General features: G+C 43.6%; 7 protein-coding genes across 10 annotated transcripts; 3 read left to right on the top strand and 4 right to left on the bottom strand.

Moving 5' to 3' along the window:
• Window positions 1–9,508: 9,508 nt before the first annotated feature.
• Window positions 9,509–30,831, bottom strand: SCD (stearoyl-CoA desaturase). The gene is made up of 6 exons (XM_063405745.1): window positions 30,293–30,831; window positions 26,256–26,541; window positions 19,447–19,577; window positions 15,964–16,169; window positions 14,511–14,743; window positions 9,509–13,265 (listed from the first exon to the last, which is right to left on the bottom strand). The coding sequence occupies exons 1-6, from the start codon at window positions 30,317–30,319 to the stop codon at window positions 13,066–13,068; spliced, it is 1,083 nt and encodes a 360-aa protein (XP_063261815.1). The 5' UTR covers window positions 30,320–30,831; the 3' UTR covers window positions 9,509–13,065.
• A 19,122-nt stretch (window positions 30,832–49,953) lies between these two features.
• PKD2L1 (polycystin 2 like 1, transient receptor potential cation channel) lies at window positions 49,954–61,453 on the top strand. Its single transcript, XM_063405744.1, has 14 exons — window positions 49,954–50,516; window positions 51,824–51,951; window positions 53,060–53,316; window positions 53,724–53,948; window positions 54,310–54,538; window positions 54,915–55,085; window positions 55,773–55,954; window positions 56,920–57,040; window positions 57,577–57,675; window positions 58,406–58,527; window positions 58,840–58,957; window positions 59,185–59,321; window positions 60,088–60,235; window positions 61,253–61,453. Exons 1-14 carry the CDS (start codon window positions 50,456–50,458, stop codon window positions 61,439–61,441), a joined length of 2,187 nt encoding a protein of 728 aa, XP_063261814.1. The 5' UTR covers window positions 49,954–50,455; the 3' UTR covers window positions 61,442–61,453.
• Window positions 61,454–71,912: 10,459 nt separating this feature from the next.
• On the top strand, window positions 71,913–90,616 carry LOC134554799 (broad substrate specificity ATP-binding cassette transporter ABCG2-like). Its single transcript, XM_063405741.1, has 16 exons — window positions 71,913–72,282; window positions 73,786–74,069; window positions 74,646–74,705; window positions 75,969–76,083; window positions 78,301–78,453; window positions 79,161–79,318; window positions 80,397–80,548; window positions 81,748–81,864; window positions 82,694–82,959; window positions 83,505–83,587; window positions 83,919–84,008; window positions 85,440–85,564; window positions 85,923–86,077; window positions 87,471–87,560; window positions 88,727–88,839; window positions 89,725–90,616. The coding sequence occupies exons 2-16, from the start codon at window positions 73,786–73,788 to the stop codon at window positions 89,870–89,872; spliced, it is 2,109 nt and encodes a 702-aa protein (XP_063261811.1). The 5' UTR covers window positions 71,913–72,282; the 3' UTR covers window positions 89,873–90,616.
• Window positions 90,617–91,150: 534 nt separating this feature from the next.
• Window positions 91,151–94,703, top strand: BLOC1S2 (biogenesis of lysosomal organelles complex 1 subunit 2). The gene is made up of 5 exons (XM_063405743.1): window positions 91,151–91,310; window positions 92,071–92,187; window positions 93,012–93,131; window positions 93,625–93,729; window positions 94,163–94,703. Exons 1-5 carry the CDS (start codon window positions 91,259–91,261, stop codon window positions 94,192–94,194), a joined length of 426 nt encoding a protein of 141 aa, XP_063261813.1. The 5' UTR covers window positions 91,151–91,258; the 3' UTR covers window positions 94,195–94,703.
• A 143-nt stretch (window positions 94,704–94,846) lies between these two features.
• On the bottom strand, window positions 94,847–108,395 carry LOC134554800 (cytochrome P450 2H1-like). Its single transcript, XM_063405742.1, has 9 exons — window positions 104,835–108,395; window positions 103,701–103,863; window positions 102,708–102,857; window positions 100,952–101,112; window positions 100,328–100,504; window positions 99,753–99,894; window positions 99,282–99,469; window positions 98,668–98,809; window positions 94,847–98,180 (listed from the first exon to the last, which is right to left on the bottom strand). The coding sequence occupies exons 1-9, from the start codon at window positions 105,009–105,011 to the stop codon at window positions 97,999–98,001; spliced, it is 1,482 nt and encodes a 493-aa protein (XP_063261812.1). The 5' UTR covers window positions 105,012–108,395; the 3' UTR covers window positions 94,847–97,998.
• A 12,136-nt stretch (window positions 108,396–120,531) lies between these two features.
• On the bottom strand, window positions 120,532–147,879 carry ALOX5 (arachidonate 5-lipoxygenase). The gene is made up of 14 exons (XM_063405740.1): window positions 147,614–147,879; window positions 143,707–143,905; window positions 141,905–141,986; window positions 140,247–140,369; window positions 136,547–136,653; window positions 133,562–133,734; window positions 132,682–132,828; window positions 132,380–132,583; window positions 132,074–132,160; window positions 130,221–130,399; window positions 127,430–127,551; window positions 125,179–125,279; window positions 123,175–123,345; window positions 120,532–121,957 (listed from the first exon to the last, which is right to left on the bottom strand). Exons 1-14 carry the CDS (start codon window positions 147,761–147,763, stop codon window positions 121,778–121,780), a joined length of 2,025 nt encoding a protein of 674 aa, XP_063261810.1. The 5' UTR covers window positions 147,764–147,879; the 3' UTR covers window positions 120,532–121,777.
• Window positions 147,880–153,558: 5,679 nt separating this feature from the next.
• MARCHF8 (membrane associated ring-CH-type finger 8) lies at window positions 153,559–237,827 on the bottom strand. 4 transcript variants are annotated; one of them, XM_063405736.1, is made up of 9 exons: window positions 237,688–237,827; window positions 235,709–235,782; window positions 217,560–217,738; window positions 177,926–177,976; window positions 168,016–168,095; window positions 166,863–167,708; window positions 164,746–164,926; window positions 160,960–161,107; window positions 153,559–158,434 (listed from the first exon to the last, which is right to left on the bottom strand). In XM_063405736.1, exons 3-9 carry the CDS (start codon window positions 217,653–217,655, stop codon window positions 158,130–158,132), a joined length of 1,707 nt encoding a protein of 568 aa, XP_063261806.1. In that variant the 5' UTR covers window positions 217,656–217,738; window positions 235,709–235,782; window positions 237,688–237,827; the 3' UTR covers window positions 153,559–158,129. The 4 variants fall into 4 exon arrangements, with proteins under 4 accessions (XP_063261806.1, XP_063261809.1, XP_063261807.1 ...); XM_063405739.1 differs by lacking the exon at window positions 166,863–167,708; XM_063405737.1 differs by lacking the exon at window positions 235,709–235,782.
• Window positions 237,828–245,423: the final 7,596 nt, after the last annotated feature.

The raw sequence follows: 245,423 nt of genomic DNA, 5'->3' as shown, positions 1-245,423 counted from the left end.
GCAGCCACTGCCCTCCTGGGTGTGATCCAAGTTATACAACCTGTTGCAGGTTCTAATGTGTGCTGGCAGCCTTGTGGACCATTAAATGCTGGTGGTCCAAGTTTATAATTTCTTGCAAATTCATGAGGATTAGTTATCTCTGAATCAGCCCCTATGAAACTTTCACATGACATCTTCTTGGCATATATCTGTCTTGACTTCAGCCTGTAATATTTCCCGGTAACTATTTCTCCATCTGAATCTATAGAAGCATACAAACTTGCACAAAGGGGGTTCTATGACACCCGGAGGGAGTATTTAACTGGAGTGGTGGTGGAACATGTATGTCCTCTGCAGAATAAATGATGCTGTGGCCTGAGGTGGGCTCAAATTCATTTGGAATAAGCTGGATGGATCCCAGGGCATGGGCACACTGATGCTGTCATCTTCCCATGGATGGACTTGCCAGTTACGTGCTCCAGCTGGTTTAAGAGCCTCTATGTGACACATAGAAAGACTCTTTGCCACAGCTCCTCTTCATGTTTTGCAGGCTGGTTGGGGTTCCTCTGGTGATCCAGCTCTCTCATGGAGCGATGAGCTCCTCTGAGAGCTGTGTTGTAATGCCCATCATGGCTGCTGGTGAAGAACAGAGTTCCCTGCAGACCCTGGAAGGGTTAGGAGGAGCAGTGTAATTGCGTAGCAATTAGATACCAGTTTACATCTCTGCTCTATATGGGAACTTACCAGAGCAGGATGGCCCAAGCTTTCAAACCAGGAGAGAGCTCTGTAGGATCCCAGCCATATGGTATGCAGTGCTGGTTACTCATGAATAGGTTTGCTTGGGGCTTTCTATACGTGTTGTCAATGAGACAGCCTGCTCCTTCAGCAGGTCTCAATTAGTCTGGCTCCTTTTTGAGCAGCACTGGCTCACACTGGTGCCTTTGCTAGTGCTCCTGGTTGGCTTTCTGTGGTCTTGCCCAGATGAGTCTTGATCTGCTGCTGCTGAAAGAAAAAAACCTATTGTTGGCTGCACAGCAAGCATCTCCAAAGAAGTCTGAGCTGTAATTGGTGTGGAGCTGGCCAGCCTGAATGTAAAGCCAGCCAGCTAGCCTGGAGAAAAGAGTATTACCATCTTGGGTGCCCACACTGAAGGAAAGGGGTAAGTGCTCTGAAATTCTTCCTAAATCCAGCCTTGCCTTTTCACCTCCATGGAGCCTGGCCCTCTGAAGAGGCTCCTGTCCTGAAAAGCCAGAGTGGATGGGAATAAGGGTTGGGTTAAAGGAGCACTGAGATAGAGAAGTTTCTGAGGGTTCCTGATCACCATTACGTGGGCCCTTCCCTACTGCAGGATCCCCCAGGTCTTGTTCCCCGTCATACCCGGAGGCCTGGCTTTCAGTGCAACTGCAGCAGACCAGTGGGTCTGATCTGTCAGCAGCCTAATGCTCTGATCCACATTACAACCAGCAGCAGGGGAACCGGGATACACGGGGGAATCTGACTACTGTAACCAGGGAAACAGGGGGAGTGGGCTTTTTAGGAGGAACCAAAATGGAGAAACATTCTGAACTCGTAAATTCCTTCACCACATAGGAGAGTGGAGAAAACCGAGAGGGTTGTGCTGCTGTGTGTGACAGCTGTGTAGCTATTACTTGTGATAGTGGACGTGAAGTAGGCAGGTACGTAGGTTAGCATACATTCCACATCTTTCTGTCGCTGGCATTTTCTGTTAGTTTTCAACAACATTCAGAAGTCCTGCACAGAATTATAAATTTAAAACATGTGGTAGCTTGTGTATCATATGATACAAACTGTAAACCAGCAGGAAAGTGTGAAAAGGCCATGCTGGCATGTCCCTTTTGATCTGCCTCCAGAAGTCAGCCATGCTGGTGCAGAGTCACTAGATGTGGATTTAAGTGCTAAGTGAAGTGCTACAGGTTGTTTCACAAGGCCAAGTTTCTTACCCAGCTTACTACAGAGCTGTCATTCGGGAAATCAGAGGCACATGAAGCCCTTCTTTACAGACCGTGCTCTGCACTGACTTCACTGGGGGGTTGCAGTGCCAAGTGCCTCCTCTTCTTTATTTATTTGTCACTGTGATAGACGCCCTGCCCGCCATGGCAACTAAAGCATTTGTCATCCGTCATGCCCTTAACTGGAATTAGCTCCCACCCACTTTTCCCTGCCGGTTCAGTCAAACAGCTCTTCGGCAGCCAGGTTATTTCTCAGCCTCTGCTGCTGGTTTCTCTGCAGTGGTACTCTTGTAATCACTTTCTGGCAGTAAGAACATTTTTATATCAGTGTCCCTATCTCCCCCAACAGGAAGAGCTGCCTAGTCCTGTCCTCTCAGCCATGGAAAAGCTATTTGCAAGTACATCACGAAGGAAGGACTTTTTCAGTCGTTATAAATCTGAGCTTTTAATGGGAGGTGCTTTATCTGTGTCAGCTAATCTAGAGTGTCTCAGTACTTTCCACTGAGGATGAGGGTAATTGTCTTTAAGCTCATTCACTTTCTAAGTGAGCACTGTTCTCTTTTACTGCTGCACTGTGGCCTCCTCAGGAACAGGAATCGGTCCTTTCTCTGCAGTAGTCTCCTCCCAGAAAGGAATCAAGTGCCTTTAATAAGCTAATGTGCTCTGAAGTGGGGTTTGTGTTAAAGATGCAATAACTGATCACAGATTGATATTATAAATATTTACTATTTTATATGCCTGGAGCAGTCTTATGCATTTAAACATCGGCAGTGAACAGGAAGCACATTTATAAGGATGTGTGTGGTACCACCCTTGTGCTAGAGGTGATGTCCTGAAGCCAGGAAAGCTTTCTGCCCTATCTCTTGGGGACCAGAGAAAGCTGGAGGCAATTGGCACTGACACCATACACTGTGCCCAGGCAAACACTTGGGCTGGAAATGCCTTTATGTGCTGGCCACATGGGAAGGAGGTGCCTTTTTAGGGTGCAACTAAAGGGCAAAGAGCTGGGCTTAGAGATCTCCTGTGCCTCACCTTAGTGGCTCTGCTGCTGCATGGCAGAGCAGCACTGGGCAGCAGATGCAGAAGTATTTCTCCAGCCAAACAGAAATCTATCACAGCACAGCACATACTGCAGCTGAATGAAAGTAACTTACCAGGGCAGGGAAAACTCAGCTGAAAGGCTGACTGACAAAGATGTGTCAGGCAATTAGTGATCCTTGCAGCATGTCCTGTACCTGCTCAGATAGAAGAAGGAGCTGACAGTAAACACACCGTTAATAAATTAAATGTGTTCAGTTTTCATGGCAGAAGCATTTATTATCAGTCTGTGCTGTTCTGTTAGCTCAAGACATCCAGATAAGGATGAGGGCATAGAACAAGCTAGGAGAGCTGTGCCTCAACCCATCAATCATTCAAAAGCATTATGTATTTAAATGTGCAATCAGAACTGATTTGAGTCTCTTGAGGAAAAAAAAACCTGTGCAGGCATCTCCTGGGAGAAGGTGCTTTAGTTTCACTGTCTTTCATTGCACAGGAGTTTTGTTATGGCAAGGGTTTCTGCAGTAGCAAAGGATGGAATACTGTGCTCTGGTTTTCCTCAGAGACTGAGGGATGGCCTTGTGAACTTCAGAGAAACAGGAATGGCTGAACTCTAAATAAAGTAGGTAAGGTGGAAGGTTTCTGTGACAGCTCTTTGTCCTAAAACATCCCTAACCATGCTCTGGCTTCCCTGTGCTGGATGTGGAACATGAAGTCTTTTGTTCACAGAGCACAGCAGAAAAACTGCTGTGGGAAGGAGGAAAGCAGCATTTTCCCAGTTTCTGGAGGATTAAGAGACCTGCACAGCATCACATAGGAAACCAACAGCAGAGTGAAAACCAAATTCACTAGCAGTGATTCAGACTAGAGGCTGGCCCAGCCCAAGGCATATAAAATGGCACTATCCTTCTGACTGGATAAATTCCACTGAGAGAGCCACCTGCCAGCAGAAAATGTGGTCATCATAATTGAAACACTGTTTGAAACCAGACAGAGAAAAAAGGTGTTCTGGACATTTTGAAATTTCCTGGTTTAGGTGTTTTCAAAATGAAATGCTTCTAAATGTTGCTTGGAAAAGACTCTTGAGCTGTATTTGTGTGCCGAGGTGGTGTCTTATATACTATTATGTGGAATGGAAGGAGTCAAATCTAAGACAAAGGAAGCAAACACTTAAGGCTGAAACTGCCTCATGAACAATCAACCACACAAGAAAGCTGGGAGCTCACAACTTTCTGTCTGTTTTCAGATAAATCTAAAAAGTTTTTGCAATTTTTTCCCTTCAAATTTTCACCTTTCTGAATACAAATTAAAGCTAGTTGTGAAACAAAAAATTCCCTTTTTGATGCTTCTTTATTATAACCTCTTATGCTCTGCCAGCATATGACTCGGCTTAATTTGCATTGGAGAGACTAGAGACAAAGAAAAATCTCAGGAAAGAAATCCCACAGAAATATTAAAACAAAGCTACTGCATTGTTACTAGCAGTTCTAGAGACTTGTTTCCTGAAAACTCTCATGTCTGCAGTACCTTCCACAGCATCAATCCCAGTATGTTACGTGGTCATTAGTCCGAAGAACAAATTCATTTATGAGTCTGAGATGGCTTTGTTAGTCAGGAGCGGCAAACTCAGTTATGAGCTTCTTTCCCAAAGATCCAATATTTATTATGTGCCATAAAACAACTTGATAATTTGATGGCTGGCCTTCTTGGAGTGCTCAAACAAAGCCTGGGGATGAGAACTGGAAGATCTGGAAGGAATGACATGGAGGAGGAATATGAATGCTGCCTCCAAAGCTGAGTGGGATCCACAGTGATTCCAGCCCTCTGTGTGCCCATGCTGCAACAGAGGCTGTCATGAAAGCAGAATTTAGAGCAGGGGAACTACTGCAAGTACTCCCGATCCCACTGTACATGCATTACATGTCATATTTTACATCAGTGGCAACCAGAGAGGCTCTTTAGGAAGAGCCTGCAAGCTTTTGAGGCTGTTCCAGCTCTGCTCCACTCAGACCTGTGTTCATGAACCTTTTGTGTGTGTTAGAGGGCACACCTTTGCTTTCACCATCTGGTTATGGACCTTGTTTGCTGGGAGTCTCCCTGAAGCATTGGTGAACCTGTTGATGCTGTGGAAATTGGAAACAATTTCCAGAAGTTAGTCACCCCCAGTAGGAAAAAAACAAAAGTATGCTTATATGTCAAGTGCATTTCAGATTCCTAGTAATTCTTGGGGCATTTTAAAACTCCTTAGCTTCAAACAAGGAAGCTTAGTCAAAGGCCAAAGCCACAAAGATGCCTCAGATTACATGTTTCTCACTCTGAGCACTCAGAGGCCATGCTTAGAGTTGAGGGCTCTCCTCATTAATATCCAACTGTGGAACTAATTGCACCAAACTCATGATCTAAGAGACAGGCATCCAAAAACTAATCCAGGTATCCGTATATAGAATTTACAGATGCACCACCAGCAGATGATTCACCCTTTTCTAAAACAGGTATCTCATTGCTGCTGTGAGTCACTGTAAACGCCACCTCCTTGTCTCCCCTGACTAGAGGATGCTTATTTAACCAAAGTGGATTTCACACATGTTTAGAATTGCTGAAGTTAATTAAAACCTGTCCCCACCATCTTTGCCCTATAAAAAGAGACACATGAATTCTGAGTCATCTTGAAAGACCTTTGGCTAAAGGGGAATAGTGGACAGGTGAGTGCAGGGCAGCCTGATGCCCCGTCACCTGCTTGAGGTGAGAAAACATCTTGACCTCATGGTTGTAGTTGTTCAAGGCTTTTAAAATAATTATCTTGGTTTTCTAATGATGCTCTTAGCAGTGATCATCCAGGAACAATGTATCCAAGCAGAATTTCTTTGAGATTCAGGATCAGGACAAATCTATTTTAGCTCATATTATGGTAGTAAAATGAGTGATATTTGAATCACCAGTATATAATTAGGCAACTAAAAAAGACAAGGAAGAAGAGAAATATTACAATTGTGTAAGTCTCCTCCTGTTTCTGAACATTAAAAGTCACATGGCAGGGTTTACCAGAATTGTGTGATTAGCTTAGAAATTTTTAAATTTTATATAACTGCGTAAATGTGACAATGTTAGACCTCTCTGTAGATGAAGAAACATGTAATTAGGATCATTTTGTCAAAATGACAACTTCACTTAGTCAGCATATAAAGTGTCTGAATGTCATTGGCATTTCCAAAAGGGATAAGCATTTCTTCTGTTTGAGTGATAAAGACCAGAGTTTTGTAAAAAGCTATTTTAGGATAACTGAAAAAAAAAAAAAAAAGTACAACAAACAGCTGTGTTTGTTACAAAGCCGAAGTGGCATGTAAGAGCTGTCATCACTGTGTTCTCTATTATGAAATACAATTTGTTCTGCAAAGTGTTGTATCTTTCCATGCAGTTTTAAAAAGAAATAAAAGACACAATTTTACAAGGTTGGGTCTTTTTCAGTTCAGATTTAACTGACTAAAAGTGAGTGGGGATTTGATTGTCTTCATGTAATGCCAGCTTTCAAAATACAGTTACCAAATTACCAGATTATAACACAGCTAACACTTACATGTATGAAAATAGTACTTTTAAGCCTCTATCCCAAATCTAAGTATTCTGCTTCACGAATGATACTTTTGTGTTATTTACGTATGTATATATATGCCCGTATTTGAGTGTGACTACCTGCGTCCACACGCATACTGAATTACAATTTCTTGCCTTCCCAGTGGATTTTTCCCACTGTCTTTTAAAGCTAAAAGCGGAGCTCGTTTTTACCCCGAGCCGAAGTGCTCGCATTTCCCACGCCTGCGGCCTCTGGTGCATTTTTGCGCAGCGCGGGCCGGGCGGGGCCGGGCGGGCCGGGCGCGGGCGGGATTGGCCCGGCGCGGTCAGGCGCCGTGGGCTGTTGCACACACGCGGCTGCGGGCCCCGCTGCCCGGCAGTAACCCCGGCAAGCCCGGCCCACTGCGGGTGTTCCCCTTGTCCCGGCCCTGCCCCGTCAGCTGGCCCTGGCCGTGCCCGGCCTCCCCGGCTGCCCCGGGGCCCGTGGTGCCCGCAGCCCCGCTGTGGCCGTGGCGGCGCGGGCGGAGCGCTGCCGCGGGAGCGGAGCTCCCTCAGGGCCCGGCCGAGGCGGGCGGCCGGCCCGCACATGCCAGCGCACCCATCCCGCTGCTCTGCGGGGCTCCGGCGGGGCCGCCTCCGCCGGTGATCTCCTGGGACTTGGTTCCCTCTTTCCGAAAGTGCCCACGGGCTTCTGCGGCCCGCATGGAGAGTCCGCAGCAGCTGAGGCTTTCTCGAGGTGGTTGTGATGCCTTGAGAGGCCATCTAGAACAGAGGCTAGACAGAATTAAAGGAATAAAGTAGATATTTTTTTAAAAGACCTTCAAAGGATACACCTTGGGCAGTACGAGAGCTTGGCCGAGGCTACACCCAAGATGCTTGATGGATCACACATTTTCACACTTTTATAAGTTTTGGTCCTTTTACATATTGGGGTTAATGACATTAACTGCCCAATTACAGCTTCAGGTTATGAAGTCCCATCCTCACAGATTGCTCTCTTCAGTTTCCTGTTTTTTATACATTTTGGGCATGAAGCTGTAACAGTGTCCTTGGTTCTCCAGCTGGAAAAGGTTTGTTTTGTCTAACTAAACTGTGAGGAGAACTTGCTAACACTTCATATGAAGTTCAGAGTTATATACCAATGCAGTACAGAATCTGGAAAATATGAAAGCTAAAACTTTAAGCGTCAGTTGTTGTGCATGGCTCGGAGCAGAGCTGGTTCCCAGTCCTGCTCTGGGCAGCTCCTGGGGGGATTGCTGTCCTCCCTCGGGCACCCTCCCTGCTCCCGCTCCCAGAGTCCTGGGCTGGACACACCGGGTTCCTCACAGCTGTGTTCACTGCATCCCACCCAAGGAGTGGACTGCAGCTGGAACCTGGTCTTCCCCTAAAGATCGCATTGGCATCTTCTGTAAGCTGTGTTCAGAGTGAAAAGATGCAGCAAACTCTCCCCTGACAGTCTGCAGCCCGCCCAGCTCTCCCTTCCTTGGGTCTGAACAAGCAGGCACTTGTTTGCCGTTCTCGCCTAGCCAGCAGAACTGACTCGTACATTAACTCTTCCTTTCCCTCTCCTTCTCTGGTGGGTGGGAGACTTTCAGAGGAGCAAAGTTGGGGTGCACTAGAATTCCAGCCCAAATGTGCAGATTTTGTGCACAGATACGTGCAGACGTAGGAAACCAGGAATTATCATGCATTAAATACTTTCAGGCAGTGACCTAAAAATGCTGAGCTGGCACTGCTGCAGGGCTTGATAGTGTAGGAAAACATATTTTGGGCAGGGGATTTAATAATAGTCTTTAACGAAGAGGGAGAGGCTGCGATTGGAGTTGCACTCATGAAATCCAGACAGAGGGATCATTAACTTTATTTTTAGGCTTGGCTGAATAATCAGGAGTTTGAAGACTTGCCTTCTCTGTTTCACTTGTTTTAGGAGGGGCTGTGCTGTCATAGCTGGGATCAAAAGTGCACCAGATTACCAGAAGCAGCACCTCTCTCGTCATATCCAGGGACATAGTGCTGTGATCAGCTGATGAGCGGGAGCGTTTGCTTTGTTTTTTTCTACAGCTCAAAGCAGCCACTTTGTCAAATTGGTTGGGCTGAACACATACCTCCAGGTGGAAGAACATAGCTGCTGGAAGAGCCTCAACCTTCTGTCTAAGTAACTCTCTTTTCATCCCTTTGCTCCAACTTGCAGTGTGCTGGTTCTGGCCTTCCCACCCAAAGGGCTTTCCAGCAGCAGTAGCTGCAGCTGAAAATCAAAGCACGGCCCTGTTTTCCCAAGGGATTCAGCACGCCCAGCTGCAAGGGTCTGGCGGTGCCAGCAAGCACGGGCTCGATCAGGGGTCCCTGTGTGCTGCAGGTGGTAAAGATGCCACAAACAAGGTCATCCCCTCTGCCTGCTTGTGCATGGAGCAAGCTGGTGCCATGCGGAGATGGCCTTACTCGCCACTATGATCAAAAGGCTTTTGGGGTGCACCGAAGCTACTATCAATTAAAGTGATACTTGGTCAGGGGACTTCCCGTTTTTCCTTTCACTTCCCTCCAGCTGCAGAAGGGGTGTGGATAAGCAGGGACACTGGCTCTTGCATGAGGAAAATTCCCCTCGCTGAGGCTGATGAAGCCGCCCGGCGGGAGGCGGCTGCCGGTATTACGTGTTGTGCCGCATGTGTATCCGCCAGCCACAGCGCCCTGGCAAGGGGCCCCGGCTGGAATTAACCTGCAGTAACCCCAGGCGCAGGGGCAGCCTTGGCGGGGTGTGCCTGCCTGGCCTGTGCTCGAGTATGAAAGCCATTATAATCCACTCATTCATGATGCTTAAAGAGCCAGAGGCGTTTTTCCCCTGGCTCTCCTGGAAGAGGGAAGGGTTTGGAAACAGTAAGGCACAGCATTTCCAATCCTGATAGAGCATCTCGTGCCTTACCAAGCCCTGCCCACCATTTCATCAGTCCAACAAGTTTTAAAGTAACATTTATCATTTTTATTATGAACAAATAAAATTTCAGATCAGCACAACCAGATGTCTGTTTCCATATTAGTAGAAATTATTTCAAAAAGTTTTTTTTTCCAGTACACAAAACAGAGATACTACTATGCAGAAATCCCTAAGCTGTGAAAAATCGTATCCTACTCACATTTCAACAGTGACAGAGCTTAGACAATGTGCAGATTCAACTTTCCAATCCTTCCCTGAACACCCAACACTTAGATTTCTGCTCTTCACAATACCAGCAGTGCTGGGAACAATTTTGGAAAACAAACCAGTCCATGCTTCTGCCAGCAGCGGTGTGTGTGGTTCGTACAGTTCCTTCCTGTGCTCTGCTGGTCGGCAGCGAGCCCCACCACACCTCAGGGAGGCAGGGTGTATAACCCCCTGTTACAGACAGGGAAACTGAGGCACAGAGCGTTTTTAAGTGACTTTGTCCCAAATCACGCAGTGAGCAAGAAGCTGAGAACAGGTCCAAGCTGCTTTAGCCATGAGGTCCCACTGCTGCTGTTTCTGCTTCCATCTTTCACAGACTCATTTAAGCTAAACATACAGATGATGCATCCAGGACACAAACATGCCACCAAAAATATATATATATTTATAGGTGTGTATATATATATATATATCTCAAACAAAGTTCTACTTAAAGTGTTGTATCTGTTTCTTAATCTAACAGAAAATTCTAACTCAAATACATTCAAAATCACCTGCACCCACAGTTCAATGTAGGCAATTAAATAATTAAGAAACTCCTTGAATGTTCATAACTCAGAAAAAAAAAAAACCAAACGGCAAATAGCTGTCAATACTTCTATGTATATTAAAGAAATATTTAAGGCACCCAGAGATATTTGCCAATCTACCTTTAAAGTGACTGGACAAACACCAGGACTGTTTGGTTACTGCTCCTCAACTTTCACTCTCATTCCAGATTCTGGACCCAAATCAGCATTTGAAATTTGAAAGGAACCCTTGATGTCAAGCCCTGCTTCTCTGCTGAGAGGATGTGAAATACTGCTGCATTTCACAGCACACATCTCTACTCTAGGGTATGTCACACTACACTTTAAGGGCACCAGGAGCAAGGAAATCATTCTCTCCTTCTCCCCTCCCCACACCCCTTCCAAATTACTGGCTGGGCAAATTCATCCTCTCTGGGGACTTCCACAAGTTCAGAGGGGCTTACACTAGAGCGAAGTCAGCCCACAATTACAGAGCTAACAGTGTGTCTCTTTTTTTGAAGGGCTTTTTCTGTTGTTTTTTTTCAAATGGTAGGATACTGCTCTAGCCACAGCGCCCTTTGCTCCAGCCAGCACCCAGGCAGTCAAGAGCCTCAGAGAAGTAAGGACACTGCCTCCTAAAACCAGGAGTTGAAGGACTCTCTTCTCCATTTGTCCTTGCTCCTCTTGGCTGGAGACCACATCACTCCTTACGGCTCAAAAACTCAAAAGGGTCCCATTGCTGAGCAAAAGCAAGGTCATGGTGGTGGCAGGGAGGGGAAGGTGAGGAGACAGACTCATTTTCTGAGTAACAAGCTTGTTCTTGTTAAGGAAAAGATCACAGAGCTATCCTGGTTCCTGGAGAGTTTCACTGCAGCAGGAAGAAGCAAAGCTGCAGACACTCGGTCGCGTGAAGCTTCCCTGGCTGCGATGTGGCAGAGCTGAGGTGAGGAATTGGCATCTGCACTGTCTCTGCCTTCCCTGGCCTGCCTGAATAAGGGAGACGCTGCAAACCCCACTCCAATATCACTTTGTTCCAGCTACCTCTTGTGCTTTCCTCCAGCTCCGATTAATGCATTGAAGCAACAAAAACAGTACTATTGCTACAACTAATAATAGTAACAGTAATAAAAATTAATACTAACTATGAGAATTAAGGGGGAAAACATGTCCAGCTCCATGAGGGGCGTGACGCTGTAACATCCGGAATGTAACCGACCCCCTGAACTCAAGCTGTTCTCTTCAACTTGCAGGAAACAACACCCACGTGGACCCTTTTCCCCAGCGCCCTCCAGCTGCATGCCCACATCGGCTCAGTGATGTAACTGACCTTTCTGCAGGCTCAGCCGCCCTCGCTGCCCGACTCGCTGGCAAAGGAGAGAGGAGGCGAGATGACTCGCCGAGGGGGCTGGGAGGCAAGCTAAGGGACTAACAAGGAGCTGGTTTTGCCTCTCCTTCCCACTCCCTCTGGGCAGCAGGGAATGGCAAACCAACACATTGGACCCTGGGCAAGAAAGCACAGAGGTAGCTCACACTGATGGCAGTGTCTCACCTTGAGGTCTCAACTTCCTTGAGCCCCTTATGCCACCTGGCCCCACACTGGTGTTTCTCAGGCACTTGTTGGGTGGAGCCCCCGAGGATGAAAATATCTGCTCCTGCAGACACTCTTGCTCCTCCCTACACCTGCAGGTGCTCCCTTGTCCTGCCTCTGTGCTCAGCAAAGATGTGGATCTGCCTGCCACCCAGAAGGGACCCTGTTTTTCCAGCACATAAAGCAGCTTAACTCAGAGGTGGAGCTTTGGTTTACATCCATCTCCTCCTCTCCATTTTGGCAAAGTCCCATTTGCCAGCAAAAATCTCAGCAGCGGAGATGAACAAAACTCACTGTAGGCTGGTTCTGCTCCTTGGCAGCCAGTGGAACATCTCTCCATCTGTCCTCCTCCTCACTGTGGCTCTCCAAAACAGCTGTGGAGCTCAGAGTCATGCTCTGCCTTCAGTCCCTCATGGCACAGAGGGCAGTGCAGGGAGGGAGGCTGTGACACCAGAGGGAATAGGAATTAAGGCTACCAGCACTCCCCCTCCAATGCCCACTGCTGTTACTGCATCCCCTGGCCATTGGCAGAGCTGGCTGGGGATCTGAGAGAGTCTGGGCACTCTCCTCTGCCCAGCCAGAGTGACTAGGTGGTGAGGAACAGGGGAGAACACTTCCCAAGAGACATCTTGGAAAGAACAACTCTTCTTTCTGATGGCAAGAGCAAGGGATGGGGCTGCTTTTCCCAGGATGCACAGTTTAGCCATATCATGTCTGTCAGCAGCCCTTGAGAAAAGAGGAGGGACAGTGGCAGAAACTTGTGGGGGGAAGGTAGTGGGGAGAGGGTCACTGACTTTGGCTCAACTCTTCATCTGTCTGGTACAGGCTTCCCTTAACTAAATAATACATAGCCAACTGCAATGGGCCTCCCCAGGCCACTTCCTACCAGTTTGCCTTCCAGGTAGACAATGTAATGGAGGAGACAGGTTAGAGAGGCTGGAGAGGAAAACAGAAAGGGAAAGGAGAGGAGGGAAAGGGTGGCCTTGTGTTATAAAGGCAGAGTCCTAAATCTTAAATACATCACGCAAAATGCAGCGTGGGAGGGGGGCGTTAAAACTCATTATCATTATCTTAAGCAAACTGGTAGCATTATTCAGTAGTTAGTTAACAGAACATTAAACTTTTTTCCAGCGTGTTTGGAGAGGTCAGGAAGGGAGAAGGGGACAAAAAAGGAGGAAGGAGAGGTGTGGATGTGTGCGTGAAAGGGAGCAGAACTCAGCCACTCTTGTGACTTCCATCTCCAGTCCGCATTTTCCGAGCCAGGATGACCTCCTTGGAGACCTTCTTGCGATCGCTGGCCAGCCCCAGGAGGCACATGAGGTCAATGAAGGCTGTGGTAAAGTTGAAGCGCCAGCCAAACTCACTGGTGGAGTAGTCATAGGGGAAGGTGTGGTGGTAGTTGTGGAAGCCTTCTCCTGCAAAACAAGACCAGGGAGAGGATGTTGGCGAGCTCTAGGTGACAGACCCTTTATCTTGACCCAAAGATAATAGTATTGGTGTATACTTGACCCAAAGCACCATATTCCTGTAATGGGCTCTGGATTGAGTCCTGGTTCCTTGCTCTGAAATTGGTTGAGAATCCAATTTCACCCTTCTGCAATCTACCCCATATTGTTTGGGCATGGCCTAGCATGCCAGGGCTGGCCCAAATGATGCAATGACAATCAGAGGATTTTTGGTGCTTTAGAAGAAAACAAGCATGTGGCAAGGAACAATGAAAGGCTCTGGCTGCCCAGCTGCACCAAAGCTAATAGTTTTTCCCCTGCCATGACAAGATATCTTGTAGTATTAATTCAGCTACCAGCCAGACCAGCAGCTAGCCCCCAACAAACCAAGCTAATCAATACTCCTTCAACACTGGCAATCCTAATGCCAAATCCAAAGGACATTTCCAGAAGGGGAAAAAAGCAGAAACTAAGCAATCTATACCACTTAGCCACCATCTCTTCTGGACACTGTCAACACTGGCTTCAGTGCTTACCCCTTCAAAGACACTATCTCGCCTCCTGCTCCTACCCCTGAATCTCTGCAGTTCTAATCCCTCTCTACTAAAATTCCACAAGCAGATCCTTGTGTGGTGGAAATCAGTGGAGCCCCGGTAAGGTACAGTGGTGCAAAACAGATGAGGATTTAGGTGTGGGAAAACAGATAAGGGCATATGCAGAACCTGGGATGTACTTTCCTAGATCTCCAAAATTTCAGTAAAAAACATGAAAACATCTATCTTGTCTTACTCTTAAGTACCCCAAATATCACCAGCTGTCGTGAGAACATGTCCAAATGTGAATCTGTTGGTTTTCAAGTTGACAAATCTTAGACAGATATGCAGTGACGGCAGCACATGTTTTTTAGTCTAGTGAACATGGCAGAGAGACCTCTGAACAGGGTAAATAAAATATTGCCATTGAGATAAGAAGGTGCTAAGTGAAGCAGAGTCCTTTCCAGCCTGGAAAGAGTCTGATGGGAGCTGATAACCCCACTGCCCTTTGGTACTCACTGGCCAGCATGGGAAACACCCCCATATGCACAGGCTGGAAGGGAGGGGTGCAGGGGAAATAGGAACACCTGGACTGATAGAAATTCCTAGAAGCAGCTGCAGCCCCAAGAGGCAGTCCCTGTTCTCCAGTCCCCTGCAGCAAAGACACAGATGCTGAACATACCTAGGGCCCCCAGGCTGACCAGGGGGTTCTCGCGCGGGTTGATGTTCTGGTCATACGGCCGGTTGCCAAACATGTGAGCAGCACTGTTCACTAGCCAAGTGGCATTGAGCCCTACAGCGTAGCGCAGGATGGCTGGAATGAAGAAGCTGATGATGATGGATTCATCCCAGAAGTACCAGGGCACTACAGTTGGCAGTGTGAAGCACAGCAACACCACTGACGGCTTGTAGTATCTGGAAAGGAAGGGACCAGGAGGAAGGTGTTCAGTGGCAGAGGCAGGACAGGAAGGACTGATTCAGTCCTCCATCTGGAGGATTCATGCTCAGCTATACAGGGAAAATCAAGTGCAGAAATGCCTCACTCCTGAGCCTTGTATCTTGTGTTCTGGATGTAAAGGAGCTATGCCTGAAGATTCCCAAGTCTCATCATTAGGCAAGAGACTCAGACTAAATCCTGCTCTCCTCATATATGCACAAAGCAATGCCCCCATCACCATGAGTCCAGACACCGGCTGCTGCTTTTGGCCTCATCTGTCATTTGCTTCTCAGCTACACTGCTGTCTGTAAAGGCAGCTCCATGCTTCCAGAGTCCCACAGATGGTCCTTTCTCTGGCTTTGGCCCAGTGCTGCAACTCCTCCTTGCAGACTTGGCTCTGCCTACAAATACACCCATGAACAAGTGCAAGCACATGGCACAGATGAGCATACAGATGAGCATGTGGGCTCCCTCACACTAGAAGAATGGGAGTAGAAGAAGGTGAACCACTCTGATGACCCACGAGAAAAATCAAACTGGGACTGAACTAGGGACTTCCTGACTTAGGCTGGTTACTATATGGGTTCAGTCCCACATGCCTGCAGCCCTGGTGACAGGCTCACCTGCTCTGGAGATCAGTCCTAGTATAGCTCCAGATGGCTGACAGATACCCTACCCAAGAGGCACCAGTGAATCAAGACTGTCCTTCCCAGTTACTGCCCCTCTCATATCTGCATTTTCAACTCTTCTTTCACCATACTGTTTCCAGAAAGCTGAGGGAAGAGGGGCACACACATGGCCAGGAAGGTGTACAGTCTCTAAGGATGTCTTAGAGGCACCTGTGTGTGAGCTCTGAGCCAGTGAAAGCAGCAGCTGGGCTGTGGGGTGAGCAGGTGTGGGAGGACTTTGTTGTGGGAAGCTCAGCTTGCTGCTGGCAAGATGCTGCAGGCTAGGCAGGCAAGAGAAGGGTGTGGGAGGACTAGAGGTAGCACTGGATTCTAAACACTTCCCATAGGAGAGGAACAGCTCATTTCTCACAGTTCATCTCTCAGCAAAGACCTGAACATGCTGAAGAGTCACATTTCTCACATGACACCCTCAATCCTCTCACATTCCATCAAAGTCACTTGAGTTCCCAGCCCATTAGTCCCTGCTCCATTCCCTGTGGCTCCCCACTAGGGTTGACCCCACCACTCACCTGCGCTGGAACATCACCACTTTGTCAGCCTTTATGTCACTCAGGTCCAGCTTCTGTCCCTTCTCGATGACATCGGGGTGCTTGCGCACAAGCAGCCAGCCAATGTGGGAGAAGAAGAAGCCCCGCATGGCGTTGTGCGGGTCTGCGTCTGTTTCGGAGAACTTGTGATGGACACGGTGGTCCCGAACCCACTCGTAGATGTCATTCTGCCAGTCAACAGGAGAGAAAACTTAGGGTCAGGGATGGAGACGTTCCCTTCAAATTACAGAATGGCCCGAAATGTTTAAATACTTCAATCCTATTGACCTGAACTGTATCAGTGGCATTACGTCTCATTAGGTTTGGGGTTTCTGGTCTTTAAAACAGAGGTTGGGTTTTGGCTGTACCTCTCCAGTTTTTTGGGAAGCAGCTCCAGGGGTGCCTCAGTGCTGCTCTTTGATTGGCCAACTCTGGGCTGGGGGTTGCACCACACCCACGGTGCTGCAGGCTCTGATTGGTCAGTCTGTGCCCCACCCCTGCAGCAGCCACTCTCATTGGCTGGCTGGTGCCCTGCCCACCTGTGCTGGGCTCCTGTCCTGTCCCCATCCTTGTCCCCATCCAAATCCCCATCCCTGCTGACCTGCCCCTTCCCTGTACCTGACATTTCCCATAGGTCATCCTGCCTTGCTTGTCTTGGGATTGCCTAATCAGATGTTTAACTTGGGGAGCAGGGGCAAGGCTTTTTTTAACTTTTCTTTTTCCATTGTAAATCAAACAGTCTTAAAATTAGGTCCCTTTTTCTAAAGAGAACAAACACACCATTTCTATGACATTTCTTAAAAATACCTCTCTTCATCCCCATTACTGTTCCATTTAAGCAGCAAAATCAATACAGTTTGGAAAATGTCAATGCTTTTATCATTTGTGTTATGAAATGATTGCTTTGGCTGGTTTTAGGAATAGATTTTCATAAGCCTGTGATCATTTCTTTGTATCAAGATTTCAGTGAGCTTAAAGCCATGTATTACACCATCCTAGGAAACATGAAATACAGATCCAACCACAGCTCTACTACCTGTATTACACAAGAAGCTCCTTAATCTCCTACATACCCAGGACTTTTCCTGAAAGCACTTTGAAGGTAGGGAAATGGCATAACCATCCCTATTTCTTGCCTTGAAAGACTAAGGGACTTGTCCACACAGGGAGCCTGGAACAGAGACACCTCAAGTCCCTTTCAAGTATTGTAAACACTCCTCATTTAACTGAGATAAAATGATTTACCTGCAGGCCATTCAAGAAGACAATGATAGACATGCGCCAGGATTAAACTCTTACTTCTTTCCAAATACTGGGAACTGCTGCCTTCCTTCCAGCCAAGTATCTCCAAGTATCAGCAACCCTTGCTGATCTTGGCCAGAGCTTGGTCACTCAGAATTCCCCTAGAAGAGGGTGGCCCAGCTGCCCTCCCTATCTAGTAAGCAGAGAAACCCAGCTAGTACCTATGCTGGAAAAGTTTCACCAGTGACCCAAAGTCTCTTTCCCATTCCAGACCCTACACAGCACTACGTAACATGAGAAAGCCCAGTCTGAAAGCTGACAGACAACTTGGGCTTGACCATATGGGAAGGTTTTCCCTGTCTTGTTGGATGCAGGAGGCACAAATTTGGAAGGAGACCACGTAACACAGCTGGATCACGGTATGACTTCATCCACCACACCCTGTCTACAAACAAAATCAGGAGTCTCAAACCTGAAAAATCTGTGTCTTGACCCAAACTTTAGCTCATTATCTTTTCCACAGGTCTTATATTGGGACTGCCTCTAACTGCAACCCTGACTGAAAATTGTAACTTTCTCAAAAGAGCAAGCAAAGCCAAGAATGTCTTCTTCTTTGGGAGTTTGCAGCTACAGGCTATAACCATGAGAGCTTCTATTGTGCTGCAGCTGACAGGTCTTGCAGGTGGAAAAACCAGTTAGAGGCAGAATTCACAAATTCTCTGAAATTACAAGTCACAGGTCCCTGAGCAGCCAACAGGCATTTTCTGGGGGAGCTAAGATAAAACAGTCCATAAACTTCTGTGATTTTAGAAATTACTGATCTCCTCTGCTGCCACTAATAGGAATGAGATAAATTCAACATAAATCTTCTCTTGATCTCACTGAAACTATCAAAAAAGACATCCATGGGGAATAGTATCGAATTTTCAGTAAAACTTTGGATTAGTTTCTATTGAAGCTGAAATCTGTCTGTCTCTCATCTTTGTCTACTCCTATCCCCTACAGCAGTAGCTCAGCAAATTCTTTCTCCCTCTGCCCTATAACCCTGTGAAAGATGGTCTTTGTACAGGACTAGCTAATACACAGCAACCCATCCTATTGCCTTGCTGAGTGCTGGACCACTGGCTGGAATCAGCAGCTTGGTCCCTCCCCTTCCTCATCAAAGACTCTCGATTGTTTCTGTCAGAGAAGAAGGAATTCAATGATGTTTTAGAAAGTTTTTCAAGACTTAAAAACCTTTACTCTGTTTTCATTACATGTAAACAAAATAATATCCTCTGGAGAATTACTTAAGAGCACACCACTGATATTTTGTGTTCACCTTTTTATAGCAGAAAGTGCTGCATTCTGCCACTTTCCTGAGTACTTCCCAAAGACAAGCGACCTTTCAGTACAGTTGGAGGATGGAGTGTTGTTAGGGCTGAGTTACAGCAGCAAGCCTGAGAGGATTTATTTTTCTGTGCCATGCCAGTCTGGGTTTTCACTCTGACTTCTACAGATTTGCAGTTTTGTTTGCTTTGGGGACTGTGAAGTACTCTCACAGTAGTTAGGCAATATCCTGAAGTTAGTGCTCTTTAGGAGGTGAGGCAACCTCCCAAGGTGCTTAACAGTGCCTGCAGTCACTTGTGCCACTCTGAATGGGCCCAACCCTTCTCTTCTTAAAATATCACTGACCTGGGACAACTCTCTGGAAGCCAGTGGTGTGATCTGTGCCATGATTAGTCCTAAATATCACTCTTCTGAATAAAAGAAACATCCCCTAAATCTCAACAAGTTCTTGGTTTTTATGAAGTAGCAAATTCTACATCGTGTAGAATTCTATCTCCTTGGCTTTGCAGATTATCAGCCACACATCAAAAGGAGACTGCGGCAACACCAGAAGAACACTTAACACTTCCACACCTCTTTCACGGGACCTGGTGCAAGCACAGGGAGACCACACCTTGAGAGAAAGGTACATTCCTGCTTTGGAGAGCTTTCCTACCCCTGGTTTTGGCCAGTTGTCCACTCCTCACTGGGTTTGTCTGAGAGTCAACCTCTGATGGGACAAGGTAAAGAGACAGACTCTAGCACTGCAGTGTTGGATGGAAAGGGCCATCTTTTTCTTTACAAGAGATACTAGGAGAGAGGAACCTCTTCATCAGATTGTGTCCCATATCTGAGACAGGGATTCACGGGAGCACTTCCTTCTGAGGACCAGTGTCACACTGAGGAAGTGCTTACCTGGAAGGCCATGGAGTTCGCAATAGTCAGGAAGATGCGCAGGGGCAGCGTGGCTTTGTAGGACCGGTGACTCCAGAGGCGGTGAGATCCAGCTGTGATCCCCAGAGCGCTCACCAGGAAACACAGAACACCTACAAGGGAAAAGGAAGTTTTGAGCAGTTAGAGCAAAGCTTCAGCAGAGCAACACAAAGGTGGGCCTTCCCCCAAAGCTGTAGAGGAAGGAAGAGAGGAATCCATGGAGAGCACAGACTGGGGCAATAAAACTCAGTGTGAGAGTGCCCAAGTGACCACAGGCCTCATAGGCAATGTGGGGCAAATCAATTCAGCTCTTCATCTCTAACAAGGAAGGAGGTTCCCCCTTAGAAGACTTGTCACAAGGGTTGGTTCTTCAGCATAGTGCTGGGCCCTGTTGAACTTTGAGGCTGCTTCTTGTGTTCCCTCTTCACACAGGACAGAAGGAATTCCTTGCCCCTTTGGCATCTAGTAAAAAAACACATTTCAATACATCATGTGTTCATATTTGCCCTGGTCTGTGTGCCCATTTGTCCTCCTAGCAATTGTGCAAATTAACCTCAGCTCCAGCATCTTAAAACTAGAATGGAGAAAAGACCCCAAGAGTTTCATAGTAGCATTACACTAGGAAAGTACGGTAAGAAGAAAATTGGTTCTGCAAATTAACTCTTCCTCAAGGAAGGAAGGGTCAGGAAAGCATTTTTTTGGCAGAAAGCATTCAACAGCTGGTTTGCTCTGCAAGCTCAGACACAAAGAGGGAAGACTGCACATCTGTGAACAGGTCATCTGATCCACCTCTAGTCCTCTGGGGGAAGTAAAGTCTTCTTACCAGTCCCCCAGGGCAAACTTTCCTGGTATAAATTTGCACATTTCAGCCAATTGAATCAATCATGAAAAGAATTCCTTATTCTTACATATAAGTCCATGGATAGGAATTGCTGGTAGTATGCTTGATGTTCAGCCATTCAGTCCAGCCAAATGGCTCTAATCAAGTTTGTCCTGAACCCAGAAAACCAAATACTCTGACAGAAACTTGTCTGAATCAGAAATCTGAGACCTGTGTCAGGCATGGCCTGGTTCTTTCATTCAAAGTAATACAGGCTTTATTTTCTGTCATCTCCTGCTTTGTCTTCCTTCTGTCACCTCCTTTTTGTTTTTCTACATTCTCAACCTGATCTCTTATCAACTAAAAACCTGTCTTGGGTGATTGAACATCATCTTCTGGTCCCTTAAACTTGCATGAACCCTTCTCACTTCCATCCTGCTGCACAAGAGTGACCTTTCCTGTCTGCTGATCTGACCACGATTCCCCATCTTCATCTTCTCCCTTGGTTGCCTTGCCTACTGCTGGACACAAGCCTTGGACCAGCACAACTGTGCCTTGTGTCTCCCAGCACCTCAGTGGTCTTTCAGAAGAGCCAAGCATGCAAATACAGCAGGATCCAGCCTTTGCAAGAGACAACAGAGCTGAATAAAGCTCAAAAAGCTGCCCAAGCCTGGAAGGGGAGAAGTGAAGGATGATGGAACAGGGAATTTGGTTCAGGTGTCCCTTTGGCGTGGTGCTGGAAACCTTGAGGATCTTACTCAGTTTCACGATTCTGACTTGAAAGTTATGAACTAACTCATGACCTGTTTATTTTAAATTTTAAGACACATTTTCAATCAGTACTAACCCCACAGATAAGACAGGACAGAGAGTCCATGATAAACAATGGCACCTTGCAATAGATGTGTAGGGCAACTTGCTGGGGAAGGAGCCCATCTGTCCATTGTAGAGCAAACAGGTCCTATGAATTGATGGTGTACCAGGGACACAAATGAGCTATGTGATTTTTCATGATCTTCAATAGCACAAGAAAGTAAATGCCAGGTTAGATGAGTAGAGGCCTGATTCATAGCCCTGAGTTTTCAGCTTTTCTTATCTGATGAATCCTCACGTGCTAACTAAATATATTTTGGTAAAAGAGACCTTCAGGAAGATGACTCTGGCTGAAGACTGTTGTATTTAACTTTGCAGGAAAGGAAGCTCATCTGTATCTCTTTTACACAAACAATTCTCAGAATTTGCCTGTGGATATCCCTGATGGGAAAAGATGACACCAGCAACAAAGACATTATCAGCAAGCACAGGGAATCACAAAAGAGATGTAATGGGGGCACCAACAACTCCAAACCCAGACAATCCAGTATCTGCTTCTGGGTAGCCTTTCCTGGAAGCTTTTGTAAAAAATTTGGAAGAGTACCCACTGCTTTTGGGTGCACTGGCATAGAACAGACTCAACCTCCATCCAGAGCCCAGGAACCTCAGCAGCTCATGTTGACTTCTCTTGGGGCTATATCCCAGGTCACTACAATGGCCATAACTCTAATTATAATCCTGTGCTGCCTGGCCTCTTGCCCATTTACAGAAGCTGTAGTTTATCTAAGGGGCAGACACTTTCTGTGGGAAAGTAGCTGATTCTCAGTCTGTGCATTCGTGGCACCACCCCACTGAAAGCCAAACCCTACCTGGAGACAATTAGATCCACCAGCTGTATCTAAGTTTATGTGACAGGGACAGGAGATGCACAATGATTGAAATCCTTGTGGGATATGGAAGAATCCAGCACCCTTATGATTCAGAGAGCTCACCCCCACAAACAGGTACAGTGATGATCATAGTCAAGGAATCAGCACCTCACAGAGAAGAACTCCTCCAAGATCATCCACTAAGAATTCAGTGGGAAAGAGAGTACAGAAGGTGAACTACAGTAGCACAGATTTTCACACCTGCCCTGTGATACTGCCCCAAACTGAAGGACTTAGGGACTCCATCAGCTGAGGATTCAAAGTCATCTTCCATACCATGATTTGAACTACGTAAGATTCAAAAGATTGGCAACTCACAGGTGATACTCCCAGTGACCCATTCAACTGGAACACAAACAATTATGACCACTGGCAGTAATAAGCACTCAATGTTCCAAAAATTAAACAGAAAACATTCTGCATTCAGTCATAGCTATGACTCATCAGGCTTTACCTCTTTAGGGCTCAGATTCAGACAAAAGTTATGATGAGAAACTAGGACTGTGCTAAAAGCATTGTCACCTGCAGTGAACACCAAGGATGTTTACATGAAGAGGTGCTCCTGCCCCAGAAGGTGTCCTTGGGCTTTTGTTCAGTGCAGGACTGTCCCCCCCGTTGCTGCCCAGTCCCTGATAGCCCAGTGAGTCCTGCTACTCTCAACAGAAAGATTCCAGGGGCAATGGAATTTACAGGCTGCATAAACGGAACAATGTTTAGGAGGAGCAACAGGATCTGCTGTCACTGAATTCTAACTTCCCTGCTACCCTCAGAGAAGCACAGCACCTGCTACTTAAGCCTGGAGGGAACACTAAGTGGAAAGGTGTTGCCAGCTGTAGTCTTGATGGGAAAGCAAAAGGAACCACTGTGAACACTTTGCTGGTTGTATCTCTGGGGGCAGTGTGGGCTGAGACTTTCTGACTGTCAGAATTGCCTAAATTATCCAGCAAGATTCAGTTTGGTCCAAAGATAATATAGCAACAACAAAATATGGTATCAACCAGATACCATATCCACTGGCATGCAGGGATCCTGCAGGGACCTGAGGTGTTGACAGAGTGCCATGTTGAGAGGAATCATTCTTGTTTACAGACACTGCTGTCCAGGCCAACAGGAGTTAACACAATTACTGTCAGTCTGCTGCATCCAAGAGCTAAAAAGACTACCCACAAATCACATTTCCAGGGAGGATCTGAGCAATTAGAGAAAAAACTGTCCATCACCTTTGCATCCTGCCCTTTTAGAGTCAGTCTCTGTGCCATTTGGCAAATGACGTAAAATCTGCCCACAATCCTTGACAAGACTAAGCAAGACTTTGAGAATTGCAGTGGAGAAGACAAGAAATAAAAGGAGAGCTGACTAGAAAGCCAGTGCTGGACAGGCTCGGAGAGCTCTTGTGATGGTGAGCTCTCACCTGATCAACAAGCCGAGCTCATTCTGGGAAGCTCTGTACCAGAAAGAGATCAGGGGATACAATGCACACAGCAACGCAGAACAGCAAACAATGATGAAGGCAGGGCTGGGGAGCTTGAGAGACAAAGAGGAATCAGCACATAGAGAAATGAAAACAAAAGAGGACAGTCACCAGTATAACTGGTTTCAAAGGGACAGGAACATCAAGGAGATGGTGGCCTGGATGAAGTGGGTATAAGCAATGGATCAATTATAGAAGGTAGATGAGCTACCAGGCCCCACAGCTGCCTGTTGTACCACAACAGAGAACACTGGGACCATGTTAATTTTGTATCATATGTACACAACCTAAGGGAGAAATTATCTGAAAAACAAACAAAGAGACAAGCAAAAACTCCAGCAGCTCCAGAATGACTGCTAGAGCTGGCCTGCCATGAGCCTATGGTGTACTGCTAGGAGCAACCTAAGTATCTGCTGCACTATCCTTGTGTGTAACATGGGAACTGTGGTCCTCTCCTTGCTACCAGAAGGTGATGGGAAAAAACAGCAAGTCACTGACATGACAGCCACAGATGCCTTTATGTGCCAAAAAAGTGTGAGCTGAGAAAAGGGCAACGCAAGGAGCAAGAAGCCTTGCTGAGAAGGTACATCTGTGGAGGATCAGAGTATTCCAGTTCCAGTTAGTGCTGGAGGAGAATGGATTATAAGGGCACTCTGACTTGGCTGCAAGGAGCTATGAACAGTGGTCCTTTCCCAGAACAGGAGTGCAGGACAGGGAGCTTGGTGGAGCTACTCCAGCCTTGGTAAGGCAGGACTGATCTTCAGCCATTCCAGAACAGTGCAGTTCCCCCAAACATCATGTCTTTCTCCCATTCCCAAAACATGTCACTCCAGAAGCCACCAAGGAATCTTGCAGTGCCTCACAGTGGCAGGAGAGCAACTGGCACTTCACATCAGAGCTGACTGAGCAAGGTCAGCAGGAAGGATTGGCATCAGATAAAAATCAAAGCAGATAGATTCCTGGGAAGTGCCATGAGATGCCATACAGACATCCTAAAGGTTGCAAAGACACTGCCTCAGAGACCATTTTGAGGCAGGATGGGGTTTAGCAGAATGCAAAAGAGCATTAACTTTCTGGATAAAGATGCTCAAGCCCTTTTAAGTATCCTAAGGGAACTCAAGCAAGAAGGGTAGTATGGATTTGGAAATCATGGAGCATATCAGCAGCTTGAAATGAAATCAGTAAATTCGACTCACTTTTTTTCCTTCTCCTTGCTCCAGTATCCTGAGGTATATATAAATAATCCTAACTGGAACTGGAGGACCCAGGCTGTCAGCTCAGTGAGTGAGAGAAGCCAGCAGTCTTTGCTTAGCCTCCAGCCCAGGAACGGGACACACAGAACAGGACCAAGAGCCCTGAAATGCTCCTCCAAGGTCATGCTGAGGCTGCATGTTCTGCCCAGCTCTGACAGGCCAGGGGAAAGTACAGCCCGTCAGGTTTTCACAAGGGAAAGGCCCAGCAAAGTCTTTCACAACATGCCCCTGGAAGGCCATGCTGGCTGTGCAAGGGAACACATCAGTGCCCCTGCTTTTGCAGATGCTGTAGCCAGACTCTGACTGTTGCCTCCAGTGAAGTTCATCCCCTCTGCCTGTGAGAGGCTGATGTGGTTCAGCAGGGAGAGTCAGCCTGGCCATGCAGGAAGCCATCTCCTTCCCAGTTCAGCTGTGGTGCTTGTTACACACAGCCACCAGGAAGACAGACTTTGGGAGTGTGACAGACCAGGTGGATTGCCCCAGGGCCCATCCATAGCCAGGCTGACCAGCAAGCAGGAGCACCACTGAGCCCAGAATCTACCCCAGCAGGCCTCAATCTAGACTTCTGCTTTTGTTTCAGAATGTTCTGTTTCACAGGGAGGCAGGGCCTGGATGCAATCTCTCGACCTCCCTACTGGGAGCCATTTGGCTTCTGGACTCCTCCAGGGGTCCACACAAAGGTTCGTGGAAAGCGAGGCTCTCCTGCAGAGTGGGCCCTGGGCCCAGCTGTCTTTCACACAGCCAGAGAAGTTTGGTTCCTACCCAGGGCAAGATCTCTGAGAAAGCAGAGCTTTGCCTAGCTACCTTCTGCTGGGTTGTGCTTTCCACTGGAATTTGCTGCCTGGAGAGACGTTTATTTATTTTCTGAAAGTTGTCAGGCTTAGTTCCGGGATGACAGTGGCTAATCTGTGCTTTTTTAAGAATGCTAAAAGACCTGAGCTTCAGAGTTAATTCTTGACTTTTATCTTCAGCACAACTGTATTTTGTCTCTTTTCCCTCATACACACATTGAGGCTCTGTGGAATTTACACCTCCCTGGTAAGGACAAGAATGGTTCTCATGTCTGGGCAGCAATCTCATGCCAATAGTGCTCTGTACCTTGCCTCCACAAACACCCATTAAAGTGCTTTGGCTAGCATCTTTCTTCCTAACTTTCTGGCACTGTCACAGTACTCTATCAAACAGTTTTTGTGCTTCACCCCAGAAGCAGCTGCACATTTAGGATATTTCCAAGCCTAATGTCTGTGAATCAAGTTTGCTTTTTGAGCAGACAAGCCAAATCCCTGAAAAATCTTTCCCTCTCATGTGTGACCTTACAACAGACACACATGGAGCAAGCCCTTCTACAGCTTGCTACGAATCCAGCTGAAGAGCTGCTTCTAGAAGAAGCCCACTGCTTCTTTCTGTCTCATCCCTGAGTCTGTGGGCCTGCAGGAAAAAAACCAAACCACCCAGCAGACTTGGGGGTCGTAGATGCCAAGAAACAGATAGAGGAATGTGCTTACCCCATGCCAGTGTCTGGATCTTTGCAGACGGTATCAGTGTCAATGCGAATAGGGCCCCCAGGTGCAGCAGGCTCATGAGGATGATATTCCTCCAGACGTATCGCAGCGGGGGCTTGGGGCCCTCTTTCTCCCGGTACGTCTCATCAAAGATATCGTCTATCATGCCCCGGTCTCCTGCCAAGTCCTCATGATTGGGTAAGTCCTTCTCCGTGACGGCATTTCCATTCCTGGTCACCCGGGAGGTGACTGTGCCAACAGCAGTGGTGCTGGAGGTGGAGGAGAACTCCTTGAAGGGGTAGCAACAGGTATTTTCGAGAAAGGAAAAAAGGGAAAACAAAACAAGAAGTTGGTGGTTATCAATTCAAGAAATAGAAACACATGCATCTAGGCTGGCAGTGTAAAGATTCACAGCCTGTAGTTTCCCAGGAAGGCTCCATCCTTTCAGCTGAGCCTTTGGCACAAAGAAGAGCCTGCTCTGGCCACATGGAGTCATGGTCTGAGGGGACCTGGTGTTTCTGGAGAGGACGTGAAAGGTAGGTAGGGTGCCAAAAAAAAAAGAAAAACACTTGAAAGCCAGTCTCTTTTCCACCAGTGGCTTTGGTGAGATCATTTGCAGACTGCAAGGATTTTTATTTTCTTTCAGTTTGATTAGTAGGTATTTTTAGGTGGGTTTGTGGTTTGGGCTTGTACATAAGCAGACAACAATAAAGGAAATCTTGTGAATGAACAAAGAGGTGAGAGAGAAATATGGCCTGAAACACAGTTTTATATTAAATCAATGGGCTGCTCCTGATAACCTACTTACTTGTGTCATCCCACCAGGGATCACAGGGGAGCATGAGGCAGATCCACAGGGGATTCCTTTGGGATGCCTCCTTATCTCCCCTGCCTCACCTTCCAAGATGGGATGTGGCAAGACCAACATGCTTGAAGATGAGTGGATGGAGGCAGTCAGGTGAGGTACTTCCAGTCAGAACTGCAGCTACTTATCCTGTGCCTGCTAAGACTCTTATCCCTCTCTCATTTCCCACCCACAGGCAAACTGAGGCAAGGAAAGACAATCCTGTGATTTATGGCCACCAGCATGCAGAGAGGAAGTTTTAAGCAGCAAAGTTGGCTCAGCTTGGCTCCTGGCTCCCTTCTGTAACTGTGACACAACATTCCCTCAGAACATGCTTGTTTGCCCTGGCTGAGTGACAGCCTGCCCCATCAGGCATGCATGACAAAAGGAGCAGGCAGGACTGACCCTAATGAGACAGGTCACTGAACTCTGAATCACCGATTTCCATCTCCATCCTGACAGCTGTGTGCTTGCCGGTACTCGCAGTCCTTTGTCAGTCCTGAGCCCAAGTGCCCAACACGGCTCAACCCCGGGGATGCCAAGCATGTGGGATGCAAGCGGTGTGTCCCGCACACGTCACCCCCATCCCCTGCCCGCCGGGAACCTGCCCAAGGGACACTTCCCTCTGCCACCCCCACCACTGCTGCCATGGGTGGAGGGGCACTAAAGGTCAGCCAGCAGCAACAGGAGGGCTGAGACTGCAGGAGGGAGCATGGTCAAGCTGGGAAAGCTCCTTTCCCAACAGAAACGTCTCCTGAATTAACAGCAGATTCCCACTCAGGTGTTCAGGATTCCTAAAAGACCACCATCCTGCCATGGCCTAATTTCCTGAGGGAGGCACTATAATCAGGCCAGGCAGCTTACGTGGCCACCCCAACTCCTCCCTTTCCCAAGGGTTGAAACTAGAGGGTTACAGACATACCTTCCGATGGGGAGGAGCTGGCAAGGCTGACTGATTCCCCACATTTGGGAAGTAAAATGATCTCTACAGAAGGAACGCTTTTAGTTTTTCCTTAGGGAATCAAAGGTTCAAAAGGGAAAAACTGGGCACAAAATATCCTGCTGCCTTCACTGCACGCAGGCAAGCTGCTTAGCTTGGGACTGGCTCTTCTGCATCCTGGCTATAGGCAGTCTCTGCCTGTTTTCCTAATTAATGTTTTGAGGGTATGATACTCTCATCTGCTGGAGAATTTAGAGCTAATCCCCACACCAAGAGAGCCATGAGAAATGGCTTCTAATCCAGACACTAGGCAATGAGAAGTCCTGCCCATTCCCAAGTGTTAGATATTCTCATATGGCATTTTGGCAGAAAGGTACAATTTTCTTTCTTGGCAGCAAGACAATCTACCAAAAAGACCCAAGACTTGTCTATGCAGGAAAAATTCCCAGCAGTGATTGGTGGTATAATTAGACGGGTAACACACCCCATATGGACATGCTGCTTCCAGAGCAAGAACGTGAGGTTGGAGTTGCATTTTTCTCCTCCACAATAGCTTATGTCACTGTCAAAGTTACACAGGGGCAGAGGAGGAGGAGGGAGAGCACAAAGAAAACAGCAAAAAGGAAGAAATCTCTTCCAGAGTTGTAGCAGCCACATAGGAATTTTACCAGCATACCCATGCTGCTGTAATTTCACTGATATAATCAGACTGGTCATTTCTCACATGTAAACTAACCTTGAACAAAAGGGCTATAAAGAAGCTGTGAAACAGCTCCACCGTTACAGACTTGGTGGGAGGAGCATGGGAGGAAGAGGGAGGGAGAGAGGGCAGCTATTTAGGTAGAAACAGGGGAAACGAGGAAAGAAAGAGGATTTTTATCCCCTTATGACCATAGTGGTTCCTATTGAGGAAAATGGGATGGGGATTGATCTGGGGTCTAGGGCTGAGAGAAGGAGGAGGCCAGCTAAAACATTTTCCTTAGCTTTCCCTCATTTCTGAATGACTTTACAGCTCTCATCTGCAGAACAGATGTGTTTCCCCATCAGCACCCCCATCTCCCAGCACTGAACACGCCATAGGTGATGCTGGCACCCAGCCAGCTTATACAACCAACTGCAGCTCAAAGGCTCCTGCACCGGGTACACTGCACGGGCCCCAGGGCACTGAATCTCAGCTCCAGCACATTTGAATATGCCCAGCATGACGCAGGGACAGGATTCTTTCCAGCTTCCAGGATATGGCCCAAAATACATGCCAAAACCATGAAACATGGTTTGAGCACACTGCCCGTGACACCCATTTGGAGGGGGGAGAAAAGTGAAGTTCTTTACATCACAGCATCCCTGGAAGATCATGGCACCTGCACAAAAGGACCAAGGGAGACCCTGTGTGCTGGTGACAGGAAAAGAGCAGGGCTGTGATTTACATCCACTTCTAGGCATTGGCAGAGGGGGGAAGGATGAGAAGGTGAGAGCACAAACGCTAGAATCAAGCCCCTGCCTCCTCCCCTTGGGCAAAGGGTGGCTGCCATAACGATCAAAAATAAAAATGAAAATCTTTAAAAATCCAACAGCCCCACACATCTTACTGGTGTGTCAGGCTGTTCCTCAGACCTTCTTACACAAAAATGGGCAGTCTCCCTATTGTATGCTTGCTTGGCACAAGCAATGCAGACAGTCATTCATTTCATCTGAGCAGCCGGCTTTCACCTTGTGTCTGTCCTACAGACGCTTCCTGCTGCAGTATTAGGTTTTAAAATCCTGCGAGTGAAATCTCTGTCTTATTAACAGGAAAATGAATTAAATTTTTAAAAATCCCAGTCTGAGTATTGTCAAAAAACCTATGACTTCTTGGCACAAAAGATCTTGAATAGCCCTTTGTGCTATTTAAGCACTCGGCATGCTTCGATGGGTGTTTCCAAAATAAACCTGTATTTTATGCTCGGTCTACCTGAGGGTAGGGGATCCAGGAAGATCACCTCAAAGGCGGATGTCTCCGCTTCACCCACGGGCTCCCCACAGGCTTGGGTGATGTGTGCAGTCACCACCGAAGCCCCTCGCCCCGCGGCTGCGAAGCGGTGCGGGGAGGACACGGGCACACACGTGTGAACGCGTGTGTGTGCACGCACGGACACGCGTGGATGCCCAGACGCTCTTCCACAACACGGCAGCAGCGCAGCGCTGCCGGGGCCGCGGGGGTTACGGGGGAAGGGGCGAGGGGAAGACAAAGCGGCCGCACGCCGGGGCCCCGCTTACCTCCTCCTGCAGCAAGTGCGCGGGCATGGGGGCGCTGGCTCTGCTCCTCGGCGGCGGTACGCGGGCGCGCAGCTGCCGGCGCTGGCGAGAGGCTGCCTCTGGTCGGCTCCCGGCTCGGAGAGCTGTGCGGCTGGCGGAGGCGGCTGCGGAGGTATTTAAGGGGAGCCGCTTGCTCGGCGGCTGGCGGGGCCGGGCTCTGCGCGCCCCGGCCTCCCGGTGACCCCCTGCCCGCGGCTGGGATGCGCGGGGTCAGCGCGGAGGGCGGCGAATCGCGGCGGGGGCCCGGCTCTCGGCGTAGCCGGGGGGAGAGGCGGGGCGGAGCGAGCAGGGGGGCGAGAGGGAGGAAGGATGCTGAGGAAGAGGAGGATGACGAGGGCCGGCCTCTCTCATGATGCCTGGCCGCTTTTTTCTTTTTTTTTTTCTTTCCTTTTTTTCCCCCACCTCCCTCCCCCTCGCACGCTGATTGGTTGAGGGAAATTTGGTGCCACCTCGGCTTGCCCTCGCCATTGGCTGCCCGCAATCTGCTGTTCGCTCCCCGCGGCGCGCACCCTGCGCGCCCCGCTCCGCGCACAGCCCCGCGCACGGCCCCGCGCCCGCCGGGGCTGCCCCGCAGGACACGGGGAGCTCCCGGGGGCTGCGGGATGTCAGCGAGCCCCGCGCCCCTTCCCCAGCTGGACGGGGGTTGCGGCGGGGGAAGAAGGCGATTCAGCAGGAAACATCTGCTCTGTATTGGGAATCTGTCTGGGGGGCATTCTGCACGTATATGCGTGAATAGAAATCGTGCATTTCTGCAGAGAAAAGCACCCCACAACTTATGTCCGGATGAGCATGTATGTCTGTGTACGTGTTCATCACAATATGTGCAAATCGTTTGAAAACTGTTGGAACATTTTTAAAAGAATCCTGTGTGTTGTCCCCAGAAAACAGTAGCTTCAGCAGAGGATGTAAGGAAAAATAGTAGCTCAGTTTGCCATCAGCTGTTTTTCATAACAACCTCCTCGGTAGCCAATAATGCCAGCAATATCCAGCCTCTACCCAAAATCCAAACTCTATCCAAAATTCAAACTGTGTCTCACAGAGACCTTCACCATTAAAAGAGAAAAACAGTGCCCTTACAAATCAAACCTCTTCGGTGGCCGAGCCCTGAGGCAGCTCTCCTGACTCCACCGTGTGGTCACCGAGCCAGGCACCCTCAGTCATTTAGCAGCAAGGCTTAGGGTACCCTAATGCCATCACCGGCCAGGACCTCTTGTAGCTCCTTCCCCTACTCAGTAGTGTGTCTCGTGTTCCGTTTCTGTCCCCTGCTGACACATGAGTCATTTTGGGAGTGGAGCAGCCCTGTGAAAAGCCCAAAGTGTGCCCATATCCTCTGACATATATCCTGTCCAGAGCTCCCCTGCAGCAATGGAGCTGACCACACCAAGGTCTTGCAGAGGCCATCCCTGGGCTGATCCTGCTCAGACATATCGTGGCTTATCCAGTGGCAGCTGTCAAAAGTGAGCTGCATCGTAATCACTGGAAGGGAAAAGTGACAATGAAAAATAACAGTAGCCCATTTGTTATCCAGATTTAGAGGTGTCCAGCAAAGGGGGAAATATGTCCCTGCTTTTTCATTTCACTGTGATGGATAAAAAGGTCTGTGAGGAGTAGGTGTTTAAATTCGATATTAGGATCTTGAGTCATGCCTACCTTTTGAGACACGATATTAAACCAGAGAGCCCAAATCAGCAGATGTTCCTGGATGGTGAAAGCAGACATGAGTCAGAGAGGGACTTTCAAACCTCTCTTTTAAGACTCTCCATTAAATGTTTGAATAACAACACTGAGGGAAAGTTGTGTTTAAATTAAAGATTCTACCTATTTTCTATGTGAGTGCTGAAAGAACTACAAACTGAGCTAAAAACTACCCTAAGGAAATCTGACTCCTGCTATTTTCAAAAGAAAACCAGAAAAGAAAGAAAATTTTAAAAAGTAAGAACTTGAAAGAACTTGATGATTTTAAAGAGGTAATCTCCAGCTCATAATACATGGGGAAAATAATCTTAATGAACCAGGAGCAGACCTGGAATTGCTGCTAGTGAGTGACAGTGAGGCTTTGGGGAATTCAAGGTTTGCAGTTTTGCAGATACTCAGACCTACCAGAGCCCTTTTCTTTTCCATGGGTTTCTTTCCTCAGACATGGAGTGCGAGTAAGATGGATTATACAGGGCAGCAGCTAGGCTTTATCATCTAAAATTAATAACATGTTTGGCTGCTCCCTCACAACAGGAATAAGATTTCTGCATATTTTCCTGTCCAGTTAGTCTGCAGGGTGACCGTCACTTTTTTTGTTGTTGTTGTTGCATAGAGGAAGAGATCGATCTTGACCATTGTCGGGGCTGTGCTCACCTGGCAAGTTCCAAGTCTTCTGTGCCAAGGACAGTCCTGAGAAATGCCCTGCACAGCTTGGATAACTTCTCCAGCTGCCATTTTTATCACCTTTGAAACAGGTTAATGCTCCTGAATTTTGCCACGAGGTTCAGGCATTGACACCATGGTGAGGAAGTGGAGAGCGCGTGGCATGGTTTGCTTTTCCAGTGTTTGGACTGCAGCGGATCTGGCCTTGCTGTCAAAAGGCTTTTTGACCCTATGTGGGCTAGAGGCTTGCCCATGCTGTGCCAGCCAGGCTCCCTCCTGTGGAGAGCTGCTGGCCGTGCCAGTGGCCTGCACCCCGCATGCCCCCCCGGGCCCTGCCCATCTGAGTCCCAGCTGCAGACTTCTGTCTCAGCTCTGCTGCTCAAAGCCTTGAGACAAAGGAGGATCACTGGGCAGCCCAGGTGGGAAAACAGAAATGTCTATATAAACACAGCGATACAGCTTAAACTGGGCTTTTCCCACTCTGGTTTATATCTTTCCAGACAGGCTTTTCCCTCCTTCCAGGGAGCACTGCCCAGCTGAGCCTTCAGCAGAATTACATAGCTCGTGGTGTACACCAACACTGCTTCATGACAATTTGGCTTCAGCCATCACCCTCAGGAAACTGATTCAATTTTTCTGCATCTGGTGACTGCTGCCCAGGGTCATAGTCTTTCATAAAAGAGCTGATGCAATGCCAGGGCCATGGTGCAGGGCAGCAATGAGCAGAGCCATGTCATGGGCAGCACAGGCCCCGAACTTCAGCACCGGATTTCCTTAGAAATACATGGTCTAACGTAAGGGTGTTTCCACCTTCCTAAGACCTCTCCATAGATTCCCAACTCAGCTGAGGAACTGGGATAGTGAAAAATTCTTGCAGAATTCTTTTTGTCAGAGGGTCTCACAGTTTTTCATCAAGGCTGCAGAAAACAAGGCATAAACCAGCAGTGAGGTTTGCCACAAGAAAGTATCACTGAGCAGACACCTTAAGAGAAAGACCTGTCACATTCCTATCCTGAGATGCACTGAACACCCTGGTTTTGCTACCACAGTGCCAGAATGCAGATAAAACCATCAAAGCTAAGCTAAGGTTCTTTTACCATAACATGTTCCTTCCTATTTTCCCCTAAAAAAAAAAAAAAGCTTTTCCACTTAGCAGTAAGTTTTGCAAGGGGATTTCATCTGGTGTTGACATCTTGGAAATTTTATTGGATGTCCTCAGTTACCCCCTCCAAAACTGTTGAAAAAGCCATGTACACAAAAATGCTTGCTGCAAGGGCTTTGCAAGGTTTGTTTAGTGTTGTTTATTTATCTTTAACAACATTCCCTGTCTCCCATTTTGTATTCCATTTCACAGCTGAAAGTTGAAACAAGAAGAGGAGACTCAAGTAATGAGGGAATAAGCTGAAAAATGGGGAAAGAAATGAACTCTATGCCAAAAATAAAGGCTTGCAAAAATTTTCCTAGGATTATTTTCTGCATCTCTTGCATTGATTTCCTGAAGAAGTATGAAGAAATTCCAGCTTTAGAGCTTGTTCTAGAGGTAGGAGAATCATGTCATGGGTCTTTCATTCAAAGAGCAGTGCTGGGGTGACTTTCTGTCCTTTCCCTAATGCTTTCTCTCCTCTTTACCCTCATTAAGAATCTGCTCTTCAAAGGTGCCAAGCCCACTCCGCAGAGCAGATGAACACTGGCATCATTCACCACTGCTGCCAGCGGTCTCTTAGGTTAATGGTGTCTCTGGTTGACTTCTGGGCACAGTTATGTGTTGCAGAGAAATAGGGTAAGGGACCATGACTACAGAATGAGTTGGGACAGGACTTGGTTCAGATTGCAAGACTGCAGAGTTAATGCCTGCTTGAAAGATGATGGCAGCTGCAGGTCTTTTGGCATTGTCTGTTTCAGGAGTTCAGGTACCAGGGATCAGATGCCAGCTAGTGGGATCACATCATTGTTTGATGTTGTTTTCTCTCCATGCTTTCTTTTGAAAGCTGATGGTCCTGTGTTATATTTTCACACACTCTTCCTTGTCCAGGAAAGGTAGCAAATGGCTGCCATATTTGAAATGGAAAGCTAAGAATTATTTAGTCACCCGTCTCCAGACACAGTGACTTGAGGAACTTGGTATCATGGCATTTACCAAAAGTGCTATTTATGTTTACAAGAACTGGCAGCATCCTGGTCACTTGCTTGCTTTCTATCCCACCACACACATCTGAAAACATCAACCTTTGCTCTATATATTCAGTGGTTTCCACAAATTCCTGAAGATCCCCTGCTCCATCCTCACTCTTCAAGTATGGCTGAGCTCAGTATGGATTACCTGGGCTCCTCAGCTGGCAGCACCCAGAAGAACAGCAATGGCCAAACCCCCAGCTGCCTTTGGAAGGGCAAGGGCTGGACCTTGCCACCCTGCTGCTGCTGAGTGGGAAGTGTGGGGTTAAAGGCAGTCAATAAAGTAGCTGAAATCACTCGTCTCATTGCCAGGGTTACAAGGGGATGCAGACATAGCTGGGGTGACAGGCATGGCTCCAGGCTATGACCAGGAGAGCTAAATTCCCTGCCATTGATGAGAGAATAATCGTCAAGTTAATCTGATCAGCATCAAGAATTAGTCTGATAACATGCTGATGACTGGGATAGGGTGCTTATCTCTGCACTTTGCTCCATCCCTTTCAGTCTGACTCAGTGCCAGACACCCTGCCCACCACCCTCCTCCCCTCCTGTTACCCCAAACAGGCTTTGCTCCCAGTCCTCGGGCTGCCAGCAGCAAGAACCCAGCGGTATTGTCTAAACAGGGCCATACAATGGGCAGCATTGTTGATACTGGATTTTTGCCCTCATTGAAGATGACCTCACAGCCCACCCCTTGGCCACTTCAGCCAGCCCCTCGGGACTGTGAGGCTGTCTTTTGAACTCGGGTAAATAAATTGGGAGAGGAGGGGGAGAAAGAGATGGGGACCAGAGGAACACAGCGGTCTTTGTGCTGCCACCCTCTCTTCAGCACTGGTGCTCTCTGGTGTCCTTCTACCCACATCAGATATGGCAGGCCAGGTGCCAAGGAGCCGCATGCCGAGCGCCCATCGCCACCCTCCCGCCCTGCCCTCGCTGGGCAGCGGCACCTCTGCACTTCTGCAGCCTCCCTTCTCCGGCTTGCAGCGTGCTCTGCTATCTCAGCTGGCCTTTCCCCTCCCCCAGGCCTCCCGTGCCTTCTTTCCCACATCTGCAGCCTGGTCTCCTGCCCCTCTCTTCAGGCTGTGACTGTCCTCCCGGGTATCCCACCCTCTGCTGCCAGCACCAGGGGAGTGCCGAGCAGGGATCTGCAGAAGTGCCACCTCCTGGTGGCAGATCTTCTGAGCCAGCTTAGGTGGCGTGGGCAGTGCCACAGTGTCCCTGCTCCATGGTGTCAGCCCGGCTCAGATGCAGCTAACACATCCACGATACCTGCTGTGTCTGCAGGTGGGTCCCCACCTGTGTGGGGAGAGAGGTGATGCTGCGTGGCTGTAGGCGTGAGCCCTGGGGACACATTGCCACATAGTCAGCACAGGGGAAATTGCAGCACCGGGGAATGGTGAGGGCACATCCAAGGTCAGTGTGCAGCTGCCTCTTGGGCAGAGCACAGTGTCCCATGGCACTGTTTATCCTGTTTGTGTGCGTGCTCTGCATCATTGCTTTCCACCCTGTCTCTGCTGCAACAGCAGCCTGGTCATTTGATGACTGCCCCAACATTTACGAGAACAAAAACAGCTTACAAAGTTAAAAATAACCGGGGGTCTAAAGATTTGGGAGAAATCTCCCTTACATACTTGCTGACTGAATCCCAGATATTCAGTTTTGTCCTGGAGATGTTTCTGATAGACTCCTGTTAGGGGAGCAGGGAGACACTGGTGGGGTTGCCCTGAGAATGCATACATGCTGCTGGGATGAGAAGCAGGAAGGACAAAGGAGAAACTTGCTGGACTGTCAACCCAATCCTCCCTACTCTAGGCTTATCAATGGCACACAGACAAAAACCTCAAAGATGGGGTGTGCTTCTCCCTGTCTGCTGCTTCTGACTTTGTCCACATCCAAACCTCAGCTGCTTTTAAAGTGAATATTTTCTTTCCTCTTGGACAACAGGACTAGAGCAGAGAGCGTTGTACTCCTCCAGAAGCCAGCATTGCTTTTCCTCTTTTTGCTCTCTGCTCATCCCAGTGAAGAGCTATATCATGTCAGCAGCATTTTATTGGTTTTGGGATTTATTTTGCCTACACGGATGGTGCTCATGTCTTTGTCTAAGTCCATTTGCAATTGAAAATCCTTCAGGATTCCTGTCTGAGCAGAGTGCCTCCCCATTATGTGTATGGGCTGCAGCAGTATGCATGGCTGGCCCAGTAATGGACATTTTGAGTCCTTAAGGAGAAAAGTCCTAAAAGCTGTCATGTATCTGTCCAGCAAAAAGGTCCTACAAGCTGTTAGGTTTCTGGCCAGGAACATTTTTAGGTTTCCTTGCTTGCTCACTTACCTGCCTGCCTGGTTTTGCTACCTTTTCAGGTCTTTAAAAAACTTGTCTACCCTGTCTCCTCTAAAGAATGGAGCTGAAAATACTCTTGCCTTTCCATGTCTACCTCCTCACTTAAAGTAAAGGGCTGCAGACTTCTGGGTTCCTGTTAGTTTTGGTGGGTAAAAATGTCACACGTTAATCTGGTGTTTGTGTTTGGAGTGTTAATAGAGGGAAAGTTCTGTTGCAAGTGTAAAAGAAATCCCGAGCAGGTAACACTGAGGGGACCCTGCAGCCCTATATGATCTGCTCTTAGCTACTTCTGTTACCTTTTTAAAGCATCCTCATTTTGTCTCCAAAGTCTCGTGACAGTACTAATTCAGCAGTCTCATTCAAAATGTCAGTCTACAAAAGCTTCTGACAAAGTCTAGTCCTCATGGCACTGGAGAGGTGAGCAGATGATTGACCACCACACGCATTCACACATTCACACAATAGGCATTTGGTGTGTTTGGGAAGTGTTTTCCTTGGTCTGAGCAGCATTTGAGAGGATCATGTTTGTAGAGGATTCAAGTATAAACTTCAAGAACAACCAATGTTGGCAGGGAAATTACTTCAGCCTTCTCTAATTGATAATGCCAGGTGATTTTAAAGCAAGGTAAGGGTGAAGTAGCAGAATTTTATGGCTTTTTGTATAGATGAAGATATCTAGATGAAGGTAGTTGTGGAGGTGTGGAGGCTAAGAGTGAGCACTTTCAGTCTGAAGGTTGCTGGAACAGCTCTGGGATCCATAGCTGCAGTACAGCTACTTTGGATTTCCCTGCTGATACACATGAAGAAAGACAGATGTTTGGTCTGTCTTCTTTAGACTGTACTGGACTAGGAAGAGTAGAAAATGTGTTGGAGGTCACCAGGTTAGACTTCCAGTAAGAACTTGGCAAATGGGATACATGGACTGAACTAAATAACAGGATGCAATTCACCAGAGAAGTACAAAGCTCTAGTTTGAGGTGAAGAGTCAACTATCCAAATCTGCACTAGAAAAGTAACTTGGTGAGATAGCAGCTCTGCAGATAAGAGTCTGGGGGCAACAGTGGAGCATGTGCTCACAATGCCACACTACAAGCAGACTGAACTGTAGGTGTACAAATAGTGGCACATGATAGAGGGAGGGACTGTCTGGTTCTGCTTGGCCCTGGGGACACTCAAGGTCTGAGGGTTTTCTTTGTTTGTCCACTGTGCCATTTTGCTTTTTTAAATAGCCTGCTGACTCTGTGGTGGGCCTTGGGAATAACAACCCTGAAAAAGGATTTGCATGTAAAGATTAGCAACCCTAAAACTTGAAGAGCCTCACTGAACAGCAAAACTACCACACAGGGAGAATCCAGGCAGAATCCTTTGCTGCCTGTCCTGTAGCAGCAAACTTTTGGTTTCATGTGAGATACTCGGCTGTACAGCTTTGGGGGGTAAATGCCTGTCAGGATGGCACCTCTCAAACCACTACCAAGGGACTGCAATGTCTCCTGCCCAATGATGTCCCCACCTGATCACAGCTTCTGTATTATGCTGAGAGCACCCACAGGTACTCCAGGATCCCAGCTAACATGCCTGAATGCTGAGATAGAATGAGTTTGGAAAGCACTGGGATACAGATAGGAGCTAACTGGCATACAAATGCACAAAGTTGCCAGAGACTGGTTTGGCCCCAACTCCTTCTTCACCTCCTCTTTCTCAATCACTCAAGTATATCCTTTAAAACAGGCTCAATCAGCTGATTGGCTCATCCCTGAATATCAATCCTATGCAGCACCTAATCCCAAAACTGATGACAGACTCTGGGTGTTCAAATGACCACCTAAACCTTTCCCATCTTGTCTTCCTACCTGTAAAATATAAACTTAATGGATTATTTGGAATTGTGTGGTGAGGAATAAGTAGAGAAGAGTAAGTACTATGCAGCGTGGGACTGAGCAGGTTGAATGGATATAACTGCACTGCAGACAAATTATTTTACTCTAAACAATTATTTGGTTACAGAAAACCAGTGAATAAAAATAGAAATGTGGTGAATCATTTGCAGTTCCTGAGGAATCTGCTTCTCTGGTCTCTACTCAGGACTAAGCCAGCACCTTCCCCCAAAAGAACAGTGGAGTGAGCTCAGGATGTGCTGGGGTAAAACTAGAGCAGCTTTTTAGTGTCCGGAGGGTTCCTGCCTTGGTTTCCAAAGATGTCACGATTCCTTCTTTTGTCAGGATTCCTTTCCTCCCTGGGATACACAGCTGGATCTCAGGATGTGCCAGGCTTTCAGATGCAGGGGCCCTGTCCTTCTTCTGGTGCTGCTGGATGTATCGCAAACATTTCTTTCACCCCTGGGAACAGAGTATCTCCTCTTCAGCATATGTTAATGTGAGCCTTAGCCACAGACCATGGGAAAAGCAACACCAAAACATCAACTGCTGGCACTTGAGAGCTGCTAGAGGAGGGGGAGAGGACTACTCCTGCAGCAGGTATCAGAGATGCCTGATGTTTTGCCCTGGGTGGCCCTGATTTCAGTATCTCTCATTGCTAAAGTTTGCTCCAGGCATGACAGGAACAGGCAGGGTGAGTTCCCTGTCCAGGAATGAGTTACATGACAGTTAACCAGTGCTGAGGACTTAAGTTTGAACTGCTAATCCAGTTTTATACCCCCAGCCCCACCCTTTGAACGTTTCCTAAATTATTCTGCATGGGATGTCTGCACTGTCTGCCCCTGCCAGAGGCCCTGAGAGGTGGAAGTATTCCTAAAGTCAACATGCGATGATTAAATTGCAAGGAGCCGAGCAACTTTCAGCAGATGGCCATGGTGTGTGCTCCACAGCATATGTCTGCCACTCATGCTGTAGCTTGTGCATTATCTGCAAGGATCAGTAACCAGCTGGAAAAAGTTTTCCCAGGCAGAATAAATCGCACTGCCTTCATCCCAAACACCTGCACGGTCCTAAAGAGGTATTGGTTGATAGGTGAGGGTTCTGCTGAGCATTTTTAGAAGCCTGGCTGCCTTGCTCCTGGCTGTAGGATGTTGCTGCTGTTCTGTCCTGTCAAGGACAGGCTGGGTCTTGTTGAGGCTCTGCTGGTTCTGCCCATTTTGTCCTTGTTAACCAGGGTGACAGGCAGTAATTGGCTGAGTCTGGTAAAGGACAAGCCCAATGTGGAAGGTGAGTGCTGGTAGGATTGGGATTTCCAGTGCTTGTGGCTGCTGGGGAATGTAGTTCCAGACAGAAAAGGCACCTGAGGAGGGGGCAGTGCAGGCAGGGGGGACCAGCTGCACGAAGGGCACAGGACGGGCGTGTCCGGGGGCTGCGCTGCACCAGCGGAGGGCACCCGCCGACGGCACCCGCTGGGCCATGCGCTGAGCACGGGCAGCGCCGCCGCGAACCGGGGGCGCGCGGGGCGGGGCCGGGGGCGCGCGGGGCGGGGCCGGGGGCGCGCGGGGCGGGGCCGGGGGCGCGCGGGGCGGGGCCGGGGGCGCGCGGGGCGGGGCCGGGGGCGCGCGGGGCGGGGCCGGGGGCGCGCGGGGCGGGGCCGGGGGCGCGCGGGGCGGGGCCGGGGGCGCGCGGGGCGGGGCCGGGGGCGCGCGGGGCGGGGCCGGGGGCGCGCGGGGCGGGGCCGGGGGCGCGCGGGGCGGGGCGCCGCTGCCACCTGGCGGCCGGGGCCGGGCGGCGCAGGCGGAGGGTCCGGGTCCGGGTCCGGGTCCGGGTCCGGGTCCGGGTCCGGGTCCGGGTCCGGGTCCGGGTCCGGGTCCGGGTCCGGGTCCGGGTCCGGGTCCGGGTCCGGGTCCGGGTCCGGCCCGTCGGCTCCTGCGGCCCCCGAGGAATGGAGGGCTGCGATGGCAGCTCTGGAGCGACCCGCGGGGCTCAGCTGAGGAATTTCGCCTCAGCTGAGAGGGGTGCAGCTGTTTGAGGTGGGCTGGACTGCCACCGCTGGAAGATTTGAACGCCGTCCTCGTGGGATTCCTCCAAAAAGGCAGAAAAGATCAATGATGCTCCAAGCGAGCTTTCCCAAACGGGGCAAGCCTGTGCCAGTTTGTAGCCATATGCTTAAGAACTGCCCGGGAAACCTAGGTGGTCACAATAGGGAGCTTAAGTGCTTTACTAGACTCGTAAGCGTGTAACTGGGGAGTAACTAGATGAAAAGCACTGAAGTATAAATAATAGCTAATGAAACCAAACAATATTTCAATGCAAGATTTACTGGGAATAAGCTGAAAAAAAACTACAGGCATTACCTACACTTCAGAGATTAAATGCTTTAAAATTGCTGGTGCATCTAAGAGTGGGAGCACCAGCAGGCACACAAGTTTCTGGAGGGAAACAATTCCACAACAGAGACCTTCTTTTACTCATCTCCCAATTATATGAATTATGCTATTCCATCAGAAAGTCAGATGTAGCACTGTAATTCTCCATCATGCTTGCTTCTGTTAACAAAGCTGATGGAAATGACAATCTCATCTCTCACATCTGATATATCCTGCTATTTTTTCCCCACGTGTTAGCCCATGTATTAATGCGACATTCCCCCAAAACCAAGAGGGATCAGCATTCCCTCTTCTCATCACACTTATTCAACACAAGCATGCAGCCTGCTGTGTTCTCATGGATATTATACAGAGATTCTCTTGCATGTGGCAGATTGCTGGATTGGGGAAGAAATCTTTGATTTGAGTCTTGCTTTGTCTTTGTAGGGACAGTGGCAGGTGTTTGCTGGGGATATGCCATGGAACACAGACTGTGTGTGTCCTTCTTGCTGGCTGTGATAAATCTAGGTCAAAGGAGCAGCCTGTATCCAAACACCCTGCCCCTGGCACTGACAGCAGCCCTGCCTGTGAGAAGTGACTCCTTGAGCCCCTTGATGGAAGCTCCCTGACTTGTGACAAGCATGGGTCACCTCTGGGAATACACTGTGGGTTGGTTGCCACCCCAGAGCTGGTTTTGTTGCACAGGAGGAAATCACTTTGGTTTTGGAGCTGGTCCTCCTCAGGTGCTTCTGTTTTTTAGGCGTGGTGCTCATCACTGCCCACGGGGTGTCAAAGACAGACTTTCCCCCAGCAATGCCAGTTGGCCCAGACAGTTCCTAGGAGCACAGAGCGTGTTTGCTGCATGTGTGTGTGGGAACATGCCCACACATGGATCTGCACAGCTGCATGTATCACCATAAAGCCTCAAGAAAACAACACTCTGCAGAGTGACAGTAAAAGCTCTTTGTAATCAAAACTGTAATTAGAGATCAAGAAAGTTTAGTTCTATATTCTAAAAAGAGGGAAAATCAACATTATCTTGTAAAGGACCTGATAACTTCATCCTATACCTGCTTCTTTCTGCTCAGGTGGAGTTGCACATGCACAGTCACTGTGAATTTGCAGCCAGCCAATGAAGTCCCCACTGAAGGCCACTGCACAGGTACATGAATGTAAGACAGCTCTCCAATGTGTTAGAAAACATGTAAGTGTTAGGAAATACATGTTTGTATAGGTGTTTATGAAAACTTATTGCTAAGTTGTACATCAAGGTAACAAGTTTTTATAGGTCTATTTCTATCTGTCCGTAGCTAAAATGTCTTTCACTCTCTCTTCACCTTCTCCTCCTGAGGCAGCTTTATCTTGACAGATTAGAGACATGTAGGGTTGCTTACTGCATCAGCTCTTACATCTTGGTCTGCAGAAAACACTTTTTGTGCTGGTTCCTCAACAAGTCTCTCATGAGATGGTTGGATTCCTTAGCCTCTGAACATAACTAGAATAAGAATGGTATTATTCAAATGTAGATAAAATCCACCTGTTTGATGCAAAAAAAAAAAAAAAAAAAAGAGATCAGCAGAGAAGACTTCACTTTTCACTAAATGAAAAGTTATGAAAACAGATGAATGTTAATACACTGTGCTGGGAAAATTTTCAAAACGTGTCATAAACAGTTTACTCAACACCAAGTTACTGTGGTTAGAAGCCTGGGTTTTTTTTTTTTATTTCTGATGCTTAACAGTTGATTGATGCTGTCACTACCACTTTCCCTTTCTCTATTCCTGATGTAATCCATAGAGATAACAACTACCTCTAGCTCTGTTTATATTGCCTGGAAGTGGGAATCAAATGCTTGTGTTGATGAGAACCAGCTGAAAATGGATTATTGCCAAGAGAATTAACATAGCACCCAAAGTAAGAAAACAGGAACTTGGATATAGGATTATTTATGCATAGTTGTGACTCTTTCTCTATTTGTTGTAGTTGCAGAAGAGTGACTATAGAATACTGTGTACTGCTAAACTTATATACAAGATTGCTCAAGAATGAGGTATCTGTAAAAACGTTAAACCTCAATGATGATTAAGTTCCTGGAAAAAAACTAAAAGTATTGTTCAAAATCTGTGCCAAAAACTGATTCTGTTATAGAGCGGGATGCTTCTGTCTTGGTCCTCTACCAGCTCTGTTCAGCACAGAAAGTCTGTCTGTAATTGGTGTCCCAGCATCACCTCTATCTAGTGAAAACGTTCCCTCCAGGGCCGCTTCAGCAGTGTCTGTGAGCTCCTGGAGAGCCTGTCCTTGGGTCTGGTGAGCAGACTCGCCTCCAGTCCCAGCAAGAGACTGCTCTTCATTGACTGATAGGACTGTTTTCTAACCATGAAATCTAAAGGCTTTGTAGTTCTAATTCAATGTTTGATAGTGCTTTTGGGGGGGGGGAATTGATGAACTCTTTGGTGCTCTCTTCTCTGTACACAAAGGAATTAAGTGTGGGATATTGTTTAAAGGTCTGTGTGCTTGGCACACTGACGGAAAAACTTCTGTGGCTTTGGTACTTTGTCTTATCCTAACATGCTGAATCCCATTGTGACAGTGGTTTCTGGTTTTAGAAACAGTCTTCCCTGGATACCTCTGAAAGGTTTCTTCTACACTTGCTTAAAAATGGATCTCAACAAAGAAGGGAAAAAGAAGAATAGAGAAGAGAAATTCTGTTGGCTGGCTTTCACAAGAATGAAAGTTTAGCAAATAAGGCCCAAGACACTATAAAGAAAAGAGATGTGAGGTAAGTGCTCACAGATGCTATCAGACATACACTGCTCCTTAGCCAGGAAATACTGCTGCTCCACACAGGCTTACATCAAACACCAAGAGGGCATAGCAGAGTGATCTATGAGGTCCTAAAGTCTGGATCATATGCTCTCCGAGGTGACACATCTCCCATCATTCAAGTTTACTGGCTGAAAAGGAGCTTTCTAGACCCACATAAATTGAGTCACCCCATGCTGCCTGTAAAGCGTTGCATGTGTCTCCTTAATTATAGAGTCCTCTTTGTTCTGCCTTTTGTTAGGCTCTTCAAAATCAGGTGACACAGACATGACCTGTCTTCTGGGCTAGGTGGGTGCCTTGGTCTTTCAATAGAGGACAACGCCTCCCTTTCACCACCTGCTCTGTGCCCCAGCCACTGAGACAGCAGATCTGCACTGTACCTGGGTCCTGAGAGATGGGGTGGGATGTGCAGTGATGCTGTGCCACAGGCAGCAAGAGCTGCATTGTGAAAAAAACCCCAGGTTCACCCAAAGCAGCAGCTTTGCACATAAGTCATGCTGCTTGTGCATGGGCAGGGATGTCTGCTGTATGGTCCCAGGGGTGCAACTGGATGCCTGGCTTTGGCATGTGGCCCTTCACTGAGACTCATTCCTTAGCACTGCTGCTCTGCAAATGGTTCCCCTCTGTTGAACCTGATGATTCCATGCCACTGCTTGCACCTTGCTAGAGAGTAATAAAACACAACAGGCCCTAATAATGACAGATTCAGGCAAAGGATCCAACCCAGACCTCCAGTGACTTTCCAGCCACTAAGGCTGCCCTCTTAGTGCCAAGTTAGGTCTTGTCTCACTGTTGTTCAAGCAGCTACTTAGTGCCACGATCTTAGGGGACATCTTTGCATATCCCAACTGGCTTGGCAACATCACCTGTATGAACATTAGAGTCCAAAGAAAGCATCCTTACTTGGGCCTACAGGTGTGAGAGACATGTGGATAATGCCAGAAAAATAGCAACCTTCAGTACCCATGGAGAGGCACCTCTTTTGAATTATGTATTCAGACCTGAGGAAGGACCAGGCTCAGGCTACACATTCTTTTATAGTTTCATCACCAAGACAAGCGTGTCCTCCCAGGGTTAAGCTCTCAGGGTACAGTCACAGGCCTGCAGGACCTGTAGTGCCTGGGGCGATACTCGCTGGTGGCCAGTGGCACAGTGGATGCAGGCAACCCCCAGCCACTGTTATCGCCGGTTTTGCCTGTTTGTTATTTTGGAGGAGTTTCTTGGTTGGTTGGTTTTTGTTGTGGTGTGGGAATTTTTTTGTTGGTTTTTTGGGGGTTTTGTTTGTTTGGTTTTTGTGGGTGGGTGGGTTTTTTGGTTGTTGTTTTTGGGCTGGTTTATAATCAGGCTTGCCTCAGGGCTGGCAGGCACTGCAGAGCTTGTGGAAATACTGCGAAAGCAGGAGATTCCACCCCCTGGATTCCAAAACGACCACCACATTTCCTCCCGTGTTTCACCGCTGCTTTTACACTGAGCCAAGGAAGAGGATGCTGCGCCCCCCGCCCGCCTGGGCGCTGCCGCTGGCGGGGCCTTCTGCCCTTCGCCCTTCCCCGGAGGAGGGAGAGCCGCAGCCGAGCCAGGGCTGCCGCCCGCCCCTCCCCTCGGCTCCCTCAGGGGTGCCGCGGGAACCGAGCCGGGCTGCGGCAGCCCGAGGGCTCCAGCCGCTCCCACCCGCAGGGCCCGGCCCTTCGCAGCCTGCTCTCCTCACGACGGCAGCCAGCTCTGTTACTGCCGGTGAGACGCGGAGAGGGACTCCTGCACTTGTCGGTGTTCCAGGGCTGGGATAATAGGGCCGGCGGTGGTGCCTGACAACGGGTAGTGCCACCCCTCTGATCGGTGTCACCAGCCGAGCTGATATAAAAGAAAGAGAGATGCTTACTCTCTGTGGGAGCTGCTGGTGTGCCCTCTCCTGGCTGCTGAGGGAGACAAGCTGTTTGGCATTGATTGTCTCTCTGCTAACTTTTAATACCAGCCTGGGCAAGCAGTCGTCAGAATTCCAGATAAAAAGTGCTTCTGCTGACAGTGAGTCATGAATTTGTCTCACCTAAACAACAGAGCTGAGAGCCAGTTTAAAATATCAGAGGTGCATGAACTGGAGACAGTTGGGAAGAAAGCTTGGGACAATCCTGCTTACAGTGGCTCTCCCTCTACCTCCTTGAAAATTCAAACCATCTACAACCCCAAGTCCATCCTGGAGAATCCCTATGAGAATTTTGAAGAGGTTGGGGACCCAGTGCCCTACCAGGAAGAACAGAGCAAAGCTGTGAATGGGAAGACAAATCCTTTCCTCAAGTGCTGCTTCTGCATCTTCAGAGGCATCCGAGGTAAATCTCTGATATCTCATTAGAAGGGGCTTATTAGCCCTCAGAGAAATGGTGTGGGAAGGAAGGGAGGAAGAGAAGGCATGCAGATGGTAGAAACCTCATAGGTCCCCAGGCTACACAGACACTGTTCAACATGCAGTAGCATTACTCCAGAGATCATCTTTGGCTGACCTGAAAGGAGCATCCTCATTCTGTGTGCCTTGCTATAGCTTCATGGTCTGTCCTGTTACCTTTACTGCAAGGGGAGAAACTTAGTGATGTGCTCAAGGTTATGCAATGAATCTATTGGCAGAGCTTAGGTGCTCTGAATCCCTTGGAGCCATCACTGTGGTAGTGAGATTATTCTGTCTTCATGTGCATTTCCTAGATAGAGTCATACTGGCCCCTGTGGTACAGGAACATAAGAACTGATAGATGTATCTTCCAGAGAAAATCTAGCACTGTCAGGACTGAAATGTAGGAGATTACACCAATGTATCAAATAATGCTTTGCTTGAACATAGCTGAAAGAAAGAGATGCTCTTTTCCAGTTTTAAAGACAAAGGGGAATGAAATATTATGTAGGTTTATTCAGAGGCAAACAAAACCCTGGGGGCAAGATAAGTCTCCTGTCAGGATACAGTTCTGGGTAAGGGCATTATTTGAAGAGTTTCTTATAGAAGGCATGAAATCCTAATATTTTAAAACCAGGAAAGATAAAGGGAAAAAAATTCTTGCCAATGTGTCTTCTTTTTTCCTCACTTGGAAAGCAAGAATCTTTCTCAGAGCCGTGCCCTCTAACAGTAAGAGTGGGTGAATAACAGTACAGCTTGGTCCTGAATTGCACAGCACCTCTGTGATCAATACTTTTGTCATTGCCATTACAGTCTAACACTACTAATTCACATGGAATTCAGAGCAGAGGCTTTAGAGATTTCTCCTGGCCAAGGAACAGTGCTAAATGGCTTTGGTAATTACAAATTACTCTTAGGGAGTGTATAATTTATCTGGTTTATTCTGAAATACTTTCTTCTAGGCATTGTTTGAGGCTTAAAATGGAAAAACATATCCATACTTTAACATCAAATTTCCATTTCTGGGCTGCCAGAGTTGAATTTGGAGCATGCAAATGATGATAACTGTCAGGATACTACATCATTTTCTTCTCCTGACTGTTGCAGCAGTGTGTCCTGACACTAAGGGTGGTAAATAGGGCTGTAGGAAATACCAAAGCTGGGAATCCAAAGGCCAGTGCAGACAGACCAAAGGCTTCTTTGAGGCTCACAGAAGTGGGGACATTTTCCTTGAAGAATTTGATTCCTTCTTTTGCATCTTTACTAGGTGCTTATCATTTTTCATTGCCTCTCCATTGCTGGCTTTCCCCCTTCCCTTTCCGTTTAATCACCTTGGTGTGTCTCATGGAAAATAGAAGTAGTACATACAAATCAGTTAGAGTTTGAGAGGTTGGGTTTTTGCTTAAAAACCATTTCTTGGGGTGACATATCCATAGCTACTGGTAATAGTTGGATTATTAAGCTTTTTTTCTTGTCCTCATCAGTTACTGTGCTGAGTTAGTAGTGAGTAGCTGTTCCTAGTGCCACTGCTCAGGACCATTCCTGCCTAAGCAGTGTCCAAGCAACTCTGTGTCCTGGTTCCTGCCTGCCTCCTGCCCCCTTTGTTGTTTCATGGCCAGCCCACGGACAGACTTTGCTGGGTGTCTGGGTGCATGGTGGTTGATGAGGGATACTAGCTTCCCACTACATTTGAAGGAAGATCTCCAGCTGCACCTGAGACTGTGAGCTAGTCACTCCCCTGGGTCATGAGTCTGGTTTAAAAGCACACTCAGGAGATAATGTAGGTGGTGCCAGTATTACTTACTTGTTACTATCAGGAAGGTGAGACTTATAAATGAACTGCATTCATAGCCTATTTTCTAGATTCTGTTATTTTTTCTTTGGTCAGTCATGTGACTGCTGGATGGTCATTCAAGGTGCCATAAGGAAGACTGGATATCTTCTAGCTTTGAGTCCTTCTACTCCAAATGTCATGTCCAAAATAGCTGCATCTCCAAGGGGGTAGGTGGTGCCAAAGGAGACACGCATGGGGACATGCTTTATGTATGAGGTGATAGATTTCCCTGGTGTGTTTCCTAAAGACAGAGCTGAAAATAAACCTCAGCTGATACAGTATTACAGCTACTGCATGCAGTTTGGAAGGACTGGAGCAGCCTCGTGCTCCTCCAGGTATCATTTTGGGCAAGTCTCTGAACCAAGTTTTCAAGGATATTTGAGTGTCCTTGAATTTAGGTGTTCCTGAGTATGCTTCTGTTCTCAAAGTAAAGAAGGTCTGTGCATTTGCTCCAAACCTATGGATAGTAGGGGTTCCCTGCTCATGGAAAAAATCCCAAACAAACCTGTTAAAAGATTGCGGTGTAGTTATTGCTAAGGATGAAGATGGTCACTTAAAAGCGACCTGAAGAGATGGGCAAATTGTTCCCCCGTGTTTTTCTCCATTGTGAAGATTCCTGTAGATGACATGATACTTTCTCCTCCACAGGAGTTAATCCAGATCATATCCAGGCTGTAATTTCTGTTGCTGGTCTGTATTGTCCAGAGCAGGCTGCTGGTTTGCCTGCCCAGAAGTGATGGCAGATGCTGCAACAGTCACTATGGTAGTTAATGGTGCAAAAGAGTCTCTAATCTCTTGAGATGCCAAAGAGCTATCAAAATGACAGGATAAATGCACACAGACCACTAGAACACTTTTGCTTACTCCAGAGAAGAAAGAAGTTTGTCATCTGCCAGAGATGACTTCAAATGTGGGGCCTTTGATCAGCTTTGATGCTGGTTTGCAGGGAGATGGTTGTTGCATCCTACTGGGGATAGGAATCAGGAGTTCTCCAGGAGATGCAGAAAGCAGCAAGACTATAGCAATTATTGACATGGCTTTCATCACTAGGCTTTCAATTGAAAGTTCTCATGCCTTTCAACTTCAGGTGCATTTCAGAAATCACAACAGAAATCCATTACAAAAAGAACAAACATACACTAATAGTACTAGATGGTTCATCAAGCCCAAAATATCAAGACTCCTTTTAAAGGAAGCATTTCTCTCTTATTGACAACCCTGGTGACATTTAATGAGTTGTGTGAAAAAATAGGATCTTTAGCTGGTGCAATTGGTGTATTGGATTCAGCTAAGCTCCATTGTTAGATGTCCTGAAGATAATTTGGCTCTAAACGTTATGCTGAAAATATTGAGTTGGGTTGTTTGATTGAGTTTTATGACCAACAAGAAAACTGCATGAGTTTTTAGGTAAGCAAGAGACAATATTTGGGGCCTAATGGTTCAATATACACTACAAGGAGTAATAGTTGTAAAGCTAATTACAGATGCAGTTCTGTAATGGAAGATCTCTCTGAAGGTCAGCTGCTGGCACATGGGTGACTGAGATGAAATACTATGATTTCCAGAGCGTTTGTGACAAAGACTGAATTTCTGCAAAGAGTAAGCTGAAAAGCAGTCAGGAAAAGATCAGGCTATAATGAACAGAAAACAGGAGAAACATAAAGCTAAATAGTGATTTAGCAAAATAAAAAGCCAGTATATTTCAATGTTGGTTAGCCACAAATCTTTTATTCATGCTGGAATGGTTCTTCTTAGGGGTATTTAGCACATTTTTATAGGTCAGGTTTTGAAATGAAAAGTGGCTTGGCCTTGAAAAGTGACAAAACTTTAACTTCCCAACAGCGTTTTTTTGGAACAGGACCACAGCTCCTCATGTGGCCCTTGAGAATGGCCATGAAAACTCTACAATCCCTTCTTTATACCCAACAGGTCTGTGGGGCACTACGCTGACTGAGAACACAGCTGAAAACAGGGAGCTCTACATGAAGACCACCCTGCGAGAGCTGCTGGTCTACATTATGTTCTTGGTGGACATCTGTCTATGTAAGTAGCTGTCATATCTCATAAGGACCATTTCTGTGTGCAGCAAGGGGGGAAGAATGTGAGATTATATTACTAGTCTTCCCTGCTCTGCTGTAAATGTTACATTTATTGTATGGGTGCTCACAGCAGCAAGAAGTTGTCATTAACCTACAGAATTGATGCTGCACAGAGAAGTAAAATTACTGACCAATGCTAACTGATGTTGGTTAGACTTATGCAGTATTTTCTGATTGGCATTATCAGTTCTAGCCATTGACTCCACAGTGGTAGGACAATCTGCCCAAAGTCTTTCCTCAGTTTCACCGCGTATGCTCAGCACCTGGAGAGAAGCTCTAGAAGCTTCCTGTTATCAAAGGTACAATTCAGGGACATTTTCCCCTCTGAGACTGGATGGGTGGCTGAGGTGATAAAGCAGATGGCAGCTCACCCTGTTCTTGAGTGAATGTAATGTATCCCTGTACTGAATGCTAATGCTAATATGGACTTTGTGTCAGTAGGACAATGGCTGTTTGGTTTTGCAAAGGTTATCACAAGTGAGCACCTGTGGCATGGGACAGTGAAGAGGGTTATATTTCATGGGCCCTATGGCAGGAGAGATGGACAGACAATACCCCTAAGTTACTATCATGCTGGCCCAGGGAGACAGTGCTTCAGTCACTCTTCCTAAAGAACCAAGATACGCACACATGTTGTCACACACTGACTCATCCAGGAGATGTGGGGGGGGGTTGTGTCTTGAATGTCAGCTGCTTTATTTTCCTGGTGTCCTTTCAAGAGCAGGACATGTTCTTAGTGATCACCATGATGAATGTTTTTCTGAAGGAAGGAGCACCGGAGAGTTGAAACAACATGTTTGTGGAAGGTAGAGCCTGCTCCTCTTGGGGTTTCTTGGTAGATAAAAACTTACCTGGAGCTTTTCACTTGGGAAAATAGGGTGGTCTTCGTGCCTTCACAATTTCACAACAGAAATTCAAAACATAGGTCATGGACTTTGTCCTGAGAAATAAAATTTCCCTCAGAAGTTTGTCTGGGTACAAAAACTGGTTTCCAGAATGTTCAGTTGTATCCTCCAATGGTTTTCTCTCACTACTTAACTCTTACAGTTGGTCAGTCTGACCATTTAAACTCTGGAACACAGATAAGCTTGCAAATCCCTAAGAAAGCAGAAAGCCCTAAGGTTTATTCTTCTGTGCCTTGTTTAGCTTACCTGTGAAAATACAAGGTACATAGAAAGTGAGTATATAAATACATTTATATTAGGCTCCAATATTCGGGCATAAGGAAGGACCCTCCTTTTGTTCTCTTAGTGACATACGGAATGACAAGTTCCAATGCCTATTACTACACCAAAGTGATGTCTGAGCTCTTCCTGCAGACCTCTACAGATGGCCGTGTCTCCTTCCAGTCCATTGGCAGCATGGCTGACTTCTGGGTGGTGAGTACGAATCTGGTTTGCCATGGGGAACCCTGAAGCTCAGCTAGACTGGGATATTCAGTTCCCTCTGAAGTACTATCTAGTGATTTCAGCAAGACATTTTGGTGCCACAAGCTTTTGCCAGCTACTAGCAATATTTACAATAACATTTGCATGCAAAATATCACCTGAGCACTGTGTCCAGAATATACTGGCTAGGCTAAGTTTTGTATGTGCTCAGAAGACGCCATTTCCCAGTAAAACAGGCAGGACATAACAAAATAATTTTGGTGATATAAGCATCAGCTCATTGCACAGATAAGAAGTACTGGCCTAGAGAAGCCAAGGGATTTACTTCAGGTTTCATTGTGACACAAGTGGCTTTGAATCCTAGAGTTCAATATCTTCAAGCTGGAGTCTTAGTAATAGCCTATGTCTATTTTCATGGCATTTTGAGAAAATCAAAATTAACCAGCCTGTAATTCATGCCTGGGATTGTCTAATCTATAGATTCTTTAGGAAGAAACTGGATTAAAATTTGCAGTGACTTTTATCAAAGAGAATAAAATAAGGGAAAAACATCTGGGGTCTAACATTTCTGTTGAAGAATGGGTGAAAGAATAATGAGAGCCTCAGTGAAGGCCATTGAGTTATTACAGCTACTTATCTCTGACAGCTAGAAATTATTTGTCAATTAGAGTTGCCTTTTTCTGTCATTTTAAAACACTCCAGCAAACAATGGCACTATTGTTTCCCTACCGTTTCCAGGACACTGGCACATGCACTTTTCATCATTCACAACTTGTGTCAAGGCAATTCTTTGAGGCTTGTGCTGACTGATGTAGAAGAGACAATGAGACTCGTAGGGCTCTTGTCTCTTCATTAGGCATGAAGGTGCCTCAGACACATTACAGGCCTGTGAGAAACCAACCTTGCTGCCCAGCATCCCTTCTCTACCACCAGCCTGGTCTTTCTTCTCCTTAACACACATGCAACACAAAGTTCTACTACTTTCCATCTTGGGGACCAGAGACGGGTTGGTCAGGTCTTACTACCTCAATCCCAGACTGAGAAAATTCCCCTGATGTGTGAGCTACGAAGGGGCTGTTCTCCTCTGCCTCCTTTGCAGTATGCACAAGGTCCCCTGCTGGATAACCTTTACTGGACAAAGTGGTACAACAATGAGTCCCTGGCAGTGCACAGCACCCAGTCATACATCTATTATGAGAACCTGCTGCTGGGCGTCCCACGCATGAGACAACTGAAGGTGAAGAACAACTCCTGTCTGGTCCATGATGACTTCAAGGAGGAAATCTCGGGCTGCTATGATGTATACTCTAAAGACAAGGAGGAAAGGGTCTCCTTTGGGCTCATCAATGGAACGGCGTAAGTGTATCTAATCCAAATTGGACTCTCCTAGTTCAATTAAGAACTGCTGAGCTGCAGGATGCTGGGGGTGAATTTCTCATGTAAGGCTGGAATTCCCCTTGCAGTCAGAGGCAGAAAGTCCTTTTTGTCTATCAATAAGGTCCAGTGTCTCTTTTTGGAGAAGCACAACAGAATGAATTTTCATGTTGGGAAAGCCATGAAAAATCCAGTGGGAATATAGGAAGAAATTGTTGCTTATTTTTAAGAGAGTGAGGATAAATAAAGACCTTTGGGGCCAGATCCATCAAATGGCAAGCTGGCATTCAGCTGGCAAGTTACTATTTGCTTTCCTCTGGGATTTCAGGAGCCAGAGAAAATTCAAGCCTGGGCAGGTGAAACCTTTGTTTGTGCCTTGTCTGTTGCAGTTGGAGGTACCATTCTGAGGAGGAGCTGGGTGGTTCATCTCACTGGGGAAGACTAACCAGCTACAGTGGGGGAGGATACTACATAGACCTCAAGATGACTAGAGAAGAGAGTGCTAAAGCCCTGCAAGTCTTGAAGGAGAAACTGTGGCTGGATCGGGGAACACGGGTTGTCTTTATTGATTTCTCTGTGTATAATGCAAATATCAATCTGTTCTGTGTTCTGAGGTAAGCTGAGTCCTGATGAAAATTCTTCAGCTTCTTGCATCTTCCTCAATGCCTCAATTTGTTTCTTAAAATGCAAATATTTTGTTACGGTCCACCAGTAGGGTGGCTCTGACTGATGTCAGTAGTAATTGTATGGATTAGTGAGAAGCCTTGGTCTTCCTGAAATAACCAGTTGCATTTCTCATTCCTTTCACCCTTTCCTGTCACAGGCAGTGAAGCAGCAGAGATATGGCTGCATAAATGCATACACAATGCTTCCACTCATGGTCTGTGGATAGCTCATGCTCAAGTTTGATGTCTCTCAAAACTATCTCTAAGCCTCCATCCCCTAGTCTGAAATAGTTTCCTTGTCCCTTTCCAGGTTAGTGGTTGAGTTTCCAGCCACTGGTGGTGCGATTCCCTCCTGGCAAATCCGGACCGTGAAGCTTATACGATACGTCAGCGCATGGGACTTCTTCATTGTTGCCTGTGAAATCGTATTCTGTGTCTTTATCTTCTACTATGTGGTGGAAGAGGCTTTGGAGCTCCGTATCCACAAGCTTCAGTACTTCACCAGCATCTGGAACATTCTGGATTTGGTTGTCATTCTGGTGAGGATCCTTGCACACTTTTTTGGGCGAGCAATGGCAGAGATGTATAAGGGCAAAAATAAATGAAGGATTGTGGAAATTAGTCTAGATAAGACAAGGACTGGCACATGTTTTGCTCTAATACTAAAATGAACAGCAGAGTAAATGGACACATGCTCTTGTGTCTGCAAGAACTGCTAGGAGAAAATTCTTTCTTAGAGATGCCCAAGAGACTGTGAAGTCAGAGCATCATTCAGAACATCAAGACCGTATTTCCATAGCCCACCACTAGACTGCAGCTCTGAAGTGAGACTCCGATGAGTTCTGTGACATTTTAATTTCCCTGGAAAGCATAGGAACAGTAGTCACTGCAGACTGCTCCTCTTCCTCTTTGCAGCTCTCCGTTGTTGCTATTGGGTTTCACATCTTTCGCACCACCGAGGTGAACAGGCTGCTGGGAGAGCTGCTCAAACACCCCAACACCTACGCAGACTTTGAATTCCTGGCATTCTGGCAGACACAGTACAACAACATGAATGCAGTCAACTTATTTTTTGCCTGGATCAAGGTATTGTAGGAGGTCTGGAAGGTGCCAGGTTTCTGGTCAGGCCTCTCCCTGATAGCTTGAGAGTTGTCTCTTCCATCTCTCTGAGTAAATGAGTGTAACAGCTATTGAACAGAGAATTTACCTCAAAGTCATATGCTCTGTTTTGCAGTAAATCTGGGCAACTTTTTACCCTGCATTCCTGAGGTCAGTTATTTGGAGATAAATACTCTGAGGTCAGTTATTTGGAGATAACAGTCAGGGATATGAGCTCAGACACTGTGGTGTAAAAGGGGTTTTAGAAAATGCTGAGTGCCATGTAACTTTGTCCATCATGTACTATTTTGGTATTCTTGAGGATAATCTTGCAAACCATGGGTTTTTTTCATGAGGGTCACTCAAGAGATGGAAATAACTCATCTGTTGACACGGACTAAGCATTTCACCTAAAACATCTTGGTGTGGCAGAAAGCCGAGGGGCTCCTCATCTGCCTTAAGAGGTTTGTCATTTTAGTACTCCCTGTTTATATTTTCCTTTGACAGAGGGAATGAACCCAGAGTTTGTGAACCCAGAGAAGGCTGGTAGTAAACCTGGGATAAATGTCCTGAAGATTAAGCCACCATTCCCTAGCCAACTTTCTCCACAGTACGAGAGAGACTGACCTAGCTGATGGTTTGGCATAACTTTGTCCCCATTCTTCCATCCTGCAGATATTCAAGTACATTAGCTTTAACAAAACAATGACCCAGCTCTCCTCCACGCTGGCACGTTGTGCCAAGGACATCCTGGGCTTTGCCATTATGTTCTTCATTGTCTTCTTTGCCTATGCCCAGCTGGGTTACCTTCTTTTCGGGACACAAGTGGAAAACTTCAGTACCTTTGTTAAATGCATGTAAGTGTGTAAGTTAGTACCATGTTTCCATAATTTTAACTGCTTTCCAGTCTTCCTCCCAGTTGCAAATCTCAATGTCAATCAGATACCTGTTGTATTTCATTGTAATAAAGGCACAAGAGTTAGTAAGTTGCTCACAGCCTTCTGGCTGTGACATCTTCATGGACAAAAGAACACAATGAGAAAACTGAGGGCTACAGGCAGATTTCTGTTTGTCTGGCGTTTATCAGTAAGGACAAGAGGTATGGTGGATATTGGTAAGCACATCTATTTCCATAGAACTCCCACAGGTATTGATCAGTATATCTGAGATGGAGGATGACCAGTGGGTGGATGAGCACACACAGAAAAGAGTGTTGGGGAAGTGAGTTAAAATCCTGTCTCAGACAATCCTGCAGTCCATGGGCCTGCTCAAGTAATGTGTGATGTTAATAGAGGTATCTACAGTAATGGTTTTCAGCTTGTGTTCCACGGACCTCTGGGCATCCAGGTCCTGCCTTTGAGGGGCCTACAAGAGAAAACTGAGACACAGAAGCCTAGGATCAATATACTTAAACTTTCTTCATTATAAGGGCTATGAACTACAAAAGATTGAAGAGCATTGTCCATTTCTAACATCCCTCCACATTCTCACATACTCTCTTGCAAGAGATGGCTTTGTTGAGTCAAATACCTTTAATCAGGGAAAATTCAGGTTGTTTTGGTTTTGACTCCTATTTATACCAAAACACTCTTTGGGCAACCTGAATTTATGTGGAAACCATGTTTTATTTTCCTCTTGCTCTAACCAGATCAACTTGCTTCACACCTGAAATACTATGGATGCATTTAACTTGCCACTCTGGAGTGACTTGGACTCTGCTCTGGTTTGTGCCTGTCCCATCTGGGCTGCAGACAGGTTCAGGTTTACCTCAGGACTGTTTGTGTGTGCCTTTGTGTGACCCTGTGCTCTTTCTTTCCCCCAGTTTCACCCAGTTTCGGATCATTCTTGGTGATTTTGACTACAATTCCATTGACAATGCCAACAGGGTCCTTGGACCTATTTACTTTGTCACCTATGTGTTCTTTGTTTTCTTTGTGCTTCTGGTAAGCAACAAAGTCCTCCTTGTCCCTGTATTGAAAGCAGTGTTTGAGAGACCCCTCCTGACAATCCCTGGGTTAGGTGCAAATGCTTAGAAAAGGAGTTTCAGTTACAATAGCTTTGCAGTGCAAATAGACCACAGTAGGCAGAGAGTGTGTTACTACAATTGGGATTTGATTATTAGCGTGATTAAGGACCAACATCTGTTAGGTGAAGACTGAAACTGTCTGGCTTCCTAGGCAATGGATGCTCATAATAACCAGGTTAAACACCCAGTGTCAGGAGACCAAAGGTTGTATTTGAGGTAGGAACAAAGGTACTTTCAGCCACTGCTTTAACTGCAAAAACCTAAGAAAACATGGTGTGGCTGAAGTGGGCCTTTCCTTCACCCTCTTTAATTTGCCCAAGAGATATCTCATAGGGAAAAAAACTCCTTGCTTAACTATGTCTTTCACATCTGTGCCTGTTTCTTGCTGTTTCAGCTGCTGAAGCAGGCAAGATGTCTCATGCATATTCATCTCACTTCTCCTCCTTTTCCTAGAACATGTTTCTGGCCATCATCAATGACACCTACTCAGAAGTCAAGGAGGAGCTTTCAAGCCAGAAGAATGAGCTGCAGCTCTCTGACATCTTGAAGCAGGTGATGAATAGTGAAAGCTGTGGTGCTTTCTAGCTAAATCATGAAGCATTTTTGGAAGACCTGACCTAAGTGGAATTTCCTAGAGAGAAACAGTATTTACCAACTCCAGATCCCCCTTCTTTATGTGCATGAGAGTCACAATTCCTTTCTGGGATAAATCAAGCCCTCAGACATTTGGCAATGAGAAGATGAGAAAGCAGGTTTGGGGGAAACCTGTTACTTGATGTAGTGTTTCTGAGAGACTTTTCTTCCCAGATGGTTTCTAGACAATGCTCTTTCAGCCCTTCATAAAATGTACTTTGATCAATAACATGGTAAGTCCCGCTCTGCTAAGCTGAGCCTGTTACAGTGGCACAAATCTAGGAGGTTAAATCTGTCTTTCCCATGGGCAAATTCCAGAGAAGTTCCTGGAATGTCACAGTTTTGCTGTGGGACCAATATTCTTCAAGGAATAGTATTTGGGACATTATCCTAAACAGCTGATATGTTGGGAAATCAGATAAAGGAAGAACTGGGATGAGAAAAGCAGAGGGTTACCATGTTATATCACTCTGAAGGCATGATTCTAATTTAGAGACGAGGTTCACACAGCAGTGCTTTATTTTTTTGCTTGTGGAAAGCTTGAAAACTGGTATTACTTAGCATATGCACACCTGTATCACACTGCCCACTCTGCTTTACTTTTCACTGTTCTGTGTGTGTGATTCTGAGTTTGTATCTTTGGTAACAGAGCTACAACCGGACACTCATGAGGCTGAAGCTGAAGAAGGAGAGGATTTCTGATGTGCAGAAAGCCCTGCAGAATGGAACAAAACAACTAGACTTTGAAGACTTCAAGAACAGCTTGAAGGAGTAAGTGAGTCACTTTGAGGGATGCCCACTTAGTTCTTTTTCTTAGTAACACAGGTAATTTAAATTTTCTGCTTGCCAAGACAAGGAGAGCAGTTAGCTCAGATCTGGGCAATTTAAGACTAAAACAAAAGCCTATTTTTCCTCAGATATTTAATTTCCTGTTCTGAATAGGTTTGTGTAACTATCTCTTGCCCATTTGGGATGTTTCGGTTTGTCACTGGCAGGAGGAAACAATACACTGCTGTCAAAATTCCTACTCTGTTAGAGCATAACAGTATAATTCCATGCTTTGAGCTTTCTCTTCTTTTGCAGACTGGGCCATGCAGACCATGAGATCACAGCAGCTTTCTCCAGATTTGACAAAGATGGCAACCACATCCTTGATGAAGAGGAGCAACAGCAGATGAAGAGTGACCTAGAGGCAAAAAGGGTAATAAAAAGGGCAAGAAAAAAAATCTTCTGTTTGGTAGACATCACTCCAAAATGGCCTCAGGAATCTTTGGGTTTATGGTATAAACTAAGCAGGCAACAAAAATATAGTTCCAACTCTACCTGGATACAGCTGAGTGTATTGCTGCCTGTGAAGCTCTGTGTTATTGACAGTAAAACTGGCAACAGAGTTAGTATCCATATTTAAAGAGTTTCTTTGTTTTCCAGGTTGCTGTGAATACAGAGATTGAAAATTTAGGGAAATCCTATGGTGACAACAACCTGGATGAGAAACTGACCTACATGGAAGCCAGGAATAACCACACCAATAAGGCCACATGGGTCTCCAAAGAAGAGTTTCAAGTGTATGTTTGTACTGTCAGTAATTTAAACACCCTGCAAATGAGGGGTCCAATTTCCTGCTGCTTCCTTCCCTGGTGTAACTCTTTACAGTGGTGCTGAGCAGTTTCAGTAAGATCTTGTCCCTTTTATCTTGCACATGTGTAAATAATCAGCTCAGAATATAACTGGGACTGTTGTAGTAATGTAGTTTTCTTGTTCCTGTGTAAGACTGAGTGAAGAAATTTTGCTTTCTGCCTCTTGAATAACCCCTGCAGCTGTCATCTAGCCACAGGCAATATGCTTTCATGTTTCAGGTCAGAAGGTGGCCCAAATAACTGGGCCAGAGAAAGCTGATACCTTTACAGAAGGTCCTGTAGCAATAAATATCCTTGATTTATAGCCTAGTTGGCCTTTATCCTCCAGGTCCAAGAATAACACTTGGCTGTTTCTTCCATAGGAGGAGCACAGGATAAACACAGCACAGAGAATCAGTGTATCTTGATTCTGCTACTGAGAAACACTGAGCAAACCACATAGGGCCATATCACAGGAGAGACAGGTGCAATATTTAATAATAGAATTATATTATGTCTGGGCTGGGATCTGTCCTAAACAGAACCACTGGTTACAGATGAAAACACAGTGTAGCAGGAAGTTATGTCACCAGTAGGTGTGAATCAGTGATCTGGGAGCATTCACTTCTATTTGAGGTCTCTGGGAGATGTCTGCAGCAAATCCCTTTATTCATCACAAGAAAAAGCTTACAAATGCTCTCCATGTCTCCCTCAGCCTCCTGCACCGTGTGCTGCAGCTGGAACAGTCCATAAACAGCGTTGGCTCCAAGGCTGATGCAGTGGTGAACAAGCTCGATGTGCCAGAAAGAAAAGAGCTGAAGAGGAAGGATCTGTTGGGCAAACCACTGGGTGATGCTAGCAAGGTTGGTAGCCCTCCACCATGCATTTGAACCAGCTTCAGATCAGGTGGCCAGCTCTGCTGGGAGAAAGGGCCTGGTATCATCTTGGCTTTTCCAGTCTTCCTTGACTTAAGACAAAAAGGCTTGGGCAGGGTCAGTATTTTGTTTGATCAATCCTTTGCTATTTAAGGAAAATAACAGAAAACCTCTTGTTTTCATGTTCCCACAGCTAACCCTAGTGCCTTTAACACACCTTCTGGCTCCTTTGAGGCCAGCCTCAGCCCTGTGGCAGTGGATAAAATCTGCCTGTCTTCAGTTGCTTTCTAACTGTTTATCCTGAGACATTAAAATGATCAAATTGTCCTTTCCAGCAAGAGCAGCTCATGGCCCTCATGGACTGTGATTTTAACATCTTGCCTGTAGATTATTTATCACACGTGTGGTGGAAGATTGGTCACCTGTGTGTTTATAGAATATCACTGCAGATTGGAGACTTTTGCCAGAGTGCCCATATTGAGCCAACCAGTGTATTTTGGATCTTCAGCTTAAAAGTAAAAGACAGCAAGGCATGTGGGAGCCTTGTCACTACTTCATGGTTTTGTGGCTTCAGTGATAAGAATAGCCAAACAGCACAAAGTGACGTAGGAGAGTCAGAAGGAAGCCTCCCTTTTACTGAATAGTCTTGTGATCCCTTCCCATCTGAGAGTGTTTTGGGAGGTCCTACTTCTCATGTGAACATGCCCAAAATCTTATCCAAGTGTTTGTTTGCAGATTTGCTTTGCCACTGCAATTCTGTGAACGTGCTCATAAAGGATGAAAAGGGATGACTCTCTCCTCATCTGTCTAAAGCTTGAATGTGCATTCATCAGTGTATTGCAGCAGTGTACTGGATCTTTAATAGACAGGCAGGCTTGTTCTAATTTCTGAGAGAATGTGGGAAGATATTTTAGTATCATGCACACCTTGCCTCTCTCCTGGAGTGTTGCTAGACTTCTTGGTAGCTTGCTGACGTTTCAGGTCACACTTTCTTCTTGTTCACAGGAGGAAGAAGGCAGTCAGGAAGAGATGTACCCCCAGAGCCTGGACGAGCTGGGGAAAGAAGAAGCAGAAAGTTGGGGGATGGAACATGTACAGAGAAACAACCTGAGTGGCAACTCTTTCCAAAATGGGGTCTATCACATCTTGCCCAAGTCAAGTGTGCTGGGGTCTCAGGTGCCCAAGAACCTCTAGGCAGTCTGATGTGCACTTTGATAGCAGTGCTCAGCAGCCCAGTGCTCCCAGTCTGGCTGCCATGGTACCAAGTCACTGTCAGTTGTTTCCCCACTGTTAGGATAATCCAGCCAGCCAGACACAGACACCACTGTTGCCAGGAACTCTTAATGAGAAAAATCAGGGATGTTCTTTTCCAGTGTAATAATGTATCATATCACAGAGCTAGAACTTCTGCCCCCCTTCACTTCTCCCAGTACCCATGTCTCATGAAGAGGTGAAATTTGGTGGTAGGTGATGTATAGATTTCTGCCTCTGAACAGGCTGGCACAACATCATTTATCTAGCCTTCTCCAAAAAGTAGGGACCCTAGAACTCTCAACATTTGTGTCCAGAGTGGCATTGGCAACTTGTTCCAAACACACAGTGGTCTGCAGGAGAAAGATAGAGTTGTCATGTAAAGAAAACAGAATATAATCACCAGTGCGAAATGGGAAGAAGAAATGTCGTTGTTTCTACCTGGTTACAGCAAGTTTTCTTCTGTTGTAATTTGTTTCCAGATTACCTTGGTAACCCTCTCTGTACCTTACTTAGATTCAGGTGGTGAGGAAAGAGATTACTAGTGCTTAACTCTGATAACTACAATAAGAGCTGACACCAGTGTAACTGGGAGAAGGTCTGAAATATTCTAAAATGGAGAAGCAGTTGGTGGAGTCCTATGTCTGAGTGTTAGGGAACAAACTTCTGGTTATCTGATTTCTAACATAGCTGTTGACACTAAGAAATCTTTGTAATTTATTTTCACACTCCTTAAATTGCATCTCAAGGTTCTTGCACCTTGCAAACTAGCACCCCATTTATGAAGTTTGATGCTTCTTGTTTTTGTCAAGGAAACAAATTTGTAGTTGTGGGTGCTGACACCATTTGCATTGAAGAATATTGTGAAAATGAGATGAGTGTCAGTTTTTTGACCACACACAAAATACTTCTTTTCCAAGCATTTTTTTGTTTGCTGAGGCTTCTCTTTCCTTGTAATTAGTGCAGACTATTGCTGCTATTACAGGGCCATTGTAAATATATTTCAAATACCTTAATCACTGATATTCCACAATAGTTAACCTCAAATAGGCTCTGTAGGCTTAAAGCCAATAGAAATGTAAGCTGTACCAGACCATGGCTAACAGCTGTCATTAGTGCTACACTGTTTAGTGTGCTGTGCAGTGATAGGTTTAGTGGGGACCTTGTGCAGGGGCATCTTGTTTTGCCATCTTTTTTAAGATGGATGTGTCACTGCATTCTGGGGAAAGCCTCTTTGGCAATGTCTGAAGGACCTCAAGATGAGCCCTGTCCTCAGATGGCCCAGGTTTCAGGGCTGCCACAGCCACAAGACAGTCTTGGTAAATTGAAGCAGAATGTCATTCAACTACAATGACCCAGCAGGAGCTGTGTGAAGTAGCTTGTTGTCCAGCCCACAGGGAGCTTACATTTCAAACAGGAGCTGTGGAGGCAGGAACTGCAGGGTCTCATGACTCACCTCCCATCCTCAGCTGGTCCTGCTGTTGGGGACAAGACTTACCTGTGAGACATTGCCACGGTTCTTGACTCCCAGTTCCACTGAATTCAGAATTGCGCAAAACATCTTACCTTCAGCTTTTCTGGCTGAAACAGAACAGTGGTGTTGCTTAATTCCTCCTTCTCTCTGCATTGAAGCTATTATTCTTATTCGGAAGAAAATAACCTGTTAGGAGAACTTCCTGAAACAGGCTTTTTTCCCCCTCCACATTTTATTTAAACAGAAAATTCATATGCTAAATTGTAATTGAACAGAGGATCTATATGCTCTATAATGGGCTCAAATAGTGCACACAGCCCTTTGTAGTCAATTCATCAAGTCTTCTGTGTGTTGAAAGGCACAGAGGAAGGTTCTTACAAATTAATTTGTAAGACCTTGTTTTAGATTCTGGCTCAAGAGCAGACTACGAGTACCTAGGCGTAATTGCAAAGTAAGAAAAAAAATTGCTGTTTTTTTGAGGACTCAAACAGTGTCTGCCTTTTCCATGGACTCAAATTACTGGATGAGATTCTGAGTTTGTATTACTGCACAGATACCAAATGCTTGGAATGCTGATCTTTTAGGAACTAAGTCCAGCACTCTGGGAGGGATCCAAGCATCAGTTGTCTGCTTCAGATGGTTGAACCTGTGCTAGTAGCCAGTGTAAGATATGTTGCTGGCTGAGGCTGAGTTCCTTAACCTAGAAATAACTACAGTGAAGGTAACAGGAGCCTGAAATCAGGTTCTGCCAAGAAAATGAAGGTAAAACTTACCTATAATGCTTGGCTTTACAAGGCCTCAGATGTCTCACAAGGGAGACCGTTTAGCTGCTCTGTTTAACAGAGAAGGTGACTTAGAACCTCCCTTTCTGCATTGCCCAGTGTTTCTTTTCTGTTCCCCTTCTGAGCTGTGCCAAACCCCAAGACCAGCCCCACAGATAACCTCCCACTGAGGCAGGGATGCTGCAGCCACAGCAGCACAGTGTAGGAGTCCTGCCTGTCACTATACATCAGAAGATAACCTTCACACTCCCTGCTCCTTTCTGTACAGGGACACCCATAACTATCAGGGAAGGCAGGTGGAGAGGTGTGACAGCTGAACTCAGATCCATGGGACAGTGACCAACAGCATCAGGCAACCAGCTCCCAGGCACTGAGTGTGCTCTTTAGGGCAGCAGGAGGAACAAAATGGTAATGCTCATGTGCAGTGTTTGTTTATGCCTGAAACTTGGGAAGCCAGTTTTCCCCTGCAAAGGGAGAGCATGGGAGTCTCCACAGGGCCACTGCTGCTGGGAGAGACGTCTGCCTCTCACTCTGTCTGTCTCTGGTAAATGCAGGAGGCTCTATCCCAGCTTGCCAGGGATCTCCCTTTCTCTCTGGCAAGAACAGCCTGGCAGCTTCCTCTCCCTTGGACTTGGGGGACAGCAGCCAGCCTGCCATGGTGAGGAGCCCCAAACCAGCTCTGGCTGTAATCAGACAAGAACTGCAGGCTACAGTGCTCTCCCAGGTCAGCTCTTCTCCCCCTTCCTGGCAGAAAGACTACCCCACCCTGTGATTTTAGTAGTGCTAGTGCTTCTCAGTGTAAAACAACTTCTGTTAGTGGCATGTGCCTGTGCCTGAGTTAATCTGGTTGGTATTTCTTGTACATCTTCATGCCACTGTGCCTTGTCTGTTCTTTGTCCATGCTGTCATGTATATGATGTGACCTAGAGCAGGCAAGGAAATTACTTGTCCCCAGTGTTTGCTTTTGTGCAATTGTCAATTGTGTTTTCAAGCTGGTTAAGAAATAACATCAATACACCAAATGGTAAATTCATACAGCTTTTCTTTTCAAATACATGTTGTCAGGCCTCCCATCAGGAGCTGATATTACTTAGATGATACATGTCTGATGGGTAAAGTAAAGTATTTGCTCCTCAAAAGAAAGGTGGATGACTGTGTTTTGTTTCAATCTGCAGAGGGTAGCCTTCCAAACGGCACTGTGCCAGCTGTGCCTGGAAGTGGTTAAGATCTTCGGGAAGAGATTTGGAAAAGTATCAAGTGCTTTGAAGAGATATCAGCAGTTATCACTGTTATTTATATTGGCACTGGCAGTGGATGTGGTCTGAGGCCCACACTGGCAGGTGCTGTGTGCGCTCCTGGTTTAGAGCCAAGGGAGAAGGAAGCGGTGTCCAGCCATGATTTCAAAGTGCAAGAGAGGCAGAGAGAGATCCATGGATGTGTGCAAGGAAGGGCATGGCAGTGATGACTGAGAAAAGGCTCAGGCAATAAGCAGTCCCAACCAGCCTTGGCTATGAGCACGGAAAGCTCCTGGTCATGTCTCTTTGCTCTCCAAGAACATGATGCCATAGTCTTAACAACGAGCAAGCCCAACTTTTCATGTTTAAAAGGAACATATAAACCCCCCGACTCCCCACAAATGCAGCCAAGCTTCTAGTTACTTTATCAGCTGTTTTGGTTTACCAGTAGATGTCAGTCAGCACTGCTCACAACCCTATGCACCTACAGTCCCTTCTCTTCCGTTTTCAATGGACAGAAACAAATCTGTCATTTCTTTTACTGAGAACCTGAGATACAGAAAACTGAGATACAGATTACCTTTGTGGTGACAGAGAAAAGACAGAAGCAGAATCCATGGCTTCCAAAAGGTAATTTATTATACTAGACCCTCACATTTGAGTATTTGTTGGAAGCTTTATCTATCTCAGGCAGGTTATAATTCTCCCTACAATCTGTAAAAAGGGTTTGTACAGGTTTTATTCATTTTAGCTCGAGGCTGCCCTAGCCCTGTCTGTTTTACAAACACGCCCTAGCAGGAGCCATTTACAAAAGAAAAGAGCAACATCAGGAAACAGCTATCAGTATTCAGAGTTTATCAGCAACTAATGAAAAAGGCCGGGGAGTAGCCAGCACCTACCTGATGATCTAACTGATTACAAGCCCAGACGCTGTGCCATCCTTTTGCTGGTCACAGAAACCCTAATTCCAGGTCTTCAAACATGAAAGCAAGGAGCCTAGGAGTTCGAGAGCAGTAAAAGTAGGAGGAATTTCAGTCAGTGCCAGGTCCAGCCCCCATTCTGGGCTCAGGTTAAGGGATATGATAACGTGGATGTGCCGGGTTTTGGAGAGAGATGGCACAGTTCAGCGCTTATGGCTCTTTTCCAGAGGTGCCAAATGCCAGGCGTAGCTCATTGCCAGCCAGCCATGCTGTACACACGCCAGGCACTCAGGCAGGTGACAGAAAGGTGCCAGCCCCGCGGGGTGCGGTGAGATAAAGCCCAGCCCTGGCTGAAGAGGGCTGAAGGAAGAGTGCAAAAGTTCACTTGACAAAACAATGGCTGTTCAGCGATGGGTCTCCAGCCTGAATCACCCAGCTTTGCTGAGGCGTGCCAAAACAAGTTACCAAGAGAGCCTGTGTGCATGGCAGTAACAGGGCTCTACAGCACAGGATGTCCCAAACAGCTCTGGATGGTGCTGTTTCCTGGCCACTGCCGTTCCCAGACTATAGTGATCGTTACTCTGATGGTACACACCTCTAGGTGCCAGAAGGCACAGCAGCCTCAGAAAGAGCCACTCAGAGCAACATGCAGAGCAGGAACTTGAAGCTGGCTTTGCTTGTGCTGCCTGAGAAGGGACTGGGAAGCCATCCCAAGTGATCATTTCCATTGGCTGTGAGTCCCTGTGGGGTCCCCTTCTGCAAAAAGCATCAGAAATAATAGTAAAGGGCGAGCTCAGAGAGAAAAACTCTATATCCGTGCACACACGCACACTTGCAGACATATTGCTGTAAATGTTGCAAACCGCCCAGGTTGTTCAGACATGTTTGGAGTTCACAAAGAGAGCAGGCTTTGAAAGGATGTACAAAGACTTCTGGGACAGAAAAAAGGGCAGAGCTTCTTCTCCGTTTCCTACACAATTGAGAAGTGTTACAGCAAAAAGAGATAGTAGGGTTTCTGAATCCTTTCAGGAATACTGCCTCTTCTGCCTCAAAGAGTTTTATGCTGTTCAGGCCCAGGAGAGGCCATGCCACCAGCAGGCATTCTTTACCATGAATAGAACAGAATGACCATATTGTAAAACAGAACAGACTGTACTTGCTTCTGTTCTCTTACCAAGTACTCATAAGGAAGAAGAGACCTAAGTCCAGGTGCTGTGGTCAGGATCCTTGTCATGACAGAACAAGGAATACCAGCTAGAGCCCTCTCATCTTATCCATCCTTAGCCTGGTGACCAGGAGTTGTCTGTGAATGTGTCTTTTCACACGCTTTAGGAGATGACAGTGTTCAATTTCTTGTCCTGTCCCTCCTTTGTGAGTCATTAAGATTTACCCATTGCCCCTTCTCTCCCACTCTGAGTACTGGGAGGAGCTACCCCTCGATGTGCAGCTGTTCTGGTGAGAAGCTAGGCTCAGAGCCATGAACACTTGCCACTCCTGGTGTTCTACATCCAGACTCTCATTGACTCTCCATTCAGACCCACCTTGGCAATTTTTTTGTGACTCTGTTACCCCTGCCTCTCTTGATTATGGAGAACTACCTCCAGCCCTAGGACACCTCACTGGCCTTCACTGGCTCCTGGGTGACTCTGGGCTCCCTCTGCCCCTTTTGCGTGCACTTGTCATATCCACTTACACAGCCATTTCAAATGTAGGAGAGAAAAAATAAGTCTGGAGAGGAGCACAGCAACACAGTCAGAAAATCTGAGATATCCTGGCCAGGACAAACTCCAGGCAGTGGCTTTACTGAAAAAGCCAAATACAGAGATGAGCTAGGACATAGTGGAATATAACCAGTGAGGCCAGATGGAAGGTGAATACAAAAAACCCTGCCATAAGTAGCTTAGGAGTGTTCTGCTTTTTCCTGTGGCATTACTGGGTGAGTTGTGCAACCAACCTGTGCTTCCTTCTCTGTGTTCTCCTCTTTGTTACTGCCTTCATCTTCAAGACAAAAATCCAAACATTAAGTCTGGCTTTCTGTTTTCGGTTATCTTTGATAACACCTGCTACTTGGTGATTCCCTGCATTTCTTCCTCAGTTTACTTTTTCATAAATGGGATTTTCCTGCAGTCTGCATCAGAGTAGGGGTCAGCTGAGATTTCTGAGCCTTTGCACTTTTTCTTTCACCTACTGTGATGCTCTGCCCTGTGTCATGGCACAGTAGTTCTCTGTCAAGGTCATATAGCACTGGTGGGCCTCTAGGAAGGCACAAAAGAAGGGAAGAGTTATGTATGAGAGAGAGCTACCTTCCTTCTCTCCTTCTCCAGAATGCAAGCTGTTTGCTGTAATGGTATGTCACAGTCTTACTGTTGTGTATGGTCCTGTGGGGGAAGAACACTGCAACTCTGGGTGTACAGCACCTACTGCAAAAAAAACCCCAACCTGAATGTGTTCAAGGCTGCCACAACAAATCCTAATGGCAGCAGCTCAGGCCTTGGGAGTGGATAAAAGTTAAACAGTTTTTAACTGCCCTCATAGGGCAGCCTGGACTCTGCTCCTGAGGAAGGAGGTGAAATGCCTATGTAACAATGAGTATGTCAACATTCATGTCTAGCAAGGGAACTGACTGCTGCAGAGCTGAGTTGGGACAGATAAAACACACTTTAATCCTGTTAGCCTCCTGCAGACACTGAGGCCCTCAAAAGGGAAGCAGAAGGATGGAGTGCCCATTCCTGACTCACAAATAGCAAGACAAATTGTACTTGAAGGAGTTTTGCACAGGAGCTTGGGTTGAGTATGGGAGAATATTGTACTGGGGATTGTGTGTTGTGGCCTCAGTGCTTGGTGGACTTCTCGGTCTGAAGTCCTAGGCTTTATCCTAAAGGCTTGAGAATACTATAGGGGCAAGGCAACTGGTGTCTCTCCCAGACCTGCTTGCCTAGAGAGGACATGGGTGCTTTCTTTCACCTTAGCAGGCTCCTGAACATATTAACAGCAGCAAGTAGGAGTGATAAAAATCTGAGCACTTTTATGACATCATCTTCCTAACTCCTGAGGAATTGTTGTGGTCGTTTAGATGCACTAGGCACTTTATCTATGACATCCTTGGCTGATTACTTGCTTTACCAGATAATACCTGTGTGTAATTATGTTGGTCCTATAGTTCAATTATTCATGATTTCTGTCAAAATGAAGCCCATGATATGTCAGGGTAGTGTACTAGTCAAATACTGATTTTCTTAGATTTGCTTGGGCCCTTTCTTATCTTTAACCAATCAAGGATTTAGTGATACTATGAATTCAGATAATGGACTAAATGATTAACAAAACTTGACAGAGTCAGATTTCTTCTACATAATCTGAAAGTCTTGCAAAAGTCAACTTCCCCAAGGCAAGCAGCACTTTAACCAAGTAAGGGAGGCCAGTCAGCACTAGCTTTGACATGATGAGCAATTAGGGCGGAAAAAGCACAATGAGATTTTTTGTGCCTAGGGTAGTAAATTTGTAGATGCGCCAGATTCAGTACATCATACACATCTGTACAGGGTGTGTCTTTTGGAATGGTTTACTGGAGCTTTTGGAAAAGAAGAGCCCAGGAATTATCACTGAAGCACTGTGTCTGGTATTGTTATCTTCTGCATTGATCTCAGAGCTCCTTTTATACAGTGAGCACTGGGATCTGCTTATTGATGAATTCAGTAGAGAAGGCAGCAGTACTAATCATCGTACATTTCCTCCTGGATATATTTCTTATGCACTCTCTTGCTTGTTCAAGTCCCTGATATATTTTATGAGCTTTATGAAATTCAGCATTAGGTAGGATTAAAAAACGCCCTGGATCCTCAGGTCAGTGAGAGCAGCATGCTATAGAAAACAGTGGAGAAACAGCAGAACTCCTCAAAGCCTCATTTTCTGCTAGATCCCTTCCCCCATGCCCAGGATGGTATCATGGTCCCTCCTGCTCTGCAACCCTATAGCAGCAGCCAAATCAGGGGTTCAAGGCAGCAGGAGTTAAGGAGCAAAAACAAAGATCTCAAACCTTTGCTAAAACCCACATGAGATCTTAAATATGACCCTGGCTGTTCTTTCTTTGCTATCACAACATATCAATTCAAAGCCTGTAGCATTATTTGTTTAATGTCAGTAAAGGCACCAGGGCATTGTAGCTCAGTACTAGGGCTTTACACTGAGCTTATGCTTTTGTCTTTCTATGAAGACCACATCCTTTAGACCGCAGTAAAGCCTGACAGTTTACAGGGCAAATGCCCCTCTCAGTGGATGAGGAGCACACAGCAGTGCTAGCACACCCACCAGCCTCCACTGTGGTGGGCAAGAGACAAGTACAATAACACCAGGCTGTCATCAGGCTTGTTGTGAGTATTTGTCTTAAATAACAACAGCCCTGGCCACTGTTTTCTATCCCTGTACTGGCAGAAACCTCCCTCAGCAACAGCAAGAGCTAGATCAAATGGATTAGTAACATGGTAGTTGAAAAATATGCTAATTGGGGTGGGAGATAAAACAGGCTCTCCTTGAAGAAGCCTAGAAGACTGCTGCTTGAAGAATGGGCTAGAGAAAAGCCAGACCCTCCAGCCAGATCCTGTATTTGGCAGATTTATATCCCCGTATCTGGCGTCTGCTTATTTCTTTATCATTGGAATGAGCTTAGGCACAGGGGACAGAGAATTGGATTTTCCATTCCACGAAGTGTGGGAGGAGCAGTAACCAGCATGAAGGCACCTACCACCGTTGTCTGAGGAGCTGATGTGCAACTGAAGCTGTCGAGAATAATGTGAACTTTTAATTGTGCTCCTCAAGTGAGCTGCTCTCCTGCACCACTGTGCAGGCACTATGTGGAGCAGCAAGTTCATGACTCAGAAAATGCTCACCTTTGTTCCCAAGCACACAGGCTCTGTTTGTCTCACTGTTCCAGGCACATGACAAGAGAAAATTGCCTCTGCAGCTTGTTGAGGGGTAGTGAGTATTTAGGATTGAAATATTTTTGGAGACAGAGATGTGTATGCTTAGTGAAACACTAGAGCAAAAGTCTTCAATGTAGGCAGATTTTCCTTGAAAGAGGAAGTTAAATCACATAGGAAACGTGAACTCAAGTCCACTTTTGACCCATAGAGTGACTGAAGATAACATTCAGCAAGCCTATGGCAAAACCTGCTCTTCTGAGAGATCTCTAGGGCTATTTCAGTACCACCATTAACCTACCTGCAGACTCCTGTCAGCCCTGCAGAGCAGTGCTGCTTCATAGGATGTGGGTGTCTTTTGCCTAATGCATCAGTGGTGTCGGGTATATCAACACACCCAGAGGAGGCAGGTGTTGGAAAAGGCAGAGACGAGCCTTTGGCGTTTTTATTATTGTTATTGATTGGATAGATAGAGGTATATTTTACCCTAGCTGAGCCTTAAATTGATCTAGGAAAAGGTGTAGTTTGAAAAAAAGTAGTGCTATACAGAGCTGCAGAGGGCGGTCAAACTGGAGGCAATTAATATGATGACCTGACAGCTTTGCTGTAAATCGTATTTATAAACTACAAACTTGGGCTTTTCCTGCATTCACAACATCAAGGAACCTGGGGAGATAGAGCTTATTTATAAAGACAATAGTGCTTGGGAATGGGAAGACAAAAGGCTTGACCACAAACTGAGGGAAATCCTATATTCCTGATTTCACACGTTCTGCGACCTGGGAACACATGGCAGCACAGAGAGGCAACCAGAGGGACAAGGGGTCATCCCAGCAGGCTGTCCTGACGCCCTCTGGGCCCACCAGGGAGCACAGTGCCACCCAAGAGGTGAGATCGGAGCGGCAGTGTCACCCTGGGCAGGGCTGCGAGGGCTGCAGTGGCCCCAGCTGACCCGGCTGGACCGGACCCGTGCCCCGGGGGCGATGACCTCTCCCGGAGGTGGGAGGGCAGGAGGAGAGCGGGCGCTGCCTCGCAGTCCCTGCGGTGCCGGCGTGCTCGGGGCCCGCGGGCACTGCGCGGGGCTCCTCGTGTCCGCCGCCGCGTCGGGGGCTCCCGGCGAGCGGGCACCGCGGCCGTGCCCCGCTGCTCTCCCCGCCCCGGGAAGGCGGGCTGACAGCGCCGGCACCCCAGCACTCGGGGGCTGCTCCGCGCCGCCGCCCCGGGCCCAGCGCTGCCGGCGGGGACGGCGCTCCCACAGCGCGGCCCTCACGCAGCCGGGCTCGGCGCCGCCCGCGGAGCGGGGCTCCATCACCGCCGCCCTCGGCCGCCACCGGCGGGGTTTGCGTGACACCGCCGGCACTCCCCGCCGCCGCTTTATGTAACCCGCCGCTCGGACCCGCTTATAAAACGCCGCCGAGGCAGAGCCGGCGCACTCCGAGCGCCGTTGCAGCCGCGAGGTAACGGCGCGGTCGGGCCGGGCCGGGCCGGGCCGGGGCGGGGGCGGCCGAGCAGCGCTGCTGGCGGGGCCGGGGCTGCGCCGCGGGCTGGGCGAGGAGAGCGGAGCGTGGCTGGGTCGGGTCGTGGCTGAGTGGGGACAGCGGCCCGCGGGCCGTGGGTGGGAGACAGAGGGGCACTGCCGAGAGGTGCTGCTGCAGCCCGAGCCTACCTGTAGCCTCTGCTAGGCTTTTCTCGTCCTCCTGCCGTCCGTGCACACATCCGCTTGCCTGTGCTAATCGGTAGCTTTACTAAAACCAGTATTAAATAAAGGGTGTACGGTCGACTAAACCACAGAACCTAGCCAGGACAGATACAAGAAAAATGTTCAAAAGTCTAACAAGGTCTTTGTCCCTAGTGTCACTGTCATCCTGTTGATTTTTCCCCCCCATCATCTGTTGTGCAACCTTTCAAGTGTATAAGCCATTTCTTGCTGATGTAACCAGCCTATCCTGTGTTGTCTCCCATAATCAAGTTTTTCCCAGGGTTAACTAGTCTTAGACTTCAGTATGGGTCCACACTAAACAACCCTTCCTTTGCCCCTTATTTTTATTTTACTTATACACGAAAAGCTTCTGCAACTTGTTGAGCTTTTAGTGGTTGGAAGAGTCAGAAAGGAAAGGGCAATTCTGTTTTCTTTAAACCTGGCTTTTGTAGCTCCAGTTTCTTAACAGGGTGACCATCTCTCCCTCCCTGAGAATCTACTATTGCTGTAGTGGTGGTCCTACTGGTTATCACCCTCACAGTCCTGGGTGGAAAGAAGTACAGATGGTGGGAAAGGGGTGGCTGGTGGGATACTTCTACCTTCACACAAAATTCAAGGAACTAGCAATGGATGTGTTTGTGGACAGGTCTTTCTCCTTGCTCTTTTAACCTGATGAGCACCTTGGCTTTTCCCAGCATCACAGTAATTTTTAGCATGTGTAATTGTTATTTTAATCACATTAGTATCTCTGAAACAGAGTTGTGCAGCAAACAAGATGCTTGTGACTGGCCTTCATTTTCATAAACACAAACATTTTTCTTGCTGTGGTTCTTTATATGGATTCATTAATAGGCTTTCCCTGCTGGCTTTGTTGGAGGGCAGGGGTTAATCATGTTATGACTGAAGAAGGTGAGCTTGAGTCTCTTTCAATGGTAACAGCTTCCATTAGTGGTACTGACTGTGTTGCAAAAGATGGTGACCATCATAGGTAGGCTTGTTTTTGCCCCTTTAGATGCCCTTTGAGCAAGCATCAATTACTTCAAGAACATGTTGTTCTTAAAGGTTAGTTCTAAATCTGTGGGTTTCTGTGCCTTTGGGGATACCGGATGCCTTCTGGTGCGGATGTCCATCCTTTTGGAAACTTGGCACGTGTACCGGTTGGTGTGGTGTGCACGAACTTGCTCTTCCAAGACACTTTCTGGAGAAATCTTAGTTCACATGTGCCCTTCCCTGCGTGTTTCTGTGTTCTTCATCTCAACAGATGGGAACTGCTCAAAACAACAGTGACCCCAAAAATCTCCATGCAGTGGAGCTTGACCTGTGTAACAAGGACATGATGTCAGACACCTTTGATCACAGCGTTATTTCTGTTGGAGAAGAGGAAGGAGCAGGCAATTTCCAACGTTCTGTTCCAACACAAGAGTCCCTCCGATCGCCTCGTGGCTCCGTTGTGAGCTTCCATAACATCCAGTACTCCGTTAAGCAGCCCAGTGGATTCCTTTGTAAACGGAAAATCGTGGAAAAGAAGATCCTTCATAATGTTAAGTAAGTGTTTGCTTAAGGAAATACTAGAGGGTAGGAATTAATCTGCTGCTGTGAACCAGTGACCTCGTGTCACCTTCTAGATCCAGCTGTGCTGGTACAGAAATTACTGCCCTGCTGCCAGTCAGCAGTTCATGTAAGCACTTTGATTTGCTTTTAGGCAAAACAGCTGGGATATAGCTGAAGCAGTTTCAGTTATTGATCTGAGCAAATTAGGACCAAACTTATGTGTCCTCCTGCCAGAAGATCTGAGGGTTCCCTTAACTATGACTCAAGGTACAATCAGAGGAAATGAGCAACAGAGAGCAGCTGTTGCTTTTTTTCAAGACCCTGCTGAGCAGGGGAGACACTTAATTTCTGTCTTTCGCAGATTCCTTTTTATGTCCAGTTCTGATTCTGCTCTGACTGGCAGTCTGGGACGGAAAGGAAAAATGCTTATTGATTTCAGATTTAAGAATATTTTAATCTCTGAAATTTTTTTTTCAACAGCATTTTGTTCACATTTCACATCTACTAAAATCTGCATATGGGTGATCCTTGTAAATGTCCTTATTTGTAACAACTCTTCCCTTTTTCCAGTGGCATTATGAAACCAGGCTTGAATGCCATCCTGGGACCAACAGGGAGCGGGAAATCTTCGTGAGTACCTTCTGCTCCTTTAAATGGACAGTCAGCTGTTCAAAGTAGATTTGGGATGCTGAGGGTTAGGGGAGATGTGAGGTATCTGCATACTTAGACCTCTGCATGCCTTTGAGAAATCTGGTGATGCAGTTTGACCTCCTGCCCCTCTGTTGGCTTTGCTGAAGTTCTTGCACCATGACTGTGCCACTCTCATCTGCTCCAGCTGGTGCTCTGTGTTACTGCAGTCATCTTTGGTGGTGGCCTGAGTTAAGATACCAGGCAGAACTGGGATGACTGCAGTTCAGGTATAGGCTCTGTTCTGACTGCTAATGGGGTGCAGGATGGGGTACAAGCTCCCCTGGGGCATGGAAGATGTCACCCCCTCTGAGCTCCCTTCAACAAGACTTCCTTGAAGCTGCTAGGTCAGACCCCTCTCTGATAACTGACAGGAATGTGGTGTAATGCACTCTGTAGGATGCTCTGGATCCTTACCCCAGCTTGGCTGTGGCCTGCTGGTGGGGGTGCACACATGCTTGAGATTTTTGGATGAAGACACAGAGAAATACCCTGTAGACCAACTCCATTCAGTGCTAATGCTGTTTTCTCTCCTGTTGTAAGAGAGCTGTTTGTCAGTCTCTGACTTTAAGAATGTCAGACACTCGCAAATATGGCCAAGGTTCACACAGGTGTGTCTTTATGGTGACCATTGATCTTCTTCTCTAAGGAGACTGCTGGTTAATCAGGATGCTTTCCAGAGCAGCACTTCATCAGGGCAGTTTACTTACCTGGCAGACAGCATGGCCTCTGCATTGGCAGTAAGGAGAATCCAGTGATACGTTAAAAAAATATTACTTTCTAGAATTAATCTTAACTCATGTCTTGTTTACACACATATAGATTAATTTCCTTGAGATCAGAGAAGTTAGTTCAGTGTTCCCCTGGCTGGAGAGCAGCCTGCAATGACTCAGCAGGATGCTTTTGTCTCTGTGCATTTGAGGTTATCTGTAAATACACAGACCAAGTTTATGTCTGTAGGGGGTTGGCTTCTGTGAGTTGTGAGCATCTGTACACTGCCATACTGCTGTGGCACACCGTGTGCTGCCAAATCCTGGATGTACACCAGACTTTCTGCCTGCAGAGTAGGGGAAGCCCCTTCCTGTGCCCTCTGGTTAGCAGCACACTGTGAGCAGGCTGTAACTCAGTCCTGGCTGGTGGTACATACCCAGTCAAGGGTAAAAGCAGCAGTTATTGCAAAACCTAATGCCTGGTGTTTGTTTGAAGTCTCCTAGATGTGCTGGCTGCCAGAAAGGACCCAGCAGGTCTGTCTGGAGAAGTGCTTATAGATGGTATCCCTCAACCTCCAAATTTCAAGTGCATCTCAGGATATGTTGTGCAGGTGAGTAACTGCCTTCCTGAAGGCCTGGGAGACCTTGGGATAGAAGACCACATAAGATGAGGAAACATGAACAACTAGTTTAGGTAATTTTCAGTGATCCCTACAGAGCCTAATTTGATAACTCAGATGTTACAGTTTTTATTTTTCATCTGGGATATGGAAGACAATAAGATCAAACTGTTATTCCAGCCTAGTCAAGCACAGAGGTGTGTCTTCCCATAGCCACATGATTGCCCACACTGCTGGGCTACTGTGACTTGTCCTTTGGACTCTACCCTGACATGCTAGTAAAGATTTTTAAAAAAGGAGGATAAAAACCATGACACCCAGAATCTCTTGTTGTTAAACTCAGAAGCAGTTTTAGCTGGCAGAAGTACCTTCAAACTATCAGACAATAATTCTAGGAAATAAATAGATCCCTGCTGTTCTTCCTCTGATTCTAGCTGGCTGTGACAGAGGTTCATTCCACTCGGAGACAGGAAAAGCCAGCTGAATCTGCGGAAGTGGGTGGAGGCCTGGACCAATAATAGACCCTCAAAGCCCTGGGGAACTTGGAGAGAAGGGGATTCTTGGCAATTGTATGAGCAGCCAAATCTGGAAACCATCCAGGGTTCTGACTGCAGGCAGATATGACACAGGCAGCTGAAAGCTGCTAGCTGGGGGGCCCTGGGAGGATCTGTGGGATGAGACTGGTGCTAAATCTTGATCCTGCAGGTCAGAGATCCCCAAATCCTCAGCGGGTGATGAATAGCCAGTATGTTTCTCACAAGTGGTCCCAGTTTGAGACTTTTGTCTCTCAAATGTCCAAAGCAACCAAACATAACCTTAAAATGATAAGCAACTTGGTGAAACATTAAATGGTCTCTCCTCCTTGCCATCCCAGGCAGTACTCCCTGGACCCAAAACTATAAACACTGAAGTCCTACATAATTACAGGATCATTTTTATGCAGATAAGCATATAGGCATGCTAAGTCATATGTTATCCCTTTAAAACTGCTGATGGTCTCTCCATTCATGCTCGGAGAGTGAAGCATGCCACTGATGGTTATGTTTGGTATTAAGCTTAAATTCACAGTTTTGTTTCCAGTATAGTGACCCAACAGTTGTATTGGGGGATCTGAGAGTGGAGAATGCAAGGCTGGAGTCAGGCTGAGGGGGTGTGGAAAGGGAGGGTGTGAAATGCCTAAACCATCTTTGGCAGGAAAGCAGCACATTCTTGTCTTCCTCTGTTAACTCCAGTGCCAAACATGGTTGACTGGTGTATCATGTGTGCTAGTGATATATTACATCTGATATGGGCAGAGTCCCAAAGCAGGCAAGAATCTGCTGCCCTTCAGCTTAGAGGATGTTATATCAGCTTCCAAAGATGGCTGATGTAACAGGCATGTTTCTCAGCAGCTACCCAGTGTTGCAGCCTTTTTCTCATCATATGGTAGGATACAGAATTGGTACAAATACCATAGTGAGAGTGATGGAGACGCATGGAGCTCCGAATGGACCCGATGATAAATCTCTGTTTGACTCATGGTTGTTGTGGGTTGCTGTAGGTTGCTCAGGTCTGTCACCTGGGTGGATTTGATTCTCCCTCAAAGTGCACATGACTGCTGAAGATTTGTAACCTTAAAATAAAGTCTTAGGTCCAAGAGTTGTACATAGCTGAGACATGGCAGGAGCATCTTGGTGCAATATTCTTGCTTCTCTGAGAAACTGCTGCCAGTGAGGAACTGGGGAAAGCTCCTTGTTGGCAGCTGAACTCAGCAGGTGCTCTGGATCACAACGAGGTATGGCTTATAACTGGGAACAAAGCTGACCAGAATGATTCCATGAGTGTATCTACCTTGAACACTGTGCACTAGCAATGTCCTTTGGCTCCAGCTGGACTAACAGAAGTTTAACTCTACATAATCACTACCTGCTCTGCCTTGTTTTGGCTAGTAAGAAAAATGCACATGCAGTACAAAGCAGCACTGTCTGCACTTCTCAGCCTGAAAGCAGGCTGAGGGGGTGCTCGGTGTAAGCTGTGGGGCCTGCAGAGCTGCAGTCTCCCCTTGACTGCTACTGAGGACTTTGAATTTCATGTCATGTAAAAGTTGAAGGAGTTCAGACTGAGTTCCACTGTGATCTGCAAACAGCTTATTTGGTAGCTGCCACTAAGGGACTCTGGTGCCCACTGAGCAGCTGAGGAGTCTTTCCAACTGTCCATTTGTACTTTCAGGATGATGTTGTTATGGGCACGATGACAGTGAGGGAGAACCTGCAATTCTCTGCTGCGCTGCGACTCCCCAGCTCCATCAGCATTAAAGAGAAGGAAGAGCGAGTCACCCAGATAATCAATGAGCTGGGATTAAGCAAAGTGGCTGATGCTAAGGTGAGCAGCAAGAACACTTTTCTAAGAAATCATACTGCCTCTGGCAACTGAACAACCTGTCTCTGGGCAGTATGGTGTATGTAGTGCAGTTACAGGAAGCTAAACAGGAATCTGACTAAACCATATTGCATGCAAGAAATCAGTCTCCAGCTCAGGAGGGAGCTTGGAGAGAGGTATTTGTATTTGCTACTAAAAGGGGAAGAATTTGGACCATGTCCAGCATGTTGTATAAATTCAGAAGGGAGTCGCTTAGTCATTGCATCTCGGAAAGTTGTTCAGTCACTTCCCGGCTTTGTGGAACAAGACAAGAAAATTGTTTTCTCATTTCTGAAAGCTCTGAGGGATGAAAAACCGGTCTTTGATGGAAAAGCTCTCTGCCAAGCTTGTATTAAGAGGCAAGCTACCAAAAAAAGGCATCCCTACACTCCAATGCCTCCTCTGAATGCTGTAGCCTCACTCTGTCTCCTCCTTGTCAGTGTCATCCTTGTTCTCTAAAGTCATAAGGCACCTGGTACCTCTGAAAATGAGGCTTAGCATAGTGCTACACAATCCGTAAGACTGAGACAAATTCACCTGCTGCTGGCCCTACAGTTCATTAAAGGGACTCTGAAAATGAAAACAGCTGCTGGCTGTGGAAAGCCCACAACTCCAGAACATGCATTGACTGGGTCTTGCTGCAAATCATATCTGATTTCTTCTGCTTGCAGGTAGGAACTGAATTGATCCGGGGAGTGTCTGGAGGGGAACGGAAGAGAACCAACATTGGGATGGAGCTCATTACAGAACCACCAGTCCTTTTTCTGGATGAACCAACAACTGGCCTTGATGCCAGCACAGCCAATGCAGTCCTCATCCTTCTGAAGAAGTAAGAGTTCTTCAGAACTGTGTTGCAATTTGGTTGTCAACTCATTAGTAAAAATAGGAATGTTCTTATGACTGAGCAATCCTTAAAAGTGCTTCTTTAAAAAAAAACACCCAAAAAACTCCCTAGACAAATATACTCAGAAGTGGTGGTAAATTATTTGTTTGGGTCTCTTCCAAAGCCTTTTTAAGCTTATGGGAATCTTTCCACAGCAAGCATTGGATTGGAGCCCAAAAAGCAGATGTAGCTTGGACAGCTTCCCTTTGCCACAATGAAGAGTAGACTGGGAGGTCAGGCCCTGAAATTATAAATTCTTGGCCTTCCATCTGAGTCTTATTACACAACAACAATCTTGAACTCAGATAAAACTTCACCTGCAGATTTACCCTCAGTGTCCTGTGTTGTGGAGATGAACTGTCTTCTGACAATTAGAGCAAAGTTATATGCAAGGAGGATGAAAGAGGCTTATTTAATGAGAATGACTTTCTAATCCTTCTCCTGGGTTTGTGGCATGTTGTCTGGTTTTGCCTGTGGGGGTTGCCTTGTTCTGGTGTTTGTGGATGAAAACATCATCAAGGGTCCTTGTTGGGCATCAGTGCTAAAGCACTTGAAAGAGCATCTGACAAACCTCAAGGAAAACTTGTTTTGAATTTTCTTTAGAATAAATCTTCAGCATAAGAGCTAAGAGAAATCTCAGCTGGTGAGACTTCCACAGCCTGATAAGTAATGCCTGGTACTGCATTGAGCGCAGTAGGACTGTTCCAGTTAGTCAGGTTGACATCTGGTATAAAAAACATGTAAGGAGGGGTTTGTACACAGCTGTGGCCTCGGGCTTTGCTAGCTACAGACTACATTGTACTTTGGCTACCTGGACTGCAGTGATAGTCTGCTGTAGTGATGGATGCTATCTTGAAAGTCTTGCAGGCAGCATCTGACACAGTGACAGAGAAGGGAGAGAAGTTTTTCTGGGTCAAGACCCTGAGAAGTTGCCAAGTATTTATCTTGGGTTTTGATGCTTGGGGGTTACCTTTCTGAAATTCAAAGTCTAGTGTACTTAAGAGATGTTTTGTTTCTATTTCAGGCTCTCAAGAAGAGGGCGAACCATCATATTTTCCATCCATCAGCCCCGTTATTCCATATTCAAGCTGTTTGACAGTCTGACATTGCTGGCGTCAGGAAAGGTGCTGTACCATGGTCCTGCAAAGCACGCCCTGGAGTACTTCAGTTCTATTGGTAAGTCTTCCATGGCAAGAGCAAAAGCAACTGGCTCATGAGTGAAATCTGCTTTGTAGATTCTTGCCCTAGCATGGGATAACAGGCCCGTGCCTTTCTATCACTAGGATGTTAAAGACTGTACACATACAGTCAGAGCAGCGCTATGTTAGAGCAGGAAAGAGAGAATGAAAAACCCAAAAATTTTCAGACAAGAGAGCATGGTTCTCTCTTGCATTTGTTTTGCCTTGCACAAGGACAAAAGCCAAGAGTCACTTGGACATATATAAGCATGATGTCCAGCAGACAAGATAATGCTTGTAGTTATACCAGGCCTTGGTGGCAGATCTGGTGGTTTTTGAACCACAGCCTGCAGATTGGCAGCAGTCTGTACAGATTGATCCAAAAATATGCTCTAGGCTGAATGCAGGTGGGCAACCAAGAGGACAAAATTATGGTGTACCTTAAGATGGGTAATTAGTTGCATTGTTGGGTGGCTGTGCTCTCTCCAGCTAAGCAGGGTGAAGGTCTCTCACTGTAACAAACAGAGAATGTGGAGTGAGCTGCCAATCTGTAGATGCAACTGTGGACACGTTAGATTATAACCTTTTCCTGGCTTTAAAGGAGATGCTTTAACCAATGTCAGTACTTCTGCTCCTCTTCTTAAATAGCCCACTTCCTTTCTCTCAGGGAAGCTGTATAAGTGTCTTTGGGTTTGTTTGTTTTTAATTTCCTCCTTGTCCCATACTTAGAACTGTATTATAAGAAGCTGCTCTTGGACAGCCCTTCCTCATCCTTGTGACCAGGGAAACACCAACAAGAGCTTAGCCTTTAGAGGAAATATCTGAGGCTGTAGAGCACACATCCAGAAATCTCTGCTGAGGAACTGGGTGTCTTTCAGAGTGGAATGTAGTTGAACAGCACTGTGAGGGAGGCAAGAGTAGTCCATACTGAGCTGTGGTAGAAGTTAGAGATTCCTCCTCACCTGAAATCAGTAAATAAGCATCTTTGAAGCTCTTTAGATACCCTGGATTCACCATCTCCTAAATCCTGTCCATCTACTGCTGTAAAGTAACACTTAAGAAAAGCAGTGAAGTTTTCTGGTAACAGGTTATGGAAAAGTGATATAGTATTAGACCTGACCTTCTGAGGTGTGCCCTGTGCAATGCAAACATGTTGCCTGTGTGGTTTTGGTTTGATCTGTTCTGTTTTTTTTTAAGGATATGAATGTGAACCCTTCAATAATCCAGCTGACTTCTTCCTCGATGTCATAAATGGTGATTCAACTGCTGTGGCAGCAAGCAAGGACGATCACAGACATGTGGACACAGGAAAAGGTAAATTGCAAAGGAGAAGTCCACTGCTGGCTAGTGTAGAAGGGAAATTGTATGTGGTGATTTGCAAGCTTTTATTCTCTGGGTTTCAATGAGTCTAAGGGCATTTCATTATCTTTCTCTTTTTCCTACTAATAGATATACTTTCTTTTGGGCTTCTTTAAAGAGATCAGAAAACTTTTAAATGGATTTTTTCACTTCAGTAGTATAGGAAAGCAATGACAAATACCAAAAATTTTAAAAAAAGTGTGAGGGAAAGACTGGAAAACCTCGAACTTCTTAGTCTCAAGAGGCAGCTGACAAGTTTTAAGTCACGTAAGAGGCAACTGCAGAGAAGACAAAATACACAGGCTAAGGAGTGTTGGATTTACAGGAGAGGGAAAGAGATTGCAACTGTTAAAGAACAAGTTCTCTACCAATATAGTGAGTGAAATATTGGAAATACTTGCTTGGGGATCATGTAGCACATTGTTGACTGAAGGACTGTAAGGAAACAGATTTTGCAAAGCTGTTTTCGGTGATGTGAATCAGAGCAAATACTGATTTTTCCCAAATTCAATGAAACAAAGGTTTTCTGGTGTCATGTTAGAAGAATATGACCATTTTATGCCAGAAAGAATGGGCAGATTAGCTAGGTTCAATTAAAACTGTAGGAAAAACCTCTCACTCAAGCTAGCCTCTTAAACTCAGAGCTAAGGCTTGAGCAACTTCAGTTCTCTGGGCATTTCTGCCTTTTTCTTCAGCCTGCAGAATTGCTGAGCTTATTGATGGTCCATATCTGAAGGTCAGGTTCATAGGGAATCACAAGCCACATCTTGTTTTTCTCATTCAGAAGTGAGCAGTGGAAATGGAGTGGCAGAAGACAATGTGGATAGCAGTGTGGTAGATGTGCTGCACCAGAAATATCTCAGCTCCAGCCTATATCAGAGCACAAAGGAAGCACTGGGGAAAGTGGAGCTTGGACGGGGAAGCAAGCAGAGACTATCCAAGCAGGAGCATGAGATTACCTATGCAAACGGATTCCTCACTCAGCTGTACTGGGTGTCCAAGCGTTCCCTGAAAAATCTCATCAGGAACCCACAGGCTTCCATTGCACAAGTAGGTAACAATTGCTAAAAGTCTCAGACTCTTGCTGATCCCAGTCCCATAAGCTGCACTTTGTATGACAGAATCATGTTTTCAAAGGCAATGAGGGAAACAGAAGTCCTGTGCCACTGCCATGTCAGTGGTGTGAGATGCTCAGCTACCTTTGTGGCCTTTGGAAAAAATCTCCAGTGTATTTAAGCATAAAGACTACTGCACTGAAGATTGGGGTGCAGGGAAAGTGCTCCTTTCTCTGGGTCACATAGGGATCTTCTAGGGTGATACTAAAATGGTGCCTCACTTTAAAATCGGTTATTCTATAAGTGTGTTTCTACTAAACTCTCCTAGCCAAAGAATGAAGTAGAAGAGTGAAGAGGATAAAATCTGAAAAACTGTCATAAGGATTTTAATTCTGTGTGTCATAGGTATACATTGCCTCAGAAGAGCAAGGCTTAAGGCAGGTGTAAATCTTAAACCCTGCATATGACTTAATAATGTTAGTTCCTTTTTTTTTGCTTACCTGAAGGATTTCCTTTTTTCTTTCTTCTTTCCACTTCCAGATCGCAGTGACTGTAATTCTAGCCTTGGTTGTGGGTGCTATCTTTTTTGGTGTAAAACTGGACCGAAGTGGCATTCAGAATAGGTAAGATGGAAAGCCGTAGCTTTGCTTATTTTTCTATCTGTAGCAGTCAGGTTTGAGCACAAAGAAGGAAGGCCTTGAGATCCACTTGAAATACTAAGAAGGGTTGGGTTCACAAGTCTCAGTGCACAGTTCTGTCAGGCTTGCACATAAGTACAAAGGGGATGTAAAAGCGAAGAAAAAGGATCCAGCTAAGATTTACAGTAGCACAATTAAATGTCTCCATTCTGTGGTCAGAGAAGAGCACTGACTTGATGGTATGATGATGTCTGAGGCTACCAGTGTTTGAGGTAGTTGTTCCCTCACTTTTCCACTGTTCTATTTTGCCTTCTAGGGTTGGATCCTTGTTTTTTGTCACTACAAACCAGTGTTTTTCCAGTGTGTCTGCAATTGAGCTATTCATCAGAGACAAGAAATTATTTGTGTAAGTAGTAAGGCACTTGGACTGTCTCATACCCTGGAATGAGGTGGGGCAGTACCTTACACGCTGAACAAAATCATTACCACCAAAGATTGATTGCACCCTTGCAACATCAGATTGTAATAGTAATGCCAAGTCAGTCTGTAGAGCAGGGACCTGAAATGCTAAGAGCTGGGGGAAGGAGGAAATGCTTTTACTTGCTTACTGTGTGGCAGTTTACTGCTTTTCCTACCTACTTTTGGTAACAGCTGGTTTTGAGGTCTGCGTGTGAATGCTGCAGACCGTGAATCCTTCCTGCCCTCTTTCTCACAAGGGCTGACACACAGTCTTGCAATGGTCCTAAAGTGGCACGACTGTGCAAAAATGAGGGGAGAGTTCCTGGAAAAACTTTGCAAGGCATGCTCAGATGAAGGGGCTGCTGCCTGGCTTACAAGATCTTGTTTATAATCAAGTGCATCTCTCTGTTTAGAGGGATGTGCTTGATTATTACATCGTTGTTATAAGTAATTACTTTGATATATCATTAAATATAGTTACTGTAAAAGTATTTATGTGTAATAACTTTATATTTATATATATACATATATAAATATGTTTTTGTATGTGTGTATATATATGTCTATGCCTGTAGATACAGTATACACACATGTATACATACATATTTGTTGAAAGTGTAGTTTGGAGATGCCTCCAGCTCATGCAATAGAAGGACAAAAGACAGATCCTATGCAGTAAAAAGGAAGCTGGAGATTTATGCCTGGAATGTACATGTCCACCCACAGGCTGCTCAGAGCAGCTTGGTATTGTCCCTAACAGCTGTTCAGGAGTGAAATCCCCCCACAGTGCCATTTCTTGCTAGTCTGCCCTGCTTGCCAGTGTAGATTACCAGCTGTGTCATGGGGATTTAGGCACCTCACCTGTTAAAGCATCTTTTCCTGAGCTTCATTAAGCAGTAAAACAATCATAAAGACATTTAATTGCCTTGTGAAATGGAGGTGAGTTGATGTCCCAAAGCTGTTTTCCCATTGTTAGATATCATTCCTTCTTCCTTGGAAGCAGCTGTGTGAGTTAGCAGTGGCTGAAGTGTTCCTCCAGTTTATAGAAGCCTAATGCTTCCCTGTGCCCTTGTATTAAGGATCTTTTTCTTTGAAAAGAGACTTGAGAGGTTTTTTTGATATTTTACTTAGCAATCATACAGTCTTTCATTCACTTTCCTTGGAGGGCTGTTGGTTTCACTGCAGGGTCTAAGAGACAGATCAGCCCTTACTTCACAGAGTGTCTGTGGTAGCACAGAGAATATAAGCAATTTGCATAGAGAGGAGAGAGTGGTAGAAAGAGCTGAAAACAAATCAGGATAAACCAAACACGCACTCTGAGCCTGCTTCCTACAGAACCTCTAAACCTGTACAACTCCCCTCCTTCCTGTCCTCGCAGCCATCAGTACACCAGTGGATATTACCGTGTGTCTGCCTACTTCCTGGCCTTGATGATAGGAGATCTGCTGCCCATGAGAACTACTCCAGCCATCATATTCTCATGCATCACTTACTGGATGATTGGTAAAGAATTGATGCTTTCATTGAACCTGTCATCTTCCAACACATTTGATTTCTGACTTAACCAGATTCCTGTATCTAATATACTGCTTCTTGAACCTCCAAGTGATTTAAGTGCTTGGCATCCTAACTCTGGAGGACTCTGGGGCAGGGGCAGACACCCCAGCAATCCAGCACAGGGGCCTGCCTGACAACATCTTTTGGTAATGCTCTTTGGGCCTTTGAAGCATGCATAGTTCCTGCCAACTCCAGACTTGGTCTTTCTTCCTGATTGCCTGTCTTGTACAGGAATCCAGGGGTACCTTTCTGGAACTCATAATGTGGTTGTTTACTGGACTCTTGCCTTCCTGTTTTTTGACAGGATACCAAGCTGTTGCAGGGCGATTCTTCTTCTTCATGCTGACCCTGATACTGGTGTCCTACACTGCCACAGCCATGTCCCTGGCTATCAGTGCTGGCATGGAGGTGGTGGCTGTGGCAAATCTGCTCATCACCATTTGTTTTGTCCTGATGCTTGTAAGTATATGAGGGGTTTGTGCTTGTTTGGTGGAGGGGAGAGAAGAGCTGAGACCAGCTGAGAGGGCTGGGTTGAGCTAGCCCTAGGCAAGCTAAAATATCCATAGTCCAGTGGCACATCTGCCCCATGCTTGTGATTTTATTGTCACTGTAGTCAAAGATCTACTTCTGCCAGCTTGTAGTCTAAGGGTGGGGTGCAATTCAGTAGTTGTGATGCCACCACAGCTTTCCAGACAGTGTTGCTTGTTTTTATTAAATTGTCCTTACAAAGATTGATTTTAAAAAATCTTGCATTTTCAGTATTAGAAATCAAAGTGATCAACTAGATAATTTAAAATGAAAAAGCCTTGAAATAAACTTTAGATCTGTTGATTTTTTTTTTACATTAATTTTTGCTGCCCAAGTGGGATCAGAAGGCACAAACCCTCTCATTTTTGTAATTCAATATTGCTCTGGGGTTCAAGAAATTACTTCAGTACTCTTCCCCATGGATTTTTTAAGGAACAGAACAAGAGAGAGAGAAAAAGGAATTTTGACTACTCATAGATGAGAGCTGTGAATTCTTTTTCAGAGAGATGATGCTGGTGATAAAACTTCTTGACTGTGAGACCTAACAAATTACGTATTTCTTGTTAGATGATTCTTGGTCACTGTCTGTGTACAAGCTCTGAGCCCCAGCACATCCCTTATTCTTTGATTTGCAATTTAACCTACTTTTGCAATAAGCCAAGTGATAGTGCACTGCTTCAAGTGCTCACTGTGGGTGAGAAGCGTGCATGTGTAGTGAAGGGCAGCTGATGTACATTAAGTCACAGTGTATAGGGAGTGACACGTGCATGTCCTGAAAGTCAGTGGGGTAAGCAGAAGATCACTTGTGATGAAGCAGAGGCTGAAGTGTCACGTTTAGCTATGAAGACCACTTGTGGTAAGAAGTAAAAGCAAATATTTTTCCAGACAAGAGAAAACATGGATAAAAGATGTAAGAGAGAGAACACTGAAATAACAGCTCTTAAGGCTCCCCATTTTTCTCCTTTTTAATTCTCCACTTTCTCATCTCCCAGTCATCCTTCTTCAGCCTCTGGCTAGCTCTACCATTGGACAGTCCTCCTGAGTAAGAAGTTGTGATCATGCTTCTTAGCTCACATGTGGTTGTAGAAAACCTTTCTGACCTCTTTGCAAGCAGTTCAGCTGAGGTACTGGGGAGTGCTGTTGGGCCAGCAGCGTGGGAGTGCCCCAAGGCTCCAACTCATGTCTGTGGGTACAGGCGTGACAGCAGTAGTAGGTCCATTGGTTCCAGTGCACCTCTGCTGGGAACTGCAGCATCTATGCAGGAATAGTATTATTTACAGTAAACAGAGTTTTTGACTCATCAGTCTCTTCTGTCCTATTTCAGATCTTTTCTGGCCTCTTAGTGAACCTGCCTTCAGTAATGGGCTGGCTGAACTGGCTCAAGTACTTCAGCATCCCCCGATATGGCCTCACTGTGAGTAGAAAGTAGCATTGGTCTCCTCTGAGTAATGTAGCCACACTGCTGCTTCCTGGGGAGGTTTTGAGTAAAGTATGAAGTTCTCTTAAAGCCAGATTTGGTTTGTTTCATTGCATGAACGTGGTAAAAAAAAAAAACAAACAACAAAACAAACCAGTGAGCCTCAAAAAGGAAGCAAAAGTTGGAACACTGTGTGAGAGCTGGAAGTCCCTCAGAGACTGAACAAACACTTTGTGCTACAGAATCAGTGCTGCTTGGACAGCAGCAGAGCAAGCTGTCTAGTCAGGCACTAATTCCTAGCCTGAATAGTTGATCCCTGTGGTTTAGAATAAAATCAAATACTGTGCAGCCTCTCCAGACACTACTGTATGGGTGGCCAGTCTGGGGCCAGTGACTTCCCAACTGGTTAAAGGATTTACTATAGTACACGAGTGTCTCAGTCTTCAATGTGGCTTCCTTTGAAGGGAAATTTGACTTTTCTGAATAGTAAGGAGCTGGGGTACCAGAAATCTAAGGGTGCAGCTACTTGAAACACAGTAAATAGATAAAGCAGGTCACAGGTGGGAGTTGTGTTTTGATCTCCTGTTTGCATCCTGGCCAAGCCTCTTTGGAAGGAGTAGTGTCCTACTTTGAGTAACAAATGACTGAAATGAATGCCGGAACTGGTGCAGGGTGGGAGATGTGGGAGACTTAATTGTTTGGGTATCATTGAGGTATTTTATCAGTGTTACTCAGTGTGGAAGTGTCCTCTGAGATAGCAGTGAGTGCAGGATGCCAGTGCTGGGGAACGTTTCATCTCTTGCTCTGGCTTACTGTGCCATGCCTTCAGTGTGGTGGTGCTGGAGTGTCTGCATGGTTCTATGGATCAGTAGATTGACCCAGGTGAAAGTGGATGAACAGGAACTTGTAGCTGACAAGGCAGAAACCCATAGCTAAGTAACTTTGAAGCCAAGGCCTGGGACAACAAACCACCCTGCATGTAGAATTTGGAGTAGTTCCTAAGAAAGGCAGTCATTAAGAGCTTGAAAATAAAAGGACACATGAGCACATGATTCCAAGAATAGTGGTATGTGTATTCTAATAATCAAGTTCTATTAAAGTGTTTCAGTTTTAACACCCCAAGCCATGAACTCCACAAAAATCCTGTCTGCCTCTTTCCCTAGGCTCTTCAGGTGAATGAGTACAGAGATCTCTACTTCTGTGGTGAGAAGAAGCCAAATGCTACAGTGTTTGTGGGAGATACAGGCAGTTGTCCCCCCAATATTTCAGAAGAAATGTAAGTAACTCATGGTGGTTCTGGGCCTGAATCGTGATGACTTGCTTAAAGGGAAGTCTGACTGTGTCAAATTTTTATACTATTTGCAGAATAACCACTTATAAGCCAGTCTCAACAACATGTCCCAAAGTAATGTATTGTAGGATTATACAATAAAAGCTTAACAATCACCCAAGAGTGAAGTAGGGATGAAACTTTACTTGTAAAAATAGGCAGAAGAGCTAAATTAAGTTTTGTATTTGATAACCTAACCCTGATTGATCAGTTTTCCTAAACAAATCCAGGGTCACTTAACAATGAAAATGCAGTGTGTGGACAGCTACAGAATTGCTGGAAAGCTGTAGACCTGTGATCAGAAACATGCCTCCACCACAGAACTTGTTTATAAATATTAACCTCCCTGCAGATGCAAGAGAGCCAAGTGGTGTCTCGCCCAGTGCTCCATTTTGCCCCATTTGAAATATTCCTGGCTATGATACCTTAAGCTGTAGCAGTGCAACTATTTTGTGACACACACTAGAGAGATGGCAAACTGAGTGTTTTGCAGGGAGCAGTGCTAGAGGACTGTTTCCACAGTTTTTGGACTTCACTGATTGTTGAGGGGAAGTTAATGCTTCTGTACTTACCATGGTTTAAGGTGGTTCTGAGGTTTCCTTATAAATAGCCAGTTATCTATAAAGAACAATTAGATTGCTACCGAAGAATTACGAGAACTAGAGATCTAGATTTGTCCCTTGAGTTTTATTTTCTGATGGGGTCTCTATTTCTATCACCTGTTTTGCAGAGTTGAGGGTAGAAGGATCTTTGGGAAACAGGAATAAAAGTAATTCCCTGAAGATGTGTGCCACACAGTAACATGAACTTGTGCCCCTTGCTTTTCTGCAGGTGTTCTGGTGAAGCATACCTGTGCAGCCAAGGAATCGCTCCTACCAACTGGGCAATGTGGGAAAACATAGTGGCTCTCTTCTGCATGACTGTTATCTTCCTTATCATTGCCTATGCAAAACTCCGGTTTATGAGGAAGTTCACATAAGCTCCTGTGTTGCCTTGCCCTGCAGCTTCTCAGGTGTTAAAACTGCAGAGCTTGTTAGGGCCTACTGCAGATTGCCAAAATGTTTCAGCTGACTTTGCTGGACTTCAGATGGGAAGCCTGTTCCCCCGTTTCTGGAGCGTGATCTCCACACGCTTGTGGGTTTTAAGAAAAAATGCATTAATGTACATTGCATAAGTGATTTTTCCTAAGAAAATATAATTCTCATAATTCCTTAGGTACATATCAGACTTTATATTGTAAACCGTTATTATTATGTGGCCAGCTTATACACAAAGTAATTCATTGAACATGTGAGCTTCTCCGTCACAAAAGGTGGAAGGTGATGGTGGCATTTATGCTTTGATATGTTGCCTTTGTTAGTGGCTGTCACATCTGTGGAGAGACAGAGACCTCTCTGTCCTCCAAGGTGTTGGAGATGCATTTGAGTTTGAAGTCAGTACAGAGACCAAGCACTCGTTACCAGGAAAGAACAGTTATATTTCTAGTAGCTTCTCAGTGGAAGCTACTTCCAGAAACAACTTTAGCTTCATTAAAAACTAAACAGCAGTGGTGTGAGATTTCTCACCTAAGAAGAGAAATATATACTGTTGGACTGCAGAAAAAAGAAACCAAAGAACTTCCCTCCCCACTGTGACCAGCAAGAAATATATTTACTACTTAAAAGGAAGGGAGGGAGTTGCATTTTTCTTTATTTTTTTTCTAAATAAAAATCTGTATACTTACTACTGGCAGAAGTTTTTAACAACAGACTCAATTCTTAGCTGCACTATCTCTCTATAGTGCTACTTACACTATGGTCTGAAAAAACCCTAGGTAGACTCTGCTGTGTCCACTTCAGCAACATGTGCCACAGTCCCACAGGACAGACTATCGTGCCGGTAGCACCTCAGCGGCAGCAGAAGAGATGCTTTGAAATTGCATTAAAACCTGCAGATGTAAGCGGATCAGCTAAGCCCAAGGAAAACATCCTCAAACACAGGAGTGAAGGGTTTTTCTGCGAGGGGCGGGCTCGCAGCAGCCCCTGGACCAGACGTGCGGTGCGAGTCCTGCCGGGGCCGTGGCCATGAGCGGTCCGGTTGGGTGGGAAGCGGGAAATGACCGCACTGGCGGCGCAGCCGCACCGAGCACAAACCAGGCGCTCTCGGTTCTGCCTCGCTGCCCTTAACAGCTGGGGCAAAGCACCCTCGTACCACGTTTTACACCCCTGTATTTGTATTTGCAGCCGCGGCCCCGCAGCGCTCGCACACGGCACACCCTCCCTGCCCGCCCCTCAAGGGCGGAGGCTCCGGGGCTCCTCCCTCGCCGGTCCCGGGCTGGCGCGGGCCGGAGGAGGCGGCTCCGGGCCGCGGGAGACGCTCTGTGCCCATGGCGGCCGCGGCGGAGGGGCCGCCCGAGGCCGGCGCGCAGCCCCCCAAGCGTAAGGGCCGGAGGGCAAGGGCTGGGGCCGGGCGTGCCCCGGGGCCGCGGCGCGGGGCTGGGCCCGGGGAGGCCGCGGCGCGGGCAGGAGCTCCCGGCGGGCCCGCGGCCTGGCGTGTGCCGGCCGGGCCGTACCGCACCGCTGCCGCCGCCGCTGCTGCCCCGGGGCCCGGCCGGGTCCTGCCCGCGCCGCCGCTGCGGTCGGAGGGAGCGGCGGGCCGCGAGTGGCCTTCGTGTGCGAGCCGGCAAACGCTGCCGCCGGGGAAAGAGCGGCCTGTGGGGTTGGGGAAGAGGTGCCGGACTGTTCCGGGGAGGGCCCAGCGAGGGCAGATGGCGGTGGAAATGATTTTGGAGAAGAAAAGCGGCGATTGCCGCTTTCCGCAGGTGGGGTCTGTTGAGGCCCTTACGAAGCGGACCGGAGCTGCTGTGCTTCTGTTCCGAGTCAGTGACTAGAAATAAACAGCAGCACCGTGCACAGGTGCTCAGAAGTTCTCCCCAAATTGCTTTACTGTCTAAGTACAAGAGGGGGCTAATAGTTGTCGGTGCTGTCAGGCCCTAAAACAATATTTGGTAATAATGTTGGTTCTACTTCAAAGAACCTGCCATGGTTTGTTACCTCTTCGTGTAAAGAAGGCAACTTACATGGAAAGTAGCTGTAGGCAGCTTGAAGAGGGAAAAGAATGGGTCCATTTAATGATTCTGTTGTGTTTCTGTACTTGCTATAGTTTGCCTTAACCTGGTAATGTCTTTACCTTGAGTAGAGGATCCTGCTGTTGAAACTGCAGAGGAAGCTAAGGAGCCAGCGGAGGCAGACATCAATGAACTCTGCAAAGACATGTTCAGCAAAATGGCCACTTACTTGACAGGTGAACTGACAGGTAAGGCACTCCAACACTGATCTGCAAGATCTTTCTTTTCATTTTGTTTCAAATAAATCTGTGGCATAGTTTATGTAAACTGTAACTAGATCACATCTGGTAAGACTTGGAGTCCAAATTTGGCACCTTGCTAGGCTGCTAACAACACTGAGATTAATTATATTAATTTAATGAAGTCCCAGAATAGCACAAGTATTTTTCAGAACAATTCAGTGTGATATCAGCAGCTTAAAAATAATTCTTTTTCATCTTGAAGAAGTTTGTACATGGAAAATCAATCTAACAAAAGTCATTTAGGTTAAGACAGAGTAGGAGGGATGCACTACAGAGAATGGAATTTTTTTTTCCTGAGAGCAGGAATCATACATATTTGCCGACATATATGCTTTAGAATAAACTGCTGTGCAAAATTAACTGGAGCAAAGTAAACTGCTCACCAAGTTAATGCATTGCATAGGCTCTAATTTTGAAAGCACTCCTCAGCACTACGGATATGCACAGACTTGAAGGATATATGTTACAGATTACCAGTCTGGATTTGTGCTGTCAGTTTTCTAAACCTAAGTGTCTAACTGACAGAATTAAGAATAGAAATATGAGGACTTAGTATATTTTTCTCAAAAATGTTTAGAAGTGACTTCATCAGTGCAGTTGATTTTTGCAATTCACAAAATGTCATCTTTTTGTAGAGTGTATACTAATAACCTGTATTGCCATCTAAACTGTTGTGCTTCATTTGGCTGTTGGTTTGAAATCTCTTGAAGAGTCTGCACACAATTCAAACCACATCACTTTTAATTAAAATAAACTGTATTTTTTTTAAGCCACCAGTGAAGACTACAAACTCTTGGAAAACATGAATAAGCTGACTAGCTTGAAGTACTTAGAAATGAAAGATATTGCTATAAACATCAGTAGAAACCTGAAGGATTTAAACCAAAAATGTAAGTACACCAAATAAGGTAGGGGTGTAATGAATGGTGCACTTGCTTGGGAAATAAAGCATCTTAGAGTCAGAAGGTTCACACTTTGTTACTGCTGAAGGAAAGAAAACTCAGTGATATAAATGTGCTGCTATGCAATGCCAGTCTTGTACATTTTTTTCAGCTTTAGACTAAGTAGACTACTGTAAGAGAAAATACATCTGAATTTGTGTCCTGGGTTTACCACAGATTCTGGATCTGATAGGAATAACACTTCTTTTAATTCATGTTCTCTTGTTACTTGTGTTAGAGACTAGACAGTATTCTTAAACATTTCATATTTTCCTAGAACATGGCTGTCAGAGTCACCACTTAATTTTGAGGCAGGAGAGGGGACCTTTTGAACTGTCCTATTTGAAAAATGTAATAAGAAATTTGTGTGTTTCAAGTGTGAACTGCTTCTTGGAAATGCATTGCTGAGAACTGACAGATGAAATTTTTACACTTTTTAAAGATGCTGATCTTCAGCCATATCTGGAACAGATAAACCTAATTGAAGAACAGGTTGCAGCTCTGGAGCAGGCAGCTTATAAATTGGATGCATATTCCAAAAAACTTGGTAACTATCATTCTCCACTGTTAAGTCCTATGCTGCTTTTGAGTATAAACATTGTGTGTGAAGTGATAAGCACTGGGAAAAGATTCATGTAATGAGTTACATTATGGTGGACTAGTACAGGTGTTGTTAAACTACTGCTTATTAGGGAGGCTTGATTTCTTTTTTATGGTATGCACTTACTTATATTTTAAAGACTGATGTTTAACCTTGTAAACTGAGGGATTCATAATGTTCCACCAGGCACCCAAGCCCTCTTGGCTTAAATTAATACTATTTTCTGACTTAGGCATGGGGTCCGTAAGAGAACTTATTGTACAATTATATTTGCCTAAATGCATTAGAAAAAAAGGATCCTGAATGATACAGTAAATTAGCTTACAGGATGCAAATCTTTTACCTACCCAGTACTAAAATAGTATTTTTCCTTCTGCAGAAGCCAAGTACAAAAAACTGGAGAAACGATGAAATTACAACAGTATGTAAGGTGGAATTGGGCAGTGAATCGGATTAATCTCTGGTTTTGCACAGCAGCAATTCTGTATGTTGACAAGGATTTGGTTACAGCTGACATGGAGACTGGAAACTTTTTCCAGCTGTTGAATACAGTAGGCTGTATTCAGGCCTAAGGCTGAATAATACTTTCCTCTTCTCAAGGGTACTGTTGCCTCAGTTCTGCAGTGAGAAGTAGAAGCTTGTCTTTAGCTCATGTCGATACTGGCTATATGTGTGTTCGTCCTGTTTTGCACATGAAATACTTGGTCTAGGGAAAGTCGTCCATAATCTGTAAAGACATTTTCCCTTAGTAGCAGCAGGACCTAAACTTCAAGTTTTCCTTTGTTGAGCTCTGTTGGGAAGATACCTGGACCTTTGGACTTAATGGGTGGGGTATTGAAAACATTTCATTTTGGTATCCCCTTTTATCTGTTTGAAATAGAAAGACTAATCACAAATTTACAATAAACTTGCTGCATTTATTTCTGTGGAATCTCAAATTATTTTGGAAAGATTACACAAGCTGTTTTGTTTATTTTTTTCAAAGGGGTCTGTTAGTAAAGACAAACTCCTTCAAACTACTAGAGATGGTAGAAGAGAACATGTTTTAAACTCTGCATCAAGTATTCCTGCAATTATATTCCTCGACTGTCTGGACCTCTGGTGAAGCTTCAAGATATATTACTTTATTAGATGCTCAGTTAACTTTGCAGACCCTTTCTCTACTTTACCAGTGAATTTTGATCCTAGTAGTTTTTGAAGTGCCATGCCTAGCACAAAAGTCTTCTCTACTAGGATAACAATGTTCGAAATTGGTGATTTGGCAGAGCCCTTTGTAGTGAACAGGTATTCCTCCTGCTCCAAGGGTATTTTTTCTGTACCTGTTGACCTGAAGCAATTCAAGCTGGTTTTTGAGTGAGTTGCAGTTGAAGACAGTACAAATACTGATATGTAGGAAATAAGAGGTTCAAACTTAGAGTGTATAAAAGAATGTCTAGTCAGGTGCCAGTGTGATAAAGTTCGTCATGCTGTCAGGCTGTGTACAGCCACTAATTAGTCAGGGTGGACCCTTTTCCCTAGTGCTTCTAAAAGAGAGTGAAGCAGATGACTTTTGAGAGTCTTCACCACTGCTTTGAAAATCCTGGGTTTGAAACAGAAATAGCATTTCTGTGCTCACAGTGTTACCTGGCAGGACTGCAGGGGGACACAGGGAGGCGCCATGCCAGCAGGGAAAACAACAGATCCTGCAGGAAAGGCACAGAATGGACCATGTCCTGTTCCTGTTGAAAAAGTTGCTTTTCTGCATGTACAAAACACATTGGCATTTTAAAACTTCCAGGAACTCTGAAGATGGAAATCCTTTGAGCCATGCACTGTCACCAAGTGCTTAGTGTTTGCAGGTAAGAAAGGTAAGAAATAGTGAGTTCCTTCACAAACTTTTGAGTGTTCACTTCCAGGAAGCAAAAATGAGAGAAGGGACTTGTCCCACAGTTGACATCCTTTTTGGGAAGAAATGTTAGAGATGAACTTGCTGGCTGGAGGAGCGTGTGATGGTGGCATTCCAGTTAAGCTGACAGCTATGTTCCCTGTTGTGTCTCTGATGTTACCCTCCCTGCCTGAGGCACCTCTGTGTCACTGGTACAATCCAAATCAAGTCAAGGATGGCAGGTCCTTGGAGAGTGGCATAGAAGAGACATAGGTGAGTGTGAACAGCATTGTACTGGGGAAATGTATATTCGGTCCAAAAGCAAAGCCACGACTTGGTTACTGCTCAGATGTTTCACCTGGAGAATCCCTGAGAAATTCCAGAGGAGGTACAGAAGGAGATTAAATCTCACCATTGTCCTTTGCAGCATTTTCCAATGGAAAATACGGTAAGGAAATAGTGGGTTCTTAAAGGCAGGAACAGGAGGATAACAGAAAAGGGAGGGCTGATGGATGAGAGTCCAGGGGCAAAGTGGGTCATCAAAATGGTCTGCAGAGTGCTTTGGAGCTGAAGCAGTTCATGATGGTTTGGACTGCAACTGCAAACCAGGGGATGAAAATCAGCCTAGCAAATACAGCTCTTTTAGCAGAAGCAGAAGAGTTCGGTTCCAGAGGAGAATTCTTTTTTTCCAGCATCTTAAGACAGTTCTGCCCAGCCACTCCAACAGGTTATTCTGAAGTCATTCAAGTTTCAAAGCAGTACTTTGTGGAGAGATCCACAGTCTTCAGAACCAGGGCACATGGCTTTAGCCCTCCTCTAATCAGCCCACTTCATACCATGGTGGAGTCCATGGAGATGGTGGATCAGCTCTTTTGCTGATCTGCATTGTCTGCCTCCTTGACTTTTCAGCATGAAGGAAGATAACTGGAACAAGACAGCTGCTCCCTCGTTTGTTTTGGCTATTTTAGTTGTTGGACAGCTAAAGAGGAAGTACAGTGCTTTCTTCTTTTTATCTGGGGGGAGGACTTCTGTGATTCTGTGACATTTGTGGCTTTTTGCCTTTGCAATGCCATGCTAGTGATGCATATTATATCTAGCTTGTTATTCTTTGAAAGGAAGCAAGTTCTTTCTGTTTCACATAAACAGTTAATGGCATTGTAGGAATATTACACTTGTGTCTTTTCCCACATAATACAGATTCAGGTCTCTGTCTTCACTGTAATCACTATATATTATACATTGATGGGAATGTGATCAAGACAGGAAATGCCAGCCATTGATATGTACATACATGCTTAGCAAGTCATATAAACTCTACAATTTTTTTCCTGATTGTAACATTGCTGTAGTGCTCTTTATGTACTTCACAAAATATTGGGAAGATGCAAACTGGATTCATCTAGGAAAAGGCACGGGGGAGGGTGGTCCTGGTGTTATTTAATTTGTCCTTTCTTTTCCCCAACGAACAGCTCTGTAACCACAGTTGCGGTTCTGATAGGTCCCATAGGGTCAGTGCAGCTTTATCCCAAATTGGGAATGGATGTTTATAGGTCATTAGGCAGTTCATTCGTCAAGCTGTAGCACATTTTATGTAAGTGAGTAAAATGAAGCAGATGTGTACAGGACTTGAAAACGATTTTGGAGTATAAGCTTTGTGGACACTGGTTTTTCACTAAAAGGTGTTCTAGAATATCAGAAAAACAACAATTCAGTATACTATTTCTTTATTTTGCAGTATAAATTGTAATTTCACAAACCCTCATTGTAATCACACAGAGGATGACCCATCTGCCCAGTTATTGATAAACTCTTCCCACCACAGCAGACAGTAAGTATTGGGTGAAGAATACAATAGATGATCATTATCTAACACAAAACCCCTCTTTTTTATGTTTGCCTTTACAAATAGATTACAAACAAACTGAAAGTAGAGAGAGAGGTACTTCAAGCAGAGTTTGTAAAAACCCTGAAGTACAAGCATCTGTTCCTTCTGTAACCACTCCCGTGATAGGGACAGCAGCAGCAGGGCTCTCAGAGCTAATGCAGACAGCCTGGCATGTCAGGAGCCAGACAGGAACCAGCGCTGGATGAGGTAGATGCAGAGAAGAATCTGTAATTTTGCACAGGGAGCTGTGTCCTTCCCTGTGTGATTGCCTACTCTGTTAAGAGTGTGATGGTTATAAAAGCTGGCTGTTGTGGTTATAAAAGCACTATGCAATTTTCTAAGCACTCTTCTCTCCATAAAGTATCTACCAAATGGTCTGAATGTTTCATTCTCAACAGACTGGGGAATGGCTGTCATTCAGCCTGAGCTCTCAGGAAGGTGGGAGCTGGAAACTGTCTTCACTTGGCTAACGTGGAACAAAAGAGATCTCATAGTCTCGGGGCATATTTGCCAGAGTGGTGATTATTGGGCTAATGTCAATGTCTTTGTGATCCATAGTAGACTTCAGAGTAAAGTTCTGCAAGATGGATGTTAAAAATATGAATATCTCCATCCGGGCCAGACCTTCTCCTGCACAGACGCGTTTTCCTACAAGCGAAAAAAGAGAAAGAGGTAGACAGCTGAAAGACAGTGGAGTATTTTGCTGATAACTGATTTTAGTCACAGTTCCATGAAAGTTCAGACATCTCAGAATGCACAGGCAGCACTGCAGTATTTTGGGGAAGCATGAATTAAACTAGGAGCTAAAGGTCTAGAACAACAAGAGCACTCAGTGTGTGAAGGCAGTTTGAAGGCTCTGGTTGCTCATGTTCTGCTGCTGTTTAATGGTAAGTTTAAGAGACAAGTTGCATGGCTAAGTCCCACTTCATACACATCTTGTAGAAGGCGTTCGAGGAGTTTTTGTGTTTGCTTAAAAAGAAAATGAGCTGGAACCCTTGCACAGGGGTTAGAGCTGCCCAGAAGTGACTCTAGCAGATGTCACCTGACATCCCTGTACAATGGGGATGAGCCGTGTAATTTTCAGAGAGATTTCTGGAGAGGATGGTCTAGGATCTGAAACAGCAAGAGGTCTTACCTGTAGAAAATGGCAGGAAGTAGTCACTCTTTTTAAAGGTACCATTTGCATTCAAGAAATGTCCTGGGTCAAATTTTTCTGGATTTGCAAATTCCTTGCTGTCATGTAGGACAGAACTCAGCATAGGGAATATCAGAGTGTCCTGAATGAACAAAAAAGAAAGGTACAATGGAGATATGCTAAAGTAGGGAGGCACTAAGAAGTTCCCAGAGCTAAATAGAAGGGTAGTCCAAGTTTAACCAGTTTTAAATGAACATTTAATGCATGAAAATATATGCCACTGGTATGGCAAAGCTGGTTTTTTTGTGAATTTTAATAGTGAGTCTGTTTAGAGTATTTAATATTGCTTCCAAATAAATTACAACTTACATTGATGTGAAAAAAAATAGAAATATTTCCCTCTTTATACAGATGATAAAAAGTGTTTTCTTCTTTTTTTTTTTTATTTTCAAATACAAGGGGTTGGACTCAATAATTTTCAGAATCTCCTTCCAAAAAGAAATTTCAATTCAGTATCACATTCAATGCTTTTGAAAATAAATAAAATACAAAGAACAAAACTCATCATTGTTTTTAAGAGATTTACAACCTTTCTCAGACACAGTGGAACAGACCTTGGGGATAAAATAGTCTCTGAACTTGGTGTCTCTGATCACAGCATGTGGGACATTAGTAGGAAGGAAATCAATGTATCTCTGGACTTCATGGATCACAGCATCTGTGAAGGGCATCCGGCTCCGATCCGACATGCAAGGGCTTCGGTCTCGGCCAATCACGGAATCAATCTCCTTTTGAATTTTCTCTGTTAAGGAACCAGTAAATGTTGAATGAACAACTCCCCCATCTGTTTGCCTAAACCTCTCTCTGTTTAACAACACAATTTGCTTTTAGCACCCCAAGAATATATGAATATACTCAGTACTAACGTCTGCTTCCCATGAAGACTACTAACACTTCTACACATTTCCACACTGCAAAAACATATTTCCTAGTCAGGGGACTATTGCCATGTGTGGTAGTGACAGGAATTGTCCAAACTGGTCCCACAACCTTTTAAAAAGTTTTAAGCTGTTTATTTCCATTACCTACTATCTCTGGGTATTTTTGGAGAATCAGCAATGCAAATCTCAGTGTGATGCTTGTGGTCCCTGTTCCCGCAAGGAACAAGTCGAGTGTGGTTCTGCTCAAGGTCTCAATGGTGAATTTTGAGTCAGCGTTCCCTTTCTCCTGCAGGAAGATTTGGCAGAAGGTTTTGAATGACAAAGCCTAGAAGTTTGCTTAAAAAGAAAATTCTGTACCCATAATGTAGGTTTATGAACACATCCGAGGTTTTTTCAAAAATATGACACTCACTCTCCAGAACACCAGCATTTATGGTAAGTTTACTGAATAATATTATGAACCCTTTTTAATATGGAAGGAGCATTGAAATGCATTAACCAGATTGGTCTTCAGCTTCCATCACTATGGCTCATGCTGTTAATTCTGTGTTTAGAAACTGATAAGAAAATGGAGAGGATAAAATGAAGACAATGTGTCAAGAAGAGCAAGTTCCCCTCTGTGTTTGCAACAACCCAATGCCTCATCATAAGTACAAAGAAAAGATGTGATTCAAGCAGTAATTTCTGTACAATCCAGTAAATCTCTACTATTACTGTACCTGTTCCATTTTATTAAGAAAAGCATCAATAAAATCTCGAGGACAAGAGGGATCCAGGGTTTTCAGGTGTTCCATTACAATATCTGTTGTAAATTTATCAACTTTTTCAAGATTTTTTATCAGTTGTTGATGAGGCCCAGGTAAATAATCCATGATAGTTGGGAAGAAATTATATAGCTATAAAAAGAAAGGGATGAAAAAGCACATTCTGATTAATGTGGATAAAATAAAATAAAATAAAATAAAATAAAATAATAAAATAAAATAAAATAAAATAAAATAAAATAAAATAAAATAAAATAAAATAAAATGTTTCCCTGATTGTAACTATGATAATGGGGCAGTAGGTCTTTCTTACTCAGGATGTTATTGTCATTTACTTTATGATTTCACTACATTCAAGGATTTGAGCAACTTTTGCAATGATAGCCTTTGGACATACAAGGGCAATTCCATAAGGTAAAGGAAAAATCAGCAAGAATTTATGTACGTGCCTTTTTCACTTCCTAAATTTCATTCAAATTTAGGAAAATCCACTGCAATTAAAAACTAATAACATGAATAAATACTCCTTAATAAAAGATAATAATAACTAACAAATGTATTAAATAAAACCACACGCACCTGTGTTTGTATAGAGGACTGGAGTGTGTTGTTTTCCTCTATCCAATCAATTAAAGTTAGAAATTTCTTGTCCTCATAGTCAAACCGATCCCCAAAGACGATGGAGCAGATGATGTTGGAAACAGCATGGATTAGGAAATTGCCAGGGTTGAGGGGTCTCTCTGCAACAACCACCAAAAAAAATGATATATCTTGCTTTCAGTATTCAATGCACCATCCCCTCCTCTGACACTACAGAGTAGTTTCACATTCTCCAGAGATCCAGAATTTTGCACTCCTTTGCATTTCCACAAAATCCCAATGAAACCATGGGGACTTTGCCTGAACCATGTCTTTAGGTTATTGCACTCTCCTTTTTAACTTTATTAGCATAACCTCAGTTATATAGCCCTCTCCTTGGGGTTCAAATGCCTGTGATCGAAGTCTAGGTTTGATAGCACAGCTGCATAATTCCTGTGAAGAGAATTATGGTGTAAGCAAAAAGCAAGATTAGACCCAAGAAAGAAAGGAAAGCTATAATTACAGACAGTGATAGGGTGCATCTCAAGGTTTCAAGATGAGAAACAGTAACATGAAAAGGTATAAAATCCTGAAAGAAAACCACAAAGTGGGAAAACGTCAGCTTGGTAGCACACTATTCCAAGTTGCAATAGCACCAATTCTCTGTTTGATTGGTGACTCCATGGCCATTAAAGACTCAGAGGATATTTCAGAAGTGGTGACTATATTAATGGTGAATGTAGAAAATACGAGTCATAGCTATTTATTATTTACATCAAAGAATGGATTTATACTTTTTGCTTGTATATATCTTGCTTGTAAAACCTTTTAATACACAGTCAAAGATGCTGTTAACAAGGTGAGACAGAGTTAGAGGCTTGCATAAGGGCATAAGAAATATTACTGTGATAGTCAAAAGATAAAAACAATGCAGGTGAGAGGTGAGAGTGTTTTCTCTGATTTATAAAATAAATGTTTGTCTGAGAAGCCAGACTGAATTTTCTAGTGGCTCATGGAAAACAGTGATGCCTAATCATTCTTTTAGATCCATCTCTTTTTCTCCCCTTGCAGAATAGGCACCCATTGAGAGCTGGCAATGAAAAGGAAGCCTGGGGTCCAGGCTGGTACTGTGCCACCTTCAGGGGACACACTTAGAAGTAACACTGACTTATATACTACCAGAAAACACATGTACAGGTTGAACCAAGTGGGCAACCTTATACCCTGCCCTCAGAAGCAGCTTATGTCTCCATTCCCATTGGACGGCTCCACCAATACTGGAAGTATTGTCTAGTGTTCAGATGGACTGGACCCAACCCCAAATATCTGCAAATGACTTCTCTGGTCACCTACTTCTTCAAGATCTATTTGTATAGAGCTGCAGGAGACAAGGTGAAGAAGAGCACCCTTGGTTACCTGACAGCATCCAGCACTTTCTCCATGGCTGAATTCCATCAAACCCTTGGCTCTGTGGCAAAGCCATTCTCTTTGCCACTTCCTGTCTTGTTCCTCAAGCAGAATAGGTTAAAAGGTGCTTTGCAAGCTTCTCCTACTTTTATCCTCCATACTGTCACAGTGCCTTTGATTGACCCACTGCCAGGACTGATAACTTTGCCTACAGAGGCAGGGAGCAGAAACAGCAGTGGCCATACGCCCACTCCTTGGGTCATAGATTTTGTGACCAGCAGCCCTACACCCTCATTGTCTCATTGCAGACAGGTACAGTGTCTCAGCAGGCACAAAGTCCTTCTCATACCATGTGTGTTCTTGAGCCTCTCCACCAGAAAATGAGCTTCCTCCTGGATTCGTTCCTCAATGCCCTTTTTCCCCATCCCAAAATCCCGCAGGGTGGTGATTGCAAATCGTCTCAGCTGCTTCCAGGTCTCCCCATTGCTGGTCACAATGCCTGACACAGGGAGGAAAAATAGACCTTCATGATGAAACAGGTTTTTTCTTCCCTTTAATGGAAACTACACAGTAAGTACTCAGCATGCAAAGACACCTCTCTGTGGAGTTACACTGAAATTGCTATCTGCCCAAAACTGTAACTTCTCTGTGGTTCTGAAGGTGACAGATTTGTCACAGCACTTGAATACAAGTGACTTTATTCCCAGGATAAGAAAAACTGTGTTAGGAAGTAAGTAAGGAGTAACACTGAATTGGTCTTGGGCACAAGGCCTTTACTGACATAATCACTCAAATGTTCTGCTGTGCACCTCCATAGAGCATATCATTACTGACAATACCTTTGGTACTATCCTATATATGTAATACCATGGAATATGTACTATAGATGCCATACCAGAGACTGACCTGGTGAATAATCTCGTGACTTAATCTGGACTTGGTCCTTACTGGGTCAGCCTATATTATCTTATCTTTGTTGTGCTGTGGACTTTCTTTTTGCTGGTTCCTTCGCTATGAGTATATTCAGAATATTTTCAGAAATGGGAGAAGAATGTAAGACCTTAGAGGCATATTTAATGTACAAAATTTTAGCCAGAGCTTGAGGCACACTGGAAATAGAAAGGTACACAGTGAAGCCATCCTGGGACCTTAAATAGTTCTCCAGGGGACCAGATTACTCAAGGGTCCAAGTAATGAGGTGGGTTTTTTGCCTTTAATTGCTAATTTGGCTGCATAAACATAGTAAATGAAATCTACTCTTCCCCCCTGCACTGCCCTCTCAGCTGTTTTTCTAAAGCTCTGAAAGCATCTGTTTTGCATGCTGGCATTACCAAGGACGTACCTGTGCCTTGGAAGAGTTTTTTAATCAGTGGTAGAATGCCTCTTCCACTGAAGTCATCTCCTTGATCAACCAAAGCTTCTTTTACAACATCATAGCCATACAGCACCACAACCTTTTGTGGGCCCAAATGTACTGTGAACACAGGGCCATACTTCTCACTGAGCTGTAGGAAAGGTGAGCACAAAGAGCAACATGACAGCAAGAATGATAATCATGTGGTGTTTGCAGCCAAGAGGCCTGAGAGGTGATGTGTCACTGTCCCAGCTCTGCTGAGATATGACATGGATTAACAACAGTGCAGAGATCTTTCAATTATGAGTTACAGACAAGGGAAAGGGGAATCATACAAGAAATAGGGAATATGAATGGAAATGGTGAGTATCCACTCCAAATCTGAGACTTCACAGGGCTGGCAAAACATTTCAGGATGCCGTTGTGAAGGGCATAGTGGATAACAATTTACATGAGCTCTAAAATCTGTTATATTTACAACATGGAAGCAAATGCCTAAAGGGTTTTGAACACAAACAGCAAAACTTTCTCTCAAAGGGGGTATTTTTGCCAAATGGGTGACATCAGTCAGGGGAGGGAATGGACAGCACGATTCACCTCCAAACATCTTTACTTCAATTTCTGTGCTTGCTTCTTCCCCTCCCAGGAGATCCTACACATCTGCTAGGGAGCAGAGCAGCAAAATAGAGCCAGGTTTTCCCCCCAAAAAGGGCCAGGCTGTGTTGCCAGCATGGTGAGGAACTGAGTACAGGAGGATTATACTGCAACAGCATCAGTGCCTTGATTGCAAATCCACTGCAAATTGTAGTACTGTGGTACAAATTGTGAGGTCAGCCCAGAACTCATCTCAGTATGGTCATTGCAAATATATAGACTGACTTATAACATATAGACACACACACATATATGCATACACCTGTAATATATAGACTTAAAAATGCAATAGATTATTGTGATACATAGATTAATAAGCACATATATCTGGGAAACTTTTTGTTTCTGTTTGAATCTAGCATTTGGTCAATGCAAATTAAGCTTGTGAATTTAGCTGAGACTGGCAGGACTGGACTTAGTTTTATATGCCATGAAGACAACATAGGAAAGAATAGGACAGTCTCTTACCTTTTTCAGGCTTTCAGGCAAATTCCATGGGTTTATCTGGAGCAGGTTTCCAACAATGGGGAATGCAGTGGGACCAGGAGGCTCCTTCCCTTTTTGAGATCTGCTTCTCCACGTGGCAAAAAGAAGGCATGAGATGCATACTAGCAAGAAAATAGTGGTCCCTCCCAGGGCCTCCATGGTGGGCTGAGGAAGAGAAGTGTCAGAAAAGCCTGATGCTGGACCTGTAAATTCATGCTTATTTATACGCTGTGGTGCCAAAGCACGTGGTTGAAATTAGCCAATAGTGCTTTCCCATTCCTGTTGAGATATGAGTTTACTTATTAATCTGCACATGATAAGAGTGAATGTTACTAAAGCTGACTTTGTGAGTTATGAAATAGTCCTAAAGCAATGGTAATTAAGACCTGGCAAAGCCCTGGTAGGGAAACAAATAAACAAGAGATGAGAACAAGTGTAGAGAGTAGAAGACAGTAAAAACCGCAGCTTAAGAAGGGGAATGGATATATTAGTGGAATAAGAAAAGAAATAGCTTTGCTTACCTTAGGAATTCTCTGTGTAATCAGAGACATGACATTGGTCCTAAAGTAATCCTGAATGAGAATCTGCAGAAGAAGATTGGTTATCTCTGTTCATCTCTGATCTATGAAACTGGTGCTCAAAGACAATGCAGTGAATGCAAGAAAAATGAAGTGTGTCAAACACTCACAGAATATTCTGAGTTGGAAGGGACAAACAAGGATCATCCAGTCCAACTCTAAAGTGAATGGCCCTGATCAAATGCACAACCTGACATTCTTAGCATCATGCTCTCATCAGGTGAGCTGAGCTCAGTATGAGTTCTTCATAGCAAAATCTCTCTGGACAGTTCTGTTTGAAATAGCTTTGTTTTTTTTATTCTCCCTCCTCCCCCTCCCACTTTCCCCTCTGATTTTGAGAAGCCTTGTGTGTTACAGCCCCAGACCCCTAGCAGGGGAGAGAAGTCCTCATTGCTATGCTCCCTAGGTAGGCCTTGCCCCACAGAAGAGCCCTCACCCATCACCCCATAGGCTCTGCTCACACTCTGACCACTCTCCTGCTCCTTGCTTCAGACACCTGGGTCTCTGTAAAGCACCTGCTGACAATGGATGAGCATTGGCCGTGCCTGTTTCTTTTTACACACGAGGGAGGGAGCTCATCTAGATTTTCAGACAATTAATGTCAGATTAGGGGTATCCCACCCCAACAATCATGTCAGGGACCATTTCAGTCAGGGAAACAGGCTCTGCCACCTGCCAAGACTCTTCCCATCCCATTCCATCATTTCACACATAGCCAAAATGATTCTGACCCCTTAGATGCTGTGATGCTGGAAGGATGTGTTAAAATGCATATAATCGTATATATCCTTATATATCCCATATATAAGAATATATATCCTTTACCTAAGAATATATATGTATCTTAATCTCTTCTTTGTCTCCCTGGTAATGGTAATGGAAAATAAATTGTCTTCCTGCATGAACTCGTTGGCTTAGAACTTGAGGTCACATTTGTTCAATCTGTTTTTGAGTGTTCATGTGCACAAAAATAGCCAGACATACTGTAAACACCACACTTTGCTCTCTCCTGAGTTGTCAAAATGGGGTTTAAGGATGCAGATTTTATTTTTAGCCCATTTAGCTGAGTACTACCAGATTCTACCACAGTGAAGAAAGAAACATGTCCTGCTTAAATTTAGATATTAAAAAGGTAGGTGTACAAATGAACTGACAGTTTCCCCTGCTAGCGGAGAAATACTGATACTTCCAGAGAACAGGTCATCTCACTTTGCTTATGAGCTTATTTTTGTGAAATGAGTCAGTCACTGAAGAAGTTTGTTTCCCCTGATTACAAGGGAATGCTCTGGAAACATACTTACATGTCTCTCTGCCAAAGATCTGTTTTGAGGCAGATGACTCTAACTCCCTGCCCATTTCTCCTGGTCCTAATAGGGTTTTTTATCAGCAACAATTTCTGCAAATTCTAGTCCAATGGGCATTACTCTGAATACACCTGGGCATTTAGACCCAGAAGTGGGCAGATGAGTGAAATTGAAAGGAACCTTCTAGGCTTTGGAGGAATGATTATATTGCTGAAAACAGTCAGTTTTATTGTCATCAAGGAAAAATTCTAGTTGTTTGCTTTTTCTTTTCCTTTATTTTTGTAGATAAAGTGCCTTGCATTCCTCTATTGGCAGCCCTGGGGGTGAATGACTGCTGGGAAGCCTAATGCACTGGAAAAGCAGGGCTTTGCTTGCAGCATCATCCCACATCCAGACATGGCTTTTTTATTATTTATCTAATTACTCACATAATCCCTGAAGGGTTTCAAAATGGTGTTGGGAATAAAGCCAGAGCTGCTTGGAGGGATCCATGAGTTTAACTGGGAAGAGATTTAACTGCCAAAGGTCTTGGGTCACCTCTGATGACAGAAAGACAGGGATCATTTGAGTGTGAAAGGCTATTTGAGTATGAAAGCCTTATCTGGGTCTGAAAGACCCATCCTGATATAGTTCACCTTCACAGGAAGCACCTAAAAGACTCAGCTTTCTTCTGAGCTTTCTTCCCAGTGTGGTAGGAGAACACATGTCGGGGCCTCCGGTCTTGTTATGAACTGGCACCATTCTCTGGCTGCACCTGCAAGTTCAAGCTCAAATTGACAGGGTGGGACTCTGCTGTATGCAGCAGCCTTTCAAATTCCAGGCTTTCCCTCGATGCCTTCTGGAGGCTGTTGCTTTGCTGGGCCTGCCTAGTGCCATGAATGGGCCAGCTCCCGGGATTCCGTCCTGTGTTTACACCTAGTCTTTAATCTGGGACCTGCACTTAATTAACTTCCTTCTGTTGTCCTCTAGATTAGCTCTGTGAGAAAACAGACACCTTCTTCTCCCCAGAACAGCCCCTTCAAGTGTCTTCACAGCCTGCTCAGGCACCCTGGATCTGGCTCGCTCACAGCAGCTGGTGTGGGGCCCTGATTTAGATTTGTGACAGTGTTGAGGACACACCAGAGTTTTAGTTACTGCTGAACAATGCTTGCACTGCACTGAGGCTTTCCTGGCTGCTCCCTCTGTCCCCAGCCCAAGTGGCAGGCTGGGGGACAGCAAGGGATTGGGATTGGACACCCAAACTGACCAAAGAGATAATCCATGTCTAATATCAAGCTTGGCAATGAGAACTGGGGAATTGTCTCTCCAATGCAGCTATTGTTCAGAGACTCTGTGATCGTGAGCCTTCTCTAGTGGTGAGTCTTTGCACCACTTGTTTATTTTTTCCTTCTCTTTGTTTAACTGTCTGCATCTTGACCAGGAAATTCTATCATTTTTTTTCTTCCAAGTTGCTCCCTCATCAAGTTAGAGAGAAATTTGGAGTTTGCACAGTGTAAAGCTGGGTACAGACTATTACCCAGTATCTATTCCTTGGCATCCAGGCACAAATAAATGTAGCAACTTTTGATATTTCTTTCTGTATTTTCAATCAGGCCAAAGGAAGTGGCTTTTCACACACCATACCATTCCCATTGGCTGTGGAACTCCATTTTTCAAGATGTGTCCAAAAAGTAACCAGGCCAGTTCATGGGAGCAAAATTCATTGAGGGTACTGAAACAAAGATACCACTGATAGCTCAGGAATCACTGGTGACTGAAGCTGTCTGAAAGAATATTCCTCTGTGGCAGCCACATTTGGTTTAGTTCTGTTTTAAGCTAGTGTTGGAGTTGGACAGAATTCTGGATCAGCAAGTACTAATGTTCAGTGATATCTTCATTATTCAACAATTTGTGTAACAACCAAATTTGTAAAATGCTACATGTACTAGAGATAAGATACAAACCACATCGTTCGTTTTCAGATCACAGAAATGACATTTTACCTGCCAGGTCAAAAACTTGGTTAAATATTTATGTATGAACTCACTAGACCCAAAACATAACTCAGCTGAAAAAGGATGAAGTCAATGAAGTTCATCAGTCATTTGCAATACATGGCAAACTGCTTTTTGGTAATCAGAAGGGCAAGGAAATGAAGCTGATAACAGCCTTTCTTTGACCTGTGCTGTGACTCCACCGACAGTAAAGCTCTATGTTGCTGCAATACCCCATCATCTCTTAGTAAAGGTGCTTAGTTCTACACTGTGGTCAGCATAAAGGAAGAACATGCACTTCCCCAAGGGAAAAGCCAGTCGGGTGCTCTACTTGGTGAAAAGAGGCACAGAAGTGAAGGCTGCCAGTTTCAAAGAGGGTGTCAGAGCGTAGCAGATTTTCTGAGAGTGCTGCTCTCAGCTGCCTGCATGAGCAGTTGAGCTCCTCCTGACCAGCTGCAGAACCACTGTGGGGTACAGCAGGCCATCCAAAAGCTCTGTGCTCTGGGAGATAAAGAAGCAAAGAGCCAACATTATCAGGTGTCCCCAGCTGTAACAGCAGAGAGCCCACCGTGCCTTTCCAAAGGCTGGGCAGGGAATCTGCAGGACAAACAAGATTTGAGCACAGACCTGTGCACACTCGGGCTAGGGCCTTAACTAGAGGCAATTTGCAACTTTAGAAAATTGCTTATGATTCTCACAAAAAATCATGGACACATATAATAACTTGAGAAAGAAGAGCTGTGCTGGAAGATGCAGGGAAGCAAGAGAAGCACATTTACTATCTGTTTACTACTGACAGTCAAAGAGAAATGCAGAAAGCCCAGGGCAGTGTGGAGGGCAATGCCTGGGAGGGACCTTTCTCTGCAGAAGCCAGTGTCAAACTGGTGATGCAGTGGTGCTGCAGGGTACAAGGACAGAGACAGGTGAGACAGGGAGGACTTGCCTTGGCAAAAGACCTCATCAATCCCTGCGTGAGGGCCTGCACCAGCTACATGGGGACAGAGGGAGAAGAAGAAATTGCAGGGTCAGGGGGGAGTTTCTAGAATGGCTTCCACTGTCTGCTCATCACAGTGAAAATCAGCGATGAAGTGCTCTGGCAGTGCATGTTGAGCCATTGCATCATTTGTTGCCTGTGTCCCACAAGGAATAAGAACTTGCATGAACTCAGAAACAGTATCTGGGTAGCAGATGAACAGATTCTGTTTTCCTGGTGGGACACAAGCAGCAATGGCTTGAAAGTTAGCATAAAAGATAAAGTAGTCAATGAGCCAAAGGCAAAGTTCACTTGATGAAAACAAAATATGTGACTACTTCATGGTGAAGTGAGATTTTCTAAGCTAATCATTGTATTTGAGATCCATTTAATGTTTAATACTGATTGGTTCAGAACCCACAGGGGACATCCTGTTCCATGGCAGCAGTCTGGATTCAGGGATTGATTCTGTTGCCCCACCCCAAAGCATAGAACAAGCTCTTCCAGTTCTCCCTCACTACAGGTTTCATGCATGGGATCACTGGGTGAAAAGGGCCCATGGAAAGACTCTCCTTCAGGTGTCATCCCTGTCTCCCTCAGGGGTGAAAGTGGCTCTTCCCCTCTCCCACCACTGCTGTCTCCTACACATATCACCTCCCCTGGAAATGGTGATGCCTAATGCATTCTCTCTCGTAAACATGAAAGGTGTCCCCTATCCTTCTTCATTTTTTTGGAATAGTGAAAAGAGGAGAACATTAACTATAATTCATTTTTCTCACTTAAGAGATGTGAAGTATATGATATTTCAATGAAAAATGGTCAGAAAACCCAAAAATATCTGAGTAGGTACCTCTTTCTTCTTTCTCTGTGACTTTCACCTGAAGTTATTAATTGAAGTAAATCTCCCAGGAGTGATACAGCAAAACCTGCAGAGTGATCCACATGTGGTACTGTACAATACATTCAGTATTCAGCAGCTCAGATGACACAGCTGCCAAAAGCAAAGCAAACATTGCACAGCTTATCGACCATTTCATAAGGACTTGGCAAGAATGATATTTGATTTATCAGTGCAAATAGGTTAGTTAAATGTTTCTTAATGAACTCAGTTAATCCAGGCATCACCTAAAAGGTTCCAACGTCAGACTCTGTAACTAGGTTTCACTAAAAATGAACTTCCATGACCTCTTCCAGTGTTCCATGATCTTCATTGCACCTTTCATGTAAGGTACATTGACTCATTAGACTAAGAGCTATTATGGATGGATTATTATTTATTATTTGATTCAGGTGTACCTACTTACCTGGGGGTACCTGTGGATCATGTGATGGCAAAGGCCTGCCTAGAAATGTTTCAGCCTTAAAAAGGAAAAATTGAGAGAAAAAAAGAGAACATTGTCACCCTCTTCTTATGAAATAAACAGATTGCCCTAGCCTGAATACTGAATTCATCCTTATAGAGGTTTGTGTCTGTCCTGGAGGCAGAGTAATTCTGCTTTCCATTGGTCCATTTGAATATCATTTGCAGACTGCTGCCTGGGGGGGAAAAAAAGCTATTGAGGGAGAAAATCATCAGTCCAACCCCTAAAAGCAGGTCCTGGACTTTGAATGTCGCACAGACTTTGTACTTGGAGGCCAAGAAAAGAGAAGACTCTAAGCAAAATATGAGCCCAGAAAATCAGCTCCAAGCAGCATGGATCTGCTGTCATTCCCCTCAGGAGACTGGTCAGATGCAGAGGTCTCCAAGTGCTGCTAGCAGGAAGCCTCAGCACAACAACCTGGGCAGCAAAGAAGAGCTATCCTGGGGCAGCAGGTACACAGGGTTAGAAGAAAACAGGTGGCAGAATAAAGGCAGGGTGAGGGCACAGCCTGTGAGCAGCAGCCTCCTGAAGTGGGACTGTGACCCCTGAGACCCTGCAGAGGAGGAAGCAGGAGGGAGAGATACCAGGAGGTGCCCTGGCACAGGGTCCCTTCTCATTCCATGGAAAGACGCTGTGCTGCTGGAAAGAAAGGGATGCACAAAGATCAGGGAGGCACTTCTGAGGCACCTCCCCTTCTGCCCCTAAGGGGACAGAGATCTTGGCTAATATAAAGAGCAGTTGAAAGTAACAAACAAATTTAAATGAGACAAAGCGTACATTTATAAAAATAAATACAGCTAGCTGGGTAATGTCTAGCCATGGTGTAGCAATTTAAAAGGGATTCTAAACTACTTGCTTCAGACATTGCTTTTAATTTACTTTTTATTGATATGTAAGGAAATTTGAATCTACTGGAATCATGTCTATATATTCTCACTCTATTGGTGTGATAATATTATGTCTGTGGGCTCGGATAAGTAAATTTCAGGGGAAAAAAATCAAAAAGGTAATATTAATTCCTTACTTTACATGCTTTTTCTCTCACGTCTCTCCTTTTCCTCTCAACCCTCCAAGGAGGAAAAAAAAATATATGGGCCATCTCTTATTGCTCAAAAAATTAAAAAACAGGCTCCACAGTCAAGGGGACATTCCTCTGCTACTTTTCTACTGCTGGCTGGCGTATCCCACATCCAGGGAGGAGTTCACACTGTCGTGGATAAACAAAGTGAGTTCTCCAAGTTTGTGCTGGAGAAGGTGAGGTGCTGCAAATGCGCTGCTTCCTCAGGGGCTCTGTGGATCCTCGTCCTTTCCAGGCCCCTTTCATGTGGTTATAGTGGATGAAGTGCTGGGACAACTTCAGGAAATGTCATCAACATATTTTATGATCTCAGATAATGGAACCTGTTGACTATTCATCAAGAAAATATGCTATACCCACCCAAGGCATGGGAATGGTGTCTACACAAAATGACTCAGTGCTTTTATACTGATAACCACTGAGTGAGGACAAAGTCAATTGCAGTCAGCCAAGTAAAGGCATGACTGGGTGATTAAAACTAGAAAAAACACTGTACCAGGGGAATGTCAGACATGTCCAGGTGAAAACATAAGCTCCTGGAAAATCTGAATCTGAGCTCAGTGCTGCTTCCAAAGGAAAGCAGACCAGCAGGGATCACTAGGTACAACTGCACAAATGGCTGAGATGTAAAGAAGTGAGACCTAAGTGCTCTCAGAAGTAAAACTCGACCAAAGAGGAAAATCCTACCTCCATGTTTACACATACTCTCTTAGAAATCCCATAGTGAGATACCAGAGCACTCTGTTGACCAGGTGGTAAATATTAACAGTGTTGGCAAAAAACAAGAAACGTTTCTAAAAAATATTAACACAGTCGAGCAGCAGCAGAGGGCAGCAGTGCCAAGAACATCTGACTTACTTCAGAGTCCAGAGCCAGGCCAGTGTGCCCACGACCCCGCAAGCCCCTTGGAGGCTCCAGCAGTTCTCCAGAACTCTCCTTTGCATCTCTGCGGGGCTGCTTCGCCCCTGGTGTTCCAGCTTCTCTTGCTGCTCGGTTTTGGGCAGGGCTGCGGTTTCACTCATCTCTCATGATACTTGTCCCAGCTCCTCCCTGCGTGATCCTCACCTGTGCCAGGACCATTCCCACTCTCACAGCTGTGCTCTGAGCCCCCTCGGCATCCTTCCCTCTTTGCTTCAGGTGCCCTGCCCCAGATGGAAGGGGTCATGCCACAGGTACCCCTCCCTGCCTGCCCCACAGCCTGTGGTGTCTCCCCCAGGGATGTGCCTACCCCATGACGACCCCTCCAAGAATTCCAGTGCTCCTTCCCGTCCTCCACAAGGACCTACACCTGGAATTTGAGAGGTCATGGCCACTGTGACTCTCATAAAACACTCTAGAAAATTCTGATCTCATCATTTTGCTATGAAGAGAGAGTTTCTTTTTCTCAGCCTTCCCGATGGCCTCCCTGAGCACAGTGGACTAGCTAAACACAATCACAAAGCTGCTTCCAAATCAAACCACCCTCCACCTGAAACAAGCTGGGTTCCAGGGCTGCAGGACAATGGCAGTGACAACACATGGAATAATCATAATATTAATGGCATGCAATTTGTGTCAAGATTCATATCATACTTGTGTCAGGTATTTCACTCTGGTTTTCTTCACTGGCTCACATCCAGACCCTTGAAGTCAAACTCTCCCACTGCTGCATCACATCTGCCCTCTCTTAGCTCCCCTCCAGGTGTGAACACAGCCATCCCCTGCCAGGGCTCCATGCATGGGAGGTCAGGCCACAGACACTGCGTGCTGGGGACACAGCACTGGCAAAGCTCTCACAAACCCTCCTGCTGCCCTCACCAGCACAGGGCCATGGGGAGCCAGTGCAGGACTTCTTTTACTGTCACTATGTCCCCATGCTGCAGTGTGTGAAGGGCCAGCTTGGTCATTTGGCTCAGTCTGGGTGACACCAACTCACACAAGCAGTTATGAGTCATTTTCAGAGCCTGAAACTCAGCACTGTTAGTGGCAAGATGCTGTCATGCTTATGAAGAAAAGTACAGAATCTTACCTGTTGGCAATAAAGAACCAAGCTCCTCCTTCAAAAACCTTGGAGAAAGACAGCTGACTTAAAAGGAAGGACTGGAGAATTACACTCTCCAATGAAAAAAAATTGCATTTACTGGTCCTGTGAATTTAATTAGCTATGTGAATGACTAAAGAGTAAAAAGAGTAAAAGAGTAGTTTGGTGATTTAACTTTGCATTAGGAATAAACAAGTGACATTTTCCAGCTTTAAGTGGCCCAAGACTTGGAAAACCAGAAATACATCCAAAAGACATTCTGAAATGTTATTGGCCTAAGAAGATTTGGTGTGAAAATACCATTTATTACTTGTACCATGCATGTTACTAACAGGAAACCTGGTTTTACATGCACTTTTTTCCCAGTGAATTTACTCATAGTGAAAACATTTATCATGGAAGGCCTAGAGACAGATAAATGTTGGCAGATCAAAAGCAATGAACAAAACCATAAGAAGTATCACAGAAAAACTGCAGATCCATAACTACACCCATAACATTTTTTCCAGTAGTTCAAGTATTTCTCCTTACTCTCCTGACTCCTCTAAAACTGCATTATTCTGCTAAAATGTGCACGTATAAATTATGAAATGATAAACTAACGCAGTTTGATGTGACCATCTCTACAGCACAATGAATTTTGCTTGTTAGACTGCCAACATAATCTTTCAAGATTCAGCCAGACTGAGTTCAAAAATTGTCAGTGATGATAAATCAATCACCAGTCCTCCTTATTTGAATTTTTCTCTCTTTAGCTACAGGGTCTTGGCATGATTTTGACTGCAGCATTTAAGTGATTCTATTGATAAAGCAGATAAAGACTAAAAGAGATAAAGTGGTATGAAACCAAACCAAAGCACTGTTTCACTCAACAGTGCTTTCATGCTTCACTGGAAGTATGGTGTATGAATCATTTCTCTTGAAGCTGCCTGCAGAAACAGCCAGGCAAAGATATCAGTAAGACCAGTAAGACTATTTCTCTTCATGTATGTACAAGCTGTATGCTGACATATGGGCATAGGTGTCCAAAAAGTTGCTCCTAATTTATCCCTCATAGCTCTTTATTGGTCTTCAAATTTTTAAATAAAGTGTGTTTAACTCTCTACCAGTGCCAAGTCATGCATGATTCTTGCAAAGGACTCCCCAGTAACTTGTTCAGAGCAGTGTCTCACCAAAAGGACAAGCTCCCTCCAACCTGCTTGCGACACCTTTTATTCTTGTTTTTATATATTTTTATTATTCTTGTATTTATATGTTATTCAAGAAGTAACTGGACAACCTTCTGATGCCCATGGTGTGATTCACAGGGTTGTCTTGTGCAGGGCCAGGACTTGGACTCAGTGAGCCTTGTGGGTTCCTAACAACTCAGGATATTCTATGATACTATGATCCACATAATTTCTGAGTTCTTTCAGGAATTGAAAAGATGTCAGTGTTTATAAAGTCTTAGTGTTGACTCAGCACACATGGTCAGTCCCACTGAGTCTCCTTTGGCAGTTTTCTACACACTGGGTCAAATGCTGAAGCACAGATTCCCTTCTCATGATTTGTAACACCTGTTCTGGGAGATTTTTCACATAAACAGAGCCAATCCAGAACTCACCCAGACTGTGGGTAAGCTGCTAGCTTATTCCCAAACTTACTTTCTGGATCTCCACCTGTAGAACTCCCAAAAACCTTATGGGAAGATATTTTGTCATTAGCTGCTTTGATCAAATTGTACATCTGAATATGATCCCTTACTTCAGCAAAGCCTCAGACCTTTCTGTGGGTCACCCAAATGCAGCTCAAACCTGCTCTGTCACTGCTCTCTTCAGACCCTCTGCTTCCAGCACATGTATTTTTGCAAAGCCTCCTGCATCCCTCTATCACTAGATCTGTTGATTTCCATTTGAGACACAAATACTGTTAAGAAAGTTTTCTTTCCAGAAAGGTTTCTCATGCATACTTTAAGAGAATTATTCATATCTTTGTTGTCAAGTTAGCCCCGTAAAACAAAGGGAGAAGAAGCATAATTAAATCTTGGCCATGCTTATTGATTATTTCTACTCACTTCCATCTATGCAGACAGAAGTACCAGTACCCTCACTTTTAAATCATGTAGAGCTCATTAGCCTTTGAGATCTAATGATGCCAGAAAAAAATAATGTTTCAGCAGTACAGTTCCTGGGAAGAAGAAGGCTTCCAGATGGTCTTTTATTCCCCAAACAAGAAAAACCTGCTGTGAAATGCTGTTGCTGAAACAGCTTGAATATACTGATTTAACCCAGGCTTAAGCAGGTTTCCAGTGGTGTAAATCCATTGCTTTTAGGTTAAAAGGAAAAGAAATCATTTTCCTTCATGCCAAAATCGCATCTGATTTTCTGCAGTCCACTATGAAGCCTGTTAATGGGCATGTTTATGTTGGGTCAAATGCAGTGGCCAAGTGAAAATCAGGCAACCCTTACGTACTTCTCACAAAGACAGGAGGGTAGGAAGTCTGCCTCTGACCTGTTGTTTCCACAGGGCCAGGCAAACCAGGTCTGCTTGTTTTAGGCCTGACCAAACACAGCTTTTCCACCATTTGAAGCTCAGCAAGAGCAAGAACCAGACAAAGCCAGATTGTTCAAAGCTTTACCCAAACACTTTGTGACACCTGATCATCACCTATCAGGCTGGCTTTGTCACCATGTATGTCTGCTTTACAGTTAACATCTCCGCAGACAGATTATCCTACAATTATTAGCAGAGTGGTTAGTGCTGATTATTGATTACTGTTGAAGATTGATGGATGCTAACCATTAGTAGATAAGTGGCAGCAGACAGCCGCAGACATTGCTCTCTAGAACATGCCAAAATATTTATAAAGTTAGCAGATCTGAAACGTTAACAAGCAGCTTTAACAATGACCTCTATAATATTTTCCTCACAGATGAGTGAGAACTGTCTCATTACGTCATGTAGCTTATCTGGATCTGACCCTAGAACCAGAAAGAAAATAAAGGTTGGAGTCTTTGATACTGCCTGAGGGCAGAAACAGAGCTCCCCTTGCTGTCATGACTGCAGGATCTTTGAGACAAATGGCTCAGCTCATTGGTGAAATGAAATAAAACATCCATCTGAGAGCAGCAGGCTGTAACCAAAGAACACTGCATTATAAAGTATCTACAGCCCTGTAAATGGGATGAGAATCATCCAATGCTTTGGCTCCCCCAGAGATGGTGCCTCTTACACTGCTGTGCTTCCCACAGAGACAAAAGGACTCAGAGGCTCTGTGCCAAGTCTGCAGGAAGACCAACACACCACCTGCCTATGGGGACTTCTCCTGAAAGGGATCCTGAACAGGCAGCAAGGGGAGAGGGAGGATTGACACGAGACAGCTGTTGGTTTGCACATGGCATTTGTCACTTCATGCATGTGAGGGGGGCGCTCAGACAAGGTACTGCAGATGAGGGAAGAGCTCTACAAACAAGCTCCAAGTTGGGAGAGAAATGCTTCTTCAGTGTCCTGTATTAAAGGGTGTTCTCAGTTCAATTCCCACTGCTGTCATAGACTGTGGTAATTGCACTGAGTCAAGGCCTTCCCCTGCTGTGTCTTGCACAGCTCCATGGAACTGGCTGGCCAGGCTCCCCAGAAACCTCTGCTGTATTCTGCTCTATGCAGGCAGCCAAAAGCCTGAATTAACATTGCAGCAAATCCTGATTAAATTAAACACAAGTTAAATATTTCTAACATTGCATGATAGAACCTCCATGGCAGGGGATTAGAACTAGATGGTCTTCAAGGTCTCTTCCAACTCAAACTACTCTATGATTCTACAGTAACTCACTAATATGTTATTAGAGATTTAGCCTAACTACCAAGTACTGGATTTTAAACCCTGCAAATCTAAAGTTAAAAGGCTGCTGGATATACAGTATGCTGAATTTGAAGCTTGATAGGGATCTACTGAAGTCCAGGTCCCCATTCAACTCTTAGAAGGAAATATTTTAACAACTCACTTAATATTTCTTTTACTCCCTGAAGGTATTGTTCACTGCTTGCATATATACAAAGAGAAAATTTGTTCAGTAACACAAACAATTTGCTGTGTGGTTTGTGACAAAAATCTATGAAAAAACTGCAGATACACGTTGCAAGCACGAGGAAATGCAGCCTATGAAGTAATGACTGAAATAGCCATTTAATCATCATTGTCATCTGCCCACATGCTGTGCACACAGTGATAATAGATAAGAGGTTTAAAGTAAGTCTTACAGCAAAAGACTCAGGAAATTATCCAGTTTATCAAAAGAAAGGGGAAGCATGTAGTAGGGAACATGGTCAGAGAAGGACCTGCAGTCACACCAGGCTGCTGCAAGAAGCATGCCAACTGTTGCAAGATGTGAAGCTAGAATGCACACTGAGCTAGAAACACGGCATTTATCTTTCACAGCATGAGGGATTCACCAGTGAGACAAGTGTCTCAAGCACCAGGGTGAATCATGTTTTGGTACATTGTGAGTGGATATGTTCACAGATGATTCCCACCAGATCAAGCATCCCTGCATTGAGTCTGAAGAGGGAAATGCTTCAGGGAAATCCAAATGCCTGTGTTATACTGAGCTCAGTCGGAACAATCAAACCCCTGTCTTCTGGCCATAAAAACCCATGACTCAGTTAACCTCTAAATGTACCAGCCACATCAGATTGTGCAATATTTATGCCTTTTTAGAGTAGAAATAAAGCAAACTAAGCCCTTGTGATACTATCTCACTGGGATAGTAATGATTTCAATTTCTTCCTAGATACCATGTCACTATTACTGTAACAGGAAAGGGCAGCTTTGAAGCTTGCTAGTTAGAAACACATCTTTTGAGGTTTATTTTATGTTCTGCTCAACATGCAACTGAGCAAGTAATTCTGAGCAGCCAAGCCTGAACATGTTGTCTGCTCTCTAGAAGGATAAAACTAGCATGCTTCAGATACACAACTTTCTCATGTTCTCTCTATAAAGGATCAGCCTCAAATCAGAGCCGACTACTGAATTTCATTGCTCTTATTTCATTTCCCCACATGTAAAAATGGGGATTGATGGGAAAAGGATAGCTTACTTCATATAGGATGACTAGGAAATATGAGGGCTTTGTTTTCAGGGGCAGTGAGGATCATACTATTGCAAGGTATGTTTGGGGGTTGGGAAAGGGGCAATCCCAAGAGCAGTTTATAGAGTTAAATTCACCCTGCAAAAAGAGGAAAGTGGGTTCAGATATACTGGCAGGACTTCCTGAACCAGTTTCCTGAAATTAGTTCAATCTTCCAGCCAGCTGAGAATCACTGCAATTGTTTTTCCAGCAAGGGAGAATGGGTTGAAGAGTCAGGCCACATTCCCTTGGACTGGCCAGCAGCAACAGCCATCAGCCAAGACACAAGTTACTGGCAGTCAGACCCTGGTAGAGCTGGTGCACATCAAGCTCTAATACCTATCATAAGCTGAGTGCATGACACACTTGAGAGAGAGCTGATACCTTCATTTCCACCTAGCAGGGAACCTGTGAGTGGGTACTGTGCCCTAGCACCACGACTTAGGAGATACCCCTGAGCCAGTCATGGCTAGAGATGTGGGGAAGGAACCCATGGCCCATGCACAGCAAGATGACTTTCTGATAGATGGAGACAATCTGAAAAGGGGGCTGAGAGTGGGACAGATACATGTATACCCAGACCCCCAGGAAGAGTATGCACTATACTATTTGCAAGTATCTGCTTCTTTACTGGTGCCAGTATTACTTTTAACGTCTTTACCTGTTTCCACAGCCTTTTCTGCCATTGAATCAGATGCTAATGCCAGTTTTCAAAGGTACACATTTCATTCCCCAAACCTCCTTTCAACTGTACTTGTACCCCAGGTCACAGGCTACAGCAGAGTGCAGATGTGAGAGAACATCCACCAGCCTCCTTCCATATTTTGTTTTCTAAACAGATACTTGTCTATGCAAATAATTATCAAATGAAAGCTGAAGCTAGAGAGCATTCCCTGTACACAGTAGAAAGACAAAAATTAGAGCTGTTATGCTGGATATATTGCATCAGCTTGCTGCATTGAAGTTGCACTTTTCAAGGCAGCGAGCTCTCAAGTTGTCTCTGATTCCTTGGTCCTATCCACATTCCTTTACTCTGTTTCCACACTAACCAATTTTCATGGGCTGCAGTGAGATGATGCACAGATCATAAAAGTACCACCTCAAAAACAGGAAATGGTCTTACCTTCCGCATTTTTCTCGAAGTCCTTGGTTGGGGGAAAAAACAGGAATTAGTCTGCTGTAAAGGGACAAAAATCAATTTTCTCACCTGTTTCATATGAAAGGACGTATATTTTAGTAGTACTCTTTCCCAAATCACACATGAATGATAGTAATAACTGTATTTCTCAAAGACATAAGCTTCATTTCACTACACAGCATGTTTTGTTTATTCCTACAAGGTTTTTGAAACATACAGCATTAGATGCTGAGTTAGGAAATAGAAGCAAGATGTTCAGTTTTGTTTTATTAGCACAAGAAACTTTCTTATCTATTGAGAAAACACACTGCACGCTGGCAGACCAAGTACAAGAAACAAATTCTCAGAAAAACCCAAATTCTAATCAGCAAACCCACAACTCTTAAATTTCACAAACCTCAATTTTGCGCTTCTCAGTGACTTCCTCAACTTTTACCAGAGCCCAAGAGTTTGAAACACCTCTAAACAAAACAGACAAAACTCAGTGGTTTATAACTAGGATGGAACATGTCAGTTAAGCTTAATTGGCCAAATCTAAAGATTCCTCTTAGAAGCTGTCAATTAAGCCTTCTCCACAATTTTTTTCATGATACAAAGTAGCCTCTTTATTCCCGACAAAACAGAAGAAATTGTCCACAAACCCAGCAGCCTCAGCAATAAAACAAACTGAGCAGAAGCGCTGCTAGGTCTGTACTGGCTGACACTGCCTTAAGTAGAACATTTGTCCCTCCCTGTGAATGACATCAAACTGTACTGGCAGAGCCTAAAACAAACCTTCCTAGTTTTAAGTAGAAAATACTCAAAAATTTTTGTATGAAATTTTCATCTCCTATGAGATGTCATTTCACATGAACTTGGTAAAAAGTGATAAAACCCCAACAGCTATGTCAAGAAAATTTCCTGCTTCTATCTTCATCCTGATTGGGATATTCACCATGCTAGTTAATATACTTCACACTAATCAGACTCAAAATAATGCTTAAACTTTAAATATTTTATTTTTTTTTATGTCATCAGTGTCACCTATTGAAAACAGGAAGGATTTTAAAATGTGACTTGCTTATTGCTCACGATACTATTTCCATTAAGTAAGTGAATCTGTGATTACATTGTTTTGACAAGGAGAGGGAAAGATAACAGAAACATGTCTATTGATTCTAAGATAAATTTAAAAATCCTGAAAAAATAAATCTGTAACAAATTTGACCTAGAAAGTTGTCAGTTAGATTTTGTTTGCAAGATTGGTTATAACCAAATTTATTTTGAAAGTTCAAGTATACTTAAGCAAGCTCTGATGGAGAGGGTGGGTTTCTCATCCATTTCTGAAAAGCTAATTGAAGAAGTATATAACAGAAAAACATTATCTTTATAGGCCTCCAAACTCTCCTGGCTATGTGCTCAAACAGCAACACTGTTGGGAATACGATCTGGGGAAAGGTAGTAGTAAGGAAGCTTTTTGTTCTTGTTGCGCTCGGTGATGGTGTTGACAATCTCATCCAAATTCTTGCGGAATTTTGCCATAGCCTCCTTCACCGGCCTCTCCACGAAGTGTTCATCTGGGTACACACCCAGAAACAGCTAATTGAGAAACACCAAGAAACCATGCTTTGAGAAAGCAAAGGCAATTCTGTTACAGCATTATGCCATTTGGCAGAACACCACGCAGAGCCTCACCTCACAAATGTTTCTATTAAAATAGTATTATCAATATTTAAGCTAGCCTACACCTTCCCTCTATTGCTGGCTGCTTCTTTCCATCCCTGCATCTTTCTGTGGTGCTGGTTCAGGTGTGTACATGGCACTCCTTGACCTAAAGAGACCTCATCCGCTGAAAAGTATGCACTTATATTCAGGCCAGTGGTCAGTCAGACGAGCTTCCAATGCCAGATCTCTGTATAGCCCCACAAACTTTGCTGCTGGTAGAAAAAAGGACAGCATGGGAGGGGAATTCGCAGCCAGAGATTTAAAAGGAAGATGACTACTTCATTCAGTGACAGTGGAAGATTCTGTTGACTTATAACTGTCCTTCAGAGTTCAATATGACAGTTGTTTTAGTCAGCCTGGGCTCTAAGGGTGCTCTGAAAAGTGCACTGCCAATACGCACACTGGCATTGCTCTGGGAACTTTGGGAACTATTTCCCCAAAGTATGAGCTTCTCTGCTAGTACTGCTTTCTTCTTATAGAGGAACTGAAGTTAAAGTACCCTCTGTCCATCATCTTCTATTTAAGGATTTCAAAACACATTCTCCAGAACCCTTGTGTGAAACAACCAGGTACCTACAACCTCCTCTTACATAAGGGAAATGGCTGCAGACCATGCCTGCAAAGCCTTCTGTAGGCTTGTTCTGTTCTCACTCCTCACCCGCCAGGCACAAGCCACAGCTGTAGTGCACATGGCACTGGAGCAGATTTTCCAAAGGAACAGGACATGGGGACACAGTGCTGCTGTACCTTCTTCCCCAGCACTGCAGGGACAAGGAATGGAGAAAATCCTTATGCCTCTGCAGCCCTCTGCCTCCCACACCAGCATCCTTATTCAGCAATGCCATGCTCAAGCTTATCAACTTTGATTATGTCTGAGACAGCCTCAAAGTAAAAAATACAACTGCTTGCTTAGAGCTGGTCTGCATCTGGCAGGACACAGGCAAACCCACAGCACTGACACATCTCCACAGAAAGGTGAACATGGCCAAGTCAAGCACAGAGCAGCACAACAGTCTCGTGAGTCTGTGCAGTCTTGCCATGGTCCTCATGGTCTCACATCTCCAGCACCTAGAGCAGGGAGGTTGACTTACTTCTTTGTCCTGGAACTGGCTCAAGGCCCAGACAGCTCCCAGATGCCAACAAGAACGTCCCCTGTCTGGCAGACTCTCCACAATTTGCTCAATGGTGACTGTCCCCTTTTCTGTTGGAGGAGGGCAGCGCATTGTTGGCGGGGCGTTGGGAATCCAGGAACACCAGTCATACTGCACAACAGAGCAGGAGACCTCAGTGAAAACCTGCAGGGCTGGCACTTAGGAATACACCAAAGAAAATCAGGAATTTGCCAGCAGGGAGTTTGCTTCTGTAATAGCAAACTGTAAGAGACCCTCAGAAAGAGAAGATGCTAAGGACAGAGAGATGCTCTAGAGGTCTGGAGGCGACAAGGAAATCCTCCCTGTTTTGCTCAGGAACTCACAAGAGAGAGAGTTGGGTAATCTAAATGGGAGTATTTATTGTGCTGACCACAGGCATGTGCCCGTGCTCACAGCCCAAATTCAGCAGACTGACTAAGGCCTTAAATATTATATTAAACCAAGTTCCCTTCTGATAACCTCAGATGATTGCCTTTACTCCAGCTTCTCTTTTCTGCAAAATTTCCTCCAAGAACACGCCCACAGTTAATGCCCAAGTGGTCAGATACTAACAGAGATAAAGCACAGTGGTTCATCAGCAAACATGGAATATTGCATGCAGATATGGCCATGGTGAGTAGCAGCCTGGGAACTCATAGTCACTTCTGGCCTGGTGCAGTGCTGTGAGATGCTGATATCTCATTTTGCCTCAGATATGACCCTGAGTTTTGCCACCATCTAAGATGCTGCAGTTACCAGAACTCTTTCTTTCCCAAGCACTTTTTCATTACCTGCAGACAATCCCCTGCTCTGCCTGAGGGGAAGAGCACAGCCACCTCCTCCTCCCCTCAGCCCTTTCTGCCTTTTGGTTCCGTGGCTGGAGATCCTTTTACTGATGGGCTGCATATCCTCTGTATGCCAAATTAAGAGACGTTTCTTGGTGGTACTTGAACAGATAGGATTTTCTGAGGGGGCTCTGGGAACTGTCTCAATTAGTTGTAAAGACAAGTTAGAAGGGAATAGTTGCAGAGGTCCCTGGTCATGGACATGTCACAGCAATAGTGAGCAATTAGACACCAGGCTCCAGACCTTCTCCAGGGCACCTGAGCTGCAGGGGTGGACAGGAGGGTCAGCACAGAAAGTGATGTAGGGTATTTGGGAATAACCATCACAAGAAAGATGGTCTCTCCACTTATCACTGAGATCATATCTCGCCTGAAGTGAGAATATGAAAAGAAAAATCATAGAATATCTCAAGTTAGAAGGGACCTATAAGGATTATCTAGTCCAGCTCCCTGCTCCTGGCAGAAATACCTAAAACTAAACCATCAGACTAAGAGCATCATCCAAATGCTCCTTGAACTCTGACAGGCTTGGAACTGTGACCACTTCCCTGGGGAGCCTGCTCCAGTGACTGACCACCCACACAGTGAAAAAGCTCTATGACTGACAAAATGATTTGTTTCTGGCTGTTAAATCTGCTTTCCAGAATGCCTTGGTGTTGAAAGAAAGAGCATTTGAAAGGCAGGTTGTTACTATAGTTTCAGGGCAGATAGATGTCAGTCAAGGCAGGCAGGGATAACACAGGTTATCAGTATGTAACACATCAAACACCACAGAGGAAGCTCAAAGTTGCCACTTGGCTTGTAAAATCAAGAAATGAGCAGCAATGTCATTTAAATGCTAAAAAAATATTCCTGTAATAAAATCAACAAAATTAAAATAAATGAGTTAGAACCCCTAATCTGATCCTTGGTACATGTAGGACTTGGAATGCCTTTCTCAGCTTCCAAATTACTTCAGTTTCCACAGAATTCACAGGGATTTGTAGATGTCTCTGCAGTTATTTTGACCAGAAAAAATAATGTAATTCTGTACATCTACTAAGAAATGCTTCTCAGACCCTGCCCTGGTAGATGTACCTCCCAACCCAGAGAGAAGAACAGTGTTCCCACCAATTCCTACCTGACCAAAATTCACAGCTGCATGTTGAGCCGATGTAGTGAACATGATCACTGTGAGATATTCTGCTAGTGTCTCTCGTGTCCTGATCATCTTAGGGAACCCTAAATGAGAGAGGAAAAGCTTAACCCAGCAACGAAGTAACCCTGCCACCCAGCAGTAATTAAAAACATGGGTTAGAGGGCCTGCAGCAGTCCTGAAGAGCAGGGCATTCTATGAATCTTACTGTGGGGTCTAACAGGAGCTCCTCATCCTCTCTGTGCCTTGGCTGTGCAGCTGTAAAAACAGCCTCACTTCAAACAAGTCTGTGAGGCACCACCACTGTTGGCAAAGTATGTGGTGTTTCATACAGGAAAGACAAAGTGTAATTATGCCTTTAAAAAACAGTGTCCCTGTCCTACCTACCCTGCAGCAAGAAACTCCCAGGGTCCCCAGGGCAGGGACCTCAGATGCTCCATTTTTCTTCAGTCTGCAGTGCAAGCAGGGAAGGTTCATGCCAAGGAGGAAGCGACCATGTGCTTGTATATAAATACAGGTCTGAGGTTCAGCAATCAAGTGTATTGCAAGAAAGAGTGCAGGGAGAGTTTATTCGCTGAAATGGGAAGTGAGGAAATGAGAACTTCTGAAAGACAAACAACAGAATGAGGAACCCAAATAGTTGCATTAAGCTGTCTTGGAAGGAGAATAATCAGAGTTATGTAAAGAAAAAACAAAATACTCAGGGACTAGGGAAGTATTTTGCAACCAAAGCAACCCCAGGCCTGTATCACTCCTATCCCCACCAAATCAGTCCTGTCCTGTGCCCCCTGTCCCAGCCCAGGGTGACCATGGGTCCCAGAGTACTTAGAGACAGGGGCACGCTGCCCCTGCCCAGGCTGCCTGTGCCAGCTGCTTCACATCTCCACCACCAATCAGATGCAGATTGAACTCAGCCTGTGGAAGAGGTAACTCTGGCCAGCCACCATGCCCAGAGAGGAGAGGAGGCACCATCCCCTCCTGTGCCCTGCTAGTCTAAGTACACTGTGCTCATCTTTAAAGGAGTTTGGCATTCTCCCAATCACAGCAGCCCTCCCAGGGAAGAAACAAGTGCCACAGCCTCCCTCATTTAGCCTCCTCCCATCCTCTACAGATCCTGCCAAGTCTCCCTTCTCTATGATAACCCTTGGAGCAGCAGCAGTGCAGAAAGAGATGCTACAAGCCTGGCAGGTTTCCCATCTGTAGTGGCAGTCCTCCCACCAGTGGTGCTTGCAGCATCCCACCCCAGCTGGAGCCCTGGAAAGGCTCAGGACTTGTCCCATATCAAGATGCAGAGGTCAAGCATGAAGTTCTCACCAGGAGGATCAACATTTCTAAGCTTTTGCTCAGAGACAACTAGACAAACAAAAATGAACCTGTGCTTGTCCAGGCAGATAGAACCCAGAAGCCTTTTATCCACCAGAACCTAATGATTGGAAACATCACAGATTTGCCTGGACATCTGGCACTCCAGTGTGTGCATGCAACACCAGAGCCAGCTGCCCTAGGTCACTGGACAACAGGTGTTGACAGATGTAAATCAGACTGGAGAACAGGAAGAATCCCCAACCATCTATAGCCCAATCTATCAATTCCTGAAAATCTGCTTGGAAAAAATGTGAGTGGAAGAGACAAGCAACATGTTTAGGGAATGACAGGGGAGTATTTACTCAGGTGGGCAAACTGAGCAATGTTATGGATGGCCAAGTAATGGTTTGCAAGAGAGGAAGTGAGAAGAGACAGAGCAAAGGAAAATAATTCTTGGAAATAATTATAAGTATCTTATCTTGAGGAGAGTAGAATAGTTCAATGATGACACAAATGCTGAACAAATGTGAAATGCAGCAATATACTCCTGGGGAGGTTCTTACATGTTCTTATTTGGTGTGAGGTTTGGAGGAGAGGATTCAAGGGGCCTTGCTGCTCCTTGATTTCTCTCAGTCTGCCTGGTGGTTCCAACACACACAGACATGTCCCCTAATGCTTAAAGCATGAGCAGACAAAATCAAAGGACCTGTCCCCAGTGTAGAGAGATTACACGAGTTGCCCAAGCTGATTATGAGAATCTGTGTCAAAGGAAGGAGCTGTCTCCTGAGAGATGGCCTGAGCCAGGGTCTCACAATAAAACAGCATCTCCAGGCCAAGAAGAGGGAGCACAAGAGAGTAACCTGCGGTGTGCACTCAGCACTGCTGTCAGCAGGGACTGGACAAGCTCAGACCTGGCTGGGCTCACACTTACCTGAGGCTTTCACACCCCTCATTCCATAGACGTAAATGTCCTTGACAAAGGCCTGCAGTTCCACATCCTCACACACCACCTCGTCACTCTCATAGTAGATGTGAATTACATCCTCTGCAAAACTGCAGACAGGAACAAATGAACAAAACAAAATGAAAAGGAGAATGCAAGTCTGTCATTCCAGAAGGTGATCTTCTGACCTTGCAGATGCTGCATGGGGAAAGAGAGAAGGGCAAGAGAAGGTCTCAAAACCCTCATATCTCCTTCTCACAAGCAGTGGGAATGAACAGAAGCAACTTTGATTCATTTAGGACTGCAGCATCACTTCTTCCCCCAGCAAAAATATCCTGCAACACTGCAACCCCTGAAAACTCCTGTGCACTTTATTCTCTTATTTGAGGCTTTGTTCCTGCACAGACCTCTGTCATCACATCTACATTCTTTCCTCACTCCATACAGAATCCCTCTTGCATATCCACATGGCTCCCACACTGGGCAGTGGGGTTCCCAAACTGTGATACCAGTACCCTTCCCTGTATGTGGGACACTCCAAAGCTGCTCCTGAATGCCAAGAGTTGGCCCCTCCCACTGGACATCCTTTTGTGAAATACTTAAGTGGCCCAGGAAACCTCTCCTCCGAAGAAGATGTCTAGAGCTATTTCTATGGCCAGTGTTTACAGCAGACACAGACATCTCCTTCCTGTTCAGTTCCTCTTCTCAAGATGCTCTTTCTATAAAAGCTTCCCTGGCTAGCTCATCTCTGAAAGGAAGGCTCTTAAAACACTCAGATAATAGAAGTCGTTTTAAAAGCAGTGAAACCAGGTAATCCTGATTTCCTGAAGAACTGCAGTTCATGACTGAATGACTTAATGAAGCTGTGCTGAGATGTTCTGTTAGCTCTGCAGGTACCTCGCTAAATCTCTTGCTAAATATTTTGACAACAACCCACAGGGTGAAACACTCAACTGTAGAGGCTGGCTGATGGGATTAAGAACTGTTACCCAACAGAGATTTATCCCTCAACAAAATATAAACTTATACATTTCATAAATTTATTGCAATTTTGAGACTTCTACAAATCTATCCATGTGGTTCCTATCAGCCAATCAAAAGTTGTCAATGAGGCAGAAAATAACTGCATAAACACCAAAAGTCTAAGTAATTTTAGTTTCCAGAGGAAGTTAAAGGAAAACAAAAACTTTGCAAAATGCAGAGAGAAAGCTGCTCTCCATGAGCTCTGTCTCCATGCATTTGACACTGGTGCCAGGTGATACAGGCAGGGGATCCTCCTCTCAGAGAATGCCACTATTCCAGACCCCCTTCCATACAAATAGAAATCAGTATATGAAGTGTGGGGGGATGTTTTGGGCTGAAGTATCTTTAGCTGGTGTATCTATCTGCAGTTAGATCAGAAATAGGAAGAGGACTAGAGGACTTTACAAATTTGCTGTGTGAGATTCATTGTTTCTATGGGAACAACCTTATCAACTTCCTTAGGTCTAGGCCATCTGCAGCATGGGAAGTAATGCTGGGGATAGAAATTATTTCATCAAAGAAGTGAAGACTGATACTCATGCAGAGTGTAGGAGATTCCTGCTGAGCAGACACATACATGACCATGGGTTCACAGGTCAGGATCTCACACACTCAAAATGCCCACACCACTTGCAAACAAATGACTAACTCTCAGCCAATTTGAGGCAGTGTAACATCATCCTCCAGCAAGGTTAACATCCACAAACAGTCAAACTGAACTGAGTTGACTAAGTACTACCTGGTATTTGAAAGGCATGTCTTAATCCGCAAAGAAAACACAGGAAAGAGGACCAAAAAAAATGGACTACATGAAGAAAACAACCACAGCAAAGCTACAGCTTCCTTTTCTCTCAAATTCACACTCACAGTTGCAGGAAATATTGCAAGATAAGCCCTTGTCAAAACATAGAGAAAACACAGGAGGAAAAGATATCCTCAGAAGTTCCAACATTATGCTTGCATCATAAAACTCCTGCTTTGTGTACACAAAAGATCTGATTTTTAATGAACATGCTTTCAAAAGTCACATGATCAGAAACAGCTGCATATTTGGTAAGTGAGTTATGCCATGCAAAAATATGTTGTTTGTTAAATTAAATGCCACTGCACAATAAAAGCCACATAAATCGTCCAAGGCAGTGTTTCAGATCTGAAAAGGAGCCATATTTGTGTGGTCAAGCAGCCTTGCAGTACCTCTCCTCACTCAGAATTACTGCCCTTCCTGATTAAACTGAGACTTTGCAATTTTAAGGCATTTAAAGAAAGGTTTTGTTCCAATCATTTTATACCAAATTTACTGACTTTCAAAAGAGAACCATCATGGAAGCCAAGTTTATATTTTCAGTCCACAAGAACCCTGATGAGCTCACGTGGCTGGCTCAGAGAACTGAGTCCTCTCTTGGCTTGTGCATAGCTTAAAAAAAATTATAACTAAATTCCTTTTGCAGGCTGAATTCTGACTCATTAAATTTCTGTGAAATCCTATAGAAGAGTACACACTTGTAAAGGGTTCCATGAAATACAGAATGCAAGAAAATAGCACTGAAAAAAGCAGGAATTAACATTCTTTCAAGAGCGTGTGCCTGACTAAATATTTTTCCTCAGATGAGATATACTGGATGGAAAAGGCACTATGTGACTAACCAGCCCAGATATAGTTTACAAGATGTGATGAAGATCAAAGTGAGCAGGAAAAAAAATCAGGTCTGTGTCTCTATGACTTTATTAGCCAATATCTAGAACTATGGTCTTTTACCTCTTTATAGCCTCCCAGACCTTAATGCCATCATCCCGGTAATAGTAGTAGGGGATATCCTCTTTGCTGTCCATTCCTTTAGCTTTGATCTCCTCAGGGAAGCAGAGGGAACTGTAAGTCAGATCCTTCATTGCTTTCTGCACCATTTGTACATGTCCTCCTCCACCCGTAGCATTTGCCTGCAGGAGGAACAGCAAGATGGGAACAGTAAGAGATTATGTTCCCTTTGTGCCAAGACTGGCTTTAAAAATTTGCAGGAGATGGGACACAGAATGCTGGTAAATCTTTTTCAAGGAGAAACCACATCTCTACACTACAAACTACCAAACCACAGAGGTCTGTTGGAACTGTGCATTTTGACTTCGTGGGTGTCAAACCTCTCCCGTGAATCACTGTCAATATCCACATTTGCACCATAGGTACTGCTTACACTGGAATACACTAATAAAGTACAGCAACATCAAAGCATGGCACTCCCTGCAGCCCTGTGCTCCAGAACCAGTGCAGGTGTGAAGGAAGGCAGCCCTGGGTGTGTTAGAAGAGGGCTTCAACTGCCAGTGCCATTACAGAGCAGTTTAGCAGCCAGATTTTAGGGATGCAGGCTACCCTTGGTCACCCTGGAAATAATGCCAGGAGATCAATCCTGCTGGGTTGCTACTAATGAGGAGTGCCAGGGTTTCAGTATATGTTACATTTGAAAAACACAGCAGGTCCACAATGGACAGCACTGCACAACTCTTCAGATAATCATGCACAAGAGCTCCCAAAAGTTGTTTTTCTAGCATGTGATACAGTGTTGTGGCAGTTGTGACCTTGCATTTACTGTCCTCTGGCTCGTTGTTCATCTGCATTGGAACTGACAAATTCTGGAACTCCAGATCCTGACCCACACACTCATCCCACGTGCATGGGGTATGGACAGGACACTTCTGTTTAAAGGGATGCAAAGTCTCCACAGTCAGCAGTGGAGTACAGACAACAAGGAAAGGAGCCTGGATTTAACCTCTCTATTCTGCTTGGGTGACAAATTCTGAAGCAAGGAAGCTATTTTTGGCCTGGGGCCAGTGGTGCAAGGAGGACAGAGGTGTCCTGAAGCACAGGCTTCCTCTTTGAAAGGCTTCTGAAACCTCCTCAGCCTTCTACAGCACGTTCCTAGCATGTTGTCACAGAGACTGCTGTGTGCCAAGCTGTTGCAGTTCCTGGATGCAGCATTCTATTTCTCCCACCGAGCTTGGTGTCACCTGTGAACTTACTGAGGATGCATGCCAGCCTGCCCAAATCACTGATAAAGGTAGGACACACAGCTGTGTTCCACTGACTCAGATGAGGCTGAGAGTCAGTCCTAGCACGCCTGCTGCTTATGGCAACTCAAGAAGACAGTCTGGAATCCCAGCACGCTCTTTGTGGTCTTAGAAATCTGTCTCACCTGCATGTCTTTCTGTGATGAAAACTTCCATTTGCAGTCACAAATCCCTTTGCTCACAGATGAATAACTGAGTATTCAGAAGAAGCTGAGTATTTAAAAGAAGCATATGTGGATACGTATGCAGGAATTTATGTGCACTCCTATATTATAATCCAAAGGCACATCAGCAGTGAGGGAGATACTGACTGACATTGGCCAGTTCTGATTTGGCTGCTCAGAGGTAAAATAGAACATCCTTCTCACAACAAGGCATCAGTTCTGTGTGTCTGTTTCTAGGTATCACTTATGTTTGCCCTTTAATAGACAGGCCAGGGAACAAGGCAGTATGTGATGATTAAAGGATATGTACACATGGAACCATGAAGAACAAAGAACCATGAATAACAATGAACTGACATGAATGAAGATTCACAAAGAGTTTACCTACCTTGTCAAAAAGGCCACATTCACAGATAAGCTGCTCTCGGGCTTTGGTATTGATGGCTATTGTGAACCGCATATGTGGCACCAAGAGCTGTGAAATGAAACAAAGAAAGAAGGAAAATTCTCAGATTGAATTCACCAGCAGCCAGATGTAAAGTTTGAAGTCCTGTTGGCTTAGGTGTAATCTTATCTTGCAGGGCAGCCAGTTAAACTATTTCCGCTGAACGATCACCAGAACTTCCTTTTGGTTTGTCCAGCTGATGTGATAAGCACCCCAGCGCACACACCCTCCCTCCATGCAAGAGCTGACCTTGAAGAGGGGATGTACGGCAGGCAGCTGCCGGAACATGGCTATGCTGAACACCTCTGAGACCAGGTGTGTCCGTAGGAGGTGGGTCACTGTCTGGTGGATGTGGAAATCAGACGAGCGCACCCAAATTTTAGCTAGCAGCCAGTCATAGGTGGCATCTGAAGGAAGGAAGATGGGGTTGTCTGGTCCAGGCTTTTGACCAAGCTGAAAGGTATAAAAGGAATATGAAACCCCAAGTCCTTCATGTTTAAAATGAGACAACAAACAGTGTGACCCTCTGAAGACCCTGACAGCAAGCTCACCTGGATTGCAATGGGTACAATTTTTTTCTCCAGATTCTTATACAGCAGACAGATGGGTGCAGCCAAGTACTGTATTGTGCACGGGTCTGTTTTGTTGGCATCCACACCATCAAGCAGCTCATAGTCCACAATGAAAATGTTTCCTTGCTGTGGGGAAAAAAACCCAACCAAAACAACAACAACAACAAAAAAGAGGAGCATGACGTGTTTCAATGACATGCAAGCAGCTTGGAACAAAGGAATGGGGAGTCTTGACCAGAGACTGACTTGAGCCTGGTGGTTACAAGCAACCCCTGGCCCGCCCTTGCTCATGGCAGCTCAGGAATGATGCCATTGAGACAGCAAATACCACTGCACAAACTACCTGACCTGTGTCTGCAGAGTCTGGCAGTGAGCCCTTCAGCAAAGAGCATCTGTGGATTTGGGACTCATGCAGTGACACTCAGATGCAAGCAAGTTTCACACTGCCAGCTGAAGAGAACCCTGTGTTAATTGTACAGACAAAAGCAAGGCACCACCCTTGTCAACACTTCTTCAGCACGTTAGTGGGTAAGACCCTACCAGGAAAGGAAGAGGCACCTTTCCCCTCTGAGGCATTCAGTCAATCCTTAACCTTTCAGAGAAAACCAGTGAAAAAGGGCTGTTCATCTCCCAGTTACAGCTCTCCCACTGGACCTGGAGACAGGCATGGCCTGCAGCTCCAGGACAGCAGCAGAAGTGCCAACAGGAGCACTGCCAGTCTGCAGAGACAAACAGCTTTGCCATGACCTGTCACACATCCTGAAGAGAGCAGACGTGGCTGAAGGTGGTAAGAACAGACTCTGGAGATTAGAGGATGTGAGAAGGAACAGGTGGAGCCCAGCCTGACCCAGAGCTGTACCTTCACTTCCTCCTCCAGTGTCAGGTTCCTCTCCAGACTGCATTCCACCATATCCATGGTCACAGGCAGCTTCTTGGGTATCTCTGTGCATCTCCGGATCAGCACAGGATTGCATCCATTCAGGAACTGGTAGCCAAACATAAAATCTTCCCTCCAGTGTTGCATCACATATTCTAAAGGAAAAACAAGCCTACAGCATCAATATCTGGGCAGTATCAATATCTACTGCGTTGTAGGGTTCCTCCTTTCCCCCTCACTTTTTTGTTATACTGCACTGAAACTCTGAATACAGAATGCAGCAAGAAAAGGATTCAAAAGGTGACAGATTTTTAAGAAAAATCACTGAAGTTAAATGGAAAATTTTATCCTTGCTTCTTACACTGACAAGAATTGATGATAATTTGTTTCTCCATGTACACATGTAATGAGGAATAAGATATTCCCCTTTATGAAGAATATTCTCTTCATCTGTAAACCACTTTCTCAGGTCTTCCATGAAATTTTTCCATGAAATCCCCCTTTTCAAATTCACAGGGCATGCAGTACAGAGAAATAAGTTCAAAAACAGGTGGCACAAGCAGGAGAAAGGAAATACACATCCATGTGTGTAGGGAAAGAACAGCAGTGGCTGGAGCAGTTCCTTTAGCCAGAGCTGGGTGAGGGAAATTTGGGGGAGGGTTTGGATTCTGACTCAGCAAAACTCCTCATTTGTTGTTTTGCTTGTTTGACTTGTTTTCCCTCGATTAATATTTCAATTGCTGATATAAACCCAGATTAACATCTTAATAAAATTCTGGTTTTGGATACTCCATCTCTATATTATTACACATGTACTATTACTGGATATTTTCTATACTTGCAGTGTTCTGTTTTGTAATGTCACGTTATTACTTCAGTTAATATGAAAAATCCCATTGGTGTCTTCAGGGGAAAAATGAAGGTAGTGAAGTTTTCCACTATTGGCTAGTTTTAAACAAGGCAGGACTTTTTCTGAAAGCAATGCATTTTTCTACAAAGGGTAAAAGGATTAAAAATATATGTCCCAAGGGAATGCAGTGATAATTTTAAAAAAGTCTCAAAAGCCACAATGCTTTTTCATAAAGTGGAAAAAATTAAGTTTATATAAAATGACATTTACATTATCTCCATCAACTGCCTAATGAGTCTGGAGCTGTATCTGAAGTCTATCAAGAAAAAAATTACTCAGCACCTTGGACAGAAACTGCATGACTGAAAAATGCTTTGAACCACCTTCTCCATTATCCCTGTTTCTGCCCTGTTTCTGTTTTTGCAAAAAAGCAAACTGAGATTTGAAATAACATAACTGAGACTGATGCTTAATGTTTAAATGTTACAGAATTGGAGCTTTTCTCATGAGTATGGAAATGTTATAATGAAATTAACTGTAGATCATAGCTAATTCTTGTGTTAAAAGTACTTTAGGAAGCAATCTTATTAAAGGTAACAAATTGCTATAATTAGTTTTTATTACTTCTGCCACCTTGTGTGTTTGGTTTTATACCCAAGAAAAACATAATGGCTCACTCAGCAGCCTATTCACACACATTAAAGGAGTCACACATTAACCAATTTAAAGTAGCTGTGCATCCATTATATCCAATAACACAGAAATATAAAGTAGTCATGGATGATACCAGAAGGTTGGGCCTGGCTCACAAATTGGAAGCTCCCCAGCCCATCTCTACAGAAATGGCACCATGAACTTCAAAACCTCTGACTGTCTGCAATTCTTTTTACTGGGTTTTTAAGTAACCTTTAAGATTAATGTATTGAAAAGGGTTAAAGAAAAGCAGCATTTTGACTTTGATACGCCAATACTACATGAATGGATTTTTTACCAAAATGAAAGATACTGCAGAAACTGAATATCCCTGAAAACAAAAGAGAAATTCATACTCTTAGACAGAGACTTTTGTCTTACAGTAAGAAGATGTGAGTATGAAATGGCAAGCACAGGAGGATATTTAATGCAATATGCATAAATAATTCTGACACATTTTGGTAAGTGACATTTTGGACAAATGCCACCAGCTTTTTCAGGTCTAGCTCACACTGATTTTCAGAAAGAAGCATGGTTCCTTGGATTGTGGTCTGATGATTTATCCTGGTCTGCACCAGGACCAGGTGAAGAAGTTACAGCTTCCAGGTCATTCCCAGCTCTTTGTAACCCACCTCCAGATCTGGTGGCCTAACAGCAGAGGCTTTCCTATCTGGAATGACTTCTGTCAAAATAACCCCTGTGGGGAAAAATTTATCCCTGAAAAACGTTTGAGCTGCCCCAAGCCACTGACACAAATGGCCCACGAAAACCAGCTGAGAAGAGCAACAGGTCTGTGACAGGGACAGGTCTTATGAGAGCAGAACCAAGGCACTGGTACCCTCCCCATGGCAGAAGCCAGGACTTTTAGCAGCAATGCCACTGAGCACATGGCTGGGATATCAGGCCACAGCCTTTGATCTGGACTGTCAGAGGCAAGAGACAGAGAACATTACTAGATTTCCCTTTCTGGAGATTTTCTGTGTATTCAGATGAAGTAGGACATGGACAATCAAACTTTCAAAAATGCCTTAACAGCTACTATGGTCTGAAAAGCACTCCTATTAAGTTATCTGTAGGTTTAGAAGCAAAATACTCATGCAAATCTGTCCTATGGGACTTGAACATACTTGAAAATACATGTTCAAAAGCCAAAAGGGACCATGATGCCCAGCTGCCCTGACCTCCAGCGTAGCTCAGGACAGAGAATGTTACCAACCAATCCCCAGTAATTCTAGTTCCTTGTGAGATCATAGGTTTGTTTCTAAGTCCTGTGGGTTGATGGTATGATCAGCAGTCTGAGATTACAGTTTATTTATTGGAGAGCAGAAGAGCAGGTCAGCAACATCCATCCTAATCAGAGATCAAACAAGACAACTAATTAGTCACTCTATGATGCAAACACGAGCAAATGCTGATAAACTCACCAGAGATTGTGTTGCTGATTCTGACAAAGATCCTCTCAAAATCTGCAAAATCACTCCAGGAGGACTGGAACATGTGCATGAAACGGTTGACATAAAGATTCTCCATCCTGAAAATAAACGAAAACAAAACATATCTGAAAAAATAATCTCCAGCTTTCTCAATACCCATTCCTACTATTTTCCATGCTTTTATATATCTAAACACAATCAAGTAATGGATTATTCACCCTACAGAATTAATATTGCAGGCTGTACCTTTACACACAAGGCTGAAAGGCACATCAAGGGCCCAACTTCTGCTATTGCATTTACAGAACCCCATTCTAGAATTGTTCTCAGCAGCCTACAGTGGCAGTGCTTTAGGACCTATAAAAGCTGTAGTCAGACAAGCCAGTGCTCCACAAATTGTCAATGGTTAGCATCAGCTGGGAATGCTGAAGGCACTACTAACACCAGTTCAGAAAGTGGTATGGTGACACAAAAGGACTGAGAGAGGTGCACAAAGTCAGAAGATAAACAACCCAGGAACAGTCAGCCACTATTCCTAAAACAAAGAACAGGTACTGTAAGTATCTACATGACCAAGACCAGACTGGATCCTGAAAGCATGAGGCCTGAGTGTTTGAGAGCTTTCTATTTAGTTGAGCTGCTGGATAAACTTGATGCTCACATCTAACCTCAGAGACCAAGGCTCTTGGTTGCAGACATCACATGAACACAGTGGGCTGGAAGCCAGAAATGTCTGACTCCATCTGCTAATTCATCAAATACAGCACAGCCAAGCAAGTTCCCTTTACATGAAATAATGAGTCCTAAATTATTGCATAAATGCTAAACTGCTGTTATTAGATGGAAATAATTTACTTTGACTAGAAACCAAATAATGAATTTGAAAGAGAAAGGTGGCTTCCCACTAACACTTCAATACACAAATAAAAACACACACAGCACACAAAGATATGCAGGGCGGACAAGAAAGTAAAGAAAAGTCAGTGTTGCATGAAAGCCTCCCTAAAAGAAATTGAGGAGAATCCCAGGAGGCTGGATTTCTAATCAGCTAATGTATAGAAAAGACTGGATCAGAACTGGCTGGAGAGGACCAAAAGCCTGGAGAAACAGGCAGTGGTTATTTGGAAGGAGGCATCTAGACCAACATGACCACAACACAAAGGAGCTGCTCCTGCACTCAGCCCAGACAGGGTGCATGTGGAAGGGGCTGCTTCTGCTGCTGCAGATGGCACTCAAGGGTGTAGGTGCCTGGAGGCACGTTTGGAAGTACAAGCCACACAATTGTCAAGGCTAGAACAGGTGATGGCCTCTCCAGAGCTCTTTTCACACCTGACAGGGACAATTATTGTACAAGGCTCAAAGCAAGGGTAACTGCTGGGCAGGACTTCCTGGATATGGACCAGGTATCTGAATCACAGATGAACTTCAAGAGGAAGCATGACCATCACCAGTTAAATTATTTTAAAAAACATAACTCAATAGCTTTGGAAGAGTTATTTAAGACTGACTCATTTAAGAGCTTCCACTAAAGGTCCCACAGAGCCTCTGCCCTCCTTCAGAACTGCTCTAAGATTAGAAAACATTTGACATATTAGCAGATATGTCCTGCTCCTCTCCTGCCCAAGATGCTCTTCCTGCCTGGGGCTGCTGATCAAACCAAGCAGGGGGCACAGCACCTGGGATCACAAACCTGCTGTGTGACCTGCTGAATGCCAGGAACACATCCATTCTCAGATGCTTCGAAGATTACTTCCAAAAGGAGGAAGTTCTTCACATTTCCTATCTTGGAAAAAACTTCCAAAGGACTTAGAAAACAAAAATCTATCTTCCTCAGGAAATCAAGTACTTGGAAGTCTCTGGCACACACTAGAAACCAGAGCAAGGAAAAAAAAAAAGTCAGAGCTGCTTGTAGAAGTTCATCTGCCCAAATGCAACACTGGTCCAAAATAGCCACACAAGCCTGCATTTCTGGCACAGAATCCAGGCTGAGAGTTTCCATTTGCTAGACAGTGTAGGTCACGTCAGCACCAGACACCCTCAGATTATCTCCACCTACACACCATTAATCCTTTAAATTTACAGAGTTATCCACTGTCAGTGGCATCTAAAGATCCAACCTTGCAACAGCATAAAGAATATCTGAGACATATATCCCTTTAAGTTCATTTTTGCATGTCCCAAGAAAAAGGGCTTTCCCCTCCTCTCTTCCACTACTCCCTATGTCTCATAACTCTCCCAGCTCTCACATATTCCCTTAAAAGTGCTCCTTGCCCACTGCTGCACTTTGCAGCTCCACACCTGCCTTTGGGTTTCCAGACACACCTCTCTGTCTTCCTTCCTACTGCACTCAGACTGAAGACAGGCCCCGTGCCTTCCCCCATGTTTCTCTACTCCATTCCTGCAAACAGTTGTCCCAAGCTCCAAAAGCACATCAGAGTAGATAGATAAGGCTATCAAACTCTTCTCAAAAGATTTTCACAATTCATTTGACCAGAAACATAGGTCTAGACTTTTCAGCCAAATGTGCCAGACAAGAAGCATTGCCATTGCTTGGAAAAATCTATTTTGCGTCATACCAGTTATCCAGAATGGCTGGCTGTCAGCAATACAGTTTCAGGTCCCTATTTCATGGGGAGGGCCCCTTACAGTCAGTGACAAAGATAGAAGTCCCTGCACTCTGTTGAGTCACTTCCAAGTTTCACTTGGCAGTGATTCAGGACCTCTGACAACATGCCACAGCCTGGCAGGATGGGACAGCTGGAAGGGGAATGCAGCCTCCAAACTGCTTATGTCTGCTCATGGCAAACCTCTCATCTCTGGCATTCAGGTGCTGTTGCTCCTGCATCACTCAGATCCTCTACATGAGCTGGCTAACACCGTGCTGATTTGAGTCTGTGTAGTGGAATTCAGCTGCAAACATGAATAAATAAAATACCCAGCATACTCTGACATGTAAGGACCAGTCTTGTCTCATGTCAGACTATTCCACCACCTGATGGTATGGTGGGATATCTGAGATGGTGTGATATTTGAGACAGCACAGAGGGATACTCACAGGTCAGAGAGGTCCCATCTGACTCACTGACACTGTACTATTCCAGAGCTCTGCAGGATCGATTATTCAGGCTCATTAAATGTTTTCCTCAATGACATGACATGTGCAAGTGGGTGGACACTAACTTGGCTGCCCCACACAGATTACACTCAGGTGTGGATAACTGATGAGCTGCTCAGAAGAGATTTTCTTCAGCAGGATGTCAAGGGTATCATTGATCATTGATAATCTTCTTTGTGTATGTGACCAAAAGCTTTGATTATTGCCAACAGTCAGAGGAGAAACTGACTGTTTCTCCTCTGACTGAGAACAAAGTGGAAAGCTCAAGGTCTCAGGTGCCTGCAGTCCTGCTGATGCTTTTCATCATGTCTCCTCCATCTGCCTACAGCCAGAACCATGGCTAGTAAGAATGCAGAGGCTCAGTCTGCTCCCAGTGTGAAAAACTTAAATATTGATAAGTAAAAAATAAAGTAACAAATCCATTAAATTCCTACTTTCCTACTTTGGTCGGCTGCTGATTCAGTGCTTGGAGAAAATGATCGAATTTTGAGATTAAGTGAAACCTAAAAGGAGATCAGATCCTTACCCTGCCCCAAAAGAGATTCTGCAAACTCCTGAAGTTGCACAAACACTTACGCCTTGGTGTAGTTCAGAATGAAGTCAATTCCCTTCTCATTGTCAAACTGGATGTCACGAGGCAGCTCACTGTGAGAATGGGCATCGATGCTCAGGGGAAAGCCTGGATGCCACTCCTTCCAGCTGAGAAAATAAGAGGGGTTTGATTAATCACATAACCTTATCAGCATGGGAGCCAAGTCCTCACTTCCACTGTTTCAGTGACTCACTGCTAGAAAGGAATTTTGTGTCAGACTCAGGCCAAAATAAGTGATTTACACCACATCAACACTTACCAGTACCCCACAGAATCCTGAAGCAGACTGGAAGACATCTACTTAGCTACCTACCTTCACAAAGCTTGAAGTGGCTTAATATCCACACTCAATTGCCACATTTGGCTGAAACTGGCAGTAGCTTTAAATGTATTATGAGGGGAGGGGACAGAGAGACAGCTGCCCAATGCATGCTCATTCCTGGGACTTCACTTCTGCAGAACTGAGATACAGTAGCTAAAACTACTCAGGCATGTATTTAGATTCTTTCAAAAGGCACTCTCCAGGAGTCTTGATTCAACTGTTCAACCTCTTAATGGTCATGGCACACATTCTTTGTCTCATTTTTATTTCAAAACAAAAGAAAGTGAATTGTAAAGAACCCTGCGTCAATGGTATTTCCAAACTGCCTGCCACACACAGACTATATTGTGTACTATCAGCTATGCATCAGAATTTTAAGTAGCTATTTCCCTGAAATTACAAATGGTTTTGCCTTTCGTCTTGCATATGTAAATAAAATTTTGTGGCACACCTCTTTTTGAACCATATTTTCCTCTGCTCTATTTCCCATAATTTGTAGGGAACAGCCTTTCTTGTTCAAATGGAATAAACAACGCATACACCAAGCCTCAGTCCATCAATTCTGAATAGACCCTTTGCTCTGACCTTTACTCTCTCAATAAGGAGATACAAGTGTAAGAAAGTTTTGTTATTTTAACAGAGCATGTCTCTAGCAAAAGGCAATGTCTAATGCCTTCTGGAGCTACCCTCTGAGAAAAGAAGGATTTTCTCATCATAATACTGACTAGGAAAAATATCTATGGCAGCATAATATATATGTGATATATATGTATAATACATATGTGTGTGTATAAATATATATGTATACTACATATATGAGACTTTTATATACCACAACCATGTTCTGTTAGCACATTCCACTTCACTCAAACAGGGCCAGGTTTTCACTGCACCCTGGTGCAGGAAACAACTCAAGCTAGCTTGGTGCAGCAGCCAGAAAGCTCCAGGAAAAGCTGACATGTTCAGATCATGTTCTAAAACTGTAGCAAATGAAAGATGCGTTCAAATCTTCCTTGAAGATTTTTCCTTGAAACCACAACGGTGTGCCAGAGGGCCCACACAGATGCTGTATCAGTGAATTCCCACTGAAGTCTTCCAGATAGGCTCATCTGAGGCACAAGCATCTCATAATGCCACTTGCACCAGGACAATCATCACTTTACAATGAACTCCATCTAAGCAAAACCAGATATGGCCAACATGGTAACCTAGGCTTTCTCTTATCTGGCAGGTGAGTAACTAGAGGCATGTGATGATGTGAATATACTCTGCCAAACTCTGACCCAACGAGGGCAGGCCCTGGAGCAGTGGGAAACTCACCGGTACATTTTCTGACGGGATTCGAGCTCTTTGCGTCGGTGCTGCTTGAGAATCTGAGTCTTGTCATCTCGGGGGAGCTTTGCTGTTAACAAGGAGAAGAGACAGGGTAGTGAGGTCCCTCTGCCTACCACTGCCCAGGTGCTGAGAAGGACAGTAAAGCTGTCAAACCTTCGAACTTCTGATCTATACCTTTACAAAGTTTCTGCAGGAAAGGCTTACATGATCCAATTTAGTACCTTTGAGTAGACACATTGGTCCTTAGAGAATCTGTGGAAGAAGATAAGCTCCTGACTCGGTGCTTCCAAGGGGAAATTAGCATAGGCTAGGAGCATCTGCCTCAGATATAAACCCTGGATTTCTAATGTAGACACTTGCTGTATGTTTCTAGTGTTTAACGGTCTGAAGATAGTCATGGGAACTAATTTTACAGTTCAGGATGATGGGGAATTTCCATCAATAAGAGAAACCACAACATTATTCCAGCTCATCTTCTCTGCTAAAAGACATCTCCAGGAAACATCTCCAAGTTTCTCTCCTTGAGCAATGCTTTCCCCTGTCAGCTTGGGGCAACATTCGCATCTTTTAGTCAGGAGAACAGAAGGAAAAAAAACAATGAGACTTCAGTTCCAGACTTTTTGCTCTTCTGACCATGAATTCAAGATAACATAAAATAACACAGAGACCTCCTTAGTGATCAGAGAAAGGGCAAGGTATGTGACTCACTTTACATACACAAATGTGGAGGCAGATAAAACCAGTAGGAATTTCATGGCAAAAGTTGTTTGGGGTTGGAAATAGCAGAGGAAATACAGCTGATAACACATATGGCTAATGGTTTCCAGGTGGTTGTGTTCAAGTTACCAAAAGAGTTTCACTTGCTCTTGTCATTTACCTCACCATATTCTGAAAGCCATGCAAAGCTGTCTTCCATGGAAGTGGTACAGTTGTCATAAATCAAATTATGAAAAATAGAAAGACCAAAAATAAACTGATACATAGTTGTCATTATAGGACAAAAGACTTCGAACACAAAGTGCTCCAGCCAGGAGTAGCCAAAAATTTAAGGGGAATATAAACATTTATTTCCTACCACCTCACACTTGTTTCAGCTGTTTTCAGACACTCATGCTGCAGAACACTACAGCAGCCAACCTACCCCAGGCACCAGAGAGGGGAACAAGCAATTGTCAGTGACAAATATCTGCCCAAACCCTGGTGTCAAAGACACTTTAAAACCCTTTTCTCAGCAGGTCACCATTACGTGGTGCAGTCAAATCCATCACCCTGCCTTGTCCTGGACTTGCCAGCATGCAAAGAGAATTAATGAAAAGTAAGCTGCTGTCTCAGTTTGCACCTGCTGAGCAACTTTGGGAGTTTTATTTCATGAAAACAAGACAATTTGCAGACAATTAATCATCGGCCACTTAGGAGCTTAGTATGAAACAAACAGGGAACACTAATTCTAATTAGATCAAAAGAGCTTCCAGCTATGGGGATGTGGAGTAGTCAAGAATTTGGCATTTAGGTCAGCCTTCAAACTCAAGACCAGTGCAACAAGCCAGCACTAGGACTCTTCCTTGTATGTTCTTCCCAAAACATCCAACCCAACTGGCAGTGCCTACCCCTACAAGCTGCTCAGAAAGTATTCCCAGTAGGAAAAGCCCATTCTCTAGGATGCAGCAATGGACTAGCAGTGGGTCTTCATTGGAGAGAGAAGATTGGGAGGTACGTGGTAAAAAGGGAAGGTGAGATGGAAGAATTCCAGGTGTTCTGCAGGAAATCTGGTTTCTAATAGCTCTCACCTCTTCCATCTCGAAGGACAACCTCCCTTTCATCTGTGATCCAGCGGTAACATGGGAACTCCAAATAGTCACCCACTGGTGTCTTAACAGTGATGTACTTAAGGTACCAGTCATCCTGGTACCAGTATTTTCGCTTCTCAATTTTTATTAGCTGAATTTCTCCAAGGTCTTCTTCCACAGTCACATCATAGGAGTCAACCTGCAGAGCAGAATACAGCCAGTGATCCACTGCACAAGCAGGAAGCACCACCAGCACTACCCAGGCACACCTAGTCTTTCCCCACACAGTTTTCCATCTTCTTGTGGGTGAAAAAAGGAAGTCCTATTACTGGACTGCAGTGCAACAGAAAGATGAAAAAAAGAACAAACAATAACATGCAAAACACTCCAGAAATGGAGAAATATTTTGGATGCAACCTAAAAACATTACTACTCCTTGAAATGTTTACAAGTCTTAGAAAAACATGCAGGCCATAAAATCATTCACTACTCTCCTAGTAATAGCTGAAGGAGGTACTGTTTGGGCACATCTGTTCATGCAGCTGGAGTGGAAAGATTAGTTAAAGAGATCAAAACATTGGACTAGGAATTGAATGACCTCTGTGTGTTAGTTATGTGCGCTTCAGACTAAGGACAGCATCCAGATCACCTAAATCCACTTTGTCTTTTGCTTCCTGGTCCTCTTCAGTTGTCCCTTTTTAAAATTAGGACAATGGTACATTTTATATTTGTACAGCTAAAATTTGGAGAACTATACATTTTATGTTTGTAAGGCTCAGATGTACAAAGGAATTTAAGTACAATGTCACACCTAGAGGTATGTACACATAATATTTACATTAAAGAGCAATATGGATCAGATCCAAGGAGTTGATAGAAATGTTACATTGACAGCCAACTTTCCAAAGAAACTAATTTCTCTGGTAACAACCTGCATGCCTGTATTAAAAGAGCCCTAAAGTAGCTACAGTTAATGTAATGCAAAAAGGACATGCAATTAACCTAAATGATCCTGGAGGTTTTTAATCTTTTTATGACCATCACAATCCAAATTTTAATGGTCGTTCTGAAAGGCAGGGCTCCCTCCTGGTACCTCACACAGCTTCTGCTGCCTCCAAGCCAGCGCTGCCATGGGCTCACCTCAGATGACAATTTTGCTAATACTAGAGGTGTGACAGGTTCCAGAGAACCTACAAGGTGCAGGTAAGAACTGACACTTGGTTGCTCAAGGTTTCTATGACATTTGTTGTATGAGGCCCCTTGGTAAATACTGGGGTGGCTGCACAGTGAGCCAGAGATGCAGGGAGCTTTTATACAGTTTGAGTGCAGAGTGAGAGAACAGAAGTCATTAAGACTATTGCAGTGTCCTGTACCATCCTGTTCAAGCAATTTAATCTCACACCAAACCTGAGTCTTCTGTCTTTTTGAGGAGAGATTCCTACTGACCATTTTTATACTGGAAAAAGGATGGCACAGACAACTCCTCTTTCTATAAGCACAAAGCTCTAAGTGGAAAGAGCTGTATTTCCTTTCTGGAAATACATTTTAGTACTTTTCTTTCAACAAAAGCAAAAAAGCAGATGAAAGGGGCACAGGAAGGAAGGAGGGAACTGAAGGACACCATAAAACTTTGAAATCACTCAGTACCAGAGGATTTTACTCAAAAGACACTACGCAAAGAAAAGAAACCATGACTTTCAACATTGCCTGTGTCCAGAGCTTGATGTCAGAATATGTCCAACTGAGGTACCATTGTGAAAATTCCTTCAGGCTTCTCCACATACTTTTCCCTCAGTCAATATTTGTCATGCAAATCTCCTACTCAGATCTGGTCCTTGCCCTCTTTAATCATATCTAGTAACATGCCCAATTTGCAATAATGCAAATGAAGACATTATGAGGATAATAGAACTACAGAGCCTGGCCCAACACTTAGGGAAAAAAACCCCAAACCCCTCATACCTGGAAAGTAGACAACAACTTACAAAATAATACTGCAAAATGCTACTCATCCACTAAAAGTGGTATTTGTTTAGAAATGGATTAACAATTGAATTGCTTTGCAGAAAAAATTATGAAAATGGTATTGAAAGAAACACTAAAGGCAGAACTGTGAAAACAATAATTACATTTTGCAAACCAACCAAACTCAAAGTCTTCTGGCCTGCTTCAATTTTAGTTTTCTGGTTCTGTATTGGTATTTTTCTTTTCTTTCCTTTCCTTTTTCCCTTGCACAACATCTTATTAAGACACTGTTTTCGGCACAATGTAACCTGAACAGGTACCTGGAAAAACGTGCTCCATTCCCCAAGAAAACATCCTCAAACCTAAAAGTTAGCACATTGTACTGCAAGTGTCTAGTGAGACAGGCACTTCACAAAACACAGACTTATTCTGATGGTCCACAATAAATACATGCTGAAAAACTGACTGCTGCTAACACCCCTGCCCTCTGTTTCTTGCTCCCTCACCCAGTGGATATATCTCTGCTCCTGCTGGACCTGGTCCCACAGCCACTTGCCACTTGCTGCTGGGGAGATACTGAATGCTCCCATGGTGGCATTTTCTCCCTGTGACAGGATCCAGTCCAACTGGATGCTCAGAGCACTGCCAGGCTCTCCAGCAGAGCCACCTGAAATCCTCTTTTGCAGGAGCAGGAACAAACCACCTGAGCAGTAAAACCCTGGTGGTGATCTCCTCAGCTGGGCAGGGCTCAGCCCTCCTGAGTGAGTGCCCTAACCCAAAGTTTGCAGGATAGTCTGAGGTCTCCTTCAACCTTTCTTGCTAATGTTGTTCAGTTTTGCCTAAAGTATGCGACTATTCAGCAAATAAGAGAGAAACCATGACTGGATGTCCATTGGGGAGATTCAGGTAACAAGGTCCTAAGCTAATGAATGTTCAATTGTGAAAGAAAATTAACTTCAGTAGCAGTGGCTGGTAAATATCTGGAGAACCACAGCCACACATGCCATCAACACCTACTCAAAATGCTGACTTCTGTTAAATGTGTCCATAATGTTTAACTCAGAAGAGACCTGGACCTAATTCAAGCTGCAAACCACATGGTTGAAAAAACACAAACCAAGGCAAAGCAGCACCATGACACTGAAGACTCACTTGTAGATGTGGTGGTAGGTCTTACTTTCAAACTTCTGAATACCTTTTTAAAACTTTCAAAATTGTTTCTATCTCATCAGACCTTCTAGAAACTGTGAATTTGGTTTACAGGTAAAATACACATTTTTGGAAAGGGGAAAAAAAAGTCTATTAATTCCCGAGTGGACAATAAGCAAATAAAGAAACCTCATTCTAAACCACTGCTCAGAGTATAAGCAATTACATTTGGATAGTCCAAATACGGTGACAGGACCACAGAGAGGACAGGGCACAGCAAACAGCAGAAATCTGGGTTAAGAAGACGAGCACAGCTGATAGCCTATCCACAACTTCATTCTCACACATTCATGCTGATTTTCAGCTTTCTTTTACGTTGCCCTACACATTTCTCTTGGCAGGCATTGTAATTCCCACTTGATGCTCTTACCTCTTTGTTTAATTCTTTGGAGATAACAGGGCTCTGACTATCAGTGAATACAGACCATAAACATAACCTATCAACGGGAAACGCACAATTTCTTTTTAGTATTTGTAGAGAAAGTACGAGGAGCTCTGCAAGCCCATTTTAAGTCAGAACCAAGGAGCCCCATCTTTACTGACCGCAGCCAGGGCAGGGATGAGGATGACGGGCGGGCAGCGAGTACCTCAGCATCGGCGTCCCTCTCCGAGAGCACCGGCACACCGGTGACTTAAGGAAAGCCCTGCCCTGCCCAGCCCCGGGGGCAGCGCACAGGGGGCGGCCGGGGAGCCGCCGCTGCCCCGCGGCTCGGGGCTGCAGCCCGGGACTCACCGCGCCGCGCTCGAAGTCGTTGTAGAAGGGCTTGTCCAGGAGGTGCCTCTCGCTGCAGCCGTCCGTGCCCTGCAGGGTCAGGTACACGTAGTCGTCGGTGCCCGCGAACCACTGGCTGCCCGTGGCCACCGTGACGGTGTAGGACGGCATGGTCCCCGCTCCTCGGCTCGGCTGGAGCTGCTGAGCAGCGCTCCTGCCCGAGCCCGGACCCTGCCCAGCGCCGCCGCCTCCTCCGCCACCGCACAGGGCGGCCCGGGCTGCCCGCCCCTTCCCCGGCCCGGCACACCTACCCCAGCCCGCCTCCGAGCGCCTCCGCCCCGCGCCCTGCCCCGAGCCCCTGTCCCGGCACAGCAGCCCAGCATCGTGTCCTTCACCCCTGCCCCGAGCCCCTGTCCCGGCACAGCAGCCCAGCATCGTGTCCTTCACCCCTGCCCCGAGCCCCTGTCCTGGCACAGCAGCCCCTCACCCCGTGTTCTAGCCCTGCCCTTCAGCCTGCACCCTCTCCGTGCCCCTGCCCTGCCGCTGTGCATCAGCTCCTGATGGATCCTGTATTTCTTTTGCATAGGCATGAAGATACTGGGCTGTGCTTGCTCAGAAGAATCTCCTATGTCTCTTCAGGTCAAGTAGAAATTCAAACATTTTCTGTGTTGTGACTTAGATTTCAAGGCTCTCCCACATTCAGGACATGCTTTTATATATAGACAGAAAAGATTCAAAAGTACGCAGCATTTATTTCTAGTCTGCTGCTACCATTTAAATAACAAATAGAAGTGCAAAATGGCCAGCTGTTGCATGGCCCACCTGAGGTAGCTGCAGATTCCCAGCCTGAAGATCTGATTTCTCCTGAGATTTAAGCAGCAGGGATCCTTGCTACTGCACTGTGATCACTTCCATGCTCACAGTGTCACCACACAGAGAGTGCACCACAAACCCAGTAAGATCTTCCTTGCTTTCCCCTTCCTTTTACATAAGATTTCGAAGAACTCACAGTTCCGTTTCATTTTTGCACAAGAGCTGTTAGTCCTAGAGTTTCTAAATTTAGGTTCACAGCCTCCATTGAAAGATATCTGAAACCCTGTTAGCATATCAAGTGCTTCAGAAACAGATTCGTCATACCTAAGGCCTCTTTCTAGACACCTTCACTTTCACTGCAAATATGGAACAAAGCAGTGTTCAAATCTTGATCAGTGGGTTTCCATGATTTTTTGCATTTCAGCTCTGATGCAGCATTTGAACACAATTTCATTCCCCTGAGTTATGAATTCTGTTTTCACAGAGTTTGAGGCTCTTCTGTACAAAGATGTAACTGGGAGTCTTCCTATAGTGTTACGAATCCTCTTACAAGCACATTAAAAAATACTAGATAAACTCAGTCCTGTACAGGAAAGTTGTAGGAATGCATTTGTTGTGTCTCACCAGCCTTTTCACAGCTATGTCTCTTTTTAAGTCTGTTCTTTTAGCACTTCTCACTTTTATCATGAGGCCCACATTCAAAAGGTTATTGATAACTTTTACTTTTGGCATAATTTCAAACACTTTGTCCAAATGCAGGATGCACAAACCCCACACCCAACCATTTTATCCAGAGAACCATACTTCACTCATAAGGAGACCCACACCTTAGTGGGTCCAGCTTACATCCCCCCAGCCCTTTCCCTGGGGAAGCAGGAATTGTTGCCTGCACCACCTGTGCACAAACACCTCGCTCCTGCCTTGGAGAGGGTTTCACTGAGGCAGCAGGATCTGTGCAGCCACACGCAGGCACCTGGGAATCTGGGTCCTTCAAACATGAGCAGCTGCTCCTCCTGGTCTGGCTGTGAGTGCGGGGCAGGACAGCTGTGCAAGGGACACATCTACTCTGACAGAGAACTGGCTGCTGCTGACTCACAGCTCCCCCCTTTGCCTAAACACCCCTCAGATTTACTACATGGAAACTCACTGCAGAAGCCAGCTGCTGTCCCTCTACCTTCACGCAGTGCAAGTGAAAAACAAGGTTGTTGTGTGAAGATGTCACGTGTATTTCAGCCCTCCTGAGGTTACAGGCAGTTTGAGCAGGCAGATGGCCCTCCTGAATTAGGTTAATAAGGACTGGGGTAGGAAGGAATGATACAATGCAGCAATTAACAAATGACAGAGAGGAGCAGCAGAGCCTACAGAATTTCCAAGTTACATGAATAATCTAAGGGGCATGAGCTTAATAGCTGAGAACATATGGGTGCTAATTGCATATTACTCTACCAGAACGGGGATAAAAACCCTTCCAACGTTTGTGGAACTGCCTCTGTCCCACCTGAGTGCGCAGTAATGAACTCTAGATTTGCAAAGCTCAGCACAGTGTCCTTGTTCTGCCATCCAGACTGTGGCAAATCTGGCACCAGTTTAATCTCTCACAACCCCCAACAGGCTGCTGTATCAACTTTTAATACAGTATCTTTATACTTTTTCTGCAAGGGACCATCTAGGTTGCAAGAGGCTTAGAGGCTCTCTATCCCCACGAGCCTCCTGCCCTCTTGTGTCCTTCATCCCAGTTAATGTGATGTTAGGACACCTCCCTCAGCCCTGAGGACCATGAGATCTGGAACTGCCTGACCTCACCACTTCCCCCTAAATGTGCTGATCCTCTCCTTGCTCTGCAGATGCAGCTGTGCAGCTCCAGCACTTAAGGAGAGGAGGGAGGCAGAGAGAAAGCGATGTGCTTTCAGGTTCCCCAAACCATTATCGAGGCTGTGCAGGTGACACTGCTAAAGAGGAGGGGAGAGCAAAGGCTTGGGAAACATAAGCCACAGGCAAGGCAAACACAAGGAATATAGCTGCACTAGTGGCTGCTTTTTAGGTATCGTTTTGTGCTGCACACATTTGACAACCACAAAATTAAAACAGCAGTGGGAGACTGAAAACTGCTGCAAAATTCCTAAGCCCAAGCAGCAAAGGTAGCGTTCTGATAGAGGCTTGTGCAACATCAGTTCCAAATTATTCCTTGAAATAATACCTCTAACTTCTACCACAGCTTGATTTGGTCCAGGGCTGCAAGAAGGCTGCTCAATGGAATGGTCTGATTTAATTTACATCTGATTTCTCTGGTGTACATCAACTGCTTATATGTGACCATGAATTTAACACAGTCCTGAAAGCAGTTTTGGGATAAAATAAACCATCAACTTGCTGGCATGGGGAAATACTGGTTTAGATAATCCCATTATTAGAATCAGTTCTCTTTTAATACGGCACTTTCAAAGCAAGAAGGTAAACATGAGAGCAAAATAAACGGCAAGCCAGGCTCTAGAGAGACCTCGGTTTATCTGTAGGAAGGGGACAACCGCACTTGGTGAGTTATTTTGGGATGCTCAGGAGTAAAGCAGATACGACCTATGACACACTCTCCAAGACAGCTGTGCTCTCGCAGCTGGGATCACATCACCAGCCCAAGACATTTCCTGCCCTCTCCCAGCCACAAGGGTAACTGTTTCCCGTGACAAAGGAACCTGCTGTCCCAGCCCCAGACCCTACAGCTCCAACAGTGAGGCATTCTCCCAAGCCTGCTTGGCCTGCCTCGTTTGCAGGTGGCCTTTGAGGCAGTATCAGAACAGCTCAGCACAGCAAGGCGGTGCCAGCAAAATTGACTGGGAGGTTTGTTTTTGCGAAGTCTAAAAATGTTAGGAATTACAAGCCCAGTTCCTTGAAGCTTCAGGATTTAATGAGCACCCCTGAGTGGTGATCTTCCCCCCCTCTGCTCTGTACAGCCTTCTGCGTTTTATGCAGTTATTTCAAACACTCCTCTGATGTTAAAGCCTTTGAGACAACTTCATTCATCTCCCTAATACTCTCAAAGTCTATTCTCTATTTTCAGATAGCAGTTCCTCTGACACCATTCTTGCCTTTTCCTAGAATGCACTTTAAAGAGTATTCCTAAAGTTTGCTATCACTCGACCCTGCCTGAGCAATATTAATTACATTTCCAATTATTCTACCAGTATAATGCAATGAATTTGCTCCCCATTTCCGTTGCCCAGGGCTCTTTTGATTTTTTTTTTTTACTAAAACCTCCTCTGCCTCCTTTCCCCATCTAGCCAAGATGAATTGAGTTTTCCTCTGTTCGGTTCTTGTTCTATATTGAGATATTCTTGCCTGATTTTCTTATGTTATAAATCCATCCCAAGGCAGTGAAAAAACATCCTCCCCTGCTGTATTGTGGTACACAATACAAAACCAAAATGTCAGAGAGCATCCTATGCATCAGAGACTGGAGTCTAGAGGATTTACAGGAAAAACTGGGATCACAAGGGGACACTGACTTTTGTCTGCAGTGTTTTTTCTGGGTACTTCTATGGTCATTCCTATCAACCACACATTGTCTGCAATTTGGTACATCCTAGCACAACCCTCACAGCTAGCCTGGCCCAGAGGCAAGTGAGGAAGGGGGCAAGAGGAAGGAAATTTGGGTTGCACAATTAGACTGAAAGGAAAAGGACAAGCACAGCATGAGAGGGGTAACACACTGGGGACAGGGAAATCTGAAATGGAGGGGTGGCTGACAGGAGACTGGTCCACAGGGTGTCTGTGGGAAGTGGGCTAGGAGATGTCCAGTTCCTGCAGCAGTGCAGATGCCAGCCTGACTTTTGAGAGAGGTTTTCAGAATTCAGCAGCTGGAGCTGCATCTTCTGACACCTTTGTAGCCTCCACAGGGCACTTATGGACCTTGCAAAATGCTCCCCTTCTGCTTCCCAATTGCCTCCTTCTGCCCTGCTCCAAGAGGCAAGTCATGCTGGTCCTGCCAGCCAGATGCCAGTAACTACTCACCAGTTCCTGAGGACCAGATGAAAAATCCTGTTCCTGGAGTCACAGCCATGCCATATGCTGCTGAGCCAATGCTGTTCTCTGCCTCAGAGATGGACACACTTCACACAGTGACAGTAACACTCTTTCAGATGAAAATAAGGTTTACAAGAGGAAGTAAGTTAATTTAAATTAACTCGAGATGCCTGAGCCCAAGACAGGGAACACTTTAACCGCAGCCAGATGGCTTTGCGGGCTCTGTTCCTTAAACCATTTATCAGCTTTTCATCCCAGAGGCTGCCAGTCAAACAGCAGGCCCTGGAAATTATCCTACCATCTCTCCAGGAGGGTATTTTTGTACAGAGGTCTTGTTGTATTTCCAAACTTTATGTAAGTAGCTTAATTTACTACAGCCAGACCTTTTTTACTAAGGGAATGTAGGACAGAGACATATGTTTTGCATGGAAGACACCTCTTCAGGGTTGCAGATTTAAGATTTCCTTCCCTCCCTTACCTAAAAGAAAATGAAAAACTAATTACTACTTAAACAGAAATGAAAAGCTTTTCTTTGAGCCCCCTTGTGTCTGTTACAGACACAACTCTCCAGGTCTTTGCTCTTTGTGTTTGCCTTTATAACAAGCTCTCTCACAGCAGTGCAGTTTCCTTGACCTACTGGTGCTAGAAATGTATTCTAGTGAAACTGCTAAAGATTTCCTCTTCTGTATACAAAATTAATATTCCTCCTAGAAGAAAAATCATAGCAATGAGCATCTTCTGCTCTGCACCTCTACAGAGACGCATGTGAGAATGCTGACTTCAGACATGAAGCATTTGATGCCCCATGCAGTGTTGATTCCAGGTGGTCAGATGTTAAGGGCCATGGGACTCTTCCCTCCTCACCTCCTGCATGGCAGAAACCATAAAATTCTCCCCATGATTTCCCCATTTGGCATTTGAGGCCAAAGCACCTGCATCGAAGGAGTTGCCCAATTATTCCGATGGTTACAACGTCTTTATCATTAGAGATCATTTTATCATCAAATTGTCATGGGATGCTACTCTGCATTGGTCTGCTACTCTGAAGAGCCATCATGGTCTGTGCTTTGCTCACCTTACTACTGGAGAGCTCAATTTTTCTCTCCATGCTTTTTCAAACAAAATGGATACTATAATGGGTTTGGGTTTTTCTGGTTTTTTATAGAAACACTTTATTGCTGCAGTCAATAACCCTGTGTATCACACACAAATAACGAATTACAGTTTAAGAAACTAAAAATAACTCTGCAAGTGGTAATACTGAGAAAACAAACATACATGAAAGGATACAAAACTATACATTAAGTTACTAGAAATTTAATAACTAAAAAATTCTGCAGAAGTATGAAGTGTCTTGTATAAACTATACAACACATGCCAGTGTAAAGTTCTTCAACATTATACAATTACTTATCTACAAATGTTTTACCTAAATACAAGATTAGCTGCAATTTTAAAACAGTTATCTTCTATACAGAGACAAGTGCTTTCAGTACTTCATTGGAATATACAGACACCGCAATATCTCAAAACTAAAAAATAATCACAAAATGAAAGGTCCCACTTAGAAATTTTTTTTGCGTATCTAATACAACACTAAGGAAATCCAGCCAGCAATATATCTTTGTTTTGTATTTGCCTTGTTTCACCTGTATCTGAGAGGGACCCAACCCAGAGTCACTGACCTCTTCCCTTTCATTGCTGGCCAGTCTCCAGAGCAGACCACACCAGAAATGTGGATTTTAACACACGTCAGCTTTAGGAGAAATCTGGACCTGGTTCCTACTTTGCAGTAGACACATACTCTGCCACACACAGGGCAGAAGCAGCCAGCTCCTGTGCGTGGCCACATCCATGCATCACTCCAAGGTTTCCCATGGGTGGCAGGCAAAGCAGCTCCTTCCTTACAGCATCAGTGGGACTCGTGCTCTGAATACAGGGGGTTGGCTTGAACAGAGTTACAGCTGTTTCCCAGGAATTCCTACGTACAGCACAGAGGCCCAGAGCTTCTCTAACCTATTGCAGACTCATTCAATCTTCACTGAATGCCTCCTTGCTGAAGCAAAGCCGATCTCAATGATACTCAACTTGAGGGAGCTCTCCCAGGGTCTGGCCACCTCTTCAGAACACATTTCAAACACCACTGTCACTCCCAAAATACAGGCTTACAGTTGTAAAAAAGTCCTGAGAATTCACAGGAATTTAGTATCTCATCAGCTCTTACATGGGATCAACCTTCTGCAGCACACACCTGTATTATGAACATGATGCATGTTCATGACCTGGCAGATTCATCAAATTGGACAGAGCAGGGGAATTTCTTTGGCCCAGATAGTGTCTTTCTGGACAGGAGTGCTGTCAATAGAACTGGGCCTGTTATCTGGGGCACTGGACATATCAGCAAAGGCTCTGGCAATCCAGGGAAAGGATTGTGTTAGATGGCTTTAAGCCTATGCTCCCTCCTACTTAAATTCTGGTCTCAGGAAAGGCCTGGGGTAACCCAAGCTAACTCTGGCCAAGGTACAAGGACCAGGCTTCCATTTCAGTAATTTCAAAAGCTGCCAGAAGGAAGTACTGGAAAGCCTGATCTTTCAGGGGTGGTTGTTCCCCTTACTGACATCTGAACAGAAAGGACAGAGCTCACCTGAGCTGGCATCAGTGCCTAACAGCTGGAAGCTGAAAAAAGTCAACAGTATCTTCTTGAGGAGAAAAAAGAAAAAAAGCACCATTCAGCCTTCTCAAATATTTGATGGCACCATGCAGAAGCAGAGAATTGCATCTCCAGAAGCCCACCATTAACACCAAGTAAGAATCAGCACGAGAAATGTTGACCAGCATAAATGAAAACCCCTGACAGATGGATCTCTTCTGCAGCCTTTCCTGGTATAAGCATTTCTAAGCAGTATAGAGAGTTTAAGTAATAGGCCTTAATTTTCATTCAGAAAAGACCTGCTGGGAAAGGGAATTGTTAGCAGCAACACTGGCTAAAACATTTTCATTCACAAATATTTTTCCCCAAGTGATTTTGCTGGAGATGATTTTCCTCTACAAGTTAAGATACTCAGGGGCACAGCAAAGCCTTCAGTACCCCAAATACACTGAACACTACCCGGCACATTCCACATGCAGCTCCCAAAGCACCAGATGAGATTTTGCAATGTTTCACCCAGAATCACGTACAACAGCGACTGAAGCAGAACCAGCAAGTTCCGGTAGGCTGCGCCGGCGGTGCCAGAACACTGCTCACACACTGGAGCCTCCCAGGTGTGAGCTGGAGAACAGCCAGGTTCACAGCAGGGCTTGTCCATCTTCATTTCACCCAGTGTCCGCAGGCGGGATGGGAAGGCGCAGAGCGGCGCCCGGCAGCTGACTGTGTGCATCCTGCAGTGCAGTGTCAGATCTCGCGACCGGCAGGCCTCGTGCACTCGGGCACTCCACAGGAACATCACGAGGGCGGGCAACACCCGGTACCTAACCCACCTGAGTGTATCTAGGGAATCTTTCACAGAACAAAACTAAAACCAAAACGAGACAGTGTACTATCTGGGTTCTCATAATAGAAGAGGATTACCCACAGCAGAGTTCAGGAAAGGTCTTGAGTAATTGCACTTTAAATTATGGCAGGCACAGGCAACAAACTCTGCAAGTGTATGGTCACAAAGACTGCCCCAATACCAGCAGGTATGCAGGGTTTGTCTGCCTGTAAGCATGGGACATCCTGACAGCTAGTACAGCACACATATCCATGCCAGTGCAGCTTTACCAGGACTGCCCAGAGGTCTGGATGTTTTAACACATCTCAAGAACAAGGTACCATGTTGTTCATGAAGATCACAGACAGTAATATTCAAGCATGAAGTGACGGAGGCACATGTGCTTTTCCTCTAACAGCTTCTAGAAACCACTGGGTGGGATGAGTGTTCTCTTACCAGAGTCCCTTCCCTGCCTTCTACTAAAATATTGATTTAGAAATAAATTAATATTACATATTAAGGAAAAAATCCCTGATCTCTTACTGTTATACTTTAGAAGTCTTAAAGCAGCTGATTTTACTATGAAAAGAATGTACCCAAAGTTGTACTTCAAAAATACTAGGTGAATCTTGAACTAGAGCTCAGAATTTAGTTCACTATCTCAACAAGTAAACAGAAACTTTTACCTGAGAAGTCCAGGCAACTCCTATTAAAACCAGCCGTATTTTCATCATTGACTTTACAGAGATTTAGACAGGGCTCAGGTAGGGAAAGTCAGCTTTCAAATGCAGAGGCCTCATGTGCTGACTTTTCATGGGGCTTTGTTTCTGCTCCTGTCACACTGAGACTTTGGTTAAATGAGGGCTAAAGCTGGACAGTGGTGCAGTGAAACAGACTGGACAGACAAATCAACTGCAGGCACCCCAGGCTTTGGGCAACTCTGTCTAAAGCCTTGCAAACAGATTTTAACACTGCCCCTCTCTTTGCATGAAAGCTGACTGATTAAAAAGCTAGTCCCAAATTCAAAAGCACAGACATATACTATTCTCTGACCACACAGTGCATCACATCAGGCAGGTATTTTTAAATTTATCCACTTAATGTGATATTTACTTCCTAGACTTGGATGTCAGCATCTCCTCTGACAACATCAAATTCTTGGGTAATTCACACATGACACAGCACTAAAGAAAGAAAACCAGTTTCAGCTGTATTGACTAAGTTTCCTTTTTTCTATAACAGCTCACATTTTTATCAATATAGCAACAAACCCTTTGCCAATGGTTTGGAATGAAAGTTACATCAGGTGTATATGTGCAAGTATGTTGATGGTCTGACCTGTTGGGAAAAAAACCCTCAAAATCAATCCCCAAAACAGAGTACTGAAACCACAGAAACCAAACATTGTACACATCCACTACCCTTCATACAAGTTACAAGTGCAATATCCTTTGAGGAAAATTGCTCCTCAAAGGAAACCCAAAGAAGCAGAGATTTTTTAGTGTTATGTTTAGTAAGATAATGTGGGCATGTGTTGGAAATCACAGACTGAAATTTTGAATTTTTTTTTTCATAAGGCAAGAGGTTTATGTTCCAGAAGAATAGATGGGGTAAAGAATGAAGAAATGTTTAAAAAATGACACATTCTTTCAAGTTTCATTCTCATTTGACATACATATCACAAAATAAAGATTTTTAAAAGTGCTATATGCTTTGTAAGTCTCATCACAATATGTAAAGCAAAATTTTACACCTGCTGCCTAAGACACAATGTTAGTGGCAGTGTTAGTGGTAGATTAGACTCTCTCATTTCTCTCACTATCTGGAACCACCTCCTTCATCACACAAAGAACAGACCAACCACCCAACCAACTCCCCAGTACACATCCTCCAGAATCACTTAAGAGTTATGTTCTAAAGTAACAGGCTCCATGAAGCTGATGACAGCTCACTAGCGGCTTCCTTGATACCAAACCCAAGGCTCATTCTACCCAATATCCTGTGGCTCTTCGACCAGCCAGTACGAGACACAAAATGTTGAGAGGTATGCAACCATGATGACATTGAGAGATATGCCTAAGGGATTTTAAAAAATTCCACCAAAAAAACAAACGTAAAAAATTCATCCGCCAGCCCTCAGCTGTTTGCTGATTTTAAAAAGGTAGAGCAGTTTGCAGTAAACAATGATATTCAAATCTTCAAGGACATACAGAAACACCCCTTCCACCTAGCAATCAGACATGAAGGATTTCTGCAGCACAGTCTTCTGGCTCTGTGTAATGAGAAGAGTTTGTGTCTGAATGGTGAACCCCAAACATTTCTTTACTTTCGAAGTTTGGCTCCATTAGTGCAGGTTTTTCAAAAATATTCTTTTTGCTAGTTTCTGGACAGTTTTGTACATATATTACTCGGTTATAAGCTTTAAGTCTCTTCCACAACTGTACGTACACCTTGCATTGTACATACATGAACAGAAGTCCTCCAGTGAAACCAATAGCCACAACTACCAGCTTAGTCCAAAATGGCCACTCTAGAATACCTGGAAGAAAGAAAATAAAAAGAAGAATTAAATTCATCTCAGAGACTGCCAGTCAAACAGCAGGCCCTGGAAATTATCCTACCATCTCTTTAGGAGGGCATTTTTGTACAAAGGCCTTGTTGGGTTTCCAAACTTTATGTAAGTACCTTAATTTACTGCAGTCAGGCTTTCTTTAGCTGGACTAAACTGGATCTTTCAAAAATGTACTGTACGGAAACTGTCACAGAGTTTGGGTCATGCAAACTATTCTTACTTTGCAATTTTTCCTGTCTGGCTTTTTTTTTTTTTTCCCTTTTCAAGTCAAACTTACAGACTTCTGCTTCACATATCACATTCTTCCCCACCAGAGAAAAAACTAAAACAACTGATTGGCTGTGTCTGAGTCTTGATGCAGTACAATCACAGAGTCAAGGCAACCACCAGTAATATGCTTAGGTCCTTTTACACCTGTTTTTAAACAAAGACTGGATCAAATTATGAAAGCAATTCTATGGCATAGTTTCCTCTTCATGGCAGACACTCAACTCAGTGACCCAAGAAGTCTGTTCCACTCTGTGATCACACAGTACATGGAGACATAAAGGAATGATTGTTACCATATAGCTTGACATGTTTGTTATGCAGATGAGAAAAATTTTATCTGCATCACACCCATTAACTTGTATCTGAATATCTGAGCATCTCCTCTGAAACAAAACTGCACGTGCCGGAGATGCTGAAGCACTCCAAGCTTACCCTCTGTCCTTAAAAAATTACCACCATCACTTGGCCTAAATTTGTCTAGCTTGAACATTTAGGCAGTGGATCTTGTTACATTTCTATCAACCACTTTTAAATAAAAAACTATTCATTTTATACATATTCTCCTTACATAGGTCCTGTATTCATCCAGCCTCTTTAAAATAAGTGCCATCACAAGATGGATATGAAACTAAGCTGAATCACCCATTATCAGGTTTTTCAGAGAATAAAACCGTATTTTTTTGACTCTTCGAAGTTTTAACCAAGATTTTGTTTTGGAAATGCACGGTAGTGTGGGAGGAATGAAAATATTTTAGTCCCAAAATACAAAGGGCACTGCAGCCCTACTACTGATGAAATCCCACCTGTGATTCACATCTGACCCTCTGATTCAAAGGCGAGCTGTCTGATGCTGTCTGCAGGCAGTGACAGCACATGCTTGCCCCTGTGTGGACATGAATATATATCCACACGCCCTTTCTGCATCCTCCAGCTCATTACAGCACTCCCTGGATTTAGAATCCAAGTGAAAGGAGCAAAGAAAGCACTATAATATGTACCAAATATTCACATCTTTCCTCCTAGTTATGTTCATCTAATATATTTACTGGTTAAAATAACCTGGAGACATTAAATCTTTAAAAACATATCCTCTTCATTATCATATGGAAACCTTACACTTTTGAAAGGCCAGTAAAGTTCACTGTTCATGGAAGAAATGGGGTTGGATGGAACAGAAATAAGGGATTTCATTGAAAGCAGCTTCTTGACTGAGTCATGAACAATCCAACTATAGTCTAAATAAGAAATGAGAGGATAACTTTTTAATTTCGAGGGATTCTGCTCTGAAGAGACTGTAACAGCTCTGTGGATTTACAGGTTTATTAATGCTCAACTACCTCTCCAAGGACACTATTAATCATCAGCAAAACATTTTCCACCTGCATGTCTAGCTGGCATGCAGTGCTCTGTAAGCAAGGAGAGCTTGCCTGCTAACAGTTTCCATCCATTCTATCCCCACCTTCAGGCTCAGCTGCCTGAGGAACAGTTTTGTGACAGCTGCAAATCTGCAGCCCAGCATACTGAGTAAACACATTTCAGCTCAGTATGTTTACTGACATACTAAAGAAAACCTTCTATTCAAGAAGGTAAGGTACCTGTGCACTGGGTGGCAGCCCTTGGTAATACTGCAATGCATCTTATCTCAGTTGTGCAAACTGGAGTCCTAATACTCAACTTGAATTTCTTCTGCTTCAAGTGCAATCACTCATATAAAAGGTTTTCCAGCCTGACATGGCTCTCACTGATGACCAACCTACCCCACAGACGACTGCGCAGAAAGAAAATCCTGTTGATTTACCTCAAAGATTTGAATTTAGGTTCCTCTTACTTCTTCTCTGTTTTAAAACTGTTCCAGTTTTGCCCAGTTTAAAGGTAGTCATAGCAGCAAACAAATGCTTACATCCTTATCTGCAAATTTAGACCTAAATTTGCTGAGGCAGTGCAACTTTGTGTCTGGCTACAGTGGATTAGCTCTCATATCCATGCATTTCACAAGTGCAAACTAAATTGACCTGAAATAGATTTAAAAAGTACCCAAAGATTAATTCACTGGTTAATTTACTGATTTAACTAAATAATTTTAGAATTGTGCTTTTAAACCAGCCCAACACCAGGGTAAAACTGACTAGTTTAAGTTTAACACTTACAATCCACATCGTCTCTGCAATTGGGATAAATAATTATTCCAAGAGCATAAGTGGGAAGATAGGCAAGTGACATACCGGTAGTTTGTCCCTGTTTAATCTCTTCAGCAGTCCTGTCTATCAGGACATAGAGAGACCACACGACGCAGGTGATGGCAATGATATGGAATGTTACAGAGCACATGATCTTCCTCCTCTCGCTGGCTGTCATCTGCAGCTTCTCCCACTGGCAAGAAACCAGGAACCAGAGCAAGAGATTAGGATTTTATTGGAGTTACTAGAGAGTATGAAAAGAGAACATTGATAAGAACAAAAACCAGGCAGGAGACCAGTTTCCTCCTAAGAAGGATTTTCAGAGTCAGACGGTCTCATGGCTTTGGTCACAGCACATGTGTGACAGCTGGCAGCTGGAGGCAGGATGGGTGACAGGAGCCATCCCGGTGCCAGAGGGGCCCGGAGTGCTCCGCTCCCACCCGGTGCCTTGTCACAGTGTCACCACCACGCCCTGCTCACCCACACGGGGCAGCTCCAGCACAGACAGTGCTGCTCCTTCTGTGCTCCCACGGGACAGCACCCCCGGCTCAGTGTCACGAGCTGGAGTGGGTACCCTTGCTCAGAACAGTGGCAGTGGCAGATCCAACTGAGCAGGGTGTGCAAAGATACCTCACAGTGATCTCTGTCCCATGGCTGCTCAGCTCTCACCTCCTGCCTCTGGGCTTCCATTCAATCTTCACATGTATATAACACCACTTACAGCAGGGACACTCACACTTTATTTTCAGTGTTTCAAGTGCACTTACATACATATGCCCTAAGAATATACAGTAAAATGGGGATCACAGCTTTTCTAAGTGAGAGAATGCAGCAAATTAAATCCCCAGATCTGCATCTATCAATAATGCTTATATAGCCCAAAACAAAATCACACATGTACTGCACAAAATCAGGCCAACGTACTTGCAGAGAGATACAAGGCAACTAGACAATTATTATCGATGCTTCTAATATGCCAGACATACCCGGGACACCCAGAAGCTGTGTTTTAAATTTCTTTTCTGTAATTTTCCCTATGTATATGATGAAAGTTTTTGCATGTGGGACACACATCCCTCAGCATACCTGCTTGGAAGAGAATTATCATGGGCTTTTTTCACACTTTCACAAAATACATGCTGGGACATATAAACATCTCATGCATAAAAATGGGCATTTGATGTCTCATAGAATAATTTGTAGAAAAAGAGGACTTCAAAAAGGAGTCATAATGTAGAAGGGGGTGAGGATGACCTGAATGGTATGATTGAAATCATCCATTATGCTGAATTATTGCTCCCACTGCCACAAAAATGAGAATGGTTGAAACACGACACAGAGACTTTGTGATCATCTCTGTGCTGCCAACAGACACATCTCTTTGTCCAGCCACATTTCCAGGTATGTGGGCATCCAAACCTCATCATGGCATGAGAATTGAGTACTTCCAAGAATGGCATGCTAGACTTGTTGTACTAGAAAGCTGTATTTTTAAAATAATTTTAGAAAAAGATTGGACAAAACATTCCCTTTCTGTCTTATCTGTTAAATAGAAAATTGCCTTTGTCTTTTGATAGAAAGTACAAATTAATCAAATTATTTTGCCAAAAAGCAACCATGATTGACTTATTTGCAAATGTGTTTACAGAGCCAGGAGGACCTGTGTTTTGACTAATTTATAGCTCTCTTTTCTGTTCCACATCTTGAGCTCCTCTGCTGGACAATACCTCCTGTGAACTGCTGGCTCCACAGTCATAAAACCAGCTTGCACCACCTCACTGCTTCAAGAGAGATGACTGCAAAGCAAAAGAGAAATTATTCTGAAAATTGCACACTAGCCCAGTGAGGAAACTCAAATCTGTAGGTCCATGCTGTATTATTCTAATGACACAGCACGTGGCATTTCCCACTTAAAATAGTCAGCAGTTCTGGACTTTTCAAGCATTGTTAAAACAAACAAACAAACAACAGCAGAAAATTTAGATTTAATGTCTCTTTTTAAATTGAAATTCTAAAATTAAGCATCTCTCTCTTGTCTGCCCTCATTTTCATTTGAGCCATGACACATTTTGCTCTCACCCTCTTCTTTTAGGAACTTAGTGTTTGAACAGCCCAATGCTGCAATACAATCTTAAGATGCCAAGGAAGTTTAATTCCATTTCTACCCTCCAGACAAGAAGCAGCCCTATTATTTGCCCCATCTTGATCATATTCACCAGTTTCAGACTGTTTTCTCCTGACTGAAAGACTGCCATAAGGGCTGAGTTGAAGATACAGAGGCATCATATTTTTGCTGCAGCTGAACCTCTCAAATACTTGAGAACTATTTGAGAGGTAAACTCTTTCTATTTATGGCTCTATCCCTACCTTCTGACAACTTGTCTGGTTCCCACAGATGACCTGTTCAGATATAACTAATGATGTTGAGTGACTCATTCCTGAAGGTGCACAACATTTTTTTTTCCAAAGGACACAAATATTCAGAAAATGTTCCCCACCCACTTCAGGCAGAGTGAGCACAGAAGAAAAATCAGCAGTCAACTGACAACTATAGCAACTCTTCTTTCTTTGGATTCTCTAGAGTAATTTCTTTCCTGTCCTATGGCTGGGCTGTGCAAAGTATCGCCTGCACAGACAACAGAGCTTATGATGACCAAACTCTGTGCCAAGGGGCTACCAAGCCAAAATCTGCAGTTTTTTAGAAGGCAATGATCCACCACACTCATAAACAAAGGACATCCTATCCACTGGACATGCTAAGCTCTACACTTTGCAGACAGTACATCTCCCTGAAAAAATAAGAAGTGTTTGAAATCTGCTCTATTTTCTGTTAGAAGTTACTTTTAGGATTTGGAACAGTTCTCACAACAGTTTTTGGATAGCTGCAGTTCATACTTCTCACCCTACATGATTTAGGCTCATCATAACTGAATTGAATGTTTCTCATTTATTCTAGTTCCAGACTGAGGTTACTGTTATTAACCTCTTCCACTTTGGTAGATATGGCAAGACTTGTCTGTGCTAAGAATACCAGTGACTTCTGTCTCAAAATCCTGATGTAAGGACAAGTGACATTGAAAGCTCAGAGGATCCTGGAGAACAAAACGAGGACAGAGGCACAAACATGATCTTAGCACCTATACTTCAGTCATCAGATTTATGAAAGATACTTATCTATAAAACAAAAATACAGGTTCTAGCAACCTGAAAGTACTAAAACCTAGTCATTCACAGCCTAAGAAAAGGTAAAAATGAAAGCACCTTCTACTTACAATGTATTATTTTCACTAAATAAATTTGATCTTTTAAAAAGAAAAGCTACAAATTTTAACTAAATTACATTCAAGAAGCGCGATTTAAAGTAAATTTAATGTGAAATCCTCATATTTTGAAGAGGACTGAAAAGCTATGTGGATCTTAGAGCCACCAACTAAAGTAGGTAACTGTAATATAAAGCTCCACATTAAAAAAAATGTTGATAACTGTAGAGTTTTTGCTCTAAAATCTGAAGAAAAAAAATCACATTATTGCATGGACATATATATATATTTACACATGCATATATATATATATATTTTTACACATTTAGACACATAAAGCTGCTGGGCTTTAACAGCTGTTATCAGAGCTGGATTCCAGTGATGTTGAATTTGGCAGGGTGAGTGTTAACTCAAATCCTTTTGTACCTATTCCAGACTGACCAGACTTATTAAGGAGCCACAAAAACCTTAATAAATACCCGGTGGGTGCTGCAGGCCCGTGGACACAGCCTGTTCCAGAGTGACTCAGTTTAACAAAGCATGTCCCTGGGGCAGCAGGTCCTGTGCCTACCTTTCTCAAGGGCTTCAGCTTTGTCTCCATGATGAACTCGTACTTGCACAGCTCGCAGCACCGCGTGTCCGAGCTCTTGATCCACTGCTGCAGGCAGGCCTGGTGCACAAAATGGAGACTTCCCGTACAGTGACAGGGGGTAATCAAAGGGCTCTCATCATCTCCTTCACAGTGACATATCCTGAAGCAGAAGCAAAGCTGCTCATTAGGAGAAGAGGAAGCAGAAGGGATATGGAAGAGCCATGTAATATCTGTGATCACACATGGATGTTCACTGGGGATCCCGAGACATATAAATCAAAGGAATGTGTTCCACAAAGGAGCTAAAACTAAACAATTCAATTGCTGCACAAGCATATACACAGGCACAAAATTAAGCACAGACACAGCTAAATAGACAGCTGTTTTCTCACAGATGAGGCATACACTTAGAGCCTGACAGAAATGCAGTACCTGAAAGAAAAATGGAGCAAGAAATGACAGTGTTTCACCCAGACCAATAGCACTTAACTGCAAGTTGCATTTTAAACAGATCAGACAGATTTTGTCTTTCCCAAGATAAAATATGCACAGAGAGGTACAGCTACTCATGTACTATAGCCTGAAATAGAAGATTAAACAAAATTTCTATACCAATGGTGAAACAGTCCACCCCAGGATCATGAACAACTAATTTAGACAGCCTGGATTTTACACCAGTGATTAATTCCAATGCAAATTGCTAAGAGACAGATTCACAATGCCAAACTACAGCAGTGAATCTGAACCCCAAAACACACTTACTCTAACTGGTTTTGCTTCTCCAACTCTTACTCAGCAAGAGCTGCTAAGGAAGCATCAGCTTTGCAAAATTTACCATTTTCCTCACAGTCTAACTGTGCAAATGGCAGAGACATCTGATAAAATGTTACTACCAGCTGCTGACATTTGATTCCAGATTCAATTTATACACAACCCTTGGGTAGCATCAAGCATTGTGAAGTCCTTCTAACCATGTGGAAGAGGTCATGAATTAAAAGGGGGATGGTGAGGAGCTCAGGGAATGAATACAAGTTACTAAGCATATGTGCAGTAGGTTCTGGCCTGCTGCCATCCCTGTCTGTTACTGAAATCTCTTACTGATGTGTAGCATCTTGCCTCTTGTGACCTTGCTGATAGCTGGCAAGTGGAAATGAAGGTGTGGGTGGATTACAACAGAATCTTGTTGATGATAAGCTAGTACAGAACTAGATATGGTGGTAATGAGAGCGGAAATCAAATAATACTGGCAAGTAATAACAAAGCCAGCTTTAGGAAGTGCTGTTAGGGAGGAGAAAAACTAGCATAATAAAATACTAGGTAGAGGGATTGGACATTTGCTCCTGAACTTGATGACTCTTGCTCCTCAACTACATTTCAGATGTGGGACGGGGCAAACTTGCAGACAAGTCACCATGAATACAGTCCAGATCTACTGTTCCTACCACCTGTGCACAAGATTAATCCTCTGTAGCTGGAATAAAGATACCCATCATTTTTGAACCTCACACTATGGACATCACACAGGCCTACCACTAACAGTTAGTGCTTAGATCCCCTTTGACCACGACAACCAGGAATCCTGTAACAAAGAAGTGTGGTGAGATACAAACTGAGGTGGAAAAAAAAATCTAAAGCTGTATTGATCTGATCTCACAAGCAATTTTCAAGGATTCTGTTTTCCTCCTGGTTCCCACCCTCTGTCCAAACCAGCAGTGCTTTAAAGGACAACACATTGCTCAGTAAAAGCTAAGACATATTCAGCTTGACCTTTATGATGCGTAGCTGAGTCTCTCATAGTACTCCCAGTTTGGGCACTGATAAGAGAAAAATACTATCTCAGAACCCCAAATCTGAAATAAATTTTAGGAGAATTATTTGACTCCAAAGGAAATTATTTTGCTTAGTAGCCTTGTTAAGTGCATCAGAGGGGTGCAGGACTGCATAGAGAAGGATGCATGCTTCAAATCACACATACTGTATTAGCAAGGTGACAGAGTAAAAGAAGAGACAAAAACAGCACAAAGGCAGGGAAAGCAGAACAGTCACCACTGCACATGGGAGGGTTAAAAAGGTAGGTGGTTCTCTGGTAAACCAACCTGCAGGTATCCCCCGATGTGGACACAGGGGAGAGAGGGGGTAACTTTTCTGAGAGGGGGGAAGGGCAGTCAAGGTCACTGTCCTTCTCAACTGAACAGAGCGGTGCCCGCTGCTCTTTTGTTTTGAGTTTCACTGAGGTGCTGTCCTCAAAGACGTCATCATCTCCCATATCATCAGAGCAGAAGTCCGTGCTTTCCACCAGCATGCTGGAGGATTTGTCAGCTTGGAAGTGACTGGAATAGCTCTCCAGTTCATGAAATTTATGCAGGCTGCTGATGCTGGAGGTGTGGGAGAAGGAAAAAAGGTAACGCAACAGTTTTTTGCTCCTTGAGGAGTCATGGTCCACCTTGTCCTCCAGCAGGGGGATATGTACAGCGCTGTGGTTCTCTGCTCCTCCCGATGCGCTTGAGTAGTTGGAAAGGGAAGGGATATAGGAGTGCTTAGAACTGCTAAAAGAAAGAGGCCTGAGATTCAGCGGTTTCCTCTCTTTGAGATGAAATTTGTTAATCCTTAAACACTGCTCTTGGTTCGGGGTCAGTTTGCCTTCTGAGCGTGTTCGCTCCACATAATCAAAGCACTCGCTGGTGCTCTGCGCCTTCTGGTCCACATCATTGAGGGACTTGGAGAACTTCAGAGTGCGGGTGGGCTTTACATTCTTAGCAGACCTGAGTGCCTGGCCCCGATCCTGCCCACGGGAGTTTCTCTTTGCTGCGTGTAACGTGTCCTGACAGATTACTGTCACAGTGACCCCTTGTGTCAGAGGGCTCTGGCAGTGCGGATTTTTCAAGACAACAGCAGACTGCACTGGACTGTGATGACAACACTCAGAAAACACTGCACTGGAACTGCATGCAGAACAGTGGAATAAAAGCACAGAAAGTAAAAAAAACAATTAAAAAAGAGAACATGTATAATTAAAAGTGAAGAAATGAGAATTACAGCTAGTGTGGGAATGGCAAACATAGCAGGGCCGAACAGTCAGTAGGATTTAACAAAGCAGTGTTAGACAGCAGTTGAGTCAAACAAATGGGATGTTTCAAGTGGGAACTCCACATCGCTTACTTCCCCATAAACATGCTTTTCCAGTTTTGTTTTTCCTTAATCTGAACTTTGCCTGAGCCTCACTGTAGCCATGCAAATGGCATACTTTACCTGCAGATGTCCTGGTTGGATGGTGTAACAGAAGTCCGAGAGAAGCTATGAGGGGCAGAGACAGAGGTTGGACTTCCAGCCTGCAGTGAAATTAAAACAAAACAAAAACAAAAACCCACAAATCAGCAGTCAATATGCAGAGCAATCACCTTCAGGGTGAAACACAGCATATGGAATCAGAGATCACTCCAGGGCAGATACTCAAGGGCTAGTTGTAAGAAAGTGACTTCCCTGTTACATGCGAGAAAGGTCACACAGTCTCATCTCTGGAGAGGCAGAGATCAGAACAGAAATGTTTTACCCCAAGGTCAAATGCAGACATCTCTGGAGTGGAACCTGCCAGCTGTCAAACATTGCACAGAACAATAGCTCAGGAAATGAGCAATGCTACAGTAATTAGAATAATTAGATGGAAGTGTGTGTATAAACTAGTTGGAATTTAGCTATTGTGTAATAGCTAATCCTTCCTCTAACAATAACGGCAAGATATTAGATGCTTGGGGTTTTCTTCACAAAACAGAACCGTCAGTAATTCTGAACTCAAACACAACCTGAGCACTTATATTCCTTACCAGCACATGCACATGAGCACCATCTGCCAACCCAGACCATTCCTGCTCTTACTCGAACAGGATCTTCCATCTACCTGGAGGAGTGGCAGCAGTCGTATTTGTAAGTCACAAGAGCAGAGTGAGAAATAGAATAACTGAAGAATTAATAATTAGCTGAACGACCTCAAAAACGTAAAGTGAAGCTCTTAGCATATTTAACACTTACTACACAAATCTAAAATCAATGTGCTAAGAAGGAGTATTGTCTCATTTGTGACTCCACTGGCTGTTGTTAAAGATCTTTTCTACTGCTGTATCCTGCACGTCACTTGGACAAACTTCTCAACTCTTCCTGGAGATTTTGGTGAGGAGGAGACCTGCGTTAATAATTTCATAATAGAGAATCTTTAAACCTGGATCTCTCATGTTCCACAGCTGCTGGACAGGATGCACTGCTCACCCACTGCTGCAAAACACTGCACTTCAGAATTCAAACAAAGGTTTACAGCTCTTTTGATCTGCACAGCAAAGCCTGAAACCCAGGAAAGAACAATGCAACAGAACAACAGAAATGTCAATTCCATACTGGTTAGCACAGAAACCAGCACTGCCAGCAGAGACCTGGGTCAGGCAGCTGCAGACAGCCAGACCAGGGAGACCTCAGGTGACAAAAGGTGTGCTGCCACAGAAACATGCTGTGCCCAGCCCTGTGCCTCAGCTTCAGACACCAGAGCTGCTCAGTCATCCCTGCTTTGATCATGCTCCAACACACACTGTCTCTGTCTTGGGACTCGTCAATTCTACACTTAATTTATTAAAAGCCTCTATTGTATATTTAAACAAGGCTGCCACAGGCTTTTATACTGTCATAGCAAAACCAAGGTTCCTTATCACACATTATACTCTTATTTCTTTGTGAGAGAAGACACATGCTACTTTATCAATACAGATAAAACAATCACCTTCCTTGTCACAGAACTCATCATTTAAGGTTTTATTTCTCTAGTCAACAGCACTATGGACAGCAATGTATGTGCCCTCACATTAGGATGCCTCAGGTGCACAGACACTGAAAAAACAGGTGTCCATTTGCAGCTGAGTCTGCAGGAACCAAAGGCAAGACTTGGCTGAGACTCAGACACACAGCTCTTAACCCCATTGTAACTTATTTCCCATTTTACCCAAAGCTGGGCACATGTATAGTATAAAACCCAGTAGAATAACCACAGGCCAGAAAGCAAACTGAACTATGTAATGACTGTGACAAAACAAATTAAAGACAAAGATCCATTACCGGCTTTATCCTGGAAACTACAATTCTTTACATTTTACATCACTTGCACATGCTAATGATATAGGATTCTGATCACACAGTGATGTGAATTCAGGTATTTGTTGGAAATTTGTTCTGTCTTTGATACTTAATCTCTCCTAAAAGCAGGTACACCTGACTTCATAACCTATCTTTTATAAGGGTTCATGCAGTAACTTTCTTTTTAAGTCAAGGTCTGACAATTTAATGAAAGATCTGACACAAATTTACTGATAAACTGTTTCACTCTGCAAACGAAAATTAATAAAACTTAAACAATAAAATAGTTTAAAAGACATATTAAGCAATCTTGTAAAAACAAAATTTTAAACCAGAAAAACAGCATGTTGCATTCTGCCATGGAGACAGAGCTATATATTGTTGGAAGTGAAGTCACAAATCAATTAATAAATCTGTCTCAGGTTTTATGTTATGAGCAAATCACAGAAGGTAACCTGCTATGAATGAATCCAATTTCTCAGCTGCTTCAGTTTAGCAACAAACTCTTCTAAAAAAGGACAGCAGAATATATGATGTGACAGTCTAATAACAAATGAACTAGAATGAATGATCCAAAATTTCCCTTCCAAAACCATGTTACTTGTTTCTTGATCCAACTGTCTGGTACCAAGAGTGTTAAAAGTCTTGTCACTTGGGAAAACAAAATGCTGGGACAAAAAAGAAATTGTGGAATTTCATTTGCATTTCAAGCTTAGTATTCTGTTTCCAGATGCCGGTACCATTCAGGGTGGCTTGCAGAAACTGAGGCACATTTCCTTTCCTCCTCATCTTTCTGCTTCAGAACAGAGGGTGCTTTTCTCTGTTTTCATACACAATGAAAGTGCAACCAAAATATGAACAGAAATTAACACACTTGGATATGCACTACAAAAAGGAACAACAAATCACTGGAGGAAGTTATGCCCCACCCTTGGTTCACATGAATGCAAGCTGTGGCTACTACCAAAAGCCATGGTTCAATGAGCCTCCAGTCACTCAGTCTGTCCTCCTTTAATCCCACAGTTTTGCTCATGAAACTTTACAGAGCTGCACTGCAACTCAGAGTGGGACAGTGAGGTGAGGTAAAATGAACCATTTTCTTAATGCCAGTCACTTCCCTAGGAACGTCAGTCAGTGACAGCACTGAGTGTCTAACATGAAGCACAACTCCCTGACAAGAGCACAGTAAAACACCAGCTGCTGCCAAAAGCATAAGTACCACGTTCTGCCAGATCTAGAAGCAGGGTTCCACATCGCTGCTGCTGGCCAGTGCTCCCAGCTCACCTGGGTCTGCTGACTCAGACACAGCAGCTTTCAGGCAGAGGTGTCTCAGAAGAGAATACAGGCACCCTCGGGACAGAACAGGGCAAAGAAGAGGCAGTGATCGGTGAGTGAAACGGGCAGATCCAGCTATCTTGGAGCTTTGATGCTGCTCCCACACAGAGCTCAGCTCTGAAGAGGTTGGGAAAATAAGCAGTCAAAGCCTTCTCCACTATAGGTTCTGGCACACACCACCCTTAATGCCCCAGCAGCAGGGTGTCATAAATAACACCAAACTGGCTATTTATGACAGCAACAGCAGCAGTAGGTTTTAGAGAACCCCTCCTCATAGGAGGTTCCTGCCATGCTGATGTGTGACATGTAGCCTGAGCCTAGACAGCCTGGATTTGACCCTTGTAACTCCATAATCACCTGCTGAAACTCTGTGGACTGTCAGCCCTTCACACAGAGAACATCACCTCCAGTGAGGAGCATCGGAGCCATGTGCTTGCAAGTTACTCTGTACAGCCCGACTGGTTGCCCAAAATATCTCAATACTAAAGGTCAATAGTTAGTTAATTGTGTATATTGACATTCCCATCTAACGCAATTCACTGAGGTCACAGCATGGCCTTCTGCACTGGTATTCAGACAATCACAGCAATTCTGAAGGTAACAATTCCTGGGATTCCTACAGTTCTCTGAAGGGTTGCCAGCAGGAACATACACATTTTTTTACATGCATACATGCAGCTGTCCATGCATATATAACACATATATGTTCTCATTCTCCTTCTACATGAACAGTGTTATCTATTGGTGAGAGAATTCAGCCATCTCTTATCACATACTTTTGATTACATGCTGCACACCAAAACCCCCAAAACCCCACCCTGCCTAAGAAAATAAAGGCATCTTTGAAGTGAGCCATAGTGAACATGCCAATCGCTTGGGTATATTTCAAGATAACCTGCTTATCTGAGATGACACTTCTGGTACAGTTGCTGTTGTCCCACTCCAGGCTGCACTTCAGTAACAGCAATTACATCTCATTTTAAAGAACAAGGCCTGTCACATTCTAAAAACTTTATTAAATTATTCATTAAAGGTAAAAAATTAGAAACAAGTCTTGTAGAATTTTTCAACTGATCGGAAGTCTAAAGGAAACAAAAAAGGTTTTTCCCCCACACATGCAAACTTTGTCATTTCTAGATGCCACATGATTCAGAACAATACTGTGACCCTACTACTTGTGCTACAAAAACATCTTGAAGTCTCAGCTAAGGATCTGGAACTAACATACTAAGCACTATGTACATTTAATAATAGAACACAACTCTCTTTTGTGCAGACAAAGAGTGAAAAGAAGCTCAATTTTAAGTCTTTTATCAGGAGGAACTTCAGAACAAGGAGCTTCAGGCAAATACAAATTTAGCAATAGAGCAAGGAGCGAAACACTCCACAACCCAAATTTCAACCTGGCAAATTGATTATGGGCTTGCCTTCATTTTATGGACTCCTGAGTACTTTCAGCAAGTCCTGTATTCCATGTATGTGTGGGCTGCTGGCTCTTGCTGAAGTGCACTGCAGTTGTACGTCTCTGAAGGTCAGCAGCAGAGCAGATGTGGTTGTGTCATTTCACATGTGCCAAAGGGTTTCCAGCAGTGCCAACACGCCAAGGCAGCAGCACCATGAGACCAAACCATACAAACCTGACAGAACAGGCCCCTACGGACAGACTGGGGACAGGACGGACAGACAGCCCTGCCAACAGGCTGCTCCCAAAAGCTTTTATACCAACATGGCAGGATCAACCATCAGCAACTTCTCTTCCTCTGCAGGAAGTTCTCCCTACCAGATTCATGCCATATTGACTTCCAGTGCATATTAAAATCAAGTGTCTTGAGATAGGGATAAGATGAACTATTGATATGGAGAGTGGTTAAAAAATCATGGGAGAGATATGGGAAAGAGGCATCCGAAAATTTCAGGGTGATCAACTCCACTATGTAATTTTGGCAACCATTTGATAGGAATCAGCAGTCAGCTGCTGGAAGAACTTTCTTCCATACTTTATATAATGTATATGACTATAATTAAAATGATATCTAGCAACTAGGAGCAAAGATGAAGTCAGCTTTCCCTTATTATTTCTGAAGAAATTGAAAGGAGGATTCTGTCAGGAACTTTCTCTAGAGATTCCACAGCTAAAGATACTGGAGAAAGGAAGCTATCTATCCCTTCAAAATCTGCCCAAGAGTAACACAACCTGCCTATAACACAGAATTAATGTTGACTAAACCCAGGAACAACTGCACAGGTTCTGCAGGGAGAAGAAGAAAAAACTATATACAGCTTTTTGTCTTTAAAAACCTTCCTCAAAATACCTTGAGTGGACTGAGGGAACAAAAGAGGAAAGGAAACTCCTGCAGATTCCTCCTTAATGGGTTGCCCTCATACCTATATGAAGAAAGAATCCAGCCCCAGGAAAGGGACTTTATCACAGCACAGGGAGACTATCACATTCCTTACAAACATGACTGCACTGTGCTCCAGCATGAGATTACTTGCTGTTGTACTTGGGGAAGGAGTATACTTTCATCTTCACATATACAATTTTTCATGTCTTTTCCTTTCCCCAGTAACTTAGTAGAAGGGTTCTTTTAAAGCAACTTGTGTTTCCCTACCCCCAGGCTCACGTACCTGAACAGAACACCTCTGAGAAACAGTTCTTTTCAGTGAGCCTTGGTCATCTGATAGACTACAGGACACTAAGCTCTGCAACTGCAAAACCTGGGCTGCTTCTCTACAGACAAATGTTCACTGAATCCATTAAAGCTTCAGGCAACAGTGGACGTGTGTATTCATATGCTTTTCTAAATCTGTTCCAAGCTGATGAACAGCCTAAATGGATTTTAAATTTCATAGCAAGCTTAGGCTACCACTTTGTGTCTGTACTGGCTGTTATTCAGCCTAAGAATAATCTGATACTTTACAGCTTGCTTCTGTTCAAAAGATAAAATTATACAGGCCTTCAGAAAAGACAAAGAATTTATATTTTTTAAGGAGTTCACTTTTGATTCCTTTACTGTGATCCCAGTATTAGAATTTTCCCAGTTTATCCCTTGGAGGGCCATGAAAATAAGACTACAAAGTGCTTCCCCTTTACATTAGAATCAGCCCTCCAAAGCAATCAGATGACAAGAACAGCACACAGATGACCTGAAGGCATTTCCAGACATCACATCATCAGTTTCAGGATATAGCAGACACTTTAAAGGTAAACAATACCACTAATTTGAGAATAACTGTTTAGAGACCAGCTTTGTAAGTGACCTCATTTCCTCTGCTTGTAAGCACAATTCCTTGATCTATAAACTGAGGCCATCAATTACCACTACTGTGAAAATCCCTCTTTTAGCTGTTCCCAGTGACTAGCATTGTGTTAGGGTCAATTTCTTCTATATTTAGAGGATGAAGCTTCTGTAAAGCTTAGTTATTTCTCTGTGGGGCTTATATGATGAAGGCACTTTGCAGCAATCAGTGGCTGCTTGGAAAAAAATGCTGGCTTAGGGTAAACAGCCGAGCTGTGGATCTGGGCTGTATTCCCTTGTGCCAACTGGGGTCGTTTCAATCAGCACCAGTGCTCTTTATGTGTCTGAACAGGGCAAGCTGGGGAAAATGGATTGTGTTCAAGTCCCATGACTAAATCAATTAAATCTGCCTTCAATGACTTTTTTTTTAATTTCAAAACAAATATAGATTTCAGAAATTTAAATGTTTCACATATAGCAGATTTTAAAGGAATGTTTGAAATATACATAGCAAAAAAGCAAAGAAAAGCCTGGAGGAATGCCACATCCCCCAGTGTGCAACATACTGCACACAGCCTTGTGACACCATATGAGGATCCTCCTACATCTTATTCCATCTTATTCCCTGCTCCTTTTTCTGCCCTTTCTGGCCTCCATCCCTAGCCAAGTATTCAGGTGATTGCTTTTTCTTGGCTTGGCCACATGTACTAGCATCTCTTCTGCCTCTCTTAGCATCTGCCTCTTGGAGAACTGCCTTTCTGCCGCCTTCTCCTGAGGGACAGCTCCACCTGGCCCCAACACTGGGGGTCTATATTCAGAGAGGTCCTGCTACCTCTACCAGCTGATTTCATTTTCGGTAGCACCATCTGTCTGCCTCTCTCCCTGATCACTTTTAGCCCAAGAGCATTGCTTTCCTCAGTCACAATAAGTAACACAGCATCCTCTCTTGGCTAAAGGCTGAGTTCTGACTCAATCCTTTCCACTCAAATTGCACTGTGCCACTGAGAGCAGTGGAAAGATACACAGTAATAATCACAGCGGGTTCCTAATGACATATCAGCACCAGTGAGGCTTTGAATCAAGTGTCAGTGCCAAGAATTGGTAGCAGATTTGCTGTTGCTGTGCTATAAGCTAGATTTGGGTGGAAAAACAATGGCTTAAGCAGTCAGTTGCAGAAAGCATGACCATTATTTCTGTGCATATACCCACACACTTCAACACATCTGGAAATGCAGCATGTAATTGATTTAACCCAATTTTGGTTGAAAAGCTCCTCTTAAAGTGGCGTAGGACTAACAAGTTCTGTGAATTTCAGAAAGGGCTATACAGACAAGCATTCCATACTTACTCCTTTACATGTATCCAATCTGCCTTATTGGCCAGGTTGCTATGGTATTCTGAACAATAAAAAAAGGCACCCTATTAAAGGGCACTTTCCCATTAAAACAACTAAAGAAAAATTTTCCACGTACTTAAGCTTCCATACAGAACTCTATTACTACAGTCTTTCCTGACTTGTCACTTGAAATTGCTTGCAACAGCCAAAACACCTGTCAACCACAAAATAATTGTTGCAGTTTACCACTGAACTGCCTGGATGCACAAGGCAGCACTCAGACATGTAAGCAAATCAAGGGCTGATTTCACTGATGGGACTTTCACTCTGCCCTTGTTTGAACTTATCTCCAGAGCGGAGAAGGTGCACAGAATCCATCAGATAGAGGTGACACAGGAGCAGTAAGAACATCAACACCTCTGGGAAGCTCGCTTTGCAGCCAAGAAGTCTCCTCCAATAAAGTGACAAGACTGACTTTTGATCTCCTCGAGAACTTTAGCTTTTGCAACACAGTCATGTTGAATGTTCCAGCATTTCAAGATGAATGTAAATATTGATGTCTCACTTGCCAGCACTCCCAGAGAGAACTCTGCCAGAGTGCAAGGTCCTTTCCAAGGCACTGCTACACTATCAGGTCTTGATGAATTAAGAATGAACTGTGGAGATTCACACAGGTACCAAAGTGCTGCTGCCAAAAGGTTTGTGGTGTTTGTGGAGACACTCTGGGAAAAGTACAATGATACTTAATGGCAAAACTACTATCTCTGCTGAACAAAACTTGAAAATCCAATTAAGGATCCCTAAGAAGGTAAGAACCAGGGTAAAAAGGACCAAGCACAGTCCCATTTTAGAAAAACCCACATGAAAATTTATACTTACACAGTTTTTATTTCAAAACCCCATTATATGAAGGCACATTTTCTGATGCCAAATTCAAAATGATCTCTTACCAACCCATGTGTCCTGGGTTGGCTTTGTGATGCTTGTATCCCCAAGGATACCAGGAAACCAGGACACCATGATAACAACATCTACAGCTTGGTCAATATCTTGTGCACTGGGCATTTGCCCTGCTCATTGTTTAGGACACCCAGTCAGCCTGTCTTTCAGGTCCAAAGTGAAACTTATCTGTGCCCATATAAACCAAATGTTATGTTTTAGATGGTTTATTTATTATATTTAGATGGTTTATTTATATAGTTTATTATATTATATACACTGTCTCCTCTTCTGGAGATAGTCATGAACAGTTCCCTAGATCCAGAGGTACTCACAATACTTATTATGTTGCAGCCATAATGACTCAGTCTTTCATTAAAAGTAACTACAAGCAGCCACTTAAACTGTGGCAACAAAAAGTTGAAGCCTGTGCACCTCATGAAAAGTACTGTTCAACCAGCACAGCCTTGCTTGCATGAAGGCTTTAAGCAATTTTACTTGTGTAAGCAAAACGTTGTCAGACTTAAAGCTAGTAAAAATCTTATTTGCAGTGCAGAAGTATATGGGTATGTATTGCAATAATTATCTGGGACAGAAGATACCTTTTTCCTAATGGCATAACAAAGCAATTATGCTTCAGATGTGCCCAGTGGCTATGCTGAAGAGTGACAACCATGGGTGGAGCATCATGCTTGCCTTACATGACCAGAGTCTGTAAAATCAAACATTTAAAAATATTTACATAGTCATGTCCTGATAACAAGCTCATGACTTAAAAATAATTCAGTGTTGAAGTAACAGTAAATACCATTTAACCACATACCCTACACATATTATGGGATGCACAGCTATACATATCTTACACAGCTTGATCTCATAAATCAGACTTGAGTAATGTTTTTGGAGCCACTTTCCCTCCAAGATAAGATCTCAGGCATCTGTCATCTACCTTGCTCCTATCAAGCTAAGGAGGCTGACAGAGTGAAAGAGAAAACCTACCGTAGCTTCCATTTCATTTGACCTGTAAAGAGAGTCTGCAAAACACCAGAGTTCTAATGTTTCAGGAGTGACTATCAATGACAGGCATAAAAAGCATTTTATATAGGTGACATCATCGCACGTATCACCCAATTTTGAAATGAAAGAAATCCCAGTATCCCCAAGTTTATCAGAGACTGAGTTATATCAAGCAACATACCTTTGAGATGTTACTAGAGCGGCTCACGGAATGCCCCAAAGCCTTCTCATTCTGAAAGAGCAAGAACAGGATCACTGCAGCAACAAGTCACAGTCAGGAAAATAATTAAAAGTTGGCATTAGAAACAAAATTCCATGGACAAAGTCTTACAGCTGGGGCTTTTAAGGATGTTGTTTCTATTGACATCAGCTTGATTTACAATAATCACTGAATTGCTTTGTTTGCTTAACAAGATATTACCTTGCAGAAAATCACATAGGCAATACATGTACAAACTAACAAATACTAAAACAATTATTTATTTTCTCTGAGGGTAGTGTAAAGCCCTTTACTCAGATGGCACCTATATTGGAAAGGATACTTCCCAGTATCATGAAGACCTGATTCATCTACATTTAAAGGCAAACATCCAACCACTAATGCTGAAAGCTCTTGCTTAATGAGAACCAAAAATATCATAGTGATGTCTGGAAACAATTGTGAATAACCACATGAACGTCACTTCAGGATATAGGGTGGAATTATTGAGGAACTTCCTTTTAATACAGAACTTGGAATTAAATTGGAAATATCATACAAGATGGGAATGTGGAAGCTGCAATTCTCAAAAATGAAATTAGAGATGATTGTATCTGTTATTCACTTTTCAGCATGCAGACTCTGACGCATAAGGATGACAATCTTATCTCCTTCAAAAATTAACTGCAGGTTTCAGCAAGATATTTCATCTTTTAAGCATACCTGGTTTTTGAACATCAGTTTACTGTAACTGGACACAGTTGCTTCACTTGGAAGAGCCTAGAAATTGCTTTGCAAAAACTTTTCTGAATAAAATCCAATGAAAAATACTTTTTCTTAAACAAGTACTACAAATGGAGCAAGTTGTAACATTCAGTTATAGATGTACATTCCTCCAAGTTTGTAAAGCTGAGATGCAATAGGTTCGAGATTTAAACCCCTCTGACAAAAAGGCAAAGCTAGTACTTTTTCCTCTGGGCTCCATGCCATGTAAGGGCTTCTAGAAATGCATATTTTTGCTTGGGATTTTAGGAAACAAACTCTTTCACATTTATTCCTGAAGAGAATTTAACCTAACAGAGACACTTTGATTAACAGCACACTCTTCTAGTCTTCTGGGGAGTGACTGATCAGACAGAAATTGAGATCAGAAGTCCTACATCTATAACCAACAGGGACATGAAAAATTCCCCATCAGTCAACTGCTGTTAGACCTAGAGCAGCACACTGCTCTTGGACCTCCTGCCTATGGTTTGCTACAAGTGACCCTTCAATGACTAAAGCCCACATGAAGTCAGCCTGGCTGGCTAAGATACTACATCCATACTTTTGACATCCCTGTGCTCCCAGACACCTCTTCCTATAGTGCATCCTCCACAACAACTTCAAAGCTTTTTGAAGAGAAAAGAGAAGCCAAGGCATAAAACTTTGGCATGTGCTTGAAAAAGCAAGGTGATCCTTCTTTACACCATCAGCTGCCTCTCAACACAGTCCTGGTCGCTATGTCAGTTTACAGTGTTCTGAAATTCCCTGTAGGAATCTGAGTATCTAGAAGACAGTAAAATAGTATTTCCAAAGAAAAGGGAAGACGTGGTTAGGGAACACCACATGCTAGTTTCGACCGATGGCCAAAACAAAAAGCAGCAAGTATCAGAATGCCAGATCTGTACACTGCAAGGCTGAATTTGATTTTTGAAATTACTATGAGCCTTTGTTACACAGGTAATAGCATTCCTGGAACAGAAACAAACACACAAAGACCCTCAAAAATATGGACATAATGCTTATGCAACAACTAATGTTGGACAGGACTACTGCCAGAACCTGTATGGCTAAGAACTGGCTCCAATCATAGGGAGAGCCCAGCTGATTTCATCAAAGGCAATGTAACCATAGCAACAGGGCAAAAAAAAAAAAGTTCATTGAAGCTACAGGAGACAGAAGGAAGAAAAAAGGGGCAGGAACATGTTCTCAAGCTAAGCCCAAAAGAGACCAACAAGCTGGCAAGCACAAAGACTTGCCATTGCATATGTGTGAGGTGTGGGGGAAGGAGGCTGTGCTTGGCCTTCCAGGGATGCGTGGGAAGCAAACAGAGCAAGGCTACATGTGACAAGGGAGAGTGAAACCCTCGGGGGAGAAGCCTCCTGAAGCAAGACAGGGGTCAGCCTCAAATCCAGCCCAAGGTGTCAAAGACAAGGATGAAATGAATCAAGCAGAGGTTTCTTCATGTTAACTCCATGCCTCCCCCTCCCCCCAAAAAACTCCTGTCTAGCTGAAGGAAATGCTTGCAAGGGAGCATGACTGAACTTGCGCAGGCATCTGTGCTGAAAAGGATGTGCTAAAATTCAATAAGCGTGACAGGCTGGAAGACAAGACCTGTATTTGCACAACACAGTAGAGGATGCAGAGTAAACAGACTTTTAGCTGCTGCCACAGAACCTTGTCTCTCTGCCTCACTCCCAGAACTGATTTTATCTGATAGATGTCAGGAGCCTCCAAGAGACACATGCACATTTCATCTTTATTCATCTGCTGTTGGAAACATACCTATCAGAGGTTTCAGTCAGCAGATAACTGCAAATATTTGGTTTTGTTACTGAAAAAGTGACCATTTTAAAACAAAAAATCAGTTCTGAAAAGTATTCCCTTAAGGGCTACAGAGTGCACGCACACATACATTTAGGAAGCTGTGATTTTCCTAATGGACTCCTAAGCACCTAAGTGCTTTTTAACATCTCTGGTTCTTAGCCACACAAAACAGGTACATCCATAACATCAACAGGAAATTCACTACAGTAGATTTTAATAGCAGGCACAATTAATGAGGAAAAGAAACATTTAACACATAAAAATATTTAAAAGGCAAACAAACACATCTTGCTTTCCACTCTGTATCCACCACTAGTACATTAATCTTGGCATCCTCTAGAATTATTCACAAATTAACACTGACATGGGAGTGGCAAGGCTAAGCTTTCATGGTACTATCACTCCCAACAAATAAAAACCTTTGGAGACTATTTCTAGTATGTTCCCACTGCACTGTAAGACATATTCGGGTTGGTAATCACAGCTCCAAACAAGCTCTCCTTCCCTCATGCAAAAGCATCAGGCTTTGCATAAAAGATAATAAAAAGCAACATCTGCAAGCAAGGACCCTACAATTATCACCACTTAAATAAGTGTCACTCTCCTTTAGCAATTCAATTTCTGTATGGAATAATGGGAATTTTGCCATTATTCCATACAGAGATGCCTTATGAAGTCACCCTCCTCAACTAGAACCACCTGCCAGGTGTTTAAAAAAAACAAACAAACCCCACCCAGATAGGAAAAAATTACTAAGTGCAACTTGTCACTTCTCTTGAGCCATTCACTGGCATTTGCTGCTTTGAAATCCACAGCAGCTAGTGTGGACTAGAAAAATGACTGAAAACCAGAAAAATTGCTACCCAGTCCTCAGGATGCACTTGCTTGCAATTCCCAGAATCTTCCTCCCAGTTTTGCTTTCTTTTATTACCTTCCCCCTGAATTTGCTGCCAGCTGTGAGTGACAGAACTGCCTTCTCGACTCAGCAGTTGCTTCAGCTCATATCCTCCTTTCTTCAGGGCTCTGCACCTTCCCATCTCCATCCTGCCTGGCTCATTTTCCCTTCTGCCACCTTTCCTCAGTTGGTATATCAGCTCTCAAGGCCTTCTCAGTTCAGGTGTCTAGATGATAACTCCCTTCTGTTCTTCCTTTTACCTCAGTTTTTCATATATTCAGCATTTCAAGTTATTTTACCCTTGCTTCCCTACCCTAATGTATCCATTTTCCACTAAGCACAACAGCTACACAACTCACACAGCCAAACCCAGAATTCCTGTGAACCCCAATACATCAGTTCCTACCATGAGAGCCAGAGCAGCCACAGCTGCTCTTGTCCATGTAAAACACCATTGTATCAAACTGGCCTTTCTCCAAACTTAGCTGCAGGCTTACTGCAGTATCAGCAAGTGGGCACCTTAAAGAAATACAACTTAAATATCTTGGCCACATGAAAGGCAAAAAATGTATCAGTAAAATAATTTGGAGTATTTCCAACACTCTGGTTTCCAGACATTAAGGCAGGTAAATAGAAGACGACAGAGGAATCAGTTTCATAGCTTGTGCAACTGCCTTCTGGTTAAATCTGTGACTGCACATCTAAATCCAGTCCTCAGAATGATTATTGCTAAACCCATCCTCATCTCTGCTCATAGACCTGCAGAAGAAACTGCAAGCCAGATCCCAGTGGGTTAGCCAGTTGACTTTTATTCTCTTTCCATTTGGGAAAGGAGGACAGAGGGCACCAGAGGATGGTACTTCTTTGTCCTCAAGACACCAATGGCTATGTGTGAACCTAGCACAGGCTTGCTTCCTGAAGTCTTAATCCTAAACACACCAGTGACCTGATAGGGCACTATATTCCCCATTTTGCAGTACAATTTCTGTGTTACATTATCTTACATGATAACATGTAAAATGACGTAACACAGAAATTGTAGTGGTAACATGGATTGTACATGGTAACCTGTGCTGGATAACATGGTAGGAGTTTCACCTGAAGACAGGCATTCTCCATCTAAAATCTCAGTAACAAAGAGCAGAGACTTTATTTTGAGGATGGTGTTACTGCAGTGCCACAGAGAGAGACCCCTACAAGGCAAGTGCTAACGTCTCAGCCCAAAAAAAGACACAAAACCAAACCAGGTCAGACTGGCTAGTGCACTGCCAACCTGTGGTTTTCCATGTGGACTCTGAAAGGCATTTTAATTTCATTTAGTGGATTACAATTGCATTTTACAATGACAGATTAAGCATGAGATTGATATCAAGCAAAATCACTTACTGTTATCAACAATTCACGTCAATGAATTTCAACAAAGTCTTCTGAGTAAATGGTTGCTTTTCTTAATAAAAAACTTTGAAGAAGAGAATGAGTAAGTAACAACTGCTCCGATTCATACAGCCATTCTCATTCTTAGATCTGATGAGAATTACAGAATGGGACACAGAATGGCACTGTTTGAAATGGTGAGGTGCTGAAGTACTGTGTAGCTGATGCATGCAGGGCAAAGCAGCAAATCAGAAATGAAACTCCATTCTTCCATTGAGTCCTACGACTAGAGCATGAATGCATCTCTGTTCTACAAACACGCAGTCATACACACCCAGGTACTGTTTCAGGTTTCATGATTGTGTCAAATTTCATGACAACGTCTTCCAAGAACTCCTGCAAATCTTGCTCTGCAACCCTATACCTGAACAATATATATTAAAAAGAACATATGCTTTTAGTCTGGGGAAAGGAATTGCTGCTACTGATATTGGCAAGTGCACTTAATTTTCTGAAGTAGATAGAATGAGAGGAAAGAAATGGGAGAACACTTTGCAATTATTTCCTTCTTCTGTCAAAACCAATGGATTGTTAAGTTACAAAAGCTTTGTCAGCACTAGATCTTGTCACTGACAGAACTCAACATTTAATTACTTAAGTAAGAAATGGTACTTTGTATCTCATCATCTGAATATAACCTTTATTTCTTTGGCCATCACCAGGTCATTGTGGAAGAGCAATAACTATCATCAGGGCTCATCAATGATTTTTACATGCAGCTAGAAGAGAAATGAGATGAAAAATAATGCCATAATGCACCTAGTCAAAAACATTAATGGCATCTATGCTTTGCATCTCTGCTCTTGTGGAGTATTAACTTGAAAATACTTGTGCAGTGTTTACTTGACACTTGAAAGCAAAAGGATGATGGAAATCATATCACCTATTTTTTTTTTCCTTTCTGGAGATACAGTGTAAATACGAATCCAGTTCATGCCCCTTGCATCTAGTCCAGTATCTTCTGTTACTGGATAATCCCACTTGATTCCCAGCCACCAGCAATCCATGACTAAGTGCAGAAAGCCAATGAAAGATTTCAGATCTATCACAGGGGAAAATCTAGAGCAAGTTCACTCTAGATAACTCAGACAGCTCTCTAACTTGTTTGTTCACATTCACATTAAGCCATTTCCCACAGTGGGAGACAAACTCAGAAAAACAACCTGAAGGTAAAAGATAAGCCTGAAAATAAAACACAGAAGAATTAACAAGCTTTATTCCAGACACTGAACCTACAGCTGTGCCTGAAAACATCAGTGACAGATAGAAAATCATGAGATCATATGGCTTTAACAGAAAAGACTGGCCAACAAAAGGAAGAGACAACAGACCAAACAGCTTCAATGGCAAGGTTCAAGGAACTCAGAAATTCAGAATAGGCCATGCCCTTTGGGGGCTTGGGGAGGCAGGTCAAGGAGGCCAGCAGATCACAAACAAGGAACACAACTGAGAAGAAATTCAAAGAACAAGGCAAACACAGCAGAATGTCGATGTTAAGGAAGAATCCCTTGCCCATGCTTACTCCCTAGCACAGACAGAAACACCAGGCCAGCCTGAGGAGAAGCTCTCAGAACGTCCATGGATGTGTCCAATACAATGCACACTTGTAGGGCACACAGTTCCCTACTTGTAACAGATATGGTTACTTGTGTACTGCTCTGTGCCTGGCTTTGCCAGTTTGGTCCTAGGACTACAGGAGGATTGGATTCTTTCTTGACTCCAGCCAGATGGTGGAAAAGGTGAGAAGAGTCTCTGTTCAAAAAGGTCCTCTTCTCCATGGCTTTGTTCAACATCCCATTTTTCTAGGTTTTGCATTGCTTTGCTTTACTTCCAAAAACTCCACAAGGTGGTTCCTATCATGGATAATCTGCATTTCCAGCTGCTATTTCAAATGGACATCTGACCTCCATCTTCCTTCTTTAACTGTCTGGGCTAGATGATGATATACATTTTCCTCTTGATGACCAAAGGTTGCCTCACTTGAAAGTGTACATTTTTATTTCTGTACAAGACCATCAGTCTGGTACATTTCACTAAAATCTTATCAATTTGCACACTTTTTACAGGCACATGCCATGTGTCCAATTTCAAAAAAAGAAAGCAGACCACAAAGTTTGGCACCCAACATGTTTTACCAATTTCCTTATCTTGCTGTTGCCAGACAACCTGCCTAAAATCAATGCAAGACTTTACGTGATGAATCCCTCCCTTAGGGAAAAAAATCATATGAACTACAAAAGACATGATCCACAAATAAGCACCCCTCTTGATAATGGAAGCAGTACACATTAAGCTTACAGTAAAAATGCCATTTCAAATGATTTTGTGTATTTAACAGCAGAAAGACAGAGACAGGCACTGAGGAAGTCTGCAATTATAAACACATTAAAAGGAATAACATTCTATCTTTTGCAAAGTAATTGCATTTAATGCAACTGCTGGAATTCTCATGGTACACTAACCATGTCAATATGCCAAATCAATTGACTATTTTAAACATTCACAGATTAAAAAACCCTCTAGGCAACTGGTAACTTGGAATTTCTCAAGCTGCCAGCAGCCAGGGGAAGGCTGCAGAGCCTCTCAGAAGCGCTGGCCCCTCCCGGTGTCTGCAGGGCCCTGCAGGTGCAGTGCCTGCTGTGAACCCAAGGCATGGCACGATCAGGCCATGGTGTGGTACCTGCTCCTTGGGCAGGGCAGCAGCTGCACCTCGGCCCAGAGCACTGCCTCTGCTCATCTAACACAGCCCACGAAGCTGCTTCCATCTTCAACTCATACCACCAAAGTATACTGCTGAAACAGTGAATTACCAAGTCATCTCTTAGCCAAGGTTACAAAGGGCTCCTGAATCCAAAACCAGATTCAGAACAACACCAGAAAACTGTCTATTGCCCAAAGAAAGTTTGATACTTCAAGCAGTTTCTATATTGCTCAAGGATTTGACCTTCTTTTCATCCCTTTACATCTTAATGTAACATGATTCCTTATTAACCTATTTCTGACTGCTTGGATCATAAGGGCAAACAATGTTCCCCAGAGAAATTAGAGAAATCACTTCCCAAATGATGCTGGGAAAATGTTCAGGGTATTTTTGTTAACATTTAACATGGTATGGCTAAAAGCACATGACAAAAGAACTCTTGTAAGAGTACTTGTAGATATTATATCTATTTAGCAATACCTAATCAGTACAGACCAGCTTGCCTTGTCCTGAAATTTTACCTTTGCATTTTTATTAGTGCAGTCAGCAAAATATTCTGCCTGAAGCATTTCAAACTCAGTATTGAATGATCACAGAAATCTAGGTAAATGATCAACTAGGGCCTGCAGATGCTATTAAATTTACTGAGCCAAACACTGGGTAGAGCAAGAGCCTTGTAAGACTCTAAATTGTGATGTTCTGGGGAGTTTTTATCACATCACATTTCTAGCAGCATTTGTTGGTAAGTTCAGAGAACTCACTAAGAATAGTGTCTAAGAAAAGCAATGTATGCATCCATCCTTAAAGAAAACACTACTCTGGGGGAAAAAAATCACACCTAAGGGAAAAGGTACTTTTCATTTAAATGATAATTTAAAAGATGCTTCAAATTTTTAAATTATTAAAAATAATTTTAAATGCTCATTTAAAAGAGCATTTGAATTGCAGAATGAGAATTTTTTGAAGCATAAATGTCCTAATAAAGATTTTTATTAAACGACTCTTCAGAGTTCCTGAATAATTATCCAGGATATTCTAAACATGTTGACTGACTATATATCACCAAAAAATTTAAAAATATGCATGTGTGAATGCCCACATTTACATACTTTTAAGGTTTTTTAATTAAAAAAATCCCACTACTCTGCTCTGCCTGGAAAAAACTCCGCAAAACTAGAAAAAGCCCATATACAGCCAACTACCTTCTCTTTCCCCAAAACTCACACCCTGATACCAGAAACAAAGGCAAAAACCTCTTGAGATGTAGCAGGCTACCCTAACCAGTAACCCAAGAGCATTTTAAATCATTTTGTCAAGGAAGCACAGCTGGTCTCACACAGGGCCTCACCTGATGCTGTGGGATGCAGCCAACTGGAGCCACTCCAGTCTGGGCTCCCTGGGACTAGGGAGAAGAGCACTCCTGGGCACAGCATCATTCATGCACCCACTGGTGTTCTGCACTGTTTGCTCTGTGAACATTTAAAATCACTGCACTGCTACAGTACCAGTGCGTGGCAAGAACCTGGTAATGCAGTGCTTTGAGACACCTGGCTACATCCCCAGCCTCCTATGCCACTGTTAACCACACCCTCCCACAGCCTGGCTCAGCAGGACATTTTCTGCATTTTTGAATTTCAGGGCTTCCTGCATAAATTCAGAGCTGAAGAAGCCAAGGTGCGACACCTCCTGCTTTGACACGTCTGTCTGTCAGGACCATTCTGTTTGCTCACAGCTGTCTCTGAACAATAGTGACTCAAGACAGCCATTTCTCACCGACCAAGAAATTCTGTAATTTGCAGTGCTAGAGGCTGAAAAAACACTTAGGATTTAACAAACTCTAAATCTGGCCATTTGGGCACACTGCTGGTTCAAAGAATCTGACCGAGCCACTACCAACACTGACCAGAAGTATTTCAGTAGCTACTAGTGGTAGTAGGTAGTTTTAAAAACACTAATTTACCTTAAGGCATGAGAAACAGAGATGAAAAAAATTGCACTGAGAGTCAGCTAGAAAAACATGTTTGCCTTTGCACATGGAAATATACACTTACTACTCATTCAGCTGGGAGAAGCAAAAGAACATCTACCTCTTAAAGAACCCCTGGGCAGGAAGGGACAGCTGTGCAGTGCTTACATTGTGCAACACTGAAGCCAGTGAAGCTGTGCTGGCTAAAGCAAGCAGAGATTACCCACCACGGCAGGGCCATCAACCTGTAGGCCAACACACAGTAAAAGGAAAAGAAAAAAAGAATTTTTTTAAGCAGGTAGTGTGAATACAGAGTATGGTGCCTGTAGCTGAAAAGGGGATGCTCCATGTGGGCAGCCTCAAAACCTCAAAACCTAAAACCTAGAAGACAGTCTGAGGCAATTGGACAGGAGACTTACAAATCCTACCAGCTGAAGAGAAGAAGCCTTCCAGGAGAGCACTGCTGCTCACCCATTTGGGAAACTCAGCACACACTGTCTAATAAGGAGGGCTGAGGTTCCTGTGTGTCTGAAGGAGCCGAATGCCAGCAGCTGCGTAAGAACTAAATTTACCACCACAGTCCCAGGAACGCCTGCATTTTCTGCTAAAATAAAATCTCTGGGCCATTAGCCTATTGAAACAGAAGCTTTTCCACTTAACTGAAGACATTTACTCATTCTCTTTCTGCAACTCTCATGCTCCAGTTCCAGTGAAATCCTGCTCGGTCTTGGGAGTTTTTTATGGAAACACACATGCATCAGCTCAAAAGTACCGACATTTTTCAAGTGGTATTAAGTAATTCATTTCTATGGGTTTCTCTGCCTCACTCATTTATTCCTATGAAACAGAAAATAAACTGCAGCTGTGGAGTGTGCTGGCTGACCTACTGGGGACAGTGCTGCATTCCTGCACTGACATAGCATTTTGTAAAGTTTACTTCCTAAGGGGAAAGGGTTATAAATAAGTCTCATATTCACATTACATCTCCTGCTCTTTATTTATCTAAACCTTTGAGTGAGGACTTTTTTTGTTACAGGAAATTGCATCAAAGTTATCAGGAAAAGTGTATTAACTTATACAAGTTGACTTTTGTCAAATTGCCTTTGAACTGAGCCCCACCAAAGCTGGATTTTAAAAACCTAGTTTCCATCTTTTCTATGCTCACTGCTCAACACATTCATTATCTGCAGAAATCACACTGGCTATCTGTGAAATCTGCAGCTGGTTTAGAAAATGGTTCATATTTTTAAAATACATAATTTTGTGTTTTTTGAAGTAACTTTTAAAACATCACTAAAAGATGTAAAGAACCACTAAATAATTAAAGGCATTTTCTTATGCTAGCTGCAAACACATATAATCATACCTCTAAGGAAGGTTGTTTTCTCTTAGCCTTTACACCTGTAATTAAGCGAAAAGCTGAAATGATGAAAGAGGGCCTTCACCACTGGTACTAGAATCCAGCAGAGAAGATTCCCTTTGGGGATAGGATCTTCAGTTTGCAAGCTTTTATACCAGTCACTTAAAACTCCAAGGTTTAGAATCCCAAAGTAGTGAAACAGGCAGTCTTATCCTGCAGCTAAGAATAAAGTAGCATAACAGAGAGTAAATAACAAAAGCAAGAGTTCAAAGGAACAAGTGGCCAATTTTCCACACAGATACTCAGAAAAGCTGATATTTCTCTTGAAAGGTTCCTTAAGACCATCTGCTGCTCGTACCCAAAATGACAGAATGAATGACATAAAAAAGAGGATGTAAAACTGGAAGAACCTCTCTAAGTACATTAACGTATTTGGGTAACATCCACACTATCACTGAAAATTAGGCTGTACTACAGGATTGAAACTTTGGTGTACAGTGCACATGCTTTCTTATATAGCACCTTTCCTCCAAAACAGTAGTCCCCCTCCAGAGAAAACATTGCAGTTGCTCAGTGTTGAATAGCACTAGGGAGCAGCTCAAAATAAGAGCAGAACAAGATGATACCCATAAAAGAGACATGATGAGGCCAGTTTGCAATTTACGGCCTCTTGCAAAACACACGCCTGGAGTTTGATATCAGTATCCTGGAGCAGGCAAATGTGGCAGTTCCTTGGCAGAGGAGAAACCTGAGGCACAAGGAAATTGTGCTGCCCTGAGTGAAATTCACCCCTGTTTGTACTACTGCTGTATGTGGTGTTGCTCTGTGTCACTGCCAGCAGCTGTGTCCTGTTACAGGCACGTGGCCCAACGTGTGTGTAGTTTGCACAGGATGAGTTTCATGTACAGTGAGGCCATGCCAAAGCAAGGAGAACATGAGCAAGAGCTCTCCCCTCCCTTCTTCTTGGTTGTAGAATGTAAAGCTCCAAGCTGGATCCTGTCAGGGCATTGATTTTTACATGGAGTATCAGACTTCAGTATCAGACTGCTTTGAGAGCTGCCTCCCAGAGCCCACCACCTGGCAAAACACTGACTGCTTCTTAGGAACTGCTTCCCTTAAGTCAGAGTGATGTATTTCACTCACTAATCTCATTTCGCCCCTGAAACTTTTCTATTTGTCCCCACCACTCGTAAATTTCATCTGAAATTGTCATTGCACTTCCCTGGCTGTATAATGACCTTTAGTTCTCTAAGCATGCAGTCCATGAGCATGCAGAAGGTCCTCATTCCCCCATACATGGAAGCAAGCAAACTGAGGGTGATGCAGACTGATGTATGTTCAAAGATGCCTAATTTGTTTTATTTTGTTTGGGTTTTTTGTTTGTTTGTTTGTTTGTTGTGGGGTTTTGTTTGCTTTTTTTTTTTTTTTTTTTTTTTTTTTTTTTTTTTTTTTTTTTTTTTTGCAAGCGAGGCCCCACAGCATAGGGAATCTACAAGCTTGTCCAAAAAATTTAGGCTTCCTTTAGGTGCTCGGATATTTAAGTTTTTCCAATCTTTGGCACACTCAGAAACCCTGCTGCCTGTGCTCCCAAGCACATGAGCATAATGGGAGCATAGCAGTGTGACAGAAGGAAGAGGATTACATTTCAGGAGGGACATTTTTTGGTGCGAGACTAGAGGCTAATGGAGATTAAAAAACAGGAGCTGCTTCCCGAAGTGACAGCGCGAAACCAGCAAAGGCCACACATTAACAGTGCCTATAAGAAAGCATTGCTTTATAGCCTTCAGCAGCAGATACAGTGAGAACAACCAATGAACCAGTGACCACAAGTGCATCTTCAGCCACCACCACCACTCCCAGCACCATCTTAACTCACATCACACCCGCACTTTCTCTCTCCTTGTGCCTTTATCACTCTTGATTCTTCTTAAGATACTGCTCTTCCCATACAAACCAGCCCTTTTCTCCTGTCTTTCTGCTCTTATCTATATTGTCTTTCTCTGTATCCTTCCCCACCCCTACAGTGGAAATATAAAAATATTTTATAGGAAATATAAAAAATATTTCCTACTTGGAAATATTTTTTAATTCAATGCAAGAAATGCAATTTGGGATGTTATACAAAAGAGGGTGACTTCCATATCAAGAATCTAGAATGAATAGAAATATAGTCACCTTCATAAAATCTAATCCTGGGTGCAAAGGGGGACTCCTGTAAGCTTTGGAAAAAAGGATTGCAATAATTTTTAAATCCAAAAGGATTTTATTTCTCTGCCAGCTAACACTTGGAAGTGGAGCATTAGATTTGGCTTCCAGTTCAACATACTCTTCTAATAAATACTTACAGATAGGGTGTTTTTATTCCCTGAAAGATATGGAGTTAGTCTCACTATACAAGAGTTACAAATGCTCTTGGAGGGCCTAGAACGACTGGAACATTCTGTCTGGAGGTAATTAAAAATCAGAATACTGTGCCAAATTCAACTGATGCTTGCAAGAAAGAAGAGAATTCAGGAGCAGGGCTGTGTATTGCTCAGCAACACAACACATGGCAAAAGGCTGGAACTGATTCAGCAATCTTATAACTCAATACAAGAAAAGATGACTACAGCAATCAACAAAAGGCACTAAGAGGAAAGGATACTGGTGTGAAAACTGGAGGTTTACTGGAGTAGGAAGACTGCCAGGCATATTTATGTCAAATGCATTAAAATGCATACACAGACATACATACACATATATTACAAAAAAAAAAAACCCTCACAGGCTACATTTTGTTTTCATTTAATGGAAAGAATCTGCACTAGATGGGGTCAAATCAAGGGCTATAGCAAACTAAGACAAAGAAAGCCCCTCAGAAGAGAAATCCTTCAAATGCCACCTCAGTGTCAATGACAAGGTAGTTGATTCTTTGCAGACAACAGCAGAGAAGACAAGTTAGGCTAACCACTGAGGAAGGGCTGAGGAACTTGGAGGTGCATTTTCTGTAGTCAGACCTTCATGGCCTTGGACACTAAACCTTCCCAAAGCTCAGCTGAAAAGAATGGGACAGAGTCAGAGATCAGCTCTGAAAAGCGCTGACAGGTAAAAGTGGTTCACATCTAAAAATGGTAAAGAAGAAGACAACTTGCAAAAATGCTTGCATTACAATGAACAGATTCTCTTCCCACTGCTGATCAGGAGCTCATGTTTCCTTCTTGTTAAATTCACACTTCTTGCTATTGCAGATGCACTGTTTTCATCTCAGATGTATGTGTTCATCCTTCATTTCCTTTCAGTGAAAAGCATGTTAACATCTTCCCTAGAGTCAGACATGTAAGAAGGCATCTCCTTGTGCTTCTGCAAATCAAAAGCAGCTGCTACATGGCATGGCATGGCAGAAGTGAAAACTCTTAAATAAAAAGCTGAAGAGCAAAAAAGGGAAAGGAGGACAGGGCAAGTAATAAGCAATATAATCTGCAATACAACTGAGGAAGAGAAAAAATAAATAATCCTCCTCTACCCCTAATTTTTTTTTGCTTTGTTTTTCTAATGACAGGATGTCACTTACATTTCTTTTTTGAATTTCAGATGAGAAATGTTTGTCTTCTGATGACAGACAATTTGTACAAACCATTAATGCTTGAAGCATCAAGAAAAACTAGACTGAAGAGCCTGATTCACAAGCTTTTTCATGGGCTAGGAGGAGACTATCAGACAGCAAAGGAGAATGCAGAGTTTCTTTCCAACCGTACCCACCCAAGGAATATTCTTGTCCCTGTTGTACTTTACTCGACTTTGAGATAAATGGGCTGCAGAAATGAGACTGTTATAACATCCATCCTAAAACTGCCGCCTCTCAGAAATCCTTTACAGATGAACCTCAGCTCCTACCACTACCTTTCTTCCAGTTGTCATCTGCCATAATATTATTATAATTTCGTAGGATACACAGTTTCTTGATCAAAAGACTGAAATAAAAGACAAAAATCTGCATTTGGGTTAGATTATCACTGCATTTACCAAGTTTGATTTTTTAATATGAATTTGACCTCTGTTCTGTTTGTTTTTTAAAAAAGACTGCCTTTCTTGAATTATCACATACATTGTCCTAAGCCTGTTCCTCTCCACACAGGACAGCTATGTACATTATGCCAGGTAACCAGGAGATAGTCTCAATCTTACCTCTACAAGGGCTTTGCTCCAGTACTGAGGGAGACAGGGAAGAAAGGTTTATAGAAATGGCTTCTGGTAATGAGCTACAATTCTCATTATCCATAACACTGGTGTGCTTACAGTTTATTAGGAGGAGTGGCATCCTCTTCTTTTTAAACCACACTGTAGGTTAAAGCAACTTGACAAATTGGCTTGGTCCTGGTACCACTCTTCAACTCCTCTTTACATTTAATACAGCATTTTTGCAAAAGAGAAAATGCCTAATGCCTAATTAAGAGCTTTGATAGGGTTGTAATTTGTTTAAATGCCACAGGTATGCCATTAAAACCATGGTGCAAAATACCAACATGAAACTCCGTGCCTCGCACAGTCAGTGAAAACTTGCCTATCAAAAGAAGCTTTATGGACAGAGGGGTTTTTTTAATTATTTTTTTCTTTTGCTTGTCTACTGTGTGTTTGCCATTTAAATACAGGTATTTTGGTAAACCATGAGCCTTTAAAGTACAGCTTAGGCTTATAGCTCTCCTACCCTTGCATTAAGAAAGGTAGTGAGAAAATGTCTTAATTGTGCAAATGCTTTTAGTTGAAAAGCTGATGTGGCAATGATGAGGTACTGTCATAACAACTTGTCACTACTTTAAGGCTGATGCAAAACAACAGGGACAGTTATAAACCACTGTCCCTTAGAAACCAGCAGCTCCCAAGCTTTGTACACAAAGCCATTCCAGGGACACTGACTGCAGCTAAGCTCATCTTTTTTAATTTAAGAGTTTCTGTCCAACTGCAATAACTATACCAGACTGCAGCACAGATGATCCCTAAGTCAACTCCTACTCTGGCCCTTAATTGTAACCTGGGAAATGAAAAGCCAACAGAAGTCAGGAGACTAATTTCACTTGAAACAAGGGATATTTTTAGGGAGAACAACACGCTATGAGTACTCTCACAAAGACCACTGTGGGTGCAGGGCCACAATTATTGGAGAGGGAAGTATTAAAAAAAAAGTAAAATAGCAGAAGCAGAGTTCCTGAACAATGCAGACAGAAAACACAGGGATTATTACCCTAACCAAGATGGCCCAGCCTGGATTTGAAAGTAGAGCTGGTGCCTCAAATAGCCTAAGGTATTACATCTGGTTCTTCAAACTAATCTGACCCCTTTGAGACACACAAATACTTCCTTGGGGAAGAGTGTTGTTACATTTCAGCATCCTAATATTACCACTGACTGTCAATTGAGATAAAATAAGTACCCCAGCGAGTCATAAAACACTGATTTTCCATTAGACAGCAAGTGAGAAACTGAAGACAAGTAACAACAACAAAATTACTAGTTAACAGAAACCAGATGGAATGGTGAAAACTGTTCAGCTATTAACTTAATATCAAGAGAAAGAACTAACAGTGTGTAGTAACCACAGAATGCCTCAATATGGAGACCAACCAACTAACACAGTCATCATAAGGGGGCTTAAATTCATTGGTTTTGACACTGCTTCCTGTTACATTAGGCAAAGTTGGGAACTTGACATTAAATTAGAAAAAGGAAAATGAAGATCCCCAGACAAGAGAAACACAAAAAGCCATGTCAGCAACATCTCAGCTGCCCATCAGAAGGTGCAGAAACCAGTCTCTGAAAGAACATTTTAAAGACATTTCTTCATTCGCCCAACACTCTCCTGCTACCTCTCCTTTGAACTGCAAAATTCTACCACTGAAGAGCTTCAGACCCCCTTTCTAAAAACAATAAAAAAAATGCATCTCCACAGTCTTTGCTCGGACCTAGTTTAAGGACTGTCTAGGAACATGCCAGTTCATCACCAAATTGACACTTGAAGCATTACTGGCTCTAGTACTCAAAATCTAAACTGTTCACAACCATTTAAACAACAACAATTCAATTTCAGTGAGCTCTTATACACAAATTTATTAATTCAATAAATTGAATTAATTAATCAATTAATTCAAATTAATTTTGAATTAATTTAATTAATTTCAAAATTATGAGATTAGATTAAAATTCATAAAACAAGTGCATAAATCCCTGTTCACGGAAGCTGAGTACACCAAAATTCATGATAAAAACAAATCAGCAGCACTGCCTGGTAACTGCAACAGAGGAAGCAAATCTTAAAAAAATACACATTTCAAGCATTACTTAATTTTTTTTTTTGAGTAAGATTAAAAAAACCAAAAAACCTTTGTCTACATAACTTTCCTTTCAGTTATGTGCAGGACAGATGCATGGGAATGCTCAATGCAGAGATCACAAAACTACCATTTCTTTTAGCATACTCATTGTTTCAGTACCACTGTTTAGATTTTGCTCTTGAATGTGTTACACCTCAGAAAGAACTAACAGTATGTTTTAGTTGGTTATTTTGGTTTGTTTGTTTTTGCTGAAGGGGTGAGGATGATGTTTGGTTTCTTTTCTTCTTTTTTTTTTTTTTTTGGTTTTGGTGGGGTTTTAGTGGTTTGGGGATTGGTTTGGTTTTTTTATTAGTTTTTTTTTTTCTTTACTGGGACTGAAATTTAAGGTGGATTTTCTTCCACCAAACGAGGTTTCAGGGGGGCAAGGTTGTCTGATGTTACCACCTCGCCAAGAGGTCATTGTGTTCTTTGTTAAAAGGCAAAATGGAAAAAAAAATGGATGAGTCAAGGGGGAAGGGAGTGGTGGGGAAATAATCTAAGTAGTCTTTCTGCCCTGAATTGCTTAACTGCAGAAATGGGAATATCACCCTCTAGCAATGCTCTTCTACATAACCTCACCTTCTCCAAGCCAATAATCTCTTTGGAGCACATTCTATGTTTTTAAGCACTTCTGAACAACTTTACAGTACTCTTCTGGTGTCTGCAGTACATCAAAATAAGAGAACTTGGAAGAAACAGCACTGGTGGATATACTTTGTCCAGCTCTAAGATGAAAGGCTTGAGTAGAGCTGTTCGGATTTCCTCACAGCTAGGCTCATAAAGCAAGCACTTAAATGAATGAAAAATTCCTGCCAAGCAGGAGACAAAGTTCAGGACAAGGGTATTTTAGCTCATTTCAAGAAGGGCAGCACCCAATCGGACTTTATAGAGCCTGTGAGGTGATACTGGCAGGGAGAACTGTTACCTCCCTCAAGCCCACTGTAGGACTCCCTTGTGAAAAACTAAATCACTTCAGTCAGAGTAAAAGAGGACATGAACCTCACAGGTTTTGCTCCTCAGAGAAGCAATAGAACTTTACAACATAGGTCTTCAGAGACTTACTTTTCTTTAGCCAGTCTGATGCTCTAAAGCTTTCTTTCTGAGATGACTGGCAGAAGCATTGATTGTTTGACCCTTGTTCTTGATTATCTCAGTTTAAGCCACAGAAGGTTCCCACACTCTTTATAACAGCCACCAAGCAAATACATTCAGCAATAGTAAACAGCACTTAGCAGTTACTTGATGAGCTTGCAGTTAAGATAATAAAGCAGCACCAGAAAAGCTCCCTAACATTGCCTTGGGCTTTCATTCAAATATAGCAGACAGATCATAGAATCTAGGAATCATCGAGGTTGGAAGAGACCTTTGAAATCATCAAGCCAAATCATCCACCCAGCACTACCACTGTAAACCCTAAACCACTAAACTACATCACCCAGCACCAGATCCTGATGCCTCTTAAAACACCTCTGGAGTGGTGACTCCACCACATTCCTGGGCAACCTGTTCCAATGCCCGACCACCCTAATCGTGAAGAATTTTTTTCTCATATTTAATCTCAATCTCCCATCTCAACTTTGGGCCATTTTCTCTTGTCCTCTCTGTAGGCAGAGTAGAAGAGACCAGGTCTCACTTCACTGCATCTTCCCTTCAGGCAGCTGTAGAGAGTCATGAGGTTCCCCTGGAGCCTCCTCTTGAGACTAAACAAACCCAGCTCCCTCAGCCATTCCTTGTAAAACAAGTTTTCTAGATCTTTCATGAGCCTTGCTGTCCTTCTCTGGACACCCTCCAGCACCTCAATGTCCTTTCTGAAATTAGAGGCCTGGAACTGAAGGCAGCACTTGAGGTGTGGCCTCACCAGTGCTGCGTACAGGGGGATGATCACTGCCCTGGTCCTGCTAGCCCCACTATTCCTGATCCTGGCCAAGATGTCAATGGCCTTCCGGGCCATCTGGACCCACTGCTGGCTCATATTCATCCGGGTGTCAACCACACCCCCAATCCTTTTCTGCAAAAAACTCTCAAGCCACTGCTGCCCCAGCCTGTAGAGAGCTGCATGGAAAAGGGATGTTGCTAACAAAGGAACATGGACTCCAAGACACATCAAAAAGAGCATTTTTAGGAAATGCAACCATAAGAAAGAAATGAGTACCTTTAGCAACAAGTGGAAAGAATCTGTAAGTGAAAGCAACATATCTAGATGAAGTGAAATTTAACAAAAATTACATCCTAATGTCAAAAACACATCAAGTAGAGACATGAAAGGGAAGCAGAGCAGGCCACAGAGAGACATCAAAAAGCAGAAGAGGTGGGAAGAACAGCATACTCTGAAATTCTCTCTGTTCTTTACAGATTTATGAACATGAAAAGATCATACAGAAAAAGTTTCTCCTTTTTAATGTGTGTCTTGTTTTTCTCAGTAACTCAATGCGATAGTAACTTATGAAAGTTTAGCTCTGCTTTATAAGTTTGACTGAACTGTCTATTGACAATTGCCTATATTTGACCTTCTCCAAATGCTCTTCTAAGATTATAATGCACTGGCTTCTCCATTGAGGCTGGCTCATTTCTACTGCAGCTGACAGGACTCCTACTCCTGCACTTCCAAAATCCTTTGCAGTCCTTTGACATAACTCACAGTGAAGGAGTTATGTGGCATGCAAAGTGTTATTAACAAATACAGAAGGTACAACTGCATATTACAGATCACTCATCACTATTTGTGCCATCTTCCAGTATATTGGGGAGGCACCATTATGTGGGTGATGATATGCTGACTTTTGACATATCACATAGCTACACGCATCTTTTTTTACTACTCCCTGAGCAATCTCCTGCTGCACCCCACCACAAGGTGCTTTGTGCCAACCTGGTAGAGCAATTCCTATGTTCTCAATTCCAGCCATGGTCTTAACTTTGTTGACATCTTTAGTACTCTGGTTATCATGAGTGTAAGGGGCTCTTTGGGTCTTTGAGTCAGTTCTCTGGATTAATCAGCATTCATGAGATATGCATTTAGTGCTGAAGGGTTCAAGAAAACATTATTTTCTACTCCTATACAAGGGATGATTCTCTCCCCTGAGAGAAACTGAATTGAAATCTTAGTAAAAAATCAGCAAATCAGAGAAACAACAATACATGACAGGAAAAGGAAAAAAGAAATGCCACTAGTGCCTCAAATACCTATAGTGCAGAGATGCAGTCAGACAAAAGCATCCTAGGATGACACTATAAAAATGACAAAGCCAAATTCCCCAAATCCCAGACTGTGATTGTTACTGTTGCTTCCTTCCTGACCTCCATTTTCTCAGTGCTTTCAAGCTGCTGCCAGCCTTCACTAGCTTCACACAAACTCCTCCAGAAGCACAGGAAAGACACAGTGGCTAAAGCTCTCTGCAGAGTCCAGTGCAGAGGTGGTCTGACTTGGAGAGGTTTAACTGGCCTATCTGTATTCATGATTTTATATCTCAGTCCAAGGTCATCAGCATCTGTATGCCAACATTTACAAATGGTGTTGAAATGCCTTTCTGTTAGCTTTAAGCTCAGATGTTGTGTGTCTCTGCAATCATCTCACTTCAGGATTGTTCTCTAAACATTGCTGAAGGTCAAATACATGGTCAGGTAGCTCCAAAGCAAAACTGCAATGACTATCATTTCTTGTATGCAAAACATTAAAATGCTACTTTACCTCTAGCCTGTTCACTTGCTGTTACTTTAATATGAATGGACAAACAAACTGGACCAAACCTGAGCTGTGCCAAGACAGTACATCACCCAGCCCTTTCCCCAGGACTTGCTGAGAGAGAAGCAGTTGCAGCTTGGCACATCTCTGCACTTCTGTGCTCATTCAGCTTTCAGATTGGGCTGGTCTGTACTGACAGTCATGTCCTGACTCACTCGAGTTGCAGTCAGTCCATGGAGACGCACATGGGTGTCTGCTGTCCCTCTGTCTCCACCAAACCTGACACAAGGTCACATCCCTACTGTATTTCTTCCCATCCTGCGGTCACTCCCAGGCGGGAAGAAATGTCCAACAGCATTTCAGTTGTTTCTGCTCAGATATCAGAGCATCCTGTACCCTTTGGCAATGAGATGCAGAAGTTTGGGGAGGTGTGGTGAGGCAAACAGTCTCTGTCCCTCCCCTTACTGACTATCCCTTGTCACCAGTGGCCAAGACGCCCATGATGAAGTGGCCAAACCCAGTACAGTGTTGAGGCTGAAGCACAAGGAGATGATGGCACCCCTTTGCACTCCTCCACCAGAGCCAGGTGCAGAGATCTCCAGCCTGGCATGCTGCCCATCCTCAAGGAGGTGCAGAGGACACTCCCTTCTGCAGCCCCCCACTGTTTCTCCCCCCAGTCACACCCATGGCAGGAAGGCAGTCACTGTCTTCCCCCTGCTGCTGGCAAAAGAGGGAGTCTTCCCTGCTTTCCACTATTTTTCCCAAGGATATCACAGATGGATTTCATTTAAATGCTACTACAATATGATGCTGCCTTTTTATGACAGAACTAATAACTCCTCTTCCACTTAATGCTTTCAAACCAAAATAACCATACTCTTAATTTCAGTTTGGGACATTTCTTGCTGCTTTTAAATAGGGACTATTTAATTGTATTTCTAATCCTTCCACTAGAAGCCTTTATATTCCATTACAAAGACACTGAGATAGAAGATGAAACTGGTAAGGAGTTTTATCAATTAAGTCTCAGCCCTGCTGTTTGCCAGCCTGAATAGAGGGTATGTTGTTTCCTCTTCTGGTTTGATTCCAGCTCTTGACAGATCAACAGAAAAACAACAAAAATTTGATTTCTGCCCTTTTGTTCCTTATTTATTACCTTTTTTTTTAATGTTCAGTACAATCTTTCACCTTCCAGTATCTCTAAGTAATGCCTGAAGTGTTCTGTTCAGTCAAAGTATTTTTCTCACTCTTAGAGAAAAGTCTGGCCCTGGTCTTAGGTCTAAAAAAATCAGATGAAGAATTCTGCTAGCCAGCTTTCATGAAACAAGGATCTTACACATCGAAAGAACACATATTCAGGTGTAAGACAATATTAGATTGCCAGCTCTCCATCGTATGGCAAGTATTGAAGCATCTGCAAAATTCAAGTAGGAGAGCAATTCTCAATGTATGCACAGCATATAAATTTGAAGAACTTTCACACAAAGTCAAAACAAGCTTTTAGAGTCAACATTTCAAGTCATTTAGGGGTACCAAAAGAATACACCCCCCACCAAAGCCACAGACTGATAATGTGTGGGACAAAATCTTGTAACCCTCAGCTGTTAAAAAGCAAAAAATAAATGTCACTAAATAACATTCTTGTGTACATGCAGATTTTATTTAGGTGGTTAAGTCATCTTGGAAGACAACATACTGTCAGGCAGCATACATTTAAGCTCCACCAAAAACACATGACCAATAATCTCCTGGAGGATTTCACATAAAGCTGACAATTTTTGCTTCCACCAGCAATGCTTATTTACTAAATCCTGGACTGGACTTCAAGCTATCCTTCTGAAAAGAAAACAACTCATTTGCATAGCAAAGCACCGTTTTGTCCTCTTGTCTAGCAAGGACTCTTGATCTTCGCACTGTCAAGTTTTATCAGCCCACTAAAATAAATCAATAAACAAACAAATAGATAAATGCCATCCTCCCCAAAGCTCAAGCAGATTCCCAGTAGGCAGGACACAAACCTGGCATGGTGCAGCTCGCAGCCAGAAGCAGCACACACACACACACACACACACACACTTCAGACAAACAAAGCAAATCACATTGGAACATTCTTGCCAAATGAGATTATGTGTTTGTGTGCCTCCCTCTCACACATATGCACAAACCCACACATTACACAGCAAATAATGCTCACAGAACAGAACAAAGACCCTTTGTTATTGTTCCACAAGGTTTTGCAAAATCCCCTTTGTCTAAAACCGAATTAACAGTATTGCTAGAGCCCTAATAATTTAGACATATAAAGCTTGCAGAGACAGACTAGATTTCTTTTAGAGCAACTGGTAACATTAAAAAATACAGATATGCTTTGAGAACAGAAGCTCCTATTTACAAGCATCTTTATTCAGAAAAAAAAAAAAAGTAGCAAATATTGCAGCCATTCAAACACAGACCCTCTGAAAAGACACAGTGGAGCTTAAGGCTTATCACATCCAGCTGTGTTTTAACAGGATCTCTTATGGTTACCTCCCCCCCAAACAGAAGCACTAATAACCAATAAAATTAAAAAGCCACCTTAAAGAGAAACAACTCAAAAATTTCCAAAACCCAGCAAGTTGCCTCCCTGTTTTTAAACCCCAGCACCTTTAGAAGAATGTCAGTGTGAATAAAGGAAACATGGTAAAAGAAAACAAGGCATTTTCATAAGTAGAACTGAACAAAGTATGACCCTAGAGGGGATCATTCAGGTAGCACTCTAACAAGGAACCTCTCCAGCAGCCTTCCCTGACAGAGGCTGCCCTGACACACATTTATCTTGCTGGGCTCTGCTGACAAGACATTCTCCTACCTGAAGCTTCATTCTGCAGCGTGAATGCACGTGAGTATCCTGATTGCAGCTTCTCCTGGTTGCATGACTCCTGTTCCTCAGACTAAAGAGACAGAGGGGTGTAAGCAGAGCTGCAGCCTGCCCTACATTTGGCTGCAGAGGAACACAAAGAGTTGGTGCAGTACTTGCCCAGGCTTGTTTAAGTCGCCTAAATATAAATACTAGTGTAGCTTAAACTAGACTAACTACTTCCTCTAGCTGATTACAGTGAAAAGAGCTTGTGATGAATAATGCATGAGAGCTCCAATGAACATGCTCTATTCCTTGCAGCAGCTGATGTCCACCTCTCTCTGCTTCCCCAAAGCAATCCTGGGCAATTTTTGTGCTATGAAGCATAACAATTCTCCAAATGTCCAAAGAGCAAGCAGGATGACCCTTCCAGATCCATTTTCTTTCCTCATTAGTCAAATAGAGCTGGTGATTTTCTTTTTTCTTTGATAAAAATGTACACAGCTACAAGTCAAAGAAGGCACGATAAGCACAGAAGTATGTCTCTGGCACAACATAACTCTCGTAAATTCAGTTGCTTAGTAATTAATTTTTCTTTAGGGCCGTGTTGCAAGAGAAGCTGTGTAAAGATAAACACTGAAGACAGCAAAAGAATGTGACAGACCAGAAAAGAATATTGTACAAAGAAGGTGGAAAAATAAATGCTTACCGCAGCTGGTGAGTTCAGTTGATATTTTACAGTAAAAGATATTGTTCAGGAGAACTTAGTGGGTGGATTAATATGGGGGATAAGTTCACATACCTATTCTCTTAAGCAATAAATTCTGTTGTATCAGTATAATTTTTCAAGCCAATTACAAAAATAATTTTCAGGTATTCTTCCAGAGAATGAACAAACAGAAGAGTAATTTACAGGTAATTTATTTCCAAACACAATTACTGCAATAGGCAAATATTACATGTGGATTCGGGTCCATTTCTCAGAATTATTTGGTTTTGATTCCGTTCTTAGATACACATCAAGTTATTTGGCATTTCTGTATCAGTTGCCCACTGCAATCTGTGTGACACTGCTGTCCAAACACAACTGACAAGGCTCTCAAAAGCCATTAGTTTCCTGTAAAGGAAATGTGGCTTGTCAGTCTCCCAAGCAACAAGAGTTAGGGCCAGAGGAAATGGCCTCAAATTGCACCAGAGGAGGTTTAGGCTATTTGGAAAAATTTCTTCACCAAAAAGATTGTTCAGTGTTGGAACAGGCTGCCCAGGGAAGGCATTGAGTCACCATTCCTGGAGGTATTTAAAAGATGTAGTGCTTAGGGCTGTGTTTAGCAGTAGACTTGGAAGTGTTAGGTTAATCACTAGGCAGAACAATACTGAGGTCTTTTCCTGACTAAATGATTCTATGATTTACAGTGAGAGAGTTTATGCAGCTTCCTAAATTCTTATCCATGCCTCTTCAGTTTGGGCATAATTTTCTAGACAGCTCTGAAATCACATGTTTCAGGTCACATTAAAACTGAAGAGACAGTTCCTGCTTTCTACCTCCAATTCACACAAAAGATGAGAGAGAAAAGGTGAAGATAACAGAGAGAAACAGAAAGATATTCAAAATATTAGTGTCATCTGAAACTCAGCTGTGACTGCTTGTTACTTCAGAAGGACTCCTCTTCACCTCTGCTAAAGATGGTCCTTCTTCATGGGTCAAAGCTTATAAACTTACTAAACTTATGTCTCTCTGGATGACATTATCCAGTTACATTTATTGTTGTGCTTTCTCTGTGATACCCTGTGACCTCAGGAACGTGATACACCTCAAGGCACAGGAGAGTACTTAACTTTCCATCAGCTGCACTTCTTTTACAGACCAACTCCATCTTTTTACCCTCATCAGTTCTGGCCACATCCACTTTTAAACTGAAGTTTTCAGAGGACTGCACCCTATCAAAACGCAGTTTTACTACAAAGTTACATGGTATTACTACAAAGTTACATGGTATAAATCTGGTGGCAAAGATCACTGTGAACATACTTTGTTTCTCACATTCTCCCTCTTACTCAAGGTCAAGGACAACACCCTGAACCAGAAAGACCTTTTGTCTCATCCAACACAGCTGGTCCCATATCCTGTGCCCTCACTAACTCACTGTTTCTCCTCCCCCCTCCCCAGAACATTCCTTTTAAAAAAGAAAAACTCCAATGCAAAATCATATCCACACAAGCATTACCAGCTCTACAACAAAGGCTACGGGAACATTTCACTTACCAATATCCTACAGATAAACAAACCTCAAAGAGGCAAAGTACCTTAACATTTGAAAACTGAGGCCTTCGTGTTTTCCTTCAGGCTCCTCCATTATGATTTTAAAAGTGGGAATCAAGAGGCTTCCAGAGAATTAGCAGGGCTTGCTACAGTGAGAAAGCAGGGGCTCTGCATAAATCCAGCCTTGTACCCCAGGCTGCATGTGATAGATGCAAAACTTCTTTATAGCGAGAGCTTCTGTCTCTGCAAAGGAAGCCAAAAGGGCTCCTACACCTTGCCAGCAAACAAAACTCCTGCCTTAGCTGAACTTGGGCTGCTGTGGATGTTTTCCCAGATGTTTTCTTTCATATCTGGAAGATAGTGTTGAATTCTGAGAATTTTCTTTCCAAAGGCTCTAACTCTGAGGCTAATGGACATGAATTGCTGGAGGGGAGGGGAAAAACATGCCATAAACGCGCATTTCTAAGGCTTCTATAAAGGGAAACACGTTATCTAAGCTCAATTAAAAAATTCACAAAGCCCTTTGGATATTTACCCTCTTCCTCTTAGTACTTCAGGAAGTTGGGTGAAAGGTTATGAAGGTTGGTTTCTAAATTCAATAGGTGTATTACCACCATTACAAAGAATTATGCAAACACAACAAGCTAGAATAGAAATATGGTGCAATTACATTCTGCACCAGAGTTACACCAAGGAACTCTCAACAGAACTGTGTGCATGTGGCCCACAGTACCACCCCTGTGACACCAGGTATTATGTGTCAGTTTCTGAGAAAAGCAAACCAGAACATAAAGAGATGAGCATGACAATAATTAAACACATTTTATTATTGTCCACCATTTCTCAGACCATTCTCTCCACTGCATATTCAACTTAAAATATAATGAGAGAATTAAAGCCTATCTGCCTTCTAAAAAGGGTGCTTCACAGGGATTTAATTAGGAAAACATTGTTTTAAAAAAACTTTTTAAAGAATAATGAGCTCAACTGGTTTTTGTATCCACCCGTTCATTTGAAATCATAGGATTTGCACTAAAAAAGTGCTTGTCCATTTAAATTCACCCACTCCTATACAAAACTTCCAATTTCTATGTATCAGAGCCTCAGTAAAAACAACACATTGGAAACAAGAATATTGAAAGTCTAAAGCCATGTGGAAAACAACTCCAAAGTGACTTGAGTTCACAGATTTTTTAAAGGAACACGTGACATTTGACTATTAAGGGTTAACATATCCTTGACTCTTTCATCACAAAATAATACAAGTTGCTGCTTGTTTGTTTCCTCAAATATTGAATATTTTCAAATACTGCTATCTAACCAAAGTATTATGTTTGTGAAGTTAAATAGAGCACTTTAAAAATTAAAGGCATTCATCTGAACAGCTTTACATTTCATTTAATATGAGCAACATTTTGTAGCATTCTCCTGCATGCCTGAACAATCATGTTGCTAGTGTGAAAGGAAGAGATGAAGCAAAGACCTCACCACAGCAAGAACAGTGCTTAGCAAAATTATCTTTATTCATGTGCACTTACTAGGTGAAACTTGAAATAATGTGTGTGGAGTAAACTCACAGACATATCACTTCATTACATACTTATGCTAAGAGCCAAGCTGAATCATTTTGGTTAAGCATTTAGCTACTGGCTGGCCAGTTAATTTTACAGTCAAATTTTGTACAGTCTATTTAGTTTCTCCCATTTTTAAATAACTGCAACCTCCTGGGGAAATTCTCTACTAGACCATCTGCTCGTTTCCAATAAATCCTCCTTTCAGACCTTACACAAATTTCTGAGCTGCCAATCAGAAGTTCTTTGATGTCTGGTGAACAAAACCCCAACTATTCTGAATTAAAACCTGCAGTACAAAGAGATTATTTATCCCCTGGTCAGTAAAACAGCAGCAGCAAGGCAGGTCATTTCTCTGCAGCACACCTCAAGCAACAGATACACTCTTAGTGGATGAGCGCCTTCGGTCCCTCCCTGGTCACAGGACAGCCACGAGCCAGGGGCAGTTCACCTCACATTTTGAGTTTGTTCTTCTCTCTGGACTTTCTGCATCTCCAAGCACCTTGTTTGCCATCATCTCAGCTGGTACTGCCTGGGAACAGCTGATGGATGTTTTCCACATCTAAGCTCAAAGAAGGGTTGAGGGAAGGGAAAACCAACTTGAATGGCAGAAAGTATAATGGGGAAAGATGGCATAAGGAGATATTAAATGCCAGGCAGGGTTTCCTGTCTGTGCATTCCCATAATCACCTTGTGCAAGCACTGCTCTGCTCTTCTCTGGCTTGCGAAACACTGCAGGCTGCGCACATCCATGGACACAGCAGACTCTTCCCAAGCAAACAAGGCTGAAGGGAGTTTCAGCAATCAGGAACACTCTGAACAAGCTAACGGACTTTGATCCAGCAGATGTTTCTCCATGTGCATGTGAATTTAACAGCAGAAAAAAGTGAAGATTTTATAGACGTTTTTAATTAAATTAGCGCCAGTCTCCGAACTGTACCAAGTGTTAACAAACTCCACAGCCACTCTTCTAACCCACGCTTCTATGGAAAAGGAAGAAAGACAGCAGTACCTGTTGGTAGGAGCTGACTTTTGTTGATGCCTGTGTCTAACTCAAATACTGCCACAGTCAATTCACAATGCTGCAAAGCAATTAAGAGCTGCTTACCCAAGTACTGTGGGTGTTACTACTGCAACTATAAAACAAGAGTGGGGTATAACAGTAGGACCTGAAGATTTTTCAAAAAAGCATTAAAAGACTGACTACAGAAAAAAACCAAAACCCACCAACAACCCAAATCCACAAAAACCAATTCAGACGATCAAAAACTGAATGGTTGAGCATGAAATGAAATAGCCAAGCAAGTAAGGGGCATATGGAGCTTGGTAATGCTTTCATTTCCCCTCACATCTACATTTTTGGCTCCTTGTTTTGCTTTTTGGCCTCATAAAATAGACTTGAGTTCAGATCAGTGGGCTGCACACAAGCTCTCCCCAACAAAAACTGCACAGGCAGGAACTAGTTAAGTCACTTTCATAAACATTGGAGAAGTTTAGGAGAAAAAAAGTAAAAATCGGAACTTTGCTATAAAGAGGAACTGTATGAGCTTCCTCAAAAATTTCTCCAAAAAAACCCCCGAAACAAAAATGGGGGAAAAAAGAACACCCAAGAAAGCCTCACCCCAAAAACAACCCATCAGATTCAAAAAATCAGCACAACAGCTAAAACCTACCCAAATATGCAAGAAGAATTCATCAGAATGAATACAACAGGCATAAGGTCAAGGCTCTGCATTAAACAACCCCCAAAATTGTGGTTATAAACCAGAATATCAGACTTAAGTTCTTTCCGTCCTGAGGACTGCATTGAAAACCAGCAAGACTATAAAAACAGATTGATATCTGCCTTCCTTCACTCTGCAATCCAGGCACTTGGGTGTGCCTCAGGTTTACTACAGGTAGGCAGAGAGAAGTCAGTTTAAAAAGGACTTTAACAAAGTACTTCTTGTGTTCCAGTTGGGTACCTCTCCATCATTCTTGGGACAGATGGCATGGGAGCACCAGAGTCTGCCACTGTGCTCCTGGTGAGATATGTGTGAGCAGTGAGACCACAGGGAATGTTTTCTCGAAGAGGATAAACCATGAGAGTACATTTCAGAGGGGGTGAGAGGAAACATACCTGGGTTTTACTGGATGTGGTGCTGGGGGATGGCACTTTTGAAGTAGTTCCTTTAAATAAGCAGTTGTAGCACCAGGGGTAGAGAGAGGTCAAAGAGAAGCCTTTAAGGAATTGCTGGCCTATAGTAGTTATTATTTATCTTCTAGATGTTTACAGGTGGGCTTGTGTTACTGAAGGTAACTGGTGTGACTGAAACTAACCAAGCCATGAAAATATTTAGACCTAGATATCAGAACTCTTGAAGCAAATATTTGTGTCTGGAGATCAAGCACAATCTATCCATGTTCCTGACCGCTCCTGGGGGCAACGTGAGGATTCCTGCCAGTTTGGAAGCAGAGCAGCAGGGCTGGACAGAGGCTAAGACTGGGAGTGCTTTCAGGAGATAAGCAGCTGCCACTAGTCATGCTCAGCATGGAACTGGGTGGACTGGGGGCAGTTCAAAAAGCTCAAAAATCTAGGAACAGCAGCACTGCTCTTTGTTGTATCTACATTCAAGAAGAAACAGAGGTTTATAAATGATAAGGGGAAAACCCCCAAGATTAAACACTCTGAAGGTGATACAGCTGGAACTGAAGCTCTGAGGGGACAACACAGCCCAGACATACAGGTTGTCTCTCTTTCTCCCCACCTGCATTCATGGAAAAGGCTCAGTTTCCCATGGAAACTGGCAGCTCCTATACACTTCAGTCAGCTCATTCTAGTAACAATGAAAATGCATCTTCCAGAACGGCATTAGTTACTCAGGCTCCAAAACACAGAGAACAAACACTGTAAATGAAATTCTCATACCTGGGCACTTTACCCACCCACTCTTGAAATTCCCCCTAACTCCTGCAGAAGAAACATCCCTTTAAGCAGCTGTGCTCAGGATGTGACTGGGAGGAAGTGCTGCCTTACTGCAATCATGCTCACCCCATCTGTTGGGTGGGGCTTTTTTGCCAGTCTGTTGTCTCGTATTAACATTTTCCTAAAGGTCTGTTGTAGCTCAGTAGAACTCCCACCTTTACTATGTCTGATAGAGTGGAGTGTTTCCTTCTATTTCTGTTCTCAAATGTTGCCATCTAAAAATGGAACAAATAATACTGATATAAAACATGTTCAGTGGTGAAGATCTGACTGATGACAGATTTGATGCTGGCCTTATCAAATGAAGACGCTGTTGCTGTTTCCTCAAGACTGGTGCTAAGCCAGGCATCAGGCATCAGTCACTATTTTCAATAACAATATGGAAGGATAATCTCATACTTCTTTTAAGAAGTTGATGCCAATCCATAATTATCACACAATATTACATACAGTACACTTAATTAATGAACACAACTACACACTAGAGAGTGAATTTGACTTGAGAGTTAGAAAAAAAAACCCTGATAGTCTTTTCAGATGAAAATAGCCATAAATACTTCTATGAGTCTGTGAGACCTACAGCAATGATTTTCCAAGGTGCAAATACCAAAGAGTAGGAAGTACAATTATCCTTCAAGGCAATGAGGCACACTGGAAATCTGTCCAAATCCAACTTCGATATAGTCCTCAGTAGGTTATACAAAAATTTAGATATATACCCCATTTCATTACTTTAAAGTCTCTGAAAAGCCTAACTATAAGATGCAAGCTGATTACTAAAAATGTCCTAATGTAAAAAATACACCAAAAATAGTTTCTACACTCCTGGAATCTGGGTATATGAATATCTGTGCTAAACACACCCACTTCCAGTTACCCTGACAGATCTACAACCTGTGTGCAAAGCAGTTGGTGACACAGCCCCAGATTCCTGCCTCCAGGAACACCAGAAATGTTCCCCCCTAAAGAACACAGTGGAAACATGCAGTGCTCATTTAACACAGGGGGGAAGTCAAATGCTGCAGACTCAAGGACAATGCTCTCCCTGACACTAACAGCTACCTGTAGTCCAGGTGCACAAGGAATTAGATGTGGTCTACATTCAAGCAAATGAAAAAATTATAAACAAGCCAATTTTACTCATTTTTATCAACACCAAAGTAGTATTTATTTACAGGAAGAGGACTGGGCTGTAAATAAACTTAAACCTTGACAAATAGGTGATTTTGCTCCTTCTTTTGTTTTTGAGATTTAATTCTTGACTGCTAAAAAATGAAATTCTGAATTTCAGCTACTGACCTCACAGAATACACATATGGACTTGCTTAGTAATAAAAGTATGCTTTAACTTGTGGCTGTCATGCAAATATCTCCGTAAGAAATTTCCTAAAACAGGTGCCATGTCTTTTGCCAGAGAGAAGCATGTTTAGTAGCAGATAAGAGACCATCACCTCTGGGACCAAGAGAAGCTAAATGAATCCCAGAGGTGGATTTTGTTTCTAGATGTGACGACTGTTGACTCAGAAGGCTGGGTTCCTAAGAGCTTAGATTTCAGCAAAGCAAGGAGGAGCAATTTCTGAAGAACAACTTCCCCTGCCCCTGTCAAGAATTCTTCATACGTGGCATAAAGGCCAATTAGTATTAGCTAAGTTCAAAGTGCAAATCTAAGCCTATATATAATTTTGCTGAAGTTTTAACTGTAAACCACTGGGGTGCAGGGTTTAAGGGAAATCAGCAGCTTAAAACTAGACACAGTTTTAAAACTCCCTGAGGTTCAAGCACATTAAGGGTACTACACCACGTCTCCCTGGCAGAATTGTCAGTCCTTGTTCTTCTCTCAAAACAACCCAAAACAAAACACCCTAAAAAACAACCCAAAACCCAACCTACTTTATTTCACCAGGCAAAGAAACACATCTGTCTGAAAGATCAACTCAACAAAGGAATTCATTATGCACCAATGAATAAGGCAAAACATCCTACAGGAGGAAAAAGGCATCTGTACTTCTGGGGTGTCTCATTTACAGACATTACATTTAATAAACAATGAACTTTAAAAATTAGTTTGCAGGAATCTGACAGCCTCACTTGAAAGAAACAGTATATCCAATGGATGATGAAAATCAGTGCACACTACAATCAAGTCTTGACTAATGTCTTTGTGAAGCTGTGATGATTTCAGCAACACAGGAATTTATATACACATACACATCACTGTGGGGTCATGACTGACACACACGTCTCATTAGAAGGCAAACAAACAAGCATGCTTCTGCCAAGGAAGAAAAAAAATATAAACTCCAGAGTCACAAGCTCACATGCAGGGCTCCCTTTATGGAAAGTTCTTGCACATTAACATACACCAGAAACATTAACAGACCTGCAAAACACCACCAAAGCATTCATGACTATCATGTAATTAAACAGCATCAGCACTTCTTTTAGAATACAGCATTTTTTGAAGAAAGACTCTCAGCTTATTTAAGTCAGCTGCTAATAAAAGCCAGACAGATATTCTGTTAATATCGGAGAGGTGGTTTAAAATTCAGGTTAATGCAACAGCTAAAGATTGTAATCATTAACTCTGAGTTTCTGGTCTTGAGACATCAAAGTAAGGAGTTCACATGCAATAAGCAACATCAAAACAGAGATTGTAAACAAATGAGTGATTTTATAAACACAGTTTGCAGTTCAAGCAAACTGCAAAATCTGAAACTGCCAAAGCTTCTTCTCTGAAGAATCACTACCTAAAACTCTGCTGCTGCATCAATTGCTGTTAGTTTTCGTAATGTTTACTGAATTATTAAAAGAAAGAGTTTTCTCCTCTTTTTCCTCAAAGCCCTTTCAGAAAACACTCCCCACACTTTGCCTTTTGTAATTCATCCCCACTCAGCAGCCATCTGCTCCTTTCCTCACACACACATGCTGTACACACTCCAAAACAAACACAATGCAGAATCAAACTGCGTGATCTGACTTTTTTGTTAGGATTGCTCAAGCAGGAGCAGCTCCCTCCCATCCCATCCCCTCCCTCCCACTTCCTGCCTCCTCTCTTCCCCTTCATTGGGGTTTCCTGGGAAGCAGCATGTGCTACCTTCCAAGAGTAGGGCTTGAGAGGACCAACTTCTCATCCTGCACTCAAGCACAGTAAGAGCAGAAGAAATTCAGGAAAGCCACAACATTTTGCACATCCACCACAACCGAGATGGAGCAATACCTTCAGGAGGAAGGCCCCTCTGCTCTCCCACGCCCACCATGTTCCGCAGCAGAGCTTTGGGCCATCAGCACAGGTGTCTGCAAGTCTGGACTCTGGCAAAGCAGACATCTCAAGGGACCTGGTGACAAAGGCTTGCAGCTTCCCAGCTTTTATCCACACACCTGAAGTCCTTTACAAGGCTAGTCAGCAGTGCCAGCCCTCATTCACAGATGGGAGTCAGGATAGCACAAGGGCCCAAAGGATTTGCCCAATACCATCTAGCAGGTAAGACAAAAACAAATCCCAAATTACAGACCTGGCTTAATTCAGGCCTGGCTGCACTCTTTGTGCTTCTTGACAGTTTTCCAGGTACCACACCAAAGGCAAAGTAAGTCATACTCTTGCCAAGAACACATGGGACAGTAGAAGAAAGCCCTTAAGCTGGCAAGGGGCAGGAAGAGTGAAAAGTGTAACTTATTCTGAGAAATGCTTTATGAGCCATTGAAAAACACACCAAGTGAAAACCGAGATTTGAATTGTCAGGAAAGATCTTCACAATTCCCACCGACTCTGAGCCTATGCCTACAAGTACAGCAGGAGAAGTACATTCTGTTTCTCATAGAAGTGATAAAGAATACTCAGACAAAAATCCTTCCCTAGTTAGCCAGTTTCTATACATAGCAAACTGCAAAAAGGAAAAATGCCAAGCTCCACGTTAATGTATGACATAGCTACACATAAACACACAAATCACAGTACAAAAAAAAAAAAAAGGGGGTAAAATTCTCAAAGGATTTAGAGCCTGGCTGCTTAATGAATGATTTAGTTTAATGGGCAAGCAAAACCAAGCACACACACAGAGCCTTACAATGTGTGAGTATTTGGACCAAATTCAGCCACTCAGAGACCTCATTCACAGCTCAAAGTCCAAAAAGTGAATGGAAAAAGTCACGGAGTGCTTCTGTACCTCAAAACCAGCTCTCAAAGTGTCACTCTAGATTCAACAACAAAGCACACACCTTTACCTAGAGAATACTGATCTATGACTACAAATTCCTGCTAATGCATCAGTTGGGGTTTTTTTCCCCAAGTCCTGCTTTTCCAGTAAGACGTGGCTTATCTGAGTCAATATCCCATAGTGCCTTTTCTGTTAGAGGATGCAGGAGACCATTACAAAGGCAGAAGAACTTTATGAAGATGCATCACAATGTGCTTCTCTCACCATAGTTTCATCCAGACAAATTAGGCACTCAGTATCTTCCAGATGACAGCTTTGAGAAGTACCTGATTGTCAGGGACCATCACAGCACCTCTGCTGAGCTCTGCTGAGTATGCAGCAGCCAGTAAGGCTACACAGCCCTCAGACAACAGGAGAAGCAAGCAGAAGGGAGTTTCAGCTCATCAGCTGGAATCAGCAAGTTTAAATCTGACTAGAACACTGATCTGCATCTGTGATAAATGCTGTGTGATCTTTGATGACAACTCAGTTCTGATTCCCAGATTGAGGCTATTGAGAAGAAACAGTACTGTGCCCAAAAATGACTTGCACCAACATCTCATGATCTCTCATTCAATCGCTGATCCCACCCATCCCTGATCTGCTTATGAGATCTGCAGAGATCACAGCACAGGAGGCCACGGTTGGTGCACATTTTTAGAAGAGCAGTGAAAAGCTACTGCTGAGGGAGCTTCACTCACTGGAGTACCACTAACAACTTGCAGTAGACATCAGTCTGCTTCAGTGAGGAAGGCAGAAAGCCCTAAAAAAGACAATGCTATAACATCACAAACCCAGAACAACGCCTCAACCACATGCCAGCATCGTTTCCTTGTTTCCCATCAAATCCTGAGAGCTGTTTGCTTTTGCATGCTTTAGGAAACATTGCTGCCAGCATACTGCCCACCAAACAGGAGAAGGGGGGGTTATAGCTTCTCACACACAATACAGTGACTCTCCCTTAAATCAGGTAAGCATGAAGCTATTCCTAGAGAAGGGTAAGTAAGAAGCTAATGATGGTTATTAATAGACCTTAAAGCTATCAGTTCATCTGAGTTAAATGCAAGGGAAATAATCCCTTTATGACCTTCCTTATTTTACTGGGGAAATGGCCAAAGTTTCATTAAATATTGCTGCTAACTTCAGATTTCAATATTTTAAATGTTGAAAATTACATTAACCTGAATCTACCAGGCTCTGTTATGTATACATATCACTGAGGACACAGACCAGAAATGGTAGGCAAAAGCCTTTTCTCTTAATACTTCTTCAAATTCTATAGGATTTTTGCCACAGTCTTCCACAGGTATTGAGTCTACAATTTGATCTGCCACGAAGCATGCCTAGGTATTATGCATCACTCAGTATGAGAAACTGGATTGTAATGATAAAGGTGGTAAGGATTTCTTGCTGTTCTTCACTTAGTCACAAATCAGTAGTCCAGAAAATTTCCTCTAGTAGCAAAAAAAAAAAAAAAAAAGAAAAAAAAAAAAGAAAAAAACCAAGCCTTAACACGAAATACAAGAGCTACATCTTGACCAGATGTAGAAATGTAGAAGAGAAGAAATAGTATGAGATCTGTACTGTCCAGATTGAGAATTCTTCCTCTGCAGCTCTACTACAAATGTGGACAACTAACCACATCCATAATCACAAAGGACAGCAGAATGTAAAGCATGTTCTGGGGAATAGGAAAAACACTGATTTTTCAGAGACTGATGGACATTCTCTTGCTAGGCACCTTGGTCCCTCATTTTCTGCTGCTATGCTTCTTGAGCTTTTCCCCAAAGGACTTCTTACAGTGCAGGATGTGGGTACCAACAAGCCAAAGGTCTGGTTTGAAACAGTAAAAATGAAAGCAAGACAAAATTTCATCTGCTAGATGACACTCTACATTTATTCACCTTGGCTTTAACCACAGCTTGTTAATAAACAGGGGAGATATGTACACGAGTCTGCTCAATCTATAAAGTGCACACCTGGAAATGCACTTGGTCTGAGAAGTTTGGTACTACAAAGCAAACCTACATATTTATCTGGGAAATAGTACTGTTGGTTTTGATTGTGGTTTGTGGTTTGATTTTGTTCAGATTGTCAAGTGGCTTTGTACAACTCAAATATTTTAAGACCACAGTGTACATGTTTGTTTGAGTTACCTACTGTTCCTGCACAGAAAAAGTAAGACATTTAGTATGCTTAATATATAATAAAGGTAAGGTAAGAAAATCGTGGTACTTGAATCAAATTGGGAAATGTTGCATGTTTTTCTCAAAAACTATTTAATGTTTTTGCAGGCATAAGAACTGTGTCTAGGCCAACCACAACATACAGAAATAACTGTGACCTATGTTGTCTAATGGGAACTTATGTAACTGAAATATGAAAGTATTGAAGTTACACTGACTTTGTACTGAAACACCTTCTTTCTCTGTTTCCTAGTATCAACCTCTTGCACAGTAGATATTACCTAGGGCACAACTACCTGCAACTGCTTAGCAGATCTGCCCAGCACAGCATCATGTTCAGCTGCATTGCTGCTCTCTGTCTTGGAGTTGCTATCTCAACAGAAAACAGGCATTTTGAAACTAAAATCTGATTAAAAATATGCCAAGGATAATATTATTACACTTATAAACTATATTCTTTAAATATGAGCAAAACTCAGTCTTACCCAGTAGGTCTTGACTGCATCCAAGAGTTAACAGGGACTCTGACTATAAAGTATCCTTGAATATCCTGATGCAATATGAAAATTTAACTGGATTGGTCAAAGTCTGCACATTAACAACTTGATTGCCCTCCAGCTCATTGTAAGATCCACCAGGATCTTAACACCAGAAGCAGGAGTGAGGAAGGGAGTATAAGAGCCAGGCTCATGTGCACAGGAGCAGAGCTCCAGCTGTTCCAGATGTGGTTTTGGCAGAACACAGGACACCTGAAGATGAGTGAATACACTGATGGAGATAGGAAAGACAAGACTTGGGAAACACAGTGTTTCCAATTTAGCCTAATCTATTGCTTGCATAGTCTCACTTCCTCTTTAATGTTGCACATATTTAAACAAGCATTCTGTTCTGTTTCTAATGTGCTAAGGCTTGAAAATATAACAGCAACCCAGAAAGGGGAACAATAACCAATATTTCAACTAGTTATCATGAAGGAAACACAGGGGATATTTGTTAACACCAAAGTCACTGTGTTGGAAATGAAGAACATATTTAGAAGGAGAGCTGGGACTCTCACTTCTGGCCCCACTGCATGGTTAGAGGCACAAGTTTTTCTGTTCTGCCTCCTAATCTCCACCGCCCCAGCGCAGGGGAGTAAATTCACAGCACTGCCCTGCCTTTGACAAGGAACTGTTTCACTCTCAGCACACACAGTGACTGTATGGGAGGGCACCAAAGGGAGGAAACAGCAGAGCCCTCTTACCCAGGGAGCTGCCCAGACAGTAACTACATGCAACAGATTCCAGCAGACTCCTGAGACAAGGTGCTGTATGGATTAAGAGCATCTCCTCTGTGATAGTAACTTCTTGCCTAGTTCTGGCAACCAAAGGTTGCAGTGTGCCAGCCTAATTAATTACTAGTTTAAAAATTGGAGGGGCTGGAGAATCCATTTTAAGATGTTACTATGGAAAAGATTCAAAAAAGCCAGTATTAGGACAGTTTATTTCTCCTGGTGACTTTGACAGGTGCAATCTGGACAGCTGTCAGGTGAGATGGGCAGTCAGGGCAAATTAACCCAACAAATCAGAAATTACTCTTTTACCCTACTCAAAGCTAGTGTTGGTGAATCCCTTTCTGTAACATGACAGTGCCTTTCTAGTCCTTTATGCATAAGTTACACCCTGTCTGTAAAGAGCAACACTCTTGGTCTCCTCAGAGTTAACCACTGCTGAGCAGTCCTCACAGCAAGCCCTGCAGCTGCACCATAAATGTGAATGTTCTCCTGACATCATTTTATGTTAAAGCTAAAAAACCACAAAGAGGTTTCTGTGGAACTGACAGATAATGTAAGATCAATGCAGTACAGTGTACACTAAAGCACAATGCACATTAAGGTTTTTTTGGGCTGGATCAGACACAGCCCAGATAAATAAGGTTGACATGTGAAGACTAGACATAGTCTACTCTTCTTCATGTGCTATTACAAACTCTTAAGTAGTGTATTGATTGGATTTTACTGGACTTATAATCAGTAGATACTACAGATATTTTTGCATTAGCACCACAGCAAGACTTCAGATTGATTCCACTCACAGACATATTCCCAAATTAAGAATACAAATCATATTCCATAAAACAGTACAGTATGTATACATATGAGAGTATAGAGCCTTCCTTGTGACATTCTAGCTACTTTCAAATACAACACAGCTACTACACGTTACCAAGAGCAAAGGAAAACAGGATGCATGGCTACCCTGTGTGAATGTGAACTTCTATATGTATATATAATACACATATGTATATGTATATAATAATTTAATTTTTCTTGAACTACACCTGTAACAGCTTCTACAATAACGTGTTAGAGCCATCATCCAAATCCCTATCTGCCTTGAATTCTTATGCAAAATATATGGCTGTAGCTTGCATTTTGCAGAAGTTATTCAACAACAATCTCTAGAATTTTGCAGCCAGCTACTTTAAAATAGCAAACACAAGAATAAGAAGGTAATTTGGTAGCATTTGTCCTCACTAAGAGCAGCAGTAATGCAAGGAGTTGAGGCTTTGGAACAGAATCAGGTCTGATTTGGTAACCTCTATCATTTCATACTTAGATAACTTCCTGTGAAAATCAAGCACATCTGACAGTACCTGTTCCTCTTTTTCTTTGGTCTTGCTCCTGGAGACTCTGGAAGAGGTAACATCCTGAGCTGGAATGACAGAGATTTGATGCAGTGGCATGTTCATCACACCGCCTTGTTTGGTCCTGTCATTTACAGGAAGGAGGCTCGAACGCAGTGCTCATTCCGTGCCATTGTAAGGCCTTGCAACTAAAAAATAAAAGTGTTAGATGATGTTAAAGTAGCTTGAAATGCAATAATTCCTAAACCAAAGCTATGCCATCCAGCAGACCAAGACACATGTCGTATTTTCTCTGGATTTTGGTGCACTTGCTAGGTGAGAAGAGACACAGAAATTTCAAAGAATTTTAACTGGACAGATCAGAGCACAATTATTGCAAAATGGACAAATAAATTCTCAACCAGTTCTGAAAATGTTCTGAGAGCAGAGCTAGAGGCCAGGGATCATGCTTGAGTTTGCTTGGATAGGGAGAAGGAAGAAAAGCAGCTCTGCAAGCTGAGCGTGCTGCCTGGAGGTGCAGAGAACAAAGCTGATACAGGTGAGTTTCCTAAACTGCCAACCCCCCATACTGGATCAAATTGCCTCAGGAGTCATCCTGAAACAAAGTGAATGCTGTAGCTTTGGCTAGGAACAGGCAACAGCCCACACTTGGCTCTTGTCATTCATATAAACCTGTACTAGTGTCAGTTCAAAGATGCACCACATGAGCTGTTCCTTTCCTAAGACTATTAGAGATTAATATAATCAAAATCCCTCACTAGGGATTGTGAATTCACTGGATGGACTACACACACTTTATCCTTCTTTTACTAATATAACAGAAGCATTACACATAGGAAAGACAGTGATAGACATAAATTAGCCAAAACTGGCAATGCTAATCTGAAAGGCAGGCATAATAAACCATACCTTTTATTAGATTAGTGAAGTTACATGAAATAAAAAGCTTTTCGAAACATGTAATATCATTGAGTTTATTTGGAATGTAACCTGCCACAAATGAGACACAATCAATTGTGTTTAAAGAACAGATTAGAAGGGAATTAACACAGCAGGGACTATATTAAACAAGGCAACTGAATGATGCACTGTTCTTCTGTTTCCACACCACACCAACTTTTTGAATCTGAAAAAGCAGAAAACAGTGACTAGATGAATGCCCTATGTATTATGTTGTTTAATAATTCGGAAGTAATACAGCTCAGCGCTTAGCACATAAACTTAACTTACACAGCACACATTTTTATTCAACATTTAACTGGAAGTTTTAGAACCAGACAATTCAGCATCTTTTGTGTAATCAAAAACCTAGAAAGCTTGGCCCATTTCCACTAGACTCCACAGGAATAATGCAGTTGTGTAAAATGAAAACAGAATCAACTACTTTGACTGGTTTTGATAAAAAATAGAAAAAAAGAATTGTAAGTTCCAAGGCACTTTATATGGAGAACGATAGTTCACTATCCTCTTTTCACTGAGGGGGAAGGAATTATCAAAGGTGGTAAAGCAAATAATGAACAAAACCAAAAATGCATGCAAGGCCTGCTGCATCCCAGTCACACACTCCATCTGCTGCGTGATGCTGTTTGCCTGTGGAGCGCTCAGCCAAGTTCAAGAGCTTTACTGACACGTGGACAGGATTTGTATTACTCCCACAGAGGCCAAGACAGAGCATCAGAAAGCACAAATGAGAGCTTTAAAGGCGACGCCTCCGTAACTTTCAGGCATCACTTTAAAAGTAAAATATAACAGTATGCATAAATTAGCACAAGGATACTTCCTTACTGGAGGACAAATGGAAACATGAGATTTACCAGCATTATTAAATCCCAGCATAAGGAGAAGATAGAGAATCTCCTCAGATCCTCCCCACACCTGCTTAGTTACATCCCCTGAACCAGCCAAGCCAGAGGGAATATAAACATGGGCTGAGATGGGATTATCAAACCACAATCAACAAGGCAGAAAGGGAAGGTATTTTCCCAAGAAAACACGGAGAAAGGAAATCTAGAGAATATTAAGCTTCAATGAAAATATGCCAGGTAATATGTTCTGTACTACTGCCAGTGATAACAGCAAAAGTGTCCCCCCTTGAAAAAGGTTCTGGGCTTGCAGGCAAGGACACGTTATGACTAAAAAGAGAACAAGGAAAATTATTGGAAAACACAGTGAACCCTCTCTGATGATGGCAAACAAGTCAAACCAGTTTTTTTGCAGGTACTTCAAGGACAACATGTGTTAGAATTTTTTGAAAGAGCTCAAACAGCAGATATAATCCAACTCCGTATTCAAAGATGATGTGAAACAGCCCTCCTCTGGTAAAGAAGCTTGGCAGACACTCTAATAAAGCCTGCCTTTGTTCAAGGGTGGCTTAGAGAAAGCTGTAAGCTAAACCCAGATGCCACCCTGTCGCATCTCCAATCTGCTGGGTCCCTAATAATGCACACAACTCAAACTCTGTCTGTATCAACCTAAAGCACTTTAACTCCACAGTGCTAATTAAAGGATAAAGGTACGTGAATGAACAGACCATCTGCAGTACTGAGTACAAACAGACAAGGATGCCAGACAAGCAATGTCACTCAAAGCAAGTTATGACAAGCTCCACAGGACATTTCACAGCTAAATTAATTCCATGTTCTGCCTGATTCAAAGGTGAGAAGTTGGGCACCTGCAAAGTGGGATCCAAGCTTGAAGCACATCAAATTGGGGGCCTGCCAAAAAGGAAGAAATGCTAAGGCAAGGAGACTGCTCCTAGCTAGTCTCCTCTTTTCAGGATTCCAGTTAGATGTTTAGGTCATACCTCACACAAAATGAGAATTCCTCATTACTACAGCATCTCCATCCAACAGCAGAGTACACTTGCCCAGGAAGTGGCAAGGTAAGGGCTCAGCTTCCTCCCTCACTGTGTTTTATTTGGTTCATAACTTCCTGCAAAACTGGCTGAGGCACATGGGAATACCAAGACAGAGGAAAGCTTGAAGCTCAGCTTTACTCTTATCTATAGCCACACTGGTTCCTAAAAGATGGACTCCAGCAACACTGCCATTGCAGAGACTCTTCAGAAACAAATGCCATTTCAAAAGAGGTCAAAATCCTGGCTGCAGAGTTCCCAGATGATCTTAACTCAGTGAAGCTAAGATTTCACCCACTCAGGTACTCCAGTTTTGCTTTCAGCAGATCACTGATGTTCACATAATGCAAACACAGAAGTACCATCCACTGCTGTGACAATCCTGCCATGGAATAGATCAATCTGTAGACTGCAGGACACCTTCCAGATACAGCTGAAAATTCTGCTCCAAGACCTTGTGGACTGCTGTCATGCAATCCGGTCTTCTGAAACTTCCCCTCTATGCAGCACAAAACCTGACCAACCCACAAAGGAATGGAAACTCCCTGAAAAAATTTGACTGTTGCTAGATGATGTAACATCTTCATCAGCTGGCTTACTTTCTCATAATAAGACTTGAAATAATCTATTAATGCAGATCTGGAATCTGTTTTTCTGCTGGAGGTCTTGATGTGAAATCTCAAAGCTCTAATTAAAAAGTCCTTTGGTTTCATGTTTTTGTTGTTGTTCTGAAGGTAACTGAAGCCCTCATCCACTGACTTCAGCAAATTCCTGTGTGCATCTTAAATTTCCTAGCCACTTTGACATTTCAGATAGATATAGCTTATACCTACTTTCTGTACACTACATTTTCCATATTTGCAAGTATTTCCAATCCTATCAGTTTGTGTTGGCTCCAGTTTAAAGCTTTTATTTATTTCATTTTGAGCTTGTTCAGACTCTTCCCCTACTAATGTATCTTACGTAATCCTCTTCTAGAGATGACAGATGTGCATTTTCAAAAAGAGGATCCTGCATCTGTGTTTCATTTTAGTTTACTGTAGCTTAATCAATACTCTGTTAACAGCATTATTTAAGAGATGTTATCAAGCCTCATGCACTTCACATGCATTTGTTAACTTGACAAACAAATCTAATCAAGAGAGCTTAAGGAAGAGGAACTAACACTTCCTTTCCCGCAGTACCTTTCACATTTCACTTCTAATGTTGTACTAACCCTGAAAAGAACCCTTGTATTCAGACCAGGCAGATATAATTCTGGATTATTGCTATTTAGAGCTCTGAGTCTGCCCATATATCTTGCACTGTTTACTAGCTTAGCTGTAACTTTACCCTCTATTATCTCAGTTCCTCCTCTACCTGCTAGTGTCCCAAAACTAATCAGCTTCAAGGCCTAAAGTTCTCATATATTTTTAAATCATGTTATTGAGAAGTTGAAATCAAAAGAAAGGCTTAGAAAGGGGACAAGAGATTCTTCTACAAGTTCCCCATCTCTTTGAAAGCTTCTCAATATTCAGCAATATACATCCATAGACAACACACAACCTACAGTGAAACAGAAGTATCTGCCAGCTCTGGCTAACTCCTCTCAAAATAAGAATATAATTATTTTTACAAACATAATACAACTAGACAAGCAAGCAGTTAAACTACAGTCTCAGTAAATAATGGTCCCATAGCTCTTAGCAACCCCTTACCATGATTTCAATGGAAGCTGAACAGGATCTGGACCTCTGAAAAACAAGTTCCTTCGGAACTGTTCCCTTCAAATCAAATCAGCTGATAAATGCAATTATGAACTAGCTTGGTAGCATTCAGGAAAATAAATGTCACTTCCCTCTGTTGCACAATAATACAGTCATTACAGTTTTTCTCCCCTGAGAAACAAAGAAATTACTTTGGTCTGCTTCTGCTACTAATAGCAATTTAGCTGCATCAGAAGCATCACTGATCATTCCTGATGTCTTGTGGAAGAAACAAAGCACCAGGTGCTCCACACACAACTGGGGCAGTAAGCTCCTGCTACAGATGCAAAACTTCTTTAGCATCAGTGGTCTCCCGGTGCACAGACATTTTTAAGTAACTCCCCTTTGTGTATTTTTTGATGAAACAGACCATAATATCATCAGTAATAATCCCTGGGACAGTCTCTAACTACAACAAGCAAAAACAAAAAAGAAGTAAAGCACGAATTTTGTTCTCTGCTTTGGAAAGTCCTAATGGTGGAGGCTGGGGAGAGGTCACAGCCAAGGCTTCTCTTTTCTCAGCCAGCAAGTTCCTCTACCTGTTCCACTGAATTCCCAAGTCTATTTGCATAAGGGGGTGCCATTCACTATTTTGTCTCAAAAATCACCATTTCTCCTCACCCCTTCACATTAAAGAAATCTTCCTGTCCTGATGTGCTTCTGAACAGAGCAAGTGTAGCACATGAACCACACTCACAGCAAGTTGTGAGTCCTTACAGCTTTGCTGCAAGCAGGACATTACATCCCAGCCTCTTTGGGGCTTGCCTTAGAGCTTTTAGCCATGATCCCACCAACTCCCAGAATGAGCAGAGACTGGCTTCCTGAGAAATTAATGTTCCTCTCCAGAAGAGGCATTTTTCCCTCCAATTTGGCACTGAAGCCAGCCTGCAGATCAAAAAATCAGGATGTCTTAATCACACAACTTGAAATTTTTCTAAAAGATACAGATGAAGACTTGTTTTGTTATAATACTCATTGTCAGAGAAGAATATGCCACAGTATTTTGCTCATTCCTACAGTTTTTGAGAAAAGCTGCCTTTTCTTCTTCACTGCATGTCCAAAGGTAATGCACAGCAGTGACCTACATGGATTCCATCACAGTGTGAACACAGATTTGGGACTGTGTTCCCAGGACTGCTGCAGCTGGTCGACTGCACTTGCAGATCATCCTGCAATCAGCACTGAAGGGTCCACAGTACAGCTACTGAGCACAAAAAACACTCCCTCACCCCTACTCATGAGCAAAAGCCAAAACCCACAAAACTATGACAGGCCTCAGAAAGACAACAAGTGATGTCAAGGACAAGGCACCACTCCTGATCTCCAGAACAACTGCAAATCTACTGGGAAAAAAGCCCACACGATCATAATGGTTTGGCTAAGTGCTCCATGTGACAATTGATATTTTTTAAAAGAAGATTATAATCCAATGGAAGAAGAGACGTACTAATACATGTATAGACCAGAAAGAGAAATTTGCACCAATTACTTTCAGGTAAATTTCTAGTCTAGTACACAAGTCCACATGATACAATGTAACACCTATAAATAATTTATGGTACCTTCCCATTCTCTATTATAATCCTTTTGGGTTCACAAAACTCTAAATCAGTTCTGAAATCCAAGGAAAAACTGCTCTGTATTTTTATCTTCAAAATTAATAAAGATTATTTAAAAATACATACACTTACGCTGAAGACAACAAAAGCCTGGGTTTCTCAAACAGTGTAAATATTTACAATGCAAGACAGTGATGAAACAACAATCTCATAATTGTTCAGTGAAGACATTGCTCACATTCTATATTGTACAGAGATAACAACAATGCATTTTCAGGAAAATTCTGTGCTACATCACTTATTTTCCATTACATCAGAGATGAACAGTTGTAAAAGCTATTTACGAACAACAGGCACCTAATCAACATTCTTCACTATTGTTTAACTGCTACCAGGCAAAACGTTCCTCATAAAGCAGAGTAAAAAGAATATACTATTGATTGTATGATTCTGTGTTTTGAATAAACGTGAAATCATTCCTTCTTTGTCTTTTGGTGAGTAAGAAATTTCAAAGCTTTGCACACAAGAATGTATTTCTTTTGAATGATTTATGAGGTAACTATTTATAGGTTTAAGTTACAACACGTTTTTGCTCTGGAAGCGTAATAAAATCTAGATTTCTGGATCACTATGACAAACCTTTAAACTCTGAAGAAACATCTATAAACCACATTCTTTAGGACTTGCCCAAAGCAACCGGAGAGCCTAAAACCAGGGTCTTCAGAAGTTCAAATGTAGAGTAAAAAGACCAATGTACCAAGCATCCTGTACCTGATTCTTCTGCTAACTTGCAAGACACCAATGAGTTTGATTTCAATCATAAATTCCCACATTTTAAAGTAACCTCATTTCTGATGCCAAACTCACTACCAGAAGTCATTTACTATCCCCCAAATTTAAAAATGCTAATTTTATTTTAAATATAAGGAAATACCATGAGTCATTAAAGTATAACAGACTTTAGTGAAATTTTTTTATTGGGAAACATACTTAGGCACAGTATGTTACCTTAAAGGCTTTTATATTTGCAGTTTTTCCATTCTGATAGCTTCCCTCTGTATTTGCCACGTCCAAGAACATACCCCACGCAAAAGGCAATGTGGGAAGGACCAACGCTGTGACCTGCATGAGAACCTGTCCTCCAGGCAGAAGAACATGCTGGGGGAGTGGAGACCACAGCTGCACTGACATTGCTGCCCATCTTTATTCCAAGTATCACCAACACAGAGTAATGCTCACTGGCTGTGGTTCAAGAAGGCAAGTCATTGGAGTTGTTTGGTTTAGCACTTCTGTGTGTTGGAAGTATAGCAGTACTTCCATTTCCCACCACACAGGTAGCTTTTGTGGGGTGGTGTTGTTCATTACCACGGCAGTGTACAGTACCGGCACAACCAAGAGCACAGACTGAAGTGCTACAGTAAGACAAGTAACAGCACTACATGTCTGAGTAACTTTCAGTTTCACACCTACATTGTCACCAAAAATTGCCAGATATGGATTTGAGAAAGTTGCTAGGCAGACAAATGTGGTATTTCTCATCAACTTCAACATGAAAACTATGCTATGAAGAGTTTAAGAATCTCTGTGTCATAGCATTATCATTAAAAAGTAAAGCTGTATAAACCCCACAGACAGAGTCCAGGTCTGTGAACAGAATTAAATCCCTTCCAGTGCCAGAACGAGACAGCCTCTTCCAGCTGCAACCTTATCATGAGATTTGCTGGGTGGTTAAAACGGCTGCATGTGCCTATCGTATTTTGAGTGTTCCTGGTGTAGTTGAAAGGCCAGGCAGCTGATTTCGGATGGCTGGCAAACAGTGTCCCCCAGCTCCCTGTGCCAGAGCTGACACCGACACGCGCTGGCAGCAGCAGAGCCTGCCCCGTTTCCCCCTGTGACGGCGTTATTTCACGCCAGCCTGCTGGCACGTGTGTGGCGTTTCTGACCATCCCTCCCTCACAACAGTGCTCTGTGCCACCCGAAAAGAAGGGACTGGCATTACTGAAACCCACAGACAAGGCATGCCTTACCACAGTCTATAAAGGGCCATTCATCTCCACTGTACCTAAAATAGCCACTGGACGCAATCATGAGATGAATACACGACTGTGGATTCTTTTAAATCACTGCCTTCTTGCACAGACAAGAACACAGTGTCCCACAGTTGCATCCTCACCGTTGTCCTTGTTCTCAATTCAGCAATCAAGTCTTGACCCTTTCTATTCCATCCAGTATTAGTCCCTTCATTTCTAAAAGTATTTAGAAGATTAGAGATTTTATGAGAAATTTAGAGAAACAGCACAAAACTTCACCAATCCATTCCTATGCACTTGCAAGACCTAGAATATATATATAGAATAGAATATGTATAGAATCCTATTAAAGCAAATTCATTGCAGCTTTCTATCACCAGAACTACAGCAGTAAAGTCCAGCTATCATCCACTGGCTGTGCATTGCCAGCCAAACACAGCCAGCTGCAGAAAGCTACTGAGACACAGTGAAGTACCCAGGTACGGAAAAATTGTGCTTACTAATGAAAAACACTTAGAACACACAGGTCTGTTCCTTGCTGCTGGAGAAGTGGCTGACTTGCAGTGCCCTTTTGACCTACTCTTAAATGATTACCAGTTTTTACTCCAGCATGTGTTTCAAAGCAAGCTCCAAGTGTTGAGTAAAGGTGAGGGGAGGTCCAAGCCATCAGATAGCAAAATTCCGTGGGACAAAAGATTTTGAAAGAATCTGATGACAGCTGGAGCAATACAAAGGAATGGATACTGGAGTGCTGCTGCATATCTACAAGGCAGTAAAAGAAGCTGCTATATGAAGTTCTTCAGACAGGGAAATAAAATTCAGGAGCATGGCCACATCACTCATGCCAACTGACATGTCACATTCTTCAGCCCAATCACATTTAGAAGTGAATTTTCTGTCTTTCTCCCAAGCAGATCATCTTTGCTTTAAATTAGTTTAAACAGGACCCAGTGAGATGAGCCCAGTGTCTAGACAAGGCTGATGCAACTCTGGTGCATATGAGCACTACTGTAAAACCTGAAACATTCATGAAGACAAAACCTGGAAGAAACAGTAGTTTTTATCTGCTGAAATTGAAAACTAGAAAATTGAAAGATGAAAAACTTTATTTATTTACTTAACAAACTAAAATATCAGTAGTCCTCACAGAACATCTGTTGCTGGATAAAGAAGCAAGCATTGAAGCTGTTGAATTTTACATCAGCAGTGCCCTTCGCTGCACAGAGGAAAATCCACACAACTCCACCCTACTTACTCTACTCCATGTTTTCCAGGACCCATACCAGCTGACTTTCTGGTTTCCTTCTCTAAATAGCTACAATTACAGTAATATTCAGTGACATTTGCTCTCCCAAAGAGCAGATGAAAAATAACCACAGACAAATAATTTGAACATCTGCCGAATTAGGCTAATGGAGAGATAACAACGTATTTTGCAATTAATCATTTTAAATGGCAAATGCAAGTTTGTTTTTTCTTTCTCAATTGAAAAAAGAAAACTACCTCCTATTCCCAATGCAACAGATGTTAGAAAGTCAAGATAAAAATCTCCTCCGTTTTCTGCAGACTTAAAACAGTTCCATTCTAGATAGTCCCATCTTTAGCACAGGCTCCCACACATGGGCTGTACAGCACATCAAGATGTTCCCAAGGTATATAAAGACTAAAGATGTCTTCTGCTGTTTCTGAAGTGACAGGAACCCCCAGGTGACCAAAACACTACTGCTTTCCTCTTAGAGGACCCAAGTCTGTGGGCGCTACAGGAAGCAGCACCGTGCCCAGGAACAGGCACGGTCCCCTCCGCGTCACAATTGACCTTGCGCCTGGCACGGTGCTTCTCCACGGGCTGTGCTCTCTGAAAGAGGCATGAAGCCTTGAGCTCAGAGGAAGTTACACTCCTTGTTTTTCAGGGACACATGCTATTCAGTCAATGGCATGATCTGGCAACATTACCATCATCTCACAAAGAAATAATCTGGTCCAAACTCACATTCCCTACATTTCCTGCAGAGTTAACAGAAGTTTCACATCTCACCAAGGCCAGCTGGTCTCTCACTGCCTCATTGCAGATGACAGAAGTCATCAAACTTTAGAAATAAAATTGACAAGAGGCTAAAAAGTATTCAGATCCCAATCTTAGAAGATGTGAAATGCCTCAGCTGAAAAGGTTCCTTCTTCCTTGCTGTGCTGCTTCTGCAGCAAAGCCACACAGCTGTCTTAAAACGCTCAACCTAACAGCTTCAAGCAGGAAACAACAATGCAGTACACATATAATATTCTTTTTTGTGTTCATGGATTGGGTGTTCTGGGGTAGGTGCGGTTTCCTTTTTCTTTAATGGAAAAATAAAATCCCTAGGAAGCAGATGCCCACCAAGGAAGGCATCTTCTCTGCCTAAAAAAGACACTGATGGAAAAACTGCACCCTACAGCATTACCTGGGGCAAAGGCTCAGCATAAATGCAGTGCAAAGTTACTACCATCAGTGTCAGAACATCTGGTCTCCCCCCAAAATTACCTCCCCAAAAACTGATTCTGTCCAGACTTTCCAGACTCGCAAAACCACTTCAGTCTCCAATCTTGTCCTATATGCAGGTTATGAATTAGAAGACTTTTCTAATTACAGATCACCAGTGGAATTACAAGGGAGATTATTTTTAGCAATTATCTGATTGAGCAATAGCTGCACTCAGTTGCAAATTAGTTACTGCTTTTTCTAAGACTACATTTTACATATGAATTTCTGATACAACATTTAGTGTCTCTCCAATAGCCATCATCTATCAGCAGAGATGGAGCAGCTATCATACACCCAAGAAGGTACTTCTTGACATCTTCACGCTTCTCACTCAAAGCCTAGAAAGAATGGCGAGGAGAGATGAAAAATCTGGAAAGGCACAGCCATCTTCACACACCAGAGGTTAAGGCATTTATGAGCTTGAGTAATCCATCCCTCTGCAAGCTGCTATGCTGGAGTGGCATCTTTTCTAGAAGGGGTCATAGAAGGCCCAGAGACAGCATAACAAGCTGTTTTATTGTTCACAAAGTTAAAGCACGACTTAGCCTGCTAGTGATTTTCTCCTTTTTTGGCATGTTACAATAAAGGAAGAAAAAAAGACCCACAGAAGAAAGGCTTGGCTCAGAAACTTGCCAGCTCTCCTTGACTCAGAGAGGTTGCTGGAGACGGGGAATAAACAGCATCTCAGAAAAGCAGGCCTGTGCTGCAGTATGTCCATGTTACTGCCCTTGGTGGGATGCACTGTGTACAGTCAAGTTGCTTTCCACTCCCATCCCCTGCTGACAAGAATTACTTTCAGACTTGAAACTCAACAATTTCATCATCTTATTAAATTCCCAGTTCCTGGCTCAGATGTCTCTCATGCATTAGTTAGATTATATCAACCACAAAAACCTGCCCATGAGCCACACTGGATATAGCTCAAAGGCAATCACTCAGTGATTGGATCATCAGCTCTCTGAGTCTCCCTTCCCTTATTCATAAAGCAGCAATGCAAACTGTGTGACAAGGGATAAGTGTACACTTTGTAGTGTCATGTGGAAAGCGAGATAACACCAGAGCATCAGGATGCAACTGGAAAACACACCTTCCTTGAGCAGAGCACCTACTCTGAAGCAGAACCGTCCCTGCAGCCTCCTCCAACAACCCCTGCACGAGGCACAGACAGTAAAGACAGGCTAAGCCAGACACATGCAGGTCTTACAGAGCAGAGAGCCTTAACACAGCACCTAATGAGGACTTGAAAAGGCAGCTGACAAACAGCCAGCCAGCACAAAACCTGCGGGGCATCACAGCCCTACCACGTCTCTGCAAGGCACCTGCAGTTCTGCCTAGTGAGAACATGCCAACTAAAAAACTTCCCAGTGGGCAATCAAAGATGGGTGAGACACACTGAACACACGTCCAAGCTGACAAGCAGAGCTCAAGTAGACAGAGAAAGCAAACAACCATAACAAATACCTAACAGGACACAATGAAAGATCACAGCCAAGAATAAAATGCGTAATGTATCTAATTCCCTCTCTATTTAAGGAGCTGATCCTGACTTCTTTGCTCTCCGGCTGCTGGACCACATGATGCTATGCTTGCTAGGGTATCACTAACAAAGGAAGAGTGAGTGAGAAATTGTATCTTGAACCACACATGTTCAACAGCAACTGAGCTGGGATCCTTGCCTTGTGGGTGGAGAAGCTGATATCAACACCACCAGTAAATAAAAGCCTAGGTCTGGGGCAGATACAAGTGCTTCAGGGTCCCCAAAACGCCAAACACTGACCATAGGAGATCCTGGGAAGAACAACACCACCAAAAGACTGCGAAGCATATGTTGGACTGAGCCTGCTGTATTTGGTATTTAGATATATAGAGGAGATGCTTCCACACTTTATTAGCAGCATCTCAAATGCAGCCTGGCTGAGCAGGGATAAAATGCAAGGAGCACTCAGGCTGACTTCATATGAGGCACAGGACTCTGGCAGGGCCATCTCCTGCTGCTTTGAAGCTGCAGTTCTAATGTATCACTTGTACACTGCCTTACTAGAAACAAAGCCACATATTTCATTTAAGAAAGTAATCAGATGGATTAGAAAAGGTCAAAGAACAATAACTTTAAACTTCTTGCCATTTCAGAAATACAACAGTGCTATGGATTCTCCATTATTTGCCTGGAAAACATCACAGTGCAGTTTTCCTACACTTGCAGGATGGCACATAAAAAGAAACTCATCTCTGAAAGGTCTTAGGAACTGCAGAGCTCTGCAGGTGTACCAGAGCAGGAGCCTTTTTCACACCCTGCCCAAGCATGTAGCAGCTCACACGGAACAATACAGAGACCTTTCAAGCCTTGCAATTTTGCGATGACTGGGGAGGATTTCTGCAACATCAGAAATACTCAACTTGAGCAGCCTTAGTCAGAGTTATCCTGCCCTGTCAGGTCTGACCCTAAGATGAAGGGTACAAAATAGCTGAACATTGCTGTCAAAATAATCATAGAAACAACACACATGCCTCACACAAAGGAACTGCTAAGAGGCAATATACTGTTTTCATGCCCCCAAACAAGATGATATTTCAAGGCTTCAGTAGGAAAACACTGCCTAAGAACACCAATGTGTTTAGAAAGCTGAAATCTGATCTTGTTTTTATTGGCTTCTGCTTTATTATGCCAAGAGCGAAGTTAAAACTCCCTTCCATATTTTAATCAAACCTGCTACTGTTTTTTGCTAATTCCCAAGATCAAGCCAGCCTGACAAGAATCATGTAATTTTACAAGGGTATCTCTCCTCCATCCACCCCCTTATGTTATCAAACATTAATTTTGTGAAGAGTCTGCTGCATCATGCCAGCTCTAATTTAGTAACAACACTTTAAATTTCTCCTAAGTCTTGCGAAGGCCTTGCAGTGGAAGGCCATTCCACAGCAGAAGGATTAGCACAGTCTGAGATCCTGCATTTGGTATCCTGTGGTTGTAGGTTTTATAGGGGCCACTCACCCATGTGGCCTATCTTATGTTTAAGAAGTGCCATCTCCATGGCCTTTGGTACAGGGTGAGGCTGCAGTTCTCAGTTGTGACATTGTAATTTATATTCCATTCTTTCTGCAGCATCCGAATTTCCAGCAATTATGTGACATTTAGCCAACAAGCTCAGAAGTTACTGGCAGTGTGATTGCATAAGATCACTTCCCCTTAGAGAACAGGCTAAAATTTCTCCTTAAAAAATCCAAGAACATTACAAATACCATGATACTGATGACAACTGAGTTGCAGGAAACTATAGTGTACATAGCTGAAGTAACTCAAACTGGAAAACAGGCCAGAAACAGGAAAAAATGCTCATATTTCCTGTCTCTCACAAAAAAAGCCTTTTAGCTGCGAGTGAACTTCCTCTTCTTTTAAAAGCTAAGCAGATTTTTTTCTTCTCATTGAAACAACACACCATTTACTTCAGTATGCATTTATCATGTTTGGTGTAAAAGATCCTTTCCTTTAGAGATCACTTGCAATGTCAAAGAGTAGCAAATCTTCAGCCCATCTGCTTTTGTGGATTATATGCATGCACATACATACGTACACATATAGACACATTTTACAGAAGCAGCTTCATTGCTGCTTCTATAAATCAGTGGTCACAGATTGCGCTAAAGAAAGAACACTGACAACTGTCCTTCCTAGTCCTGCCACTTCCCGTTCAGATTTGGCAGGCAAGCTCAAGATGATTATCCTAAAAGCTCTCACAATAATCACAGTTAAAGGGACATTTTGGATGCAGAACTGCAAAGGGAGCTCACGTAATTTACTAGAAAGGAATGAAAAATCAAAGCCTACTGTCAACTTCAGAAAGAGCCAGACTGCTCCCATGTGTGTTTCCTTCTCTGTCATCACCTAAGGTAAACTATTACCTCACACTCTTCACATTCCTCCGGTATGCCAGACTTCACCACGCTTATGTATGATGAATCAAAAAGCCACTGTCAACTTCCACTTTCTATCCACTGTAGCAGAGTTCATCATGCTTGTAAATGCAAATCCCTTATTAAGAGTGGTTTGCTGAAGAAGGCCATGGAAAACATGCAAGAAGGAGACAAAACTGCACTCAGGGCAAGCAGAGTCACTTGCGAGAATTTCTTGCTATAATGTGGTCCACCTTATGAAAGCATGGCAGAGCCCTGTATTGCATCACTTCCTGTTCTCTAATCCATCAGTCTTCCCATAAAATAATATTTATATGTACATAGAAAAAAATCCATACTCAGAAATATGCCACATTTTTCCATTAGCCTTTCTCTTCTGACTGATGCATTCGTAGTTACAAGAGATTATAACAAGGATTGGCATAGTAGTGAATCACCCTCAATAGCACACTGCGCTTTTACAACTAGAAATAGAGGGATCAGAGAGATTAATCCTCTGTCCTGGATGAGCCAAGGAGCCAGTGACAGGGAAAGCAAATATAAATAGGCAGAGAAGGCTTTGTCTTGCTTCACCTCCCATTGGTTTTGAAGGAGTCTCTTCAACAAATAAATGCTTTAGGAGACCTTTATGGATGACATTAAACAAAGACATCCCTTTTGCAAATCCTGACGTAATTTGGAGATGAGGGGATCCCACTAATAATCCTGTGACATCAACCTCTCTCTCCCAGGAAAGTAAAGGCCAGGTCCACTGGTAAGAGAAGTGCTTACAGTAAAAGAGCTGATCGAATACTTCCTCAATATTTAACTGGTTCTACAGGGCAGGTTGTTCAGAGTGAATTGTTGCTTCCTTCAGTTAATGGTACTCAAATGGTCCTCCAGAGGCAAAATTCACCCAAATCCCACGTCTAGAAGGCAGTTTCTAGTTTCTGTCCTAGGCGTCATGGCAATGTGTGGACCCCCACACATGTGGTGTGCCCATGGAAATTCTTGTGTAATGAGAAAGCAGAACTTCAAACTCAACTCTAGCAACAAGAACAGAAACACAACTCCCTTCCTCAAGCTGCACAATGGCACAGAGTTATTAGCAGTAAGTAAGTCTGAGTGACAAATTATTCTGGTCATTAGAATCAGCAGATCAGGCCCAGGGGAAGCCTAGCTATTTATTCAGAAGCATTGGGGTTTTTTTTTCCCTACAGATACTCTTCATTGCATGCTCAGTACACACACTAAAGAGGAAGAAAAAGCTTTTTGAAAATAAAGCACATTTGAGAGAAAAGAGGCACAAAGGATTAGTATACTTTTCTAAAAATTAGCAAATTTATGTGTAAACTTGAACTCTATTTTTTTTTTCTTTTCTGGTTTGTCACCCTAGATTTTGTCAGCTTCTATCTTTCCTTCCCCTATTATCCAACTGACCCTTTGATTCAAAGAGAGGTTTCTCATCCTGTGTTGAGGACATGACAGAAGTCAAGCTACCAGCTCGGGAAAGAAGAGCTGACAACATTTTTATTCCTTGTAATGAGCCTCTTATCCTGGATGGTGCATAAACACATGATCTTACTGAAGCCATGACCAAACTGGGAGACAAACTCAAGCTTAGCTGAAGTAGCAGTGACCTGTTAAATGACATTCTTAAGTCCAATGTCTTTTTTCCCAAGGAGAAACTCACCTGCAATATGGACTGGTGACATCTATTCAGTCCTGATGCCCTTTGAAGGGCAGGTATCAAGGCATACAACTGATACACAGGATTTACTTGCCCCCAAAATACACAATATTTATACTCCATATGAATTTTGGCTACGTATTTTGCAGATTTACAGCTGGGATCCTTAAATGAGTCTCCAGGGATAAAGTGCTCATCTACTACCTTTATTTCACAGAACTATGGAAAATCTCAGCTGCATTTCTAGAACCTTTCACTGTTTTTCACTCATTACACATATACATATTACACACAGGTAATATATGAATATTTCATCTAAAATTTCCAACACTGTTTTCAGTTCAGTCCAATCAACCATGACATTCTGCCAGGTCAAATTCAAGATCTGCCACTAAGCCCCTGCACTTGCCTGCAGGTACCAAATGTGAGCTCCAGAGTGGCGCTCACTTTAACAGAGAGAAGTTTAAAAGTCATTTACAAATACCTCTGATCAAGATCAGCCCAAACAAGATAACCAGCGGGACATATAATAAAGGCCAGCCTTCCTTCTCGGTCCCTGGGGAAAAGAAATTGCAAGCACTAGAAACTGCTGATGGTTGAGATCTCTTGCTGTTAGTGAACTGTCTGCCTGTCTGGTGATGAGTTACATTTAAGAGTAAAAAAAGCTCTTAAAGCTCTTTCATTGCAAAAAGACAAGGCTTCCAAGGGCTCTTGTCCATTTACCTGCCTCAGAATCAATAAACACTATGTAATCTGTTATTTGTTTTTTTAATGCTTCACATGAATGTGGATACCTTGATAAAATTCCACAAAAACATTGTGGGAAGCAATGAAAAATAATCTGGTTTAGAAATTATGAGTTCTTTTGGGAAGTTTCTAGTAAAATCCAAACAGAACTAGTAAAACTGAGCCTATTTCAGTGAAGAGCACTTCAACAATCTGGACCTGTGAAAATCCACAGTGAACAAAGCCCACCCAGCAAGTGTAATGCCATTTCTGCTATGCTACGTCAAGCTGCCACCAGATCTTTGCAGTAAATCCACAAGTCAGCAGAACAGAAATCCCAGCAAACCCTGCATGAGTTCTGTCTCACTATGGAAATTAATACAGTGAATTAGATGTGCAATTTACATGGTTCACACAGTTCCTGCAGCAGCTAGCACTAAATGCTCCCAAGAAAGAACTGGCACAAGCAGTAAATGAGTAACTCGTCCTCCAGGAAGATTTCCCCTCTAATACCTTATGCTTATGCTCTGGAAAGGAAGTTTTGCCCCAGACTTGAAGTTTTTCATTCCTTATAGCCTTCTACAGCTTTGCTATTCACTATTTGTCTGCCATACACAGACAGTCCAAGCACAGAGTTGCTCAGGGTTCCTGGAAGTTCCTTCTTTCAATGCCTGTTAAATTTTTATGGTCCATCTACAGGCTCTTAAAGAATGCTAGTTAAACACTTCTACTGGATCAAGAGTTCCTTTTATTTTGGGGGGAGGGTGGAAGGGCAGAACAAGAGCAAAACAAGATAAAAAACAATTAGAAAAAAAAAAGAAGAGATCGCATTCCTATTTTCATTTTTTCCAGGCAGATAATCATGCACACTTTATTATTCACACTTTTCTGAAGCTAGCTGTCAGTCAGGCCCACTAGGGCTGACTGAGGTACATGGAAGAAAAGACCCATAGCAGGAGACTGCTTCTTCTTATGCAGCAGGACCAACTCAGGGATTGTAACAACCACCTTCAACCCTTCCTTGAGCAGCATTATTACTGGAAGATGTCACACTCCTGCAGTGCCCTGCCTTCCCCACCAACGTCAATGTTTGGAAGAGCAATAAGGAAATCAGTCTGTCAGACACTTTGGTACAATGCCTAAAGTACCTGTGACAGCCTCGGCAGCTGGGAAGATCTTTCACCCTTGAACAAGGCAGAGTTGCTTGTCCAGAATGTTGGGTCTAAAATAACAGAAGTTATTTAATAATTAAAAAAAAAACAAAAAACCAAAAAACAAACCCCAAACCAAAAAACAAACCAACAAAAATAACCAACCACATCAAACTCATCCTGAAAATATAAAAAGTTTGCCCAGCATGCTGAATTAATGTATCCTCATAACATTTAAGACTGTGCAAAAGCAGCCTGGGAACAGGTGCATTTTTTAGCACTAGACCTCACCTGAACATCTCCAACAATTCCAGCCCCTTATCCATACGCCAAGGCATGAAATGCATGCAGCTTTTCTTCCAATGTGACACCTCAAAACAGCAAACTGCTTATTTTTAACTAGTTTATCTCTATAAGCAGAACTGCTGGCTAGGGCTAGCTAAAAGGCAAGTAAAAAAAAAAATCAAAATAACAACAGAAAACCGAACCGAACATAACAAATACTCAGCAAATTGTTAATTTCGTAAGTTTACATTAAAACTGAGTCACACAAAGTTCCCAGCAAAAGGGCAGTTGTTCAGACTTCAGCAGTCCCAGCACTCTCAGCAGCCACAGCAGAATCAAGTCTCAGTTTCTCCAAGCAGCAACAAGGTTGCTCTGAGGAGAGTCTGGCACCAAACAGTTTGTGCTACAGCTGAGAAGCTGCTAACACCAACAGCAGGTATTATTGGGGGTGCTAGGGCATACCCTTGAGACAGGAACACTGATGTTTCCAGCAATCCTGCTCCTCAGGCACCTTAGCAGAACTCTGCATCAGTAGAAACTGATCAGTGTTGACAGATTTCAAACAAAGTATCTTACGTCTAATAAACAGCGTTTTTCAAAGAAAACTTTTCTCTAGAAATGTTCGACTAGGACTATTGCTAGAGCAATCTCAGCCTCATCTGACACTACTCCAAACCGATTTTAGAAGCACAAATTCATAAAGATTGCTGCTGCTTCAGCTGAAGCGTTACTGTCAGACCGGCTCTCTCCCACCCACACCTTCCTTCCAACATCTCTTTCCACCTCCACTCAAGCTCTAGCTAAGTTGTCCCTTCTGTGTTTATGCTGCTGGCTGATTTCACAGATTTGTGATGCACAGACCAGTCCTTGCCAGCTGCACAGCCGAGCCCCGTCCCCTCTCGCACCGCAGCTTGAGACCAACTGATCTGGCATGGGCACATTGTGATTATCGCTTCGCTTGCATTTTTAGCGTACCAAAATGAGGAGAAGTTAAAGTGTTACGGTTCAAAACAACTCGAGCATTACTCTGCTCCAAGAAGCATGAAGGAATTCTGACTGTTTCTTAGTCTGCCGTGAAACTTCACGATTCCTTACGAGCACGTTGTGACCAGCACATCCTGTGCACTGTTTTCTCTCTGTATTCTCTGTTCCACGTTGCTCACGGAACGCCAATTCCCGTCCTCCTCCTAACGGGACAGCTGGCGCAAACACGCTCCCTTTCCCACAGCTGATCCGCTCTCGGCTTCCCCCCAGCTACACTAATGCTCCCAGCGCCAGCAGCAGCAGCTGATGCTGTGCAGACAAAGACGGCGGAGGTGGGAAAGCCTCTTACCAGGGAATTAGCTGCCGCTTCCCCAGCTCCGACACCGGAGCAGCCCCGGACGCCCCGCGCCGTGCCCCGCCGCCCCTGCCGCGGCCAGCGCTGCCCGGTGCCGCGGGAGCCGGGCCCCCGCCCGCTGCTCGCCCGGGAGCGCCTCACCTGCCGGAGCCGGCGGGGCCGGGGGCTGCCGGCGGGGCCGGGACGAGCGGCGGCCGCGGGGCAGCGACCCCGGGGCAGCGGCCCCCGCAGCAGCCCGCCCTGGGCCGCCCCCGGGCCCGGCCTCGGTGCCCGGCCTCGCGGCGCCGGACCCGGCTCGGGCCCCGCGGAGGAAGCGACGGCTGCCCGCGGCCAGGGCGGCGGCCAAGCCTACCTTGGTGGTGCCCCGCACAGGGCCCGGGCCGACGGCTCCTCCTCCGGCTGCGGCGGCTGCTGCTGCTGCCCATGCCCGGGGCCGGGCGGCGGCGGGCCGCGGGGCTGGGAGGCTCCTGCGAGGCCGGTCTCCCCCAGCTCTCCCCCGGCTCCTGTTTACCGCGGCTCCCCGGGCCGGGCTGCCTGTCAGCGCGCCGCCCCGCCCCGGCCCGCCCCCGCCGCCATGGCCCGGAGCAGCACGGGCAGGCGAGGCGGGCGCTCCGCGGCGGGACGCGGCTGTCCCGGCGCCCGATCGCCTCCCGCTGGAGCGGATCCTCTCCCGCTGGAGCGGATCCTCTCCCGCTGGAGCCGATCCTCTCCCGCTGGAGCCGATCCAGCGCCGGGAACGCGCTCCTGGCACCTGCGCTCCGGGGCCGGGCGGGGGCGGGACTGGCGGGGGCCGGGAGGCGACACTGGGCAGGGAGCGAGCTCAGCCCGCAGCGCTGCCTCGCTGCTGGCACTACTGCCCAGGGTGGAACGGCAGAATACGTACGTAGAATAAAACGTCTGAACTTCATATGGTGCCATTGAACTTTTAAAAAATGTATGTATACTGAAGGCCTGAAGATGGCTTATAGCCATCGTTGTAAGGTGTTTTGTGTTAATCGCTCACCTGCACGTATGGATTTATCAGCAAAATGTATGTTCTGTTGAAAGCTTCGAGTTTGCCCCGTGCCATACGCTGTTGCTATTTTACACTTTTGTTATGCAAGCAGGATACTTCAATCTTCCCCAAGATATCTCTCTCCTGAGATATGCTGGAATACATGAACTGTACTATTGAGGTGAATTTTACAGGGGAAAAAGGGAAGTGAGTTTTATGAGAATGAGTCAAGGGAGAGTTTTCTGTGTTCAAACATGATGCCTATCCCACTTGGGAATAAGTGAAAAGAACAGGAGAATAGGCAGCTTTGCTGAACAGTTTCTGTCAGTGCAGCATAGACAAGAAAGCAGATATTATTCAGAGAATAAAACAGAAAACAAGAAAACCTCCTGATTTGACATGGAAATTCATTCACTAAACTTGAGTTGAAATTGTCATCTTTTGAGTCTGCACTTTTTCACAACAATTTACAGGGCTTCAGGGAGATTACATTTACACATCGAGAACAGTGCAAGAAGCATAAAATGAGTAAGGTAACCTTTTCATGCAGAGACCACCCCCTACAGAAAAATGATGGTGTATCAGGTTTGCAGAGCACAGAGAAGCTGGGCTGAGATACTGTCATTACATTGCAGAGCTAGTACCCAGCGCCCCATGCAGTGGAAGTGGGAGAAACACCACCCAGGGTGTAGCGTGTGTCTTCCTGGGAAGAGGAGAGTGTGTGTAGAACACCGATTGGGTCCTATGGAGTTTGAAGTTAACAAACTTCGATTGTATCCCTTTATAAAACAGGGTATGGAAACATGCATATGTGATGATAACCACTGTCCTCTTGATAGGCAGTATAAGTTTGTAAAGAGAGCCAGTACTGCTGGCTTACCTTGAGGTCACTGGGATTTCTCAAGGGACTCTCTTTCCTTCCTTCATACTCTCAATCCATTTTGTTTGGGTTTTGAAAATTATTTTTTGTGTTAGGATTGTATTCCACTTTGGGAACAGCATAGCTCACAACTCAGTGCTGTGTGTCAGACTAGGAAAAGGGCCTGTAGACACAACTGGAATAGAAGCAGATATTATACAGAAACATAGTCGCACACAGCAGAGGTTTTCCAGGCAAACTGGAATAACTGAGGATTACGCCTGAAATGAAAGCTGCTGCAATAAACCACTTTGCAGATCTAAGCTTTCCTTGTGTTTTGCAATTACTACTCCATGTAGTAGAGTTTCTGTTTCCCTGGAAAGCTTCTCTAATATTTTAACACATTGTTGTTCTTGGCTTAAAGTCTCAGCAACAGCCTCCAGTATACAGGACTGCAGAGCTGAGACTGAAGCCTCAATCCTGAAGGGCTAGCACTACTGTGGAACATCCTGAATGCCTCACAGCCCTCAGCAGAAAATGCAAATCTAAGCTGTTGCAAGTGTTCCCCCCTCAAACTTGCAGCTAATTTAAAAAATAGGAAAGAATGAAGCTTTTAAGCTAAAGGCCATTAGTCAAATGGAAACGTTAAATTCTTCCAGCTAGTGTTGCCGTTCAAAACCCAAGTAGAAGATAGAGGATTTTAAAAAATTATGGGAACAGAACAGTTCCATTTTGCTAACTGAATAGCTCTATTTCGGAGTTACAGAAAAAACAGTTTGGGAATGTGTGCCTAGAAATGCATGTCACACTTAGCTGAGGAACTGATTGATCTGCAGAGAGTTGCCCCAATGCCCTGCACACAAGATCTGGACTGTGAGCACACACGTGGCCTTACTTGCCATCAACAATAAACACAATTATATTGAATTTATTAAAAAAAAAAAAAAACAACAAAATTACCTCTATGCCCATGAGACTCCAATTCTCTCTAGAAGCAGCACACATCTACCATATGGTTATAAAAGTCTGTGCTTTTTAGAAATACTTTTACTCCTTTTAGCACAAAGACCTGGAAAGTGGTGTGGGGCAGAAACCCTGCATAGTAACAACTGTTGTATAACTGTGTCCTTTTCTGGTCCTTAGTTATTACAACACATCCAGTAATTATGTGGAAAAACGTAATTGATTTTTCCCAGATAATTATAAATGATCTTTTTAGTCTACAGTGTTGGTCTGAGCACCTGCATGTTTCCATAGCAACTCCACAATATTTCAGGGATTACTTTTTAATTCCACTGTGTTTTGGGTCTAGTTTTTCTCCAAGCCAGCTCAGTTCCTCTAGTTCCTTCAACCTGCAGATCCTGAGCTGTGTGTTCTCCCATCTGTTCACTTTCTTGTATGCACATTACAGGCCAAAATGAAGTGATATTTCTCCAAAAGTTCTCTGATGACTGTGTTTTACTGAAGGTGAGCTGAGGGTTCATTCCTTCCTGCGCTGTTGTTCTGCTGGTTTCTGCCTGTGCTAGGTGAATAAAACAGATACTGGTAGGAGAAGGGAAAAGTGGAGTCATTAGGGAAGGTGAACAGAACTGATGGGAATTCAAGGAGAAGGATGAAAGGAAATACATATAAAGTTTATGTCCTTCCTGACTGAATAAGGAAACAGCTTTTGTCACCAAAGGCACCATATTTCTAAGGTTAAATCACCTTTAAACAAACACTGTCAGAGCACCAAGAAGGCGATTTGGAGACAATGTAACCAATGTTTCTTTCAAAGTGCCTGAAATTTATCAAACTTTCTTCAGTCTCAGATGCAGGATATAAATCAGTACTATAGTAAACACATTTCACTGAAACCTGGCCTTTGAAAATCACTATGATGATTTGAAACCCATCTCTGGGACAGAGTGGCATGAGCCAATAAAGTCTCACATGGAAAAGAGGAGGAGAAAAGAGCATTCCTGCCTGCAAAGCAAACCGTGACCTTTCTCCCTGTGCTGTAAGACCTGGGACGCTGTGGATGCAGCAGGCAGTGGCTGTAGCCAGCCCTGCACTGCAGGTTTAATCTGGCACGGTGTGTGACAAACAGGCATATGACAACACACCCCAGCACACTTCAGCAACTCTTCAGCAGTCATGTGAGCGTGCCTTTGAAGACTGACAAGATTGGATGCAGCTTGGAATCTGTCTCAGAACAGATAAGCTTTTGAAGTAATAAAGCCTAACCAGGCCTCAAACTCACTATCCTCTGTAGAAGCTTTCAGAGGTATTTTCTCCTTTCTGAGCCTCAAAACTAAAGGCTGGCAAATACAACAATGTGACCTTTTGAGGTGATCTGCCTAGGTAAAACTAGTCACTGGGTATGGGTGAACTGGCTCTAGAGAAATCCAATCCACAACATTAAGGTGTCACACTTGGTTAAAGCTTACAGCACTACAAGTCATTTTCATTTAGTATCCAAATGAAAGAAAGAGCAGAAAGTACATTGGCTACATTGGCCCGTTCTTTGTATCCCAGTCAATTTAATGCTTATTCAAGGCAGGATATGCACTACTAGAAAAAAAAGAGAAGCTCAGGGACAAGTAATGCTTCTCTAGAAGTCAGGTGGCACTTCAACTGGGTCTTGGGCTCACCATGTTCTTCCCCTGCTTTGGAAGACAGAGAAAAAAAAGAAAGCTTTCTTCTCTACTGATAAAAATTTGGAAAAAGGATCTGGCCAGTTTCAGTTTGCTTCACTTTCACATTTGCTACTGGGACCATTAGGGAATGTATAGAAAGTAATTTATCCTATACACAAATACGCAGAGGAGGAATGACATTTTCTGAGCCTACCTCTTAGCAGCCAATACTCAGCTTTGGCTCTCCCCACTGCAATTAACAGATGGCATGCAAGCGACGTGCAGATGTGGTGAAGGCATAAAAACAGGCAGTGTGATTCTGTGTAACAAGCCCCATACATCATCTTCCTCATAAGCACAGCCATTCTGCTGAACTCAGCCACGCGTTCCCCTTACAGCACTTCCCACATTTTTCGTCATACTCTTAATAAATGCTATTTACATCCTGTCCAGACTAGATGAAGATTAATAATACTAAGCATTTCTATGGGACCTCCTTGGAAGAACCCTGGGCATATTTAATCTGGTATTATTTTAATCACAATTTTAAAGGCTTCATTGTAACAGTACCTTGAGCAGCTTACAGCTGAATACACAGTACAGGAAAATGGGAACCAGAAAACTGCAGATGACAAAGTATAATGCAAAATTAGAGGAGATTTGGAGGACAGCAAGCATAATTAAGACTCTGTAATAGTGAAGACAGTGAATTGCTACCATAAAAAAGATGAGTACGAAGGGATGTGATTCAAAGACAGAATACTGAATATTCAGGAGACACTGTTCTCCCTTTCTCAGAACACTAGACCAAATGAATTTCATTTTAAAAATGGTAGGAAATTCAAAACTGCAGTGAAAGAAAATTCTTTTCACATTACACATTTAAATAAGTGAAACTATGAATTTATCAAGATGCAAAAATAGTTTTAGACCTTTATGGACCTCCAAATTAATATCATACTGTACACTGAGATAGCAAGTTCTTCACGATTCAGACTAGTCATTAGCATACAAGGTAAGATCCAGTGTCCTGTTCCTGAATACTTGTTTAGAGAATTTTTGCACCTTTTGAAGTGCCTGTTACCTCCTATTCCCAGAGACAGATGGTGGGCTGGATGGATCTCAGGCTAATCAAGTCTCTTTTGATGAGTCCTATGTCTCCCCAAAACAAACTATCTATGATTGCTGGCACGACAGGAGATGCTAAGAAGAAATCCTGTCACTCAACTCTCAGGCTCAAGACCATGTTTAAAACCAAAGGTATTTCACTATATATCTGTGCTGTAACATTGCATCAGCCAGTGCAGGTTTTTAGCAAATAAGGCCCATTATGAGCAACAATTTTAGCAATTAAGTACAAGATTCAGACAAAATAAATCTAAGTCTTATTAGTTAAAGTAAAAAAAAAAAAACAAACCGTCTGCACATTAAATTTATGGATAGAAGGAAGAGAGAAAAGATTATTCACTTTTTAAAAAATCATATGCATTTGCTAAAAAACCCCTCACAGAGAGCGAGAGGGCATTTTGAAACCTCTGATTTTTCCTTTTAGAAAACTTCAGTGTTTTCATTTCCTGCTCATTTACACTCTTGACCACGTACCATGTAAGTACTACTATTTTTGTGATTAGGTACTGGTTTGAATTTCTGGTGCTGGGCAGAATACCTAATTTCAGCAATAATTCACCATCCAGATGTGATAAGAATACAATTCTTATGGAGCTATATATACACTTCCTATATATATGGTACATAGTAATCAGTCTTTCTGAAGATTGGATTAAGAAGGATTGAAACAGCCTTAAAGTGTGATTTAGAAATAAATTTCTGCCATGGATGAACTGTAAAGCATTTTGAATTGCAAGGTTAGGCAAGACAGTAAGGAGTGGTCACTTTGCAGTTACTGGCAGACATTCCTCACTCACCACTGAATTTATACTTTCATATCCTCATCCTGTATCCATAAGAAAAAACCAGCAACACTGGTCATTTTAAAGTAAGAAATTATGGAGACATGCAGTATTTTTACCAGGCACATCTGGTAAACACAGCTAAACATATCATCCAATGTAGCATGGCTAGCAGACACCTCTGACATCCATCCTTGCAGGGTTAGTGGAGGAAGAGAGGAGGGCTGTCTAGTCTTCAATACATTAAGATTACCGAATAAATTATACCATGAAACAAGCATGAAACAAGCTTTTGAGGTACTCTTCCATTCTGATTTTTTAAAAGCCTTTGGAATTAGGAAAAGGAATGTATCCTATTGCTGATCTCCTCAGATCTGTTCAGAGTGGGCTGAGTAAAAGCAAATAATCACACTTAGGGTTTTTTTGTAAATCTCGTTTGCTGACAAACCCAAAACTTTTTGCCATTTTAAAATGCCTCTGCTGCCCCCTGGTGTTGCTTCTCTCCAGCTTCACACACAAAGCAAAGGCAAGGCAAGAGAAATCCAGACAAATCTGCCACAAGGTCCCCGAATAGAAGTTATGCACCAACGAATGGATTACGCTTCCAGATGTGGTTCTTAGCTACATAAATGTTCTCATGTAAGCACATGAGGATCAGTGCTAATGCAGATACCAGAAAAACCGTCAAATACATCTCAAGATGAACGTGATTTACATTAAGATTGGAAAAATGTGACCAACACAAAAGCTGCAGGTAGAAGCAACTTCTTACAGGCAGAAGCAAGGCAAAATCCACAATTTACACCCAAAAGATGGTGCCCCATTATGAAAGCTGGAAGTACTTGAAAGAAAACAAAGTATCTGATTCATTATATGCAAAAAAACCTAGAAAATTTTCATTTTACATTTTGTAGTATGGATTAACAATTCTAGCCTTGTCTACAACTGAAGACTGTGAAGAAGGCACCACAGCAATTACATCCCAGGTGATGACAAACTGAATAGACAGAAATTGCAAACAGACAGATTTTTATCCCCATGGGCTTCTAGAGATTCCAGAAAAAGGAAGTATTTAATTCAATATCCAAACCCCTTTCTGACACCTCTGTGGGGCCTATAAATATGACACAAGGACCCTGGAGATCAATCAAGAAGAGACCAGTCTGGTTTTGCCTCACAGGTCCTCAAGCATAAAAGAAACAAGCCAAAAATACCGGCAGGAAGGTAGAGAAGTAACTGCTCAACTTCCAGTATGTAAACTTTGTATCATACAACAATCTAATTACATGAACACACAAAAGCTAAACATTTAACGTCTTTACCAGATGCACAGCAACATGGTACACTAATACTCAAACCCCAAACCATTTACGTAAGTTTACACAGTAAACAGTAATTAATCCATAGCAGAAACTAACACAGGACTTGGTAAAAGCCAATAGCATCTGAATCAATGACTGAAACAGTTAATTTCAAATTAAAGTGCTCTTGTAGCTGTACTGCTGATTGAAAATTAATGCCTGTAACACTTCATGAGAACAAAACCAGTGGAGTTCTGAACAAGAAGCATCTGTATGAAGTATAATTAAAATGACATATAATAAAAATGAGAAGCTACATACAGGGAAATTATTAGTGCATTGCATATTCCAAAAAGGCATGGTTGTGCACTTCATTACACATATGCAGAGAAAGGGAGAGTCAAAA

Source organism: Prinia subflava, chromosome 9 (genome assembly GCF_021018805.1).
Source record: "Prinia subflava isolate CZ2003 ecotype Zambia chromosome 9, Cam_Psub_1.2, whole genome shotgun sequence".
Classification (NCBI taxonomy): Eukaryota; Metazoa; Chordata; class Aves; order Passeriformes; family Cisticolidae; genus Prinia; species Prinia subflava.
The sequence above is the reverse complement of the archived record's forward strand: the minus strand, read 5'-3'. Positions and strand labels throughout refer to the sequence as shown.

Coding starts and splice junctions, on each gene's coding strand:
- SCD (XM_063405745.1), bottom strand. CDS start 30,319: ATGCCCGCGCACTTGCTGCAGGAGGAG. Junction 26,542..30,292: donor CGCACTTGCTGCAGGAGGAG/GTAAGCGGGGCC, acceptor TACCCCTTCAAG/GAGTTCTCCTCCACCTCCAG. Junction 14,744..15,963: donor GTGGTGATGTTCCAGCGCAG/GTGAGTGGTGGG, acceptor CTTCCTTTCCAG/ATACTACAAGCCGTCAGTGG.
- PKD2L1 (XM_063405744.1), top strand. CDS start 50,456: ATGAAGACCACCCTGCGAGAGCTGCTGGTCTACATTATGTTCTTGGTG. Junction 53,949..54,309: donor AATCTGTTCTGTGTTCTGAG/GTAAGCTGAGTC, acceptor GTCCCTTTCCAG/GTTAGTGGTTGAGTTTCCAG. Junction 58,528..58,839: donor TTCAAGAACAGCTTGAAGGA/GTAAGTGAGTCA, acceptor CTTCTTTTGCAG/ACTGGGCCATGCAGACCATG.
- LOC134554799 (XM_063405741.1), top strand. CDS start 73,786: ATGGGAACTGCTCAAAACAACAGTGACCCCAAAAATCTCCATGCAGTG. Junction 85,565..85,922: donor CATCACTTACTGGATGATTG/GTAAAGAATTGA, acceptor GTTTTTTGACAG/GATACCAAGCTGTTGCAGGG. Junction 86,078..87,470: donor TTTGTTTTGTCCTGATGCTT/GTAAGTATATGA, acceptor GTCCTATTTCAG/ATCTTTTCTGGCCTCTTAGT.
- BLOC1S2 (XM_063405743.1), top strand. CDS start 91,259: ATGGCGGCCGCGGCGGAGGGGCCGCCCGAGGCCGGCGCGCAGCCCCCC. Junction 92,188..93,011: donor CTTGACAGGTGAACTGACAG/GTAAGGCACTCC, acceptor ATTTTTTTTAAG/CCACCAGTGAAGACTACAAA. Junction 93,730..94,162: donor TGCATATTCCAAAAAACTTG/GTAACTATCATT, acceptor TTCCTTCTGCAG/AAGCCAAGTACAAAAAACTG.
- LOC134554800 (XM_063405742.1), bottom strand. CDS start 105,011: ATGGAGGCCCTGGGAGGGACCACTATTTTCTTGCTAGTATGCATCTCA. Junction 103,864..104,834: donor TGCCTGAAAGCCTGAAAAAG/GTAAGAGACTGT, acceptor CCTTTCCTACAG/CTCAGTGAGAAGTATGGCCC. Junction 101,113..102,707: donor GAGGCTCAAGAACACACATG/GTATGAGAAGGA, acceptor TGGTTGTTGCAG/AGAGACCCCTCAACCCTGGC.
- ALOX5 (XM_063405740.1), bottom strand. CDS start 147,763: ATGCCGTCCTACACCGTCACGGTGGCCACGGGCAGCCAGTGGTTCGCG. Junction 143,906..147,613: donor ACGACTTCGAGCGCGGCGCG/GTGAGTCCCGGG, acceptor TCTGCTCTGCAG/GTTGACTCCTATGATGTGAC. Junction 136,654..140,246: donor ATTCTGAACTACACCAAGGC/GTAAGTGTTTGT, acceptor GTTTATTTTCAG/GATGGAGAATCTTTATGTCA.
- MARCHF8 (XM_063405736.1), bottom strand. CDS start 217,655: ATGAACATGCCACTGCATCAAATCTCTGTCATTCCAGCTCAGGATGTT. Junction 161,108..164,745: donor AGCTGAAGCCCTTGAGAAAG/GTAGGCACAGGA, acceptor GTTTCTTGCCAG/TGGGAGAAGCTGCAGATGAC. Junction 158,435..160,959: donor TAAACAGGGACAAACTACCG/GTATGTCACTTG, acceptor TCTTTCTTCCAG/GTATTCTAGAGTGGCCATTT.